Source organism: Mastigoproctus giganteus, chromosome 9, assembly GCF_048544385.1.
Source record: "Mastigoproctus giganteus isolate SK-2022 chromosome 9, ASM4854438v1, whole genome shotgun sequence".
Classification (NCBI taxonomy): domain Eukaryota; kingdom Metazoa; phylum Arthropoda; class Arachnida; order Uropygi; family Thelyphonidae; genus Mastigoproctus; species Mastigoproctus giganteus.
In genome coordinates, this window is record NC_143583.1 from 233,379,787 (window position 1) to 233,668,144 (window position 288,358).

The 288,358-nt window shown below is 39.6% G+C and overlaps 1 protein-coding gene across 1 annotated transcript; it reads left to right on the forward strand.

Moving 5' to 3' along the window:
• The first annotated feature begins 21,962 nt into the window (after nucleotides 1-21,962).
• LOC150081176 (uncharacterized) lies at nucleotides 21,963-162,845 on the forward strand. Its single transcript, XM_090381567.1, has 2 exons — nucleotides 21,963-22,301; nucleotides 162,221-162,845. The coding sequence occupies exons 1-2, from the start codon at nucleotides 22,004-22,006 to the stop codon at nucleotides 162,823-162,825; spliced, it is 903 nt and encodes a 300-aa protein (XP_090237693.1). The 5' UTR covers nucleotides 21,963-22,003; the 3' UTR covers nucleotides 162,826-162,845.
• Nucleotides 162,846-288,358: the final 125,513 nt, after the last annotated feature.

Consider the following 288,358-nt stretch of genomic DNA (forward strand, 5'->3'; position numbering starts at 1 on the left):
ACCTTTGGGTTGCCGGGCAGGTACTTTACCCACTCGGCTAGCCCGGTCGGCCTCTACTTCAGTAACATTATATAAGTTAACGTACAACTCTAACAGCTCTATTGATTAACCCTACCAAAAAGTTTTTATTCTACATTCATTAAAGTTAGGCAGATGAAACGTAACTATGAACTACCCTCTTATTAAACAATCCTTATGACATTTCTGTACTTATCTATAGAATAAGTATTGATTCAACTATATGCATCCCAAAATAATTCCCTTTAACTATTATCTATCTTTAGCTACAGTCTTTTGTACTACCTAATGGTACAAATGACGTTCAGCACTTACTTCTGGTGAGCTGAATTCCTCAGCCAATACTAGGATTGGTCTTTGACTTTCTGCTCTGCATCGGGGTCCACCCTCAGTCTGAGATCGCTTTTCTTCAGCTTCGGAACTGCTAACATCTGCCAGGGATACTATTCGCTTCGCCGATCATTCCTGGTGTCATATCTTTCTTCGCTGTGCCTGATCATTCAGTAGGAGTCGCTTCCCTTTACTTTATTTCTCTCTGTAGGCTGCAGGACGGTACGGTGTTCTTCTGTAAGCATTATCTCGCTGTCCTCCTAAATATATCTCTCAGTGGACGCTTTCGGACTTCTATGTCCCATCTCGAGGAAGTTCCCTTGACTGTAACTTATCTATACTTTACTAAAGCTATCAGAACTTAATCAACTCACCATAACTGGTTCTACTGGTGGATCACTTCCGGGGACTGTTTCCCGAGCCTACCTCTCCGAAAAAAAACTTTCATCCCCCTTTCTAAAATATACCTCTCCGAAAAACTTTCATCATCCTCCGAAAAAACTTTATCACCCTCCGAAAAAACTTTATCGCCCTCCGAAAAAAACTTTATCACCCCCTTTGGCGCGCTCTTCCCCTTTTATTTCCAAAAATTTCGTAACGCAACCTCCTTTCCTCAACCTACACCGGAAGGTCGAGGTCCTTCCGGTGTAGAAAGGAGACTTCCGTTTTCCAGAAATTTCTCGAACTTTCTAGTAAGATGACCGGAAATTCCATCAGCTCAGAATCCTTCTAGAACCATCCAGAAAACGCCTGCGTCCATTTACTTGGTTCGTCTCGCCTTACTATGAAATGACCACGCCTGCTCTGTTAACGGTAAACCAGGCTGCTCCCCGCTGGTATCCCTATTGTAATCTCTGGAGCACTCCGTCCCTTGCCATACTATCAATTGATTCCCCACTCTTCTGTCTCGATATCTTCATTTGCTGCTTCAGGTAGTGGGCGCTGATCGTATATCTCTTTCTAATGTTTATTTTCACAGTATATTTACATTAACTCTAGCTCTTACATTAACTATAGCTTCCACATAATTTAATTCCATTAACGTGAGACCCACTATCTTAAATATTTGTGACTTTAAGTGTTTTCTTGTAAGGTTTTCAATATCACTCTATCTAGCGTTCTTTCTTTAATTATGTTGATATTTAATTTAACTTGTAAGACTTTGTGTCTTACAGTTAATATTATGTCAAAAATAAATGTTTGCCCCTAATTACTGTCTTGTGTCATTTCTGCTTCTTGTTCCTCTGCTACTACTTTCCCGTGACGTTTCCGGTTATGGGTTCCTATGCGATTCACATTCCTTTAGATGTTACCTACCTTCCCTAAACGTTTGTACCAATATTTTTGAGACACCCTGTCTCAAAAATATTGGTACAAATATAAGGTTGTTCCATATATACGAAAAGAGAGAATCGGATCTAACAGGCAGAAAACTGAGTAGGGGTGTGCAAATAAAATAAATTACTTAGGGGTGCCGTTATTAAAAAAAAAAGGTTGAAAACCACTGAGTCCTAGCCAATTGAAACAGGCATGGGCTTAAATGAAGTCTTTCCACACTAAAAGTAATTGAGAGACAATCACTCTCCATATATGGAATGATGAAGTCCCGCTCAACTATTAGTTGTTTTGGCTTGCATTTTGATTATGCGAAATGATATCAGTTAATTACCACCTTCTCAGGTATAGATTTTTTTTTTTTTTTTTTTTTTTTTTTTTTTGTCGTTGTTACACCGCTTTTAATTCTTGTGAAATGAATTCCTTCATTGTCTTCTCCAAATGTTCAGAAATCCGATTCTATTTCTCATTAGTACAGTTGGTGCTACCATCTAGCGGTAAGAACGTTTAACTTCTTTTTAGCAGTTAACATTCTAAACTTCTAGGATATGGGATGTTTAATATGTTTAGCTTCGCTTTTTCTAGATCTAGAATTTATCATTCTGGATTGGAATCGTGCTTAGACGGCTAGCCTGAATCAGAGAGTAAAATGAGAGTAATGAATATGCTTCTTTTTTTTTTTTTTTCAGTGCGTCGAGGTTTTTCTTTTTTTTTTTTTTTAATGGAATGATTGTGATGTTTTTGTTTTACTTGAGCATTAGGCGCCTCTGTAGCCAGGTGGGACGGAGCAGCAGTGCGTAGCACACGCTTCTTGATTAGACCAGGGTTCGAGCCCGTCACCACCAAATATGGAGGATGCGGAAAGGTCAGGGAATGACCACCGCATATCCCGGAGCAACATGGCCTTAGTTGCTAATGCTCCTAAACAACAAACAAACTTGAGCATTACTTTCTCAATTACTGCGTATAAATTCTGTAGATTTTGACAAAGTATTTCCTGCTAAAACAATGTAAGTTCTAAGTACGCGTGGTCTGTTAAAATCATTAGTCCCAACGTTTGCAGGAAACAAGTTTTTCTGTACGAAAACTACAGAATAGTATAATTTGTATTATCAATAGCAGAATAGAATAAAATAGTATTATGAATAGTTAAGGAAGGACGTTACGTGGTTGTTCTCCGTCAAGATTATTACTATATTTAATACCACTCTTATACTACGTGAAATTAATAATACAGTTTAGGCGAATAACTTAATAAACTATTATTAAGTTTTAAATATAAAATAGTATTATAAATATTACGCTATGCTTCTGACTCAATGGAGGAATTTAACTTTCAATGCAAAAAATGAACATAATGATTACTGAAGAGGGCTGAGAGGCAGATGATAGTTCAAGTCCTACCACGTCTCCTCTAGTATACGAAATACCTCGCATACTTAAACCTGCACTGCTTAATGAAATTGCCCTATAAGAGCACATCCTTCGAATCCTTTCCTCCAAAGAAATTCAGTTCATTTAGCCTAATCGGTGCAGACAAGAAATTATTAAATTTCTCTATCAGTTCAGCAATATTTCCATAATAAAATCCTGGACATCGGTAAGAAGCAGCCAAACGTCGCAGGGAGTTCCAAAAGTGGTGATTGTCGAATAATTGAGCATCGAGCGATGCGCCTTGCACTCGTGATGTGAGTTGAGTATCTGGGAGGAAGAAGGGGAGATATTCAAACTATCAGTGAATAAATTTGTTAACATTCCAATCGAATTTGGAAAAAACTTTTAAGAAATCCAATTGGGCGAAGCTAAATTTCTTGTTGTCTAAGGTGCACTATTAGTCGGTTTATCAAAGCACACCCGTAAATAATATTAAAAATATATAAATATATATATATATTATTTGAATAGTGGAGATAATCAATATAAATGTCCCAAATAAATTTTCTACAAATAAAAAACATCCGATTTGGTTCAATCACGAACTAAACGTGCCTACATCAAAACGAAAAAGCACACAATGAGTATTAAAAAAAAAAAAAAGTAAACAGATATTCAATCAAAAATAAATTTGTGACCTTACAATAAATAAGAAAAAGAGCAACTCGGTTTTTTTTTTCTTTTTTTTTGTCGGAAAAAAAAACTATACACCAAACTTTCATTTCACTGCTTAAAAATGCAGTATTTCTGGAATTTAGTTAATTCTAGAAGAAATTTCTTGGGTTAAAAACACTTCATCTAAATTATAAAAATGGCAAAACTTATTCAAAAAATGAAACAGCAAATACATTTGCAAAAAAAATTGAAGAAATAAAAACGTTTAACAATATATCTGCAAACTACAATGTAAAATATGAAAATACGGATCATCCCTCTTTGTTTTACAGTACAAGAATACCAAGGGACAAGGGACAAGGTATTCTTGTATTGATTGCGGCCTCCAGGGTTACCCCTATATACCGCTGTAGCATCTGTAGGTTATTTATAGCCGGCAAGTGTGTGTAAGTGTGTGTGTGTGTAAGTATATATGTGTGTTGTGATGGTTGTTGTTTGCCGGCCCTGGAGTCTTAGCAGCCGGGAGGCAGGGAGCAAGCTACCTGCGTCCCGACTCCCGTCCCTAGCCACGTGGAGGCGCTCCAGGAACTATCTAAATTACACTTAGTGGGATTCCAACAAGTGGAATCCCGGTTATAGTAAATAATGAATAGGGAGGATAAAGTAGGAGAAAAGAAAGTAGAAGAAGAAATGAGAGCAAAACACTCTCTCAGGAAAAAGAAGAAACAGGAAAGAGGAAAACACTAGTTGGAAAATCTAACAAGCGAGAGAGCTTGAAGAGGTAAAATTTTGAAGCCTGAAGGCTTGTACATTTGAAAGAAAGATTCCCCTAGCCGGGAAGGAAGCCCAACTTGCACAGACAAGGGGAAAAAGAAAAGGCTCAAGGAAAGAACATAGGTAATGTACAAGTGGCTATTAGATAGCCACTTAAAAAAAAAGAATAAATTAAGATAAATAATAAATACTTATGTCACCGATATGAAACATAGCAGTAAACATATTAACAAATTACACTGCATAAGCAGAGAGTAAAATATACAATATTTACAAAGTAATTAAAATCTTGGCTGAAAAATTAGTCAACCAAGAAATTAACAGAAATAGTCAACCAGAAGAAATGTAGAAACATATATACAAAACACAAAGAGACAAACAGAACTCACCCAAGGCAAATATATGCCAAAGGCAAAACCAATAAATACTGTACAAATAAATTAGTTAACCGAATCAAAAGCAATTCTAAATTTAAATCTAAGTATAACAGATCAAAATAATAAGTTAAGTATTAAACAATAGTTAATTAATATGCAGAGAAGATGTCTCTGCACAAGTAATCTAATCTATAAACATATGTACATAACCAGCAAGTGCAAAACTGCTACCACAAGCTGCGAAAAACAAAACTTGTTTCAAATAACAAGACACGTAGAATTAACAATAATGCATAGGTAAGCATTAAAAAAAAAAAAAAAAAAATGGATGTCAATTGCCAACAAAGCAATTGGATCTGAGAGGGCGGGGAGAGGTCCATCCCACCCCTCAGAACCAAAACCCATTTACAACTAAAAATGCTAGACTAAGAACTATATGGTACTAGCAAAAACCCAACTGATTGCAGCTGCAATCAGGCAGGAAAGAAAAATACAACAAATAATCAGCCCCGCAGGAAAACAAAATTAAATCAAAACACAAGCAGCAAGAAAAGCAGCCAGCAGTAAGACAGGCTAGAGAGGAAAATCATCTCACTCAACCAGAACAGCCAACTGAAGGTTGGATCTGAGGGAGCAGGGAGAGGTCCATCCCACTCCTCAGAGCCAAACAGACAACGCAAGAAGAGAAAAACTGTCTCTTCAACATAATAATGAGCTAACTACACAAGTAATGTACAATATAAACATTTAAGATTAACTGCTGATTTAAAACACAATAAAATCAGTTACTCTCAATTCTGAGAGCAAACAACAAATCAAACAAAAGCACCATGATATTAACAAGATAATTACAGTATTTACAAAATACATACAATTTAACACAGAAAATCATTTCAGGCAACCCGGACAGAGTTCGAAGTGGGAGAGGGGAGGTCCATCTCTCCCACTCGGCCAGGCAAAAACCTGAAACAAGTCTCCAGAAAAAGACGCAAAAACTCTGCGTCCAAAACACAAGACAATTTAGGCAAGGAAGAAACTCCTCTCGAAAAAAAAAAAAAAAAAAAAAAAATCAATACAGTAATTACAAATAACGAAATCAAGGGTTATTCCTTGATAAAGCCGCTCTTCTCCGGAAGACACTATTAGCAAAAGAAGAGAAGGCAGAAAGAGAGTCCGCCGACCCAACCAGGCGCCAAAAATCATCTAAATTATTTACATTTGTACAGATAGACAATTGTTGTCTTAAATCCACATATAAATTACAATGTAGGACAATATGTTCAACCGTCTCCTCAGAGCCACAAAAGCAGAGAGGAGAGGGGACGAGTCCAAATCTATATAAACGAGAATTAATTCCATGTCCCGTGATTAAGAAAGTGGGAAATAACCCAAGTTGAAGCCAGTTAAAGTTTTTATCTTTAATAAAAACACGAGGAAAGAAAGCGTATGTGATTCTGCCGAGAGAGGAATCATCCCAAGAGTGTTGCCACTCTTCCAAAGCAAGATTGGAAAGTCTGGCCAGATCAACATTTGTAGAGTTCTCATAATTATTAGCAAAATCTCCCACCGAGGCAGGAGAGAGAGATTTCCTATGGTAAGACAAGAAATGCAATATAATTTCCAGGTAGATAGGGAGACGACCATTAATAACAAGCAGGGCATCAGTAGAAACAGTTCTACATGCCCTGCAAGTATAGAGAAGGAAGGACCGCTGCGCCTGCAGAAGGTATTTTTGGACCAGTGAATTAAGAATTCTGAAGCCCCAAGCGCCAGCACCATAGCAGACGATGGGGATGAAGATACACTTGTAGTAAAGACCAAGAGAAGACGACTTAAGATTCCAGAGGGAACGGGCAAGACGCAACAGCCAGCCGGTAAGAGAACGGATTTTCTGCCGAAGGTACTTACAATGGGGAATGAAAGATAAACGATCATCAATCACCACCCCAAGGTATTTATATTCACTTACCAATTTAACAGCCTGGTCAAGAATTTTAACCACAGGGGGACGATTACGATTCAGTAGGCCTTTCAGAAGAACCTGTTTAGTTTTAGGGACTGAAATGGAGAGTTTATGGAGGGAACACCACATGTGAAGATCATCCAAGATGTGGTTTGCTTTAATTTCCAATTCTAGACGAGAATTCCCAGGTACAAGCAAGGCAAGATCGTCGGCGTAGGCAATGTTGACAATATCATCATGAGGGGCATTTAGCCATCCATCAAGGACCACGTTCCAGCAAACAGGGCCAAGAACGGATCCCTGAGGACAACCCCTAGAAACCGGCCTCGTAACCGAGCAAAAACCGGAGGAGACCACAAGGCTTCTATTATCGAAATAACTAGAAATTAGTTTGTAGATAGGACAGGAGACCTCGGCCTCCCGAAACCTCGCCAGGACACTCTGCCACCATGAGGTGTCAAAGGCCCCTTTGAAGTCTACAAAGAGACCGAGAACGTATTTAGAAGGAGATGCTCGAACAGTGCTCAGGAGAAGATTAATTGCATCTGTAGTTGATTTACCTTGCGTGAAACCAAACTGGGAAGAAGAACAAAGATTTTTTGAGTTATAGTAACCCTTGAAACGTGAAACCAGAAGTTTTTCCAACAACTTGCCAAGAAAAAGAAGAAGGGAAATTGGACGATAAGAAGAAGGAGAGGCAACTGGATTGCCAGGACTCTTGGTAAGGATTTTTAAGTTGGCAATTTTCCAGCGATCAAGGAAAACACCAAACCGAAGGCAAGAATTCATTAGGATAGAAATAAGGATAGGTTTGATTTTCCAGATTCTTTTAATCACAGAAACCTCCATGAGGTCCAGACCTGGACTTTTGCCAATAGTAAGGGTATTAATGGCAGAATCAATTTCTATATTAGTGAAGGGATCCTTAGAAGAAGAGCCTTCAAACACAAGATGCTGTAATCTAAAAAGAGTTTGTTCATTGCTCTCAGGAACAGAGATGTCCCTGAGAAGCAATTCATCCAAGATGGCATCAACAGATGCCGACCAAGTTAAAGTTTCAGTGGAATTTGGAACATGGATCGAGGTCTGAGGAATATGTGGGTGGAGTTTAGAGGCAATGACTTTATAGGGTAAACCCCAAGGATCTGATTTAATAGTTCTTTCCACGAGACGAGCCCAAGCCTGGGCCTTCTCCTCTCTAATACTGTTAAAATATCTGTTGCGAGCTGCCTTATACAAGTCAGCAAGCCTATTTACTTCAATTGGTGGCCTGTTATTCCTTCTAGCTCTGTTAAGGTTTCGCCTGGTAGTCCTAAGATCTCTTCTAAGAGAGGAAAGACCATCAGACCACCAGGGAACAGAATTGATTCGACGAGATTTTTTAAGAAAACTAAGGTCAGAGACCTCAGTAATAATTCCAGTTATCTTTTCTTCCAGGGAATTTGGATCCAATTCAGAAAGATTAGAGATGAAATCCTCATTAACCAAACTCAAAAGATTAGAGTCGAAAATGCTCCAGTCAGAACCCTTAGTTTTATAGCGAGGGAAATCATGATTAACTCGAGGGGAAGAAGGCCTAACAGTGGTGACCAGGTCAAAAGTGATAGGGTGATGGTCACTGCTCGACCAAGAAGTACGAACCGACCAATTATTTATACCGAAAGAAAAAGCACGATTTGAAAGTGTGATGTCAATGTAAGATTGACCCTGCGAACTGGAAAAAGTTGGGGGATGACCCTTGACATTATGGACAATTAAGTTTTTTGCAACGATGAAATCCTCAAGGAGATCACCCTTGGGGTTAGAAGTAGGGCTTCCCCAAAGGGGAGAAGAAGCATTAGAATCCGTCATAATGATTAACGGAAGACCAGAAAGTCTGGTTAACAACAGTTCCAGGTAATTTAAGAACGGCTCAATAGGCTGTGCATACTGCGAACATCGCATGTACAAAGAGACGGCATAAATCCTACCGAAGGAACCCTCAAGACAGGCACAAGCAGCAAACTTGGAGCAGAGACTATTGATCTTAGTAACCGTGATCAGAGGGTCCACGATAACCAGAGCAGCCCAAACCCTAGTCACCGCGTTGCCTCCAACCCCAGACGTATCAGGGATAGATTGAACTAACTGAGATTGACAGGGCAAGCCCTTAATCACACTTTTATAGGAGTATGGCTCCTGGAGAGCCAAAACGGAAAATTTATGTAAAGAAATTAAACTAGATACATCATTAATAACAGATAAACTTCGCTGACAATTTAATTGAAGGAATTTTACACTCATATTTACAACTGTAGTATGGGTACTATTCATAAGATGTCCTGAACCTCACCTGGTCTTGGGCCCTGAGATATTCGGGACAGGAAATGTCCTTGTAAGAATGGTCAGCTTTGCGTTTCCTAATTTTACAGTTGGGACAAACTATGGGGGAAGATTTACTGGGGCAATCAGAAATTTGATGGCCCTGACAACCGCAGTGCCCACAGGTGTGTTCAGGTGACCTACAATTTTTAGATGAGTGGCCATAGCCCAGGCATTTGAAACATCTAGAAGATATTATGAAATCCTTAATACCGTGGACTGACCACCCAATATAAATTCTATTATTATTTTGTAACAAAATATGCCTGATAGGGCCAGGGACCTCAATCACCCAGTGCTGGCAGTCCTTTTGCTTGGAATTCATCTTAAATCGAAATTTAACTAATTTCTTAAGATCCTCAAGGGAATAATCAGTGCCAATGAAGTTCTTATCATGAAGATCCTGGATAAAATCATCTTCAGAAGTGTCTTTACCAATGTCGTAGATAACTACCGTAGGATTTAATTTCTTTGGAGTGTCAAGAGAAAATTTTAAGTCTTTGAACTTCTGACACGATTGCAGGGAAACAAGGTCGGCTTTAGAAGCTGTTTCGATCACAATACCACGGTCCCGGACCTTGCGGACCGCCTTAATTTTAATCTTTCTAAATTCGTCCCTGAATTTAGTAGTAATTTCTTTCTTTACTTCCTCACTAGTTTTTAAATCCGAAGATTCAGAAGCTCGAACGATGATTATGTGTTGCGGCTGAATTGGACGCTGAGAAGATTGGGCCGGTGCCGTAGATGCCATGCTGGCATAGGTATTGGAAGGCAATGGAAGAGAAGCCAAAGGTGCACTGACAGAAGGAGCTGACCTTAAGGCACAAACATCCAGGTACTTGTGTTCCAAAACGTTAAAGATCTTAGTAACTTCAATCACAGTGGTTGCAGAAATATTAGGATCTGACTCCAAGACGCGAGTCAGCAGGTCCCGCAAACCAAAAACCGTGTCCACAGAAGCCTTCACAGTAGGGTGAGAGGGAGTAGAAGAAGTAGAACCCCTCTCATTACAAAACATGAATACCATCTAAATTCTGCCATCTATCACTACCAGTAATGACCGCACTAGAAGACCTGACGACATTTCTCTAATATTTCTCTAATAAGTCGCCAGTGCAGATTCTGCAGATGCAGAGAAATTTTGTGATGTGTTGGAAAAAAACGCCTTCTAAATTTCGATTCTGGCAACGATGCTGGAAAGGTAAAACTTGTTGACGTTATGCCTGTCTCCTCTCTCTTTTTGTAATTTTATAATTTTTTTGTAATTTTGTACACTTTTGTAAATTTTTCTTGCGCATGAGATAAAAAAATTGAATAAATAATTCTATTTACATGTTCGTAGAACATTACTTTTTTGCTTGAGTCAAATTCAGCGCGCATAGTTGCGAGTGATGCATAAGCCTTTAGGAAAATTCCGACTTACGTAGATTCCGCGGGGCGCAACCCTTACGTAAGTCAGGGAGTGGATGTATTTGGACAGCCTATGTGATATGTATGAAGAAAATAATAATTTCCTTATTTATACTGATTCGACTTTAATAGAATTTGGAAAGGCTAAACAAATGAGCCACTCAGAAACCAAACTGATCAATTCCATGAAATACAAAGTAAAAAAAAAAAAAAAAAAAAATTGATGAAGTTATAAATACGCTCTTTGAGCGGGCAGGGGGTTTGAGCTGCCGTAACTGCTAAATATGATTAATAATGTTTGTATTGATAATTCATTGTAAACTCCACTGACCTGGTGGTCGTGCCGGAGTATAAACAAGAACATTATTTAAGATCTAGGTTTTATATTACAAGATATAAAAATAAATATATAAAAAAACATTTTGTCATGATTTTACAAGTTTTCTATAAACTTATGGAGTTAATTGATCTGGCAACTGAAAAGATGGAAATTGCGGAAAAAACAAATACGACAAACGTCATTATAACATTATTTATTATGGAACTTTCAACATCAAATCGATGTAGGAACTATTTTATTATTATTGTTGTTGTTTTTGTTATATTATATTATTAGTATCAACGTAAATAATATCTTCAATGCTAGATGCATCCAATGTGTCATCACCTCGAAATTATTGTAATAGTCATGTTTAATGGGAAGAATTAATTTTAATAGGTCCATCATGTCTTTTCTTTTTTTTTTTTTTTTGGTAGAGATCTACAAGAAAGATATAAAAGGTTGGTCTATGTTTTTCATTATTGATAGTCTATTTGCTTGGGATTTAATAATATTTATTGAGTCAAACTCTATATCTTCGTTAAACTTGCATTTGAAATTGCATAATTTGTGTTTCGACCTCTCTAATTTAATCATTTGCGTATTGAGCCAGTTGACTGATAAAACCATAAATGTTTTCTTTTTGTTAGTGATGGATGCTTCTAATGGTTTTGAGGAAAGAAAGTTCTGATGAGTCATTTCAACCACATCAAACTTTTCTTCTTTTTCTTCTTACATGTTCTGATGATTTTGTACCAATCAGCAGGAGAAAAATGTTTTGATTCTTCTAATGTATATATATACAGTATATGCAATTCTATAATGGCGAAATCTGAATCATTAGGCAAATAACTATGTGCACTTAACAAAATTTTCATTTCAATTGATTCGTCTTTTGTTTCTGTACTTTGAACCAGTTTTAATATTTATATTTTGTCCGGTGCACGAATCTGAATTATTATTTAAAAAAATTATTATTATTTTTTATGATTTTTAGCATAAGTTTTTATATACTTAATTAAGCATGATGAAACTTCTTGGGAACCACGCGATCCTTCAGTTCCCTGGCTTCAGATCTTGGCTTCCAGTGTTATCTTTGGAACGATGCCTGTTAATTATTGCTATCCTAATTTAACTTGACTCACCAAGCCATGCCCTAATGGCTTGTTGTCTTTCATCAGAAGTGATATTTTGATTACATTTCCGAACACATTGGCATGGTTTATCTTGAAATTATTTTGCAGGCATTAAACGTACATTCCTATTTTTGTACTGCATACCTTGTAGTCTTTGACGGTTCTGAATATTTCGAGCCCATTTGTCAGGATTCCGGCTCCGTTTCCGTCCGGTATTCGAACGATCCATTGAAAAGGCCTCCGGAGTCAGGAACTCTGTAATACTATAGCTGATGAACCACTAATATAGGAGCTTACGGCACCCGCTGCTGCCGAAAGCTCTTGTATTAGTGGTTCTAGTGATTTTAAACAACTTTTATCGCTTTTAATTTTATATATTTTATTGAATTTTATTCTTGTTATACAACATTTATTTTATTTTGTTTTAATATTTTAACATATAGTTATACAATCAGGTATGCATGTATTTTATTTTATTTTATTTTATCATAATAAAGACGTGATTATTCATGTGTTTAGCGTCGGTGCGGACGCAAACTCTATGTGCTCCGTGTTTCCGTTTAATAGTGAAAGAACAGTTCCATGTGTTCTACATAATAATAATAAGATTCTTTATTAACATAAATTTTATACAATAATGATTCCGTACACAGAAATCCAGAGGAATCTTACAATTCGTTGTTTATACAAGTGATTTTGTTTTATAATAGAAAAAAAATAAATGATAAACAAATAAATAAATAAAATAATAATCTTGGCTTCCAGTGTTATCTTTGGAACGATGTCTGTTAATTATTGCTATCCTAATTTAACTTGACTCACCAAGCCATGCCCTAATGGCTTGTTGTCTTTCATCAGAAGTGATATTTTGATTACATTTCCGAACACATTGGCATGGTTTATCTTGAAATTATTTTGCAGGCATTAAACGTACATTCTTATTTTTGTACTGAACAGTTCTACATGATCCTAAGAATACCAGTTACATAGTGATAATCTTCGTTGACCTGTGCCTTAATCAGGTAATTATTTATTAATATTTTTATATTAATAGTAATTGAACTATGGACGCTGGCCATAAAACCGCCTGACCCTGTTTCAAGATTAGCGTTGATCCTGCATGAATAGAGCTACTTGACTAGTTAGCCTCAGGAGTCGAAAATGGCCGCTACCCTTCCTCAGGGACTAACTCTTTTAATCTTTTAATTCAGCAATAACAGGAAGCTGCTTGCTAACGGCAATAATGAGTAAGAACACAACACTCGCAGTAACTGCTGGGACATGTGACCTCTGTCATACTTCTGCAGACGAAACCTTAATCTGTAGCAAATCAAAGCACAGAATATGCCTGTTATGCTCGGGGTATTCAAGTCTCTCTCGCTTGTCACTAAGCAAAAGGAAAGGGTTTCTGGGAAAATGTTGTGTAAAGGGAAAACAAATAGGAACCACATCAACAGCCAGTAGGAAGGATGATACCCCCCCCTCCGCAAAGAGAAGACATCGGCAGAAATATTTAATACTTTGGAAGAGGGCAATTCCGTAACCCCTCGCCGTTTCACTGATATGCGAAACAATGACTTGCAGAATAAAGAAAGTAATTTGGATCAGGAAGTTAGACTTCATTTGGAATATGAGCGAGACCCGAGAAATGACCCACCCAGCGATGGTAAGGGAAAAGCCACGAGCTCACAAACGCAGCCCGACACCCCTATTATAAGCAAATCGTGTTGTTGTTATATCTGTCCTGACAACTGCCAAAATGCCGGTCGTACCTGCTCCGTACACGCAGATCCCCATGATGCAGAGAGTGAACAGACACACACCTCACATCTCAGTAACCTGAATAGCCTTAGCAGCGTAATAGCGGAAGCATTTACGCAATTTGTTTACCCTGCTGCTATGCAGGGCAAACAAATTTTGCAGGGCAAAGCACACGCACAATTTAGAGGAGAAATTTCCAAAAAATTATGAATGTTTATCCACTCTACTCAGTATAAACCAAGAGCTTCGCGCACAGAACGAGGAAATTAGAAAGAAAATGAGCGTATTGAAAAATGAGATGATAGATCTGAAGAGCAAATTTATGCTTTCTGAGAGATCCTCATTAAGATCATTTCTGCAGGTTCCTCAGACTTAAAAACTAGTTAGCAGAAATGTTGACACTGTATCTCCTCAATTGGTAAAAGATTGTGTTGAACGTGTATCCTTTCCGACGACTAGCTCTGGCGTTGAAGCGGAAAACCGACCAAAAGGCGCAGTCGCTAACACGCCGCCTATTACTGTCTATGAGCGTAATAGAGAAACAAGATACTGCATTGAACACCCCTCTGAGAGAACTAAATCATATATTGAAATATGCCCAAGCTAAACCTGCCCAAGGAAACAAACGGTGTTCATTTGCCACCCGACCAAGTAAGTCCTGATCAGTACAGAAACCAAAATGCCACATCACACGCCCTTGAACTGCACGCAGGAATTCACTCGTCACTTAGTCCTAAACAAACCCGGACCACTACCAAGTCTGCCACCAACTTGGTGTTGGGTGCCAAACCGGAAAATTCCCAGACTACCAATCAAAACAGTTCGAATAAGAAGAAAAACACTTGGATGGGCACTGCACTAGTTTCGAGGTTTCAGCCTTTCAAACCGGTTGGTTCATCACCCCGACTCTCCCCAAGCAGTTTGTTTGTATCGCATTTGGCCCCGAACACGTCAGCAAAACTCGTCACTGATGTACTGTTTGAGGAACTCCAGTTGGATTTAAAGATTCAGAAACTGAACACTCGTAGCACATCTTATGCTTCTTTTCGCATATATTGTGACAGAAGCCAGTTTGAAAGGATTGGAACGTGTACCAAATGGCCCCTCGGCACCATCATCAGGCCATTTTATGAAACACGAAGCAGAAAAGAAGCGATACCCTCAAATACCCCTGAGAGGTGTCCACAACAGTCCAGACTCTGAGTAAACGATGTATTTCCATTCCCAACTAACAACTGAACTTCTCTACATGAGATTGGCCAAAGCAAAAAGGTAATTCCATATTTCGCCCTTAACATACCTATGGAAAAGGGACTCTCAACAGTGATTGAAAACTACTCAAAATCTCCGTCATCTCTATCTCCGAATTTTACGATCCCTGTCATGGTTTCAACATATCGAAAACCAGCAACGCATCACAGACGGACCAGACAGTATACATCCCCCGTCAAGGCCAGGAGATCAGCTTCATTCCAACTCCTATTTCAAAATGTGCGATCCATGAGGAACAAATTGCATGAAGTTGAGGAGCTCTTGCTGTGCAGTTCAATAGACGTGATTTGTTTCGCAGAAACATGGCTTGATCCCAGTGAAGAAACACTTTCTTCTACTTGGCCTGCAAGATATCAGATGGTAGGTACGTCTAGAGAAAACCGCAGGGGAGGAGGAGTAGCAATTTTGTTCAATGAACAGGTATTGTCTATCCTCCACTCAGTATCGAGCCAGTCCGATTCTTTCGAGGCAGTTCTAGCCACACTAAAACCTAAAAACAACAACAGCCAGAACGTTTCTCTCGACATTGTCGCAGTGTATATCCCACCAGTTCCAGACGCACAAGTAGTTGACGAACTTCTCAATTGGCTGATTAACCATCTCCATTCATCACTGAAGCATATCGTTTGTGGGGATTTCAATCTCCCAAATACTCTGGGGAGCCTTAAGAGAAGACTGAGTCAGCATATAGACATATTAGGTCTTAAATTGGTGAGCACACCACCCACGAAGGGTGAAAGCACATTGGACCTCGCGTTTGAGTCAGCAAATTGTGTAGCTAATCAAAACCCGACAAGCAACATACAGTCTGATCATAACCCTATCATTCTCTCTGTGCAAACATCACTTCTGGCAGGAGGAAAGTCACAGCCAAAACAATTACGGCGCCCAAATACCTCGATCCTGAAAGGTGGGATGTCCATCCCATGGATGTCCTTCAGGAATGCGACCCTGAACTCGGAATTGACCTAATGACAAGATGGATAGCCACTATCTCTCTCTATGCTGCAACAAAGAAGCTAACCATTACAGAGCATTCAAGGACCTGATGGAGTCCAAAAGTCTCTGAAAGCTTCCACGTCAAACAGAACAAGCACAAGCGGTGGAAAAACTCCGGGTCACCCTCGGACAGAACTGCATTCTCCCGAGCTAGGGCTCTTTTTATTAGGAACAAGAGGGAGGCAATAAAACTTCACCTAGAGGCTACCATAAATAAAGGGAAGATCTTCCATAGAAGCAAATCAGAGGATGCCATCCACTCACTCAATCTGAGCAGTTGGCTCGACCACATAACTAGGTAGATGAAAAAAACGATGCTCCGTGTATAAAGTCTGTAAATTGTATGTGTTCTGAGGTCGATTTTCTGCTTGCTGGACTCGAACTCAGGTCTCTTTCCACCCGGTGTCGACAGGATGGCTGTCCAACCAGCGGTGATACCCTGATGTACATGAATGACATCAAACTGTATGCCGCAACATAAAATCAACTGTAGCGCTGACATCAGGGTGCAATTTGTCCTAGACAATTGCAAAGCCCGAGAATCAAGGACATCCACTCAGATGAAACTACCGGCTGAAGACCGGACTGAAGCAATGACAGAGAAGAGAGAGAGAGAGAGAGAGAGAGAGAGAGAGAGAGAGAGAGAGAGAGAGAGAGAGAGAGAGAGAGAGAGAGAGAGAGAGATGTAAATATCGTTGGATTATGCATGCCCAGCAGCTAGAGCACGAGGAGATCGAGGCCCGCCTGACTGAGAAATACCAGAGACAGAGAAGCCTGTTAAAAACCAAAGCTGAATGGTGAGAACACGGTCGCAGCCATAAATACTTAAACAGTCCCAGTACTAACGGACTCTTTTGGGATCACAGATTGGACTAATACCGAACTAAAAGAGATTATGAGATAGACCAGGATAATGATGACCAAAGCCGCCAACACCACCCACAATCGGGCATCGAGAGACGCACCATAGCCAATAAAGGAGGGAGGGGATTTACTCACCTCTTTAAACAGAACAAGGGGAGTAAGAACATGCACGATTACTTCCAGGAAAACAGCATCAATCTATCAAGCCCTAAGGAGGACAAACAAACGGCACGCAACACTCAACAAGAGAACCCCACAGACAGAAGAAACAAAGGGAGAAAGATTGGCGAAGGAAACACTCCGTGTTAGACACTACAGTGACTTTCACCAAGACTACATAGATAAGATTCCACCGCTTGGCTCACAAACCGAAGGCTCTTCCTAAAAACGAAGGAGTTACGCTCGCAATCCAAGGTCAGGTACTCAACATAATACAACGCAAAGGACCCCGGATGACATGTGGACCACGTCACCTGGCCCTACAAACAATCGAGTTCATCACCGCAGGTCGCAGGGTGATCACTCAGACAGATAACACTCACAGACACACAATACGTTAAAAGCTGCATTACCTAGCGATCTTGGCAAAAATGCCAGATGATCAAAAAAAGTTTACCGTATTACATGTACGTGCCTGAGGTCCTACTAGAGACTTCTACTCGACCACGGATAGGCTTCGGCCTAGGTAGTGGATTTGGTAAAGTTGCCTTAAATAAAAATAGACCTCTACTCACAGACTATCCTTGTACAGCGAAATAATAATGGACAAGCCGAGCCCGCACAATAGACTATGCATAACCCGCATCAACAAGAAGGAAATAGCTACCTACCTGATCGACATAGCGGTGCTCAACACCAGCAACCCCCAGAAAACATACGAGGAAAAGATCACGAAGTACTAAGACCTAAGACAGAAAGTTAAAGATATGCAACATATGGAATAAGTAACGACCAATGGGACAGTCATTACTTGTTCCATATACCACATGCATGTGCTAACCACCAGCATGGTGCCAAAGAGCCTGCATAAGAACCGAGCAAGAGTAGGCCTCCAGAAAGCCGCAATGCTGAACATCTGTAGGACAATAAGGGAGTTCCTCGACCAGCAGTAACAATAATAGTGACAGGACACAATCAACCACCACATGCATTCGGTACCAGTACTTCTCACGGGGCAGGGAAAAAACCACGCAAAAGAAGTAAACTATATATATATATATATATAGTAATAATAAACTTCTGTTGTGACAGTTAAGATCAGGTTTTAACTTCGGTCCAGTATTAACTGATGGCACCAGCCGTGAACACTGCCTCCTCGTATTCAGAGGCTGCATTGAAAAGTATTTTCATGATTAAAATTTTAGTAGTAAAGTATTTTCATTATGAAGAGGTGTGTGTTTGTGAGTCTTGTATTTTAGGATCTTCAGCAACGTTGCGCCATATACAGGGTGTCTCAAAAATACACGGCATAACTTCAGGAATGAGTTCCTCATATGTAGACAATAAAAATATTTTATATCAACATAGTTCCAGAAATGCTTGGTTTCCGAGTTTTGAAGGTCTGTCTATGACACTTAAATGTTCACATCACCTTATAGTAATTGTTCAAAATGTCCACCTTCTGCCTGAATACAGGCCTCACATCGACGTTGCCAAATTCCTGGCATGTTTCGTATTGTCTCACAACCTGCCACAATTCGATTGCGGAGAGTTTTCACATCAGCTACCGGAGTCGAATACACCAACGACTTTAAATGGCCCCACAAGAAGAAATCTAGTGGCTTTAATCAGGTAAGCGTGGAGGCCAGGCAGTTTGTCCACCTCTACCTATCCATCCAACCTTCGATTCAGGTAATTGCGGGATAGGTGGCTGAAATGTGCGGGAGCGCCATCGTGCATGAAGTGTGCTTGTTGACGAATGATCAGTGGCGTGTCGTCCAAAAAATCAGGCATGTTGTTTTCCAGAAAGTTTCTATACGCCTGCCCTGTGCGTTTGTTTGGAAGTACATGGGGCCCAAATAACTTATCACCAAAAACACCCGCCCAGATGTTGAGGCTTAACCGCTGTTGGTGATGTGATGGAAGAATTGCATGTGGGTTTTCCTCAGCCCATACATGCTGATTGTGAAAGTTTTGGATTTCGTCTTGTGGGAACTGTGCTTCATCTGTGAATATCACTAAGGCAGGAAAGTGAGGAGTTACATCACACTGCTGTAAGAACCACTGGCAGAACATTACTCATGCAAGATAATCTGCTGGTGACAAGGACTGTAACCGTTGCAAATGGTAAGGATACAGTTGGTTCTGGCAACACTCTCCAAATAGTCGAACGTTGAACAGTCAGTTGCATTGCTATTCTGCTTGTGCTGATTCCAGGAGTGGCATGCACAACATCCAAAATGTCCTCCTCTACTTCAAGAGTCGTAGATCTTGGTCGTCCTCTGTCGGCAGCACGAGGTGTAAAGGCCCCATGTTCACAAAGGCGGCAATGGATACCTTCAAACGTTTTCCTGTCTGGACATCTGGCCAGAACGGGAACCTTTCGTGGTACAAACGACGAGCCTCGAGAGCATTGCATAAGCCTCAGGCTTCCTTGCACTATATGGCTAATAATAATAATAAATAAAAATCACTTCCCCATATACCCTAAAGGACATACCCACCGATTTTCACAGCGCTATCTCTAACCGTTATGACACTAGAGTCTCCTGAATATGGAAACTTATTTTATAACCACCCGGCAGGGGCGAATTCAGAGGTGGACAGAGAGGGCATATGCCCCCCCCCCAACCAAAATTTTGAAATTAAAGAAAAAGAATGCAGGAGGCGTTCTAAAAAAAAACAATTCATAAGTCTTGTCGCTATGCTCTCGTACGATGGTACCTGGATACGCCACTGCCACCATTTCATATATATGTATATGAAATGGCTGTAAATTGCATGTGGTCTGTAGTCGATTTTTCTGTTTGTTGGACGAAAACAAGTTTCCTGGAGAAAAATCCATCCTACTGAGACCAAATAGCTCAGCTATTCCCAATATTCACGTTGGGAATATTGTTCATAATAATGAACAATTGGGAATAGTGTTCATAATAATTCCTCACTTCATCGACGGAATTCGAACTTAACTCTTTTTCACACGGCGTGGTATGGACGGCGATTATACCAAAAGCCGAACGAGGACAGGTGGCGTACGCTCAGCAAGCGTACTATTAGTCAGGCTAGTAATTGCCAGACAGGAAGAACTACATTCGATGCCCTAAGATCATAGGCGTATGGTGTTATATCACTCCACCTGTTGGTAACTGGAACGGATAAAGCCGTGAATAACAGAAATGAGAATACCCCTCCTGACAGTTTTATTCTCAGTTTTAATGATCACAGTAAAGTTGGAACCATTAAATTAGTCCTTAATAGCATTATACCGTAGAGCTTGGGTTAAAGCGTGATGGAATTATTTAGAAACGATCATCGATTCCTTTTACAAATGACGATTAAAGCAAAAAAAACGTTAAGTACACGATTGTTATTCTTGTTACTTTTATTCAGGTTTTTCAAAGTGGTTTTTATTGTTTAATAATTTCGCCAATGTTTATTTATTTCTAATAATTTAAGCAGGCACAGATGAATCTTTACTACTCGCTGCAAAAGTTATTTCACTTATTTTCTGCTTTCATTTGGGACAACTTTAATTACACAAAAGGAACACATATTTATATTGAAATTCAGTTATGAATTAATGATGCATTGGCACAAAATGAAATACGTAACACATTTCGTGTTATTTCATTTCATTAAAAAAAAAAATAGTATTATTTCATTTATAAGAGATATCTCTCTTACTGGACAGAGATTTGTGATTTGTGTATCTCAGGCAAATTTGATGAATATTTTCTATCTGAAAATTCTAAGTTGATTTTTTTTTTTTTTTAATTAAGAGGCCATCTATTTAAAAAAATAAAGTAAAATAAATAAAAATCTCGATTTCAAATTCTTTTGAAATTTGTAAAGCATTTAAAACTCAATTAAATAATAAAAGAATTACATATAACAAGCATTTCAGCAAATGGAATGCCAGAACTGCCCTCCATATTTAAATAACCATATATTAACAAAATACCTTATTTTGTTAATATATAGGTAAATTATTTTGTTAATTTAAAATAGGGAAATTAAAATAAAATTATTTTAAGAAGTTTTCTTTTCATATTACGAATATCTTGGTGCTCTTATTAAGGCCGTGAAAAGCCAATGCGATAGCTTCTTCGTTTATGTTTCTGTCTAGTTTATAGAAGCAATCTATGTTTAATTTGAACAAGAAGCAACTCTGAACCTTGCAGAAATGATAACTTTCAGATAAATACAGTCCACGATAAAATCTTCTCAGTTTTTATTGGTCATCCAATACAAACACAGACGTCATGCCGTAGCCACGGGGAAGAAATTACGTCATTTTTCCAGACCTTGACTTACCCTTATCACCAGTTGAAAGGTTCAGTCTCACGTGATGTGCGCAAAAGAAACATGCCATGAGTTTTCTCCAGGTTTTTCCACCAGAGGGTTTAAGCCCTCGTTTTGTTCCACGTGTTACTTATAATGCACGTGTTAGCTGAAATTGAATTCTATTAGTATTTTTATAGAAATAACTAAACTGTGTTTTTTAATTGTGGGGTATTACACTTATTTTTTGTTCCTTCCTTGGCAGTTTATGGCTGCATACGGCTAGGTAATATTTAAAATATTATTTTTTTGTTGTACAAAATTATTTTACTTTTAAATTAGTAAATTTTAACCCTTTTGATTTTCCATACAGGTTGCCATTATGCTTGCGAATAACGTATCCGGACGATCAACTACAACGCCGTTTTCTGTGAAAGACATCCTTTCTCTTCCTTGTGATCCTATGAGTTTCCCGAGCGTCAATTTCGAGAAGTTACTCCTGGATGATGAAGAAAACATGAACGATAATAATATTCCAGAACCAAATGATGACGATAACTGTTCATCGCCATTTATCCTCCCGTGGGACAATGCAATGAATTTTTCTTTGGGTTTACACCAGCACTCAATGTGCAGCCATCCTTCACCTCCATTGCCATTGCTGTCATCATCATCTGTAACACTGCCAGGTCCACCGCATTCTGGTTTGTCTTATGTGGATAATGGAAGTCCAATTCCTCAGACGAGCGGAGAAGACGCTTTCAGTTCTGGGTCATACAGCAACGGTGATAGTGTTAACGGTAGTCCATTCGATCCTGACTTGGACAGAGAACTTAACCAGTGGCATACTCCTGTATCTAATAATTTGTTAGACAACGGCGAGATACAAGAAGGTAAGCGATGAGATTATAATTTTCGATGGGTGTCAATATAGTGGCGTTATATCTCTGTAATGTTGTGGAAACATTATCTTTTATTTATTTTGTTAATTTATTTAAAATTGTTTCTTAAAACGGGTAATGAGTTTTGGTATAATTTCTGGGTGCACTGATAATGCGGTAATCTTGTTTTAGTAACAAAAGTTTTACTTTACGCGGAGCAGTGTTACATCATTGTAAGTAGCGTAAATAAGTATTCATCCGCCAGGGAAAAAATTAAAATTTTGCACTCCCTGGAAATAAATATTATAAATTAACGATAAATAAATTTTCTGTTTATGCTGCAGGACGACCACAGTACTAGAGCACAGTACAAACTGTGCTCTAGTACAATGAATACTCTAGTACAATGAATCACACGGTCAGGAGTTCAGAAGACCAAGTGAATACAAGAAACAGCACCGTATTGAGCAATCACGGCGTGAACCCCGGTCAGTCTAAGCACGTATACTTATGTACCTTCTAATTTGACCACTCTGCTAAGGCAACCGTTAAATAAATAAATAACAAAATACCGCAAAATACGTATCGCGCTCAATTAGTATGGATACTTCAAAATCAAAAAGTTAAAAAGATACACTTAAACTGCGGTTATAACTTTCTTTCTTTTTTTTTTTTTTTGTGCATTGGTCAATCCTTTCATGTGCCTTGCATTTGTTTTAATTAATAACGTCTAGAGCGCTCCCGTTTAAAAAGCTTTCCCGCCTCTTATTTATTATTTATCTTTTTTTTTTTTTTTTTTTAATTCCTAAGAATGTTGTACAACCATTTTCCTCTTGATTTTTGGTTTTAGTAAACACTATGATAGAGATTAAATTTTGCGTATCGTTTACAGCGACTGTTTATGGAGTTTAGTCTCATCACTCGGCTCAATTTAAGGCAAGACAAAGTTTGCACAAGGGCCTACTGCACCACATGTTGTGAATAGCTGAAAACGACTTACCCCACTAAGTTACCCCACCTAAATTTCAGATAAGCAGCATTTCTCCTGTGAGAAGTATATTGTTACTTATTCTGAATGGAATGCTATCATCCCAACGGCACCGTATGTCGGTTGACTCATCAATGGTGCGTGAGTCCACTCTTGATATTTCTCCAAGAGAAGTATTGCTTATTTGAAGTAATACTAAGTATTACTCCCAAATAAGTATTAATTATTTGAAGTTTAGGACAAAGTATTGAGTTTTTAAAAAAATACCTTGAATCTTCGAGTAACACGTTGCGAAGTGATTTCGAATATGAGATGCCCTTGGACAAACTTTGTTTTGTCAAATTTAAATTGTTATAGCTAGGGCTTACAAATACCGGTCAAAATCTTAATACCAGTATTTCGATATTTTTAATTTATGAAACCGGGATACCGGTATTCCAAAGACAAATGTTTTTCTCAATAAATTTTGATAACAGTTAATAAAGTAAGGAAAAAAACAAGTACTGTAATTACTTGAATTCAAGTTTTAAATAAACATTTATTGCAATAATAAATATTCTGAAAAAAAATCATCAAAAATACAGTTAATTTAAAACAAAAAAATACATATTGTTACTGCAAAGTTTAGTTATGTTTAAGCATCGACACTACCTGTCCGAATAAAGTGAGCTCTTAAGAAACATAAGCAATGAATAGTTGATCGTTTAAAATGGATCTAATTTTGGTACATACAGTATTTGATTAGCGGCAGAAAACGCCCTTTCGGATTCTATTCTGGTACTCAGTAGATGATTTCAGTACATATTTTCTAGGATTTGAACCTTTTCAGCAAAATTAGTTAAAAGTATTTCATTAATTTCGGACTCAAGTTCATCTTTCAAAATCTCATTGGAGTAGGGCAATTTCTTATTTTGGAAAAATTTGCGGAACACTGATGTTCTGTTCCATGTTGGTCTTCCATGGTTGAATTATGTTCATCATTTTCTGAAAGAGAAAGACGTTTTATTAAGCGAAGTATAAATTTCACTATAGTATCTTTACTGAGTCTGGGAGACAACAAAGAGTGGGGATAAGGAATAAAGAGAGCAAAGAGTGCAGTTAAGGAATTCTTCACATATATAAATGCAAAGAAGAGAAGGACAAATCATATTGGACCCTTGAGTAATGTACATGTGGCAGTATTAGATACCACAGCTGAACTCAACAGTTACTTTGCATCGATATTTACATAAAAAAAACCTTTGTGTCAATGAGATATTATGAAAGTGAAGTTGAAAAAAATGTAATTAATGATGTTGAAATTTCAAATGATTATTCAATGAGAACTTTCGAGTCTACAGGCGAGTAACGCTCCTGTGGTTCATGGCATATACCCTATAATCTTAAAAGAGGCGGCAAGTGAGTGCATTGAACCATTAAGGCATGGTTCAATGAGAGAATCACTGGACTCAGGAGAGATTCCGTTGGATTGGTGTAAATTGGAACATAAAGGCGGTTCTAGGAGTGTAACGGGAAATTACCGACCGGCCAGTCTAACTTCAGTAGTACGGAAAATCATGGAGGCAATGATGAAGGGTGGAATTTAGTATCATTTAGATGGAAATTGAATTCTGTAGGATGCACAGCATGGTTTTGTAAAGGGAAAATAATGTTTAAAAAATCTGGTTAGCCATTTTGACAGGTCACTCGTGAGCTGGATTTAGAGAATAATTTCGACATTGTTTATTTAGATATCAGCAGAGCATTTGACTCAGTCCCATACGAGCGGTTACTTTATAAGTTGGAGCAGGCTGGAATCATAGGGAAAATCCATAGATGGATAGCACGATAACTTGAGGGCACCAGGCAGGGGGTTGTGATAAATGGTTATTCCTCAGATTGGGTAAGAAGTGGGGTTCACCAAGGATCAGTATTGGGACCACTGTTGTTTTTGATTATCTTAAATGACATCTATAAAGAGATATGGGGTGTGATGTCTAAACTTGCAGATGATGTAAAGATCAGTAAAGTAGTTAATGATCGCCGCCAAGCAGAGCTTCTTCAGAGTGATCTAGATAGACTTCCAGGATGGCCAAAAAAGTGTCAGCTTATATGCTTTAATTCTGCAAAATGCAAGGTCTTTAAAACAGCAACCCCAAAATAATTTATACACTTGGTGGAGTTGAACTAAAGTCAGTAGTGGAGGAACTGTACTTGGTTTATAGACCATTTATCGAACATTTGCTAGTAGAGATAAGGACGTAATAATCACATAAAGGTGATTTTATAACCTTTATGTGATTAAATTATAAACTTTTGTTTTTTAAATTAGAACCGAAAATCGGTATTTTTGTATCAATACCGGTATTTGAATACTGGGAAAAAATGACTGGGATCCCGGTATTCGGGATCTCGGTATTGCTATGTTCAAAATAATGCTCATATTGAGCAAGGCAATCTTCAGCTATATCTTCGCACAGCAGCCCTCCATACTGTGTGCGCAAAAGGTTTAGATTCGAATCAGAGCATGACGCGAAGAATTATTATCCGCTTTTTAAACAACTGGTAGAGTTACTAAGATTAGGCAAGCATTGCAGTAAATAAATCTGAAGAAATATTGATTAATTGATCAAATTCTGACATAACAAAGATATTAGAAACATGGTGTCACGCTATTATTGGAGATGTGAAATTGGAATACTGTGTCTACAATTTGTACAAAACGGTCAGGTATTACTGAAATCAAAAAGGAATTATGTTTTCATTAAGAAGCACAGATTTTCAAAGAGTACAACCAGTAAACAGTGGTTGTCAGTGTAATATTGAGTTCAGTCTGGTGCAACAGAATTGAAGAGAACTCGAGAAATTCTTCCATTCGTAGACGGGCATCGAACCGAGACCTCTCCAAACGAGAGAAAAGTGGCGAACCCGCTATACTGTCAAAAAAACATTCTTGGATTATTCGGGGATCCAAATGGATTCAAGAATGAATCATTCTTGAATTTAGTCCCTCCAGATGATTGTGCAAATGTCTCGCCTATTCACAAGGGTGCTTAAAAGGGTGACAGGTACTTACCCACCTATAAGTTTAAAGTCTGTCAGGAAAAAAATAATGGAGTCAGTCGAAGAAGTATATCGATAGTAATGTAACTATTAGACAATCACAGCATGCATTTGTTAACGGTGATTGGTCATGCCTGATCATTATAATTAGCAACTATGAGATCGTCACAAAGGAACTGGAGTTTGACACCCTACACTTAGATTCCAGTAAAGCTTTTAATACAGCTCCACAGGAACAACTGCTGCATATAGTACAGCAAAATGACATTAGGGAAGGATTGCTACTATTGATTAAAGGATGATTAAATGGCACCATTGGAGAATGTCCTCCCCCCCCCCCCAAGAAGAGCTGAATAAACTGAAACATACTGTGTGATATGATATTAATCCAATTATTGATAATTACATATCATCATTATTATATCACCCTTCCCCGCACCATAGAAAAACAGTCTTGATATGGCCCTGGGTGATAATAGACAGTAGTCATAAATGGCTACTGCTCTTCACGGACTAATAAATTAGGTACCACAAAGTTCGGTGTTGGGCCCTCTACTGTTTTAATATTTATTAAGGATGTTCATATAGATCAAGTTTAATATCTAAGTTGTGATTACAAAGTTGGCAGGTTGGTTAACGACATTAATCACGATATGCTACCTCATTATCTAAATCAGGGGCATCGCTAGAGAATAAAAAAATAAGAAGAAAAAAAGTAAGGCAGGAACAACTTTGAATTTTTAATAATGGTAATAGTGCAAGGAGGCCACAGGGTTTTGCTGCACTGGAGAAAAAAACAAAACAAAAAACAAGTCCATAAGAAAATTCAAATTATACACTTCCCTTGTCACACAGGTAACTACTGGATAGTCTGACAGTCAACTAGACAGTTACACAGGAAACTATAAACAGATAACTTATAAACCTCAATCAGATCACCTCTGAGGTGTCCGGCTGCAAAGCTCTGTGGCCCACATAATCGGCGCCTTTACTCATATGGTTGTTCTTTTGCCGATCTAACCATTCGAGGGGCCCGTTTTTGGAATCTTTAAAGCAGTGGTTTTCAACCGTGATGCCGCGGCACACTAGGCTGCCACAACAACATTCTTGGGGTGCCGTGTAATTGGATTTAAGTTACTTAAAGTTATTATTATTATTATTTTTTTAATTTATACATTTATTTCATTATAAAAAGGTGTACGGTATTTTTTTAATTTTGTGGTGATCTAAAATTGATCTTTATTTAGTACCTCTAAATAAAGAATAAAATTATTTTATAGGTATATATTAAAAGATCGAAAACCACTGTGTTAGGTATTTATTTTGGCTTAGGGGTGCCGTGAAAATATTACTGGGACACTAAGGGCGCCGTGAACCGAGAAAGTTTGGGAACCTCTGCTTTAAAGAAGCTCAATGTCTTTCATCAAATGAAGTCTCCATACATGACCACAGTATTCCAAATGTGGTCTTACAATTTCCTTATACAGTGATCTCCCATCTCTACAGGATTTATTTATTTATTAATATATACAGACGTTTCTCACACACAGGGCACACAGACCCTAAATAAAGGTGAGAATGCTAGGAGTTATAGAAAATACAAAACAATAATAATCAATACGAAATTAGAATTAAAATATATACAAAATTTACATTAAGAAAACACAGTAAGGAGCAAATTCTTATAGATAGGTGGATGAAGATTAAAATCAATACTGTAATTATTCAATATCTGAAGGAAACGAAACAGAGGACAACCAAGTAAGTGATGAGTACGAGGAACAGGGATTGTGAAATTAATTTTATAACGAGAATTCAAACGGGGTACAGCGAAAGGTGTTTGTTCTAGAAGAGATGGAGGATTGATAATTTATGATATTGTAGAAAAAGGTGATCCATGGAGTTGTCGTCTAGAGTGAAGAGGAATGATTCTGAAGCGACCACAAAGAGCTCCATAAATTCGACGGCCAAAGGCAATGTGATTTCGATAGCGTAAGAATTTAATGAATTTAATTTGAATTCTCTCAAGTCTGTGAGAAAGATATTCCTGTTGTGGGGACCGGTTAATATCACAATAATCAAAAATGGGAAGTATAAGATGCTTGTAGTGAAGAATTATAACTTTGTCACTCTTGAAAACAAAAGAAGAACGCTTGATTAATCCAAGAAGTTTAGAAGGGTGAGATATTATGTGATCAAAGTGGGAAGAGGGGTGAAGGTCAGATCGAAATAGCACACCTAAATCCTTGAATGAATCAGTACTTGCAATTAAAAAGAGTTTCCAATATAATAATCAGTAAGGACGGAGGGTCTAACTACACGATTTGAGCGAAAGCGACATAATTTACATTTTAACTGGTTTAGAAACAAGTTATTTTTGTTGAGCCAGAGTGAAAGGGAATCAAGACAGAACTGGAGTTCATCGCTGTCAGTTGAAGAACAAATAACTTTGTAAAGTTTAATATCGTCTGCATAGAGTTGCCACTCAACATTAACGGACTGAAATAAGGTTGACAGATCATTAGTATAAACAATAAAGAAGAGTTTACCCAATGGTGAGCCTTGAGGAACACCTTGCGAAACAGTAAACGGAGTTGATGAAGTACCATGAATTATTACGGATAGTTTACTATCTAAGCAGTGAATCAAGAAAATCTAGTAAAGGGGATCGTAGACCATAAGATGACAGCTTGAACAGCAAAAGATCGATGTGGACAGAGTAAAATTCGTGTGAAACATCAAGGAGAAGTGAATCAATTTGATTTCCTTTGTCCAAATTAGTTTGTAGCAAGTGAGAAAACAAGGTAATATTTGAAACAGTTGATTTCCTCTGAAGAAAAGCATACTGATGATTGTTGATAAAAGGGTGAAGATAGGAACTAAGATATTTATTAAGTAGGAGTTCAAAAATTTTTGCAATTGTATTCAGTATAGCAATAGGTCGGCTTAGCTTTATCACTTGTTTTTTTTTTTTTTTTTTTTTTTTTTATATATATAAATCGGATGATATAGGCCTCTTTGAACGATGAAGGGTAACATGAAGAAGATAGTAATTAAAGAGATTTGCAATAACTAGAGCTAAAGACGAACTACTTTTCTTGAAGAAAAGAGCAGGGAGGGTATCGGGACCAGGAGAAGTGAAATCTTTAAGCCGAGAAATGGCTGACTGGACGTCATCAGTAGTGAGAACTAATCTATTAAAACTGCCATTACTATTATATTCAAACGGATAACAGGGAACAGAACAGGGATAATGTTCGATAAATAACCGATACGACACCATGGCTTTCCTGTCTGCCTATTTACACTGTTGAGAAAACTTCGTGTCTGCCAGTATTGTAACTCCCAAATCCCTTTCCTCCTCCACCGTTTTCAATTCAACCTCACCAAGTGTGTAATTTATTTGCTGGTTGCTGTTCCTAAGTGTAAGACCGCATTTTCATTTAGCAGCATTAAAACATAGCTGCGGCTTTTCTGACCATCTTTGAAGTCTGTTCAAGTCATCCTGAAGGAGCGCTGCTTGGCACTGATCATTAACAACTCTGCCAATCTTTAAATCATCTGAAAAGTTTAACCTCCCCTTCTATCCCTTCGTCAATATCATTTATGAAAATGAGAAACAATAGTGGGTCAAGAACCGACTTGAGGGGTCCACTCCTGACGTTGCACCAGTCAGAAGACTTTAACACTAATTACGAAAATTTCAAAATAGTATATTAATTTTTTTTTTGATAAACCTTTATATTTAGTTTCAATTTTTGCAAGTAATAATGAAATACAAAAGTCTAAAGCGCATTTATTACATGGCACTATTAAGATTCTTTTTACGTGCTTGTAATAATAATGTTACATGCACTTCTCGCTGAAATTAAAAGAACAAATTGTTTTTCATGAATATTTTATTGTGAACAGTGTTGCCGAAGGCCAATATTTGTTGGAATAGGCATCCTGACATGCAAATTCAGAGTATCCAATTGAAATCGATCTACCGCCGTACAGAAACGCACATTATACAAATTAATCAAGACTACAAAAATATGCGTTGGGACCAGTTCATCACTTCATTCCCGTTTTTTTGACTTGCTCAGTGGGATAGCCACATCTCCAGTACTCAGGATGGCAAGTCACGGTCGTTTAGATCAGTGGTCTCAAACTCAAATTGCATCCGGGCCGAATGCACGATCTGAAATCAGCTGACGGACCGTACGTTAGTTTGTCTCCATCTATATAGCAATATGAACTGCGCAGCTGTGCATCCAGCTAACCAACTAGTGACTGACTCAAGGAAAATATATATCAGAAGTACCAACTCAACAGAAAAAATCGGAAAAACCAGAATACCGAAGCGCCACCAACTGTCGGCTGGCGAACTAAATTTACTGATTGTATCGACGTGGGAAGTTCTCCCACCTTACTCCAGTCATGTGGCCTGGCATACAAGCATACAGTGACAAAGACAAAGCCCCAACCTATTCATTCTATCTCTTTTTCCTTCAGTAGCAGTCATGCACATAAGCTCAGTCCGTATCTCTATGTCTCTAAAATTATAAGCACTGTATTTACAACAAATACATAATTGAAATGTAAAATTGCTTCGGGGGCCGCCAGTTTGATACCACTGGTTTAGATGATTCTCTGAGATGGCGGGCCGTTGGACGACTTGAAGCCGGGCAAGCAGCAGGAGGAAGTTATGCAATGTCGTCTCGGCACTTCAGGAGACAGAAAGCTTTACAAAGCTAAGGTTGCCCGAGAGCAACGTCAACCAGAACAGCTCATTATTCGGTTCTAACAGTAAGACGGAATACGATGTCCTGTCAGGTTGCTGCGGCCACAGAGGAAAATATTTCCAACCGGACTGTGTTAAGAAGGCTCAAATTCAAGTGGACTCTAAGCAACAAAGCCGGTAGTTTATATTCCATTTACCCCAAACCACCGTAGAGCTCGTCGAAACTGGTGCCATGAACATGTGACCTGGAGCTTAAAGTGTAAATGAGAGAACACTTCTGTTCTCTCATTACTCTCCTTTTAGCCTACAGATTCTAGACGTTATTTCATCTGTAAAACAACGAAAAATGCGGAAATACCATGTCTTCAAAGTCAGAGACACTTACAGTGGGAGGCGGTGTTCTCGTGTGGGGCAGAATAATAATCAACGGTATTTTGATAGAGTTATGTTAATTGCACAGAGGTATTGAGAACAGATTCTCGAACGCCATACGCGACTTTTTAGTCGCGTATAGGGTTGCGGTTGGCCCACATTATTTTTTCGTGCACACATTGTCACTGCATATAAAGTACAAGTGGTGGAGGAGTATCTTGAAACTGAAGATATCCAAGGACCGCTGTGGCCAGCACGATCAGCAGACTTAAATTCGATCGAACAAATGTGGGACGCCCTTGGCCGTCACATTGTACGCCGACAGCCAACTCCTTTGTCATTTGGTGAGCTAAGGTCTCGCTGGTAGAAGAATGGGATTTGTTGCCACAGAATCATATAGACACCCATATGCGAGCATATTTCACAGCTGTCAGGCCTGTTCAGCCGTTGGAGGGGATCATATGATGTACTGATGTCATGTGACTATATTTTCTAGTGCCTTGAATAATGTGACCTTTTTGATAATTTTTATTCAACCCTCATAAATGTCCTTTATATCTGTCTGAAGTTTCTTATTGTCTCCTCATTTAATTGTTATTCTACGGTATACCACCACACGAAATTTTGTCCTGCTTCATTGCAAGCTGCACCAGGTACACCATGTTTTTTTTTTTTTTTTTTTTTATGTATTCTGTTAATTGGGTCGAACAGCGTAGGGTAAAAAAAAAAAAAAAAAAAAGAAAATACATGAAATATCATAACAACGCAATACCGAAAATTCGAATATTACTATAAACGATTATTTGCAGAAATCAGTTTGAAACTATATTTTGTGACAACACGCTAGTTGTAACACGGCCGGTGTTACAACTAGCGTGTAATAAATAATACGAAGTGGGTTGAACATTCCTGATTTACAGCAGGTAGAAAAATAAAAGGCGCCTCAAAGTAATTCACTCCGCTTCCCACTCAACGCTAACGCTATGGAAGAAAAGTTAATGTTACTAAAGATTGAACCTCTAATTTAAGAAACACACTAGACATTTTCTTACTAAAGATTAAACGGCTATTGTCTCACTAGGCCTTCTCGTACTAAAGATTAAACCGCTTGTTTAATTTTTACATGAACTGGCAACCTCATTTGCCATATTTCAGCCCATCTGCCTAGTTTATATTATTATGCTAAGATAGATAAATTTGATAGATAAATGTAGGACACTGCATTACAAACAGTAATAACGTGTCATTTGGATGGCGCCAAATGAAAAGAGCTAGAGTTTATTGTAGCCTTACATGAGCTTTTCTCACAGCCTGCCCCAGCAGTTCAGACAAGCCTACACGTAGAACAATTCTGTTAGCGATATGCAGGAATTTTTCCACCAGGGAAAAGAGATCATTATCCCACTGTATATACAGTACTTCAAACAGGGTAGCTAAGCCGCGGCATGCGTACTAGGCTGGGGTACACGCAGCTGTTAATAGTGACACGCGTCCCATGTGGAAAAAAAAAAAAAAAAATACCGTTATATAGAGTTCAAAAATGAAGCTAAACACATACAGGTTAAATTTTACTTTTATTGCCAGAAATTATAACTTTGATTTCAAAGTTTTGGGAACCTACTTCATATTTACTGTTCTTTATTTACTGTTGCCATATTTCGTAATTTTAGTGCAGATAATTAGGGGCGCGATTGAAATTGATTAGGACGAATATTTATTCTTTAAACTACATTAAATTTATTATTATTATTTTTTTTTGTCCTCGCCTTTTCCCATTATTATATGAGGTCAGCGTTTTTATTGTTTTGGCATGCAATATTTACGACCGGATGCCCTTCTTGACGCCAACCCTCACCCTTTATCCGGGCTGGGAATATGCGGTGGTCATTCCCTGACCTGCCGCATCCTCCGTATTTGGTGGGTACGGGCTCGAATCCTGGTCTAATCAAGAAGCGTGCGCTATGCACTACTGCTCCTGCCCACCTGACTACGGAGGCGCCAAACTACATTAAATTTATTGATAATCATAAAATGTTTTTTTAACCGCTTAGCATAATAAGTATTCCTTTACTTTAGCAAAACGTTGGTGGCATCAGACACAGATCATTGGGGAGGAGGATTAAACTTTTGAAAGACTAGGCTGACCGCCCTTTGTTGAAAATGTTTTATTTACCCCACACATCATGAATGGTGCGTACAAGTTTGGGAACCTCATTTCAAAAATGATGCAACAATCTGTTGGGAGGGAAAGGAAGAGAAATGAGTTGGTTTGACTATTTAGCTTGCCAAATACTTGGTAGTATTTGGCAAGCTTGTTATTGTTTGTTAAAGCAAATTTATTAAAGAAAAATATAAATTATCACCGAAGAGTGTAGGGGAGCTACTATCATTTTGGAGGAAAGTCATCGCTGTTAAAAAGCTGTTAATCGCTGAAAAGCTCAGCTGTTAAATCAACATAATTGTTTCATTGCTACCTAATATGATAAGACTCAGGCCGCTCTCATACAGACATAAGATCTAACAAACTTAGTTCCAGTGCATCCCAGAAATTGAAAACGTGCATTGTAGACGATGCGTCAATCATGGTTTTGGTTTAAAAACGAATGTAAATCTCACGATCTTTTCCACATTCATCCAACCTTCTTTAACTCCATATTGCCAAATGACCTAATAACCTAGAACTAGCTGAAAATTTCAATAGGAATATTTTTCTTACCATAATAAAAGCTTCATCAATATATCAATGATATCGATGAAGGAACATCAGTCTTAATACACAAATTTGCAGACAATACGAAGATTGGTAGAGTTGCTAATGACGGTAAGCTACTGCAACAGGATCTAGAAAATTTAAGCAGATGGGCTGAGGGTGGCAACTGAAGTTTAACATTGACAACTGCAATGTACTGCATATGGTAGCAGTAACCCCCAGATACCGTGATATACTACACCTAGATACCAACTGTGGTGTACTACACCCAGAGTAGTGGAGAATGAAAAAGACCTGGGGTAATTGTGCAGTCAGATATGAAGTTTTCTGAACAGTCCACACAGGCTGCAAGAGTATCTCATTGGGTCATGTCAATGATATCTAAGAATTTTGCTGACAGGGACAAGGAGGTGATTATCTCCTTTCATAAGGCAATGGTCAGGTCACACCTTGAATACTTCGTACAGGTCCTGAGGCCTCATTTTAGGAAAGATGAGAGCTGCTAGAACGAGTACCGAGAAGGGCAACGAGATTAGTGAGTGGGAAAAACGGGTTACTCTTACCAAGAAAGGCCTAAGTTCTGCAAATTGCAGCGTCTGGAGAATAGGCACCTGCGCGATGATCTGATTGAGGTGTATAAGACCTTGAATGGTTTGAGTAAGTTCAATGTTGATGTGATTCTTCCTCATGTTCAGATTGCCACCTGAAGTGGCATAAATTCGAATTGACGAAATAGTTGTAGAATAGATGTGAGGAAATTTTCTTTTAGCCAGAGGGTGGTTCATTGGTGGAATAAATTTCCATCTGTCGTTGTGGAAGTTGACAGCTTAAATAAATTCAAGGAAGAACTGGAGAAACTTCTGGAGTGAATGGATAGGTACAACGGGATCTTTTTTTTTTTTTTTTTGCTGATGCTATATAAGCTTGCTTTCTTGCATTATATGCCTGTACTAACGCTAATGCTAAAAACTAATCAAAAATGTGCCAGTTTTGATTACAAGCAGCTCTGTTAAAAGTTTATCCGCAATTACTTTTAATGGAACCGTGGAAACAGTACTATACGGTCATTTATACCCAGATGAGCAAATTTTCATGTTGCAAAAAGTTGTTTTCTAATAACAGAGTTTGCTGCTTCATACAAAAAACACCAGAAAAAACATAGGTTATGTTTCGAACAAACATGTACAGGCCTTTGATTCCCTAATCCACTCTAACAGATCTTCTGAGCAGGCCATAAAGAAGCTTTAAATTATTCTCTAAATATAGCATTTCTATGTCCAGAACAATAAACTGATCTTCCGGTACAATCCCCAATTGCTTAACTCTAGGGAAACCTTTAAGGAAGACTTTTGTCTATTCATTTTTGCTCAGTCTGCTGTTCAGTAGACGGCACTGTTTTGGTATTAGAAAGTTCAAGTTTACATAATTTACTCTAACCGATCAGTCTAGTCAGAGCTGAAGATTTCTTGTTTCAATTTCTGATCTGCAATTACCGTATATTAAAATAGCCAATTTTACATCTACTTTGTTTTCAAGTAGATTTTTCTCTCATCTCCAAAAAAATTGAGTATATATTTCTGGAAGAGTCAGCTACTCTTAGAAATGCTTTAGAATACTTTCCCATAAAGAATCGAAAGCACTCTTGAATCCAAGAACATACTAGCGCTGATACTCTTCAGTATATCAACTCTATATATAGCACCCTCTGCTGATCTTCCTTTTGTTGAAACCATGCTATTCTTTCATATAAACAGTTTACTTATTCATAAAACATGCTACTAATAAACAATCATGCATTTAATCTTTCAACCCAAGAATCTGTATTCTGGCTAAGTTACTCCATAGTAACTCAATAGGCCGATATGATCCGTCACCCATGGACTCCTCATTCAAAATTATCTTGAGAAAAGCTATCTTCCATATCTTAGGAACATCCTGACATGTTGAGTATGATACAGATCAAGGTCCATTTCTGGTTTCATCTGAAAATTCATCTTTGCAAACATGAGCCTGATGGAAATCTGGTCTAGGGCTCCAATTTTAAAAAGGTTCATTCTCAGCCAAAGAGAAGGCATAATCATTAGACTGAATCAGAATTTTGATTCGCAGTAATCACGTTTTCTTTCTCCATGTCACTGTCGACACTATGCCCTCGAGAAACAGCTTAGTTAAAATAACTACAACCCAATTGAACCCATTCACAGTCTAATCAGAACTATTGTATTGCATTTTACAAATGATGTTACCAAATTATACTTTTTTGAGATCATTTTAAAAACATAATTTTTTTCTTAAACTGGTTTTTGCTCCAGTAACAGAACCGGAATACAACTAACTTTTTTTATGGATCTATGTTCTATCCTTATTAGAAACAACCAAATCTTTCAACCCAAGTCTCCTGCTACGCTAGTCACTTTTTGCCTTGTGAACAAGTTTTCTTAGACTAGTCAAATCCTCTGTCCGATATCGCTCATATTCATACGTAAAATTCAAATACAACATATTCTCTTCATAAACGTTTAGATGATATTTAGAAAACACTTTGAAAATACTCCAACTATTCCACAAAGTTTCATCAGAAACGTTTTCAATTAAACCGCAGCCGAGTGGTCAGGCAAGATTGCAGTAGTATATGTTCTTTATGATTATTGTAAACTCCACTGATCTGGTGTTCTTGCTGGAGTATAAACGACAACATATATATTTTTTAAAACTTGATCAAACTGGTATCATTCGTCAGAATTCACAAACTCTACTAATTTCAAATGTGATTTGCAACACTCAGCTCTAACACTATCAAAGATGATGCATCCATGATCATTAGTAGTACATACATCCCCATACTAGAATACTTACTGCCAAGGTAACGTTTAACTCTGTCTCCAACCGAAATATGGTTCTAGAATTAGGTCGATATACCTCTCCTCCTTACCTTTCTCAACCGCAGAGCAGCATCCTTTGCACGTTGTACATTCACTTACATCTTAGGGCTGTTGGTCATAACTAAACGTATTCTTATTCAGGGTATTTCTTGGCAATTGTTGGGTGAGAATACTCAATATCTATTTCCGCATTTTATGCCGACAGCGGATTCACCAATTGAAGGAAAACTTAAAGGATGCCCACAATGACCAGAAAAATTTCAAGGGTGGTGTTATCTGTGTTACTTGACCATATACCATACATTTATATCATTGTACCAAAGTATCTCTTCAGACCAACTAAGAACACTTTATCAACTCATTGTACCGTTTCAAAAATTTATAAATAGGTCCGTTCACCACATTTACCCCATGCATAATAGATTTCTCGCTAACCTTATTAATAAAAATTATTTTCAATTATAGTCAGCAACAGTTTCTCCAGAGTTCTAAGGATTCGCTCCCAGAGTTGTTTCAGAAAGTCGTCGCCGTTCATCAACGATATATAACAACGGCGTATAACAAATTTAGAACTATTCTTTTGGAAACAGCAAAGACCATTTCCTGTATCTCAGAACACTCCTTGCTCCTCGTGACTCCTGGTTTTCCGTGGGAGACCGCTCATGTACTATCAGTCTAGTTATTTTCTGCTCCTACATTTCCTTAAAATTCAAGTATAATTAAACAACGAAGTATAAAGTATTTGAGATATCCTGAAAGCTAAAGATGTCATCTATGCAACAGAGACAACTATTAGACCCGAATCTTTGAGGTAAATTTACTTTTGATAACTTTAGATTGACATAATTATATACTTTAGCAGTAGCGATGGGAAGCACTTGGAACATACTACTTAGAGTGAATGCCAACTACAGCAGCTACAGTGGTACTCACAATTAGGTTAATCCCTGCCTCAAACAACAAGGCACTAACCCTCTGCCATTTGTTTCTCCGAAAAGAGCAAATAGTTAATGCCGTTTACTGTATAGTTGTTCGAGTTTCACAAGGACGAGCTATTGGGATTGTCCACGGGATTTTGCTATTGCTATTGGGAAATGGCATTGTCCACGTATACAATAAGGAAATCTATTTACAGCGCGCTTACAAATTCACCCCACCTGATCAGTGTACATATATTTTTTCGAAAACATTTAATTCAGCCTGAAAAGTAAACAAAATCTCCTGCGATTCTCTAAAAGACTATAGTTGTGGAATCCCGAAAATTTGTATTGCTCTTTTCCGAAATTCTGGAATTTTGCGCTGAACTATAACCAAGTCAGATTCCGACGTTAAATATATGAACAGAGACCGTGCGGATTCACTAGAAATACTAATCTCTTTCATGAGAATGATGAAGCTATGAGAGAACCAAAGAGGCAACAAAGCACGCGGAAAGCTAAGAGGACAAGACACAGATCTGGCACATTCCCCCCTATAAGGGATATACCTGGGGAGCCAGCTAGGGATACATCCAGCGGATCGGCTACAGATAACACTGATGACAAGGAAGAACCACTCCAGGGGACCCCAATTGAACAATTCTTAAAACTGCGCGACTTCCTTGAGAAATATATGGCCAAGAAGACAAACTGAATCACTGCTGTCACTCACACAGGCATTATTAGAATATGGTCGAAAATGGAGGACATTGTTTATCATCTGCTTACAGATAACGAGAAAATGTTGGCCAAATTAGACTTATTCACACAAGAACGGGAAAACAAAATGCTACAATGCCCATGTTCTTTTTCCGAGGCGTTGAGGAATGGCATTTCCTCGCCCAACGAAGAGGCCCCAGTGCAAAAAAAAAAAAAAAAAAAAATCCCACTAATAAATCTGACAAAAGAACAGCGGAATCGCACGTTATCCTGGTGATGCCCACAGAGGATGCATAACTAACAACTAGCGACGCAGTTAAGGATATTTTAACCAGTAATCCCAAGGAGCAGATGAAAACCTTAAAGATCAAAAGCATAAGAAAAACTAGGATGCCTGGTGTTATCATTGAAACGGATACTAGGGAGGAGGCACTTACTATACTAAAGAATTCAGAAATCCCCGACTGAAGGCGGAAACGCCAAAACGAAAAGGACCTTCTATTATTTTTTACGGTCTGGACAAGAGAACTACTCCTCAAGAGCTAAAGGAGGAGATATACTATAAAAACCTTAGCGCTCATACAGCAGAGGACGACGCTGATGCTGACATTATACCGAAGCATATCACAAAGTCTAAGTCAGCTGCTACAGTTAACTGGGTGGTCGAACTTTCCCCCAGAGAATGAAAGGTTATTAGCCAACATGAGAGGATCTGCATCGGATGGGGAAGCCACCGATTCAAGGAGTACGTTCCAATTTCCAAATGTTTCAGGTGTCTGCAATTTGGGCACACATCGCACACCTGCAACCAACGGGTCCCAACGTGTGGTCACTGTGCCTGGCACGGACATGAATTTAAAGACAATCCCAAAAGGGAGGAACCAGCAGTTTGTGAAAACTGCAAACGTTCTAAACTATCCCACCTGCACTCCATCAGGAACTGTCCTGTATGTATAAAATTTAAGAGAATATACCAAGCTAAAACCAATTATAGATAGACGGTCCACTCAGCCACCAACACAGAAGAAGCTGTATATTTTACAGATTAATGCACAGCGTGCCAGAGCGGTGGTTGAACAAATTAAATTAAAAACAGAGGAAGAGAATATCGACATAATATGCTCCAGAAGCTTTATGCCTACAAGGGTAAGGTCATAGGTTATCCAGCTTCATACAAAATCATTCAAGGTGATACAGATGCACCACGGGCCGCAATCATAGTCAGTAACACTGAAATCTCCGTAGCTAAATTAGCTCTACTTTGTACATCCCTTAACGCCTCAAGTTCTTACTGTGATGGGATCCTTACATCTGATCTCACTCTATGGCAGACCTGGTGAAGACATCTCAATTGCGATCGCCAAAATACAAAGAGCACTTGACCATCTCCCAGGGGATAATTCGCGTCCATTGCTACTCATAGCCATGGACGCGAATTATCACTCCCTCTTGTGGCATAGTCAAACACCTGATCGCACGGCCACTCGGAACAGGAAGGAACTTGAAAACTTAATCCTTTCCTCCGGACTACAAGTACTCAACCAGCCTGGAAATCTCCCCAAATACAGGAGTGCCCTCTGGGAAAGTAACATCGACGTCACTCTGACCACGCCGACTATTTCTGGGAAGTTCAGCAAGTGGAAGATTAATGAAGCATGGACCAAATCTGGCCACAGAGCGATCACCTTGGCCGCTCTGTGATTCGCGTTCACCACAATAGTGATGTAGTGCGATTCTGCACAAAAAAGCTGACTGGCCACGTTTTCAAGCCGAAGTTGTAAGAAGACTTCACGAAGACTCTTCACAACTGAATCACATCGCCTCTGAGGACTGTGCAGTTTCCTCTCCAAGATCATCAAAGAGGCATGTGCTGTGGCAGTCTCCAAGAGAAGGCCCATCAAAAATGCATTCACTTGGTGGAATTCTGAACTACAAGACATGAGGAAGAGAGTCCACCAACTCGTAAAACTTTTCAGAGAGCCCGTGCGCATCTCCCACCCTTGGAGGTCGAAGCCGCAAGAGACACTTACCGATTATTAAATAACAGTTGCACTACCATGAATAGACGCTGCAAGAAAGCCTCCTGGCAGAGCAGAATTTGGTCTCACTCACAGGAAATGATAACCCCTGGAGAGTTGTCTATCGCATCGTTGTGAACAAACTCCCTAGAGGTGAAGTCCTCAGTACAACTGTAAAGCCTGATGGTTCTTCCACCTTCACTTGGGAGGACTCTATTCACTCATGATAAATTCCCACTTTCCAACAGATGATGCACAGCTAACTGAGGAACAACTACAGATCGTTACTGCTAACGATTTTTACACAACAGAAAATACTGAAGAACCTCTTACAAATGACGATCTAAAAGCTGCACTGGACAAAACTAAAGAAAATAAAACTCCTGGCAATAACTTCCTCGAGGTGGGTGTTATCAAAAAATTTGCAACCTATTTCCCTAACACCATGCTCGCCACTTTCAACAGATGCCTACTGGAAGTCACGTTCCTGCTATCTCGAAGGAGGCGTGCCTCAAACTCATCTTGAAGAACCGAGACCAACACCCTGAAGAGGCAAAATCTTACAGGCCAATTGCTCTCTTGCCGGTCTCGGCAGACTCATGGAAAGGCTTCTACTCAACAGGTTATCAAAATGCTACTCCAAAGAAAACCTCGTTTCTCCACTTCAGTGCGGTTTCAAAGCTGGTTGCAGCACTGAAAATGCTCTTCATAAATTAATATCTACTTCTTCAAGCACTCAAGTCAAGTATGCGCTAGCCATCACCGTTTACTTTTCTGGAGCATTTGATCGGCTGTGGTGGCCAAGTATTCTCAGAAGACTCCGTCAAGCCAAAGCACGACTCAACTTTTATAGCTGTGTCAAGGAGTACCTGAGACACCACACTGTCCATGTTAGGACCAGGTACAAATCTGTCACTAGCCAGGTCTCCCGAGGCTGTCCCCAGGGCTCGGTCCTGGGGCCTTTCGTTTGGTTCATCGTCCTGGACGAGTTCCTTGGGATGGACTTGGGGATGACTCAACCCCTTGCGTTTGCTGATCATTTGGTTTTGAGGTACATGGTGACTCAAGAGCTGATCTAGAGGAGTGTGCAAATTGCACGCTAAGCTCCAGGATTGGGTGGCCATTCACCGACTAAAGATCTTGGGAGAGAAAGAACAAAATCTATATTGGCCAAGGGAACACTTCAACTACGAAGACCACCGGTTATCAAAATTGACAACACCTCCATAAGATTATACTCAGAAATCAAGTATTTAGGAATCGTCTTAGATATGAAGCTAAATTTCTTCCATCCTCACTTGAAATATATGCCAGAGAAAATAAAAAAAAAAATACTCGCCCATGATCATCCGTATAAGCCTTGCAGAATGGGGCCTTAAGCGCCGGGCTCTGGCCCTCATTTATAATGCCATATTTGTCCCAATAGTTTGCTATGGAACCTCAGTATGGTATACTAGGGTCTCCCTCCTCGTTCTCCATCTCCATCATAACTCTCTTATCTATTATGACTTTGACATTCCTCATTCTGACATCTCGACGAACAGGTCATCCCCAATTCAACAATTCAGTCTTGACTTCCTCACTCGTTTTGTAATGCTCATTCACTGTTTCCTAAATACACTTTTTGGAGGTTTGTCTTTTTCTTCCTTATTCACCTTTATCACTCTGCATAAGTTTTACGCTTTGTGTTGTATTGTTCTTAAGCAACAATTCATTTTCAATAAACACATCCAATGCCTTTGTTCCCGATTCCAATAACTGTAATATTTTATTCATAATCGACAATGGCGGCATACTTGAGACATCAAAGAGAATTTCTCATTTTTGATGAAGGTGTTAAAAACTACTTTCAGAATTCTCACTTTCCCGGGCGGCGCTTGATGATACGGCACACGATCGTTTGTTCACTGTACTTTTTCTTTAAACTTATATATTAGAGGGAACACTTTGTTTTAAAGATTTAATTTAAACTTTACAGTTTAAATTAAAACTTTTCTTTTCTCTTTCACAGATGTCTCCTGCAGAGAAGCAGAGAACGTACACAACCTCCACTTGACAGATAATCTACGAATCACACTTCTTTTAAAAATTGCTTCATCATCCATCGTAGGCTTGGGAGAGAATGTTTCCAAACTTCCTCTGTTCATTTTTTAACTTATCAGGAGTACAGTATTATAGACTTGCAAGGCTTCACACTACCATATAAATAAATATTTACAACTCGGTACAATGACTGAACTCAGCTGAAGCATGGAAAACTATTAGATATACACTGAATGGTCACTTCATTAGACAGCGTGGGACCAACCTACTATTTTCATGGAATTCATGAAATCGGGCGCTCCTTCAGTAATATCATCACGTTTTCATACTACACAAGATACGCCAGATCTAAGATATGAAAGGATGCTGTTTGTGTACAATTCGGTGCAAAGATGGGCAAGGATTTAAGTGATCTGAACGTGGCGTGATTGTCGACGCCAGATGTGCCCGTATGATCTCGGACTCTGCACGTCTGCTGGGATTTTCACGTGTGACTGTTTCTCAGATATTCAGAATTGGCCCAATAATCAAATAACATCCAGACAAGGGAAATCCTATGGTTGAAAAAGGCTTGTTGATGCAAGAGGCCAACAAAGACTTGACTTATCAGCCTCTGTTGTCTCATTTCTATACCTGCTTAAAGCAGGTACAATCATAACATTAACATTCCGTGGTGGAATGTTAATACCGCCTATTTCGTATGCATATGTATGCGTAAAATGCGCATGGTTAGTATGATAGGATGTGTTAAACTGTGCACGATTCACCCCAGAAGTTTCTAGGGGGGGGGACTTGCTGTTACTGACGGTTAACCCGGCCTCTTCTCGCTGCCTCCTCATTGTTTTCTCCCTCTTTTGGTAACCCACTTTCTACGCCTCCGGGTGAACTCACGGTGACCTATCCGTATTCTCTGGTAGTAATTGACCTGCCTCCTCGCTTCTAAGGGCAGGAACCAGGAAGTGGTTTTCCTAGTGCTCGCCGCTTCTTGGTTTCTGAGTGGCCAATCAAACAGCAAAAGCACTAGAACTCAGCACGCACTAAATTAATCGAAAACTCGAACTGCAGAGTAGCAGCCTACGAGAGAGAAAAGCAATGAAGAAATGTAGACCGGTTCCGCCGAATATGTCTCAGTTATCTAAGACATTCTTACTAGTAAGGGGCAGAAGAATTACCTCAACGTAAAAATTGTAATAGAACTGAGACAATTTGACATATTCTCTCATACATTTCCTCCTTACCATAAACATTTCAAAGTATTTAGAGATACAACATGATTATTTACGCAACTAAAATAAATATTAACGTACGGCGATGTTAACATCCTACACTTTTAGTTTGATGTAGCCGATTGGTCAACCAAGGGTTTGACAGTCCACGCGTTTGTGGTTCGAACTCCTGTGTCTGCTAGATACAGTTATTGCCCTCTTGCCAAAGCGATTATTTGTAAACTCTTCTGACCTATATGATCGCCAGAAGTGTAAACAGATTTCTTCTTTAATATAAGCGATACGTCTGCACCACAGTATTTAAATTTTAATGACTAATTTCTAATATGTAGTCATAGCCAGAGCTCATATATGAAGGATAATCCAAGAAAAATTGGAATGCTTTTATTCAAAAATACGAGCCCCCCTTGCATTATATCCACAGTTTGTTGTTACGCCTTAAAATCGGAAACCCCGACCAACCAAGCGACCGGGTCGATGCAAGGATATTTCCGTACTCTCGCCGAACCCTCTAAGTTTTGATATTCAAATGCAGGAATTCCATCGGTATACTGGCTTTGTTACTCTCAAGGAACTGTTGATAACATTTATATTTTCGCCTTGACGGTGCATAACTTCGTTCGCGAAAATGACCAATTTCTGATTAAGGTGTGTCCACACGATGCCTCCTTTGGTAAGAGAAGCGCATGCGATGTAGCGTAAAGGCGTATTCAACAAATTTAAAGACGCACGTGTTAAGCTAAAGTTACACAGCGCATGTAACTTTAGTGTCTCAAGGTTTCTTTAATTTGTCAATTTCTTTGGATGTATTGACGGATCTACTTTTTTTTTTTTTTTTTCAATTTTCTTAGTGGTTGAGCTGATAAGTACAAAATGACAAAGGTTAGTATCTTCTCTTGAGGCATTTTTTTTTTTTTTTTCAACCGCTCGGATTTCGAAAATTCATTTTCAGTGACAGTTGTCTCAGGTCTTCGGTACTAAACGTGGAAGTTGTCATCTTTATTGTACAGGTAACGTTATTATAACACGGTAGTTAGGTTCCTATAAAATGTCATGTTGTGCCAAACCGTGTTATACGGGACTAAGAAAAAGTACAAAAAGGGGGGGTTACGTTCCAAAAGCTAACAAAAATACACTATTTCGTTAACAAAACTAACAAAAATACACCATTCTAGATTTCGTGTATCTTCTGCTCTCTTTAAAATATCAGTAATTTGGATTTGTTCGCTTTTGCCTGATAAATCTTTGTGAATTTCATCGTATGGAACTTAGCATTTTTGAAGCTCCCTTTTGAACTTTGGGCTCCTTTCATTCAAGAATCTGGATTCAAAAAAATAAGATTCTAATTTCTCGGCTAAATTTATGCCTTCCTGTATGCTTTTTATGAATAAAAACCATGCTGCCTGAACACGACTAACTCAGCCACGTTGTGAAAAATACATAAAAATTCCTCCAATCATCGACGGGATTCGAACTCTGGTGTTTTTTCCACCCGGTGTGGGGAGGAGGGCGATTCCGTCAACTGTGCTACCCGCGAGGGCTTCAGTAGTCATATCATCAAAACCTCCCCCTCCTACCGGCACAGCAAGTTCCACAATCGCACCGACTCCGTTTTCTGCCGGTTCGGCAGAAAACGGAAGAGCCGGCAGACCATATTTCCTGAATGAACCGACTCTGGCCATATATTGTTCCACACGCATTTAAAATTGACGGTTTTACTTCTTTGAGCTATAAAACAATGGTTCTGATACAGTCCACAATTGAGAAGTATTTCCATGCCTTCATTACTTCAATAAATTCGGAATAATTTTTTTTCCAAAATCCATTGTAACGATTTTCTGATGGGAGGAGTAATAATGCTTTGATCTAATGGCAGAATGGAAGAAATTGTATTAACCTAGTACAACTGTGGTGGTAGAAACGTAACTTCAACGTGTGGATGACTTAATTCTTTTGGATGGCCTGGCGTGCTATCCAATAGTAATAAAACTTTTAAATCTAGATTTTTCCACAAGTTCAATAGCACAGAACATAACAAGGGGATTTCCCAATAAAATAAAATACAAAGATTTCTCAATTTTTTTTTTTTTTTTTTGACTAGCGAGTCAACAGCTGGGGTTCAAATAGAGTGGAAACGTTGAAAAATTACATCCAACATAATAGGAGGGTTTTCCCGCACAAAAGCTCAAAAATCCCTGTTATGCGAGGCTCTAACCGTGTTAGAGCGAAACCGTGTTATTTAAGGACGGGGTTGTGCGAGCATTGCCGAAATTTATCAATCGTGTTAGAAACCGTGTTGTAGAAGTACCGTATTATAGGGGGTTGCCTGTATATACAATACACAAAGTGTTATTACCCATCTTTGCTCCTTTGAGCCCCGGGGAGAGTGATTTCTTTCCCCAGGGGTTTCCTGTTCCCTCACGAGGAAGCAGGAGCAGTGTCGCTACAGCGAGCGACCAAGCGATATAAAAGTTAGTGTGATAGTTTAAAGGAAAAAAAAAAAAGAAAGGTGGTTTTCCTTTCTGAAACTTACAATTTACTATTAATTAATAAGAACGTAAGAAAAACTTTTAAAACTGAACGGGAGCTGCATCTTTGAGAAAATGTTCTATAAATCACTCAGAAAACCGCTTGATCACCATAATGTTAGGCGCCCTGAGCCATTGATCTTTCCGTGCGGGTTTTTGTGAACTCAGTAAATATCGTGCGATGGGGTAAATTACTCTTTGGGTAGAATGGTCATTTCATTTCATGTTCCAATGGAGCATCTCCATGCAACATTGTTTCACTAATTTCTTTGCCCCCTTTATGATACTTTCAGCTCTGTCTTTATCCTTGGTATCTTGTTTCCATCTTTCCAGCGCCGGAATGCTCGACAATATGCAGGGCGCTCTCCTTGGCAGTTAATACAGGTCAGATTTTGAGCTGAAGAGACTGCTTTTTTGGTCCTATGCATGACATCCAACTCAGGTACCTAGCTAACTGAATTTTTAGATGTTGTTGATGGAAAGTATGGATGCACTTTCTAGTGAACCCCCCATACAACGGTTGATAAAAGGTCCAGGTTGAATTCTCTCTAAAGACGCTAGGAATTTATGTTTTTTTTTTTTTTTTCTCCAAGGATACTGGGGCTTTTATTCCAGCAAAAAATTCAAATCGGCTAGAGAACAGACGCAATTTATGGACATGATACACATGGACAGAGAAGTTGGCTCTTGGGTGGTCCTAATACGACTTTTCTTTTCTTCTTCGTTTTTTTTTTTTTTTTTTTTTTTGTACTTTCAGCCACAGAAGCTTTTCATATTGGTACTCCTCTCTGATATTATTATGTCATTTATTTTTCACTGATTCAACTCGACTTCATTATCAAAAGCAAATAATTTTAGCGCCTCTTTGATTGTAGGTAGGAGGACATCATATTCTCTCTTTTCCTTTCTGTAATTCAAGCTCTGGTCTTTTTAAAAGACCACAGCTTGAAAATGACTTTTTTTTATGTAGTTCATAACCTCTACCTCAAACATAAGTGATTCGTGGATTACACCTGAAATATAAAAGTGATCTTCTCATTATGTGTTGCGTGCCCATGATTTTCCTTCTATAAGAGAAATTAAATAGATAAATAACCTTTTATATCACATAACCAGATGCATCGGTTAATACCCATCGCAGCATAAACTAGGGGTTTTCATAAGTTAAAAGAACATCAACAGATAAAAAAAGAAAGAATTTAGTGGGTTGTGATAACAAATATGATAATGGCAGTTAGGTGTAAACTAAAATAGGTTGATGTCTAGAAAAAGGTGAAAGAAAATGACAGGCTAAGTACAAATTATACTTTACTCACATAATGCAGGGAAACTTATCATTTGTTTGTTGCACTAGCTAAAAAATAAGAATAATAAAAAACAGAAAATAAACGACCTTTAATTTCCCTCGTCACGTAGGTTCATTCAGCTGACCTTTTATTTTCGCGATGGTAACTTACTTCAGTAATTGACAACTATCTGCTTTCGACGTTTCAAATACTCATATTCGAGTATTTGTATTCGGGTACGCTTTACAGATCTTACCAAGAGAAGTGAGCTTCTCAAGATCCTCTTGAGAAGCTCACTGTCTCTTTTTTTTTTTCAGTCTCCACACTTTTTAACATTTCCGAAAATCAGATTTTGCGTCCTGGAAAAACAGCAAGCCGACGAAAGAATATACGTTTCAGACACAACGTATAGCACTAAAGCCTTATAACCTAACTTGCTTTGGTGTGAGGCGCACACACACACACCTAGCGCCTCCAGATGCACATTTCATTCGATGCCAAACACACTTCTCACAGTCATTGCCTAATCGTGCTGCTCGACATAGACGCAATAAGGAATGGTGTTACGATGTTGGAAATGGGACCAAGAGAGCTGTTTCCTGTCGCTAGTCGGTGGAACCGTCGATCCTCCGTTTCATACGTTTAGATATGTTTATAAAGTACCTTCGGTTTCCTCCGTCAGGGCGGAAAAAACGTTTTGGGACGTTCTATTGCGCCGAGTAGCTTGACTCATTCATCTTTTACATCCATATACGTCACAGTTATGCAGGCAAAGTTGGTAAATTCATCCATTGTATCTAGGTGGTACAATTTCATTGAGGACCAGTTAAGATATAGAGAGCGCTAATGTAAAAAAAAAAAAAAAAAAAAAACAAGATTTCATTGCAAGTGGAAAAGTAGGAAGAAATAAGCCATACGTATCTTAATCTAAAGTTTTGAATACATATGTTCTATTTAGCACATCTACCCAAAAGAAACGGAAGATAAAGATGGGACAGACGTTGCAAATAATATCTCTGGGAAGGGATAAAAGAACTCGTAACTGCATTTTAGACAGGAGCCAAATCTTCTAGTTTTGAAGCTTTCTATATGAAAACTAAAATTGTCAATAACAATTATAATTTATACATAATTGTTTGCAATTATGCGCATTTTTGTTTTTAAGACATGAGCTTTAGTATAGCAAAAAAAGGAAGCTCAAGATTTTGACGGAAGTATTTTGTGACTGGGAAGCCTTCGGTGGTCAGAAACTGAATATATTAATAATGTTTAATTGCTCCGATCAAATTTCAGAATATTTATATTTTAATAAAAATATATACTGTTAAATGTTTAAAATACACTCAGTTATTAAAAATATAATGAAGTGAAATGATGAAATCTAAAAACATGGGAGCTCTCGTCTCTATATGTTGTATTTATCAACTGTAATATTTGCACAGAGGCCGTGAGTACAGATACATAAAAAAGCGTCACATAGAATGAAAGTTGAATGGAAAGGTAATAATTCTCGACTGTCCAGAGGTAACTTCAAGGCATTCAATTGAAAAATAGTGGCAGGCGGTAGGAAGCAGTGGGGAACAAAATACCCTAAGCGATTATTCAAAGATGAGATGTAATCGAATGCCGTAATTTCTGCTTATAGCGTCTGTCTAGTGCTGCTTATGTGGATGGATCTTGAAATCCCTTGCACTATCAATAATTTTAACATCATTTTGCCGGAAGTCTTGTTCCTCTGACCAAAAGTAAAAGACTATCACTGATTGGTCAAAATCAGCATTTTCAGCGGATGGATGACTTCACCAATATACACTGAGTGATCACTGAATTATGACCACCCCTATGAAAACTTAATGCGATCCTTTGACCATGTGAGGTACGAGAGTGCGGAGTTAGTCGACTACGTGGCATAGATAAGGTGTCAGTGGTTCAGTAGGTAGTAAAATTCCGAGCGTGATGGGTAAAAGGAAGGATTTATCACACTCTGATAAAGGACAGATTGTGAGTGCTCGACGAGCTGGTGCCTCGATTTCCCAAACCGCTGAACTGGTGGGGTGTTCGAGAGCTGCAGTAGTTAAAGTGTACCAGGACTGGCGTCAAAATGGTCAAACAACGACCCGGCGGCAAAACTGCAAAAGTCAGCGAAAAGTTGATATTAGAGGTGAGCGCCGGGTCAGACGATTCGTACAGGCGAAGAACTGTTGACGAGTTGACTACCCAATACAACATAGGCCAACCCGGAACAATATCTGGCAAGACCATGCGTCGCACGTATGGGCTATACCAGCAGACGACCCTTACGGCCTCCTCTCCTAACCAAGGTTCATCGGCGTAAAAGACTCGCCTGGTGCAAAGAGCATGCAAGTTAGACGTTAGAAGAAGACTGGAAGAAGGTGTGCTGGTCGGATGAGTCACGTTATTTACTCCACAGCGTGGATGGTCGTGTACAAATTTGGCGTCAACAACATGAGGCTCTTGATCCATAATGCATGGTATCAAAAGTGCATGCCGGTGGAGGCGGTTGTATGGTGTGCGGCACTGGCAGGAACTTGGACCTCTGGTGCATGTGGAACAACGTATCAGTGGTCTCCGCTATCGTCAATTGCTTGCTGACTGTGTACACCCTGCTATATTACACTTTTTCCTGAATGGCGATGATGTCTTCCAAGATGACAATTCGTCGAGCCATCGGGCACTTGTTGTGCAGGAATGGTTTGAGGAACACAGTTCTGATTTCCAGCATATCGATTGGCTTCCGAACTTCCCCCGATATCAATCCCATAGAGCACCTGTGGAACACTATGGAAAGGCATATCAGGCGTCTGGATACACCAATCACCTCCATACCTGCATTGCTGACCGCATTACACACAGCTTAGTTGGCCATATACCTCCCGAACGCGTCGGACGCGTTCGACGTCTTGTTGAATCAATGCCACGTCGGATAGTTGCTGTACTGAGGCCAAAAGGAGAACCTACGAAGTATTACGTAGGTGGACATAATTCAGTGATCACTCAGTGTAGTTCACAATGAAATCTTTCATGATATACTATAAACTATTCCAGTTTCTTGCATAACCAGTACAGGAATTTTTAAACGGGGTGGGGTATATAAAAAATCCTTCAATACATTAAGTAGAAAAGATGAGTCCTACAAGAAGTTCGACTCTATTCTGTAGATGCTGTGATTTCTGGGTCAAAAACAACTACCAGTAATTTAAATTTTGTTCAGGAAAGTCGCATCTCTGTAGAGCCATTCTGACTCTTTTTATTTCTTCGTGTCTTTCTCTTTCCGATTTACGTGACCATGCCTTCTCCTTGATTATGAGTACAGTACAGTATTGTTGTGATATAAGTCGGTCCAATTACATCGGCTCGATGTTCTGAGCCCACCCTCTTTACCATTATGACAGGGAACGGCATTGCAGGTCATTCTCAATTTCTATTGAAAATATTAGAAAATTGAAACATCCACTGTAATATTAAAAAAAAAAAAAGAAAAAAAAGTTGTTTCCCCCCCCCCCAAGAGAATTGTGAATTGTGTCATCTCTTCCAAAGGGTCTGGAAGGAGATTTCACGGAGAACTTCGACTTCAAAAGTTTCCATAAATAAATGTGGTGAACACAGATCGCCACAGATTTGCTTATAAATGGCAAATAAATGACAAATTTGCTTGTAAATGGATTCTTCAAAAATATTGAATTATTTAAACGGAGAGGTTCACACATATATATATATAGGCTATAAGGATAATTTCCGAATGGGGTTCATATTGTATGATCTATCTGATCATACAATATGAATTCCTCCGCGAATTTGGCAACAAACTCAAACTACCATTACTTAAATCTCACCATTTCATCATAACAAACTACTATAATTTTAGTAGTTTGTTATGATGAAATGGTGCCTACCCCCTTTACAAAAAATTGTTCAAAAAATTATTTCCCACCCCCTTTACAAAAAATTGTAAAGGGGGTGGGAAAATCTTGGAAAATTGCAAGATGTAGCCCTAACACCGGAAATTACTGGAAGTAAGGAAACCTGGGGTTTGGTGTATTTTGAATTGCGCGCGTCATATGAGAAGGCCCTTTCTCCTCTGAAGCGTTCAGTGAGAGAGTTATTATTGTTTTATGTATTGTTATCCCTAACGTGTTCCAAACCTTTTGTTTTGATCTATCCATAACCACTGTAATATGTCCTTTATCTGCCAAGACACCTGCGATATTCGTGCCACTTGTGATACAAATTCGTGATATTTGTACTTATTTTATACAGCTGAGAATGACTTCAGAGGGGAACTCTGCATGAAAGAGGCTCAAATTAGAGGGCAGCTAGCGTCGTCTTTGAATTTCGGAGCGTTATTTGTGTGGGCATAAGACCTGCCAAAAATTAGTTGTGAATGATAAGGGGTAATTCTAATGATAACGGAAGAATCAGGATCGGGCAACTCCAATAGATTGTGGTCAGAAGAACGGGAAACCCTAAACCTATGTGAGCAGCAGGCGAAATGAATACTATGGAAATGAAATAGGACATTTGGAAAACATTTATTTGGAAGTAATATAATACTAGGGAACTGGTTGAAATGGCGACGTGGTCTGTTTGCGGACCAAGGCTGTCTTACGAAAAAATATTTCTAGTTTTTGGAGATAATTTTAGTAACGATCGTACGGGTCTATCGAAATTTTCATTTTGTTTGGAATTTTAACCATACTTTGCATTTATAACTCTGATTGTACAGATCCAAGAATTATGAGATGTTTTGCGTGGGTTTATCTTTTCTTCTTTTAGCATGCCAAGAATAGCCATCCAAAGCGGAATGCTGTAATGGAATCAGCAGTTTTTGTACTGTGCTCCACTTTTGTGTGTGTATTTGCGCGCGAGCATGCAGGCAAGCGTCAATAGAACGCTTTTATCAACAACTAGATGACTTCGGTAAAGAACGTGACCTCACTGGCTACCAGACAGCTGTATTTACATTGGAAGAAAAGCAATTAATGGTTCTTGTTGACAACCGCCTTGGTAACAGTTAGCCGATGATTTATAGATGCGATGCGAACATCTATTTACATTAACTGCACAAATGTAGACAGGGAGGGGCTGTTGTTACACACTGGATGCTCTAAAATCACTTGTCATTGAGTAAGCCTTTCATTATGCAGAACTACTATTATTGGACGGAACGAAAATATTAATCCAGCGGTTTAAATGGAATTTTTTTTGAGCTTCAATGCTCGTTAATGAGGAATATTTTTAATAATTAAAATAAGTAATACTCAAATATTACTGATGCGCGTGACGAACTGGAACAACGCTCCGACCCATTCCGAGCCCTACTAACTGCCACCCGACAGATACGAGAATGCATTCAGAAACGGATTTCTTGTACTGTACCCAATTAAACATCAGATTCCTTTCAAAATCGGCACAGAATTGTAGTGTATTAAGACTTACACTTAGTGTATATATATTATTAGTGTACATAACACACTTAATTAGCGTATATTAAGAGACACTACACTGTACTCAGGGATTCTGTCATCTTTCGAATTCTAACCATAGATCCAATTCTTTATTGTAATACGTATTGTAAAGTACCTCCTGCGATTTGAGGAGTCTCGAAAACTGTTAAAAAATCTTTTCCTTCGAGTAATTACATATTTGGATACAAGAAATTACAGTGAGCAAAGAAGTAACAATGGCCTGGTGAATTAAGGAAAGATTTTATTTAGTCTTGTCCAGAAACTACTAGGGAGACGTGTTTTTTTTTTTTTTTTTAAAGCGCCAATTAAACGCTTGCTGTTGAAAAGGCAACTCTCTAGTGGCTGGTGTGAAACTGTTTAAGCGTTTAAGCATGAAATAGAACTTTGCGTAGACACTGTTTCTCTGAAAATTCCATTTTTTAAAAAAAGAGACAGAACAGGTTGTCTAAACTACATAACTTCACAAACAACAAAGAATGCGTTTGATGGCAATTACAGACAGGGCATACAATTGTCGACAAAACTTCTTTCCAAAATTGTTCTACCGTATATTTGTCACATTTGATTGGTCGTACTACATTTTATTTATTTTATATTTATTTTCTGAAAATTCTCATAAGTAATCATATATACTGCACGATAAATATCAGAAGAGTGCTTTTGTAAATTAACATGAACTAAATTAACTAAATCAGCAAAAAAAAAAAAAAAGTCGCTTAATCACCTACCTACTAAGATTAATTTGATTAATAATAATAATAATAAGAGCAGCACTGTACAGGGCCATCAGCAAGATAGACAAGTGGAATACCCCATAGTGCATAGTCTTAGGGTCAGGCACCACCTGTGGTTTCCCACATCTGCGCCATATATACACTGAAGAAATACAGTACTACTGTAGATGCCAGAAAAGTGTTGTGTGTTGGGTTCTGTTGTGTGTCATGGCATTTGGCCGCAGGGCCCCTGGTGAAATCCTACGTTTCCCACAAACACACCACTAGGAGGTATCCAGGCCGCCCATAATTCTCTGTCAGGGTCGCCTCAGCTTCCTGAGCGGAGACCAAGTTTAAAAAAAAAAAGAAAAAAGGATTAGAGTGAGGTAGTACAGGGTGTACAGAAGAAGAGGGGGAATGAAAGTAAGAGTAAGGGGATATAGGCGAAGGCATCCCCAACCAGTCAATGGACACTTAGTCCATCAGACGAAGGCGAAGGAATGGGGTCGAAAATGACTGTACAAGAGAGCACAGATAGGATCGCCATTTGGCGCCTCCGTCAAGTCCGGATGGTGTCCAATCCAATGGTAGCTTTCAAACTCCAATCGTCGTATATCGTCCGTTTGATGGTGTGACGGTCAAGTTCATGACTGTCTAGTCTGGATGGAAGTCCATCATGGTCTCAAACCGCCTGTTGTCTTCCTTGGGACCGTTGTGGTGCCGGTACAGGAACTGTAGAGATAAGGATTTCCTTCTGCTGAAGAGCTCTTGTGCGAAACTCGTAAAAGCTGATATTCCTTCCTACTGTCAAGTAGGTGTGTTTATTGGTCTTTGGGTATGTAGGTCAGGGAAGTGCAACGGAGATCCTCATACAGAGGGCAGTCGTACATAAGGTGCGACAAACTCTCAGTCCTACCACAGATGCAAGTGGGATCATCGATGATTCCCAGGGCCGCCAGTTTGCCTTTTAACGATCCATGGCCAGTTAACAGGTATGCAGCATAAAGGCCAGGTGAAAACCAGGGGGAAGCCTGGGGAACACCCTGTTAATGTAAGGGAAGAACTTTCTAGTGATTTCACCTTTGTTGGAAGTAGTCTATCTCGCTTGCCACGCCTGCTGCAGATGCGTGAGGAGACGCTTCATTTCTGCTGTTCTGTCGTTTTCAGGGTCTGTTGTGAAGTCGAGGATGGCCTTGGAATTTGCTTTGGAGAGGTGGAAGAGTAATCCACAGTGGACCACCTCCAGGCCCAGTGGCATGGCGCCTGCCAAGATTTGCAGAGCATGGGTACTGACAGTGCAGCAGGCACGGTAGTAGCGAACAGGATGTTCCTTTGCAGAGAGTTGAGGATTCTTCTACCAGTAACAGTGATGGCTTTCGGGTACCAGATGCCTGCTGTGTACGATATAATCGGGGTAAATACTGCTTTATAGAATAAGGACAGAGTGTGCTATTGATTCCCTATTGCCATCTGGAGACCCTGATGACAAGGGCGGTGTAATTGCGTATCTTTCTTTTTAGGTATTTAAGATATGTCTGGAAATTTAGTTTGCTGTCAGGGATAACTCCTAGATACTTAAGTTGAGTGGAGAATTTTATGGTCCTGTTGTCAATTTTTATCTGTGACGGTCTGGCTTCATTGAGACTTCCTTTGAAAAGAATAGAATCTGTTTTGGTGGCAGAGATGGTGAGGTTGTGGTGTTTAGCCCAGTCCTGTAGCTTCTGTAGTGCATTTTTAGCCAAAGTCTCCAGTCGTGCCCTAGAATCGTCGGTAACGGTGATACTAAGATCATCTGCATAGGCCTAAGAGGTGGCCTCTCCCAGGTCCATGCCAAGAAATTCATCGAGGACAAGATTCCACAAGAATGGGCACAGAACCGAGCCCTGTAGGCATCCTCTGTAGACCTGTCTGGTGATTTTCATATATGGAGCATTAACAGCGATTAACCTGTTGGAAAGGTAGCTTTTGATTGAGTTATATAGGTTTTCTGGAAGCTTTGATTGGTGCAGTCTGCCTAGGATGCTCGGCCACCAAAGTGAGTCGAACGCCCCAGCAAAGTCGACAGCGATGACCAAAGTATTTCTTTTGGGTAATTCCTACTGCTTCAAGGAGATTGTCGGGTGCATCCACAGTGGAGTGCCCCGTTTTGAATCAAAATTGTCTGGGAGAAGCCATGTTTGCGTTGTTGTAGTGTTTGAGAAGTCTGTAGTAGCCTTTCATAGAGTTTACTAAGTACCGACAGGAGAGCGATGGGACGGAAGGAGTTCGGGAGTTCAGATGGTTTCGTCGGGTTCTTCAGGATTAATTTTACGTTGGCCGACTTCCAATCTGTTGGGTAGTGACCATCACGTAGACAGGTATTGAATAGATGAAGTGTTAACTCGGAGGCACACTCCACTGTTTTCTTTATAATCTCCTGCTCCAGCAGGTCCGGTCCTAGGCATTTCCTGTCTTTGATTAGGGCCGCAGCAGTTTGTAGTCAAAGACACCACTCAACCCTAAGCGAGGAGTCCCCTTCCGCCCAGACGGAATAAACGAAGTCAGAAAAATGGGCAAAGAAGACACTACAATGACCGCCATCAAGACCACACAGATAAAATAGCTTCCAATGCATGGCTCATGAGTGGAACACCTTTACCCAAGACTGGCGGATTTGTGCTCGCCATCCAAGACACGGAATCACGGGAACTACAGAAAATACACTGCCAAGGAGCCCGGAGTGTCAAATGACACATGTCGACGACGCCACCTGACCTCAGAAACGATCCAACAGAAACGATCAGGAAGTACACGAACCTAAGACATGAGATCAAAGAGATGTGGAATATGCAACAAGTAACGACCATCCTGATTCCTGATCATCGTGTCAACATTTGGATTGTTTTAGGAGGGAATGTAATTATCCCATCTTACAAAGGAATGGAGAGACCGCATCAAGAATACTTCATACTGCTTTGTAAACTTATTTTAGGAAGGATCTGTTAAAGTTGCATAAAAGGCACCAAGATTAATCAAGACTTGAATTCTGCAAATTGCAGCGTCTAGAAACTAGGAATCTCAGAGCAGCAGAACTGTTGAAGTGTCACGGCTTTTAATTGGTTCAATACACTAAATGGTGGTGGTTTTCTAAAAAGACACACACACAAAAGGAGACATAAATTACGATGGCTGTTTCAATGATCAAAATTTTTCAAGAACAGCCGTAATGTTGCTATTTCTAGACCAAACCAACCTGCATCACATACCAACTACGCAGTTGCTATATGGTACTGATTGATATGACCTTGGCGGTCGGTCAAGTTTATTCCTGTTCATTTTCGCCTACGTAACAATGGACGTGACACGCGAGGTATGCTACTCTCAGATTTTGCTTCCTTCTCAAGAAAACATCAGATTATGAAATGTTAAAAGAGGTAATTGCGAATTTGCGATTCCAACATAGCACAGCTCACAGGTGGTTTAGAATGTTTAAAGATACACGCGATTCCAAACCTGGAATTCGGCTGTCCTGAAGCTGCAACCACTGCTTTCACCACAAAAACCATAAACGTTGCTTCTGAGCAACCAGCAGAGATATTGAGAATATCAGTAGGACTGCGCTGCTTGCAGCCAGTGCAATTAATGCCATGAGCCATCAACAAATTTCCTTTCTGCAAATTTTTGGTTTGCAGAAAGGAAATTCTCGGGGGAAAAAGCCAGTTTCAACTAGTTTGAACAAGAAAAACCACGCAATCCATAAGAGTATGTTTGTGCCTAGAGGTTCTGCCATACGTAAAATTCGTGTTCGTATTTTATAAAGGGATAGAAATAAAATTCCAGTAAGCGAAACATCACGAAACGCATATTTTAATCGCAGCATTTCTTGCATTTATTTTTAAACTAAGATTTAACAAACTAAATAATTACACTATCTGAAATCGCTTTGATCCACGAGTCTCTAAGGAAAAACTGAATAGTTTCAGACTTTTCAGAAATAAGTAGCATTTTGAATTTTAATGGATCTATCGGAAACAGTTCAGGTCCATTTAGATCTCATTTTTACAACTGAGATATAACTAAATTTCCCATTACACTCCGAAGATAATGTTAAATGAATTAACATTAATACAAAAGACAAAAGCAACCATCTGTATCAATCAAGGCAATGTTTTGGTTGGTTCTTTCAGCTGCTAAAGCTGAGATAAATGTTAAAATTTTGGGGGGTAATTTGCAAGTGCCTACAGTAAAATTCCGTTACAACGAAAATCGTGAGGCGTACGATCATGTCGATGTATAGAAATTTCGCGAAATTTTAAAAGAACCACTATTTGTTGTTTTACTTCACTAATATATGGAAGTAGTGTATGATACTGAATTCTTTTGCAACACTTTGGTGACTTCCAGAGAATCATCCCATAGCTGTATTTACAATATGGTTCGCAGTTCTATTCATAATCTTCAATTCACATTTTACGCATAGGCGGACTTTGAAAGTAATTCGTTGAACTGAATTTTCCCGCATATTCTTACGAAGCACTAATAAGAAGGAAAATCGTCCACGATCTGGAAATATTTTCCTTATTCTGAAATTTCCATTAAAACGGTGTTCGTTGTAATTGGGTTTCACTGCAGTTATAATGAAAGATTTTCACATGTCGTTAAACGTGGTTCATTTGTAATTTAGAAATTATGGGTTGGTTTTTTGTAGGTATCGCTTTACACACTGTGGAAATCAATGTTTCTTTTTTACACTGTCACTGAGAGAGAGTTCTTTTTTAATGAAAATAAGCGCTACCATGCTTATGCTTGATACGGCAGATGCCAGTGCATCAAATAAAGCCAATTCATTCAATTATTTTGTGCATTCAGTTATTTTGTGGACATGCCGTTTCAAGGTCAAAGTCGGTTGTGAGGGATGGGGACCCATGCTTTTTTTTACCTCCCCTTTTTTAATATAACACACAATTTTTAATACAACAGAGGCAGCTACAGAGTTTAGCCGGAATGCCATTAATGTTGTTAGGACCAGATCACAGTGCAGCGTCTATCTCGTGTAAAAATTGATAACACAAAGATCCCCTTGGTGATTGAGAGTGATTTCAACGACAGAGGATCAATGCAGTAAGTCTGTGGGCAGAAATAAAATGTGTCAGGCTCGTAATCAATTTCTGGGTTGCGATTTCGTAAATTTATGGTAGTGCTGCCCTCTTGTGACATCATTATAAACTATTTTAACCTGCAATAGAATGCTGATTCTCACTCTCGTAACTGGTTCTCACTTCTCGTAAATGCGAGAAGTGAGAACCAGTTTGAAATTGCTAACAACAACAAGCTCACTCAGCAGAAGTGCATAATATTAATTATTCAGTTTGCCGTCTTGGTATTTATTATTATTTTATTTATATAATATCGGTGTAGATACACCATAGTTTACCCATAAATTTGAACTACGTGTGTAGTGTAAAAGGCATCGTTTTAATTGTATCTCATATTATGGCTGCCTTCACAACGAGACAGCTGGTATTGCACTACTTCAGTTAAATAACGCTTCTCTAGTAGAGAAGACTACTGTTATTTATTTTCAGAGGATACCACCACCCAGACGATCGTTTCGAAGTTATTGGGCTTCATCATCAGTGGGCGGGCAGGTACTCTGGTAGTGCAACATGCCATCACAGTTGCAAAGTTATATCCACAATATGAGAGATGCCAGAGAGGGTGTTGGTAATACTACTACTAAGCCTTCTGCACTAGAGAAGCGTTATTTATTTGAAGTAGTGCAATACCAGCTATCTCGTTGTGAAGGCACCCACAATATGAGGTACTATTAAAACGATGCCTTATACACTACATACGTAGTTCAAATTTATGGGTTAACTATGATGTATCTACACCGATATTATATAGTTAATTATAATTTTATAAAAATGTGTACGGTAGTTCACTGCCTCGACAGTGAGTTGGGTGAAAAAAGGAGAGAGAGAGAAAGAGAGAGGTGGTATCATCATCGAGTTAGCGTGATTCCTTTATGAAATGAAGCTGCGCAAAAAGTTGCTAAATAAAAATTTCTGAGAATGAACTGATTGATAGCAATGTACACCAATGTTTCATATATAGGTCAACTGACAAAGGCACAAAATCTTTTATTTCAGGAAATCTCCACCTGAAATCTCTGTAATACTGCAGAGGCTTCCTATAATATTACTTATGACGGCAAGTAGATTATTATTACAGTATTCAATCCAAAATACAAATACACTATGCTGCCAAATAATATTTATAGGAGAGTAGAATTCCACAATGTGCTCAGACAAATAAAATTAAAATAAAGTTTAGAAGTCAATAATGCAATTTCAATTATGTGTATAAGTCTAGTGAGAGGAAAAGTATGAAAATTCTACAATGTGATCCATTTTCTTTAATCTACTATCATGCAAAGTTCTATGAAAACAGTGTCAGAGGGGGAGAGAAAGAGAGAGAAGAGATTGTCACTGAAGAAATCGCATATCTCCGTTTATATTCAATCTACATATCAAGATAACCTGTCCCAAGCAATCTCTGTGAAACCCTTTGCTGACCCAAGCTAAATCCAAGTCTCTACAATTTTCAGTTATTTTGAAGAGCGAATGCTTGGTACCCGGTGTGTGGCAGCGAGGATGTAGCAATTTGGTAGAGAAGGTAATACCAGTATTATTGAGGATACATCAAAAGTTCAGGGGAACTGCTAGTTTGCGGGACCAAGGGTAATATAGTACGTGTTTATCTGATAGTATTGGTAAAATTAACACTTGCACATATCTTGTTTGTTACCGCAACAGAACATATTAGCAAGATGTTTTGAGGGCCAGAAACGTTTCAAATGAGAGAGCAGCTAATACCAGGGGAGCGAGCTTAAATAACTTTAAGGGGAGTCAGGGTAGTTAATATACAAGAACACTGTCTTGATTGTTTATGCACTGATGTCGTCAACAAAATGAGTGAATCCGAACTGCTGATTAGGACAAGTAACGCTGACATAAGGGCGTATGGAAACGTGGTGCTACACGGATATACGGGATGACGGGTTTCAGTACGGTAGGTATAATGTATTTAGAAGGATAGGAAAGACAGAAGGGGTGATGGGGTCATGCTTCTTATCAAAAGCCGCCTGAGCGCGATGAAAGCTTTCCCGGATTCAGACGTTTCTCAAGCTAATATAGAATCTGTATGGTGTAAGATAGTTGGAAGCAAAGGTATAATGAGAGTGGGAGTAATTTACAGGCCAGGTGATTATGAAGATTATGATGAGAGCCTCTACATGCAAATGTAGTGGGAAAGTAAGGTGAATGTCTTATTATAGGTGATTTTAATTTGCCTCTAATTGATTGGAGCAAATGAGAGGGAAACTCCGCATGGAGTTTCCCTCTCATTTGCTCCAATCAATTGAAAAATTTTTAAATCAGCTAGATGATTGCTATTTGTTGTCAGGAAAATTACTAGGGAAAAGAATACTCTAGACCTCATCATCATGACCCAGTTGACATAATAGAGATAACAGTACAGGAACCAGTAGCAGGAAATGATCACGGAGCTCTACGGTGGACGATGAAGAGAGAGAGGTAGAAGTAATTAAAGGCAAAGGAATGGGTTATAACTTCAGGAAAGGAAATTACGAGGGCTGAAGGTTCTACATGGCCTATAGAACTGGGTAGATATCTCACAGACAGCGAATACAATTGAATTATGGTATGTCTTTAAAACATTAATTGAATGCATGCGCAAATACCATTAAAAAAAATACTCCACGAGGAGGATTCCAATTTGGATGAATAATGAAGTTGCCAGATTACTTAAGCAGAAAAATATGGCATGGAAAAGTTACAGAGCAATAAAAAGTAATGAAGCCTATAACAGCTACAAGATGATCTGTACTAATGCCACTGAAAATATTAGGCTGGCAAAGGCAGATTATGAAAAATCGCTGGCAAAGGGAGAAAAGGGGGGGGGGGAATAAGGAATTCTTCACATATATAAATGCAAAGAAGAGAAGAACAAACCAGATTGGACCCTTATGTAATGGACGTGGGATAGTATTAGATACCCCATCTGAAGTTGCAGATGAATTCAGTTACTTTGCATCGATATTTACAGAAGAAAATCCCTTCAAGTCAATGAGAAATTCTGGGAGTGAAGTTGAAAAAAATGTAATTAATGATGGTAAAATTTCACAGGTATATTTAATAAAAAAAAACTTTCGAGCCTATAGGCCAGTAAGGCTCCTGGGGTTGATGGAATGATACCCTATAATCTTAAGGGAGGAGGAAAGTGGGTGGTTCTAAGAGTGAAGTGGGAATTTACCGGCTGGTTAGTCTAAATTCAATAGTAGAGAAAATCATGGAGACCATGATCAAATTTGGAATTCAGGATCATTTAGATAGACATGGAATTCTGAAGGATACTTCAAGCATAGTTTTGTAAAGGCAAAGTCATGTTTAACTAATCTGGTTAGCTATTTTGACAGGGTCACTCAAGAGCTGGACTTTGGGAATAATTTCGACATTGTTTATTTGGATTTCAGCAAAGCATTTAACTCAATCCCACATGAGCGGTTACTTTATAAGCTGGAACAGGTTGGAATCACAGGGAAAATCCTTAGATGGATAGCTGGATGGCTTCAGGGCATTCATTCATTTAAATTACACACACAATTTTATGTACATTTTCAAGATTTATACATTAATTTATAACAAGATTTATGTACAATTTAAAATATACATTCTCATGTGGGAACATCTGTATATGTGTGTGTGTATATTTGCGTTTCCGGGTGGCTCCTAGGCTAAAAGCCCATCTCCAACTTGTCCTTTGTTTTGGTACAGGAACTCTGTATAGCGGGCCTGGAAAAGTGTAAATGTTTGGGTGTGAGATGTGTTTTGTTTTGTGTCAGGCCACTTTTCCACCAGGGAGCAGCCAACAGCTGGGCAACTGCTTTCTGGTGTCCAACCCTGGCACTAGAATCCAGGCTTGCGTCTATTATCACCTGTGATGTGCGAAAAGCACTAAATCCTTGTTCCGTGTTCCCTATTTCTTATAACTAAGTTTTGCCAACAACTGCTCTTGGAATTGGCAATCTCCCTATGGTATATTTTCCTGAAACTGCCATAAATTTCCTGGTAAGTCTGCACATCCACAGTTGACAGATGTCTGTTTCTCTGAAGGTTACCTCCCGCTTGTGTTCGTAAATGTGACAGTTCAGGCGTCCACCATGGGACAAAAGGTTTCTTGGACTGTTTTCTTTTGCTGGCGTATCGCATAGCAAGGAAAAGATGAGTCTGGATAAAGTTGACATATTCCAGTGCTGTCATTGAGTTTAAAGCGTTTTGAATATCCCGTGTTAAGGATAGCGTTTAGGTACTCCTTAAATTTGTTCCATTTTGTCGACTTCACTGAAAATCGTCGAAGATCTTTAGGTTGTTCATCAATGCAAGTGTGTCTAGATGAGACCCCGAATATAATAGCCTGGTAGTCACTATTAATAAGTCCTGGAATTACATCCCAGATCACAATTAAACCATCCATTTTAGCAGATGTTAAGGTTACGTCGATATTAGATTCTCCGTTGGATGTGGAGAAGGTGCGAGGTTTGTGGATTAGTTTTGGACATAAAGATTAAAAGATAGGATAAAGTCCTCTAAGGCCAAACTTCTAGGGTCAATAATTCTGCTATGCCAAAAATTGGATTTTGCATTCATATCAGCCGCTATAATTAAGATTTTAGATGAAAATTTGGAACATATACTGTCAAGGCGATGAAGTCACAGTTGGAATTCCTCAGAAGGTGGACAATACACCGATGCTACATAGAAGGAAGTTGATGTTGTAGAAGTAATCACACAAATTATAGTGTCAGAACAATCTCCTGAAATCGTAGTTACAACTAAATCATTATTCAAGATAATAATAGTTGCCCTAAGAGGAGAATCCAATGAGTGTATTAATCTGATTGACAAAGGAAAACCCATGACCTTATTAACTGCTCCGCCAACCTGCCTAGAATAAAATGGTTCTTGCAAGCAGATGATATAAATTTTATGCTCTATTGCTGAAGCTCTAATCTCGTCCATCACAGCTCTAGACCTCTGTCCATTGATTTGCAGGATTTTGATTCCTTCAAAATTAATATTATCTAGCATAGGATTTGAGTAGATCGTATTACTCATATTGGGTTACCTTGTTGACCATTTCAACAGCCTTTATATATTCCGGATATTGGTTGGCTCGGATTGAAGGATGGAAATCTTTATTTCTCCTTTTACAATTGACGCATTTTGGATCATCATCTTTGTGTGGGCAGTCTGCATAGATATGCCCGCCATTGGCACAATGGCTACAAGAAACTGTTTTATGGGTACAATTTTGGGCCCAAAGGCCAAACAACGAAAACACTTTGTGACCACCGTGAAACGGCGGAACCTGTGGGAAGTGAAGCTCAAATTTTAGATGCGGTCATTTTTCTGAAGGTAATTCATCAATTTCGGGACAAAGCCAATAACCCAGTTTACGGTATTGATACCAGAGCCAGAACTGAAACTTAAAGTAGTGCCCTGAGTCACTTCATCCCGGACAAAACCCTGATCTTGAAAATTCTTTATATATAGATCCTCTCAGATGTCTTCCTTAGAGTAATCCTTTGGTATCAGAACCGTGGGGTTTTGTAATCTCAGTTTGTCCATTGATAAACCAGCCTCGGTCAGAGTAGCCGAATTTCGAATCATATTGGCATCAGTGGGATTGGTGGTTTCTACCAATAAACCCTTATTCCTAAGCAATCTGATGTTTTTAATCTTAATATTACGGTGTTCTTTCCTAATGTTTTCAGTAACTGTATTGCGAATATCTTGGCTGAAAGCGATATTGCTTTCAGGCAATGGCCTCAATATGATTATATTGTTGGGGTCGCTTACCATTGCATTGTCCAATCTTGTGTTATCAGATACAGGGATTTGCTCAGAAGGCTGGTTTTTATAATCTTGAGGAGAAGCCTGAACCCTGGAAGTTTGTGGAAATTGATGCCCACGATCAGCACCAACAGTCTTATAATATCTGCGAATGTGCCTCGTTTAGGCTGGTCTCGAAAAAGATTGTCAAAATGGTTGGCTTTTATTTGGAGTTCTGCAGTCTTGACTTTCAACGGTTCATTTTCAACAAACAGAGCAGTCGTGACCGCCTCAAGATCCAACCACAAACCCTGAATGTAGTTCAAAGCCGTTTTGGTAACTTTGCTACTCTCCGTGGCCAAATATTCCCCAAGGGCTTTCTTTATTTTCAACAGTGTTGAACACAGCTGTAGCATCAAGAGATACTGAAAGATCAAGTCCCTGTATAAACGAGGTATTTTGTTCAGCAGAGGCTGGTAACTGAGTAGCATCTGTGTTTTTATTCATTCCTTTTTTGTAAGCCTGAACTATCCAAGGTAGTTGGTGGTCTTCTCTTGAGTGACAACTTGTTCACAGCAACTTAAAACCATTTTAGGAGCTTCCTTGCTAGTGGATTTGCTTGTTGTTTCTAAGGTTGTACTTTCGTGAGATTCAAAAGTACTGTTTGAGGAAATCTTGAGGTCTTTTGTACCAATGTTTACTGTCCTGAAAGTTTGTTCTGGTGCCAAATTGCTAAATTCCTTTTGGCTGTTTTTATTAACTTGTTTTCTTGGATTTTCTTCCAGCTTGACAACAGCTGAAGCCGAATCACAGTTTCTTTTGACTCTTTTTGCTATTTTGTTTTTCTCGATTTTCATTCATCTTCATAGGGGGTAGGGGTTCGAATCAGAAAGAACTTTGCGGCGTGTCTCCTGGATAGACTTTAGCGGGACATCTGCGACCCGTCTGGAATTATGATCAGATGAGGAGTCCGAGGGCTTTCTCTCAGCACCAAGAGAAGAAGATTATTCATTCATATTGTGCTTGCGGTAGGATACTTCTAACACAGGGAATAGAGTAGACAAACAGTACAATTCTTGTTGAGAAGGAAAATGGACAAGGTTTTGGTGATTCTTGATTGAAGAATTAAGCCAAGGGACAGTTAAACTCAAAAATTCACTCACCAGATCCCAACAGCTGTTTTTTTTTTTTTTTTTTTTTTTTTTTTTTACACCCAGAAATATAAACAAATGCACTTATTGCACTAAAAAAACCAATTTGGTTATAGTAGAAAACATGAAAAAGTGGTTAAATGTTGAAATTCTGTAAACTTGGTAGTTATCACCAGGGAGCTCTGATAGAATTCCGAAAATTGAGTAATTTACTAAAATTCCTTTCCTCCAAATTTGTCACCAGCAAGGAACAGCCAATTGTAGCGATCCTACGTTATCATGTGACTTGTTGTTGGGAGCAAGACCTTTGTTCTTCTACTTCTGGAAAGAAGCAATGGCCGTCTGAATGGAATGTTATTTTCCGTAGACTAACTACTGTATCCCAACAACTGCACTTAGAAGCTGTTGGGATTTGCCGTCCTTTTTTAGGAACTCACTATATATGAAAATTTTCTAAACAGAAGGAAAAACACCTCTGGAATAATAAAGTAAAAAATAAAAGGCAACACAGAACAGGAGTAAATTCAGGAGCACAGCTTTTGAGAACAAGTGGAGGAATTCCATCAGGACCTGGAGCTTTCTTAGCATCAAGATTCGTCAAAATGCTTCTGACATCTTTTTGACGGTAGACCACAGAAGGCATTGAGTGTAGCGTAATGGGAATCGTTGAAGGTGAGTTGCCAAAATCGTTAATACTAGAGTTAGAAGAAAAATAGGATACCAGCAGATCAGCTTTATCCTTGGCTGAAGTGCAATAGAACCATCTGGTTTTGACGAACGTGGGAACAGATGAGAAAAAGTTGTGGCCAATAGCTTTGGCAAGAGATCAGAATGCTCGGCTACCGTCTGGACAAGAAGCAAGTTTTCTACTCTTAGCCTTCTATCCTTCGAATGATATAATAGAATGATGAACTCATCAGAATAACTCATTCTAATTATTGAAATCTCTCTATTATTAATCATTCGATAATGCCCAGTTACTGTAACCTTTTAAATTCGGTGTGTAGGAGAAAGAGGAGAATGACGATTACATCATCCATTAGGGATGCACTTGAAAAATATTGTGATAGGTCGATATAAAGACCTCGTTTATTTTGAAAATAGATGATGTGATATAAAAGGCTTCCGGCCAATAGTACATGCAGCCAGCAGTTGCACAAATTGAAAAGCCACCAATACGACATCCCACAATAACATTTTTTTTTTTTTTTTTAAATCACTGAGTTCTGTTCTCTGTATACGATAACGACGAACTCGGCTCATACCTGAAATACCAGTCTGAGCCATTGAATATCTGGAAAGATTTAATGGACTATGAAAACAAGCGTTCGAATACTTTTTTGAAGGATGTATTTTATATTACTTCATAGCAGTCTTCTGTATATTTGTTTATACTTGTTATATTTAATATTTTACATATGTTAACCTGTCGTCCACCGGAATGATAATGCCACTGTCTGGATATGGGTCTCTGCCGTGTAGATTATGATTTATGCCATGTTAATTGCCATAAATTGAAAATTATACATATACGCAGTCTATTCTGTTGTTTTTGCTACAATAAGCTTCAATTCAAAAACGTTTAATATCTACATTTTTTTTTTTATAATTTTGTCCCAGGTTTTTCATTCGTTATTTGATAAAAATTGAAAGCACAATATTATTGCAATTATTCAATATTACATACACAGAACCATTTATGTAACATCACATAGATTAGACACCAGAATGGCAATAATGACCTTCAACTTACTAAGTACAGGTCATAGATAATTATGGGATCTCCATATCATATCTTTTTCTCGCACCACCATTTCCCCCCCCCCCACCAATTCACTCTTCTACGGAGAGTGAATTGTTGCCAAGGGTGGGCATCCATTGCCATTATAAAATGTAACTGTTAAAGCATTAATTGGAAAGCATGGAATAATCTACAATTTGTGATTGTCGACACACATCCAATAGCGTGTGTGTATGTTAGAATTGATAACGCAAAGAGTGCTAAGAGGGATGCGTAAATTACACAAAATGCCGTAACTATTAGAAAGATAGGAGCAAAGAGCACATTCCCCCTGGGCACGGGCAGTACGTGTTTGATAGAATAGCGCTCCGCACCACCAAGAATTTAAAACAGAAGACTGCGTGTCGCTGCACAGGATATTACAGTCGAGAGGAACAATGTGAATATCCTGTGTGATATGAATTAAACAAAATTATAGCTGAATTGCAAAGCAAATTAGATAGAAGGGAATTGAAAAGCAAAAATGATTAAATTAATATAAGGAAGAGGCTGATATAAGCCAGCAGATATGGGTGGGTAATTTTGGTTATAGGTCCAAAAAAGGGGTAGAGAAATTAAAATCTGATGTTAGCGAAAAGTCAATATTGATACATAATCAGGTATTTCATCAGGGAACTACACCTGGTCATGTATCAAAGACTGCGTTTCTATACTTGTCCATACACGTGGAAGAAAAGCAAATTTAAGAATAAAACTAAGTGAGATGAAATAGGGAGTAAAGCGGTATACCTTTCACAAAAATATGGACAGGATAGTCCCAACGCAGTGTATGCTTTATCACAAAATGAATTAAGGTGAATTAAGGAGTAAAGTGGTAATAAAATAAAAATAAGTGTTTATAGTGCTACCAAGGTGCAATAATAAGTGGTAATAAGCGAATGACGCTATTTAGAATAAATTTAGAACAAATTTAAGGATATGTATAAAGTAAATGGTATTAGGGAAGGAAGTGAATTGAGGACATGGAAGGGATAAAAGTGTAGATAAAAAAGGCGAAGATAGCGAGAGATTAAGGACAGTATGAACGTTCTCATCACGCTCGTATTGCACTAACAGTTTTACAAATGAGAAAAAAGGAGAAGTAGAAAGTTTAAAGCTAAGAAAAAGATATAAAGCCCATACTTTTAGTAAAAGCCCTGACTGTCAGAGAGTTAGTAGAAAAAAGAGACTAATACCAAATGCCCGCTTTGTAAGAAGCCGAAATAAAAACCGAAAGAATTACAAATAAATCGGTCAACTACTGAATGCCGGGCACTCAGGATGAAGGATCCGTAGTCACGAATGGTCTTTAGTGTAGTATCTCAAATAGAGCTTTATGGTAACTGAAAAAAAGTTTTCTAGTACCCCGGCTTGGCCTAAAACTGAGGAACTAACGAAAACGTTAGTCTATTTGAATATTTTAAGTTGTTGTGAATAAAAAGGGTAGGAGAAGAGACTCCGACTTCTTCCTGGAGAAGCGATTAAACTCTTGGGGGAGAAGCAACTGGCAGGTGAGGGCTGTGCAGTGCAAGACTCCGCGCAGACGCCTCCCACCACCGCCGCCTCAACAATGGCGCTCTGAGTACCTCCTTGCCGGGACAACTCCAGCTTTGAAAATTGTTAAAAAATACTTTTCAACGCAAAATTTGTAAATTGCCTTTATAGAATTATCAAATAACTATTTAGCAACCTTTTTGTCATCGAAAGGACAGTTACTTAGTACAAAGAAGCGCGCTATCAAAGTGAAATAAAAGATTGTTTCTTTATCATTTAACACAAAAATTAAATGATAGATTTCAATCGGAATAGCATCGAATAACGCATAGCTAATTAGGTATTAGGTATGTTGAGGATCTGACGGCACCTGGGATTTCTCCCATCTCTGCATATGTTCTATGTATCGGACAAGCCAGAGATTTAAAAGTGTGTGGGATATGTACTAGTAGTTTGTTGTGCCCATTGTTCGTCCGGCCTGTTAGCCGCCGGGCCCCTAGTGATACCCGACGTTACCAATACCCGCCAAGGGGAGGCCGGCCGGGTGTTACCAATATTTGTACTCTGGCGGGTCCTGCCACTTACTTTCCTGGGATTTCAGTGGCTAGGACCGGGGGGAAAAAATCGCTGTTGAAATTAGTGATACTTAAGTTAGTATGCGACGTGGGACTGTGCGGTAAAAGTGAGTGCATAGTGTGTGCATAGTATTAGGATCAGGCGCCCCCTGAAAAATGTTCTGTGTTGAATACTACGTATTCAACACAGAACACTTTTCTGGCATTTATATCTGGCATCCCCCAGGTACAATGGAATACATCCAACAGATTGTGTTGGGTTCTGTTGGGTGTCCTGGCATTTCGCCGCAGGGTGGAACCCCACGTTGCCCGCACACACCGCTAGGACGTAGCTAGGTTGCCTATTATTCTCTGGCTAGTCTCTGCAGGGTCGCCTAACCTACCTGACAGAGACCAATGTAAAAAAAAAAAAAAAGAGAGAGTTAGAGCGGGTGGGCTTTAGAGTCAAGAAAAAGGGGGCAGGTAGAAATATGGGGGATGAAGAAGAAGGCATCACCCAGGTACAATGGAATATACATCCATCAGGCGATGGGATGGAAGTGGGACAAAAGTTGCCGTGCAAGAGAACACAAGCGTGATCGCCATTTGGCACAATCTTCTTGCTCTTTCAGGTCCGGTCGTGATGTGATGTCATCCGGTGATCTGTGTCTAAGTCAGTAGGGATATAAATAGCAATGCAGCTGTGGTTGTCCTATATTGGATCTTATCAGATTTGGTGGTGGTGGTGTAGTCTCATTTGCTGGTAGGCCTCTGCATTGATTCCCAAAATATAGGTGGTTGTCTTCTCTTGGTTTTGATGATGATCCGCATAGTGACTGTATCCATGGTAGGGTCTTCCGTCGTGCGAATAAGTCTTGTGCGTAGCGCGTAAAGGCGACATAGTCTTATTCCCTTTCGAGCGTGTGCTGTTTTTGGTTTTTAGGAAGGTAACGTATCCTAGTCAGGAGGAGGCATCTCAAATCTTCATATATTTCACACTCGTACATCAGGTGGTCCCAACTTTCGAGGGAACCACAGAGGCATTGTGGGTTTTCGGTGATCCCGAGTGCAGTGAACTTTCCTCTGATAGATCCATGGTCAGTTAACAAAAAAAGTGATAGGCCAGGGGAGAACCATATGGGAGATTTTGGGTATACTGTTGCTATTGTAGGAATGAATTTTCTGGTGACTTCTCCTTTTGTAGACTGTGTCCACCTAGACTGCCAGACTTGCTGTAAGTATGCGAGAAGAAGCAGTGAGGCGCTTCTTCTCGGCCTTGAGGGTTCGGTGGTAAAATCCAGACAGGAGATGGCTTTACCTTTGGAAAGCATATAAAGCAAACCACATTTGATTATTTCCAGATCTAGAAGTAGCATGCCAGCCAACACTTGCAAGGCATGTGTACTGACCGTGCAGCAGGCCCAGGTAATGCTGACGCACTGAATCGAGTAAAGCTTCCTCTTGTTAACTGCTGTGATGGCCTTTGAATACCAGATACCAGATGCAACATGCGATTCTTGCCACTAGCGCACTATATTTTCAAATCTTGGTATGTAGGTATTTCAGGTGTGGTGTGAAAGATAGGTTCCTATCCAAGAGCACTCCAAGATATCTCATCTCAGTTGTTAACCGGATAGTTTCGCCTTGGATTTTGATTTGCGGTGGCCTCGCTACGTTCAGAGAGCCTTTAAGCAGGATGGAGTTTGTCTTTACTAGTGAGATTTCCAGGTTGTTGTTCCAGGCCCAGTCCTGTAAAGTTCCGAGTGCTCTATTTGCTGCGGCTTCCAGTTGGGATCTAGTATCAGCGGAAAGGGTAAGGACTAAGTCGTCTGAATATGCTTGAGACTGGACATTCTGCAGGTCTATGTTCAGGAACTCATCAAGTACGATGTTCTATAGTAGGGGACCCGGATAGTTCCCTACTATGGAACATCTCCGGACTCCAAATCTACAGAGGATGCCCTGGAGACATCCTCTGTAGATTTGGAGCGTAACTTTGCTATACGGTGTCCTGACGGTTATGCTCCGCTGTGATAGATAATTTTTATGCATTGGTGCAGGTTGCTAGGGAGATTTGCTGTACGGTGTCTGCCGATGACGCTTGGCCACCAGAATGCGTCAACCTCCCCGGCAAAGTCCACTGAGATGGCTAAGAAATATTTTCTCTCCGTGCTCTTTGCACCTTCAATCATGTTCTCCAGGGCTTGAACAATGGAACGACCCTTTCTGAATCCATATTGATTTGGGGATAGTAAGTTGGCATTGTTGTAATATGTTTCTATTTTTTGTCTTAGAAGATGCTCAAACAACTTGCTTATTACTGACAGGAGAGCAATGGGTCTATAGGAATCTGGTGGGTCATGGGTTTGCTGGAATTTTTCAAAATTAGCCTGATGTTTGCCATTTTCCAGTCTGTTGGGAACCATACACGCTGGAGATAATGGTTAAATAGATTAAGGAGAAGCTCTGGATTGTACTCCGCCACCTTTTTCACAACTTCCGGCTCTAGCAAGTCTAGTCCCGGTGATTTTCTGTCTCTCAGTTTTGATGCTCCGATACTGAGTTCTTCGGCTGTAATTATGGAGGCTCCTGCTGTTGCGTGGTGTAACTTTTGTTGTCTTCACACAGTTGTATTTGCTGCTGAGTGGGTGGAGCAGCTGGCTGTTTGAATATTACATCAAGTATGCTATTTATCGATGCGTGCCAACTCGTGGTTATAGTTCCAAGAGGGGTCTTTGTGGATGGAATCACTTCACCTCTGGGGAGCTTGTTGGTAGTTACCTTGAAGACTAACTCCGAGGGATCCGAGTTGCCAAAAGTAAAAACAAGGTCTTCCCACGATTTTCGTTTGCGCTTCCTAATTAATGCGGTGTAGCTATTCCGGACTTTTCTGTACTGCTGCTTGAGGGCTTCTACCTCAGCCTCTGGCCATGATCTGCGAGCGCGGTGGAAAGTTTTTCGTATGTGATTTACTTCGCGTCTTAGGGCTTCTTAGCTCAGGACCCCACCAAGGGACTGCATCCGGTTTGGGGTTCTTCCTTTTGATGGAGATGTTGCAGGCCAATGTGATCATGTCTGTGACAGCACGTTGGTGTTGGTCTGGATTTAGTGCTTGGAAATCACTTACTTGAAGTCTGTGAGAGGAGGTCGGCCAACACCTGTTTGAAGAGGTTCCAGTCTGCCTTGGCGAGGGCATATCTATGCTTTATCTCTCTGATTATTGGTGAGCAAGCAATGGACTGTTTCAGCTGGAACGTAATAGCCCGATGGTCGGATGTTGTCCATGAGTCATGTACCGTCCAGTTCGAGAGATATCGTGCCAGTGATCTAGTTGCAAGGGTCGCTTTGATTGTGGCCTCCCAAAGAGTACTGGAAAAGGTTGCTGGGTTGTTTGGTTAATTTATTACGGTGAGAGTGGAATTTGCAAGGAATTCCTCCAGTCGCTGGCCATTCCCACGTCGGTCTTCAGTCTCACTGTGACACAGCTGGGAGCGGCAATTAGCATCAGCGCCGATGACGATATCTGCGTTGGGGGGGAAGTTCTGCAAGTACTGTCTGCATATATCTGATTGCAGGTAGGATGTCTTCTCATTGCCTACAATACAGCGAGACGATGTATAATTCTTCTATAGGGGTAATAAGGTGCACACATGCAGCCCAGGCCGAGAAAAGGTGTACGATTTTCGTGACCGTAATACAGTATTAGGATTACGGACCGCTACAGCGGCCCATGGGGTATCTCCATCCACTTGGGCGATCTTGTAAGTTAGGGGGTACCCCCTGACTTCCTTATTATGCGTGTAGGGATCTTGTATTAGGATAACGTCTATGTTCTCTTCGTCAGATTTTTTTTCCTTATTGGTCTACTACCGCTCGAGTACGCTGCGCGTTAATTTGTAAAAAATTAATCTCCTTGGTGTTATAGCATTTACGCGGCGTACCCATAATCGGTTCGGGCCTGATGTATGCTCTTGTATTTTAGGTAGACAGGGCATTTATTATCTATGATTGAGTGGTCATGTTGCATTTTCTGTGCCCTGCAGTTCTCTTAGACGGGCTCGGCGGATTTATTAGGGCATGTGTTTTATTTGTGCCCTTTTTCGGCACAGTGTCCTCAGGTTGGCTCAGTCTGGGTGTATATATGTGTGGTGTGGCTGAAGCGGCAGCAATTAAAACACTTGGGGAAAGCCACATGCTCCTTAAAACTTACTTACTTACTATCAGTTTATTAACACAAGGTTCACCCCCTGTACAGCAAGTGGGCTAGGAGGGTGGCTTCCCCATTGAATGTAAACTCTGTTTTGGTTACTGATTTTTTGGCCTACTGATGTGGCAAGCTCGACCACCCAGTTGGTGGCATTTCCATTCCTAGATCTTTTATATTTCGGGGTTATTAGTTGATCCATTTCCGCGACCGGAAAGTCCTCCTGTAGGTTTCTATAATATAACTCCTCTTTAAGTTCATCTGGGGTCAGGTCTTTGTTGACATCAAAAATTATTATTGCCGGGCTTCTTTTTCTTGGAGTTTCAGCCACTAGTTCCAGCGACTGAATTTTTTGGTTTCTGAGGATTTTGGCTACCCCTTCCTTGTCTACGTTTCTATAACTACTCCGGTATTTCTAGTCTTGCGGATTGATTTAATCTTTGTGGTTTTCAGATCATCGTTAACTTGGTGATTACAGTTGTTTTAATTCCCTCACTTGTCTTGGGGGCGTCATCTGTAGTATGACAAGATTTGGTTGCTGGAGTAAAACGGTTTCTTTCCTCGTTGTCATTTGTTTACTGGTGGTTGCCAATTTATCGGCAGGTTTCCCCAGCGTGTCTGCGTAGGTTGGGACACGGTATCGCATTTGGTTTGCCCTGTCCACGAAAAAAGCTTCCAGTTCAGCGTTGTCATTTTCTTGTTCAACGTGGGTGTTCATTAATATAGTCTCCATCTTTGTACATATATTGACAACCTCACCACGGAGGCCTGTTTTGATCCACGGAGGCTTGTTATTTGATTTGGCCATCAGGCTCTCCAGCTGCATACGCAATGTACGAATCTGTTCTAGGATGTTTCCTTCAGGAAGAGCGGGATTTAGATTGGGGTTATTGTTTCCGTCTTCTGTGTTATCAGTTAGTGTGCCCGTTGCCGCCTGCATGTCGTCAGCATGGCTTTCTTTACCAAGCTGGCTGAAATATACCTGTTCATCAAACTGGATGGAATACACCTGGCTGTCACTGACGTGTCGCCTTCTATTCCGCTGTAGTAAAGTGTAAAGTGTGTTTAGGGTCGAACGGCACCAGTGGTTCCCCCATCTCCGCTTAGTTTACATTGTGGTGTGATACAGTTCATTGTAAAGGCCAGAGATTTAAAAGTATATGGATCTTGAGGTATGTGATGTCGTGTACCGTTGTTCTTCTGGCCATTTAGATGCCAGACCCCTGCTGAGGCCTGTAGTGGACAAGGTGGCGTTAAGTGGGAGTCGAGCAGCACTTCAGGGGAAGAGCCCAAGGCCAAGTGGGAAGAGCTCCCTTGACCATTCGACGGCTTTTTCAGGCAGCAGTGTGGGACAAATTTCGCGTGGGCTGCGCTTGATAGCTTTTTCAGGCTTAATTGGGAAAAGTCTGAGCAGCTCTGGCAGATTCGGAATTTGCATTTCGAACATTTAATGTATGCACCTTTGTTTAATTTATTGATTTCCTTCCTTTTTGCATAATTTGCAGATATCTGAATTTTTAGTACGAGGCTCTCCTTCCATAATTAAGTAAATAAATGAAAACTACGTATTCGGCGCTCGCACACAATTTAACCCCGTTAGTCACTGCTGCAAACAAAGCTTTCTCCAAATGCTTACGGGACCTCCTGCTGTAGAGAGATTGAGGTGACACGAAACTGAGCAAGAGGGAGGGAAACGTTACTGGTCAGCGAAGCACTTAGCTAGTGTCCACTAACTGCCATTATGCTGTATAAGAAATAACTACTGTACAATATAGCGTCCGTCTTGGAGAAGTGCATTGTCGCAAAGCCAAAACGAGAAATTAGTGAAATACTTATCTTTTGCTGGAACAACGCTGCTGAAACTTCATGGACAAAGTGACCGGCATTTACTGATTGTTACTTGAAAGTTCGGGCAATGAATATAATTCATCTAATTACTTAAGATTAGGAGCACAAGATACACGGTAAAAGTGAGTGTGATTTTAAAATTTTTAGCTCCATTAGCGACGGAAATAGAGGGAGATCACGAAAATTACTCACATTTACCTGTCTGGCACCGCCATTTTTAATTTTAATTAAAAATATTTTAAACTTACTCGTTGAGCTCTTTCCAACGGTGTATAATAAGCTATAGGTTGTGGACAACATATTTGTCCCCCCCACATTTTACCCCTCCCTCATTTCTCAGACAAATTTTTGTCAACAACGATCAATATGGCGTTATGTTTGCCCACATGATGTACAAACCCTAAAAAAATTAGTTCCAGAGATACAATGCTGTGAGAGACAGACAACCGAGTGACATTATAAGGGTTCTTCGTTAGACTACGGACACTAAAAAAGCAGCTAGTTGAAAAAATATAGTAATGTATATAATCGATACCTGGAGTTTAAGTAATGCGTAATAAAAAGTTGAGGCGGGAAATAATTTATAGTGAAAAACCGGACTTAAAAGAAAGCTGTTAAAAAGGGATAGAATTATTGTCCAGTATGCTCGCTTTCGAAAAAATGTGTGTGCAGAGATACACGAAGTGAAACGTAGGCAAGGAGAAAGTAATAAACAGCGGAAATAATACACTGCAAATATATATCTGGAAGATATATTTGGAATAACTAAATTCTGAAGACAGAAAGGTTGAAGATATTTAGTGAATAAGAACAGAACATTCCAAAAAGGAAATGAAAATACATATTTCGTATAAGTAATTTCGTCGAGCCGACCGGGTTAGCCGAGTGGGTAAAGTACCTGCCCGGCAACCCAAAGGTCGCGGGTTCGATTCCCGCCTCGAGCTTGGATCAAAGTACTGCAAAAACCTTGGGAGGTGCAATATGGCCACAGAAGCCGATGCGCCAACAACTTCCAAATCAAAAAAAAAAAAAAAAAAAAAAAAAAGTAATTTCGTACGCGCATTGATATATTAAGTCAAAGTTCCGATTGCTTTTTGTTTTGCGAGTGGTAGTGAAAATGTTTATTATTTTGGGCAGGAGGCATTACCGGTAATGCCTCCCGTCCAAAAAAAAAAAAAGAAAAAAAAAAAGGCCTAACTGGACAGCCATCGTTGTTCAAGCAGTTCTATTAATTTTAATTTAACTTTTTTGTGCATGGTTATTAGTTCTTTTGTAATAGTACTATGGGTAGAGTTGGTGATTTTATACGTTACCCTGTTGTTCAAGTCCTTTTTGAGAATCTAGTGGAACAAATAGAAATCTAGCGTTATCAATTAAAAATTGATAGCACTAGATTTCCATTTGTTTATTGGATTCCAAAGTTCCGTAAAGACCCGGTAGGCTGCAGATTCATTACCACATGCAGGAATAGCTACATTAAAAATTGGAGGCCAAACTAAACACAATATCTACCAATCTCACCAATGCCAAGTTCGTTTCAGACAATAGAAAATACATGGAATACGCCAAAAATAACAATATCATAAAATAATAATATCACTTACGATTTCAAAAATTTATTTACCAGCATTTCACACGATAATTTAAAAAAAAAGTGCTAATAGACTACTACGAAGAAAATCAGAAAATTCTAGGCTGTAATAAACAGTACTGGCTAAACCTAATAAATTTATGCGTAATCAATAACTACATACTTATGGGAGACATCCTCTATGTGCAAAGTAGGGGGATGGCAATGGGAGCAAGCAGCTCGAGTTCCATTGCCAACCTTTACTTGCACTACTACGAAAACAAAATTAAAGACGACATAATTTTCTTCAGATACTTTGACGATGTCTTATTTGTCAATTGTGACAAAGTCGACATATTTCCAGTTAGCACTAGAAATATATCTCACAGACCTGACCATCGAACGCAGCAACCCTAAAATCCACCTACCCGCCACATACCTCGACAGCGAAATAACAATTAAACAAAATAAAGTCTACACACGACACCTTGACAAAAGAGATCATTACAACTTCCAAGCGATTACAAACTTTGAGAGAGACCAATTTAACAAAACAAATACATGGTGACGTAATCAGAAATCAAACTAACAGAATAATACACACCTGCAGTAACCAAGTTAACCTGCTGGACGCACTACAAAAACTAAAAGCTAATTTAATCCAGAACAAAATGCCTGTTAAGTTCACCAGATACCATATTAAAGCAGCCATTCAAGCCAATTTAACCCAACATCACCCCAACATTAACCGTAATAGGGTCACAGAGCAACTGCGCCCCTAATAGACTCCCCCCCCCACGGGTTCATTGCGCTCAGACAAGGCTCATTGTTTGACCGCACTGCGACCCGGACCTCCAAATTCCACCCCTAATAATACAACAATAACTATGATAGGAGTTCCATGCTGACCCCTGGCTACATTAAACACCATATCAATCCCAACGCTTTACAGCACTAACTTCACTGAATATTAAAAATTTGACAGCTAAGTGATATAAAAGGTAAAAAAAAAAAGCAAATACACCTCGCCTTCTGCTTATAATAAAGTCCAAGGCACCACAAGGTTAAAATCACCGATGCAGAGGGGGTTGTTGTTATTTGGTTTTTAGGAGCATTAGCAACCAAGGCCATATTGCTCCGGGATATGCGGTGGTCATTCCCTGACCTTTCCGCATCCTCCGTATTTGGTGGTGATGGGCTCGAACCCCGGTCTAATCAAGAAGCGTGTGCTACGCACTACTGCTCCTTCCCACCTGGCTATGGAGGCGCCTTGGGGAGGGGTATGTAAATATGTATATAGTTATCCCACTGGGCATACACGGGCTGTCATTCAGTAGAAAGGTTATACCAGTCCTTGTCCAGTGGATAAAGTTACCATTTTGATTTATCAATAAAAAAAAAAAAAAAAAAATTAAAAAAAGTGTAATCCTAAAATGTTTTGGCCTAAACATCCATGTAAGTATTCAGCGTAATTCCCAACCATCGATTACAAATTTAATACAGGTCGCATAATCACAAACAACCCAATTAACCCCTTAAGCATATAACTAACCAACAAATCATGCCAGATGGCCTCCTATAAAGCGGCTCCCGGGCAGATTGCACGTGCTTTCTCGTACCAACCAGCAGCTATAGTGTCCGCAGGTAAATGCACTTTTTATATTTGCTCTGATGGGTCCCAATTCCAGTTTGCAGCTAATTAAAATAGAAAAATTTTAAAATAAATTAACAATTGATTTTTATTTACATTAGGACATCCATAACTAAACATAAGTACTTAGTAAGCAAAACTGTTATTGAGACTACAGAAACGGGTATGCACGAGACATTTTTTTTTAGTATGTCTATCTGTCTGCTCAAAGCCACTGAGGAAGTAGCAGAGAGACGTCCATGTGAAGGAATATTACCTTTGTAATTCTTCCTAGCTATTTTCCTAACTTTCCTTGACTTAATCTTTAATAATTCCCTTTATTTCCTTTCTCCTCTAACATTTTCAAACTTATATATAGATTAAACACACACATTTAATCTATTATGAAATATCGGAATAGATGTAAAAGGTATGTCAGATCAGATTAATGCCATCAATTGTAGATTGAACATTACAGACTGATGTAATCTAATTACTATAGTAAGAGTATAATTGGTTCTATATAGGTATTCAAAGTGTATTAAAACATTGGCATAAAAGTACTCAGCGGGCCATAAGGCCAAAATAACCTATAAAGACTAAGACAGCCTGTGTTGGTTAACACTGCTATACCCTAGAAATAAACATATAATTAGCAAAATATGAACATAAATATAGAATAATGATTATGTAGCTAATTATTGATATTCTGATACATTGAATGGCACTTTTTCGAGGGCCAACCCCATTCAATATACAGTATTCCACAAATACTTAGCAAGGTATCTGTTTCTGATTGTTATCTTCCTGTTGAACTACGTCCAAATAATAATAATAAATAAAATAATAAATAAAGGCGATTTATGCTAAACTTTATAAATTTAACATCAAACAGGCAAGATAGCTTTGAGAGGAATATACAAAATATAATACCGAAAAAAAGAGTGCCAACCATGATTTTCATTTCCGTTGTGGTGATTTTTTATTTATTTTATACATGTGCAAAAGAAAACATATGCCGACATAAGGAGAAAGGAAGTAAGAATAAGTATAGTAACAGAACCTCAATTTCCCTCGCATTGCTTTAATAGGTCTTGAGGTACAAAATTAAGGTTTAGAAAGTAAAAAGTGAAAAGCTTTTTATAATGGTACTTGGGATATACCGGGAGCGTAACTGCCAAGTACACTTTTTACTTTCTAACCCTAAATTTTATACCTCAAGATCTATTAGAGCAATTCGAGGGAAATTGAGGTACTATTACTATACTTATTCATGCCTCCTTTCTCCTTATGTTGGCATATGCTTTCTTTTGCACTTGTATAAAATAAATAAAAATCACCACAATGGAAATGAAAATTATGGTTGGCATTCTTTTTTCTATATTATCAACAAGGGCAGCGGTCCACCTACCGGGGATGTCCCCAAGGTTCCGTCCTGGGGCCCCTGATATGGAATATGGTCTTACGAAACTGGCTACATAATACCTTTGATAACACAAAAATCATAGCCTTTGCTGACGATTTAACAAGCATAGTCGCAGGAAGGTCTCAATCCGCAATAGAAACGAATGCCCAACGGGTAATTAATCATCTCATGACCTGGGCTAGAACAAACAAACTACAAATCAACCCTGCCAAATCAAACGTGATCATATTCAAAACTAAACTAGATATCAGGTGGCCTCCTCAGGTCAAGATCAACGGCGTCCAACTTCCCCTAGTACTGCAAAATAAAGTCTTAGGAGTGGTAATAGACCACAAGCTGTCTTTTCTGCAGCAAATGGCCACTAACGTTAAGTGGTTCACCGCAGCCATTGTTAGAGTATCCAGAAGTGACTGGGGCCTCTATAAAAGAAAACTCCTGATAAAACGGTTTTTCTACTTATTGTATCATACGCTGCAGGAGCATGTTTTCACCGAGCGGTCTTGGTAAGAATGCGAAATAAACTCCATACCATCCAGAGAAACATGATTCTTACCACACACAGGATCTGTCGCACTGTATCCACGGCTGTCATTCAGGTAATTGCAGGGACATTTCCCCTAGATCTTTTCATTATCCACCGAGGACTCTGTTTTAGACTGAAGAAAAGAATCCCCATTTCCATTCTGGATATGCAGATCTCCCTTGAGGAATATATAACTAAAGAAGAAACTTAATGTTTCAACGAGCTCGTCAAGTGGGGCAGACCAAATGGGACACCTCGAACCTCGGGACTGTGACTAAAAGATTCCTCCCAGACGTAACATTTACAATGAATAAAGTAGTGGGAAGGTGGTTCTCACTGAGCCTTGAAACGTCTCTCCTGGTAAAGGGGCACGGCTCCCTTAATGAGAAGCTATTTCAGCTGGTACTCTCAAACAAGGATCAATGCAGGCGTGGTTAAAAGAGAACTGGTTCCATTCAGTCTTCGATTGCACTCAATATGAAGAGCAGCGAGCATAACTGAAAACTATTGTTTCAAACCTTGACCCTAGCCATATTGACCAACTTGACAACCTGAGGGCCTTCCAAACATTTGCTAAGGAAGTTTTCTCCAGACACAGACACCTAAACCTGACTAAAGCTAATGACCACCAACCTAGGACATCAGCTGACTGCAAAACGATAAATGTCCTATCATAACATTTTTATTTTTCTATCTCTCTTTCTCTCTTCGCGTTCTACTTTGGGTCTGGGACTAGTCCTGGATCCGGAATAGCAATAGCACTTTCCTGCACCTCTTACCCTCTTTGTCCCTCACGGGATGAAAAACTTTTTTTCCCCTCCCTCTCTCAGCTCCCTTTTCTCCCATTCCAGTTCAACTGGCACAGAACCCCACATCCTGTGCGGGACGAGAATTTTTTTTTAAATTTATTTTATTATTATTTTTTTATTACACGACACACACTGGCCTTACCTTGACAGAGTCTGTAAAAACTGAATAGAGCAACGAGGCGAAGATGAATTTCTGTTCTAGAAGCCACCCATACAAAAATACAAATACAATACAATTATATTCTGTAAAATCGTTTCAAAGCAATCTGTCGGCCTAGCTGTTATCTTGCCGGTTTGCTGTTAAATTTATAAAGTTTAGCATAAATCACCTTTATGTTTATTATTTGGACGTAGTTAAACAGGCAGATAACAATCAGAAACAGATAGCCTTGCTAATTATTGGTGGGATTTATTGAATGGGGTTAGCCCTCGAAAACGTTCCATTCAATGTATCCGAATATCAATAATTAGCTACATTTTATTTTACATGTTTATATTTTATTGCTAATAATGTTTATTTCTGGGGTATAGCAATGTAAACCAACACAGGCTATCTTATCTTAGTCTTTATAGGTTCTTTTGGCCTATGGCCCACATATATATTACAGTAGATGAAAGAGGTTTTAGTTGATGAAAAAGTTTCGGTTGATAAAAGATTAATAAGTCAGGTATAACAGATGCACTTAAAAGCGCAAAGCAGCATTAAATGATGCAAAAGTACAAAGTTTGTATTAATATATTGAATAAAGTATGCATAGAGGAATGTGAAAATTGCACAAAGTGCCAGTAACTAGAAGGGTGAGGATAGTAGAAAAGGAAGTATAGTAGACATGTAAAAGGTGAAAGGTGAAAGAATGTTAATATCCTAAAAGTTATGATGAATTAAGAAAATTATGGGCTGAATTACAAAGCCAATAGAAGGGAGTGAACTGTAAAGTAAAATTAGTACAGTAAAATACAAATAAAACAAAAATAAAATAAAGTGGTACAGCTGTCATCAGATATGGGGGGGAAACATATTTAAATAAAGGTCGAATACATGTAAGGCAAATGTGCAGAATGTGATGTCAGAAAATATTGGTAGATGGTCAGGTATAATATTAATACATGGTCAGGCACTTTTTATTTTATTTTACTGTATGATTAATTTTACTTTACAGTTCACCCACCTTCTATTGGCTTTGTTGTTATTTGATTTTTAGGAGCATTAGCAACCAAGGCCATATTGCTCCGGGGATATGCGATGATCATTCCCTGACCTTTCGGCATCCTCCGTATTTGGTGGTGACGGGCTCGAACCCCGGTCTAATCAAGAAGCGTGTGCTACACACTGCTGCTCCTGCCCACCTGGATAGGGAGGCGCCTCATTTGCTTTGTAATTCAGCCCATAATTTTCTTAATTCATCATAACTTTTAGGATATTAACATTCTTTCATCTTTTGCATATCTACTATATATTTACTTTCTTTTCCCTTTCTTTTACTATCCTTACCCTTTCTAGTTAGTGGCACTTTGTGTAATTTTCTCATCCATCTATGCATACTTTATTCAATGTACTAAGACAAATATTTTTACAAAATTAATACAAACATTTTAGACAAAATTAATACAGACTTATATATATATATATAAAAGTTTGTATTAATTTTCTGAATTGAATTATAAATATTATAAATAAATAAATCCTTATTGTTGCTAACCACCAATATTGCAAATTCCTACTTAGAAGGCAAGAAACTCCTCAGGGGATGGTGATTTAGTAAAACTTGCTATACAATAGTCACCGCGACATTGCCAGGGGTATTACTTACAAGTATTCAAGGCCACCTTATTACAATTTATTACAGTATTACAATTTTTAAGACAAATCCGTCAAATCAATTTCTAGTGGAAGGGTGCTGTACTCTTTGTGCGGGCAAGAAAGGATCACGCTATTTCAGACGGTTTTGTGCTTCAAAATAAATGCACACTTTAACCTCAAGGACGACGAACAGTTGTGGGACTGACATATCCCAGTTGTTATTGACGTATATCTGTGAACATTTTTGCAGTGGTAATTTTGCGTCTGATATCGATTGACTTTGGGAACCTGGATACATTTAACTGTTCAGCCACATCAGTGGTTCAGCCCCGAAGACGTTGGCGTATAAGGGGCCAATTTGAGAGCCAGTATTCGCATGCATATACTGGTTTCTGCAATGAAGTAGAGGCTCAGAGTTCAGTGGCATACAAAATTAGGATAAACTGTGGTTAACAGATATCGGTTAGTGGTTGCAGCTTCGTTGATATGGAGAAAGTCGCTTTTCAGTTTAAGGAGTTTGTCCACCTATGGAGGTATTCCGTGTAAACATCAATTTCAGCTTCAAATAAAAATGGACGTCGAGGATGATGACAACTGGAATGGGAGTGTCGCAAATTGTTGGTTAAATCACACTGATAGCTGCTTGAGTGAGTATATCATTTTTTGCAGATTTAACTGGGTTAAGGTTTAACATAAAGTCTGTAGTTGGCAAGTGGGGTCAAGGTGTCGCTAAGTTAATCTATGGCGTTGGATTTGCTGCATGTGGGGGATTAAGGTTAGTAATACATCGTCAGCATTCTTCAATAATGAAGTGAGGAAAGCGTGAAGATCACAATATTTTCTGAATGATTGCAGTGAGTAGAAAAAGGTATGTAGTGTTCAAGCTGTCGATCGCAGCGTCAATATTACCGCACACAATAGTTAATTTATATTTAGCTACAATGGCTTGAAGGATGTTTTTTTTTTTTTTTTTTTTTTTATGAAAACCCCAAACACGAAAGGTATTAGAACCTATAGTACTTAGTACCGTGCTTGGGATGGAGGTTGAGAAAATGAAAGAAGATATTTGTTCACATTAGACTTGAAGTTCTGCAGACTGTAATTTTCAGGAAGTACGTGTGAAGGAAGGTTGTTCCAGAAAACCGAAGTTGAATGAATAAATGAGGAAGATGAAAAGTTGGTTCTGTGAGTCTGAATTGGACAGTAAATGGATGTTGGCTGGTGGTTTCAAAACAGGCACGTGTTCGGACTGTTTTGGAAGAGAGAGCGAGAATTATAGAAGACAATTCAGAAGAACAGTGCCCATGGAAGTATCTGTAGAAGAGGCATGCAGCAGAAACAGTACGTCTATGAGACAGCGAGTGGAGAGACTCTGTTAGGGAGGAGTCATTAATTAACCTACCTGCCCTCTTCTGAATGGAATCCAGAAGCCTGAGAGAAGTTTTGGGGGCACCACCCCAGATGTGGGAACAATATTCCATGGTAGGGCGGGTTTGCGATTTCTACAGAGTGAACAGCTGTTTTGAAGAAAAGTAACGCCGAGAGCGAAAGAGAAAACCAACTTTTTTAGATGCAGAGGAAGCAATATTTCTAATGTGCTTGTGCCAAGAGAGATTAGAAATCAGGGTAAACCCCAAAAGAGATATATCATTTTGCCTAGAAATCGGAGTGTCACCAAAGATAAGCATAGGAGCAGAAGATTCCTTTTTGCGAGATATAAGACAAGACTGAGTTTTACAAGGATTGAAATCAATTGAGTTTCTTTGCCTCACCGGAGAATTACCCGGAGATCGGCATTTAAGGAATTGGTAGTGGATATTCGAGAATTTTAAGCTGGTTGAGCAGGGCAAGTTTTCTCAAAATGGAAAGTAGAATGCAATGTGCTATCATCGGCAAAACTATGGATAGGATTTCTAGTTAATGGAAGAAGGTCATTAATATACAAGAGGTAAAGAGTGGGGGAAAAGAACTGAACCTTGAGGACACCAGCATTAGTGGAGAGGTTAGAAGACAGAGAACCATCTACCAACACCCTCAGTGAGCGATCAGAGAGCAAACTGGATAACCAATTACTAAAAACAGTTGGCAAACCATAAGATGGAAGCTTGTTTAGAAGCCCTTTATGCCAACACGATCGAAAGCCTTTGAGATGTCAAGAGCAACTATTTGTGTTTCACCGAACCTTTCCATTGAATTAGTCCAAAAATGGGTAACATAAGCCAGAATATCACCAGTGGATCGACACTGACGGAATTCATACTGGCGATCGTTGATCAGACGGAAGGTTTCTAGGTAGTTTAAGAGTTGGCGGTTAATTGATTTCTCCATTACTTTAGAAAGAGTAGAAGTAATTGTAATAGGACGATAATTGGATGGAAGGGATTTGTCACACTTTTTAGGAACTGGCTGGATATGAGCAAATTTCCAAGCAGAAGCAAAAACACCTTTGGAATAAGAAAGTGAAAAAGGCGGCACAGAACAGGAGTAAGTTCAAGAGCACAGGTTTTTAGAACAAGTGGAGAAATACTATTGGGATCTGGATCCTTTTGACGAAAGACCACATGAGGCATTGAATTAAGCAAACTTCTTCATGTGCCATGAAGAAGTTTATTAAAATTGCCGTATTTATCACTACCAAGTGCAACAGTTTCGGTTTCTGAGGCATGCGTTTTTGACTAAATGATGGAAGGTGTTACTTTTCTGTGTTGGGGAAGGTGAAAGCAGTTGAAATGAGGCTGAAATCTTTGAGATATGTTGGTTTTTTTTTCAGTGGGATCACTGAGTATTCGTTCTACTGAACAGGAAATACTGTCGTGCATGAAGTGAAAGCAATGTATCTAGGGTGTAGAAGCTAAGGCTAAATAATAAAATGAGGCAGAAGGGGTTTATAGCATTTAGGCGTTTCATCCTGGAGAAACTTTCAAACAGGGAAGTTATTCGCAGGAGCAGACTCAGTTTTAAGACGCAGTTTCGTCGATCCACAGTTAGTGGGATCAAGATTTGAAGAAAATGTACTGTTCCTGGTAAAGTACGCCTCTAGATAAAGTAGCATCTATGAATCTTTCTATGCGTGATGCCTTGTTTGGCTGAAGATAGCTGTTTCTCTGGAATATAGGATGCTGTCATTGTGCCAGAGATTTTTCCAGTGGCTGCGAGGGACTACTTACTTTATTGAGCCACCTTTTACCGGTGGCCATTGCCAGAAAAATTAGAGTGACGTTTAGATATGTTAGTGTTGATTAAGTTATTACCAGTATTCTAGTTAGAAGGCATGAAACTCTTCAGGGGACGATGATTTAGTATTTACAAAACTTTCTATATTTTCGTGTTGTAAAACGCATGGTGAAAACGCAGAAAATCAAGTAGTAATTTTTTTTTTTTTTTCCGTTTGGAAGATAAACTTTCACTGAAATCATTTAAATGTAGTATAACGGTTACTACAGCTGTGGCTTTGATATAAATTGCGGAAGTAAACTGCATACTTTCACACATTATTGTTGTTGTTGTAGGGTTCTTGCAGTATCAGCGACTAAGGCCAATTGCTCCATAAGTATTGTCTGGAAATTGAGTGCCTCTCACACATACCGCGGAGGATTCATCAAGTGATTCTTAGGAGCTCAGCGGGGTGTTCCATCGTACATGTAGACTGTGGGTAAACCTACGCAAAGTATACGTAAACCTACGCAGATCCAAGGAGCAGCAATATTTTTCAGTTGTTTGTTTGTTTATTTGGTTTTTAGGAGCATTAGCAACTAAGGCCATACTGCTCCGGGGATATGCGGTGGTCATTCCCTGACCTTTCCACATCCTCCTTATTTGGTGGTCACAGGCTCGAACCCCGGTCTAATCAAGAAGCGTGTGCTACGCACCGTTGCTCCTACCCACCTGGCTACGGAGGCGGCCGTATTTTTCAGTAATAGGAAAGTCTGCATCATAACCTGTATTATTTGGTGCTCCTTCCGTACCTGCTTTGTTAGTTGCTCTTGAATTTAGAGTTCAATATACAGTATATTAATGGTCTAATAAAGTTTCCGCGGCATTAGCACTTCGTGTATAAATTTTCGTTTACGATCTGTTTAAAATGTTGATTGCTACGGGAAAATTATGCCCTCCATTCTCATTAAGCATCCCCACCCTGCTAATAGCAGAGAAAAATGTTTCTCATAAAAAATGTTAATTTCTTTCTCATTCATCGACAGTTTTCTAATTATACATATGGATTTGTCGATGAAAAAACCTTCTCATGGAGAAATTTCGATATTCTGGTAGCTTTGGCTGTAAATTTTTGCTTTGAATCTATTTTTCCCTTCCGTGAATACGATAAGTAAATTTAGACAGATTCAAACTAATTATTTCACACTGTGATATGTACAGTATTTCAACATAAGATGTAATCTTACGCTGGCACTCAGGTCCAACCCTTATTGAGAGTTGGACCTGGGTGCCAACAACCATTTCATTTTGTTGTTTTGAAGAGGTTGAACTCCTCGTCCAGCTCTTAAACAATCTAAGCATCAATCCCAATGAACGGTTACTATACTAAGCAAGAACCAGCAATCACTGAAGAGAGAGAAAACGCAGACGGGGTACAAATCCAGAAAGGAGTAAGGCATGGATGTGTTTTGTCTCCTATGCTGTACAATCTCTATGATGAAACCATTATAGATCTAATACAAGATTCTAAATAAGGAATTATCGTTAATGGTTCAGTTATCAGTAATGTGCGATACGCAGATGATATTGCCCTCATTGCAACATCAGAGGAAAAGCTACAAACACTCCTCAACATAGAGGTAACAGCCAAGAACAGATAGGCTTAACAATTAATACAAAAAAAAAAAAAAAAACTATGGTCATAAGCAAAAACACTTTGCCTGGAATCAAAATACGCTGTGGCAACTCCCCCATCGAACATGTGGAGTTGGTATGGCCAAATAGGTAATTAAGAATATTAAGAACTTCCTCTGTGACACGAAACTCGATTTCCAGAAAAGATATCGAATGGCCAAATGCTACACATATAGCACACTACTATATGGATGTCAGATCTGGGTAATGCGGAAGGCAGAAATCAGGAAACTGGAAACCTTCGAGATGTGAATGCTCAAAATTCCGTGGACAGATTGGGTTACCAATGAACAAGTCCTTAAGAGGGCAAGGACACTACTAACTACAATCGAAAAGATAAAAACTGCCTCCCTCGCGCCTTTTATAAGAGGTCCACCTGCAGAGATTAATCCTGCAAGGGAAGTCTTTCCTTTAAGGCAAAAAAAGACAGACAGATAAATGTGGTTTGATAACATCAATTTTTACGGACACGGGGTCTTACGACACAAAAACTCTTTTACAAAGAAAGAGACAGAGTTGGCTGGATATGCTGGTCTCCAACATTGAAATTGAGTATGGAACCTGAAGAAGAAAGAGAGAGAGAGAGTGTTTTGCAAGGAGACGTAATCAGTTTTAACCTGGCGATTGTACAAATCGCTGATTTTTCAGTATTTTTGACCAATTTGATTTAGGATACATTAAAAAATTTATGTTTTGCATAAACTAGGAATATACATTATTTAAATCAGTGTACTGTTTGACATACAGATATGCTAGATACCTAGGTCAAATGTTGATTATTACACGAATATGGTGTGAATTATTTCTAATACCTAACCGCTCAACAGCAAAAACGTTTTTATGTGGAAAAACTCAAATTTCATTTGCCATATGACAATTTATTTGGATATACAGTAGAACGTCGGTTATCCGGAATAATTTGAAATTCTGATCTTTCTTTTTTTTTTTTTTCTTCTTCTTTTTTTTTATTAAAACGGTAATACAGTAAGCTCCGGTTATAGTGATCACGTTTACAAATTGAATTTTTGATTATAATAAGCGAAAGCTCGAGTTTACTACCCGTTTATAACAGATTGTCCAAACAAAAAGCACAATAAACAGAAAACTGCAAATTCTTTTTATTGCTTTATGATTGTGACCTCTAGAATTCTATGGGACCTTCAGAAATGTACTTCAGAAAAATATCACAGAGACTTCTGGGTTTTCTCAGAAACCATGAGTGAATTTCAGATTACAGTAGTTTCGGCAACAATAATAGTGGCCCGAAACTGTGCGATATATTATTTTTCTCAATTTCTTACGGTAAAATGTGAACTAAAAGAAAACTTGTATGTAGTTTTAACATTGCAACAAATAACGGAAATTATTAAGAGAATTAGAAAAAGTGAAAATTTAGGAACAATCTCCAAAGAGTGACTTCAGAAATTTACATCAAGAAAAATTCCAATGCTATAATAGAATTCGTGTTGATTATGAATAGTGAAGGAGGATCTAGCAGGAAAAAGACGATGTCAAACCTGAAAATGCCGCTTTAGAGAGCGCACTCACTTTGTTATTATTATTTTTTTTTCTTTAGAGCGAAGTTTAGGTGAACTAGTGTCTGGCACAATGTTGTGTGGTAAAGCATTGGATTTTAATCGAAAATTAAGAGGTAATGAAGATTTTAAGGCAAGCACAGGTTGGCTGAAAAACTTGAAACTGAGACACGGTATACGTGTACTAGATATTCAAGGCGAGAAACTTTCTGCAGACGAATCGGCAGTGGTGTCCTAAGTAAGTTTGCTTCAGTTATAGTAAATTATGAGAAAGAATGCGTTTATAATGTTGATGAGACGGGCTTATTATGGAAAATATTCCCAAGCCACTAAAAGAGAATTGCCTGCACCAAGTTTTAAGATGAGAAAAGAGCGAGTTACATTGTTATGTGTGCAAATGCCATTGGGACTAACAGGCTGACCGTGCTCGTTATCGGTAAGTAGAAAAAAACCCAGAGCATTTAAAAATCTTTCAAATTTTCCTGTTTTGTATAAAAATCATAAAAATGCCTGGATGGATGTCTCTGTTTTCCGAGATTGGTTTATATATTTTTTAATTTAACTAATCTTATTTAATGTAATCAAAAGGTAAGATTAAATTTATTTAATCTTACCTAACGATTAAATTAAATTTAATCTTACCGTATCCGGAAAATTTTCCGATTCGATTATCTGGAAAATTTGGCTATGCGGAAGAGATCTGGCATCAATTATTCTGGATAACTGACGCTGTACTGTACTTGATTTCAGGAAAGCTTTTGATACAGTTCCACGTAAAAGGCTGCTGTACAAATTGGAGCAGTGCGGCATTAAGGGAAAGTTACCGATATGGATAAAGGGATGGTTAGACGAGAAAAGAGAGAGTGATAATCAATACACACTGCTCTTCGTGGACTAATGTTATTAGTGGAGTCCTCTTGTTTTATGTATTTATCAATGGACATTAAATTTGGACATTAAATACTTTCCCAATATGGGAAAGTATTTAATGTCCAAATTTGCAGACGGTACGAAAGTGGGCAGAGTTGGTAAAGACAGTATGATATTGCAACAGGATCTAGAAAAGTTGGCCAGATATGTTGAGAAGTGGCAACTTTAACTTTAACAAGTGGAAACTACTGCAGCTGTAACCCCAGAGTAACATACCAACTGTGTACAAATACACAGTTGGTAGTGGAAATCAAAAACGTCCTGGGCGCAATTGTGCAGTCAAATAACTTCTCGGAGCCAAGGCATGGGATTTTGGAAGCAGGGATAGGGAGCGATTATCCCATTGAATAAGGCAATGGTCAGGCCATATCTTGAGTACTGCATACAGATCTGGAAATCTCATTTTAGGAAGGGTGTAGAGCTGTTAGAACGAGTACAGAGAAGGGCAATGCGATTGGTGAGGGTTTCTCTTACCAAGAGAGGCTTCAGTTCTGCAAATTGTAGCGTCTAGTGACTAGGTACCTTTGAGGTGATCTGCTTAAGGTGTTCAAGATTACTGCTTCCCATAAACAGTACCTTGCATTTCTCAACGTTAAATTTCACTGTCAGCCCATCTGGCTAACTTTGTAGGTCTTGTTGCCGTAGCATACCCTGATTTGTCATTAAACACCTTGCCAATCTTCGTATCATTTGTAAACTTTGACTATTAAAAACTTAATTTCGCAAATTTTGCTTCACTTTCAATTTTACAAACTTATTTGTCCTTGAAACACTATTGTTTATGCTGAATATTTTTAATAAGTCAGTAAGTAGGTCTAAATCGGCCTATATGATCCAAAAGTATATATCGCTTTCCACTTCAGTGAAAGTAATTTCTAACGAATTTCATCTAAGTAAGTTCAACACCGAGCGAACCTGTTTTTAACATATGTTTATTAAATGGAGGATCCTAACTCTTTATATATAAGTAAACAATCTACAAAACACAGTGCTAATACCACCTTTGCATCATTTTATCCAAGATATCTGAAAACAACCTCCCCTCCTAAGTAAGATCATGACGCTAAAAATGAGACATGGTGCTACTCAAGAGAAACAAGGTGAGAAATCTCATTCTGGAGAATACAGTATTGAATGTTTATAAGAGATAGGGAGTTAAATTTAAACAGTTTAAACTTACTTTTTTATATTCCGGGACGAGAGAGAGAAAAATATATATGAACATCACCGTATTAAGTAGCAACGCGGCATGAACAACGGTTACTCAATCACATGCTTGTCTCCCCTCTCGTTGGAGCACTCGACTAATTGCGTAATACAAAATAGGAAATGTTAAAGTCGGAGTGGCTCTGAGGAATACAACAAAATTATCTTTAGGCTGGCTGAATGGATTCTAATTCATTCAGCTATCACTATAGACAGCGGTTTTTTTTTTGAACAAACCGGTTAATTTTTATAGATGTGATTCTTATTAATTAAGGAACCTAAACAAATCAGAAACTTTGAGAGACAATAGCAGGCACTGACCACAATACCATAAAATGGGCTTTATCTTCTACAGATACTTATGTGGTCAAAGGTTAAGGCTGGCTTCAGCTTCAAGAGAGGAGACTACGATAGAATGAGATGATTCTTGAGCTTGAATAACTGGGAGAGTCCGCAGTATGACGTCGGATATTAACATATTATGGGAAATATTCAAGAGATTTATCATCGAAGCCAAAAGTTTAATCGTAGCCAAGGTAAGTTCTCTAAGCAGTGCAGACAGACTGCCAGGACAGCTCATGGAATTTTGTCCATGATATACAGAAATTTTGGAAGCAGGGATAAGGAGGCGATTATCCCACTGTATAAGGCAATGGTCAGGCCACATCTTGAGTACTGCATACGGATCTGGAGATCTGAGCAATTGGAAAAGTATGATGCCAAAATGATTTACAGGTGAGGTTAAGAGTTTGAGCCAGGCAACAATCACGGGAGAGTTGCAGGCAATCACGAAAATTGTATGAGCAAAGAGCATATGTAACACATACTGACGGTAAGATGGGAGAAAGCTGATTGCGAATAAGCAACAACAAAGAGTGATCTGATAGTGGTGAGATGGAATTCTTTTCTTATGTGAATACCATTATGTCTCTTAATTGGTTTCAGTGGTCCTTAATGACTTTCGCTGCCGGCTTTTTCGACCCGGTTTCGACCAAGAATTGAAAACCACTGGATTGAGTCAATCTGGACTGTAAAGGGCAGAAACATTTTTGGGCTTTCTTAACACTACGTCTGAATTAATCAGCCCCCCAGTGAAAATGCTTGACAAAAAAAATCCGTTTTTACTTCTGTGAAATTGGAATAAAAAGTTTTAAAAGTTGGGTGGTTCCCCCTCCTGGATTAAAATACGAAGCCGAAAATTGCGTTCAAGAAGCAATGAACATGTTAATTATTTAATTGGTCCAAAGAAAGCTCAGAAGAAATAGTAGACGAGTTGAACAGTTAATTCTCAATCTTATTTACAGTCTAAAGCAAGCTTGAATTTCTGGGGAATATTAAGGATCCAGATTGCTGTAAAATACTGTATATGATATTTGTATAATGACTCTCCTTTAACTTCAATACCTTTTCTAACCAACGCATCTCTAAGATGCGTTCGTTAGAAAAGGTATTGAAGTTAAAGGAGAGCAAGGCTGCAGGGTAATGGCATATATTGAGTTATACTTAAAAGGGCTGCATCCGAGAGTATCAAATTTGAGAATGTTAATAACAGCGTCATTAGAAAGATACCCTTCGACTAGAGAAATGTTAATATCTCCCCAGTCCACAACGGCTGTGCTAAAGAGGACTTTGGTAACCATAGACAGGCGAGTTTGACTTCTGTGATAAAATAGATCACGGAATCTGCGGTTAAGTATGCCATTCAGGACCATTTTGACAAGGATGGTATCTTGAATAGATCCCAATATGTGTTCATTAAAGGGAGGTCATGCCTGACCAATCTGGTTAATTACTATGATGTAGTCATTAAATAGTTGGATGTTATCAATTTTAACATTCTATACGTAGATCCCAAGCCACGGAGCTTCAGGAGGAGTTGAATCAGTTGCATATATGTTCCAAAAATTGGCAACTATAAGGTTTAATGCGTCTAAATACAAGGTTATACATTTGGAAAAAAAAAAGCTCTAGTCAGGTATAAGGTAGGGGGAAAGGAACTGAAACGATTATTCAATCTGAAATGAAATTTTCCACGTAAACAAGTGGCTAATATGGTGCAGGGTGTAGTGCCCATGATTTTCCCGGTCTTTGCTAGTAGGGAAAAAGAAGTCATTATCCCTATATACAAGAAATGATTAGAGCGCATTTGGAATATTGTATCCAAGTCTAGAGACAGCACCGAAAAAAAAAAAAAAAAAAAAAAACTTTCGTAGAGGGTTCCAAGAATGGCAACCAGATTAGTGATGAAGGCAAATCGATACACATAAAGAATGGCTTGTGGTCTACAAATTTTTTACAACTAAACACAGATACCTAGTTATCAAATTTTGTAGTTTAAGGAAAGATCTGATGTGTGTGTGTGTGTGTGTGTGTGTGTGTGTGTGTAGAGAGAGAGAGAGATAAAAACTAGTGGACACAAAATCCCAGGAAATAACAGAAGATTGGATGTCTTGAAGTGGGGAACGAGTTGTCGACAGAAGTTAACTCTCAGTGTGGGAAGGGCACGGAGCCTGGTTTAATTCAGAGGAGAATTGGATAGTTCCTTTAGCAGTGGGAATAGCATAAACATTTTGTTTCATGTTGGAATGACAACATTTAATTTTAACATTAATTTTTATTATACTAAATTGAAATGCATGATAACATAACTGTCATATCTTAACCTTTAACTTTACATATTAATAAAAAGCCTCAATTATTTTCACTTCTATTATTGTCAAGTTCGCATTTCATTTCGTTAATAAACATTAATGGCTGAAGTTCAAAATAATTAAAATTGAAAAATAGTACTTCTGATTAAAGAGGGCAGTTTACTATTTAAAGACGCGAATTTTAAGTATTCATTCTTTTATCGCTGTGAATTGCTGTAGTTAGGATTGGAATAAATCAGGTAATTGTTTAATTTGATATGCATATACAGAGGACTTTGTTTACTGTAGAATGGAAAAAAAGTGAGAACTATTTAAGATAGTTTGGCTTATTAGTATTTTCAATCATACGAAAAAAAGTTAATGGTACCTGAGTTGTATTTAATCGTAATTGAATAATGCTGGATATTAGCAGAAACATATGTGCATAAAATTATTTTTTCATTGCATTTGAATATTAATCCATTGAAAGCCCCTGGTGAGTAGAAGCGCATCTTATATTGGTAAATTCGAAACTGAATAGTCAGTTCCCAATTTACCAATATAAGATGCGCTTGATCCCTAAGAACTATCTAACTGAATAGTTAGATTATATAGTTCTGGGGGACCAAAACAGCGTCTAATGCGGCCGCGATCTATCGCGGGGATTATTTTTTACATCGTGTGGGCCCTGATAAATAAGCAGGAATCAAAAACTTTGACCTTATGAAAATAAAAACTAAATATTAGAATGGTATGTAAAATATTAGAAATAAAAAAATTATATTTAAAAATCAATTACGTTAAAAATGAAAGAAAAATTGATATTGAAAAGCTTTGATAATAAAATAAAATATTTTATTTTATTTTATTTATTCATTTTATTATTATTATTTTTTTTTTTTTTTTGTGATGCAGAAAAGTCCTCTTTCTTGAATCATTTAGTGATACTAATCAGATACTAATCAGATACTAATCAGCCTTAGTGATACTAATCAGAAATAGAGGTTTCAGAAAAAAACTCGTTGAATGTTCTTGAGTTTCGAATGTGCACAAAATACGTACTGATATCCATTCAGGTTGAGTTTCCCAAAATAGTCACTAAAATCAGCACTCTGATAAAAGTCATTGAGTGTTGTTGTGATTGTGGAATTTCGTCATTCTGCTTCTCGAAGTTGTAAAAGTTTCACGTTTTGAATCACATTTTTTTGCTTAGTGTTAGATTGTATGGGCTGCTTCAAAGTATAGTTAAGCGAAATTTATCAAGGTTTCAATTGCTCACATAAGTTTTTTCAGAAGATATAATCTGACTATAAATTTATAACTCTGTGTCAAGTTGCACATTTTTAGTGTACACACAGTCGGTATGTATTCTGCAGCATTTCGAAATTTACCATCCTAGGCTCTTATAGCGTACAAAAAAATGCAGAATCATTGAATGAAATTACAATTTCGCGTTTCGTGTCGATTATTTGGAAGTGTTCGATTTTTCATGTTTAGTGTGAAAATGGCTAAGCAAAATTAAATAAAACTATAAAACTTGCAATAAGTCAAAATTAAGAGTGAAAGGCAGCATGCAAAACATTATACCACTGGGTTTCGACCTTTTTTTAATAACGGCACCCCTAAGTAATTTATTTTATTTTGCGGCACCCCCTACTCAATTTTCTGCCTGTTAGATCAGATTCTGTGTGTGTGTGTGTGTGTGTGTGTGTGTGTGTGTGTGTATATATATATATATATATATATATATATATATATATATATATATATATATATATATATATATATATATATATATATATATATACACCCAAGCCCATCCGGTAGATTGTCTCAGCCATATAATGGGTAGTATAGTATAATGCAGTGATTTTCAACCGGGGTGCCGCAACAACATTTCAGGGGTGCCACGTAATTTGGGTTTAAATTACTTAAACTTATTATTATTTTTTTAATTTATATGTTTATTTCATTATAAAAAGGTGTACGGTATCTTTTTAATTTTGTTGTGATCTATAATTGATGTTTATTTAGTACCTCTGTGTACCTCTGTAGTACCTCTGTATAATATATATATATATATTATATGACATTTATTACAATAATATAATTATAAAAATTACATTTCCTAATACAAATTATATATATACAGTATATAATTTTATTCTTTACACAGAGGTACTAAATAAACATCAATTATAGATCACAACAAAATTAAAAAGATACCGTACACCTTTTTATAATGAAATAAACATATAAATTAAAAAAATAATAATAAGTTTAAGTAATTTAAACCCAAATTACGTGGCACCCCTGAAATGTTGTTGCGGCACCCCGGTTGAAAATCACTGCATTATACTATACTACTCATTATATGGCTGAGACAATCTACCGGATGGGCTTGGGGGTTAGAGTCTCTTCATTTTAGGGAAGAGTAACTTAAGACGACGAAACGCATGCCCTCGTGGGTAGCATAGTGGAAGAATCGCTATCCTCTCCACACCGGGTGCTGGAAAAGACCTGAGTTCGAGTCCCGTCGATGACGTGAGGAATTTTTACGGGCCTTTTTCACAACATGGCCGAGTTAATCGGTCTCAGATGAGAGTAGCATGTTTTTTTCCTCCCAGAAACTCGGATTTTTTTTTCAGCAATCGGAAAATCGGCCACAGACAGAGCACACGCAATTTACAGACAACATACACAGAGTAATATGTATGGCTTTAGTCGCTAATGCTCCCCAACAACAACGAAACACAATCCAATTATTGAGTGGTTAGCCACTTGTTGGCTAAACAAACAACGGTTAAAGTTATTTCCACAGATATCGAATATTTTTAATCCAAATACTGAAATTAATGTGATGCTTCTGCAAAACGTGTATGCTATGTGTATGTGTCTCATCCAAAAGTTTTAATGTCCTCATTTGTTTTTGTCTTTTTTTCTGTGTTTGCTTCAAATTTTCCTTTTTTCCAAGTAAACTGAATCAACAAATGGTGAACCAAGTTAAAATCTCTGCATCGGTTGATACAGCAAAAAAGAATTTGATTCTAATATCGATAAGTATTACTGGAGATGTCACTACTACTACCCCACAGTTGTTGTTGTTTGGTTTTTAGGAGCATTAGCAACTAAGGCCATATTGCTCCGGGGATATGCGGTGGTCATTCCCTTACCTTTCCGCGTCCTCCGTATTTGGTGGTCACTGGCTCGAACCCCGGTCTAATCAAGAAGCGTGTGCTACGCACTATCTTATAAGATAGGGCTAAAACCAACGAAGAAAAAGATTTCGAATGCACATTGAGCCAATTTGGTTAACAATCAAAGGCACGCGAGGTAAGCATTTGTCAAAGCCTTCTGTGCAGATTCTTTCAGTTTTTATATTTTTAGGCAGGTTAAACATAATCTGCATTTTTTAAAGTCAGGAATATCCAAGAGCTAGTCATCATTTTCTATAAAATGAAATCGGTATTCAGAGTGGTCGAAAAGAGGAAAATTGATCGGCCTGAATATTTGCTTACGAAATGGCACACGCACTGAATTATTTACAGTTTTTTCATAACCATATTTGTTTTGTGGAAAGCAATGGGTGGAACCTCGCATAGCAACGCTGTGTTAAAATACTCTCGAGCAATCTATACAGTAGCCTACCTATATAGATTTCAGATATAACAGACAACTTGGGTAGGCCAATACAACAAAATTCAATAATTTGATAATGAAGTACACTACCTGCGTTATGCGAACCTAATTTAGACACTAATTATTTAATAACTTTCCATTACAATAATCCAAGCGTCCCTCGTTCTGTGGATAACTAATTTTTTTAAAAAAATTAAATAAATTAAACAAAATTAAATTAAATTAATTTAAAAAATTAAAAATATATATCATATTACTTTTCCATCGTGGAATAGGAGAGTAAACTGGCAAAATTAAAATAATGAACACGTTCGATTTAATGGAAGTAAATACTTCACTCCTCTTTCCCTCGCACGTCTTGCCCCTATTCAACATTCTGCCCTCAGAATTGCTGTAGGCGCTTATAGAACATCGCCAGTGCAAAGTCTTTATATCGAAGCCCATGAACCTCCGCTCAGCCTCAGGAGAAAGATGTTACTTCTGAACTATGCAGCCAAAATTCAAAGTCTGCCTTCTCACCCCAATTGGCCAATACTTAACAATCCACAGTTCCCAATGTACTATAGAAATAAACCTAGAGCAGTTCGACCTGATGGCATCAGATTACAGGAATTATCACAAACTTGGAATATACATCTGGACAAAATCCTCCATGATCTGAACAGTTCAGATCCTCCATGGTCTTTTATTAAAGCATCCTGTGACAGCTATTTCTTAAACTGGGGAAAACATTCGCTTGCAAATACCAATATGCAGCAACTGCATGCTGATCACACACAAAATTACCCAAATTTTACGCGCGTATACACTGATGGATCAAAGTCTGGTAGTAAAGTCTCGGTGCTGCAGCTGTCTTTCCCTTTAACACTATCTCTGTTTCACTTCCCACCGAATGCGGCAGTTATACAGCTGAATTATGTGCTATCAAGCATGCCTTAGAAAACATTCTCCAACTGTCCATCCAAAAAAGTGTAATATATAGTGACTCACAGAGTTCAATCTTAGCCTTGCAAAATTCCTCCTCAACAACGCATCCCTTAATAAAATCTATAAAATCCCAACTGATGCATATCCATGATCACCAACAAGTTGTCATCTTTTGCTGGATCCCAGGTCACACTGGGATATCAGGGAATGAAAAAGCAGACTATGCAGCCAAACATTCATCCAACATAGCATCGCCAGATTACTATGTTCCATATATGGACTATAGATCCCATATAAGAAATACATGTAAGGAACAATGGACACTTCTATGGCAATCTCAACTGAATAACAAGCTCCGTGAAATAAAACCTGAACCACAGTTATGGGTTTCCAGTTTTTGTGTAAACAGAAAGGAAGAAGTGATCCTCGCTAGAGCCCAGATCGGGCACAGTCAGCTCACCCATATTTTTCTTCTTACAGGAAACGATCCTCCGCAGTGTATGCACCGCAACTCACAATAAAGCACATACTCATTGAATGTACCTTATACACTGATGCCCGAAAAGCTTCATTCAGTAATCTTCAACAGCCTTTGACACTCCAACAGCTCATAGGTAATGATGCAAATCTCCCGGAATTTTTCCGCTTCTTAAAACGAATAAATCTATATAATTGTTTCTAACTGTTTTTACAGACACCGTGAAATCCTCATCTCGTTTATAGGCGCAATATGGCCTAAGTAGCCCTTGCGCCAGAAATAACCATACCAATACCTCTTTCCCTCCCCACTCATCTACATATCAGATATGGGTGTAATTGCAGAAAAGATTTACATAGCATAAATGCTTCGGATGCCCCAAAATTGTATCAATGAGCACAATCAGTTCACAAAACGTGGTAATATCGTCCGAAGTGATGTTGCATATCATACTATTTCAGAGGACCACCCTTTCTTTATCTCTCTGATCCCAAGTTGCTGAATGCTGCACGCTATTTCTTTAGGTATTCATATCCAAAAGAATTATAGAAAAACAGTAAATTGAAACATCAGCAGGGTTATCATCGCTCCTTCCTGGATAACGTCTCCAGTAGTGACCACGATAGATGCTGCAATGGACACCTAGCTATCTGATATCGTAGTATTGAATAAAATGATTAATCTTCTAAGCCGGAAAATGAAACGATATCATGTGATGGCCAGAGAGAAACAAGTCAACAACTATAACATCACAATTAGGAAGAAGAGTCACGTGGCCCAATCTCTCCGCCCTCTTCGGCGTGGCTCGCAGAAAAGCTTGATTCCTAGGGACTTCTCACAGCATCCAATCAAGAACACGGCCTCTGATATCTTGAACTCTTTGCGTCGGGGCACCTTCTTCCTTGTGCAATCTTTCTCTTCAGCCTATTTGTACCCAGCAAGTTGCACCAGGAGGATTTTGTATTATGTTTCTAAATACTTATTTTTTTTTAAGTTATTTATCCACAGATGAGCATTACTAAAAGCGTTAGCGTTTACTGTAAAGTTATAAATTAATTAAATTGTCTAAATTATGTTCTTACAATGCAGTGTAGCGTGTAACATCCTTCATTATGAAATATTTGGTGTTTTAGATTACCGCGTCCTTCAGCACTCTCACTTTGAAAACACCGATAATATACTTTGAAACAATCAAGAGATTAGGAGAAATCAAATTAAGAATTCGGTTTCCCCATTAAGAATATTACACAAAAAATACGTGCCTGATAATAATTTAGAATATATTAAATAAACTGCCAATATGTGAAGTTAAATTTAATCCAATTATAAATAAATTTAGACAGTATCGCTTGAGTAACGCCAGAGACGAATGTCGCGAAATATCGCATTGACCATACTAAAAACCAGTCACAACAACTTGAGCAATATAAAAAAACAAAATATAAATGAAAACAGAGCGTCCATTGTGTGTCGAACGCCAATGGTCGCAGAATCAGTGCACTTCAAACGTTAAGCAAATCACTGCATCTGACGGATAAAATATTCAGCACGCTGTTGCCATAGGCAGGAATAACAGTGGCCGTTATGCAGGAAGAACTGAAAACACAGCAGATAAGAGCACTCACGGTGCAAAGCCGAACTGCTAAAGAAAAACAGTTATATAATAAAGGAAAAGAGAAGAAAATACTGTACTACAAAAACTGATATGGATGGCAGTATGAGCGACGAATTTGCAGTAAATATGTTCCTGATTATTAGCAGGTACACATTTATATATTCCTTCTGAGACTCCCTTAATCCTTAACCCCACCTCTCAGTTGTTTCTATACATATATTGTATAGAAACAATGCTAGGGCCATATTGCGTCTTTCTAATGGTGAATATGAAATATTAGCTTCATTGTGATAACTATATTTTATTATATATATTCCTATACTATTTAGGAAAGTAAATAGTTCTTTTTCATTAGAATCCCCAGAATCTGTAATAAATTTATTGATGACTGCGTATTAGCTATTAATTTAAAGGTGCTTAAGCGGATATTTTGAAAGTGGGGACAGTCCACTAACAAATGGCGAATGATCAGTTGTACTTGACATGATGTACATTTGGGGAGCGCTGTCATTAGTTAATAGATACAGGTGAGTATGCCCAATTCTTAGCCTTCCTAAAATTATTTCATCTCGCCTGTTTTTTCGGAGGCTGGAGGGCCACAGCTTTGGTTCCGGTTTTATTTGGTAGAGTTTATTTCCTGGATAACCTTTCCAAATTAATGACCAGCTTTACGGATAATGTGTTTGTAATCTGTATATGGAACTTGAAAAGTCTGCGAAATAGTGGTTTCTGGTTGAATGGCTGCATGATCTGCTCTTTCATTGCCAGCTATTCCAGGATGTCCTGGGATCCAGCAGAATGTCACAGTTTGGTTCAATTCCTTACAGGCAAGTAACTTAGAATGAATCTGTTTTATTACAGGGTGAGAGGAGTTGGTATTAGTATTTGTGGCAGAGACAGCACTGAATGAGTCAGTGTATATTAAAGCGGACGGAATTAGATGTTCAATAATGTGATCCAGAGCTAAGTTTATAGAATAGAGCTCAGCAGTGAAGATACTGCATTCTATTGGCAATGAAACAGAAGTGCTAAATGACGGGAAGATTGCAGCAGCACCTACTTGGGTCTCGGTTTTTGATCCATCTGTATAGATTTCACATTCGTTTGAATTAGAAAAAGTGAAAGTTGCATGTAACTGTGCGATATTGGAAGGAGGCAGCGTGTTCTTTCCCTACAGTTCAAAGTAGTCATCATATATTGCACAGATATTTTTCCAGAATGGATCTGGTGGTGTTTTGTCCTGAAATATATTGCTGATTTCTATATTCCATGATTGAGACAGTTCTTTAAATCTAAGTGGAGAAGGTCGGTTTTCATTAGGTTTACTGATGTAAAATGACTCACATTCAGTATTGTAGAGACATCTCCAACAAGGATGAGAGGGCAGACTACGGATTTTTGCAGCATACATCAGAAGTAATGTTTTTCTGCGAAGGTGTAAGGGAGGTCCATGAGCTTCGATGTAAAGGATCTGAACCGGGGAGGTTCTGAATTCGCCTAGAGCGACTCTCAAAGCACAGTGCTGGATGGTGTTTAGTCGTTCTAAAGTACTTTTCCTCGCTGAATCCTATACTGGAGAGCACAGTCCAAGCGAGAACTGATGAGAGCTCTATAAAGATAGATGAGGGTATGACGATCAGCGCCCCATGACATGGATGACACACACCGTAGGATGTTTAATTTCTTCAAGCAGATGGTTCGAAGATAGGCCACATGTGCTTGAAAGTTCATTTGCCTGTCTTGTATCAGGCCAAGGAAACGGACAGTGTGACCAAGAGGAACTGGCACGTTATTTATCTTTAGCTCTGTATCAGGATAAAGTGACCAAAGTTTGCAGAAATGAGTGGTAGTGGTTTTGTGTTCAGCCAGATGATATCCTCGTTATCATCTGAATCCTCGAATGAATTCTCGTTAAAGCAATTTGTAGCTGTCTTTCGATAGTATTCATGCTTTGCGATTGACAGGATATGGTGAGATCGTCATCATACATGAATACTTCAATCGTTTTTGGAAGTTCTTCCAAAATATTGTTGATCCTAATTGCAAATAGGGTTGGGCTCAATATGGAACCCTGTGGGAAACCCTCTTCTTGAATGTGAGATATTGACAGCCTGCTTTTATATCGGATCTGAAATGTACGCAATTTTAAAAAGTTCTGAATTATTAATGGGAGATGTCCTCTCAGCCCCAACTGATGCATGTCTTTAATAATACCATGACGCCATGTGGTGTCAAATGCTTTATGAATATCCAGGTTGACTATCACTAGATGTTGCATTCTGACGAAGGCATTACGAATGTTGTATTCAAATTTTTACAAGTACATCTTAGGTGGACCTGTTTTTACGGAAGCCATATTAGTGATCAGAAAGGAGATTTTCCGAGTCTAGAATCCAAGTGAGCCTCTTATGTACCATTCTTTCAAAGATTTTGCCCAAACAGTTTGTCAGTGATATTGGTCTGTAATTCTCAACTAGAGAAGGATCTTTGCTTGGTTTTGGAATAGCACAAATATAGGAATGACACCATGACAGAGGATACGTATTTTCTGAGAAGATCCGGTTATAAAAAAGTAATAGTATGCCGAGATCGGCTTCACACAGATGCTTCAGCATACTGTAGTGAATGCTGTCTGGTCCTGCTGCGCCGTTCGGAGATTTGCTCAAAGATTCTCTCAGTTCAGATAGAGTAAACAGCTGGTTATACGGAAGTGAAAGTCTCGTTGCGAAATTAAACTTATGACGTTCTGAATCAGTTTTACTGCGTTGAAAGGAGATCACATAAGAGGAACAGGCAGAAATGTTATAAAAAGATTCGGCTAAAGCATTCGCAATGTCAGTAGGAGAGGATAAGTCCTGCCCATTGCATTGTATTATCGGGGATTGCAGCGGTAGAAATTTCCCATTGAGAGCTTGAATTGTTTTCCAAATGATTCGAGGGTCAGTATTTTTGTTAATAGCTGAGGCGAATTTAATCCAGGAGTCACGTTTTGCTGTCTTCCTAATTTGTCTTGCTTTGGCTCTGAGTTTTTTGTACATAATTAGGTTGGCGGTAGTTGGAAATTTGCGAAACTGTTTCAGGAACTGTTTTTTTCTCGTTTCGCTTTGGAGCATTCTTCATTCCACCACTCATTTTGGTGTACATGCTTAAGCTGATCAGATTTTGGTGTACATGCTTAAGCTGATCAGATTTTGGTGTACATGCTTAAGCTGATCAGATTTTGGTGTACATGCTTAAGCTGATCAGATTTTGGTGTACATGCTTAAGCTGATCAGATTTTGGTGTACATGCTTAAGCTGATCAGATTTTGGGATGGAAATTTCTGCTGCAGATAATATATGGCTTGTAATGTGATCATTTACGTCATCAATATGTTTGGCAAGTAGGACACAAGTTGAATAATTTTTCCAGTCTGCTTTATGAAATTTCCAAGAAGTACGGCCTTTACACAGACAGTGTACGGCCAACACAGACAGTGTCATGTCCTAAAGGACATGACACTGTCTGTGTTGGAATTGAACTGATGATAGGAAAATGGTCACTGTGGAATGGATCATTTAGCACTAACAATTCCATGCTTGGAAAAAGAGATGCTGAACATACGGATAAGTCTATGGCTGATGTAGTACCTGTAGGTAGTTGGATATGAGTTGGAGAGCCAGAATTTAACAGAGTCCGGTTATGGTTATCCAGGAATATTTCTATTAATTGGCCTCTCCTATCCATGGTGGAAGATCCCCACAACGGATGGTGACCGTTGAAATCGCCGAGTAAACAGACTGGAGGTGGCAGTTTGTGATAAGATTGTCAAGTTCAGTCTGGGAGCAAGGATAATTCAATGGGATATAAATGGATGCAAGTGTTAACGATATTCCCATTGCTATCCGAACCGCTACAACTTCTAAAGAGGTTTGTAGTTGGAGATGTCTTGACGGTATGTTAGTTTTGATAAAAATAGCCACCCCCATCACGAGCAGGAGTGTCAGAATCCCTGTCTCGCCTGAACATAGTATAATTTTTAATTTTCAGAGAAATTTGTGGTGATAAAAAGGTTTCCTGTAAACATACACCTATTGCTTTAGTTTGTATGAGTAAATCATTCAAGTCATCTATATTACTGCGTAATCCTTTACAGTTCCATTGAAAGAATTTATTAATTTGTTGGATTTATTTGAGGAAGATTGATCTGACTGTTTTTTTTCATAGAAGGTTTCTGTCTGCTTAGTTTTGATTTTTCATTTCTTTGAAAGTTTGGGCGTCCTGTATCCATGGGGGTCATTAGCATGTAACTCTAATACTGTGTCTTCGTCCTCTGACTGAACCTCCATTTCCATATTGCTAATGCGTGGTTTCACTTTCTTCTGGTTTTCAATAGTAGCTTATTTTGTTGTTTCAGGCAAGGTTGAGATGATCAGTTGGGATGCTGATTGGGGTGGTGCTGGTCTCATTGACTGTAGTTTTCTTATTGTAAGTTAGCACAGTTTTGACACAGGTGACAAAGGAAATATTCGGTTCGATGGAGATATTTGTTTGGGTTGCAGCTGAGCGGCTATTTTTGGTGACCGATGCATATGGTCGGCTAGGCATGGTTAGCATTATTTGCTTTCTTGCTTCGGGGTATGTGACTTTACGCTTCACTTTATACTTCTGGATTTTTTTTCCCTGTTTTCCAAAGGTCACACGTTTCAGAAATAGGGAACACAGCCCTCTGAGAATGGTCGTACTTCTGGCACTTAAAGCAGCGAATGGGATTCGGGATGTAAGGTCGAATCTTGCAGTATAAGTAACCTGCTTTTACAGAAGATGGGAGATTCGGAGTACTGAATGTCAAAATAATGGACCTAGTTGGTAATTCTCCGTGCATGAGTCACTTTTTGTTCACTAAGCTCTTGAATGATCTCTTCCTCAGACACATTTAGTAAGTCCCATTCGTTGATAACTCCTTTAGAGGTGTTCAGGGTGTTATGGGCTGTTACTGACACAGGAATATTGTTAAAAGTTGTTAATTTTAACAATTTTTCTGAGCGACTTGGCTTAGAAGCTTCAATTAGAAGGTCTCCAGATTGGAGTCGTTTAACCATTTTGGGAGATCCAACGACCGATACTAAACATTTCTGTATTAGAAAAGGCGATAGCTTGCCAACAGGTTGTGTGGATAGGGAATGCATTATGAGAAATGCTGGCATGTCTGTTGTTTGTTTTTCTGTCCGTAGTCTCTTCGGACGATTCAAGTCATGATCTGAATCAGAGTAGACAGGTCTGGAGCCCGTGGACTCTAGCAATGTATATGCATCGCAATCAATCGCTGCTCCTTTTAGCCCTGGAAGAAGGAATTCCTTCTCCTAGGTTACCGACCCCGCCACGTGGAGGAAGGAGCGGTGCCAACCAGTGACCAAGCGATCAGCAGAAGAGGAGAGCAGTACGTTGCTAGCGATAGCAGTAACGTTGCCAGCGGTGAAGCAGTGAAGTTGCTCAGCGAGGGAAGCAGTAACGTTGCGAGCGGTGGAGGGATTATTAAAGCACTAGTACTCGCCCTAGGAAAATCGCACTAGAAAGATCGCTTGGCACTCGGGGCCTCTATACATATATTACTGCTTTTAGTTCTATTAGCATCTTATTTGGCTTGCCCTTCTGCTAAACTTCTCTTATTTCAGTGTGTGTGTGTGTGTGTGTGTGTGTGTGTGTGTGTGTGTGCGCGCGCGCGCGCCCGCGTTAAGAGTTATTTTAAGTTTATTAGGCACACTACGAATACCTTTTTAAGAAATAGAGCTTTCCTTAAGTAACAGCTTCACGTGTTCGTGCCATGTGACATCAATCAGTGTCTCACAAGTTCTCTATGTGATTGATATCAGGAGTTCGGAGGCCAATCGATATGTTGGAAGTCAGAACTGTGTTCCATAAACCATTCCTGCACAACAAGTGCCCGATGGCTCGGCTCATTGTCATCTTGGAAGACACCATCGCCATTCCGAAAAAAGTGTAACATGGCGGGGTGTACACAGTCAGCAAGCAGTTGATGATAGCGGAGACCACTGGTACGTTGTTCCACGTGCACCAGGAGTCCAAGTTCCTGCCAGTAAAACATGCCTTATACCATACAACCGCCTCCACCGGCCTGCAGTATTGATACCATGCATGATGGTATCAATGGTATCATGAAGGGCCTCACGTTGTTGACGCCAAATCCCTACACGCCCATCCACGGTGTGGAGTAAATAACGTGACTCATCCGACCAGCACACTTTCCAGTCTTCTAGCGTCCAACTTTAATTTTCTTTGCACCAGGCGTGTCTTTCACGCCGATGAACCTTGGTTAGGAGAGAATGCCGTAGGGGTCGTCTGTTGGTATAGCCCATACGTGGGAGCGTGCGACGCATGGTCATGCCAGATATTGTTCTGGGTTGGCCCATGTTGTATTGGGTAGTCAACTCTTCAAAAGTGCTGCGCCTGTACGAGTCGTCGGATCCGGCCCTCACCTCTAACATCAACCTTTCGCTGACATTTGCAGATTTGCCGTCGGGTCGTTATTTGACCATTTTGACGATAGTCCTGGTACACTTTAACTACGGCGGCTCTCGAAGACCCCACCAGTTCAGCCGTTTGGGAAATCGAGGCACCAACTCGTTGAGCTCCCACAATATGTGCTTTATCAAAGTCCGATAAATCCTTCCTTTTACCCATCATGCTCGGAATTTTACTACCTACTGAACCACTGACACCTTATCTATGCTACGTAGGTCGACTAACTGCGCACTCTTGTACCTCACGTGGTCAACGGGTCGCATTCAGTTTTCATAGGGGTGGTCATAATTCAGTGATCACTTAGTGTATATATCGACCGGTATGTATATGTCGATTTAGTGACTTAGTTTTTCTATTTTCTGACTATTGCAGAATCATCCACGCCAGTTGACCTCTTGAGCTTGGCGATTTAAATTCAGGTCTCAATTCAGGTCTCAATTTAGAGTGGGTTGAAACACTCCAAAAAATACAATATGAATACTATAACTATGAGTGGAGTTAATACTGCTCTCTAATTCTACTTTTCGTTACTTAAATTATATGACTATTATTTACTTTTAATTGCCGTCTTTAGAGCAGTAGGAAATACATTATTAAAACGAGACTTTTTTTCCAACGGAATAATTTTTTTTTTTAAACCAACCTTTCTTTCGGAAATCTTTCGTAAAAATGAAAAATTATTTTAATTTAAAACGATCTACATCAAGATATTCAATTAGGAATATGTAATATCTCCATTAATCTCTGGCCCAAATAAGACAAGAGGTGAACGCCGCAACTCCTGCCACCACCCTCTGCGGTTTACACTTACAAACACTGAAATTAAATGAACTCATGAAAAGCAAATGGTGGCCAAGAAAGAAAGAAAAATTTTACGTTCAGCTTTTTGGAATTACACAACAAATATGTTTGTGTAATTGGAACAAGAACTAACAGGACTGAGATAATTTATTCGCAATATGCTCTCCGGATTTATTATTTGGAATAATTCTGGGGGCATTATTATTGTTTATAAAAAGAAGTTTCAAATTAAACTTTTTTTTTTCTTTTAATTTCCAGGAACATCGTTAATCCCTCGATTTGCACAATGCTATTACGTTAGGGCAAATGTTTAACTCAGATCAAAGTTTGGCTGGTAATGCTGAAAGAACCGAAGCTGTTTGTTCCACACGTGCTCTAAAAATATTTTGGGACTTTGTACAAGGTCTCTGGGGAGCGGGTCATCCTAACTGCACTATCAGGGGATGTTGCATGATTGCTAGGATGAATTGGTATTTCATCTGAAATAATCAATGTTATTTTTATGATTTTTATTCGATAATGGCTATACAGAAAGTTTTACTTCGTTTCATTAATTCAGTGAACATCTTATGGAAGTTTTATTTCCATGCAATTGATATGTTCGCAAAAACCAAGACGGGCGACATGCCGGAGGAAAACACACACAAGCGAGAGGACAGTGGCACCGGATACAAGGATATACACGGTTATGGGAGTATTTAGATATAAATATATGTGAAAATTATATAAGGCGTTGGAAAAGAAAATAGGGGTATTAATTCTGAGGTAGGAGGTTTCAGTGCAACGCTACCCTTTATTCAAGTCTCATCATCAGTGCAAATGGCACACTGTGCTGTCTGTTTTCGTCAAAAGTTCTATACAACAAAATTCGTGGAACCAGTCCTTACACCATACGTCCAGTTTTATCGTCAAGAAACTGATCCTTGGCGTTGCTAAAACTGTGGTACTGAAATTCCGTTTCACACGATAATTTTCGAATAATACGACAGCCAACTCCTTCCTACAATCATCATTTCTTTAAACAAGACGTGGCTCTTGCTCTTCACTGCGAATTCTGTTTCGTCCTAGTTTTTAGAAGTAAGTTCTAGCTGCATGCAGGGTTCGTCTCCTGCTGAAACAGCAAGAGAAGGTTCATAAACTGACTCGATGGCTTACCTTACCTTCTGGTTACCTCTGATCCTACAGTTTGTATCAACTCATGAGCATTTGATAAAAAAAAAAAATTATAAAAATTTATCTGTTATCTGGTTTTCGGTAAGATTGGTTTGTAAATACTATGAATATTAAATTTGTGAATCTGAATTTTTTCCAAATTTCAGATTCATATATTAAGATTCACATTTAAGTTTCAAAAAGTTTCAAAATATCTTAAAGAAATGTGGATGGCGTTTTTCTATCCATCGAATGTGGCGTTACTGAATCCAACTTTATCATCACGCAATACGTCACATATTATCGAAAAAATGTGCAGTTCAACAGTTTCATTGCCTGTTGTCTGTTCTACCATTTTCTGCATTTTATTTTATTCTATTAGTTTCACTGGGGATGCGTTTTCCAACTTTCCACCTAACTTGCCTCTCTTTTCAACCTTTCTATTTTACCTACCCTTCACCTGAAATCTTTTCCCTTCCTAATAACTATGCTCCATAAATCACTTACACTACACATCACACGAAACAATAAATACTAACATAACATCGGCGGCTATTTTACAATCAGGACCTTCGCTTCAATTTTGCAACAACAAAATTGCTTTTTTTTTGCATAACAGTAAACATATCTCACTGCTCCCAACACCGAAAATCTTAATTATCGAATTGCCTTGGCAATTCGATAATTAAGGATAATTAGATAATAATAATTCCTTGGCACTAACATCAGTTATAACAACAGTCAGGCCCACTGACGAGATAAGCAATGATTTATAACAGATTTGATCAGCAATGTTTTATATACATTACTTAATTTTTGTTATATTATTATTATTATTTTTATGATGGCATGATCATTATTTGTTCCGCATTATGTTTCTGAAATAGTTGCTAAGAAAATTAAATAGAACTGCCAATATATTTCGTGCATTTAATATACACTTTTCTCTTTGCCATTGCTACTTCGTGCATATCGGTGACAGTAACTACCTAAATTATAGTGTAAATTATAAATTCTTGGTATGATGATCAACAGTAAGCAAATATGTCCTTGTTTAAAATCAGAAAGGCGAATGAACCAGGAAATTATCATTGCTTCCTTTCTCGCACCGTCAACAAAAATGTTTCGGAATAGGAATTATATATTCCCTATGCCCTCTTTCAAAATCAGAAAAGTGAATCTCGAACTGTGCGAAGAGGCAAGCAATGATAATTACCTCCTTCATTAACTTTTTTTCGATCTTTAAACAAGTACATATAGGAGAAAGTTCATGATATCGATAGGTTATTTCATAAACTAGCATAAATATGACAGATAGATTACTGTATAGATGGATACATATTAAGTGAATGTAGGATACGACCAAGACCTGTGCTGCTAACGAAGAGTGTTGGTTTAACTATAATAATTAGTTCTAGAGTGGAAGAAAAGTGTGTAAAGCAGGATTCCAACCTAGGAAGACAGAGAAAGAATATGAAAAATACTAATAATATACATCAATGCTTATTACCAGCACTGGTGTTTAAACATCTAAGTTGTACATTTTGTGTAAATATTTTTGTCACATAATGAGCAATTCTTCTTATGTAATGGCTGGGATAAACGTTAATGAATTCAAAATATCAATGAAGTGGAAAGAAAGTAAAATGCAATGGAACATCACAACAAACTTCGTCAAGGAGACACAATGTGATGATCCACTGGGGCCATAACTTTTCGAACTTCTCTGTCAATACAAGCAGATCAAAATCTGAAAGTAGAATTGCGAAACTTATGAATTTAGAGTATGCATGGACAAAAATGGCCCTTCCGACGCTCATGGACCGCGTGTTAATGCATTAATAGTATAATAATACAATGTAGGTTATAAACTAATTTATTTATTGTAAATTGAGTTTTATGTGGTGAACTGCATGGCCAAAATAATTCCTTGATGAAATTTAATTTTTTAAGAATTTTGATTTTTTCTAAAATTTAAAAAAAAAAAAAAAAAAAATTGCATCTCTCCGAACCGTGCTTTGACCGAAAGTGGGAATTAACCTTAAAGTTCGATTCTCACTTTCGATCAAAGCAAGGTCCGGTCAGGGTCAGATCATGATCCAGTCAAATATCGTAGCGGAGATTTTCCAGAAATCAAATAAAACTAAGTTGACATTCACACTGCATATCACAGACACATGACCGCTATCTTACTTTGAAAGAATGCTTGAGCGGGACAGGACCTGCACGTTTTGCCGAAACCGATCATTGTGAATGTTGTTCGGTCTCTCATAATTTCCGTGTCCTTTGTACGACCATGATGAAGTGACAATTTTATTTTCGTTCAAAATAAATGAAAAATTGATAGAACTAGTGCGTACAATTGAACAGTTGTTTTTTTCAGCTGGTTAAATACCTTCTCGGAAAGTTGCATTTTCCTTCTCTATATCGTCTTCAATTTTCCGAAGTATTGAAATTCATTACTGGACATCGGAAGTAACGAAAAAATTTGGTTTCGTCATCTGTTAGATGTCGATATAATCGAAAGAACTGTTCCCCCCCCCCCAACATCTCTTTTCCTTTTGCTTTTCCGACGTTTGATCAATCAGAATCATCTCTTAATTTTGGATTTTTCTATCTCTTTGTCTTCCTCGTACAAGAAAATGGCAATTTTAATCAAAGTGGAAGTCGGAAACATTTTTCTTCGTCACTTGTGCAATGTTCGTGGTAAACCTCTACAAACAAGGCACCCTTTTATTCCCGTCACCAGTGTCGCTACCATTCTCTGTACTCGTTCCAGGAGCTCAACATCCTTTCTAAAATGAGGACTCAGACTTTTAAGCAGAACTCAAGATGTGTCCGAACCATTGCTTTTAACAATGGGATAATCATCTCCCTTTATCACTGCAACCAAAATGCCTGTAAATCATTGACAAAACCCAATGAGCTGGTCTGGCACCTGTCTGCATTATCTTAGACAACTTCATATCTGACTGCATAGTTACCCCCAGATCTTTATTTGCTAATTAGTTTAATACACTACCCTGAGTGTATTAAACCACACAGTTGGTACATTACTCGACAGTTACTGCTATGCTCATATGCAGTACTTTGTATTTGCCAATACTAAACCTCAATTGTCATTTCTCATCCCATCTACCTAACTTTTCTAGATCCTGTTCAATAGTATACCGTTATTTCCTGTCATTAACTGCCCTTCCAACCATCATCTGCAAACCTGGATATTAAGCTCGATATTCCTTCCTCATATTATCAATAAATATAGAAAACAACAAAACAACACCAAAGCCTGGGGGGGGGAACTCCAATAATAACATTAGTTCACGAAGAGTAGTGTCCTCCCGTTCAACCATTCCTTTATCCTTAGCAGTAACTTTTCCTTAATGCCACACTGCTCCAATTTGTACAGTAGTTTTTTTGTTTTTTTTTTTTAATGTGCAACAGTGCCAAAAGCTCTCCTGAAATCCAAATACATGACATCAATTTTTTTTTTGTATCCAATAACCATATCGTAGTATCCAATCAATTGGGTAAGCAAGATTTGCCCATAATAACAACCCCACGCAGTCTTGGAAGTATGTCTTTTCTAGATCAGTGTTACTCAAAGCGTGGTCCGTGGACCGGTGTCCGACCGCAGATTATGTATGTATATATTGTCTTTGGTGGCCCCTAGACTCGTCCAACTCTACCTAGTATCATTGTTCTTAATAGTACGTACTGCATGAAATAAGCCAAAAAAAAAAAATGTTCACGTGGAGGGGTCTATTAATTTGACTGTGCCATTGGGCACTAAATCCTGCACCCTCTGGTGCTAGACCAGAGGGGACAGGATTTATCCTGGATTTTATCCAGGCCTAGAAGCCAGCAAAAAAAAAAAAAAAAATAATAATAATAATAAAAATAAAAACACAACACATATACACAAAAAATATGATATATGCACTGGCGTTCAAAAAAAATGTGCATCACCTAAGAATTTCACATTTTAACCCTTTTTCGCGATGGTACGTTACATTACTTTGTGTGTACCTATGAACCTTACAATAAAGATCATATTTATTAATGACTAGCATCACAGATAGAAATATAAACAAAAGATAGTTAAGGCAAAGCTAAGTAATATTTGACAGGTGCTCTCAAAATATTCCAAAATAAGCATTTGCAACCTTTATACAACAGTTTTGGTAAACACGACAATTATGGATGTGGATGAAATGTTATCAGAATTTGCTTCAGTTTATCATTTTAAACGGAAAACAAAATGAAAAGTTCACCAGGTGCAAACTGATATTCAGTTGAACCGCCCACCACTGGCCCTGATGACAGCAGCACACCGTCAAGGCATTGACAAAATCAATTTCTGATGATAATCAACTGATAGTTCGGTTCCAAGCACGCCTGACGTAGCCCAGTAGTCAGGACCGAGAGTGCACAGCAGTCGTTTCTTGAGTGGACTGGGGTTCAAGCCCGTGACTAATAAATACGATAAATATTTGTATTTATTGTAAACTCTATTGACTTGGTTATCGTGCCGAGTATAAACAGTTTTTTTTGAATGGCTTCCACGAAGGGTCTTTGGTTTCTTTCTGGCAACTGCAGATACACGATCCCAACAGTTCTCTATAGAATTCAGGTCCGGGCTGTTTTCTGGCCAAGAGTTGTAATGGACCGTTCTTCCAACCATTTTTTTCACCTGTAACAAATGTAAACACGTTACTGTCGAACCTCTAATGCAGAAATTAAACTAAAGTAACTATGGAAGTGCCTACTTACACTTTTCGCTCGGTGACAAGGAGCAGAGTCGTCTTGAAAGATGCAGATACTTGGCAGGTTGAAATAATTTCTTAATGGTTGGCAGCAATTTGCCTTCCAATATAGCCAGGTATCCATTGGCATTTACGGAACCTTTTATAAACTGCAGGTGACACGAAATGCACACGCATATCATTTGGCTGGTAGGGAATTTCACTGTAGACACCATACAGTCTGGATGGTATTCTTCACCACGTCTATGGCGAACCGTTTGTCTCCCATCAGAGCTGTGCAAATTGAATTTCTTGTCATCCGAGAAAATAACTGACTTCCCGCTAGGGGGTCCATTTGACATGCTCCTTACACCAAATTAAACGGGCCTTTTTTTACATTTTGTGCGAGGAAGGGCTTCTTCTTAGGACGACGGGCTACAATTCCATTTTTGAAAAGGCGTCTTCTGATTGTTACTGCACTTACTACCACTCCTATATGTATTTTCCATTCTCTTTTCAGCTCAGACAAAGAAGCTTTACGGTTTTTAAGGTATAATCGCTTCAAAACGCTGTCCTGTTTTGACGTAGAGACTTATTTGCATCCGGTTCCTTTTTTCCTAACGGCAGAACCAGTATTCTTGAGTTTGGAAAGAAATCTACTCACTGTCGCTGATTACAAGACACTCTATAAGCAATATGATGGGAAGAACATTCTTACCGTCATATTGTTGCTTTAGAAATTTCATTTGTAAAGCAACAATCGGACTCTTTCTTCGTGGCGTCAACTGCACATAACTCGCCATCCTGACACAAGCAAGGAATGACTGCAACTCTTGCAGAGCGTGCTTATATAGCTGATGCAATATTACGCCATCACCTACGCATGTTAAAGTTATCTGATGCAATCTGTAAGAAATATTGCCATATCGTTATTCGGACGACAATTAAAATTTTAGCATTAGCATTAATTAGCATTAGTAGACGCATACGATGCAAGAAAACAAGCTTATGCAGCAAAATTGGGTCCTTGAGGATGTCACAGACATTCTCTCAGATATGCCAGACAAGCTATACTTGCTATCTGGGAGTCTAAAACGCTGATGAAACTGATATTCGGGTGACACTCAAGTCAAGTGGACCCAATTTCGGCGAAGTCCGGACGGTCTGTGACAGCCAAATCCTCTGCTTGCACCTTCACGATGGTGGGACTGTTAGTAATCCTGGGTATAACCTCCATGCACAAGTACATGGTGGGTGACCACCCAGGTGTGAACCAACGTAAGCAGGGGTCGAGTTGTGGCGCCCACACCACATGGAGGAACGCCGCCCCTCTATGTTACCAGGCAGTACTAGGTGGTAGATGACTCTCATCAACCGGTGAAATACCACCACTTTGCTTATTGGAGGCTTGAAATGGTGGAACCCATGTTTAGTCTCTAGAGCTAAGTTCCGGTCAACCTTTCCCTATCTCTTCCATCATGCAGTATGATTGATGACCTTTGAGGTTATGATGAACGTCATGGCGAGATCCAATATTCCTTACATTTCGATGGTACAGCTCTAAAACGGTGTTCGCAGGCCGGCCGCTAGTTAGTACACCGGACTGAACCTATTGGTAACTATCTAGGAAGCTTCCGGATCAGCTAGTGTATAATCTTGCTGCCTCTACTCTGCCAGATAGTGACTGGAGGGAGTCCGAGTAGTGTGTATGCGGGGAGCATTGTCGAGGCCACGTTATGTCAAGGATCTGGGTATATTCTTACCACATGTACGCCATATCCAAAAATTTCATTACTTCATACAGCATGTCCCACCTACTTTTCCTTACTATTGAATACACCATGAATTGTCAAACTAATAGAGCAAGCTTATCTGCGAAAAGATCTAAACCTCCCAAGGACTTCCTAATTCATTTCACAAATATACGTGGTCTCAATTCTAATCTCAATGATGTCCATTTCCACTTGCAGTCTGCCAAACCCCATGTACTTTTTCTGACAGAATCTCAGTTATCGGTTGATTCATCTACTGCTCATCCCAGATGCCCAAATTATTCGCTGTATGATTCCTTTCGCCTCAAAGGAGGTACTTGTGCATATGTCCGTTCTGATATTCCCTGTCAGAGACTTGGCAATTTAGAATCTCCTCTCTTTGATCTTCTCTGGCTTAAAATCTCTCTACCTCATTGTGTCAAATTAATCTGTTGTCTCTACCGTTCTCCCAACTCCACTAATCACTTGGAGCTCTTTGACTTCCTCTCTTTGCAACTTGAGTTTCTCCAGTCCAACTTTCCTAACAGTGAAGTAATTTTCCTTGGTGATTTTAACGTTCACAACTCCAGCTGGCTTCCGTTTTCTAGTCACACCGACCCAGCAGGTCGAGATGCTGAGGCTTTTGCAATTACTAATGACCTAGCACAGATTGTTCATTTACCTACAAGAATACCGGACAATCCTCATCATACAGCCAATACGCTTGATCTTTTTCTCACAAACAACCCTTCTAAGTATACGGTCGAAGTGAGAGGTCCTTTAGGCACTTCAGATCACAACTTGGTGATTGTCTCTTCTCCAATGGAACCTTTATCTCATGGCTATTCCCAACCACGTGTTGTTTGGCATTACAAGAATGCAAAATGGGATGACCTGCGAGACTTCTTTTCTTCTTTTCCTTGGTCGGATTACTGTTTCAAAACTTCTGATGTCAACGTTTGCTCAGATCATGTCAGTGAAATTATTCTTGCAGGAATGGAATCCTTTATCCCACACTCCACTTTAAAATCTCGTCCTTTATCTAAACCTTGGTTTTCCAATAAATGTGCTAAGGCTGTCCAAGAGAAGAATGTTGCATATCGTAATTGGCTTGTTTCTAATTCTTCAGTTTCATTTTCTGCCTACACCAAAGCTCGCAACAGTTGTAAAGCAGTTATTAACCAGTCCAAACTAGAGTTTGAACAGGCTAAGAGTAGAAAACTTGCTTCTTGCCGTAAGCAGGGGTCGAGTTGTGGCGCCCACACCACATGGAGGAACGCCGCCCCTCTATGTTACCAGGCAGTACTAGGTGGTAGCCGAGCATTCTGGTCTCTTGCCAAAGCCATTGGCCGCAACTTTTTCCCATCTTTACTCCCACCTCTGTCCAAACCAGATGGTTCTGTTGCCACTTCAGCCAAGGATAAAGCTGACCTTCTAGCATCCCATTTTTCTTCCAGCTCATGTATTAATGATCTTGGTAAAACACCTCCCACCATTCCCAACACGCTCCATTCAATGCCTCCTGTGGTCTTCCGTCAAAAGGATATCAGAAGGATTTTGATGAATCTTGATGCTAAGAAAGCTCCAGGTCCTGATGGTATTTCTCCACTTGTTCTCAAAACCTGTGCTCCTGAACTTACTCCTATTCTTTGCCGCCTTTTTTCACTTTCTTATTCCAAAGGTGTTTTTCCTTCTGCTTGGAAATTTGCTCATATCCAGCCAGTTCCTAAAAAGGGTGACAAATCCCTCCCATCCAATTATCGTCCCATTGCAATTACTTCTACTCTTTCTAAAGTAATGGAGAAATCAATTAACCGCCAACTCTTAAACTACCTAGAAACCTTCCGTCTGATCAACGATCACCAGTATGGATTCCGTCAGTGTCGATCCACTGGAGATATTCTGGCTTATGTTACCCATTTATGGACTAATTCAATGGAAAGGTTCTGTGAAACACAAGTAGTTGCTCTTGACATCTCAAAGGCTTTTGATCGTGTTTGGCATAAAGGTCTTCTAAACAAGCTTCCATCTTACGGTTTGCCAACTGTTTTTAGTAATTGGTTATCCAATTTTCTCTCTGATCGCTCACTGAGGGTGATGGTAGATGGCTCTCTGTCTTCTAACTTCTCCACTAATGCCGGTGTCCCCCCAAGGATCAGTTCTTTCCCCCACTCTTTTCCTCTTGTATATCAATGACCTTCTTCCATTGACTGGAAATCCTATCCATAGTTTTGCCGATGATAGCACATTGCATTCAACTTTCCATTTTGAGAAACCTTGTCCTGCTCGATCAGTTTCAACTTCTCGAAAATCTGCTACCAATTCCTTAAATGCCGATCTTCAGGTAATTCTCCAGTGGGGCAAAGACAACTTAGTTGATTTCAACCCTTCTAAAACTCAGTCTTGTCTTATATCTCGCAAAAAGGATTCTTCTACTCCTATGCTTATCTTTAGTGACACTCCGATTTCTAGGCAAAATGATATATCTCTTTTGGGGATTACCCTGACTTTTTGTTACGGATAACACATTTTGTCAAAATATACCAATGCATCTGTAATTAATTTAGAAAAAAATGGTTGTCCACTCAGTTTGAAACGGTCCCTTATTTATACGATCACAATATTTATTATTGCACTCATATAAACGTGCAATTATTTTTTATTGGCTACAAAACAAATTAAAATAAAGTAAAAAATAAACTATTTAATTAGGAATTGTGTTGTCCCCCAAAGGACTATGACGTCATAAGACTGGTAATACACTGTATGGGGAAGAAAACCTTTCTCTTTGAATTCCAAGAATTACCCCAAAGGCTTATGACGTCAATAAGGCTTGTTACGCCGTGTTTGGGGAACAGGTTAAAATATTGGTCATGAATACTTTATGTTCAAATAATACCATTGATTTGTTCATGAATACTTTAATTTATTGCCTAAAAATAACATGTTTAAAATATTGGTCATGAATAATACTTTATGTTCATATAATACCTTTGATTGTTCATGAATAGTTTAAAATAAAAACAACAATTTAAAATTAACATGTTGTTTAAAATAGTCTTCATATTTAAAATATACATCTGTTGCCATCCAGTAGCAAAATTTAAAAAATCACCTTCAAATGCATGGGGGAACAAAATCCTCTCTTGGGATTACACCAAAGGATTATGACGTTTTAAGACTTGTTACACCGTGTTTGGGGAACAGGTTAAAAATATTGTTCATATTGATTTGTTTATGAATACTTTAAAAAATACAATTGGTTACTAATATTGGTTATGAGTACTTAAAAATACCATTGGTTAAAAATATTGTTCATGAATACTTTAATTATATTCAAATAATACCATTGATTTGCTTATGAATACTTTAAAAAATACCATTGGTTAAAAATATCGGTCATGAATACTTTAAAAAATACCATTGATTTGTTCATGAATACTTTAAAGTAAAAACAATTCAAAATAGCACTAATTAATTTATCATGGGAAGGATTCACGTGATTGGTGATGTCATCACAATCAAAGATTCAACATCTGTGTGCGGGGGGTGGAGAGGGTGGAATACTGCCCTTGGTCTATGCCACCTAGCGGCGACCGTCGCAACCAAAATCGGTTCAAAGTGTTTCGGGGGTGGGTCGAAAGACCACACGCTTTGAAATTCTGTTCAAAGTGTTTCGATGACAGTGCCACCTAGTGGCGGGGTTGGGTCGACGGACCACCCGCTGACAAATTCTGTTCAAAGTGTTTTGGGGTGGGGGAGGGAGGGGGAAGTCGCCAGACCACCCGCTGTGCAATTCTGTTCAAAGTGTTTTGGGGTGGGGGAGGGAGGGGGAAGTCGCCAGACCACCCGCTGTACAATTCTGTTCAAAGTGCCTCCCCTCCTAGTAGGTAATCAAGAGAGATTACCTAATCTCTCTTGGCACAAGCACATTACAAATATTGCTTCCTCTGCATCTAAAAAACTTGGTTTTCTCTTTCGCTCTCGGCGTTACTTTTCTTCCAAACAGCTGCTCACTCTGTATAAATCGCAAATTCGCCCTGCCATGGAATATTGTTCCCATATCTGGGGTGGTGCCCCCAAAACCTCTCTCCGGCTTCTTGATTCCATCCAGAAGAGGGCAGTTAGGTTAATTAATGATTCATCTCTAACAATCTCTCTCCACTCGCTTTCTCATAGACGCACTGTTTCTGCTGTATGTCTCTTCTACAGATACTTCCATGGGCACTGTTCTTCTGAATTGGCTTCTATAATTCCTGCTCTCTCTTTCAAAACAGTCCGAACACGTGCCGCCACCAGCCAACATCCATTTACTGTCCAACTTCAAACCCACAGAACCAACTTTTCATCTTCCTGATTTATTCATTCAACTACTGTTTTCTGGAACAACCTTCCTTCATACGTATTTCCCGAAAATTACAATCTACAGAAGTTCAAGTCCAATGTCAACAAATATCTTCTTTCGTCTTCTTAACCTCAAACCCAAGCTCGGTACTAAGTACTATAGGTTCTAATACCTCTCGTGTTTGGGGTTCACATAAAAAAAAAAAAAAAAAAAAAAAAACAAAAAAACCCTCCCATTTCACCCCTCCATTCGTTACAAATGCCTGTCCATCTCAGCCTTAAATTTATTTAGGCTATCAACTTCCTCGACAAAAGATGGAAGTCTGTTCAACCAATCAACTACCCGCTGGCTAAAGGCAAATTTCCGCACATCTATTCTACAACTGTCTTTCCTCAATTCGAATCTGTGCCCCCTCAGGTTCTTAGTCTGAGCAAGAGGAAGAATCCTATCAGCATTCAGCTTGCCCAACCCATTCAAGGCCTTATACACCTCAATCAGATCACCTCGCAGGTGCCTACTCTCCAGGCTCTGCAATTTGCAGAACTTAAGCCTTTCTTGGTAAGAGCACCCCTTTCTTCGCTTCACCAATCTTGCTGCCCTTCTTTGTATTCCTTCTAGCAACTCTACATTTTCTTCCTAAAATGAGGCCACAGTACCTAGAGTACTGTGTGGCCTGACCATTGCCTTGTATAATGGAATAATCACCTCCCTGTCCCTCTTAGCAAAATTTCTATATATCTTATTAACAACACTCCATGACCTGCCCTGGCAGCCCGTCTGCACTGTTCAGCGAACTTTATATTCGACTGCACAATTACCCCCAGGCCTTTTTCACTTTCCACTTCCCTGTGTGTAGTACTACACAGTTGGTACATTTATCTTCGGTTGTCAGAGAACATACGCGGAGATGGGAGAAATTCCAGGAACCGTTAGACCCTCAACATACCTAATACCTAATACATAATACCTCTTCGGTTATTGCTACCCATATGCAGTAGCTTGCATTTGTCAATGCTAAACTTCAGTTGCCACTTCTCAGCTCATTTGTCCGACTTATCTAGATCCAGTTGGAGTAGCATACTGTCGTTAACAACCCTGCTAGGCTTTGCATCAACTACAAACTTTTTCAGCTCCGATGAAGAAGTTTTACAGTTTATAAGGCATAAGCGCTTCAAGGGGTTATGCACTTTCTTTGAACACCAATGCATATAATAATAATAATAATAACCGATAAAGACAGCTCCCAGAGGAAAATAAACAACCTAATCTTCGATGCGGACATAGAGGCTTCTAGAGGATTCTCGGAGAAAACGGGAAAGAAGGCAACGGACCACTCGAGCAGAAGGAACCGCCAGCTTGGGAAAGAAGACTTCAGCAGAAGATAGAAGAATTAAGAATCAAGATAGGCCAACTGGCCCATTATCAACCGGGCGATAGGAGTAAGAAATTAATTGGAAAAGTGAAGAGCATCCCCAAGACAGACAGCGTCCACAAAAAAAAAAAAAAAAAAAACTATTATATTTAGGCCACCCGAATAATTAAATTCATCTGCCGTGCTGTGTCTTATGTCTGTTAATTGTGTGTGTTTTCTGGTCGATTTGTCTGTTTGTTGGAAGAAATTCCCAGTTTCTGGGGGGGGGGAACCTTGCTATCTACGCCTGAGACTGACTAACTCAGCCACGGAGTGAAAAAAACCAATTGAAGTTCCTCGCCTCATCGACGGGATTCGAAACCGGGCCTTTTCCATCTGGTGTGGGGGAGGACGGTAACGATACCTCTCTGCTACCCGCGCAAACTGACAGCATCCACAAATTACTATTAATTACTATATTAGGGTTACCCGTAAATGATTACATTAACCCGTATTCGTGTCTGTAAATTGCGTGTGTGTTCTCTGGTCTATTTGCCTGTTTTGCTAGACGAAAAAACCTCAGTTTCTGAGGGAAAAAAACCTTGCTATCTACGCCTGAGACCGAATTAACTCAGCCACGGAGTGAAACAAGCCAACTAAAGATCCTCGCGTCATCGACGGGATTCGAACCCCGTCGTCAGCATCCACAGGAAACATGAGACAAAAAATCAGAGAATAGGAGAGTACTTGGACACATTGAAGCAGAACCTCCTTGCACTCAGCAAGAGACAACGCCTAAACAAAGAGAGCTCCTAGAGAAAAGTAAACAACCGAATCTTCGATGAGGACCAAAGACGCTTCTACAGGAGTCTCGGAGAAGACGAGAAAGAAGGAAACGGACCACCCGAGCAGAATACGATTAAGGAGTTAGACATAACAGCCGATCCCCCTGGATAGAACTAGAACGAAAGAAAACCAAGGACGTACAAGAAATGAGAGGATTGGAGATTCGGGAAGAAGAAGTAAAACAGGCGATCAAGAACTCTCGCAACTGGCGAAATCCAGGAATAGATAACCTCCACAACTACTGGTGCAAGAAGCTCACTCGCACACACAATCAACTGGCAAAGCAGTTCACCCGAATGATAACGCACCCAGAGACAATCCCGAAGTTTCTCACTCAAGGAATCACATATCTGAAGCCTAAAGACGAAAATACAAGAAACCCAGCGAAATATAGGCAAATGACCTGCCTCCCAACAATGTAAAAGATCCTGATCAGTTACATAACCAGGAAGATATCAGACCACTTGGAGAGCCAGAACATAATGGCCGAACAGCAGAAAGGATGCAAGCGGCTGAGCAAAGGATGCAAGCGGCTGAGCAAAGGATGCAAGAAGCAACTAACCATAGATTCTGCGGTTATGGAGCAACTAACCATAGATTCTGCGGTTATGGAGCAAGATGCACCGCAACATGTACACAGCCTACCTCGATTATCGCAAGGCCATCAACTCCGTGCCTCATAGCTGGCTAATATAGGCGCTGAACATCTACAAAGTCAATCCGATAGTGACAAACTTCCTAGGTGACACGATAGCGAAATGGAGTACCACCGTTAAGGTTGAAAACATCACAACCAGGCCAATCCCCATCGGGAGACGATTCTTTCAGCGAGATGTCCCGAGCACATTGTGGTTCTGTGTAGCACTTAACTCGCTATCCACCATGCCCAACAGTATCAAGTACGGAGAGAACCTGTACACCCTCACCCATCTAATGTACATGGATGACATCAAGCCCTACGCGGGAACCGAGAAGCACCTCCAGCAACTACTCCAGATCACCGAAGAATTCAGCAATGATATTAGGATGGAATTTGGTCTAGACAAATGCCAGACCCACGGATTGCCTGCATAATCCTTGGGGATGATGCAGGCTCAGCAGTTACAGCACAAGGAAATTAAGACCGAAAAATACCATCAAGAGACTCAGAAGCCTGCTGAAAGCAAAGCTGAACGGATGGAACACAGTTAAAGCTATAAACACCTATGCAGTCCCAGTGCTAACATACTCCTTCGGAGTCATGGAATGGACGAACACCGAGCTGGTGGATATTGAGAAAGACAAGGACAATGATGACCAAGAGTCGCCAACACCACCCGAAATCTGCTGTGGAGAAACTGACAATTGCCCGGAAAGAAGGAGGAAGGGTCTGATAGACCTGATTGAGCAACAGAAGACAGGTCATAAGGAAGATAAACAAGTGGCATACCTCATTCAACCTAAGCTAGGAGTCCCCCCCCCAACCAGGAGGCACTAACGAAGCTAGAAAGATGGGCAGGAAAGACACTCCATGGCAGACACTACAATGATCTCCATCATGATTACATAGATAAAATTGCTTCCAATGCATGGCTCTCGAGCGGGACGCTCTTCCCCGAGACTGAAGGATTCATGCTCGCCATCCAAGACCAGATAATCAACACCAGGAACTATAGGAAAGACATCAGCAAGGTGCCCGGAGTGTTCAATGACACATGTTGACGATGCCACCTGGCCTCAGAAACGATCAAACACATCACCGCGGGATGCAAGGTGATCACCCAGACCGAGTACGCTCATAGACACGACCAGGTAGCCAGGATAATACATCAGAAGCTAGAAAGGAAATACCAGTTGATCGAAGAAAGTACCTTACTACAAGTACTAACCACAGGTTCGTACTTCTAGTACGAATCTGTACTAGAGACCCCAAACCACAAGCTGTAATGCGACCGCACCATAATAACGGATAGGACAATCCTGCACAACAGACCGGACATAACACTTGTGGACAAGAAGGAAAACGCTACTTATCTGATTGACATAGCGGTACCCAACACTGGCAACCTGCAGAAAACCCATGGGGAAAAATCAGGACGTACACGAACGTAAGACAGGAGATAAAAGAGATGTGGCATATGCGACAACTAACAACCATCCCGATCATCGTGTCAACCACAGGTATGGTGCCAAAGACCCCACATAACAGCCTAGCAGCAATAGGTCTCCCAGCGAACACCTACAAGGAACTCCAGAAAGTCGCAATCCTGAACACCTGTAGGACAGTCAGAGTGTTCCTCGAACAATAGTAAAACCAGACATAACAACAACCACCCTGTGTACTTGGTGGCAATACCCGTCACGAGGTGGAACCCGAATCAGGGAGAAATAATATAAGAGCAATAATAATAAATAAAACAATTTAAAAAAAAAAATCATAATAATAATAAAAAAAAAAAAAAACACGTCGAACTCAAAGGAGTGGTAAAAGCCCACACCATCAACCTGCTGATGCGAACAAAACAAAAAAAAAAAAAAAAAAAAACTCCTGTAAGTTAAAGGAGGGGAAAAAATATATAGATTCGTCACCAATCCAAATTTAAACAATTTGTCGCTCAAAAAGAACCATGACTGTTAGTATATAAGACAACACGTTATTTGCATAAAACCAACTACACCTTTTGTTGTTAAACATAAATTGAACGTTAGGGATAAATAACCTCGTCACATTACCAGTTTTGGTGGTATTCCAACGATCTTGCCATAAGGATACTAGTTTTTTCATAACATCTTTTTTTAGTAACAACACCTTGATCTGCAAAATCACTTAATAAATTTAAATAAGTGAGTGGGATTCCCTTCTTAAGATGGTAGCAACATTTTCTGTAGATAATATAATAATCCAAAGGTGGATGCCCAGCATCTTGTAGGGTATACTACAATTACTTGTAGTGGATACTGTTCTACAGGCTCTACAAATATCTAACAACGTTAATCGCTGTGTAGACAAAAGTTTATTTCTGAATTTAACATTGTCCAATCTTTTATATCAAATAACCGAACCATATTAAACAATAGGCAGAAAAGTTGCCTTATAATATAATGTTAAAACATACTTTTTTAAACTCCAGTCTGAGCGAGTAATTCTTACAACAACAGAGATAAAATTCTTAATTTTTCCCTCAGATATAATCAGTGGGGCATAAACAGAAATTTACTGTCTAAGGTGATCCCTAAATATTTGGCCTGTGTCACCACTGAAATTTGCTTTCCCTGTAAGAAAAAAAAAAAAAAAAAACCTTAATTTTTTCTTAGGTGGTTTATTTAAATCTAATTTTCCCTTAAATAACATCATAGTTGTCTTTGATTGGGATACCCTCAGCTTATGCTGTCGAGCCCACTTGACTAAACAATACAGACCAAATTCAGCTCTATTTTCCAATATTCTCCTAGATTTACCAGATATACACACTGCGAGGTCATCCGCATAGCAACCTAGGGTATACTACAATTATTATTATTATTATTATTATTATTATTATCAGTTTATTCAACAAACACCCCTGTTTGTTGAATAACAGGGGTGTTTGTTGAATAAACAAACACCCCTGTTATTCAACAGAAATTTTCTAGGAGGGTGGCGCATACATACATCCAAATACACTTATTAGAGTGTAACATAGGATTAAATATCAGCAAATACATAAGATATATAAACATAGAGGAAGAATTACTTACATACAGAAATCATGCATTCACAGAAAAATTGCAAAACAATATATGTAAATAGAAAAATTACAAAATTACAAAACAATGTACATACATAGAAAAATGACATCGTCATTTACACTATGAATTGGTCCTCATTTTTATTCTCTGAACAAAAGGAACAAAAGGATTCTTATAGGACCCTCAGTCCTATAAGAATCTTTTGGAATATAATATATCGTTCATTTAAGATTTTTATGAGTTCGAGGGCACTTGAAGTCTTTCTTCAATTACGTTCTTTATCATATCTGTAGTTTCGTACACAGATCCGCTGCAATGAGCTTCCTGTAAGTTTTCTCGTGGCAGTACCTGTCCGGGTCTATTTTAAGGTCTCTAAACAGCTACAGAGTATTGGCAGGAAACATCCGCTTTAATCCGTCCGTGTGGTGGAGAGCGCTTCGGAGACTATGAGGGTTGTGGAGGCGGGCTCCAAGGCGGGCCTAACTACAAGATTTGAGGGGCATCTAAACTCCCAGTGAGAAGTTGTGCTAGAGTGCAGATGTTACGTATTGTGATCATCTGAATCCACGGAGCTATGTTCAAGTTTACGTACAGTATGGATTTCGAAATTGTGAAGGGCTTCTCGGCGATCCTATTTAACCACCGGAGCAACCAGTATTCCAGGCTGAGAAATTCCCTGATATAAGTATTTGGAGCAGAGGACCAAATTGTCAAAGCATATAAGGATGCAGGAACGATACATCTTTGGATATATTGGGTCAGTAGCTGCTGGTTTCGAATCCCAGTTATTTCCTGTCTTACAGCCCATATGGCAACGAGAGTTTTTGTTCTCGTGTTCTGAAAGTGCCTTTGGAAGGTAAGGTCCTCGTCCCACATCACTCCTAGGTCGGTGTATGAGTTGACTTTCTTAATCTGTGCTCCATTAATAGATAATTTGATTTCATTTTTTATCTTCTTATTAGTTATTGTTAGTTGTGCTGACTTGTCTGAGTTTAGCCACAAACCGATTTTGCGTAGGTATGTCTCCAGTTCATACAGCTTAGCGTCGGCATGGAAATTGACGTCGGACACCTGAGATCCTTCGTTAGAAACAACAAAATACTTAATATCATCGGCGTAGGAAATAAAATTCTGATTTCGCGCCAGAAAAGGCTCTAGGGCGGCAGCAAACAGCAAAGCTGATAAAACTCCTCCCTGAGGGATGCCCCAAGCGAGGGTGTATTCTGACGGAATTCTTGGTGTTGTACAATGAGGTGCCTTGGCTTCAAAATGGTCTTGATGATCTGCAATAGTTTTCCCTCAATGCGGAAATAAACTTTCAATATGTTTTCAAGTGCAGGTAGCGACACATTATCGAAAGCTGTCTTTATGTCAAGGAATATGATGTCAGTTTGGGCTTTTTCATTTAATGCGTGCTGCATTCTGAAGAGAGTCTCCAACAGATTAGTAGTAGTGGATCGTCTCGGCACTACGGTATGGAGGTGAGGTGGCCTGTGCGCGAAACACTGTTGGGTTAAAGCAGGAAGGATGGCTTTCTCAAAAAGCTTTAAAAGAGAACAACTGATGGATATAGGCCGAAAGTCTGAAGAAGCCTTAGGATTCTTCTTTTTTGGCACCGATCGCACAAAGTAGTGATTCCATCTCTCGGGGAGGATTCCATCTCTTAAGATGTTTTGGAAAATGTGCAACAGCACATCAACAATATAGGCACTGCATATTTTTAAAATAAAAATTACTTGTAGTGGATACTGTTCTACAGGCTCTACAAATCTCTAACAACGTTAATCGCTGTGTAGACAAAAGTTTATTTCTGAATAACTATTATCACTATTATTACAGCTCTGTGATCACTATTAGTACAAGCATCATCCACATACCAATTTATACAACGAACTCGTGCATTGTAAAGATCTTAATGCATACAAAATACTTGGAAATCAGACACTGTCAAAGACACCCCTTCAAAGTCAATAAATATGACTGTCATATTCATGTGAAAAACTGTTCAATATGCGTTATCAAATCTCTAGTTACTACTTGAATTTTATGATTTCTGTTGATTTTTTTTTTTTTTTTTTTTTTAAATTTGGAATCTTAGGTGAATCCGCTTCCCGGTAAATCGAGAGTCTGCTGTACTTTATTATTACCGTATTTAATGTTGGTAATATCTTACTGTGTGTTTAATTTATCAATTAAACTTTATTATACGTATGTACAAGAAAATTACGTTATATATGGGGTCAGCAGGTGTTCGCTTATATCCGCGGTTTCAGCCATCCACGGTAGGTCTTGGAACGTATCCCCCGCGGATACGGAGTCTTACTGTACTTCATTGAAATGAAAGGCCTCATGTATCCCCCACCTCTTTTATACCTCTGGTAAGTTTTCCTAATTCCAAATACTTCCCTTCTTAATACTGATAATTCAGCAGTCCACCATGGGATTTCCTTATTAACTACCCTTTTTTTCAGCCTAACATAGTGCTCTAAATAAAACAAAATTGTACATACATTGAATATTCCACTGCATCTAACAAATTTAATGTTTGTATTTTATCACTACTAAAGTTATTATGTAAAGACTTAACTTTAACCCAATTTATCTTCTTATATTCAATTTATCTATATAACCATTCGAAATGCCAATATTATCCTGTAAATTAATATGAAAAGAAAGAGCTCTGTGATCACTATTAGTACAAGCATCATCCACATACCAATTTAAAATTCTCTTAACCGTGGCAATTGTAGCATCAATGTTTGAGGTTATCAAAAGTGGTAGGTTGGCCACCCCTATTAACAACAAAGAAATCATTGGCTATAATAAAATCTTCTACAAAACTACCTCTAGTACAGTGGCATAGCTGAGTTTTTTGGGCCCTTAGGCAAGAAATCATTTTGGGCCCCTTATTTTTATTAAAATTAATTTTAATTAGGTATAATATAAAAAAGTTGAATCATTTTAATAACGTAAATATGTATTTTATTTATGATTTCTTTATAATTTTGCAAACATCAAAATTAATATTACAATATACTACTTATTAAATACAATTTGACAAACATAAAAAATTATATGTTATGTTATGTTATAACAACTAATAAATTTACGAAAAAAATTAATGTTACTTTTAGCGCTTTTACATTTGCGAAATCATTAATAAAATCCATTTTACTGGCATATTTATGCTTAGTAGCCAATATTGCAAGATTGCACAGTCTACTTTGACCAATAGCATTTCTTTTATAATCTTTTATTATTCCTAATTTACTAAATGATCTTCTGTCGGCAGAGGCAGCTGGCAGGGTAAAAAATAACATAAATAACATAACGTAAAATTTTCTAAAAAGTCAAATAAAAAAAAAATTGTCTGACTGACATGTCTGCTGATAAATCTTGTTTAATAAGCGTGATAAAATTACAATATTGAATCGGCAGTTGGAGAGAGAGAATACAGATGAATAGTTTTTTTATGAGATTTTCACACTCGCTTAATATATCAGCATTTGACATTTTATTTTTTTCGGTTCTAGTATTGCAAAATAATTTTTTACTAACTTCATACTTTTGAAAGGTTTTTAATAATTTGTAATTTGTATTATAATTTGTCAAAAACAATAAAAAACACTATTTAAAAAAAAACTAATCTCTATTATCAAACAAAAAATCTGAAGCTAAATTCATCGTACTGTCTTTTAGTTCTACGTTGTCGTAGAACAGTACGATGTTTGTCTTCAAATTTGGGATCTACCCCGAACTCCTTGGCAATTTGCTCAGATTCGTTGTTATTTGGTGTTTAGGAGCATTAGCAACTAAGGCCATATTGCTCAGGGGATATGTGGTGGTCATTCGCTGAGACCTTTCCGCATCCTCCGTATTGGGTGGTCACGGGCTCGAACCCCGGTTTAATCAAGAAGCGTGTGCTACGCACGGCCGCTCCTGCCCACGGAGGCGCCTACTCAGATTCGTATTTAATTTGTTCGTATGAATTTCGAATGTTTTTTATTTTTATTTTTACTGCTCGGTCCAATACAGAAATACATTAATAGAGGTCTATATCATGGTTTTGTAGAGTTTTTGAAGCATAATTAATTTAGCACATCACGTTATTTAAAAATATACAAATGAAAATAAAATCAAATGTTATCATTTGCTTCATTCTTCTACTCGCTTCATCTCGGTCTGCTTTTTTAGTTGATTTAAGACTAATTTCTGTCAAAGCTTTTATAATATCCACAGATATTATAAAAGTCTTTTATAATAATCTACCAGACCAGCGAGTAGGGTTGAGTTTTTTTTTTAATGTAACTTCAGATTCCCCTGTAAATTTACAAAGACGATCCCATCTTTTTGTACTATTTCCAAAAAAAATTATACTAAATTTGAAGAATGTCGAAAAACATTATTACAACAATTTACGCTATCATTAATAACTAAATTTAAATTGTGACTTGCACAATGAATATACTCTGCATTTGACTGGATCCTTTTAATGCGTGACTGCACATAAACCCACTCATGGCATTAGCCCATCATATCCCTGACCATAAAATTTTTCAATGGGAATGTTTAGTTTGGGTAATATTTTCATTATATTATCCGTCATCATTTCTGTCGAATGATCATTCATGTCATAGAATCCTAAAAACGTTTCACAAATTTGAAAATCTTTGGATTTTTCATTTTCGTCGCGAATTATGTGAACATGTCGTACAACAACACTTAATTGATCTTTTTTTGTGAGATCTTGAACAGCATCCAAAATTAGTGAATAGAATGGTGCTGAATTAATTTTGAGTGTAACACTTTTCTTTTGTCAATTATTATTATTTTTTTTTTTATTTGGTACCTAAATATTCTATTAACTCATTTTGGATAGTGGGGATTAAATAAATTACGGAACCAGATGGCTTATTAATAATTTGTTTCATTATGTCATCATAGTAGGAAAGTAAACGGACTTGGGATAAAAAAAAATTCTTCCGAAAATCCTTCCCGATGACTGCAAAATGCTAAACATAAGTGTTATCCGAAATAACTGTTCTAGTACGATTTTCCAAAATGAGGATCTGTATCTTACTTGTTCCTCAAGATCTTTATCAATCGTTGCATTCTTTGCCATTTCATGTATAGTACATGCCTCGATATTATGTTGAGAAACAGTGAGTTTTTATCTGAAAAGATAGATTTTTCCAATCTTGTAGTCCGGAGTAGCACAGCCACAAACGAGAAATGGACCATACGTTGAAGTAGAATAGTAGTACGTGTCACTGAAACCTCAATTTTTTTTTTTTTTTTTTTTGTGTCTAGCTATCCTCTTCGAGCTATGCATGCTGCATTTAAAAGGTTTTTGATGTTAGAACTATTACAACTCCTATGCATATCTTCGATGACACTGTGGTTTCTAGACAAGATCATAGGGTGCCCACTGGTGAGGAAATAAAAGATGTTAATAATAATAAATCTCTATTGGGGATTACCCTGACTTCTAATCCTCTTGGTATAAGCACATTACAAATATTGCTTCATCTACATCCAAAAAAAATCTGGAATTTTTCTTTCGCTTTTCTTTCAAACAGCTGTTCGCTTTGAGAATTCGCAAATTCAGCATACCACGGAATATCGTTACCACATCTGGGGCGACGCCCCCAAAACCTCTGTCAGGCTTCTAGATTCCATTGAAAAGAGGGCAGTTTGGTCAATTTACAACCCCAACTCTTACAAAATTTCTGAACTCTGTGTCTCATGCGCTTTGTTTCTGCTGCATCCCTTTTCTATAGATACTGCCATGGGCACTGCTCTTCCGGACTGGTTTCTGTAATCCCCCCCTTCCTCTCTCTCTCTCTCTCTCTCTCTCTCTCTCTCTCTCTCTCTCTCTCTCTCTCTCTCTCTCTCTCTCCTAAATCTGGCCGGAAACGTGCTGCAACCAGTCAGCATCGATTTACTATTCAACTCACAAAACCGAATTTTCTTCTTTTTCATTTATCCCTTCAGTTTATTGTCTAAAACAACCTTCCTTAACATGTATATCCTGAAAATTGCGGTCTGCGTAAATTCAATTCTAATATCACAAGTATCTTCAGTCATCCCAAATTTCAACCCCTGCAGTACTAAGTACTGCAGATTCTAATACCTTTCGGGTTTGGGAGTTTCAAAAAATAAATAATAATAATAATAAATAAAAAAAAAAAAGAAAAAATAGCACTATTGCATAACGTGATTTTCAGATTAAAACCAGTTTTCTGATTTTGTATTCTATTTGATCGTCTGTGTCGGTGAGGTTGAAAGCAAAGATCTAATCTACAGAATACTAGTCTTGAGATGGATAAACCTGATTTGTGATTTTCCGCCAACCCAAAATGTACGCTTCTTGGAAATTTGGATCTATTATCCTGAAATCATACAGTAACAATAATAAAATAATAATAAAAAATTAAAAAAAAAAATTGGAGGGATGTATTCTCCTCTCCCAAAGATGGAAATCATCAAGTTGCCAAAAAAACCAGCGGAAATTCCATTAACTGCTAGTTACCACTCAGTGTCATCCCTTCAAACCTCTTTACCATCAGAGGAATCTTCCAGTAAACACAGCGTCAATAGTGCAGTGAAAATAGACCTACACATCCATTAAAACGGCAGGAAATACAGAAGAGAAGTCCAACTAAGTTTGCGAATACGTTATGGAGAAAAAAAAACTCAAGAAAACCGAGAAATAGTTAGGAAGAATACCAAAGGGTACATAGTATAACTCAGTGGCTCACAAATATGAAAATATTGTTGCATTCTGTTTATCTATATCAATCACTAAACTTATGGGAAATTCTTGCAATTTGCTTTTATTATGTTTGCGACTTGAGGTATTTTGACTTTCTAAACACCAAAATTTAATTGTTATAGTATATTGTTGAATCTTTAATTGATATTATCTATTGTTCACATACTGACTTGTATGAATTGTACATGAATTTATAATGGATGAATCTATCTCTTTGTATGTATAACGCATATCCCATTGCCCTGTTAGTTTACTGCTGTTCAAGTGCATGTGCCAGCTATTAAACTGAATAAATAAATAAAAAGCAGATCAAACATGAATTTATTCCCGTCGATAGCTCATGTCATTTTCCTTGTGCACTGTGCGTTTTGGATGTCTCCGTTATGTTTCTGCAAAATAAAACCATGACATCGGTTTGCTAATGTTTTGATATTTGTTAATTTTTGATAATATATGAGTATATGTTAATCTTTTCCAAACAATCATAAAGCTGCAATCATAAGGTTTTCTCTCATCATAATTTTCTACACTTATGGTTGCTTGACTGCTCAGTAGATGGCTCTACGTTCATCGGTTGAGTATCAACACGCGTGCTATTTTCGTGAATGCATAGGTCGGTGTTTTTTGAACCATTATGGTCTCGCGACACACTTTTGAATGAATAAAAATTTGGTACTACGTTACAGATCCATTATAGTTACACCTTTATTAAAATCTAAAGCAGGGATAAGTGGGGAGGGGGAAGTGAAAGAAATCATGAAAAATGTTTCACATGAAATAATTTTTTAGATAACTTTCTAAACAAATAAAAAGAGCTTTTTTTTTCTGCTTTTTTTTTTTTTTTTTAATTACGGTAATTATTTTTGTCTGGGTTGAATGTGATTTCCTTAGATTCAGTAATTTTTCAAAACGTTTTAGACCCATTCAAATATCAAACTGCATTATGTAAAACTATGTATAGTAATCATTGATAGCTAAAAAAAGAACTCCTTATTGTATACACAAGACACATCGTGATAGACAGTTGTTTTGGACAATACTTAGAAACAGAAATAAAAAAAATCACATGAAAGCTTTAAGAATTCTCCTTAGCATTCTCTTATCTTCTGCTATCAACAGATTCTGCTGATATAGGCATATTATTTGCAATAGAAACATTTTCTGATTGCAATATTCGCAAATAGAGTACCATTGTTTAATATCAGATGGAATGAGCTTACTATGGTGCTGTGAGAAAAAGCAATTTTTAAAAACTTTTCTTTTTTTGGACTCTTCGTTCCCCAGTACGGTTTTTACTACAGTATTTAGTTCTTAATAGTAAAGTTCCACACAGCCCTCGCGGAATACTGATATTGGTGATCATTAGGGGTGGGATGTTTACTTTTGTCACTGCAAATGTTACAAAAAAATTAACGTGCTAATATTTTCTTCTTCTTCTCAGAAGAAAAGCCTTAACGTGTTATGGGTTTTCTTCTGAGAATACTTATCGTAGTTACTTCAATATTGCCTTCCGTTTAAGAAAAAAGCGGACAGCTAAGAAATAAAATTTTTTATTAGTGAATTAATTAGTTCTGGGTCAACATGTATTTTCAATTTATCAGGTAATACTAGTTCTAAATGAGGATGCCGATTAGTTTTATTTGCATTCTCTCTCTCTCTCCCCAAATAGCTTCGACATAAAGAATATAAAAATAATCATAAAACATTTTGAAAGTCAGGGGCCAGAATTAATTATAGTAATTAGCGATAACTAGCTATAGCAAGAATTAATTACCTTACTTTATTTCCACATCAGTGGGTACCCCTGGAACAGCCTGGTTCCGCTAGAAGGGTGTACATTATGCAAATTCCATTTGAATGCATTCATTGGAATTGCAAGATATCAAAACAGATTGCAAATACATAACAAGGTAAAAATCAATACATAAAATAATAAACAATAAAATAAATAAATAACAAACAATAAAATAAAATAAATAACAAACGATAAAAAACAGTGGTGAATCCAGGAAAGCCTTTGCAGGGAGTTCTTTTCACAAAGCGCTTATTGTTCGTCTTTATAGAGTTCTTTCACTATATCCTGTCTAAAGCACTTCGAGCTGCAGAAAGATGAGGCATCAATTCCCAGGGAGTTATACATTCCAAACGTATTTGCCGGGAACACTGACCTAAGGTATTGCACATTTTGCAGTCAAGATTGTAGACAAAGTGTTGAACTGCACCGGGTTCATTGTGAGGTCCGAGGGTTTGCAGAAACATTCAAGATATCAGGCGAATCCATTTAGCCGCATAGAAGTTGTGCCAAGGTGTGTAGATTCCTCTCTTTGACTATGGTTTCCCAGGGTTTCATGCCTAGGTTTGTATAGAGCACACTCCTAGAGATGGTGAAAGGGTAACCCATCTCCCTGTTTAGCCCTCTCAGGAGCCAATATTCAACCCCCAGGAATCTCTTCAGTTGAGTAGAGGAAGCTGCTGACCAGAGTACCGAAGCCTAGAGCGGTGCGGGTGTTAAATTTCTTCGGACGTATTCCAAGAGGAACTCCCGAGGCCTAAGACCGACCAACTCCTGCTGGATTGCCCAGTACGCCGCAAGCGTTTTTAACCTGGCCATCGTGAGGTGGTTTTTGAAATTACTTTTAAAATTCCACTTCAACCCCAAGTCCATGTGAGAGTGAACTTTTTAAAGGTGGTCCCATTTATTGGGAGCGTAATTTCATTAATAGTCCTCCTTTTTTGTGAAAGTCATCTGAGCTGCTTTTTGAGGATTCAGTTTAAGTCCCAGACGTCCTAAATAACCCTGGAGCTTGAACAGTACTATCTGATTTTCATAGGCAACTGCCTATGAAAATCAGATAGTACTGTTAGTCCTTTGCTAGATCATCGGATGTGACCAGCATCTTAAGATCATCAGCGTATGAAATGAAGTTTGGGTGCTTCGCATGGAAGGGCTCTAGTGCCGTGGCAAAAAAACCATGATGAGAGAACTCCCCCTTGTGGGATGCCGATAGAAGTCGTGGTGGTCATCTCCAATCTGTGATCATATTTGATAAATATTTGCCTGTTGATGAGGAGTTAGACAACAGCAAGAAGATTACCTTCGATTCTGAAATAATGCTTCAGAATTTTAACTAGCTCTGTTGTGCTGAGTGTGTCGAAAGCTGCTTGTATGTCTAGGAATAAGATTAAGTTGTTTCTTTGAGTTAAGGGCTTTTCGGACTGCCCAACTGGTCATTAATAGATTTGATAGAGTAGACCTCCTAGGAATAACAGTATGAACATGCTGTGGACTCCCATTGAAGCTGTGATCGACTAAGGTGGACTGTATCGTTTTTACAAACACTTTTAGCAGTCCACAGGAAATAGAGATTGCTCTGTAGTTTCTGGGATCTTTTGTTTATTAGTTTTTGGAACTTGTAAAGCATGGTAGACATTCTATATTGTCGGTGTGATACCAGTCTCGAGGATGCGGTTGAAGAGGTGATGTAACAGGTCAATCACATAGAAACTGCATATTTTTAGAATAAAGAGTAGGAATCTGTCGGACCAGCTGTAGATTTATTGGAAAGGCTGTTTATTGCTCTCATAATCATTTCCCTTGATACCTTAACATGCGCAAGCTTGGTCCTGGCGTAATCTGCAATGGCCGCTACAGGGAGGGGCGGATGTTTTCCTGGTCAGAGCGAAAGGTTGACTGTGTCCACAGTTTTATCGTTTCTTCATCCATTTCCACCTGACGGCCACGTGTGGAAACGATACGCTTGGAATGCTTAAGTCTTCTCTGGATATATATGTGCCTTTTTCCGAACACGCAGGAAATTCGCTCTTTGTTTGTTGTAAGCGATGTGATCTAGCATGGAGCTATATGTTATGTTTGTTATTAGGAGCATTAGCAACTAAGGCCATATTGCTCCGGGATATGCGATGGTCATTCCCCGACCTTTCCGCATCTTCCGTATTTGGTGGTGACGGGCTCGAACCTCGGTCTAATCAAGAAGTGTGTGCTACGCACTGCTGCTCCTTCCCACCTGGCTAGGAGGCGCCTCTAGCATGGAGCCAGACTTTTTCCAGGTTCTGTAGGCTTTTTGCTTTAGATTAAAAGCCTCTTTCGTTTCGGAGTTGAACCATCACTTAGTGTTTGAGGGGATTTTGATTGTCTTAGACGCACCAATGAGAGAAATGTTTCTCAATTCTTTAGAAATGGCATTAATTGCCTCTTCCACTGGTCTGAAGTAGAGATTATTCCAATTAAATTCTTTGAGTTCATTGAGGATAACATTTGGCCTGGCTAGGTTGGTTGAAAACGTAGTTACTGTTTGTACCGGGCCGGCTGGTTTGGTCGGAGGGACTGATGTTGCAAGTGCCTGTGCAATTTCAAACACTATTGGTAGGTGGTCCGACACGAATTTGGAGTTATAGCGTATGATTTGTATTTGTTCAAAATTGTGGTAGACGCTGTCCAGGACTTGATTTCCTCTGGTCGGTGGTGTATTCAGTGGGATGAGCCCCCAGGTTCTCATGGTATCTTCCATTTCTTGCCTTGCATCCTTGTACCTTAGCAGAGGCAGGTTGAAATCTCCTAATGTGGATGTTTTGATATTGGGGCATAGATGAGCAGACATCCAGAGATAAGATCCTATCTGATTGATGAGGTGTGTCCTGGTGGGAGATACGCAAGGCAGATTTGGGTCCTTTTTTCATTTTTGTTGAAAATTGCAGTGATTGATGCTTCATAGTTTGATGCTTTACATATATCTGCCTGAAAGAGGTCTTGTAGAATACGGCAACACCACCTCTTCTCTTATCCTTTCTGGAGTTTGCTATGTATTGATAATGAGTGGACGAGAGGAGCAATCCAAATTGTTTTCCCTCGTCAACCCATGTTTCTGAGATGCATATGAAATCAATGTCTTCCTGGAGGAGCAGGGTTTGCAAGGTATGTAGCTTGTTAGTAAGGCTCGTAACATTTTGTAGAAAAAAATGTTACTGTCGTTTGGGTTACATCCATTTGCATATTGTCAATTGATTGCTATTGCTGTACACTAAGGGACTTGTGGTTGGTATCTTTTTTTGTTTCGATGAATGGCTTAATTAAGGCCCCTGTCGGCCATACTGTTGGGTTAAGCACCTTATGCAGATGTACCCGAGGGCAAGACAGAATAAACTAGAAATATGATGTGTATTTTGTTTTAATGGTTCTAGCATCTACCTTTACGCCAAGCTCTATGTCCAGGAAGCTTTTTATAGCAGTGGCCTGGGTAGTAGGCGCTAGCCTAGTGATGAACAGCTTGGCCCGCGAAGTCACTGCTGTGATGTAAGTTACGCAAACTTGCCTGAGCCAGAGAGTTTCCATGGACGTTTCAATCCGTTGAGTACGCTTAATGGCTGAATTAAAGGCGTCCGTTCCATCAGGTTCTGGCATGGTGCATCTGGTAGACCTGTCCACATTTGTGCTATCAACTGCTGTCTGAACGACTTGTGCATAAGATGTGGTAGGTCCCTTGGCGTCAATCCGTGGTTTATGTACTGCTCGCTTGGCATGGGAACAGAGGGCTGAGTTAGGGTCTCCACAGTGACAGCCGAAGGCTCGTCCAAGTTCTGTCGAAGGGGTAGTTGTTAAAGGGGAGCTGGGTAGTTGGTCTCCCTGTGAATGCGTGTTGCGGGAGGTGGGGGCGAGGTGCCTGTTTGGGTGGCATCTGGTCACTGTGATTTTGCTGGTTCTCTATAGTTTGGTTGGTGGGGTACGTTGGACCTGCTCTATTGTCAAGTTGTCTGGAATGAGGCTCTATCTGTGCGCTTCTCTCCGCATCAGCCTTGCATTAGTGGTGGAGTAAAAGTTCTCCTTGCCTGGGTGCATCGTATCCCCTTAAAAACCAAACAATTTTGCATGTAGAAATTAAAATAGCCGTATACTGATACAAATTTGATATTTGTAATAGCAAGGTGAAAAGTGCTCAGAAACCGAATTTTCCCATCCATAATATACAATTTCAGCTTTTCACCCACATTTAAGCTGGCTTTGCATAATTGGCTTATTTGCAATTAAAATCACTAATCATTAGAAGTCCTAGTTCGATTCGATGCATTTCTTTTCACGTATTTGAAGTCAACTTTAAAGTAATTGCTTATCCAATGCTTGCAAGGTTTTACTAAAACATGCTTGCAAGGTTTTACTAGGCGGTTGGGTCGACATTGGATCTACAGATTTTAATATATACGAATATATTAAAAATTTAGAATTTTGTTGCATTTTACAATGGAATAATTATTTAATCATTTTAATAATTATTATTTAATAAAAAAAAACGGAAGCAAGCAACTATTTATTTCTTATAATTATGGCTTAGTTTTGAATACATACTATCAAAAAAAAAAAAAAAAAGAAAGAAAAGACTATCATGAAACGAAAGTGAACATTTTAGAATGTCATGTAAAATTTAAGCCTTAATTAGTGAGAAAAGGATCTGCTTCTGCGAAAGAAAAGAATGTAAAGCTATATTTTGAAATACGAATTCAGGAATAGGAAGATTTGGGGAGAAAACTTTCGGGCAGAAAATTTAATGCTATGAATTCAATAAAAGAATAATTGAAACAGTTTCCGATTTTAGTTAATAATTTTGGAACATACAGACGAACAGAAGATATCAAATAATACGAGAGGCATTTGAAAAGTTCGTGGCCTGAGCATGAAGGAAGTCAATACACACCCATTGAAGTCAATACACTTTTGCCGCAGAAGCTGCAATGCATTGATTCCAGCTGCGAAAAAAAGTTTTCTTTTTGAGCCTCCAGGAATGCACCCACTGCAGCAATGACGTCACTGCCGATGGGAAAATGGATGCCAGCCAGGTATTTTTTTCAAAATAAGAAACAGGTGAAAGCCCGACAATGCTAGAGCTAGTGAACACAAAGAAGAGTCCAAGACTTCAAGGCAGCACTCATGCAGTGGTAATGACAGACTTGTGATCACGCGCGTTGTTCTGGTCGAATAAGACTGTTGAATTTTCATAAAAAAAGATTGGAAAAGCACAGCTTCTATTTCCGTAAATACCGTAGATAAAAAATGAAAAATGGCCGTCCTGAGACGGCCATTTTTCGGAATTGAATCATTTGAATTGAATGTAAAAAGTGCAGTTCAGCGACTGCACTTTTTGAACACAAAACTAATGAAACACGGACACCTCATGGAAGCAAAACTTTCGTTTAGAAAGGAAAGAAAAAACTTAACATCTCTTCAAGCCAACGTCAGATAGTTTGTCAGTTACAAACCTTAATGGAAATGAAAAACAAGGGCAGGTATACAAAAAATTAATCTGCTGCGGAAATCTAGAAAACTTTTCTGTTTGTATTAAGCCACATGGGACTTTTGAGAATTCAATGAATCTTTATTTTGTATAATGGACTCATTCAAACAGAAACTGCTTATTTGTTAATATACAAAGATTACACTAGTGCAAAAATGTAATCATAAAATCCATGAACTACAATATGGCAGAGAACAAGCAGAATTTCTTTGGCTGATAGTTCGAAGTGCATGGACCAAAATGACAAGTCAAGACTGGTTCAGATACATAAAGATAAAAATACGATTCTGTGAAAGAAAAAAAAAAGAAGTTTTTATAACATTGCCCCAGATGAACAGCAAATATGTCCTACATCTGTTTCAGAGATTGTGTTTGCAACGTACAACCCAGAACAGAGATGGACAGGAGATGAGTTAAGGTGTTGAACGGACTGCTTTTGCACATCATCAATAAGGCAGAAGCCACATAAGGCTTAGAAAAGATATTATCCCAAAAATTTCTATAAGGCAGTTTCTCTAAGAGAAGAAAGAGAAAAGAAAGAAAAAGAAGGAAACTAAGAATGGCTTTTCTCTTACTATTAAAAAGCCAATAAGTTTTGAAATATGGGGTGATTTATACTCGATTGTAGTAGGGTTTTTTTTTTATTTTTTTTTTATTTCAGAAAAAGAGGGGAATTTCTTTTTATGAGTATCCGGTTATTTAAACGTAAGGTTTTGCGCCTAAACAGTCTGAACTCTGCGAGATTCAGCCATGAATTAAGATCGTGATAATATTTACGCTTATCTACAGATGACGAGTTTAAATATATTCAGGTCAAAACGCACATATTTATTTACGGTTAAATGTCTGAAATGCCCATGGATCATTTGTGACAGCAAATGCTGGCCAGATCTAGCCATACCCGCTGCTTCGCGCTGATTGGCTGCTAATCACCAGTTTTTCTTCCTGCAAATGAGTAGAGTCGGCAAAAATACGACAGACAGGCCGTAACAGACTTGCTCTCATGCGTCTAATATGCTGTAATGGGTAGTTAAAAAGGTTTAATTTATGCCCCAAATTCGGGCTGGATTTAACTGAAAAACAACGTTCAGTGCGTTGTATTGAAAAATACAGTGTTACTGAAAAAGGTTAGGTTAGTTTTCGCCACCAAATTCGGGAGGATACTGTTTTTCGCTTAACATACTGGACATAGTCCAAAATTGAGTGGCGTAATATAACCTGACCTTTTTTCAGCGGTGGAAATGAAAGTCAGTTTAGAAAACTCCTACCACAAACGAAGGTCAGGTTTACCGGCCTATCTATCGTATTCCTGCCGGTTCTACTCCTTGCAAGGACGGCATTCACTTTAACGCAAAATCGTGGTAATTAGTCAGCCAAATCGGCGCGAACCAGTGACCAGCCCCTCATTTGCTGTCGCAAAGATCCATGGGTAAGTCTTTTTCTGAAGTTTAACCTTATTTATAGATTAATTTGTATTTATGACTATCACCGGTGTGCAACTTGTACATTCACGAATTCAGGTTACGATTACAAAATTACGTACAGGATTGCAAATATCTGTAAAGCAATATTCTCTGAGAAGAGCAAAGCTTAGAGAATATTGACAAAAAATTAATGACAAAGGATATTACTGACAAACACTGAAGTTTGTCAGTAATATCCTTTGTCATTAAAACTCAGCATAGCCTTTACATTTTGTCTCCACTTAAACACGTTTATGCAAGATTGTAATTAAGGCTGAACAGGATCTTTAGTTGGATTTACCGACTAGCCTGTTTCAATACTTTCATCGTATTTGCCACGTGATCGAGAAGCTACCTCCCCCATTCCGTAATTCTGCACTTTCACTTCGGTAAGTAGCAGAGCTACAGTTTCCCCCAATGGAACTTTATCTTCACCTCCCTCTCAAACAGCATGAGGTTCAAAATATGAGGCTTGTATGGATACTTGCGCCGTAAAACTCACAAACAAGCTCGTATGGAACTATAAACAATCCGTACTCCAGAAAATCAACAATGTTTAATTCAACGTAGCCTGAGTTTCATAGGCTTCACTGCTGCAATCCACACTTAATTTTCAGATAGACAGAAACCATACACAGATTTAATGTTACCCAGCTGACAGAATTAATGTGTATTGCTTAATTACAGAATTAAATGTACAACAAAAGCTATAGTGATATTCTTGCCTGTTTAAATTGTAGATTGAAAAAAAGATATTTAAATAGAAGTAAGGGAGAATTCAGAATGCATGCTTAATATTTCTAAATACCTGCTAGTTTTCTGTGATTCTTAAATAGCTAGATGCGAATTGTTCTGTGTTTTGCAGTTAAGTCTTTCTTGCCGGTGTAATTTTTTTTACTCTTCTTAAGTTGAATTCTTCTCACTTAAGTAAGTTGAATTCTTCTCACTTAAGTAAGTTGAATTCAACACTCTTATATTAAAAAAAAAAAAAGACACATGATTCAAAACTTTAATTTCTCACAAAATTTTCCCATCAAACAACCGACTTTCAGTAACAGTTTTCTAAATGATCGGTCCAATGGCGTAGTTTGATCGTTACGGTGCCTGGTAGTTGTTTTATGAACATTTAAAAAATGATAATATTTACAATGGTTAACGGCAAATGAGGGCTCATTTAATTAATGACTACTAATGGTAAAATCTTCATCCACTAATGGTAAAATCTACTAATGGTAAAATCTTCATCTTCCCCCGGGAGAAGATGAAGTTACTGTAGAATTGTTAAAATTGGGAGGAAGAGACATAACACAAAAACTGGCAAGGCTCTTCACAAAGTGCATTAGAAAAGGTGTGATGCCTAAGCAGTGGAATAATGCAATCATAGTTTTGCTGCATAAGAAAGGAGATAAATCAGAAATTGGAAATTATAGACCCATCAGCTTGTTATCCCATATCTACAAGTTGTTCACAAGGGTCATTGCTAACAGATTAGAAAGAATCCTTGATGAGAATCAACCGAAAGAGCAAGCTGGCTTTAGGACAGGATTCTCAACTATGGATCACCTTCACGTAATATCACAGCTAATGGAGAAAGCAAATGAATATAAAACACCATTATGCCTGGCATTTGTGGATTATGAAAAGGCATTTGACTCCATACAGCATAAGGCAATGTTTCGGGCACTGGAAAGACAAGGCATAGATACTCCATATATTATGATTTTGAAGAAAATATATGAGAGTGCTACATCCTTTATTAGACTAGACAAAGACAGTAGCAAATTTAAAATCGAGAAAGGAGTTCGACAAGGAGACACAATATCTCCGAAGCTGTTTACTGCTGCCCTTGAGGAAGCTTTCAGAAGATTAGACTGGTCGCAGAAAGGAGTCAATGTGAATGGAGAGAACCTAAACCATTTACGATTTGCAGATGACATTGTGGTCATAAGCCACGATCCCAAAGAATTAGAGGAAAATCTTAATCAGTTATGCACAGTTAGTAAGGATTTTGGACTAAAGATGAATATGGCTAAAACAAAAGTAATGATGAACAAGTATGCCACAGAAAGGGAAATAATGATTGAAGGAGCAGTAATTGAAAAAGTGGAGTCATATACTTATCTGGGATAAGTTATTAGCTGTAATAATGATAAATGGCTGGAAGTCAAGAGAAGAATAAATTTTGGATGGATAGCATTCAGGAAATATAGTCACATACTGAAGAGCAATATCCCAGTTTGTCTGAAACGTAAAATAATGAATCAATGTATACTCCCCACCATGACTTATGGAAGTGAAACTTGGGCACTCACCAAAAGAATGGAAGAGAAGCTAAGAACTACACAGCGAAGAATGAAACGAATTATATTGGGAATCAGACTGTTAGATAAGAAGAGAAACACATGGATTAGGCAACAAACTCAAGTATTAGTATTAGTATTAGTATTAGTATTAGTATTAGTAACGGCCGTATGGTGCAAGAAAGCCTATGGCTTATGCTGCACCAGCCAAAAAAAAAAAAAAAAAAAAAAATCCGAACAAAACAATGATAAAAACAAAAATTAAATAAATAAATAATAATAATTAATAAATAAATAAAAATAATAAAATGAAATTAAAAATTAAATAAAAAGGAAATTAATCCTATCATCCTATGCGCTTCCCTTACCCGAAAGTACTATCCAGATGACCTTTGAATTTCCCCAAACTGTCGGCCTCTACCACCCATGAAGGCAACTTATTCCAGTAATTTATAACTCGCTGGCTAAAATAAAACTTCCTGCAGTCCAATCTAAACATTTCCCCACGTAACTTGAATTTATGTCCCCTAGTTCTAGCATCATTTATAATCTTGAAAATTTTGTCCTCATTCATTTTACTGATGCCTCTCAGAGCCTTAAACACCTCAATCAAATCTCCTCTAAGGTGTCTAGTTTCCAAACTCTGCAACCCACATATTCGAAGTCTTTCTTCATAAGGACGCCCTTTTGCCGATCTCACCAGGCGAGTTACCCTTCTTTGCACCCTTTCAAGAAGCTCGATGTCTTTCTTTAGGTGCGGTCTCCATACTTGAACACAGTATTCCAAGTGTGGTCTAACATAGGCCTTATATAATGGGATTATCACGTCCCTATCTCTACTTGCAAAAGTTCGATAGATCATCGATAGGACACCATGGGCCTTCCTTGCAACCTGTTTACAATGCTCAGAGAATTTCATGTCTGACCGTATCGTAACACCCAAGTCCCTTTCCTCCAGTACTGGGTTTAGTTGAACTCCACCAAGTGAATAAGTTATTTTGGGATTACTGTTTCCCAGGTGTAATACCTTACACTTTGTTGGATTAAAGCACAGCTGCCATTTTTCTGACCATTCTTGAAGTCTATCTAGGTCTCTCTGAAGAAGCTCAGCTTGACAGTGATCATTAACTACTCTACCAATTTTAACATCATCTGCAAATTTAGACATCACGCCCTCTATCCCTTCATCAATGTCGTTTATGAAAATTAAAAACAACAGTGGTCCTAATACTGATCCTTGGGGAACCCCACTTCTTACATCAACCCAATCTGAGGAATAGCCATTTATCACAACCCTCTGCCTCCTGCCCTGAAGCCATCCTTCTATCCATCTAAGGATGTTCCCAGTGATTCCAACCTGTTCCAGCTTATAAAGCAACCGCTCATGTGGGACTGAGTCAAAAGCTTTGCTGAAATCTAAATAAACAATGTCGAAATTATTCCCTAAATCCAGCTCGTGAGTGACCCTTTCGAAATAGCGAACCAGATTTGTTAAACATGATTTTCCCTTTACAAAACCATGCTGAGTATCCTTGAGAATTTCAATTCTATCCAAATGATCCTGAATTCCACCCTTGATCAATGCCTCCATGATTTTCCCTACTACTGAAGTCAGACTGACAGGTCGATAATTTCCCACTTCACTTTTAGAGCCACCCTTATGTATGGGAGATACATTTGCACTTTTCCAATCCAAGGGAATCTCCCCAGAGTCTAGTGATGCTCGCATAACCAGCCTCAGTGGTTCAATGCACTCGCTTGCCGCCTCTCTCAAGATTATAGGGTATATTCCATCAGAATATACCCTATAATCTTGTAAAGGACATTCTTATCAAAACTAAAGAACTAAAATGGTCTTGGGCAGGACACATAGCTCGAAGACATGATGACAGGTGGACTAAGAAAATAACAGAATGGTACCCCAGAGGAGCTAGAAGAAAACCTGGAAGACAAAGGCGGAGATGGATAGATGAAATTCATGAGTTTTTGAGTAGTAAATGGATGGCCAGTGCTGAAAACAGAAGGAACTGGAAAGTTGCTGGAGAGGCCTTCATCCTGCAGTGGATTGAAAATGGCTGATGATGATGATGATGAATGGTAAAATGTCAATGAATGTGTCGTCCTCCACAAACAATGGAGGACGACACAGTAGTCGTGGATGTGAATTGCTGGTCAATGGAAAACAGGATGGAAAATATTATTCCTTCTTGATTGCAGTGCACAACTCACGCAAATCCTCCGCGACAATACACTGGTTTCATCACTTGTCACTGGTTTGGAGAGGCTTTTATTTGGTCCTCTCTATAGCTCGACGAATTTTTGGATTTCGAATCAATCTGTAGTAAACTTATCTGGGACGGAAGAAAGGAGTAGAGTTTTCCCATGAGTTATTACCGGTTTTTGATCACACAAAATTTTCTCACGAATACCCACTTCTGTTCACGGACCAATTGTTACCTGTACGGACATAAAAAATTGCAAATTGCACAAAATGGTGCAATATCGCTGATGTGCAACGGGATAGTTCAGGCTATCAGAAAGATCAGATAGTAGTGATACCCACTGTTCCAAGAAAGCACTTTTTAAGTGCTCGCTTAGAACCTGCTAGCAGAATGCCAGCAATACGTCTCCCAAAAGTATTCCAATCCTGCCTTGTAAGGCTGAAGTCGGCAGATCGAGCTAACACCATGCAGTGTTCACCTCCAAAGCAATCTCGAGCGATGTGGATATGCATCACGTCCTAAGGAGAAATTGTCTCTTATTTCACTTACACAAGTTATCATAAGGTTAAAAATTCATTTCCTGTACCTCTATAATTATTACTCTTATATTATTTCTCCCTGAGTGGGGATTCCACCTCGTTACGGGTATTGCTACCAAGTAAGCAGGGTGGTGGTTGTTGTCTGGTGTTACTGTTGGTCGAGAAACTCTCTTACTGTCCTACAGGTGTTCAGGATTGTGACTTTCTGGAGTTCCTTGTAGGTGTTCGCTGGGAGACCATTGCTGGTGTGCTGTAATGTAGGGTCTTACCTGTGGTTGATACGATGATCGCGATGGTCATTACTTGTTGCATACGCCACTCTTTGATCTCCTGTCTTAAGTTTGTGCACTTCCTGATTTTTTTCCACATGGCTTTTCTGCAGGTTGCCAGTGTTGGGTACCGCTATGTCAATCAGATAGGTAGCCTTTTCCTTCTTGTCCACAAGCGTTATGTCCGGTCTGTTGCGCGGGATTGTCCTATCCGATATTATGGTGCTGTCCCAGTACAGCTTGTGAGTTGGGGGTCTCTAGTACAGATTCGTACTTGTAATACGGTACTTTCTTCGATCAACTGGTATTTCCTTTCTAGCTTCTGATGTATTATCCTGGCTACCTGGTCGTGTCTATGAGAGTACTCAGTCTGGGTGATCACCTTGCATCCCGCGGTGATGTGTTGGATCGTTTCTGAGGCCAGGTGGCATCGTCGACATCTGTCATCAGACACTCCGCGCTCCTTGGTGATGTATTGTCTACAGTTCCTGGTGTTGAATACCTGATCTTGGATGGCGAGCACGAATCCTTCAGTCTCGGGGAAGAGCGTCCCGCTCGTGAGCCATGTATTGGAAGCAATTTTATCTATGTGATCGTGTGTAGATCATTGTAGTGCCTGCCGTGGAGTGTCTTCTCTGCCCAATTTTCTATGTTCATTTGTGCCTATTGGTTGGGGGAAGGACTCATCGCTTTGGTTGAGTGGGTTATACCGCTTGTCTATCTTCCGTATGACCTGCTGGAGTGCTGCTGTGTGTTTCTGGAAGTAATCCTTCAAGTAAACTATCCCTGTCTTCTGTTGCTCACTGAGGTCTATCAGGCCCTTTCCTCCTTCTGTCCGGGCAATTGTCAGTTTCTCCACGGCATATTTCGGGTGGTGTTGGCGACTCTTGGTCATCATTTTCCTTGTCTTTCTCAATATCCTCCAGCTCGGTGTTTGTCCAATCTATGACTCCGAAGGAGTATGTTAGCACTGGGACTGCATAGGTGTTTATGGCTTTAACTGTGTTCCCTCCGTTCCGCTTTGATTTCAGCAGGCTTCTGAGTCTCTGATGGTATTTTTCGATCAGGCAGGCCAAAATTTACTTGTGCGGTAACTGCTGAGCCTGCATCGTCCCTAAGTATTTGTAGGCCTCTCTCCCTGCCATGGCTTCGATCTGTTTACCAGTCTGCAGCTGGTAGTTTCGGTTGACTAATTTCCCCTTAGTGCAATCTGTGGGTCTTGCATTTGTCTTGACCAAATTTCGTCCTAATATTATTGCTGAATTCTTTGGTGATTTGGAGTAGTTGCTGGAGGTGCTTCTCAGTTCCCGCGTAGCGCTTGATGTCATCCATGTACTTCAGGTGGGTGAGGGTGTACAGGTTCTTCGTTTCTTCTCTGAGGTTATATCCGTACTTGCTACTGTTGAGCATGGTGGATAGCGAGTGAAGTGCTAAACAGAACCACAATGGGCTCAGGAATCATCTCCCTGAAAGATTCCTCTGCTGATGGGGATTGGCCTGGTTGTGATGTTTTTGACATTAATAGTGGTACTCCAATTCGCCATCTTTTCTCATAGGAAGTTTGTCACTATCGGATTGATTTTGTAGATGTTCAGTGCCTATATTAGCCAGCTATGAGGCATGGAGTTGAAGGCCTTGCGCTAATCGGTGTAGGCTGTGTACATGTTATGGAGCAAGTCTTATAGACTTGCTCCATAACATAACTTGCTCCATAATCGCGGTATCTATGGTTAATTGCTCCTTTCATCCTTTGTGCTGTTCGCCCATTATGTTCTGGCTCTCCAAGTGGTCTGATATCTTCCTGGTTATGCAGCTGATCAGGATCTTTTACATTGTTTGGAGGCAGGTGATTGGGTGATTGGTCCATATTTCGCCTGGTTTCTTGTATCTTCGTCTTTAGGCTTCAGATATGTGATTCCTTGAGTGAGAAACTTCGGGATTGTCCTGGGTGCCTTATCATTTTGGTGAACTGCTCTGCCAGGTGTGTGTGTGTGTGTGCGCGCGCGCGCAAGTGAGCTTCTTGTGCCAGTAGTTGTGGACGTTATCTATTATCTATTCCTGGAGTTCGCCAGTTGCGAGAGTTGCGTATGTTTTACTTCTTCTTCCCGAATCTCCCATCCTCTTATTTCTTGTACGTCCTTGGTTTTCTTGCGTTCTAGTTCTATCCAGGGAGCTCGGTTGTTATGTCTTACTTCCCTACTTCATATGTTTCCCCAGAACTCCTCAATCGTGTTCTGCTCGGATGGTCCGTTCCCTTCTTTCTTGTCTTCTCCGAGACGCCTGTAGAAGCCTCTTTGGTCCTCATCGAAGATTCAGTTGTTTATTTTCCTCTGGGAGCTCTCTTTGTATCGGCGTAGTCTCTTGCTGAGTGCAAGAGACTACTCTCGTTTCTCTTCCATTAATCCTCGTGCCTGCTACCGCAGCTCCTTACATGGCTGTGTGGATGGCCTCCAGTGTTGCACCAGGGCTGTCGAAGTAATGGGGTATTATGTGCCGATTGAGGTGGTGTGTGACTCTCCACAATTCTGTTAGGGCCTTCTTCCACTCGTCCTCTATTCTGAATATCACGACCTGGTCTCTTTCCACTTCAGCTGCTGTTGGTTGTATTTCTCCTTGCTCTTCCTTCTCTGGTTCCCGTATTCTTTATCTTTTGTAGTTGATCGCTCACGTCCTGCTTGATTTTTTTCAAGATTGCAGGAGCTATCAGGTTCTTAATGGATTATTATCATTATTATTAACCACAAGAAACTGTGGGTCACCCCGGAACGACAATGTGCCAGGAGGGTGTGAAATTTACGTACTGAGATGCGATGAACCTCAGTATGTAAATTTATATAACACATGGTTATATAAATCGGGTCGAACACACGCATATATCTCATGTCGAAAACATACGTGTTCGACCTTAGATTTTCACAGAATTCAACTTACACCAGTTCGAAATAAAACATTTTGTAATAATAACCAGAAAGGCAGATGTAAAAGAAATTAAATGTAGCAGTCAAAAAAAAAAAAAAGGTCCAGGTGCAGGTGATCGTCATAGATTCAATAGCTGGTAACAGTTCTTGAGGCATTCCTTTCTGTACACCTTGTCCCCTCACAGAACTTATCAGGGTGGATGCCTAATTTATTTTAGATCTGGAGGCAATTGGCCGTAAACATGTCCCTAAGGGAATCAATGTTTGTAAGCGTAAGCCGCAGAGGGAGGCAGGAATTGGGGTGTCTTCCTCTTGTCTTTTTTTAGCCAGAAATGAATGGAAATATATATGGACCTGCATTTGTCATTCTTTTCTTACTGCTAACGGATTAAGCATGTTCTGCCTGTTTCTGATTGTTCCCCTTGAAACAACGTACAGGTAAATCCATCCAAAGACTAGTAAAACTATTAAAGAGATTATGTTGTTATCTAGAACTGCACAGTCGCATGGACCTAACTCTTAGGTCCATACAACATGCTGTCTATAACAATTCAGATGATCTCTATTATAATGTGTGGGTAAGGAGGAACGCGAACAGTTTAAATCGAATTTACTTGTTCGACTTCCTTTGTAAAGAAAAAGACATTCCTGTTGTGTAAATGAGGTCCGAATTAGTAAAGACGGTATTATCAATCTATGACACACCACGACCATACCAAAAATTTGGTATGGTCGTGGTGTACCATAGAATAACGATAAAATGAGAAGACAGCGAGAAACGTCGGATAGGTATAAAGGACATTAATGGGTGTTGTATAAAAATTATCAAAAAGGTCACATTACAGTGTGATTGCAAGATGCTCGAAAATTTGGTCACATGATATCAGTACGACATATGATACCCTCCGGCGGCTAAACAAGCCTCACAGCGGCGAACCATGCTCGATAAAAGGGCGTCTATAATGTTTTGTGGCAACAAATCGCATTGTTCCACCAGCGCAGCCCTCAGCTCATCAGGTGACCGAACAGTTGGCTGTCCGAGTGCAATGCAATGCAATGCCCAAGGGCGTCCCACGCATGTTCAATCAGATTTAAGTCTGGTGATCGCGATTGCATGACAGTCGTTGGATATTTTCGTTTTCAAGATATTCCTCCACCAGTTGGGCTCTGGCGTTGTCGTGCATGAAAAGAAACCTGAACCAACCGCACCTCTAAAAAGTCGCATATAGGGGATCTGTTGTTCTCGGTACCTCTGTACATTGCCTATCAATAACACGAAGAGAGGAGCAGCGGTTGATCATTATTCCGCCCCGCTCGAGAACTCCGCCTCCACCGTAAGTGGAAGCGGTGTTCTCGTGTCCCTTTCTCTGACCTTGTGAGGGATGGTACGTACCGCATTATTAGCTGCCTCCAGAAGAAATAACGTCTAGAATCTGTTTGCAGGCTAAAGCGGGACTTAGAGCAGAACTGTACCCCATTTTTCAGGGCTCCAAGTCACATGTTCATGGCACCAGTTTCGACAAGCTCTGAGGTCGTTTGGGGTTAATGGGATATAAACCACTGGATTCCTTGCATAGAGTCCACTTGAATTGAGCCTTCTTAACACGGTCCGGTTGGAAATGATTTCGCCTGTGACCTTGGCAACCTCAACAGACAGTTGATGACAGGACATCGTCTTGCTGTTAGAGCCAGATAGCCGCGTGTTCTGGTTGAAGTAACCCTCGGACGATCTTAGCCAGCTCTTCTTATAAAGGCTCAGGCCTCCGAAACTGCTTCCATAGTGCCGAGATGACAGCGTGTGACACATTAAGCCAATGCAAGTTTAACTTTAAGTCGTCCAATGACCTGCTATCTCAAAGAATCATCTAAACGACGATGACTTCCCATCGTGAATAACTAGAGATGTTGCTGTCCCTCTGAGTAAGCCAAAAGACGAGAAAGAAGTGATGTGGTCGCAACCCGTATTTTTACAGGCATGAATAACTTACATAATGTGCGGCTCTGTAAAGTGGTGCATCGATTTTTGTTGCGTGCTCGGAATTTTTATGCCAAGATGCTTATTTTTTTATTATTATTATTTTTTTTTATGTGAACCCCATACAGGAGAGGATTAGAACATATAGTACTTAGTACCGTGCTTGGGTTAGAGGTTGAGAAGACGAAAGACGATATTTGTTGACATTGGACTTGAACTTCTGTAAATTGTAATTTTCAGGAAATACGTATGAAGGAAGGTTGCTCCAGAAAACGGCAGTTGAATGAATAAACGAGGAAGATGAGAAGTTGGTTCTGTGGGTTTGAAGTTGGACAGTAAATGGATGTTGGCTGGTGGCGGCACGTGTTCGGACTGTTTTGAAAGAGAGAGGGGAATTATAGAAGCCAACTCAGAAGAACAGTGCCCACGGAAGTATCTGTAGAAGAGGCATGCAGCAGAAACAGTACGTCTATGAGAAAGAGAGTGGAGAGACTCTATTAGAGATGAATCATTAATTAACCTAACTGCCCTCTTCTGAATGGGATCAAGAAGCCTGAGAGAGGTTTTGGGGGCACCACCCCAGATGTGGGAATAATATGGTCACAGTTCAGCTTACAGCAGGCAGATTTTCCTGACTCTGATTCCTTTCTCTCGCACGACTGGTTACCTAGGGCACACTTGTCTGAAATAGAAATAACTAGAGAGACCCTAATAGATGTCATCAATAAACTACCCAACAAAGCCACTGTAGGTCCGGATGGTTTCCCACTCTTTATTATCAAAATTTGCAGCCCATATATAGTCGACCTTCTCCTTCACCTTTTCAGACAAATCCTGCAATCTGGAATGGTTCCTTCAATTTGGAAAACTTACCATGTTAAGCCCATTCCAAAGATCAAGAAACCCAAATCTCCTAAAGACCTAAGACCAATATCCATCAGTTGTTCTTTACTCAAAATTTTCGAAAAAGTAATTCAGCCAACAATTGCCCAGCATTGCTTTGCACACAGGCCCGAGTACCTCCATACCGTTCTACAAAGGAGATCGACAACTACCAATCTTCTTGATACCCTCTTCAGAATTCAGCACACCCTTAACAACAAATCACAGATTGATATCATTTTCCTCGACATAAAATCGGCTTATGACAGAATACACCTCCCAGCTCTTTTTACCATTCTGAAACATTACTTCGGCCTGGCGGATACCTTACTTCAAATTTTGAAGTCTATTTTATTCCCTAGACATCTGTCTGTGACCCATAATGACTTTCAAGTAACTATTGACGTCTCAAGAGGCATCCCACAAGGAAGCGTACTGTCAGCTATCCTGTTTGCAGCAGTTTTGGAGCCTTTCCTTGCTCAGAATCCGAACTTTGTTTCTTATGCCGACGATCTGAAGTTCTACGTGAGCTCAGATCATAATCATCAGATTCATGATATCAACCAACAAGCTTCTAGGCAGATATTGAGCTTGGAAAGTTATCTTGCCACAATAGGGCTGCATCTGAGCCCTTCTAAATCAGCACAACTGACGATAACCAAGAAGAAAGCCAAAAATGATATCCAAATCTTTGTGAGTGGGGAACCGGTGCAAAAGGTGACCTCTCATACTGATCTTGGCCTCACTTGGGACGTTGGACTCACATTTCAGCCTCACTTTGCCAGGATGAGGCAGAAGACGTACGCTGCTCTTTGGGCAGTGCGTCAAGAGCTCGTTGGTGTGCATCAGCCAGCGCTGCTTGTTCGGCACATCCTGAGGTGTATTACGCCGATTGCTCTCTATGCTTCAGAAATTTGGTCATCTGCCCCTGCCTCATACCTTCAGAAGTATCTTAGTTTAGAGTACTGGTTGCTTAGATGGATGAACAGGGTGGTAGGCCACCCCCTAACTATCTCCAGATCTATCCTACAAGCAAATCTAGGCACCACTCCCTGGAGACATATCATCATGACAAAAAATGTTCTCACGCTTGCACGGCTTATAACGAGGCGAATTGATGCTCCATCAGTGTCCACATTAATCTCTGGCCCGAGGAGGGCAAGAGGGAAGCACCCCGACTCCTGTCTCCCTCTACGTCTTTCGCTGTCAAGCATTGATTCCCTGAGGAACATGTTTCCAGCCAATTGTCTTCGGATCTTCAATAAATTTAGGATCCACCCTGATAGGTTCTGTGAAGACAAGCCCTACAGGAAGGAAATCCTCAAGAACTGTTACCAGATTATGAACTTATAATACTCACCTGCTCCTGGACAGACCTTTTTTTAACTTGCCTATTTGTATGCAATCATATATTTTGTATATTACTGTATATTTTGTTCATTATTGTATATTTAATCCTGTAAAAGTCTCGGGTCGAGCACGCATGTACTCTTGTTTATTGTACATTGTGTTCCTCGCACCTTAGTCTGTATTCACACCCTTCTGGCACAGAGCCGTCCCGGGGTGACCCAAGGTTTCTTGGGAAATAAACTGATTTAATAATAATAAAAAAATATTCCATGGCATGGCGGATTTGCGATTTATACAGAATGAGCAGCTGTTTGGAAGAAAAGTAACGCCGAGAGCGAAAGAGAAAACCAAGTTTTTTAGATGCAGAGGAAGCAATATTTGTAATGTGCTTGTGCCAAGAGAGATTAGAAGTCAGGGTAATCCCCAAAAGAGATATATCATATTTCCTAGAAATCGGAGTGTCACTAAAGATAAGCATAGGAGCAGAAGAATCCTTTTTGCGAGATATAAGACAAGACTGAGTTTTAGAAGGGTTGAAATCAACTAAGTTGTCTTTGCCCCACTGGAGAATTACCTGAAGATCGGCATTTAAGGAATTGGTAGCAGATTTTCGAGAAGTTGAAGCTGATTGAGCAAGACAAGGTTTCTCAAAATGGAAAGTGGAATGCAATGTGCTATCATCGGCAAAACTATGGATAGGATTTCCAGTCAATGGAAGAAGGTCATTAATATACAAGTGGAAAAGAGTGGGGGAAAGAACTGAACCTTGGGGGACACCGGCATTAGTGGAGAAGTTAGAAGACAGAGAGCCATCTACCATCACTCTCAGTGAGCGATCATCTAAAGAGAGAAAACTGGATAACCAATTACTAAAAACAGTTGGCAAACCATAAGATGGAAGCTTGTTTAGAAGACCTTTATGCGAAACACAATCAAAAGCCTTTGAGATGTCAAGAGCAACTACTTGTGTTTCACCGAACCTTTCCATTGAATTAGTCCATGAATGGGTAACATAAGCCAGAATATCACCAATGGATCGACACTGACGGAATTCATACTGGCGATCGTTGATCAGACGGAAGGTTTCTAGATAGTTTAAGAGTTGGCAGTTAATTGATTTCTCCTTTACTTTAGAAAGAGTAGAAGTAATTGTAATGGGACGATAATTGGATGGGAGGGATTTGTCGCCCTTTTTATAGGAACTGGCTGAATATGAGAAAATTTCCAAGCAGAAGGAAAAACACCTTTGGAATAAGAAAGTGAAAAAAGGCGGCAAAGAATAGGTGTAAGGTCAGGAGCACAGGTTTTGAGAACAAGTAGAGAAATACCATCAGGACCTGGAGCTTTCTTAACATCAAGTTCATCAAAATCCTTCTGATATCCTTGTGACGGAAGACAACAGGAGGCATTGAATGGAGCGTGTTGGAGCGTACCAAGATCATTAATACATGAGCTGGAAGAAAAATGGGATGCTAGCAGGTCAGCTTCATCCTTGGCTGAAGTGACAACAGAACCATCTGGTTTGGACAGGGGTGAGAGCAGAGATGGGCAAAAGTTGCGGCGAATAGCTTTGGCAAGAGAACAGAATGCTCGGCTACCATTAGGGCAAGAAGCAAGTTTTCTACTCTTAGCCTGTTCAAACTCTAGTTTGGACTGATTAATAACTACTTTACAATTGTTGCGAGCTTTGGTGTAAGCAAAAAATGAAACTGAAGAATTAGAAACAAGCCAATTACGATATGCAACATTCTTCTCTTGAACAGCCTTAGCACATTTATTGGAAAACCAAGGTTTAGGTAAAGGACGAGATTTTAAAGTGGAGTGTGGGATAAAGGATTCCATTCCTGCAAGAATAATTTAACTGACACGATGTGAGCAAACGTTGACATCAGAACTTTTGAAACAGTAATCCGACCAAGGAAAAGAAGAAAAGAAGTCTCGCAGGTCATCCCATTTTGTATTCTCGTAATGCCAAACAACACGAGGTTGGGAACAGCCATGAGATAAAGGTTCCATTGGAGAAGAGACAATCACCAAGTTTTGATCTGAAGTGCCTAAAGGACCTCTCACTTCGACCGTGTACTTAGAAGGGTTGTTTGTGAGAAAAGGATCAAGCGTATTGGCTCTATAATTAGGATTGTCCGGTGTTCTTGTAGGTAAATGAACAATCTGTGCTAGGTCATTAGTAATTGCAAAAGCATCAGCATCTCGACCTGCTGGGTCAGTGTGACTAGAAAAGGGAAGCCAGCTGGAGTTGTGAACATTAAAATCACCAAGGAAAATTACCTCACTGTTAGGAAAGTTGGACTGGAGAAAGTCAAGTTGCAAAGAGAGGAGTCTTTGCTTGGGGTCAAAGAGCTCCAAGTGATTAGTGGAGTTGGGAGAACGGTAGAGACAGCAGATGAATTTGACACAATGAGGAAGAGAGATTTTAAGCCAGAGAAGATCAAAGAGAGGAGATTCCAAATTGCCAAGTCTCTGACAGGGAATATCAGAACGGACATATGCACACGTACCACCTTTGAGGCGAAAGGAATCATACAGCGAATAATTTGGGCATCTGAGATGAGCAGTAGTTGACTCAACCGATAACTGAGATTCTGTCAGAAAAAGTAATTATTACATCAAATACTTGCCTGCGGCGACACTGTAGACAATAATTTTTTTATGAAAACCATTTTGTTCTGTTACTTTTGTGGAGCAGTGCAGAGCAAACTTATTTGAGAAAAGCTCTAAATCCCAAAATTTCCTTATTCAGTTCTCAAATATATGTAATTTCAGTTTCAATGTCAATAATGACAGTTTCCTCCTACGGTCTGTCAAGCCGACCACGTACTTTTTCTGAGAGAGTCCGCTACCACCACTCATCTAAATTACTCTAATTGTTCGCTCTGATTCCTTGACTTCATAATTTCATGAATCCCCAAAACAATTTTTTTTATCTTAATATCTGTTTGCTCCACTCTGTCGAATTCATCTCTTGTCTCTATCGTTCTCCTAATTACTCGTTCCACCAAGAACTCGTTCTTTGAAACTAGACATTCTTCATATTTTCTAAGATTTGAGATAATTTTTTTGGTGGTTTTATTGGTCACTACTCCAGTATACGTCATTTCTCTAGCAGTACGGTCTGTCTGACAACTTTTAAATTTACCTACCGGAAAGCAATCCACATAACCAATACTCTTCATCTCTACTTTACCAACAGTCGTTAAATACACATGCTCTTCTAGTACCAGAGATCATAACTTGGTGATGGTCTCTCTCTCTCTCTCTCTCTCTCTCTCTCTGATGGCCATTCTGAGTCTCGCTTTACTTGGAATTTAAAGAATTTAAAAAAAAAAAAAAAATATATATATATATATATATATATATATATATATATATATATATATATATATATATATATATATATATATATATATATATATATATTTAACAGTTTTTTTTTTTTTTTTAGCGTTTTAAGCGCAGCAGCAACTCAGACCATCTTGCACTGTATGTAACATATCTGTAAATGTAGTCGGTTTGCTGGACGAAAAAACCATGGTATTCTTGCTTGAGACCGATTAACTCAAGTCATTGAAAGAGATAGTCTTTTCCACCCGGAGTGAGGAGGAGGGCGATTGCACTCACAGTTAGGGCCCTAAGGAGCCTCATCCGGTATGCAATGTATACTGGATGGGGCTCCTTAGACGGTTCACGAAATTCAACTTCAGCCATTTTTATTCTCTAATGTATCATCGAGGGCTGTCTCCCTCTTAATATCTGCTGTATACGCAACGGATTTCGTACACGACATGATGCTCTGACACAAAAAATGCAAGAGCGAGGAGAATCCTTGGCTGTGACAATGGCTCTGACATCACAAAAAGTACTACCACTGACATCAAATGCCGCAATTAATTTTCCTTAAAACAAACTTCATTAGCCTTCTTGTAAAGAACGTGAACCCAAGTGATAAGAACCTGTGCTGAAGACTCAATAAAATGAAATTTAATTCCATAAATAAATGAAGAAAATATATTCGAGAATGTGCAGCACACTATCCTCTCTAAGTAAGAAAGAAAGAAAAAAAAAATATCTTCCCATCCAGCCAAAACGAACACCTGTTCCTATACACTTTTAACACTTGCCAAAAAGATTCATGGATCTATTTTTCATCTTTTATTACTTATTCAGCCAACTCTAAAACATTCTGGGACAAAATTCAGAAATGAAGGGCAAAAATTTGGAGGGTAACTCCATTTTTTGTTTCTTAATCAATTGCAGAACTAACTTCAATGCCCTTTGGAACTATTTTCTAATATCTCAGCAACAACATTGCACTCCTCTGTGTTTGTGCTACTGAAAGAGACAAAAGCATGACGTCCGAACGTTTTTGGTTGACACCAGAACACCTGAAATTATGAAGATAGAGGACCACCGAACAAAAAACCTTTCTTCATACTAATTTATGCATTCGAAAGAAGGTATTTTTAGTAGTAATTTATATTTATGGTTTAAACTTTTTATATTTATTCAAATTCAGACATCAAATTCCAAAATTGTTCAGTCATTATACGACAGTAATACTATTGTTAAGTATTTTTCATTAAAACGGCAGCCCAACAACATTGGAGCCTGTGCTCAATTGCTCCTCAGTTCCAAGTGTTCAAACACACAAAGATCTGGGGGTCATTTTCGAATCCAAGTTATCCTTCAACGATCAAAAACCTCATACAGTCGAGGCTGACTTCACTACGCTGGGTCGCCAAACAACAACTGCTGCACACCACCGACCCAAATCTGGTAAAAAGATACATCGTATCAAACCTATACCCGACAATACTGTATGCTTCAGAGATATGGGCCTGGGCTGCCGAATCCAACATTAAAAGAATATTCTCTGCTGAATTCTGGCTTTAAATTGGGCTAACACCAAACTTCACCTTCAGATGAACGCAGTTAGCAGATACCCTTCAACTGCGCAGGCTCCGATCCTACAATCGGAGAAAGAAGGCTGCTGTTCACCATCGGTAAAATTACAGAGCCGAACTTCTGGGATCACTGCTCTTCGCGTATTTCTCCTTATCTCCGGTCTTCAGCACAGCTGCTAGTAAACCATAACCGGCAAGTACTAACAGGCAGATTCCTGCCAAAGCAAATGCGGCCCTCATTGCAAGCGATCGACGGGGACCTCCAAGAAGTGGTCAACAATAAAAAATACAGGAAGGGAATCCTCGTCGAACTGGAAATGTAGAACTGTGCTTTGTTGCCTTCAATAATCTGGATTTATGTAACATATATGTTTTTCTCATGTGTAGCTCTTTTGTAAATATGTATTTTAAACCCCTGGCACCACCATGCCGTGACGAAACTAATTGTTTGTATATCATGCTGCAATTAAATATTCTATTCTATTCAAGTAGATACATCCAAGCAAAGCAATACGTAAATTGGGATATCAAAACGTGATAATTTCAAAAGTCAATGGAAACTTGGCATTGCTTTTCACATAGATAGTCTATATCTAAGGTAACAGAAGATAGAGAAACAAGGAGTGAACTCCTTAGATGGCCGCCACTGACAGGATCATACTACATTTTTCGTCTTTCATCCTGGAAAACACCTGCTCGGAGATATATGTACTGCTGGAGGTTGTGCTTATAAGAAAATGCATGATTTCGAAAGAAAGTTACAGGGATATCTTTTTTTTTACGTATGCGTTACATAAACGTCTTGAAACTAATTTGAAACTTTTCTTTCAATCTGAAACCACATTAAATGTCAACACATTTCATTTGAAAATTCTCAGATACCTCATCAACCTGTAACATGCAATGATACAGATAGGAGAGTGAAGAGTGAGCAAACTTTGAATTGAATTGTTCCTTTAAGAAGTCATGTTGACATATTCAGCAGTCAACAATTACAGTTTTCCAGTGTACAATTACAGTTTACGGGCCTTTAACTGTGAATCGCATAAAAGAAGTTTAATTTCAAAACCCACGACGCCAAATATAAAGAAAGCTGGTCTTTCGCTTGGAGACATGTAATCAAATCAAGATGTCAAGTTATATCAACTAAGAAGGCAAACCGATATACCCGTTCGTCATCTTCAAGGTGAACATGAAGTGAAGATGAACTGGGTTTCTTCTCAGTATTACAAGAGTCTGAATATCAGCTTTGAAGTTAAACACCTGCTTCAACATTTTTACACAACGTAACCATCGACTTTCAGAACAGTAAAAAAATAAGCATTTCTTGAAACTTTCTGTGGTAGAGGCCGTTAAACTGATTGAAGTTTACTACTTTTATTACAGTAGATATGATAACACATAGATAACAATAAATAACACATAGGTTCTCCTTGGGGATGACCGCAGTGATCTCAATAGCAGGTTATTTCCAACTCATGCAGCATCATCTTCAATTAACCTAAACCTTTGTGTCCCCACTATAACAGGAGATCTATCAGTAATCACACCTGATATGTTGTTGAGATTCAGACCTAATCGAGTTAATGTATCTTTCGCACCTGCATAAACACAACACTGCTTTGTTTGCGTCCTTCAGTAGAACAAGAGCAGCCATATCATCTGTTATCTTCAAATCTTCATCGACGAAATGTCGAAAAAAAATACAAAAAAAAAAAACAGTACCACAAACGAAGTGAGCTGTACCAGTGGATCCAAACTTTCGTCAAGTTGCAATGAATAAAACTGGAATTTATAGGCTTTTAATTATAGCGTGTGCTCAACATTCATTAATAACTCATCAAGACATCTAGCCATGTTTGCCGATATAAACTGATTTTGACATTTTTTTTTTTTTTTTTTTTTCTGGGTACATAATATCAGCAACACGATCAAAACACTAATAAATTCGCTATCATGAATGGTTTTCAATTTTTTTATCCATGATTTCTGCCACTGTATAGTTGGTTTTGACAACAGTTTTTGCTTAAGTCACAATTTTCAAGAATGACTACTGATCCAAAAGCTAACTTTTCAAGGCAGTCAATTTATATTTGCTAAATATTAGTAGACTATTCTCAAATGTAGATTATTCAAGAAAGTTGAGAGCAAAGAAAGATAGAAATATGCCCAATGCGGGTACAGCTGAAAGAATACTGTATATTACATCTGGTCAAGTGTCCTAGGATTCCATGGAATTCCTGACGTTGCTGGACTGTCGCTCTTCAATTTCTCGATAACTTTACCGAAAGTCACTTTTGGATCAAGACTTTGGATTCAAAGGTAACAATCTAAATTTTACTTTACCAGCCTGTAGGCTGGTAATAGTAAATTGAACAAACAATTGAGCAATGTGAATCTGACACTAATACCTTCTCCCTCTTGAAATCATTCAGCTAGAATTTAAGTGCGAAGACGAGAACAACTAACTTTTATGGTCCTTCCTCATAATACAGTCCAAGTCACTTAATTATCCGGAAAGTTCCAATGGACAATGAAAACAGTACATTTTTTTTTGTCAGTTAGTTTATATTTTTACCATTATAACTTATTTATTTATGATTTACTGTTTTTCTTAAAATATATGTGCTTTTATTTTCTTCTAAAGATTCGTCAAGCTACTCTACTACACCTAGTCTCCTACCAAACACAGAAGAAGAAGCCGACAACAGTTCTAGTCCTGTTGACCAGCCCAGGACAAACTCGGATTCTTGCCTGGTTAGACAGCGTACTCGACGGAAGCCTCGAGTTCTTTTCTCTCAAGCGCAAGTGTACCAGTTAGAAAGACGATTTCACCAACAGCGATATCTCACAGCTCCTGAAAGAGATCAGTTGGCACGAGATTTAAAGTTGACATCTACTCAGGTAAAAATATGGTTTCAAAACCGAAGGTACAAGTTCAAGAGGCAAAATCAAGAAAAGGAACCTTTCATGACTCCTTCCACTCCCACGAGAGAGTCTTCTTTGTCTGTCATGCAAGACAGAAAACCATATCCTACTGTTGAACACTTGATATCTTCCTTGCATTCCTATCTACCCCCTCCACCTTATCCCATGCTCTCTGAAAAGGACGCACACCGAGAAAGGGACAGTTTGTTTCCCCGTTCTCCAGCAACAGAGTGTGGCGACTCTTACCGAAACACCGTAAAATTAGACAAACCAGCAGCGTTCATTCATCCTGTCAACATCAAGGCAGAAGTGCAGTGGTTATAGCAATGAGGACCGAAATTATAGCTAGCATTTATTATTGCACAAACCAAGCTCTACAGTTTTGTTGTGGTCGCTCGATAATTTTCTTTCCTTGATACACAATGGAGCAATTCGTACATCAGTATTTTTTTTTCATATTTTCAGATGCATGCAACCGCTAGCCAGTAAGGCTCTTTTAGCAACATCATCAAGTAGGGGACAGTATCTAGGTGTAAATGAAGGTAAAATGGAATTTTTTTTTCAATGTATTTCTTGTACTGTGCCCTCACTTACACTGAACACTAAGGTATTAGTGCACAGACTGGTCATTTAATTAGCTGAATGCCCGCATCACAGTACAGCCATTCAAATTTCGGCAAGCTACCAGTAGATGGCAGAATAGTGTATATCTAAGAAATGGTAGGTATCTATATGCTTGCGAAAGACTGCTCTCAAACACTTATCAAGATGGCTTCCGGGAGTGCTTCCATGAGGTCTATCTCGAAAAGAAGGAAGCACAGAAAACATCAACGACGAAGGTTGAAAGAGTCCACCATTCCGCGAATTAAATGATCAACTTGTGTATATTTGATCTCGATGTCCGAAATGTAAAGGAGTTTAGTTTTTACATCCCATTTAAATTTTATTATCTAAGAGAGTCAGTAAGCGAATCACATAGAAAAGGGGAAAAAAAAAACAGGCAAGCTGGAAAATGAGCATAGCATTTATTTTTTCGAAACAATAACGAAAAACATTTATATGCTTGTTCCATCACTTTATTAAACTGTCGCGTGCAATGACGTGTTGCTACTGTCGTATCCTATGACGTATCGCTCTTAGCTCCGTCACAAGTGCGGTTGATGGAAACTGTAGGAAGAATTATCAAAAAGTTCCCATCCCATATTATTAATGGTATCTTTGGTTGCACGCGTTATATGCAGCTTTGCATTGTTATGAAGTAGAAAGTATTCCCATCTTTAACAATAATTCTCTAACATCACAAGCTGATTGCTGAGACGGGTTTTTTCAGAAGTGTGCAATACGACGCAGCATTCACAATATGCCTGTCGTGGGAGAAGGAGAAGAACTAGGATGCTGACGACAATGTAAGAAAAAAAAAAAAAAATCAGTACTTATATCACTGTGGAATGTTAAAACTTAGAATCATTCGTTGAGTAATTGTAAAGCTGTCTTTCTTTGCCACTTACTGACTCCCACTCGTACAACAAGGGAAATGTTTTATTTGTTGTAGAATTCTCTACAAAACTTCTCTGTATTGCTAATTAATGTGTGGCCATAATAAAAACTTCAACAGTTTGTGTGACCTAAATTATTTCTTCTCCTAACATAAGTATAAATTGTTTCCTTTGCACTCAAATAAGGAACTGAAGCTAAATGGATCCTGCGTGGATCTATTGTGTTAGACCCGCACCCACAGTAACAAGAACTGACCTGAACCAAACCCGACCCGTAATGTTGAACCTCGAAATAAAAAAATAAAAAAAAAGAAAGAAAATAAAATAAAAAAGTCATATTAAGAAAACTTGTCAATCTCTTAATATATCAATATTAATGCAATAAATCACTAGATCCACAATATTGATTTTTTATTTTTTATAGCTTAACCAAAAATAAAATAAAATAATAATAAATAGAAAAAATGTACCTAAATTATATTCAAAGTATATGGTTATTACATTAATTTTTTAAAATTATTGTGATAAATTACTTACATTCAAAAACTCAAACCGCAAGCGGAAACCGTAAAATTACTTGAAAGCCTAACCTGACCCGATACAGCACTCTAACTGAAGAATTGGTTTCCAGTTTAAGCCATCATGCTGCTTTCATCAACGCACCTGCTTTTTTTAAGAAAAAATCCAATTTCCAAGCTAACTGCACATATTTTAATGAAAACACTGTATCAGGTCATCCCATTAGTAATGTAGTCTCCGTGACAGCAGTGCTTTTGCCACTAGTTCCTCATTTGGCAAGATTTGGGTTCAAACCCTGCCAAAGGAATTCTTAAAGACCTATTCAATCGTGGTTACTCAGGCGGAGGGTTTCTTGTCATTTAACCTTGATTTTTTCGTCTGGACAACATGCAAAAATGAAATATGTAATAATTTCTGCATCTTTTGAATTGTGCATATTTGATTCTAAATGGCAGATTTGATTAGCTAGTTTTTTATACCACGTTTCGTTCTGAGAGAGAGAGAGAAGAGTGTGTTTTGTGTCAAATGGCACCAGGGGTTCCCCCCCCCTCTCCGCGTACTATACATTGTGAGTGTGAAACAGAACACTATCAATACCAGAGGTTTTAGAGAGAGAGAGAGAGAGAGACAGCAAAAATTAGTATATCTTCATAGTCTCAGAGAGTGAATTAACTTTTTTTACCGCGACCCACAATAATGTATATACACTGGTGTTCAAAGAAAGTGCATCACCCCTTATAATTGTAATTGTCGTCCAAATAGCGTAAGTATATGGCAATATTTCTTACAGATTGCATCAGATAACATTGACACGCGTAAGGTGATGACGTAATATTGCATCAGCTGTTACTTTCAGCTACATAAGCATGCTCTGCAAGAGTTGCAGTCATTCATTGCTTGTGTCAGGATGGCGAGTTACGTGCAGTTGACGCCACGATGAAAGAGTGCTACTGTTGCTTTACGTGAGGAAGGATCTTCTTCCAGTCATATTGCTTAGATTAGAGTGTCTTGTAATCAGTCGACAGTGAGTAGATTTCTTTCCAAACTCAAGAACACTGGTTCTGCTGATAGGAAAAAAGAAACCGGACGCTGTAAACGAGTCTCTACGCCAAAAAAAGTACCGCGTTTTGAAGCGCTTATGCCTTAAAAATCGTAAAGCTTCTTCGTCAGAGCTGATAAGAGAATGGGAAGAACATACAGGAGTGGTAGCAAGCGAAGAGTCAGAAGACGCCTCTTCAAAAATGGAATTGTCGTCCTAAGAAGAAGCTCCTCCTCACACAAAAAAATGAAAAAGGCCCAATTAATTTGGTGTAAGGAGCATGTCAATATAGTGTGCATAGTGTAAGGGTCGGGTGCCACCTGTGGTTTCCCACATCTGCGCCATATGTACACTGTGAAGAAATACAGAACACTGTAAATGCCAGAAAAGTGTTGTGTGTTGAATGAGTAGTTTTGTGTTGGGTTCTGTTGTGTGTCCTGGCATTTGGCCGCAGGGCCCCTGGTGGAACCCCACGTTGCCCGCACACACCACTAGGAGGTAGCCAGGCTGCCCATAGTTCTCTGGCTAGTCTCCGTCAGGGTCGCTTCAGCTTCCTGACGGAAACAAAGTTAAAAAAAAAATATATAAATAAAATAAAAAAAAAATAATAATAATAAATAAATAAATAATAAAATAAATAGTAATAAAAAATAAATAATAATAATTAAATTAATTAATTTAAAAAAAAAAGCAGCGATTATATAGAGTGAGGTAGTACAGGGTGTACAGAAGAAGTGGGGGAATGAAAGTAAGAGTAAGGGGATATAGGCGAAGGTATCCCCAACCAGTCAATGTACACTCAGTCAATCAGGTGAAGGCGAAGAAAGGGGAAGGAATGGGATCGAAAGTGACTGTACAATTGAGCACAGATAGGATCGCCATTTGGCGCCTCTGTCATCGACATCGGCTGGTGTCCAATCCAGGGGTTTAATTCAATCCAATGGTACCTTTCAAACTCCAATCATCAGATAGTTGTCCGTTTGATGGTGTGGCAGTCAAGTTCATGACTGTCTAGTCTGGATGAAAGTCCATCATGGTCTCAGACCGTCTGTTGTCTTCCTTGGGACCGTTGTGGCGCAGGTACAGGAACTGTAGATAATTATTTCCTTCGGCTGAAGAGCTCTTGTGCGAAACGCGTGAAAGCTGTATATTCCTCCCTACTATCAAGCAGGTGTGTTTCTTGGTCTTTGGGTATGTACGTCAAGGAAGCGATAAAGGTGCAGCGAAGATCCAGCGAAGAAGCGATAAAGGTGCAGCGAAGGGGGCAGTCATACATAAGGTGCGACCAACTCTCAGTCCCACCACAGGTGCAAGTGGGATCATCGATGATTCCCAGGGCCGTCAGTTTGCCTTTTAATGATCCATGGCCAGTTAACAGGTATGTAGCGTAAAGACCAGGTGAAAACCAGGGGGGAAGCCTGGGGAACACCCTGTTAATGTAAGGAAAGAACTTTCTAGTGATTTCGCCTTTGTTGGAAGTAGTCCATCTCGCTTGCCACGCCTGCTGCAGATGCGTGAGGAGACGCTTCTTTTCTGCTGTTCTGTCGTTTGCGGGGTCTGTTGTGAATTCGAGGATGGTCTTGGAATTTGCTTTGGAGAAGTGGAAGAGTAGTCCACAACGGACCACCTCCAGGTCCAGTGGCATGGCGCCTGCCAGAATTTGCAGAGCATGGGTACTGACAGTGCAGCAGGCACGGGTACTAGCGAGCAGGATGTTTATTTGCAGAGAGTCTAGGATTCTTCTACCACTAACAGTGATTGCTTTCGGGTACCAGATGCTTGCTGAGTACGTTATAATCGGGACCGTTCCCGATTATAACAGGTATGTTATAATCGGGAACGGTTGGATTCATAGAGTGTGCCTATTGAGTCCCCAGTCCCTCCTGGAGACCCTGGTGACAAGGGCGGTGTAATTACGTATCTTTCTTCTTAGATATTTAAGATGTGGCTGGAAATTCAGTTTGTTGTCAAGTATAACTCCTAGATACTTGAGAAGCCTATAACAGCTACAAGGTGATGTGTAATAGAGCCACAGAAAAGGTTCGACAGGCAAAGGCAGTTTATGAGAAATCACTAGCAAACAGAGCAAAGAGGGGGGATAAAGAATTCTTCACATATATAAATGCCAAGAAGAGCATAACAAACCAGATCGGACCTTTACGTAAGGGAAAGGGGATAGTAATAAATACACCAGCTGCCGTTGCAGATGAACTCAACAGTTATTTTGCATCGATATTTACAAATGAAAAGCCTTTTGTGGCAAAGGGAAATTGTGGGAGCGAAGTTAAAAAATATGTAATTAATGATATTGAAATTTCGCAAGATTATTTAATGAAAAAACTTTCGAGCCTACAGACCAGTAAAGCTCCTGGAGTTGATGGAATATACCCTATAATCTTAAGAGAGGCTGCAAGCGAGTGCATTGAACCATTGAGGCTAATTATGCGAGCATCATTAGACTCTGGGGAGATTCCCTTGGATTGGAAAAGTGCAAATGTATCTCCCATACATAAGGGTGGCTCTAAAAGTGAAGTTGGAAATTATCGACCTGTCAGTCTGACTTCAGTAGTAGGGAAAATCATGGAGGCAATGATCAAGGGTGGAATTCAGGATCATTTGGATCGAATTGAAATTCTCAATGATACTCAGCATGGTTTCGTAAAGGGAAAATCATGTTTAACAAATCTGGTTCGCTATTTCGAAAGGGTCACTCACGAGCTGGATTTAGGGAATAATTTCGACATTGTTTATTTAGATTTCAGCAAAGCTTTTGACTCAGTCCCACATGAGCGGTTGCTTTATAAGCTGGAACAGGTTGGAATCACTGGGAAAATCCTTAGATGGATAGAAGGATGGCTTCAGGGCAGGAGGCAGAGGGTTGTGATAAATGGCTATTCCTCAGATTGGGTTGAGGTAAGAAGTGGGGTTCCCCAAGGATCAGTATTAGGACCACTGTTGTTTTTAATTTTCATAAACGACATTGATGAAGGGATAGAGGGCGTGATGTCTAAATTTGCAGATGATGTTAAAATTGGAAGAGTAGTTAATGATCACTGTCAAGCTGAGCTTCTTCAGAGAGACCTAGATAGACTTCAGGAATGGTCAGAAAAATGGCAGCTGTGCTTTAATCCAACAAAGTGTAAGGTATTACACCTGGGAAACAGTAATCCCAAAAAAACTTATTCACTTGGTGGAGTTCAACTAAACCCAGTACTGGAGGAAAGGGACTTGGGTGTTACGATACGGTCAGACATGAAATTCTCTGAGCATTGTAAACAGGTTGCAAGGAAGGCCCATGGTGTCCTTTCGATGATCTATCGAACTTTTGCAAGTAGAGATAGGGACGTGATAATCCCATTATATAAGGCTTATGTTAGACCACACTTGGAATACTGTGTTCAAGTATGGAGACCGCACCTGAAGAAAGATATCGAGCTTCTTGAAAGGGTGCAAAGAAGGGTAACTCGCCTGGTGAGATCGGCAAAAGGGCGTCCTTATGAAGAAAGACTTCGAATATGTGGGTTGCAGAGTTTGGAAACTAGACACCTTAGAGGAGATTTGATTGAGGTGTTTAAGGCTCTGAGAGGCATCAGTAAAATGAATGAGGACGAAATGTTCAAGATTATAAATGATGCTAGAACTAGGGGACATAAATTCAAGTTACGGGGGGAAATGTTTAGATTGGACTGCAGGAAGTTCTATTTTAGCCAGCGAGTTATAAATTACTGGAATAAGTTGCCTACATGGGTGGTAGAGGCCGACAGTTTGGGGAAATTCAAAGGTCATGTGGATAGTACTTTCGGGTAAGTGAAGCGCATAGGATGATAGGTTTAATTTCCTTTTTATTTATTTTTTATTTTATTATTATTTTTTTATTTATTAATTATTATTATTTAGTTATTTATTTTTTGTTTTTATCATTGTTTTGTTCGGATTTTTTTTTTTTTTTTTTTTTTGGCTGGTGCAGCATAAGCCATAGGCTTTCTTGCACCATGCGGCCGTTACTAATACTAATACTAATACTAATACTACTACTAATACTAATACTAATAACTAATCTTGGAGGCTACCAGGCTTTACATACCAACTAAGAAATATTGTTCAAGGTTTAGGCCTAAATGGTTGTCAGATGAATTAATGAGACATGTGGCAGAGAAGAAAAATGCATGGGATACATACAAATTAATGGGTGACATGGAAGCCTATGATAGATATAAGTTGGTCTGTAACCAAGTCACAAAGGAGATTAGGCAGGCAAATGCAGACTACGAAAAATCCTTGGCAAAGGATACAAAGAAAAACAGAAAAGAGTTCTTTACATATTTGAACTCGAGAAGGAAAGGGATGAATCAGATTGGTCCACTGGATATTGATGGTTCAACAGTTGAGGATCCTGCTCAGGTGGCTAACAATCTAAACGAGTATTTTGCATCTACATTCACGCATGAGGAGTTATTCAGGAAGGAGAATGATGTAGGTAAAGTAAACGTTGGCAGTGAGCTGGATGATTTTGTAATAACTGAGAGGAAAGTGGAGGAGAGATTGTTGAGGATAAACATAAAAAAGGCACCTAGGGTGGTTGGGATCTATCCAGTTATATTAAAGGAGGCAGCAAAGGAAGTATGCAAACCCCTAGCCATAATTATGAGAGCTTCTTTGGACTCAGGGGAGGTACCCATAGACTGGAGAAGTGCAAATGTAACCCCAATTCACAAAGGAGGATCAAAGGCTGACACAAGTAATTATAGACCTGTTAGTTTAACTTCTGTTCCAGGTAAATTAATGGAGGCACTGGTTAAAGAAGCACTGCAGGATCATCTAGACAAGAATTCAGTTATAGCTCAGACGCAGCATGGTTTTGTTAAGGGCAGGTCTTGCCTCACCAATTTGATTGGATACTATGATGTAGTCACAAAAGAACTGGATGCAGGGAATAACTTTGATATTATATATTTGGATCTTAGAAAGGCTTTTGATACTGTTGCACATGGAAGACTGCTGCACAAATTGGAGCAGTGTGGCATTGGAGGCAAATTGCTGCTATGGATAAGGGGTTGGTTGAGTGGCAGAAGACAGAGAGTGGTAATCAATGGACACTGCTCAACGTGGACTAATGTTATTAGTGGAGTTCCTCAAGGTTCAGTATTGGGTCCGTTGTTGTTTTCGGTGTTTATGAATGATATTGATGATGGGATATCAAGTTTAATGTCCAAGTTTTGCAGATGATACAAAGGTTGGCAGGGTCGTTAAGGACACTACTGACGCTATGCTGCTGCAACAGGATCTGGAAAGGTTGAACAGATGGGCTGAGAGGTGGCAAATGAAGTTTAACATTGACAAATGTAAAGTACTACATATGGGAAACAGTAACCCCAGAGCAACGTATCAACTCTGCGGTACTACACTGACAGTGGTGGAGAATGAAAAGGACCTGGGGGTAATTGTGCAGGCAGATATGAAGTTCTCTGAGCAGTGCAGACGAGCTGCAAGAGTAGCTCATGGTGTCTTGTCAATGATATACAGGAATTTTTCTAGCAGGGATAAGGAGGTGATTATTCCCTTGTATAAGGCAATGGTTAGGCCACATCTTGAGTACTGTATACAGGTCTGGAGGCCTCATTTCAAGAAGGATGTAGAACTGCTGGAACGGGTACAGAGAAGGGCAACAAGATTAGTGAATGGAACAAAGGGTTGCCTTACGAAGAAAGGCTTAAGTTTTGCAAATTACAGAGTCTGGAGACCAGGCACCGGCGAGGTGATCTTATAGAGGTGTATAAGGCTTTGAATGGTTTGAGCATGCGCAATGCCAGTGGGATTCTTCATCTTGCTCAGAATAATCACCTGAGAGGGCATAAATTCAAATTGAGGAAGGACGGATGTCGGATAGATGTGCGGAAATTTGCCTTTGGCCAGCGGGTGGTTGGTTGGTGGAACCGACTTCCATCACTTGTTGTAGAAGTTGATAGCCTAAACAAATTTAAAGCTCAACTGGACAGGTATTTCGAACGAACAGATGGGTGAAATGGGAGTGGGGTTTTTTTTTTTTTTTTTTTGGCTGATGCTGAATAAGCTTGCTTTCTTGCATCATATGCCTCTACTAATGCTAATGCTAATGCTAATGCTATATAGGTTTACTGGAAGCTTTGATTGGCGCAGTCTGCTTAGGACGCTCTGCCACCAAAGTGAGTCGAACGCCCCAGCAAAGTCGACAGCGATGACCAGAAAGTATTTCTTTTGGGTAATTCCTACTGCTTCAAGGGGATTGTGGAGTGCATCTACAGTGGAGGGCCCCGTTTTGAATCCAAATTGTCTGTGAGAAGCCATGTTTGCATTATTGTAGTATTTGAGAAGTCTGTAGTAGAGTAGCCTTTCATAGAGTTTACTAAGTACCGACAGGAGAGCGATGGGACGGTAGGCGTTTGGGAGTTCAGGTGTTTTCGTCGGGTTCTTTAGGATTAGTTTTACGTTGGCCGACTTCCAATCTATTGGGTAGTGACCATCACGTAGACAGGTATTGAATAGATGAAGTATTAATTCGGGGACACACTCCACTGTTTTCTTTATAATCTCAGGCTCCAGCAGGTCCGATCCTGGACATTTCCTATCTTTGATCAGGGCCGCCGCAGTTTGTAGTTCTCCTAAGTCAAAGGGAGATTCCTGCTCTTCAGTGTGATAAGTCTCATTCTCTGCACAGAGGGATTTTTGTTCCTGAGTGATTGGGTATGTTGCTGGTAGTAGGATGGCGTCCAAAATGTTCGTTATGGATTGCTGCCAGGTGGTTGCTTCCGTACCTTGTAATGACTTGGTTGAAGTGGTGACCTCTCCCCTGGGTACTTTGTTTGTGGTGATCTTGTACACCACTCCCCAGGGGTCGGTATTGCCAGTGGTGGTGACCAGGTGTTGCCAGAATTCTTGTTTTCGTTTGCGGATCAGGGCCGTGTACTGGTTTCGCACTTCCCTGTAGTTCTGTCTGAGCGCCTCCACTTCACGTGCCGGCCAGGTCCTCCGGGCACGCTGGAAAGTCTTTCTTCTTATAATGACTTTTCGGCGCAACCTATGCAGCTCTGGGCTCCACCAGGGCTTTGCACCTGGGGCAGGGTTTTTCCTTTTGATTGCAAAGTTGCAGGCGGTTGTGATCAGATCAGTGACTTGTCTTTGGAGGGCATCTGCGTTGTCGGGAAGTAGGTAGGATTGGGTCTCATTAGTTAGGGTTGTCCTGAAGACGTCCCAGTTCGCCTTTTCAATTGCATATCTATTTAACATGACTCGTATGGCTGGGGATCTAGCTAGAGATCGATTTAGCAGGAAGGAAATAACCCTGTGATCCGATGTAGTCCATGCCTCGTTGACCTTCCAGTTGGAAATGTTGCCGACAATGTTCCTTGAGGCCATAGTGATATCAATAGTGGCCTCCCATAGGGTGTTTGAGAAGGTGGTAGGATTGTTTGGTTGGTTAATGACTGTCATGGTCGAGTTTGCCAGGAAGTCTTTCAGGCGCTGACCATTTGCAGTGCTCCGCCTGTCTGGTGTCAAACTATGCCAGACCGGCGATCGGCAATTGACATCGGCTCCGATGATGATTTTTGCGTTTGGCAGAGTTCTCAGGACATCTTCCAGGTATCTGATAGCATAGGTAATCTCTTCGCCTGGTCTACAGTATAGGGAGATCACGTAAAAGGATCCCATGGAGCTGATCAGGTGGGCACGGGCAGCCCAGGCTGTACTGAGCTGAGATTTTATTTGCTGTGATTTCTGGATTTCGAATAACTATTGCAGCCCAGGGGATATCCTGATCTGTTTGAATCATTTTGTAGGTCGGGGGTAACCTCTCACCTGCCTCGTGTGAGTGTACGGTTCCTGTATAATGAGAATATCTGCATTTTCTTCGTCTGCCTTGATTCTTATCTGATCGGCCACCGCCCTGGCCCGCTGTGCGTTGATTTGAAAAAAATTATTAACTCCGTAGTTATATCTTTTAGGCTGTGAGCCCATAATCGGTTTTCATCTGGTATAAACTCTTGGCGCTTATATAGGACGGACACGTATTATCCCGAATAGAGTGGTGGTGGTCTAGTTTATTACTTTTACAATTTGCACAGACAGGCTCAGATTCTTTGTTAGGGCATGTGTTGTATTTATGTCCTTTCTCAGGGCAGTGGCCACAGGTCCTGACAGCCTGGGCACAGGTGTGTGAAGTGTGCCCGAACTTGCAGCATTTATAGCATCTTGGTACAGCCACGTGCTCCCTGAAGCGGTGACTGCCCCAATTGATATAGATTCTCGTTTGATCTTTTAAGATAGGCCAGACAATCGGCGCTGGTTCCACTATCCAGTTTACTAAATTTCCGACTCTTGGCTTGGTTGAGTATCTGGGCATAATAAGGTCACTCTTGTCCAGGTCCGAGAGATGTCCATGTACATTACGTCGGTATATTTCATCGGTGATCTCGGAGGGGGTGATGTCTTTATCTACGTCGAAGATGACAATTGACGGCCCTTTTCTTTTGGGGGCCGCAGCAGTGAGGCCTAGAGTTTGGATCTTTGGGTATTCCATAATTTCTTGGGCTTCCTCCCTGGTTTCAGTCTCTATGACCACTCCCACGTTTCTGGTTTTCCTTATACTTTTGATTTTAGTATTTTTCAGTTCTTCATTTAGATTTTTCATGACGTGGTTTTTGATTTGTTTGCGCAGTATCCTGCGTTGTTGGTCTTAAAACGACCAGGTTTGGCTGTTTGATCAGTGTCTTCTTCCCCAAGGGGGGTCCACTTGCTTTTGGTAGTTGTGTCCCATTGGGTGCAGTCCTCAGCGCGTCTGCATACGATTGGGCGCGCTGTGGCATTTGGCCTCCAATTTGGCCTTAGCCCTTTCCTGTTCTACGTGCTGGTTTACTATTATAGTCTCCAGTTTTGTCCAAATTGTCATGATTTCAAAACGGAGACCGGTGGTGATTCTACTGTTTGATTTGGACATTAAATTCTCTAGTTGAGTGCGCAGGGCAAACATCTGTTCGAGAGCTGTTCCTTTCGGTAGTGAAGTGCCCAGGGGTGGGATAGAGTTTTGCTTTGTCCCCTTCTCAGCGTTTTCCGTTTGTGAGCACTGGTTGTCTTGTACTTCTCTTAACCCACAAGCACTCCTACTCTCGGTCAGTCTTAGAGACAGGGCCTGTCTTTGCATCTTCATTATTATCTGGATCATCGTCGAGGGTTATATTTACCTGAACTGAGTACTCTTCTTGCTTAGTGCCAGCTTCAGCTTGGCTTTGTTTACCAAGTTGGCTGATACATAAGTGACTGTCACTGACGTGTCGCCTTCTAATCCCGTTATTTAAAACTTGCTGTCTTGAAGCAACTAAATTAATGGACGCTACTTCGTAGTTGTCATTAATTTCGGCAATGTCTTTTGCAGGCGATTTTACCTGCGTGATATAATTGTTATCCTGAATTGGTTTGGAGGAGAAAGGTGTTTTATGCTCGCTGGCTATTTTTACGATCTCGTGATCGCTCCGTGATTTTTCTGCCGTCTGGTCCTTTAGTGTAATTCTGTCCGCAATATTGTTGTTGTTGTGGTCGTTTGGCACCCCACACAGTATTTCATTGCCATTACTTTCCCCTAAGTTCCCTTGGGGCAGATTTTTGGTTCGGAGTGTCATGGACTTAGAGGCCTGGCAGGTGTTAGTTTCTGGCAATTCAAGATATGATACCGAATTTTTCGGGGGTTTGCAGCATTCCCCTAAAAAGTAACTCCGGGATTTTGCTGGCAGTTTATTTATGTGCGCGATGTTGCTGCAGGAACGGCAAATAAGGTTATTGCACCCTGTGCATTTGATATGTGAGTTTGAATCTGCGTTTCTTTCCGTTCTGCATAGGTGACAGATATATCAGTCTTGTTATTGCCACGTATACGTTTGTTTACACTTGACATTGTTCAGCTATATATTTGAGCGCGGCTAAAGGCAGGGACAATGAGTCAAACAAGAGAGGGGCTGCAGAAGTTCCCTAGGGACGTGGGTTACTTCCGAAGGACAATGCTAACAGGTGTATTGCTGGAGGCGCTTGGTCGCGACTAAACGGTGCATGTTGGCAGGTAAGCAACAGCTAAGAGAAAGGCAAAATACACGTGAAGTACAGCTAGCCTAGTTCTGAATAAGAATACAATGGAGTCCACCATTATGTACTACAGTACAAATTGATATCCAGAAAGTAAATTAAAAATTACTTAACTGCATCTTCGGAACCAACGTTGAAAATGTTCTCAGCTAGTAAAGGTGAACTTGAGTAATCACTCAGAGCTATAGCATATCAATAAACAGCATTGGAACTGATTAAGTTTAGTTAAATTTAAGAGCGAAAATTAACACGCAGCTACGTATCTCGCCACCCGGAGCATGTCAAATGGACTCACCCCCGAGCAGTGGAAGGATATACTCGGATGAGAAGATTTCAACCTGCATGGCTCTGATGGGAGCCAAACGATTCGCCGTAGAGGTGGTGAAGAATACCATCCAGACTGTATGGTGTCTACAGTGAAATTCCCTACCAGCCAAATGATGTGGTGGTGCATTTCGTATCGCGGAGTAGGTCACCTGCAGTTTATAAAAGGTTCCGTCTGGCTGCCGATGGATACCTGGCTATATTGGAAGGCAAATTGCTGTCAACCATTAGAGACCATTTCAACCTGCCAAGAATCTTTCAGAACGACTCTGCTCCTTGTCATCGGGTTAAATGTGTAAGTAGGCACTTCTGTAGTTACTTTAGCTTCATTTCTGCATTACAGGTTCGACAGTAATGTGTTTACATTTGTTACTTGGGTTTGCTTGGGTCGGAGGTTGAGAAGACGAAAGAAGATATTTGTTGACATTGGACTTGAACTTCTGTCGACTGCAATTTTCAGAAAATACGTATGAAGGAAGGTTGTTTCAGAAAACGGCAGTTGAATGAATGAACGAGGAAGATGAGAAGTTGGTTCTGTGGGTTTGAAGTTGGACAGTAAATGGATGTTGGCTGGTGGCGGCACGTGTTCGGACAGTTTTGAAAGAGAGAGTGGGAATTATAGAAGCCAATTCAGAAGAACAGTGCCCATGGAAGTATCTGTAGAAGAGGCATGCAGCAGAAACAGTACGTGTATGAGACAGCGAGTGGAGAGACTCTGTTAGAGATGAATCATTAATTAACCTAACTGCCCTCTTCTGAATGGAATCAAGAAGCCTGAGAGAGGTTTTGGGGGCACCGCCCCAGATGTGGGAACACATCTGGGGCGGTGCCCCCAAATGGCAGGGCGGATTTGCGATTTATACAGAATGAGCAGCTGTTTGGAAGAAAAGTAACGCCGAGAGCGAAAGAGAAAAACCAAGTTTTTTAGATGCAGAGGAAGCAATATTTGTAATGTGCTTGTGCCAAGAGAGATTAGAAGTCAGGGTAATCCCCAAAAGAGATATATCATTTTGCCTAGAAATCGGAGTGTCACTAAAGATAAGCATAGGAGCAGAAGAATCCTTTTTGCGAGATATAAGACAAGACTGAGTTTTAGAAGGGTTGAAATCAACAAAGTTGTCTTTGCCGCACTGGAGAATTACCTGAAGATCGGCATTTAAGGAATTGGTAGCAGATTTTCTAGAAATTGAAGCTAATTGAGCAGGGCAAGGTTTCTCAAAATGGATAGGATTTCCAGTCAATGGAAGAAGGTCATTAATATACAAGAGGAAAAGAGTGGGGGAAAGAAAGAAATACGTAGGGTTTTGAGGCCGAAGTTCCGACAGGCACGTCTCATGCGCTCATTAGAAAACGGTTGTTTGTAGCGAAACCCTTTCGGTATAATCTCGTTAGCTTTGCACCTATGCGCAAACCTCAGGTGTTGTCTACTACGGGCTATAAAGATAAAATCTTTCTGTAGTCTCACGACCATGTCGTATGCTGGTTGGCCAAGAATAGTACGAACATAACGAAAACCCTACGTATATGGATCGGCTGCCTCCATCATGACATACAACGTGCTTCAGCGAGCAAGGCAACCCTACTAGCCGACCTTAAGACTCTGATTCCCGATCCCGTTTACACCGATGTGGTCAACACTTTATGTCACCAGGCCGTCAGAGAATCAGATCTTTATTGTGCCCGACAGAAACGTAAGTTTTGTAATTTGATTAATGAATCCCGTCAATTTCGCAGCCAACGTAATACCCCTCTCACTAATTCCACGGACTTCGTATTGAACCTAAGCAGCAAACAGTTATCTGCGGACCAAATAAACTTATTGACTCTTGGCATGACATTTGCCGTTCTTCCTAAGCACCCGCCGATCACCGACATCGCCTTAGGTGTGGAAGCCAGCTTATCACGCCTCCCAGAAGATGTAGCCAACACAATCCGCTTGAAGACTGCAGCAGTTCTACACCGTGCTCGCCCCGTCTCTTCTAACCTCAACCGTACACAGTTTTCTGCCCTCAAGGCATTGAAACAGGATTCGTCCATCGTCATTCTACCGGCAGACAAAGGCCGCCGTACGGTTGTAATGGATCACACTGATTACATGGCGAAAGCGCTACTACTTTTACGAGATACTACCGTATACAAACCCCTGACCATCAACCCCAACAGAGTTTTAGAACGATGGGAATCAGAGGTGAATATCCTCATCAACAGTTGGCTGAAACAAGGGAAGATCACACAGTCAACCCGTAATCACCTCCGTGCTTCCGGATGTCAGATCCCACGGTTTTACGGCCTACCGAAAGTGCACAAAGAAGACACACCACTGAGACCAATTGTATCCTGCTGTGGATCACCGACTTACGAGCTGTCTAAATTTGTCTCGAGACTTCTTTCTCCTCTAGTTGGCAAGACCACCCACACCGTCTCCAACAGTGTTGAATTCATAAAGAGGATTCGCACTGTATCCATCTCGCAGGATCAAGTTATGGCATCGTTCGACGTCATATCGCTCTTTACCTCCATCCCTGTGGAACTTGCCATTTCTTGTGCAAAACAACTCTTGGACAATGATAGAACCCTCAACGAAAGAACTGGTCTCACACCCGATGACATTTCCGCCGCCCTCAGACTGTGCTTAACAGGGGGTGCGATCATATTTAATGACTCAGTCTACCAGCAGATACATGGCACGGCCATGGGTTCCCCTGTCAGCTCAGTCACAGCAAACATCGTGATGGAGGAGTTAGAGGGACGTGCGTTTGCACACGCACCAGATCACATCGCCTTTTGGTGTCGCTATGTTGACGATGTGTTCGTGGTCATCCCTAGAGACTCAGGTCAGCGACTTCTATCATACCTCAACTCACTATCGCCCTTCATAAAATTCACGATTGAGCTGGAGTCGAACAACTCTTTACCATACCTAGATACACTTGTCTGACGTGAAGGCACATACCTGAGGACTACAGTTTATCGTAAGCCCATGTGTGCTGGCCAGTTTACCAACTTCCGGTCAGCACACGCGCGAGGCCACCTCCTCTCCACTGCCCGAACCTTGCTTACTCGCGCCTGGACACACTCCAGCTCCGCTGATGAAAGACGCAAAGAGGTCACTAGGGTCAAAGTAGACCTTACGAGGTGTGGCTACCCCATTGACGTCCTCGACAGGTGTGATCTACAGACACGTGACATCGTGACGACCAGCTACAACACCAACAGTGACGAGCCATCCACGAGGGCATTCATCCCATACTACCCCAACCTGTCACAACAGATCGGTAGAATCCTGAGAACGCACGGAATAAAGTGCATCCAACTCCCAGGCAAGAAACTGCGTTCTTTCATTTCCAACGTGAAAACACCTGTCCCCACCCTTCTGCAGAGCGGTTTGGTCTACCGCATCTCTTGCCGTGACTGCACTAGCTGCTACTTTGGAGAGACTGGACGTCGACTCGAGAAACGTCTCTCGGAGCACAAAAGAGCGATCCGTTTAGCGGATATAGAACACTCAGCTATCGCCGAACATGTCTGGACAACCCACCACGACATCGACCCACACCGCGATGTCGTGGTGGTAGACAGATCCCACCATTACCTAAAGCGTACCTGGTTGGAATCGTTAAATATAAAATCTTCGGATAAATCCTTGAACAGGAACAGTGGTTGCCAAGTCAACCCGATCACAGAGTCAGTAGTTCTATCATTGGACAAACGCTGGCCACGTCATCATGCGTCACAGCCACAGACGTCAACAAACAATTAAACCTCGCGTCTCACGCACCTGGCAGTGCACATCTTCATTCCAACTGCCATTCATGTATTTTTAATTCTGATGAAGGCTACCATATAGCCGAAAGCTCATATATTTCTTCTTTATTTGTACGCTCTGTGTGTAACTATAATAAATTCCTCAGAATAGGAGTAAGTTCAGGAGCACAGGTTTTGAGAACAAGTGGAGAAATACCATCAGGACCTGTAGCTTTCTTAGCATCAAGATTCTTCAAAATCCTTCTGACATTCTTTTGACGGAAGACCACACGGGACATTGAATGGAGAGTGTTGGGAATGGTGGAAGGTGTTTTACCAAGATCATTAATACATGAGTTGGAAGAAAAATGGGATGCTAGCAGGTCAGCTTTATCCTTGGCTGAAGTGACCACAGAACCATCTGGTTTGGACAAGGGTGGGAGCAGAGATGAGCAAAAGTTGCGGCCAATAACTTTGGCAAGAGACCGGAATGCTCGGCTACCATAGAGAAAGAAGCAAGTTTTCTACTCTTAGCCTGTTCAAACTCTAGTTTGGACTGATTAATAACTGCTTTACAATTGTTGCTAGCTTTGGTGTATGCAGTAAATGAAACTGAAGAATTAGAAACGAGCCAATAATGATATGCAACATTCTTCTCTTGAACAGCCTTAGCACATTTATTGGAAAACCAAGGTTTAAATAGAGGACGAGATTTTAAAGTGGAGTGTGGTATAAAGGATTCCATTCCTGCAAGAATAATTTCACTGACACGATCTGAGCAAACGTTGACATCAGAACTTTTGAAACAGTAATCCGACGAGGGAAAATAAGAAAAGAAGTCTCGCAGGTCATCCCATTTTGCATTTTGTAATGCCAAACAGCACGAGGTTGGGAATAGCCATGAGATAAAGGTTCTATTGGAGAAGAGACAATCACCAAGTTGTGATCTGAAGTGCCTAAAGGACCTCTCACTTCGACTGTGTACTTAGAACGGTTGTTTGTGAGAAAACGATTAAGCGTATTGGCTGTATGATTAGGATTATCCGGTAGTCTTGTAGGTAAATGAACAATCTGTGCAAGGACATTAGTAATTGCAAAAGCATCAGCATCTCGACCAGCTGGGTCGGTGTGACTAGAAAATGGAAGCCAGCTGGAGTTGTGAACATTAGAATTACCAAGGAAAATTACCTCACTGTTAGAGATTTTAAGCCAGAGAAGATCAAAGAGAGGAGATTCCAAATTGTCAAGTCTCTGACAGGGAATATCAGAACGGACATATGCACAAGTACCACCTTTGAGGCGAAAGGAATCATACGGCGAATAATTTGTGCATCTGAGATGAGCAGTAGTTGAATCAACCGATAACTGAGATTTTGTCAGAAAAAGTACATGGGTTTGGCAGACTGCAAGTGGAAATGGACATCTTTGAGATTAGAACTGAGACTACGTATATTTGTGAAATGAATTAGGAAATACGTAACATAAGTTTGTTTTACTGTGGCAAAACAAGCTTCTGTTTAAGCGTTGTCACGCGCTATGTTATCTAATATGATTATGAGGTACCATTGTTGATTTCCATATGTAACGTATTTATGCATTCATAGCAAAAGAAAATGACACACACAGTGTCGAAAGATTCTGTAAGTGTTTTATTTTATCAAATGAAGCGAGCGCAGTCTCCTAGTAATATATTATTTTTTCGTTCTTTTTTAGACGTTCCTTTTTATCACTACAACCTTTTATTATTATTATTAAAATAATGTATATACGTATGCGCTGCTGGTTGAGATCCACTAAATTTATTTCACGGCCAACTTATGGGTCGCGACCCGTAGCTTGATACACTGGTCTAAGGTACAGTATTCGCATTTTAAGATAACACAATAACCTTGATCACTGATCCGGTTATGGTTCAGTGATCAAGGTTATTTCCCGTTTGCCGGTTTCAGTGGTAAACCTCATATCCCTCTCTTATTATTATTATTTTTTATTATACATCCCTACCTTATGCTGTCGAGTGGTAGTTTGGCTCATACTATGAAGTGAAGCTGAGAACTAAACAGCGAAGAATGAAACGAATTATATTGTAAATCAAACTGTTGGATAAGAGAAACACGTGGATTAGGCAGCAAACTCAATTAAAGGACATTCTTGTCAAAACTAAAGAACTAGAATGGTCTTGGGCAGGACACATAGCTCGAAGACATGATGACAGATGGACTAAGAGAATAACAGAATGGTACCCAAGAGGAGCTAGAAGAAACGACCGAGATGGACAGATGAAATTCCTGAATTTGTCGGTAGTAAATGGATGGCCATTGCACAAAACAGAAGGAACTGGAAAGTTGCTGGACAGGCCTTCATCCTGCAGTGGATTGAAAATGGATGATGATGATGATGACCTACACGGCACTCACTGAAGGGTTTGAAAGCAGGGACCACACACACACACACACACACACACACATGAAAGATTACTATTTATAATTTAGCTTTTATTTTAAAAAATTTATTTAACAACTGCAAATTGCATACTTTCCTACGAGTATATTGCCTTTGCGCAACAACAACTACAGAGTACAATTTTATTTAAAAAGAGATCAACATAATGTTCGAAAGAAATGCATTTTCATTGAAAATGCATTAGGCTGACCTGCAGCAGGTCCTCTTTAACTTCAGGACTTTAAGGCTAGTTCCAAAAATGTATAATTTAAACTCCGTATGAGAGGAGGTTAGACTAACTTAATTTTAATGAAACCAACCTATATTACAAGCTTGCGAAGAAAAAAATATTTGTTATGGATGCAAAAATCAAACTTGTCGACATAAAAAAAAGACAGTATTCTGAAAGTGATTAAATCGAACGTTGGATCAATGAGTTCACCAAACCTGGAATTTCTTATCAATGTGGGGAGGAGCGGTCGCGGGATACTCTGTTGTTGTTGGGTTTTAAGCAGATCAGCAACTTAGGCGATATTGCGCCTGAGCCCAACTAACTCGGCCACATTGTGAAAATAGATCGATAAAAATTCTTCGCGACATTGAAGGGATTCGAACTTAAGAATTTCCCACATAGTATGGGAGTGGACAATAATTATACAAGCGGTGAAGAGAAGAGCTAAGAGAACACATGATTTTCTAACTTAAATTTCTAACTAACCTATACCTGGGAAGGACCGTCTCTGTCAATTGATCAGCCAAATCTCCTCGAACCCCCTGCAGCTGAGTTCTGGAATGGACCAGTATATATCGAGGGTGTCCTCAATTTTCTGCAAACTTCTTTAAACTCATACATAAAAATTAACATTACTCAAGTATCTCCAGTAATAAGTGAATTAGCGATTGCTTTTACAGTTTGATTAGATTTATCTCATTGAATCACACGGTTTGAGGCATTTGAAAATCTTAAAAGAAAAATTCACTTTTTCAAATGCTTAAAGATTTGTCTGATGAGATTCGTTAAATTATATAAAAGAAATTGCTCATTCATCTACTAGATAACGTCTTTGCAGATTTTAGCTTCAGAAATTAGCATACATTATTACAGAAATATTACTGTGTACAGATGCGCATTAATATTCCAGTTATTATTGGAGCATTTCATATATATATTAGAAGTATTTTAATTTATTACTATAGTTTTTAATGTAAAAAAAAAAAAGTTTGTTACACTTTCTCAGTATCTCATTCATTTTCTCAGGGATTTTCTTTCCAATTACATGCAATCTTATGTATAGTTGTATAACTGTCATATTGCAAAATCCTGCTGTGCTAAAATGGAAGCCTAACATACTCGTTGTGGTATCCAAAAATTCCTGATTTTCACCAGAGTATTTATTTTCCAGTACGCTCCCATTTGCACTGCCCTGAACCCAACCCATATAACATAGCATAATCGCTGGTCAAGTTGTGGTACTTAAAAAGTTTGTATGTAAATGCCTTAGAATAAAAACGATCCCCAAGGGTGGGGCACCATGCTTATGGTAAAATGCTGCAAGATGCTACGAGGATGCGTCCCTGGGAAGCTTAGGGTGTGCGTTCCCAAATTCCCTAAGGATGAACACCGGACATATATCGCTCTGAAAAACGAAACTTTTTTTATCAAATTTCTCGAAACTATTGGATTGGTTCTAAACCAGGAAAAGGTAATGAAAATCACCCTCTCTGTCTTCCTCGCTGTTCGAACCTACGGTTGGGTCAGGTGAATCAAAGCCTTCAATCTTTTTCTATGTTCCCAAATCTTATCTTCTATCATTGTCTCCCACTCATTTCCCTTCGTTTCCAGATTCTCCCTAATCTGATCTCTCCATATTTTCCGGGGTCTTCCTCTCGGCGTCTTCTTGTCCATTTTCATCTCAGAAAATATTTGTGACATTCTTCTTGGTATTCTGTTCGAGTTCATTCTCTTCATGCGTCCAAACCACCTCAAACGTGATGCAGTCATCTTCTCCCTCAAACTTTATTTTCCCAAGTTCATTATAATGTCAATATTTCTAATTTTGCCTTAACACCTTAATTTCCATTGCTGGTATCTTTTTTTATTTATCCTCCATATCTCAGCAGCATAGGTCAAAATATGCCCTATTTATCAGCTTTTTACACTTACTTGGAACTTCCCTAGCCCATAATTCAGCTGTTAACATTACAGAAGAAACTCTGAGTACCTGCTATTTTCCTTGTTATTTCCATATTTCCATAGGCTGCCAACCTTTGTTAATACACTCCCTATGTACCGACGTGTAAGTTAGTGCAAGTGCATCATTTTTATACTCTCTAGGTACTTAAAATTGTTCACCACTTCCAAAATTTCATTCCCCAATTTCCTTTGATCTTTAGGATCTTATGACTTATCTTGAGACCATACTCACTGACTACACTTTCCCAATATGTTAAGTTCTCTTGAAATTCGTCCTCCTTGTTTGCCCAGAGGACAACGTCATCTGCAAACAGAGCTGATCCACCGCAAGGATATTGTCCATGACAATAACAATGCAAATCACCATTGCAAAGAAATTTGAAGGTCAACAACCCTAGAAAATAACTTCTGAGACACAGACTAACAGCAGGTCGACTTAGGGATAGTTTGGTATTACCCACCGACCTTTGTATTGCATCTTGTTTTTGCAATGAGGAACGCTCGCTTTAGGGAGAGCCAAGAGAAACATGTGAGAATCTTCCATCCTTCTGTATGATTCCCATATATAAGCCATGTGATTACCCAATAGCCATAAGATTCTGTGATATGGGATTCCCCCCCCCCTCCACAACTTAAATACCTCCTAGAGGTAAAATATCGGACCCTCCCTTACCTAAACCACTGCCAAGGCAGGCCGTTTACCATTCCATAAAAATATTCCTATACTTCCATATCATGTATCATCCCCCCCCCCCATTGGTAAATTCTACTCACAAAGACCAACATCTTCACTCTAGCGAAGCTTGTCACATAGGATGGAGGTTCCGTCCACTGTGGAAATACTCACTGATCATTCACTACACATAGATCTTTCCTAGCTATAATGTCTCTGAAGACCCTTCCAGAAACTATTCCCACACAATTTGCTCGATTCTTTTAACCGGCTCCACGTCGATTGTGAACGGATGTGTATACAAACCTATCGGATAATTCTCTATCATGATAATTCTCTATCATAAAGGCATGATAATTCTCTATCACGCCTTTTATCAATAATCATCAATATGCTTTTCTTCCCAGGAAATTAACTGTTTCAAATCTTGCCTTGTTTTCTCATTTCCTACAAACTAAATTGAACAAAGGAAATCAAATTGATTCGCATTTCCTTGATATTTCACATGGATTTGACTCTGCCCACATCGATCTTTTGCTGTTCAAGCTGTCATCTTATGGTCTACGTCCTCTTTACTAGATTTTCTTGATTCATTGCTTAGAAATCGTAAACTATCTATAATATTTGATGGTACTTCAACTCCGTTTACTCTTTTGCTCACCATTGGGTCCGCTCTTCTTTATTGTTTATACTAATGATCTGTCAACCTTATTTCAGTCAGTTAATGTTGAGTGGAAATTCTATGCATATGATATTAAACTTTACAAAATTATTTGTTCTTCAACTGACAGCGATGAACTCCAGTTCTGTCTTGATTCCCGCTCACTCTGACTCAATAAAAATAACTTGTTTCTAAACTCATTAAAATGTAAATTATGTCGCTTTCGCTCGAATCGTGTAGTTAGACCCTCCATCCTTACTGATTATTTTATTGGAAACTCTAACTGCATGTACTGATTCGTTCAAGGGTTTAGGTGTCCTATTTCGATCTGACGTTCATTCCTCTTCCCACGTTGATCACGTGATATCTCACCCTTCTAAACTTCTTGGATTAATCAAGCGTTCTTTTTCTGTTTTCAAGAGTGACAAAGTTATAATTCTTCTATACAAGCAGCTTATACTTCCCATTTTTGATTATTGTGATGTTATCTGGTCCCACAACAGGAATCACAGACTTGAGAGAATTGAAATTAAATTCATTAAATTCTTACGCTATCGAAATCCCATTGCCTTTCACCTTCGAAATCATGGAGCTCTTTGTGGTCGCTTCAGAATCATTACTCTTCACTCTAAGCGAAAACTGCATGGATCACTTTGTCTACAATATCGCAAACTCTGTTATCCATTCTCCATCTCTTCTAGAACAAGTACCTTTCGCTATACCCCGTTTGAATTCTCGTTATAAAATTAATTTCTCACTCCCTGTTCCTCGTACTCATCACTTACTTAACAGTCCTCTGTTTCGTTTCCTTCAGGAAATGAATAACTACAATATTGATTTTACTCTTAATCCATCTATCTATAAGAATTTGCTCCTTAATCTGTTTTCTTAATATACATATTGTATATATATTAATTCTAGTTTTGTATTGATTATTACTGTTTTATTAGTAAAATAATAAGAGGATTTTACCTCAATATAGTACGTAGAACACTTCCGTATGATACCCTCCTGCCTATATTGAGGTAAACTCTCTTATTATTATACTAATATTATTATCAACGTAGAACATTTTGAGTATTACAGCTCTAATTCATACTATCTAATTATTACTGTTTTGTATTTTCTGTAACTCATAGCGTTCTCACCTTTATTTAGGGTCTGTGTGTGAGAAATGTGGATATAAATAAATAAATGTCCATAGTCTATCTTTATCATTGGCCAGAATGATGAAGATAGGATATGGACATGATAGATCGTCGTTAGTCTAGGATGGCTCAACTTAGACTAACTACACGTACTTCAACTCTGTTCTTTATGCTTCAACCTCTACACAAGTGATGTTTAAAGAACTGCCACTATCCGGCATTGCTGAAGATACTATGCACTCATGTTATGTTTTTAACCAACCTTTCTATTTTTCATTCTATTCATTAATTTATTATTTTTAAAAACTACTGCACAACATTACTGCCATTACTAAATATCATTATCGCTATCGTAAATGTATTTCATACATTTACGATAGCGATAAATGTATTTCATTTCGTAAATGTATTTCATAAATATTATCGTAAATGTATTTCATTCCCTAATTATAGAGAGGGCTCGCCCCTCTCAAGTTACTTGTGTTCTGACATGCTCCTACCCTGACATATCCTGCCGTTTCCGGTAAGGAGCGTACGCTACTTCTATTTGATGTAAATAAATAAATAAAAAACATCACGAGTTGCGTATATCATATTTACACAAGCGTTGTTTGTACATACAGCGATTCCCTAATAATTTTGACCACTGTATTCCAGCCTTTCTGTTTCTGACGCTACAAATTGGACATCGAACCTTATTCATTGCAATGCAACTAGAACTGCTGTTGGTGATTTTAACATCCCACACCAACTATTCGAAATAGTGCCTTGTGCAATCAACAGTGATTAGCACCCATCGGATTCAGCGGTTTTAGTCACCAGCTGACTAAAATGTAATCGCTTAAAATAAATCTTTATTGTTCTAAATACGTATTACAACGCTTCACAACGAGACGCTAGGGGCTTAACGTTATAGGATACATACATACATATTAAAATACTCCTGCATAAACGGATTACAAATAAGCAAGAAAGGATGGTGTGGTTACAACGGTAAAATAATGAAATTAATCTGTCAAAGGAGTTTACTCCCCCTGATTAAGGCATCCACTTATCCAGGAGGTGACATAGAAGCTGTTCTTGGAATCTACCAAATTGCTGGTTCGTCGATCTCTGTGTGTGCCGTTTATTTCCCTCCACCGGTTTCTGAGGATTTTGTCCTTAATCTGACAGCATGGCTGTCATCCACAATCAATCATCGAAAAAAGCTCATCATCCTCGGAGACTTTAACCTTCCACTGCCAGTCACAAAGCAGCTCCTAGATACACTGCCATTGAACATGTCGGAAATGGGCATTGGTCTTATTCATGTTCCTCCCTTACAATGGCGATGCCAACCTGCAGCGCATCTTCTTAAACTGTTTAGTAAAGGAAACCCCGACCATAACTGAGAACTTCCTCCCGTCCAATCATGTTCCGATTGCTGCGATGATATCTCTGCAGGCACCTAAGGATGAACGTGCACAAGTATAAACTACAAACACTGTCAGGAGAGTATACAATCCAAAATAAATCAACATCGGAAAAGTTACTACCCTTTTCCAACTTTACCCATGGAACATACTGGCTGAACTTAACATAAATGAGGCTGTCTACTGGCTTTCGAGATGGATGGAATTCATTGCAAGGTCTGAAATGTCCAAAACTTACATCCTTAGTCCCCACCTCAAAGCCATGGTGGAATGACCTCCTGACTAAGGCCTTTATGAAAAAACAGGAAGCCCATGCCTCTTACAAGAAGTCGCCTTCACGAGAGTCATACGCCAAATTTTCCAAAGCAAGGATGGATTTCCAGAAGAGTAAACAATTTGCTATTGACAATTTCATGAACGGTCGGCTATCCAGGGGAAAACGTGTGTGGTCCACAAGTCATACGTGCACCCCTCTATCTTTAGATGTCCAGGAATGGTGTGAGCATGTGCTGCGTTTTAAGCGAGATCACCGTGTGTCCGAAGCATATCCTTGGAACAAAGCGTTTAACGTTTCTTCACCTTCTAGTAATACAGAAATTTCCGAAGAACAGCTAATAAAAATAATAAATTCACTACCTGACAAGTCCACCATAGGAATTGACGCAACACCTCTTTTTAGTCTAAAAATCGCTTCTAATTTCATCAGCAAAGAGCTCACTCAACTCTACAACAAAGTACTCAAATTTGCACAGGTGCCTTCAAGCTGGTTGTCGTAGTGGCAGTTACGAAGAAGCCCCATGAGAAAACACCGGCTGACTTCAGGCCAATATCAATTGCCTCTCCCTTCATGAAATGCTTCGAGAAGTGCATCTATAATGATGTAGCACTCGCAATCTTTGCGCATAAGCCAGAACATACCCATTATGCCATGCCTAATAGATCTACTGTTACCTGCCTACAGTCATTATCACAGAAAATACTTCACGCCTGGAATGACACAATTTTTCTGGACATGAAATCTGTTTTCGACTCGGTCCAAATAACACCCCTTCTTGCCTTACTTGAGAGATTCTACGGGATATCCGGAAATATGCTCGAGATCCTAAATAATTTGTTGTCTAAGAGAATGCTTCACTTCAAAGGCTATGGCATTACAGTCACTAAAAGCGTCGAAGTAGGGATCCCACAAGATGGTTCTCTCTCAGCCTTGCTATTTGCAGCAATATTCGTTCCCCTAATGGATCAAATTCCAGCTTGCCTATCGTATGCTGATGATATTGTATGCTACTTGCCATGCAAACGCCATGTTGGTGATTCACAAGAAAGACAAACCTCCTCTGAATCTGTAAGCAGCTGCCTAAATACATTCTGTAAGTATGCTAATTTTTTTGGCCTGTCAGTCAATCCAGAGAAGTCAAACTATCCCATCTTTACGCCAAGTCGGATGACTTCTACTGATACTGCATCTTCTCTACTTCCGGTATTGGCAGGAAATGTTCTGACTCTCCCATAGACAGTGTCAAATTCCTACGAGTAATCCTTGATGCCAACCTCACCTATAAAAAACAAATCCAAGCTCAGTATTCCAAAGCCCCTGAGAGCGTTCTGGGGAATGAAAAGTGATCTGTGTAAAACGCACAATAAGAAAATAACCAAGAAATACCTTGCAACTTACTTCTGCAGTGTACCGTGGAAGTTTGGTCGGCGGCACCACCCACTAGCCTCAGGAAACTATGGGGCCTCGAATTTTGGGTGCTGAAGTGGGCCAACTTGTGGTCGCACCAGATCTACACAACATCTAAATCTACTCTCTGATGCAACCTGCAATATACGCCCATAGTCCACAGAGCCCATGTGCTAAAAATAAAGTCATTCCTTCATCTGTGCTCAGCTAAGCAGGATCACATCAACATCTGGAACACGGTTGGTTGGCGTTTGCCAGGCAGACATCTCCGTAGTACCCCCTCCTTGTGCTCAAGGCTCCAGCGGTTACAGAATTTCAAGAGACACTTCCCAAATGTGACTCTGGACACTTTCAACTCGTTCAACATCGACTAGCCTCAGGAAACCTGTGGACTATATACAAGGCATATCGCGATGGCATCTTGTCCTATCTTGCTGTTTGTAAAGGACATTTATGTAAGTGCCGATCTTAGTTAGCCGGTGTCATTTCATGTTCTGCTCAACTTGTAGTCCTTTTTCGCTGTAATTACTACAGTACTTCATTTTTACATTTTGATTATCGTCCTTGCTTTTATCTATTAATTATTGTTTAGTTATTATTATTATTATTTTATTTTATTTTTTTTTTCTTTTATAAAACAAAATCACTTGTATAAACAACGAATTGTAAGATTTCTCCGGCTTTTTGTGTAAGGAATCACTACTGTATAAAATTTATTTTAACAAAGAGTCTTATTATTATTATTATATGCAGGAGAAGGTTACCGCATTTCAAACGCGGGTAACCTCCTCTTGCACCACATTACCCGCAGTGTGGTTTCCTCGTCTCTTACCATTTATACGTGCACTCTCATCCTTTTTCTGACAATCTTTAAAGACACGACCGTCTTCCTCACTGTGATCACGTGGTCACCGTGGCCACCCTTTGCAATAATAAGCTGTATGCCCATAAGCTTATAGCACTATTGTATAGCATTAGCACGTATAGCATTTCTGAACAAGGATAATGTCCTTCATCCTGAACGATGACCAATGTACGTAGTCTCCCCCTTTATTTACAAGTATTTACCCCTTATAATTTTAGGAACCTTTAAAATTCAGATATTATCTTCTTTAGTTAATACGGTAGACATTAAAAGGACGGTACTACTATGCTAGTTTTCATGTCATCAAAACTCAATCCCTTTTCTTGCAAATTCCTTTCCCATATATGGTGAATCAGTTTTTCTTTATAAATTTCTTGTAGATTCGAAACTTCCACTTTCAAACATATATTTCATCCCTTCTCTTATCTCCTTTTTCAACGTTCTTGTACTTCGCACTAGTTTTAATGTCGTCTTGATTAGTTTTAAATAACACAGTAAAGGTTTTCCTGTGTCTCGCTGGCTCTTTAACTTTTCCCTTTTCTAGGATAGAGGCATATAAAGCAAGCAAACTGATGTTCCTCTTTGTTTGCTAAATTCTGACAATAATATGCAGGAGACAGATACAATAATTGAGGAAGAAAGTAAGTTTCGTTTGAAAAACAGAGAATAAAGTTGTACAAGGTGCGATGTAAAAGGACTTGGAGAGAAAAGATATGGTGAAAGGAGGCTCTGGGCTCCGCTTAAACAATAAAAAAAAAAAAAAAAAAAAAAAAACTAATAATGAACAAAACTTATTCTTATATGTCCAATCTTCACGTAAGAAAATTCACAGGTCAGCTGATCTCAGGTGACCTTTGAATTTTTCCACACTATCAACTGACGACCCCTGGAAGCAACTTGCCCAGTGATTTACACTTGTTGGCCGACCCAAAACTTTCTGACAATCTGCAACTCTTCCACTGTCATTAGAAATTATGTCTCTAGTTCCAGTATTATTTACAAATGTGGCTCCAGTAACCGAAATGAAATTTTTCCTATCGTGCGTTGCAGATATTTTCAAGAAGAGCGTTCTTATTTATATACGCACATGCGCCTATTGCATTCTTTGGTCTGTATGTCTGTCAGTCCGTTCGCATGTAACAGAGGTTTTCCAGTTTACGGATTCGTGAAATTTTATATATTCGGGCTTTTTAAAAATATTTGTCGAGTCATTCCAAATTTCATTAAAATTAGCTGAATCTAGCAATTTTTTTCTGTATAATTTGTATGCAATAAATAAATTTGATTATTTGATTATTAGTATTGTTAGCTTCAGACAGTCCGTGCACACTTCGCGTCTATTTTTAGGAAACACTCGTGAACGTGGTGTCGATTGTGAAGAGTGAAAAAAAAACGAATTGTTTTTTTCTGTAAAAAACGAATTGATACAAGAGTAAAAAAAAAAAAAAAAACGAATTGGTTTTATTAGGTGTTCTATAAAATAATCGTAGTAATTAATAAAGGAGATAACTACATCTACTTTTCACTTCTGTTAATCGCAGAAAAGGGATAAAAATAATAAATAAAAAATCGAACGCGCCTGAAATGTTACATGCGCAGTACGTTACATTTCATGCTGGTATTGTGTGTACAATCAAGAATAAACAAAATACTTAGCCGATTTTATTCGCCCAAGAATATTGTTTTTTAGTCATCTCCCATGATACAGAGGAACTAATTTTGAATTCCTTTTTCGAGGTAGTTGTCGTGAATCATATCTCAAGTTGCTCATGAAATTTAAGTGCCTTTGCCTTCAAATTTACCCCTTTTATCGGTACTCCTTCACTACGCTTCTGTTGAAATCACTTGTATAAGCATTGGTCCATATCACTGTTTGAACAAAATCTGGGTTTTCTTTCTTCCGGGGCCTACTCCATCTTCTTCGGATTCTACGAATATTATTTCACCAGTCTTAACTCTTTAGATAATCTTTAGCTTTTCTTCCACTGCATAATTTTTTTTTTTTATTTTGGTAGCCATTAATTTAGTCCTACTTATTTACTCATTTTGCCATATTTTTATTTCTGATGCCCTACATTTACTGTATTTTGAGAAAACTAAATGAAATCGAAACTGTTCGGAAACTGATGGTGCCGAAGGGGAGTCACATGATTTCTTCACAAATTTTAAGTGTTTTACAGTGAATGTAGACACGGGAGTTTATTCTGTTCCTACTGAACTCAGTTCTTATTTCGGGGGCAGTAACTCGTCGATTGCGTTTAGAAATCAGGTTGTGTCTTATGCTTCTGTTGTTATGAGCAGTCGTTTGACAACCTTTAAACTGTCAGTCTCCTTTGAGTTGTCGAATGGTAGTTGTACTTCTTTAAGCGAAACACTTAGTTTTTTGCCAATACTTCTCACGGAATAACTTTCTTTATTATACGGCATTATAATAGCACTTCTATTTTCTTTGAACACTCAGTTTCTCATTTCTTGCCATGTTTATCACGAAACACACAAAACTTACAAACACTGAATGACGGTCAGTTTTGAATCCAGGGGGAGGGTGATCGGGGTTGAGTTTTACCTCCGGCTAAACGAGGTCTAGGCAGAGAGGAGTCTACTGCAGCCACTTTTCAATCGTCGGCAACTTCGCTTTATGGTCTCCAGATTCCCTTTATTTATTATTTTTAACAGGAAGAGTGTATTTATGGCTAATTCTTCCTTTGTATACCGCAAACAAGGTGGTTGATGAGTCCATGTGACTCTCATCAACCGGTGCAATACCACCACTTTACTTATTGGAGGCTTGAAGTGGTGGAACCCATGTTTAGTCTCTAGAGCTAAGTTCCGGTCAACTCTTCCCTATTTCTTCCATCATTTTTTTTTTATGAGAACCCCAAACACGAGAGGTATTATAACCTATAGTACTTAGTACCGTGCTTGGGTTAATGCAGTATGATTGATGACTTTTGAAGTTATGATGAACGTCGTGGCGAGATCCAATATTCCTTACATTTCGAGGGTACAGCTCTAAAACGGTGTTCGCAGGCCGGCCGCTAGTTAGTACACCGGACCAAAACTATTGGTCCGGTGTACTAACTAACTCTCTAGGAGGCTTCTGGATCTTGCTGCCTATACTCTACCAGATACTGGAGGGAGCCCGAGCAGTGTATATGCTGGGAGCATTGTCGAGGCCACGTTATGTCAAGGAGCTGGGTATATTCTTACCATGTATATGCCATATCCAAAAATTTCATTACTTCATACAGCATGCCCCACCCACTTTTTCTTACCATTGAATACACCATAAATTGTAAAACAGGTGGAGCAAACTCATCTGAGAAAAGATCTAAACCTCTCAAACACTTCCAAGTTCATTTCACAATATATGGAACTTGTGGATTGGTCACTCGCACACTAATAAGACTTTTGTGGATTTACTGGATGATTGTTTTCTGCAACAGTGTATTCGAAAGGCAACCAGAGACGGTAATACTCTTGAACCACTACGTGGCAGTAATCACAGTGTACTGATGTGGGATTTATTTAAAGATATAATTACCATTAGGGAGAAAGGAAAGAGTTTTTGCTTCCGTAAAGATGAGTACAGTGGTCTAAAACAGTTTTTAAATTCTGTACAGTGGGATCAACTGATGATGTTACCAACAGCAAATTCTTCTAAGTGGGAAGCATTCAAGGAATTAATCGTGGAAGCTACAAAAAGTTTCGTACCTATTAAGAAATATTGTTCAAGGTTTAGGCCTAAACGGTTGTCAAATGAACTAATGAGACTCGTGGCAGAGAAGAAAATGCATGTGATGCATATAAATAATAAGGCGACACAGGAGCCTATGGCAGATATAAGCTGTAATCAAGACTGTAATCAAATCACAAAGGAGGTTAGGCAGGCGAAGGCAGATTACGAGAAATCTTTGGCAAAGGCTGGTAAGAAAAACAGCAAGGATTTATTTACTTATATAAACTCTAAACGGAAGGGGATGAATCTGATTGGTTCACTTGATATCGATGGTTCGACTGTTGATGATCCTTCTCTGATAGCAAACAATCTAAATGAGTATTTTGCATCTACATTCACACATGAGTTATTAAGGATTGAAAATGCCAGATGTTTATCAAATTGTAGCAGGGTGCTTAATGATTTTGTAATAACTGATGGCAAAGTGGAGGAGAAATTGTTGAAGTTAAACTTAAGAAAGGCACCTGGGATGGATGGGATCTATCCAGTTATATTAAAGGAGGCGGCAAAGGAAGTAAGCTAACCCTTAGCCATAATTATGATAGCATCCTTGAACTCAGGGGAAGTCCCCACGGACTGGAGATATACAAATGTATCCCCAATTCGCAAAGGGGGATCGAAGGGTGACACGAGTAATTACAGACCAGTTAGTTTAACTTCTGTTCCGGGTAAATTAATGGAGGCACTGGCTAAAGATGCATTTCAGGATCATCTAGAGAAAACTGCAGCAATAATTCAGACACAGCATGGGTTTGTTAAGGGAAAGTCTTGTCTGACAAATTTGATAGGATATTATGATGTGGTTACAAAGGAACTGGATGCAAAAAGTAATTTTGATACCATATATTTGGATTTCAGGAAAGCTTTTTACACTGTTGAGCACGGAAGACTACTGTACAAATTGGAGCAGAATGGTATTAAGGCTAAGCTGGTAGAATGGATAAAAGGATGGTTGCGTGGGAGAAGACCGAGGGTGGTAACCAATGGGCGCTGCTCTTCGTGGACTAATGTTATTAGTGGAGTCCCACAGGGTTCGGTGATGGGTCCACTGTTGTTTAGTATATTTATCAATGATATTAATGAAGGTATATCAGGCTTAGTGTCGAAGTTTGCAGATGATACAAAGGTTGGCAGGGTTGTTAATGACAGTAATGGCAGTGTGCTACTACAACAGGATCTAGAAAATTTGGGAAGATGGGCTGAGAAGTGGCAACTGAAGTTTAACATTGACAAATGCAAAGTATTGCATATGGGTAGAAGTAACCCCAGAGGAACGTACCAACTGTGTGGTACTACACTTAAGGTGGTAGAAAATGAAAAAAACCTGGGAGTAACAAGTCAGATATGAAGTTTTCTGAGCAATGCAGACAGACTGCCAGGGCAGGTCATGGGGTTTTGTCAATGATATACAGAAATTTTGGTAGCAGGGAAAAGGAGGTGATTGTCCCTCTGTATAAGGCAATGGTTAGGCCACGCCTTGAGTGCTGCGTACAGGTCTGGAGGTCTCATTTTAGGAAGGGTGTAGATTTGCTTGAGCGTGTACAGAGAAGGGCAACAAGATTGGTGAGGGGAATGAATGGATCCTCTTACCAACAGAGGCTTAAGTTCTGCAAATTGCAGCGACTGGAGACTAGGCACCTGGGAGGTGATCTGATTGAGGCGTACAAGGCCTTGAATGTGTCGAGCACGCTGAATTCGGATGGGATTTTTTCGCTTGTTCAGATTTCGAACCTAGGGGGCATAAATTCAAATTGAGGAAAGGCAGATGTACAATAGATGTGCGGAAATTTGTCTTTAGCCAGCGGGTGGCTAATTGCTGGAACAAACTTCCATCTGTCGTTGTGAAAGTTGATAGGTTAAATAAATTTAAGGAGGAACTGGACAAACATTTAGACGGGAATTGTTGTGTAATTTTTTTTTTTTTTTGGCTGATGCTGCATGAGCTCATATGTTTGCTTTCTTTCTTTTTTTTATGTAAACCCCAAACACGAGAGGTATTAGAATCTATAGTACTGTGTGTGTGTGGGGGAGGGGGGGGGCAAATGATAATGTAATTAGCTTTATATAAAAATAACAAACTGGCTCGCCAATTGTGGGAACGTCAGTTTTATTTCAAGCTCTAGGATTTATTTTCTTTACAAATCTCTATCCCTCCTTGGAACCCTCATTAGGCCGATGCTTAAGAAATTTATTTTTCTAACTTTTCTTGTAGCAAAGGGGGGTTTCCTCTCCTCCCTTCCAAGACCCACAAGCTATCCACTGCGCAGTTAATCAGCGCCCCTTCTTACTCACTCCTTTGTCATCAAGTTGTATCAAAAGATTCAAGTTGGAGGAAATGCTAATTTTCTCTTATTGTTGTTATCTCCCCGTCTCTGAATAGTTCCCGTGACTTATAGTTAATGTTTTGTGTCAATATCACACATAAAGCTCATGATAAAACAAACTAGATTTATTTACTTATCTATACAAGATATTTACACACATTATATAATTCATAATATCGAATTTCCTACAATCAACTAATTATTATACATGTTATGATGTCTACACCCATCTTTGTTCTTCTAACAATAATTTGTAACTTCCACATCTGCTATATAGAATGCTAATAGCCTAACCAATACAATTATTTGAGGTTATGCATATGCACATAATATATAAGGGGTAATTCCATTAAGTTTCACCTTCATCCTATATACTCTAGAGAGGAATGTCCTACTGAATTTTTACAGAATAAATATTATTACTAGTTATACATTCCATAAACTTGACCCTTTTCAGGTTCAACTTTCCTTATTTTTCAGATACTTCTAATCACAGATGAGTAACACTCACACACTTTCTTTCTCTCTTTCTCCCTAGTTATTGACTCTACTTTCTATCACTTACGATATAGTGTTCATCTGGTTTCAGTTCTTTACTGACTGTCCTGTCCATTACTTTTTCTTTCGTTTATTTCATTATAACACCGTTTCTGTTAATAAATATTCTATATAAACTTACTTGCTTTCCTTTTCTACCACCTCGATGAGTTTTTTTTTCCTTTGTTTCTTCCGCTATTTCCTCTCTGGGATTGGCCACCGCAGACTCGCTAAGTGTGCTCCCGGCTCGATCTCAGACGTTCCTACCGCGCACAGGATCTTTCTCCAGGACTGTTGCTTCCAGCCCTCCGTGGATAACTCGAACGACCTTCCTTACTCTAACCATTTCGCCTTTTGCTATTATTTTTCACACTATACTATCATTTTACGGAACTTTCTATATGCGTTTCCCGCACTCCCAAAAATATCTTTCTGCCACTCTCACGCCTCACCCCGGAATTTTCCTCCGGATCCTTTCCTTTCAGATTTCGGGACTCTGACTTTCGGGCTCTAGCTCTTGGGACTCGCGTCCGCTTCCTGCACCACCTTTTTGTTTCCATCCACTCCCTTATTTTTCCTCCAATCATTCGTTATGTCTCCTTCTTCATCTTTAATTTCATTCGCTCATTTTTTCCACGTCGTCCCGACCGGCGTCTGGTAGGTCGAGCTCCCTTTGTGTCGAGAACATCCGGGCGCTAAGCAATCTCCAGAACAATCCTTGGGATGACCATTTCTATTTACCTCTTCCATCACGCTTCCTTTCGAGACACCATCCGTGAAATTATTGAGTGCTTCCCGTGTCGGCCTGTTTCTACTTTGTTTACCACTCGAACACAGTGTGCTCTCTGATCTGGAGTCTTCCTTTTCTGATGGAGTCCGAAACCGTTCTAGGGTGCGGGCGTTCTTTTGTCCCCTGCTCCCGTACGTTGGCCACAGCCCTTTTTCTGTACACACGAACTGCGTCAAACTGGCCTACCCATTGTATCACAGTCCGGTCAGCGTCCCTCCTGCTGCTAAGCTAATCTCTCCCTTTTGAAAAGTACACAGTGCAAGCAAATCGGCTGAGTGATTGTCTGTTAAAAACATTAGATGTTTTTCAAAATGTGGTAAATTATAAATTTGTTATATATATATATATATATATATATGTAAGAATAGTTCTTATAGTACTTAGTACCGTGCTTGGGTTTTAGACTGAGAAGACGAAAGAAGATATTTGTTGACATTGGACTTGAACTTCAGTAGACTGTCATTTTCAGGAAATACGTATGAAGGAAGGTTGTTCCAGAAAACGGCAGTTCAATGAATAAACGAGGAAGATAAAAAGTTGGTTCTGTGAGTTTCAAGTTGGACAGTAAATGGATGTTAGCTGGTGGCGGCACGTGTTTGGACCGTTTTGAAAGAGAGGGCGGTAATTATAGAAGCCAATTCAGAAGAACAGCGCCCATGTAAGTATCTGTAAAAGAGGCATGCAGCAGAAACAGTACGTCTATGAGACAGCGAGTGGAGACTCTGTTAGAGATGAATCATTACTTAACCTAACTGCTGTCTTCTGAATGGAATCAAGAAGCCTGAGAAAGGTTTTGGGGGTACAACCCCAGATGTGGGAACAATATTCCATGGCAGGGCGGATTTGCGATTTATACAGAGTGAGCAGCTGTTTGGAAGAAAAGTAACGCCGAGAGCGAAAGAGAAAACCAAGTTTTTTAGATGCAGAGGAAGCAATATTTGTAATGTGCTTGTGCCAAGAGAGATTAGAAGTCAGGGTAATCCCCAAAAGAGATATATCATTTTGCCTAGAAATCGGAGTGTCACTAAAGATAAGCATAGGAGCAGAAGAATCATTTTTGTGAGATATAAGACAAGACTGATTTTTAGAAGGGTTGAAATCAACTAAGTTATCTTTGCCCCACTGGAGAATTACCTATAGATCGGCATTTGCAGAATTGGTAGCAGATTTTCGAGAAGTTGAAGCTGATTGAGCAGGACACGTTTTCTCAAAATAGAAAGTGGAATGCAATGTGCTATCATCAGCAAAACTATGGATAGGATTTCCAGTCAATGGAAGAAAGTCATTAATATACAAGAGGAAAGAGTGGGAGAAAGAACTGAACCTTGGGGGGGACACCGGCATTAGTGGAGAAGTTAGAAGACAGAGAGCCATCTACCATCACCCTCAGTGAGCGATCAGAGAGAAAACTGGATAACCAGTTACCAAAAACAGTTGGCAAACCATAAGATGGAAGCTTGTTTATAAGACCTTTATGCCAAACACGATCGAAAGCCTTTGAGATGTCAAGAGGAACTTGTGTTTCACTGAACCTTTCCATTGAATTAGTCCATAAATGGGTAACATAAGGCAGAATATCACCAGTGGATCGACCCTAACGGAATCCATAGTGGCGATCGTTGATCAGACGGAAGGGTTCTAGGAAGTTTAAGAGTTGGCGGTTAATTGATTTCTCCATTACTTTAGAAAGAGTAGAAGTAATTGCAATGGGACGATAATTGGATGGGAGGGATTTGTCGCCTTTTTAGGAACTGACTGGATATGAGCAAATTTCCAAGCAGAAGGAAAAACACCTTTGCAATAAGAAAGAGAAAAAAGGCGGCAAAGAATAGGAGTAAGTTCAGGACCACAGGTTTTGAGAACCAGTGGAGAAATACCATCGGGACCTGGAGCTTTCTTAGCATCAAGATTCGTCAAAATCCTTCTGACATCCTTTTGACGGAAGACCACAGGAGGCATTGAATGGACCGTGTTGGAAATGGTGAGAGGTGTTTTACCAAGATCATTAATACATCAGTTGGAAGAAAAATGGGATGCTAGCAGGTCAGTTTTATCCTTGGATGAAGTGACAACAGAACCATCTGGTTTGGACAGAGGTGGGAGCAGAGATGGGGAAAAGTTGCGGCCAATAGCTTTGGCAAGAGAACAGAATGCTCGGCTACCATTAGGGCAAGAAGCAAGTTTTCTACTCTTAGCCTGTTCAAACTCTAGTTTGGACTGATTAATAACTGCTTTACAATTGTTGTGAGCTTTGGTGTAGGCAGAAATGAAACTGGAGAAATAGAAACAAGCCAATTACGATATGCAACATTTTTCTCTTGAACAGCCTTAGCACATTTATTGGAAAACCAAGGTTTATTTAAAGGGCGAGATTTTAAAGTGGAGCTTGGGATAAAGAATTCCATTCCTGCAAGAATAATGTCGCTGACACGATCTGAGCAAACGTTAACGTCAGAAGTTTTGAAACAGTAATCAGACCAGGGAAAAGAAGAAAAGAAGTCTCGCAAGTCATCCCAATTTGCCTTCTTCTAATTCCAAACAGCACGAGGTTGGGAATAGCCATGAGATAAAGGTTCGATTGGAGAAGAGACAATCACCAAGTTGTGAAGTGAAGTGTCTTGTCGGGTGGGAAATAAGAGGTCTTTAATTCTTATTTTGTTGATTATTATTAATAATAATGTTATTAAATATTCTTTATTTAATATTATTTGTTTTGTTCCCTTTTATCCTTGGAATTTTTTTCTTATACCCCCACTTACACACCTGACCTTGCTTCACAGGAGAGTTCCAGATTCAAGGGAACTTCTCAATTACGTATAATTCCCTTCGGAAAGGCTGAATGTTCAAGAATGACAAAAGCACACGTTAATTTATAACATAACATAGTTTATTTACATATATATATAAAACATGAAAAAAATTATCAAACTCAAGCACATACTAATATTATTCAAATTTGCCTATGTAGCATCAGATATATATTGGATTAAATACAATAGTTTTACAATAGAAGGGTTATTTCTTTATACACAACATAATCAATATCCTTACACAAAAAACTGCTAAAGTTTCTTCTTTCTTCACACACGAACAATAATTGCTTAAGAGGTTTAGTTAACACTCTTTCTCCTTTGCAAATCAAATTCTTACCTTATAAATTGCTTCAAGAATTTCACTCTTAATTTCCGATTTAATTAGTGCCTCATTTTGTCTTGGGGAATATAATTTCGCATCTTTCTCTAATTAAGATAAATCGTACAATTAACATCAATTTCTGGACTAATGCTTGTCCTAAGGGTTAGCTACATTCATAAGACTATTTCTTTCTCTGTATTTCTCTACCCTTCCCTTCCAAAATATATTCCACATATATGTTAGACAATAACTAATAACAAATATCCAATTTCTCTCTTTTGTCTTTCAACATATGTCTAATTATACATTACTCAAAACCCAAAACTATCATCTGACTTATCTCTATATTTATGTATATTTATTTATACCTTTGTACAACCTTTCCTTAACATCTTTCTAATTTTCTACTAATCTGGAGTTCCTATAGTCCTTTATAGGTAAGTGAGAATACCTTATAACTAGTCACTTACTTAATTTTACGAATCGGATTTCTCCGTTTTGGGGCCTTCAGCTCCTTGTCTGAGAATGGCGTCATCGTTTGCCAAGGGCATTCATCTCAGGACTTCTAGTTTCTCAATGCGCTGTAGTCTACGTCTGGATAGAGCATCACTGTGTCTCTTAGGAATTTATGAGCACGTCTTCGATACTGCTACTTAACCTTCGGTTCAGCTATTCTGGCGGACTAGAGATTACAAGTTTACCTTCTCGGCTAACTTATCTGCGGCTTGCCTTTATTACTGTCTTCAGATGGTGGACTACGGTTATTTCTTTCCTTGGCCTTTATCACTGCCTTCAGATGATGGACTAGGGTTATTTCTTTCCTTGGCCTTTATCACTGCCTTCAGATGATGGACTAGGGTTATTTCTTTCCTTGGCCTTTATCACTGCCTTCAGATGATGGACTAGGGTTATTTCTTTCCTTGGCCTTTATCACTGCCTTCAGATGATGGACTAGGGTTATTTTTCTCCTTACACTACTTATTTTCACGCTGGCCACTTTCTCTATTCCTTCCTATTACGGACTAGGTTTATTTCTCCATACACTTCATTCATCTGCAAACGGGCCACTACCCTTGCCTTCCAATTACGGACTACTTTTATTTGCATACGGGCCACTACCCTTGCCATCCAATTACGGACTACTCTTATTTGCATACGGGCCACTACCCTTGCCTTCCGATGACGGACTACTCGACTGTTCTCTTCTATTATGAAACTCCACTAACTTTTCTTAACTTACTGACTGCACTTAAACATAACCCTTCACTACTCCATCTTAACTTTGTCAGATCTTTCCCAACTGGCTGACAGGACAGAACTTATCTAACCCTACACAACTTATTATTCATTTTCCCACTAACACTGTCAAAAACTCAACTCTGTCTTTCCTAACTCATCTTCACAAAACACCAACAAAAGATCAACTCAGTGTTTATAACTCATCTCCATAAACACCCACATAAACTCAACTTTGTGTTCTTTTTAACCCATTTTCACAAAACACTAACAAAAACTCAACTCAGTGACTTTTAACTCATTTTTTCCCTAACGTCGTCAAAAGCTCAACTCTATGTTTTTACTGACCCATTTCCACAAACACCGACAAAATCTCAACTGTGTGACTATTTTAACCCATTTCCACAAACACCGACAAAACCTCAACTGTCATCCTTTTTGGCTGCTTGAGCTCTCTTTTTGTTTTCTGAATTTGTGTACCGCCCTTTTGTGTTGGCCCACCTTCGCTCAGAAATTTAACCACTCGTACTTCAAAATTTAAATTTACATCCCGACTATTCGCTAGTGTGGGTTTCCCATGCTATGTCCATCTCCGCTAGATTCAACCTCCCATTTTAATATCACTATTCCTTTCCCAGGCCGTCTGTTGCTTTGAAGTTCTCCGCCATCTTTCTGTTTCACTTAACACCTTTACTTCCTAGGATGCCAAAACTTGCTATCACCGACAGCCAGATGCCAGTCTTAAATCTCATTGGAGCATTTGTCAAGTCTTTACAACCCGTCTCGTCTCCAGGTGTTACCGATCAAAGGAATGTCCCAACAAACTCAGTCCTTTGCTGTATTGTTCTTTCAGAGCCATAATTATTCACACGTACTCGCCAATAGCCGCTGCTACCTGTTTCCATTGTTTTGGTTTTATTTCCCGTGTGCTGGGAGCTGAAGCGCAACCCCTTCTGCTACTAGTCTCGAATGCTTACCCGACCTTGTCTAATTAAATCCCTAGCGAGTGACCCGTTATCTAAATAATATTCGTGACTAGTAATGATTTGCTGTCCCATATTGCTATATCAGAAGCTTTACTTTAAATTAATCTCACTTTTGTATAAAATATTTTACTTGTAAGATTTTACATCTTACAAGTAAAATATTGGGCTGTAAGATTTTACATCTTACAGCCTAAAGGACATCTCACATCGACCGTGTACTTAAATGGGTTGTTTGTGAGAAAAAGATCAAGCGTATTGGCTGTATGATTACGATTGTCCGGAATTCTTGTAGGTAAATGAACAATCTGTGCAAGGTCAGTAGTAATTGCAAAAGCCTCAGCATCTCGACCAGCAACTGGTTCGGTGTGACCAGAAAACGGAAGCCAGCTGGAGTTGTGAACATTAAAATCACTAAGGAAAATGACCTCACTGTTAGGAAAGTTGGACTGGAGAAAGTCAAGTTGCAAAAAGAGAAAGTCAAAGAGCTCAAGGTGATTAGTGGAGTTGGGAGAACGGTAGAGACAACAGATGAATTTGAGACAATGAGGTAGAGAGATTTTAAGCCAGAGAAGATCAAAGAGAGGACATTCCAAATTACCAAGTCTCTTACAGGGAATATCAAAACGGACATCTGCACAAGTACCACCTTTGAGGCGAAAGGAATCATACAGCGAATAATTTGGACATCTAAGATGAGCAGAGTTGAATCAACCGATAACTGAGATTCTGTCAGAAAAAGTACATGGGGTTTGGCAGACTGCAAGTGGAAATGGACATCGTTGAGATTATAATTGAGACCACGTATATTTGTGAAATGAATTAGGAATTGATTGTATCATATGCCACTATTAGGAAGTACTTGCATCACATGCCACTATTAGGAAGTACTTGCATCACATGCCACTATTACTACTACTACTACTATTACTACTACTACGCGGTCTCAGTTCTAATCTCAATGATGTCCATTTCCATTTACAGTCTGCCAAACCCCTTCGATCTTCTCTGGCTTAAAATCTCTCTAACTCATTCTGTCAAATTCATTTGTTGTCTCTACCGTTCTCCCAATTCCACTAATCACTTGGAACTCTTTGACTTTCTCTCTTTGCAACTTGACTTTCTCCAGTCCGACTTTCCTAACAGGGAAGTTATTTTCCTTGGTGATTTTAATGTTCACAACTCCTTCTGGCTTCCGTTTTCTACTCACACCGACCCAGCTGGCCGAGATGCTGAGGCTTTTGCAATTACTAATGACCTCGCACAGATTGTTCATTTACATACAGCCAACACCCTTGACCTTTTTCTCATAAACAACCCTTCTAAGTACAAAGTCGAAGTGAATGGTCCTTTAAGCACCTCAGGTCACAACTTGGTGATGGTCTCTTCTCCAATGGAGCCTTTATCTCATGGCGGTTCCCAACCTCGTATTGTTTGGCATTACAAGAAGGCAAAATTGGATGACCTGCGAGATTTATTTTCTTCTTTTCCTTGGTCGGATCACTGTCCCAAAACTTCTGATGTCAATGTTTGTTCAGATTGTGTCAATGAAATTATTCTTGCAGGAATGGAATCCTTTATTCCACATTAATATCTCGTCCTTTACCTAATTCTTGGTTTTCCAATAAATGTGCTAAGGCTGTTCAAGTGAAGAATGTTGCATATCGTAATTGGCTTGTTTCCAACTCTTTGGTTTCATTTTCTGCCGACAGCTGAGCCTGCAACAATTGTAAAACAGTTATTAATCAGTACAAACTAGATTTTGAACAGGCTAAGAGTAGAAACCTTGGTTCTTACTCTAATGGTGGCCGAGTATTCTGGTCTTTTGCCAAAGCTATGGACCGGAACTTTGCCCATCTCTGCTCCCATCTCTGTCAAAAGCAAATGGTTCTGTTGTCACTTCAGCCAAGGATAATGCTCACTTGCTAGCATCCCATTTTTCTTCCAACTCGTGTATTTATGATCTTGGGAAAACACGTCCCACCATTCCCAGCACGCTTCATTCAATGCCTTCTGTGCTCATCAAAAGGATGTCAGAAGGATTTCGACGAATCTTGATGCTAAGAAAACTCCAGGTTCTGGTGGTATTTCTCCACTTGTTCTCAAAACTTGCGCTCTTGAACTTACCATATCATATCCAGCCAGTTCCTAAAACGGTCCCTTCCATCCAATTATTGTCCCATTGCCATTACTTCTACTCTTTCTAATGTAATGAAGAAATCAATTAACTGCCATCTCTTAAACTGATCAACGATCGCCAGTGGATTCCGTCAGTGTAGATCCACTGGTGATCTTCTGTCTTATGCTACCCATTTACGGACAAATTCAATGGAAAAGTTTGATGAAACACAAGCAGTTAATCTTGACATCTCAAAGGCTTTCGATTGTGTTTGGCATAAAGGTCTTCTAAACAAGATTCCATCATATGGTTTGCCAACTGTTTTTTTTTTTTTTTTTTGTAATTGGCTATAAGGTTTTCTCTTTGACCGCTCACTGAGGGTGACGGTAGATGGCTCTCTATCTTCTCCATTAATGCCGGTGTCCCCCTAGGTTCAGTTCTTTCCCCCACTCCCTTCTTCTTGTATATTAAAATGACCTTCTTCCATTGACCGGAAATCCTATCCATAGTTTTGCTGATGACAGCACACTGCATTTTGCTTTCCAGTTTGAGAAATCGGCCCTGCTTCAACTTCTCGAATATTCGCTACCAATTCCGATCTCCAGGTAATTATCCAGTGGTGCAAAGACATGATTTCAATCCTTCTAAAACTCAGTCCTGTCTTATATCTCTCAAAAAGGATTCTTCTGCTCCTATGCTTATCTGAGTACTATAAGTTCTAATACCTCTCGTGTGTTTGTTTCATAAAAAAAAAAGACAGTTTGGTCGCAGCCTATAAATAATAAAATTTATAATCTTTTTATTTTTTACGCATCTGTACTGTAATATTGAAAGAAGATAAGCTTAGAAGGTCCGAATGAGTGATCGGAAAGATTAATAAATGAAGTAATTGATACATATGCAAAGAAAAAGCAAAGAATAAGATTATTATAATACTTGCATGATTGATTATAATTTATATGATTTTTTTTGCAAATTATAATCAAACATGCAAGTATTGTAATAACCTTATTCTTCTTTGTAAAATTGGACATTGTTGGTCCTATTTCAATAAAAATTTAGAAAATTAAGAAAATCAAACGTAATTTTGAAATTTTAGGCCAAACAGTCGTTGCAGCAGATCAGATAAAATATGAAAATTGTCTCGTGCAGACCATTAAACATGTGATCGAAACATCATTTCTCGTGCATTTTTTTTTTTTTTTTTTTTTTTTGAATTTTAATCTCACGCCCAACCCAAACATTTCAGTGACACACTACATGGATTGCTACTCTGCGAAGTGCTGCCATCTACTAGCGAACAATAGTTTCATTCGATTTGTTTTCGTGGGGATTCGAGTAAAGTACTGTAATTTGTTTACTGCATAATTAATTATAATTTTTTTTAATAAAATACAGAATCAACAAATAAAGCACATTTCTGCTGTTTGATCTGTTGGTTTTCTTATTTGCATATTATGACTAATGAGTATAACTGAAATTCAGATGAATATTCAAAGACAAGGGTGCATGTCCTTTAGAAATTCTGTTTCATTTTATTCATTTCTCAGTTTAAAGGGAAGTGGATTTTTTCTTTTGATAAAACCTTTATCATCATATAACGATGATGATATATGTAAAGGAAAATTAAGTTCGAATTTCATTTGCATTTACCTCATATTCTTAAATATTAAGAATCGTAATATACCGTACATAAAACTTTACAGTTGTCACACATCAATTTAATATCGAAAAACATACAGCATTTGTTCCAATTTGTTAGAATCACCTCGGTTGTTCCTCCCCAGAAATTTCAGAATTCAGAGTTGTGGTTATATCTGCTATTATGACCGAATTGTCGACAATGTTGCCATAGATCCAGAAGTCTCAAGTGAGCGCTACATGGGGTTTGCTCCCGGAAACTCCAGCTTTCGTGAGGCAACGTTAGCTTCTATGGGGGAGGTGAAGTTCGGTTGAGTCACTAAAGCAAGACAATATGCAGTAGTTAGAAGAGCTTTCGTATCCGTTGAGGCGAATTGGAATAAACAATACTGCATTCGTAAATATTTGATCAGGTAAAACCTTATCTATACCAAATCATACGAAAAGTTTCGCATACAAGTGATAAATTCTCAAATTATCAACAACGTTTATTTAAAACGTAGTGTCGATAATTCATGTGGAAAGCAAGGGGAAACTACAACATTAATCATCCTAAGAATACAACATACAACAGCCAAACAACAAAAATGGCCCTCAGTCCCGGGGAGGCCATAAATGGCCAGAGGGTGCGAAGAATCCCCCCCCCCCCCCCCGATTTATTTCCTCAAGCGATAAGCCAGATAATAATAATAAGATTCTTTATTAATGCTTACAGAACTAAATTAATTCAAAAACAAAGATCAACCACTTAAAAATTGCGACGTGGAAAGCCAGAAGTTTGTATCAAGCAGGGAAATTAGAAAGTGTTGTAAAAGAACTTGATGACATGAATACCGACATCTTGGGTTTAGTGGGAGGTGCGATGGCCAGGACAGGGCGAAACGAGTACGGTCAAACGCCACAAACTGTACTCCGGCGGAAATGAACACCACAGAAGAGTGGGAATTCTTATCAGGAATGAAAAGATCAAATTGCTAAATGGATTCCTAAATTCCTCTTTCAAACAGGAAAAAGCCCAATTAAAGTATTAAATTAGCCAATTTAATACTCTTACAATACCGCTTAACATTATACAGATTTATGCACCAACGTCATCATACACTGATGAAGAATATCAAGATTTCCTAGAATACCTCAAGTACATCCCAGACTGGTCCAATAGAAAAGGAATCAATGTAGCTATGCGAGATGTCAACGCCAAAGTGGGAACAGGCAGGGTTGGCAACACTGCTGTCCTTTTCGAACTGGGAACAAAAAATGAAAGGGAAGATTCTCTGGTTGACTTCTGTCAAGAGCGTGAATTGCCATCACGAACACCACGAAGATTATACACATGGAAGGCCCCCAATGATGCCCAATCAAAGATTAATCGAAATCAGATAGACAAACAAAGATTGAGAAACATAATTAAAAGTGTCAAAACCTATCCTGGAGCCGATATCAGCTCGGACCACTGCCACTAATAGGGAAGCTGGTTTTATAACCAGCTTCCCTATTAAAGAAAATCAAAAGTAAGGAACTAAAGAAAGGCTAGAAAGAAAAAAATTAGCCAGCCTGTATATGGGACATATTTCACAAGTCAATATCACTGCCTGTCAATATTTTACAATATCATAAACTCTGTTATCGATTCTACATCTCTTCTTAAACAAAGGGGTTTCCTTTGTTCACCAGGGGTTTCCTCCATCTCTGCATCGCTTTCATTGTAGGTGTACCACTGGGAAGGCCAGAGATTTAAAAGTGTGTGGATTTTGTATATGTGAAGTGTTGCGTATCGTTGTTCATCTGGCCGTTTAGCCCCTGGACCCCCTACTGAAGCCCAACGTTGCCCACACTTGGCCTGGTGGAGGCAGACCAGGAGGCAGACCTTTCGCTATACCCCGTTTGAATTCTCGTTATAAAATTAATTTCTCACTTCCTGTATCTCGTACTCATCACTTACTTGGTAGTCCTCTGTTTTTTTTTCCTTCAGGTAATGAATTATTACAATAGTGATTTTATTCTTAATCCATCTATCTATAAGAATCTCCTTACTCTGTTTTCTTAATGTAAATTTTGTATATATTTTAATTCTAGTTTTGTATTGATTACTACTGTTTTGTATTTTATGTAATTCCTAGCCTTCTCATCTTTATTTAGGGTGTCTGTGTGCCCTGTGTGTGAGAAACGTGTATAAAAATAAATAAATAAATTACAACCGTTGAAATGCTAACTATACAGATTGATAATTTAATTCACTTAATGACAGCGCCGGAGTCCAAACAGTCCAGTTTAAATGGATTGCCGGTAGATGACAGGAGAATTACCTTCAAGAATACATTAACACAGTTGAAGTTCTGAGATGTTGTCTGGTAGTGCAATGACTTAAAGGACAACTGCATAAAGGAAGATTTGAAAACTGAACAATACTTTGTTATACATTATTTGTTCGACTCTGCAGAGACTGTGAGACAAATGTCAGGGGTTTTTAAAGTATAAAGTGTGTTGATGTCTAACGACACCAGGAGTTTCCTCCATCTCCGCATTGCTTTCATTGTAGATGTACCAGTTCACTGGGAAAGCCAGAGATTTAAAAGTGTGTGGATTTTGTATATGTGAAGTGTTGTGTATCGTTGTTCATCTGGCCGTTTAGCCGCTGGACCCCTACTGAAGCCCAACGTTGCCCACACTTGGCCTGGTGGAGGCAGACCAGGTACATAGAATGAAATTTCACTCTGGCAGGCCCTGCCACCTAGTTTCCTGAGTTTCAGTGACTAGGGCCTAAAAAAAAAAAAAAATAAATAAATAAAAAAAAACAAAAAAAAAACACCTCGGTAGGGGTGAGCGCTGGAATTAGAAAAGCCAATTAAGGTTTATGCGGTTTAATTTGGACGAAGTCAAGTTTTTGCAGTTTGTGTGGGGTTATACGCTGGCGTATTAGGCAGAGTAGGTGTTGTTGTTTTGGTTTTTAGGAGCATTAGCAACTAAGGCCATATTGCTCCGGGATATGCGGTGGTCATTCCCTGACCTTTCCACATCCTCCGTATTTGGTGGTGATGGGCTCGAACCTCGATCGAATCAAGAAGCGTGTGCTACGCACTGCTGCTCCTTCCCACCTGGCTACGGAGGCGCCCGGCAGAGTAGGGGGGGGGGAGACTGAAGGCTGGGGGAAAGACAGAAGTATGGGGACGATAGAGAAGGCGTCCCCAGGATTTTTGGTGAGGCAGGCCCGTGCCCCACTAGGAGAAGAATAAGGGTTGGCAGGGGAGGAGAGGAGACAAGACTGTCTTCTCCTCCCCGCCAAGGGAAAGGGAGTAAAGGTACCAGGCAAGGGAGCCCGGTACAAATCGCCATCAGGCATTGACAGTTAAGAGCACATGAGAGTCCAAGCGATCTGAACCGGATCTTCTTGGTGATCTTTTTCAATTTAGGAGTCAAATCCCAGTCGCAAGGTCATGCATGAGGCAGTCTCGTCCTATGGTTGGTCATGTAACCTGTTTAAGGTCGCCTAGTGTGGCGCCTCCGTAGCCAGGTGGGAAGGAGCAGCAGTGCGTAGCACACGCTTCTTGATTAGACCGGGATTCGAGCCCGTCACCACCAAATACGGATGATGCGGAAAGGTCAGGAAATGGCCACCGCATATCCCGGAGCAATATGGCCTAAGCTGCTAATGCTCCTAAAAACCAAAACAACAACAACAACAACATCACCTAGTGTGCATGTTATGAGGATGCTGCCTTGGGTCCTGGTGATATCATTTTCTTAGTTCGTGTGTTGGTCATTTAGTTTAGTCATCCAGCTAGTGGTCCAGTGCGAATAATTTGTATACAGTTCATGTAAAGTCCTGTGTCAGTTTGTCTCTGGTTCAGACGTAGGTCTTCCTGGTTGTTAGTTTCCTCGTGAACAAGGCTAAATGATGGTCACGTTCGTGGTTGTAGGTTATTTGGTACAGTTTTCTTGTGTATTCCAGTTTTCTCCAGTCTTTGGTTTGAGATTCATCATCAGCTTCCGGGTGCTGTGCATGGTGGGTTGCTACAAGTGCTCGCCTTCTAGCAAAGAGTTTCTGTGCAAAGATGGTAAGGGCTTTGTATTCGTGTTCCAAGTCGAGAAGATGCTGTTCCATGTTCTGTGGGAAGTAGGTGATAGCAGTGGTGAGCATGCATCGCAGGTCCTCATAGTGGTCACAGTCATACATGAGATGTTGCCATGTCTCTTCGCGGCCACAGAGGCAACGGGGATCCCCAGTCATTCGGAAGCTAGATAGTTTTGCGTTAAATGGCCCGTACCCTGTGAACAGAAAGGTGGAGCCCCGGTTGGAACCAACTCGGGGGTTTTTGGAAAGATTCTGTTTACGCTCGGGAGGAACTTCTTGGTGATTTCCCCTTTAGTGGATTCTGTCCACCGATCCTGCCATTCCTGTCGGAGGTGGTCGAGCAGTCTGGTTTTTTCAAGCTTCCTGTTGTTGACGAGATCCAACGTGTAGTTTAGGATAGTACACGGTATTTCTTTTGCCATATTATATGTCAGGGAGCATCTAATGATTTCCAAGTCCAGCGGGGGGGCTCCGGCCAGAACCTGGAGTGCGTGCGTGCTGACTGTGGAGACAGCCCGTGTGATTGTAAGAATTATTGACCGCTGGACACTGTCCAAGGTTCTTCTATTTACCACTGTGGTTATCTTTTTGTACCAAACTGGTGAAGCATATGTGATGATCGGGGTGAAGGCAGATGTCAGGGGTTTATGAAAACAGCTGTTTGAAGAAAACTGCAAGTTTCAGGCGACACAAGCTCCTTAAAGAAGGTACAGAATCTGTGGCTGACGACTCGCGGCCTAGAAACACCACCACCACCCAAGAGCAAATTGCAATGGCCCAGGAGGTTCTGGATGAAGACAGAGGAATCACACTCCGTTAGCTAAGCAGCAGAATGTCAATCTCATACGGCAAATGCAATCGTTAGCGAGTGCCTTAAAATGTTGCGAGCGTATGCTTGTTGAATTTCACACCATTTAGAAATTGATCAGAAAAAAACCCTAAGAAAGTGTGTAGAGAAATCCTAATATGGTTTGAGACGTTGAAAAATTTCTTAGTCGCAAATGATTGGTGATGAGACACGTCAGTCATTGTGATCCAGACAGCCCTCATAAGACAGTCCTTACTTAAAGCACGTAACTTAAGGCCACTTTCCAAGTACCAGACCGTGAACTTGAAACTATCTCAGAGAATCTATGGACATACATTTCCTGCTATCTGTTGGTAGTTAGTCAAAAGGTCAGTGGTTGCACGGCAGCGCTGCAATTTTGCCAGTTAAATTATTACCTGTGTAGCATGATGATATTATCTGATAGTTAAGTACATATAGCCTCTGCCGAATGAGGAGCCTATTGAAATCTGTAGGCGGAGGTGGAAATTCCATAAATAGATGGGAGAGAGAGAGAGAGAGAGAGAGAGAGGGAGTTGGAAATCGGGTAAGGAGTCATTTAATGGCAAGCCGGTAGCGATTTTTTTTTTTTTTTTGAATGGCGTGGAAAAGTATCAAAGTCGCTGTTAGTATTTAGTGACCTGATGGTTTAGTGGAATATTGTCATAAGCAAAGATCACGCAAATGTTGTTAAATAAAGTTGGTTCCCTGGATCTGGATTAAATAACGAATAATTGGATATATTTTCTCTCAAATGTCTGATCAATATTTGAGTCTCTATAAAAATCCTTTTTCATTAAAAGATCTGAAATTAATGCCTGTCACATCTTTTCTTCTCTTCTCTCTTGTGCTTTAATGCTTTCAGAGACAATTAACAGCAATGACTGCAAACTAAAAAAATGTTACTGTAGAAAGAAACATTAATACAGAAAGAAACATTAATAACATTAATTTATCATAAGGGGATAGCTTATCTCTCAGGCTTTACAACTAACTGAACGTTGGCTTACTTTTCACGATGGCAAAACCACCACACGCCCACCACGACATGGGGGACGCCAGAAGTCATTTTGGAGTCGAATTCCTTCCCCCCTGAACTTTATAGGATGTTCGGATGTCTCGCGGGGTGATGCAGAATTTATAGTTTCACACTGTAACTTTTCATTTTGCTGTTTGGACTTACAACTTTCATTCCAAGCAATAAATTACAAAAAAAAAAATTAAAAATAACATATATAAACAAAAGCCTTTGGTTTTGACGGCTGAAGCTTGAAGAAGACGGATTTACAGCATCAAGTACTTCTTTTAACGTATTTTTATTTTTCAGGTACCTACGTATTTTTCCATAGTTCCTTACCATGTATATATATATATATATATATATATAGCTAAATTAAAATAGGGTACTTGCCAGTAGCATGGCAAACCAGTAGAGTGAAAAAAGAACTTAGTCAAATAAAATAACATAACAATAACAGAAAAATATATAGGGGGGGGATAAAGAAAAAAAGCGTAGTGCTGAAGCAACGTTCCTAAAATAATTTAGAAAATTAAGCCAATTAAAAGAAATTTAGTGGCGCCCCATTGATGGCACCTGTTTCGGAATTATGTGAAATCTCACTAAGGTGGAAACGTAGACTAATAACATTACATGACCAAATAAATTGAAAATAATAATTAATAAAATGAAATAAAATAGACTGCCCATTATGCCCCATCTCAACAGAGGACCACGAGGCCAATAATAGTCAGGGAATCACTGCATTTCGAACGCTAAACAAATCCATGCAACGACGGAATGATACTAAGATCAAACCGCCGATGCAATAGAATTACACAGCGGTGGTCCTTATGCAGCGGAAAATAATCAAACAGCAAGCCTAGTACTCGAATGGCCAAACTACACCACTGACAAACAATAGTTGAACTGAAAATATAGAAACAAATTAGGCTATAGACACGGTACGAACGCAGCATTAGCACATCGTCACGCTACCCGATGTAAATATAATCCAATTAATCCAAAAATTAAATAGAGAGATAGAAATTAATAAATATATATATTAAAAATAAATAAGAAAAAATAGTAGGAAAACTAACATCAGTGGCAGCAGAAAAGCACTACATTTTATTTATTTTGAAACATGTAGAATGAACATGGAATTCTGAACTATAGTATATAAAATGAACGTGGAATGCTGACCATGTAGTTCATTTTATTTATTCCACTACATTTTATTTATTTATTTATATTTATTATTTATTTTTAATATACAATTTTTATTAATTTCTATCTCTCTATTTAATTTTTGGATTACTTGGATTATACAGGGCGATTCACTACCAGCACAAACTTGCAGGAGGTGTAGGGGCACAAAGACGAATCGGAATCACATAACATTGCAGGGTCCGAAATGCCTTCGTCATGCGGTAGAGGACGTTGAACGGGAGGTCGCGTGAACAGCGATCCCGCTGGAAGTCAGCATTTGCGAACCGGTTCCCGAAGCAGTAGGATGGACGAGTATTCAAACGTTGAACTCGTCGACATGCCCCTCGCTTATGGATGGCTGTGTGACTTCAATGGGTTTTGGAGCTCCAGCCTTGTTTTTTTTTTTTTTTTTTTTTTGCGGGCTCTCAGGCCTGGGCAGCCTGGAAGCGGGATAGCTGGCACCCACTGGTATTGCACTATCTCCAGTGGGTGCGGGATTTCGTGCACTTTGGCATGTAAGAGGATAAAAAAACCCAGGCCTGGCTACTCGTGCCTGGGGATAGGCAGCAGCTAGCTGCCCAGGTGTTGGCTGCTCCTCTGCAGAGGTCCTACATTCAATACAGATCCACTAGGTGGAGATGGGTTATACCTAGGGGTGGCCCTAGGCATAGCCCCTACCAGGACACACACACACACACACACACACACACACACACACACACACACACACACACACACACACACACACACACCTCGCGTATGGAGCTGCGGACTGTAACGGGCGCGCCGCTCTGCGCTTGTACCAGGAACGTTTCCCGCACAGGCGTGCTCCTCATCATACGATTTTCGCACGTGTGCACAGAAGGTTACGTGAGGCTGGTTGTTTCACGAGAGGTACCATGAATCGAGAGCGAACGACGAGGACGCCAGACAATGAGGAGAATGTCCTACGTCTTGCAAAAGGCAATCCGAGTACTCGAGCGATAGGCCAACGATTGGGTATTTCCCAATCCACTGTATGGAGGATACTGTCAACAAACCAAATGAGTTCATACCATCTGCAACTCGTCCAATCATTGGAGCCTGCGGATTATCCACTCCGGGGGACTTTTGCTACTTGGTTTCTTCAACAGAGTGCAGCAGACAGCGCATTTGCTGCGTCCGTATTGTTCACGGATGAGGAAAGTTTCACAAGAGAGGGAACCTTCAATCAACATAACGCCGATTTGTGGGCTTTGGAGAACCCCCATAGTACACGAACACGTGCAACTCAACGCTGTTTCTCTGTCAATGTTTGGGCCGGCATTGTTGGAGACCACCCCATTGGACCGTACCTTCTGCCCCCTCTCCTGGACGGTAGGGCATACTTGATCTTTCTACTGCAAGCCCTGCCCGAACTTATTGAAGAAGCACATGTTCCTCAGTCGTTGCGCGCTCAATGTGGTTCCAGCATGATGGGGCTCCCCCACATTACACCAATGACGTCCGCCAACACCTAAACGTTACATTTGGACAGCATTAGATAGGTCGTGGTGGTCCGGTTCATTGGCCTGCTAGATCGCCGGACCTATCATGCCTGGACTTCTTCTGCTGGGGTCAAATGAAGACATTGGTGTACGAGACCCCCGTTGATTCAGTTGAAGACCTCGTCGCTCGCATCTCTGTAGCTGCCGGGGAGATTCGAGACACGCCAGAAATCTTCCAGAACGTTAGGGATTCATGCGGCGGAGCTGTGAAGCCTGTGTGACTGCTTCTGGTAGAACTTTCGAACACCTTCTGTAGCATGGCTTTTTGCCAATGTAAAACTTGTCATTAAAATGATTTCTGTTACACTAACGAGTTGCTGTTTCTGTTCTTTTTCTTTTCTTCTTTGTTCACGCGACCTCCCGCATGACGAAGGCATTTCGGATCCTGCAATGCTATGATTCCGATTCGTCTTTGTACCCAATACACCTCCTGCAAGTTTGTCGCACTGGTAGTGAATCACCCTGTATATATATATAATTATAAATAATTAAATAATATATTATAAATAATAGATTATATCAGAACCGATTAATGCCATCTGTATGAGATTAAACATTAAATCTGTCTGTAAATATATAATAACCATATAAATTAGAATAAGGATTAAAATAAAAATAAAAATAAAATAAAGCAAATAAAGCAGGCAAGACAAGAGCGAAAAGGCGAAATTAAAACTAAATTCAAATCAAGCAGGGAGGGAAGAGACGGGTAACAAGAGTAAAAATATTGCAGCAGAAACTCTAATGTATGCCTCTGATGTATGCTGTACCCTCCTTTTTATTTTTTATTATGAAATATTTAGTTTTCCAACTATTTCAACATTATTTAAATATATGTATAATTAAATATATAATAATATATATGGTATATTTTTATATGTTGCATGTGTATATATTATTTTTCCCAGTTTCCGTTGGCGCGTGCATAGGTCTTCATGTTTAGATGGGTTACGGCGTATCACAGGATACAATGGGTCTACACTATACCGAACTGATCACTGCAATACACTACCTCCCTAAGAACTTGGAATCACATCTATTGGACTCACTAGAGGAATACAGGGAGCTAAAGGAATATGCCCAAAAACTATTTGGTAGGCGTAAAACACTGATAGCCATCTACAGAAGAAGAAGATAAAAAATAATAAAATAAAATAAATAAATAAATAAAAAGAGACACAGAACGCGCGTGGAGAGGACTCAAGGAGAACCTCCCTCAGGAACCTGCTCACTACTAATCATCTAAAACCAGCGATCGCAAGAATAACCCCATGGAGATGTGGATCTTCCCATGACGAAGAGAACCACAGCCATTGATAACAGACTAACAACGGACCTCACCAGTGTTCATAGCTGAGGACAAATCTGGATACCAAACGCTACCGATGACAGAGAAGACCGACGAAGATAGAGAAACTCCAAGTTGCTGCCTTGACGGAGCCATATTGGCTCAAGGCTCTGCACTCTCTTGTGCAGTGCAATCCTTTTACTCCCACAACCGGCAGGGGAGGGAGGTGACGGCTTGCTGTCTCCTCTCTTCCCTGCCACACCATTCCTTCCCTCTGGTGGCGCATGGGCATGCCTCACTGAGTAATTGGGGGTCACCTACCCTATCGACCCTCTTCTTCCTATTTCACCCCTCCCAGCCTTCACTCTCCCCTCCCAGCACTTTTTCTTGCACAGTGTGTAGCCCTACACGTCCAAATTTAAAATACACCAAAAAAATTTCGCCCAACCATTTAGGCACTTCAGAAACAGGCCTTCAGCGTCAAACCCCATATTAGTGCTTTAATATAAGTGAACTAAAATCAAGCACGGTCGTTCCAATTTTATTTTAGGTCCTAGCCACTAAAATCCCAGGAAAGTAAGTGGCAGGACCTGCCAGAGTACAATTGACTCTGGCGCCTCCGTAGCCAGGTGGGAAGGAGCAGCAGTGCGTAGCACACGCTTCTTGAATAGACTGGGGTTCGAGCCCGTCACCACCAAATACTGAGGATGCGGAAAGGTTAGGGAATGACCACCGCATATCCCGGAGCAATATGGCCTTAGTTGCTAATGCTCCTAAAAACCAAATAACAAACAACAACAATTGACTCAATGGTAACACCCGGCTAGCCTCCACGTGGCGAGGTATGGGCAACGTCCGGTCCCATTAGGGGCCTGGCGGCCAATAAGCCGGATAAACAATGAGCACAACATATAACACTACTCATGACCCACACACTTCTAAATCTCTGGTTTTGACAGAGTACTGTCACCGATACATAGAACATTCGCGGAGATGGGAGAAATCCCAGGAGCCGCTAGACCCTCAATATACCTCATACCTAATACCTTCGAGGTGTGGGTCAAAGGGACACTGCCCCAAGACCTTGCAGCATAGACCCACTACATAATGACAAGAAGTCAGCGCGTGCGCGTGTAGTGTGTTGACAAGTGATTTGTATGCTCTTCAACTTTTTAAAAAATTTAAATAGTTTCTTCCCGTTTATGAACTCTAAACTTATACTAATAGATGCTTTATTGGATGTTCTTCTCGTCCTTCAACTTATATTATGCAGATTGTCATCAGGTAACCTTTTATTTTGAAATTTTCCTATATGATATGTATATGTGTTAAGACACTCTGTCCGCTGCAGTGTGACACAAGGTCAAAGTTCTCAGCTACAAAAGCTTTACAGTCAACGACGGGAAAACACAAGGTCAAACATTCCTATTTTTGCAGGCGTTAAGAGTGCCATCGTACCTCCCTGCTAATAGCCTTACTTGGGACTGTGGTGACCTTCCGATCTGAAGGCGATTAATTAACGGAACACAACAGTTTATTCTGTCAAACGCAGCGGCCTTGTTTCCAATGCATTTTTCGGGAACAATTTCTTATACTCTAGCAGTGATTAACATTTATTAATTTGATTGCTTGCTGAACTATTTACATAGTGAACTAGCTGTGCTGTGTGTTAAATTATGCAAATCTAGATTAGTTATGGTCCTGAACATTAATTTGAATATGCATAGCTACTACGCCCCCTGGCGGATTCAATAGGACTTATTGGAAAATTGGTAGATTATGGTATAACAGCCCAAATATACCATTGATTGCTAATCTTTTGGCTATATGCCACGGACTTGTGGTGGGCATCATTTGCCATCATTTTCAGTGGCCTATCTTACTATCCTACCATACACTTGATAATCCGAACTGTACCGGTTATCCGAATTTCGTGAAATGGAAGGAAGAACAGGAAAACACAATAAATCCCCGGGCCAGAGTGACGACCCTGTTATTGTGGAACCCCAGGACGAAGAGGAGGACTCCCGTTCTGGATCGCAACTAACCAAGCGGAAAAATCGAAATCAAGTGATCCCTAGATTGGGGCGGGAAACACGTCCCCATACAGAAACTAAAGAACAGCCAGAAATAGCCACATCACAAAAAGACCAAAAAGAAGACATACAGCAGGACTCACCCCTTGACCCTGCCATACCGGAGGGTACCATATACGAAAAGACGCTCTTTCTGAAAACCGCACTTGAGAACATTTTCAAGGAAAACTCAAATAGAGTGTCAGCAGCACTCAGATCTGAGATTGTCACAATCTTCCACAAGATGGAGACAATCTTACATGATGAACACCTTGACAGAGAGAGAGCTACTACACGGCTACAGGCCTATATGGAATGCGGGGCAAGTCAAATGCCACAGCGCGCCCCGACATATTCTGATGCGCTGAGGAATCAAACTGCGACAACAATGGCTCTCACAAACACCACCAACACCAAGTCTGCACCCAGGAAGACGCTGCTCCCTACACCACATCTTGTGGTTCTTAAACCAACCACTACTGATACTCTTAAAACTAGCGAAGAGGTCAGGAAGAAAGTCATTGACTCTCTGACCCAAGAATTCAAAACAGCCAAGATTAGAACCATCAGGAAAACGCGTAACACTGGGGTAATAATCGAGACAGAAACAAAAGACGATGCCAACTTGATTATAAATAACGCCAAGATACCGACGCTCGGACTCTCTGCTGAGCTGCCTAGAGAAAAAGGCCCCTCAATTGTTATATTCGGCACAGACCCGGATCTGACCCCCACTTCCATCTGCGAGGAGATATACACACGAAACCTCCAACAACATCTACCAGACAGAGACCACGCAAGTCTACTGGTACCAAAACACCAAACCAAGAGCGGGAATGGTAGCTCAATAAACTGGGTGGTCGGACTGGCCCCTGAGGCATGGAGGGTGATAACAAAACAAGAGAGGATATATATAAACTGGAGCTCCCACCGCTTCAGGGAACACATCGCAGTCCCAAAGTGCTTCCGGTGTTGCCGATTCGGCCACACCACCCACACGTGTGTCCAGCAGGAGCCAACTTGTGGACACTGTGCTGAGAAGGGGCACAATTATGCAAACTGTCCAAATAAACAAAGCGACCCAGCCTGCGCAAACTGCAAGTGGCAAAAACTCCCCCACACACATTCAGTCAGAGATAACAAATGCCCGGTATATATTAAAGCAAGAAGCGCCCAACAATCAAGAATATATTATGGGGACTCTTCCTAAAAGTTACAACAACAGCTGCATTAAATTCCTCCAACTTAATGCACAACGAGCCATCGCTGTAGCGGGACAGATAAGGAAAAGGGCCGAAGAAGAAAATCTAGACATTCTCCTGCTGCAAGAACCTTATACCTGTGCAGGTGCTGTCCGAGGATACCCACCCAGCTATAAAACTGTCCAAATGGATGGAGCAACCCCATGGGCTGCAGTTGTTGTACGAAACCCCAACATAACTGTCACCAAGATCTCACACCTGTGTCACGAGTGGGCATCCTGTGCACACATCATAACTTCTCTAGGGGAACTCTACATCATTTCCCTGTACTGTCGTCCAGAAGCAGATATCCTCCCGTACATTCAATATCTGCATAAAGTGCAAACCGAACTAGCAGGAGCCAAGATCCTTGTATCCGCCGACTTAAACTGCCGCTCACCTTTGTGGCACAGTGAGACCCCAGAGCGTAGAGGCTCCAGAAATGGGCAACACATGGAGGAGTTCCTGGCCAATAGCAGCTTTGTTGTCATAAATCGCTCTAATAATCTACCAACATTCAGTTCAACTCTCTGGGAGGCCACACTGGATGCCACCATGGCAACTAGATCCCTAGCCGGTCACCTCAATGACTGGAAAGTGCAGGAGGATTGGACCTCCTCCGACCACAGGGCTATCACCTTTACTATGCATAGGTCACTCCACCATACTCAGACAAACTGTTACAAACAGAATAGATATGCTGACAACAAAGCAGACTGGGGAAAATTCAAAGAAGCCATCACTAGAAATGCACAAAACTTGCCATCCAACCAGCTCCACAAACAAACTCCGGACCAACACCAACACGCTGTCACCAATGCCATTGTAAATGCGGCTAATCAAGCAATCAGGAAAAGGACCCCTCGGCCAGGAGCCGTTCCGTGGTGGTCGCAAGAACTTGATATTTTAAGAAGAGAAATGAACCAGAAGAGACGCGCCTTCCAAAGAGCCAGACGGACCTGGCCGGCCCCTGAGGTGGAACCACTCAGGCAACAATACAGGGAGGCCAGGAACACCTATACTGCGATGATCAGGCAGCGGAAAAAGCTGTCCTGGGAGCATCTGGTCTCTACTGTCGGCAACTCTGACCCCTGGAGTATCATCTATCGGACAGTCACAAATAAGCTGCCAAGGGGGGAGGTAACCCCTTCCACCATCACTCCCCAGGGTGATATGACCAACAACTGGCACGATACTGTAAACAATATACTAGACGCCACTTTTAAATCCATTGAAGGAGACAACACTCCTGAACAGCAACTGCTATGCCAAGCCAACAATGCATACAAATCCCCCAGGACGGAGGAGCCCTTCACCCAAGCAGAACTCCAAATTGCTATTAACAAGATAAGAAACAGGAAAACCCCAGGATTAGATATGCTCGAGCCGGAAATAGTAAGGAAAGTGGCTGAGTACACCCCGAATCTGCTCCTGGACCTTTACAACCACTGTCTCCACTCAGGCTGGTTCCCTACGGACTGGAAGGTGGCAAACATTAAATTGATCCTTAAAAACCCTTCAAAACCACAGCACAATCCGGACTCCTATCGGCCAATAGCACTCCTGACTGTGCTCAGCAAAGTGTTGGAGCAGCTGCTCAGACATAGGATTGAATCACACTACCTCACAGCTAGCTTAACAGCAAACAAACAGTTTGGCTTTAAACCTGGAAACTCAACCCTCGACGCACTGGAATGTATCCTTAACATGGCGGAGAGCTGCCGACAAAAATACTTTCTCCTCATCTCTATTGACTTTGCAGGGGCGTTCGACGCCCTCTGGTGGCCGAGCGTCCTCGCAAGACTCAGGGCAGCCCAACTGCCATCAAATCTATTCAGCTGCATAAGAAGCTACCTAACAAACAGACGGATCCTGGTACAGGCCCCTTACTGCAAGGTAGATCGACAGATACACCGAGGATGCCCCCAGGGCTCAGTATTAGGCCCCCTCCTGTGGAACTATGTACTGGACGAGTTCCTCTCCCTCGACTTAGGGGGTGTACAAGCATTGGCCTATGCAGACGACCTATCCCTAGCCCTTACTGCAGATTCAAGAGCCCAACTAGAAACTCTCGCGAATGCAGCAGTAACCACACTGCAAGAATGGACGGAAAGGCATCGGCTCACCATTTCGGCCACCAAGACTAAATCCATCTTACTTAAGGGCTACCTAACCCCAACTAGACCACCGCAAATAAGAATCAACAATAGGACAATTAAGCTAGTCACAGAACTAAAGTACCTGGGAGTTATCCTGGACCGTAATCGGTCTTTCACCCCACACCTAAAATATATACAGGCTAAGATGAAAAAATACGCTGGCATGCTTGCCAGAGTCACACGTTGCGAATGGGGCCTGAAAAGGCGCACACTTGCGATCCTTTATAAAGCAGCCATTATCCCGGCAATCGCATACGCCTCCGGTGTCTGGTTCCACAAAGCCTCAACAGCGGTAAACCGCAGACGACTGGATATCATACATAGACCCATCCTATTGACCCTCACCCGAGCATGCAAGACAGTCTCTACTCATGCACTACAAGTGATCACGGGCGCTCTCCCTCTTGATCTTGAGGTGATTCGCAATGGCATGCTTCAGCAACTCAGACGTGGCAAAGTCACACCCTTCCAGGACCACACTACGGACCCGGCTAATAACTGTAAAGTTGAGAAATACAGGCTGCAAACGTACTTGACATCGATATGGCAACAACGCTGGACGATTTCTGACAAAGAAGACATCACGCGAAGGTTCTTTCCGAACTTGCAAAAGGTGTACCCAAAATATCCGACATGGCTCTGCCCTGGTCTCCACGTCACCTACCTTCTCACAGGACATGGAGCTATCCGCCACAAGCTAAACCTCTTTGGACTGACAGATAGCCCAGCCTGCGCATGTGGTTCCCTCGAGACCTGGGACCACCTGCTACACGAGTGTGAACTGTACGAAGATCTGCGTGGACACCTCATCACACGAGTCCGGTTCAACCCCAAAAATCAGGAGCACTACCTACTGGAGGACGAGGGAACCTACAATGCCCTAACCAACTTTGCTCAGCGCCTCTTTGTAAGACGCCAGACTCTTCCTCTGCCGGAAAATCTAGGACAACTAGGATAAATACAACAACAATCACAACAAATGATGAACCAAGATAAAACTGGACTGTGCCTGAACTGCACTCTCCCAAATACTGACCGATGGAGGACACCGATTCCATTTAAGAACTGTTAACCAAACGCATTGACTACAATCGGACCTTCGGGAGTCCACCCTGACTGTGACTGAAGCCTATCCTACTGAATATCCACCAGTGGATGGACCTGGATCCCACGAGTAACTACTTAATAAAAGACCAAGCATGATCTGCACAAATGTCATACAGACCTGGACTGAAAACCTGGACAGAGATATCTTCACTCCACTCCTGGGAATACCAAATGAGGCAGCCCTGATGCCTTGGCGCCCGACTGAAGCCACCCCATATGTATGCCCTGTTGGCGAATAGGCCAGCTCCCTTGCCTGGCCTACTTTCTACCCTTCCCTGCCGGGGGATGAGGGGACAGCCCTGCTGTCACCTCCCCTTCTCGCCACCCCTTCTTTTCCTTCTGGTGGGGCATGGGCATGCCCCACTGTAAACTGGAGTTGTCTTCCCTATTGGCTCCATACTTCTATCTATCTCCCCCAGTCTTCAGTCTCCCTCCCACTCTACCTGCACGCTAGTGAACGCCCCACACAATCTAAATTCCACAAGTGAAAATCAATTTCGCCCACCATTTCTTTTGACCTCCTAGCACTTCCTCCTCAACGTGATCACATTTTTATTTATTTATTTTATTTTATTTTATTTTATTTTTTTATTATTTTTTTTATTATTTTTATTTTTATTTTTTTTTATTTTATTTTTTTTTTTTTTAGGTCCTAGCCACTGAAATCTCAGGAAATTAGGTGGCAGGACCTGCCAGAGTGAACTATATTCAAGTGGATACCTGGTCTGCCTCCACGGGGCGAAAGTGGGGCAACGTCGGGCCTCAGTAGAGGTCTGGCGGCTAAATGACCAGATGAACAACGGTACAAGGCATCACACATATACAAAGTCCATACACTTTTAAATCTCTGGCTTTTCCAGTAAACTGGTTCACCTACAATGTAACCTACGCGGAGATGGGGGAAACCCCTGGTGCCGCTTGACCCTAAACACACTTTACACTTTACATAATGACAAAAGGTAGTGTGAGGACTAGCAAACATCACGGAAGGGATAAAACCCCTTAATGACAGCCAGTAGACTTGATTATGACCCCCAAGATAATGACCAGAAAATAGGACCCAGACCACATGCAGTGTGGAAGGATGACATCCCAGATTTAACCCCACTCGCCAATAGGCTGTTCCGGAGGGCACTCTCCCGTCGGAACAGCCTATTGGCGACCCAAATCCGCACTCTCTTGAGCGGATCTTTCTTTCAAAACTCCTAGGGAGGAGAGGCTTGCCTCTCCTTGCCTCCCCAATTTTCTCACTCTGGTGGGGCACGGGCATGCCTCACTACCTGCAGGGCCCATCTACTCTGTCAGCCCCTTATTTCCAATTTCTTCCCCCAGTCTTCATCCTCCCCCCAAACTTTTGTCTTGCACAGCGTTTAGCCCTACATTTCAAAATTAAAAGAGAACATCAAAATTCTCGCCCGAACCTATTTGGTTTTTAAAACTCACTTTCACCTCACAGCCCCACGTCGTATACTATTAATACTAACTTGTTAAGTATCACTAATATCAACCTCGATTTTTTTTTTTTTTTTTTTTGGTCCTAGCCACTGAAATCCCAGAAAAGTAAGTGGCAAGACAAGCCAGAGTACAAATATTGGTAACACCCGGCCGGCCTCCCTGTGGCGGGTATTGGTAACGTCGGGTCTCACTAGGGGACCGGCGGCTAACAATGGGCACAACAAACTACATAGTACATATCCCACACACTTTTAAATCTCTGGCTTGTCCGATACAGAGAACATACGCGGAGATGGGAAAAATCCCAGGTGCCGCCAGACCCCGAACATAACTAATACCTAATACCTTCGAGGTACATTCAACTACTACCATATATATATATATATAATTACTACTATAAGAGTGTAATTTGTACCATATAGCTGATCAAAGTAAGTCTATACCAAAAGAGCAAATTTGTGATTAGCAATAAAATAATAATGTAATAAAATATAAGAGAATAAAATAAAATAATGATTATGAGACTATATTTTATTGCTAATTATATGTTTAATTAGCAATAAAATATAGTTTAATTCGTAATTCTAGGGTATAACGAAGTAAACCAGTACAGGCATCAGGTCTGTAATCTAATTACTACTGTAATTAGATTACAGACAGTCTGTAGTCTAATTACAGTAGTAATTAGATTACAGACTGATGCCATAAGAAAAGAAGGATAGCAGAAATTGGAGATATTGTAAGCGTGAGAAAGAATGCGAATATCCTATGATATAATGAATTAAATAAAATTATAGGCTGAATTGCAAAGCCTATTAGAGAGAAAGGAACTGAAACGCAAAAATTATTTAAATAAAAATGATTAAATTAATCAGATATGGTAGGGTAATTTTGATTATAGATTCAAAAAAGGCAGAGAAATTATGAAATTAAAATCTGATATTAGCTAAAAGTAAATATTGATACATAATCAGGTATTTCATCACGGGTCTACACCTCATCATGTATCAAAGATTGCGTTTCTATACTTATCCATACCTGTGGAAGAAATGCAAATTTAAGAATAAAACTGAGTGAGATCAAATAGGGGGTAAAGCTGTATATCTTTCACAAAAATATGGACAAGGTAAGGAGAAGATATGTAAATATGAACAAGATGTTTTTTACATAATTATGGACAAGGTAAGGAGAAGATATCTAAATACGAACAAGATGTTTTTTTACATAATTATGGACAAGGTAAGGACAAGATATCTTTCACAAAAATATGGACAACAAGGTCATATTTTTGTGAGATATGCCGTTTTACCTCAATTTGATCTCATTCAGTTTTATTTTTAAAGTTGCTTTTCTTCCACAGGTATAAAAAAAATAAAATAAAATAAAATCTTTGATACATGATCAGGTGTAGTCATCTGACGAAATACCTGATTATGTATCAATATGAGCTAACGTCAGATTTTAATTTCATCATTTCTCTACCCCTTTTTTGGACCTATAACAAAAATTATCCATCCACATCTGATGAAACTGCTCCTTATATTAATTTAACATTTTTGCTTTACAGTTCCCTTCTCTGTAATTGGCTTTGCAATTCAGCCTATAATTTTGTTTAATTCATTATATCATATAGGATATTTACATTCTTTCTCTCTTTCTCACGCCTACAATTTCTCCAATTTCTGCTATCCTTCTCCTTTTAGTTAAGACATTTTGTGTAATTGACGCAACCATCTTATTACAACTTATTACAACGCGCACACATATTACAACTATTGGAGAAAATTATCTACAGTATTTTCTTTTTGATTTAAAGATTTATTGAAATAAAATAAAAAAAAAAAACTCTAAAACCTCCTTCAGACAGTTTTCTTTACAGCAAATAGTCATCATATTGCTTACAGCGTCCCAGAAAGTTCTAATTCATGAACTACATGGTCAGCATTCCACGTTCATTTTATATACCTTAGTTCAGAATTCCATGTTCATTCCACATGGTTCAAAATTCCATCCATAGATGGCACGATTGGCTCTTTCAACAACATATTCTGCTGTAGGCGTTTAAATGGTCTAACTTGTTTGACAGATACTTACTTTCAGAGTGCACTGCACTGGGTAGCTGTAAAGATGTCCCAGTGCACTGTGACAAGTAAAAATCAATTACAGCATATATGAACATCCAAAATCACAAGATTTCAGCGTTTCTTTCGCGTACTGTCACCCATTTAATAAGTTAAACTTAAAAACACCACTCTAAGGGATTCCACGCAATGCACAGAACGTGGAGTTTATGCGCAATGCACAGAAAGTGGAGTTCAATGCGCAATGCATTAATTGCTGCCCTCGCGGTAGCACAGTGGTTATAATAACCGCATTTAGCAGTCGTACAAAAATATTGCTATTATTATTAATGCGTTTCTAAATATTAATATATTATTGTTTTAATTACAGAATCAAAATTTATTAAGCTACAACACTACTTTCAAAGATATAAGATGCGTACACTACACATTAACTGTTAAATTTGGATCTCAGCTTATATAGATTCTGAAATCCATGAGTGGTCCAATTAAAATAGTTTCCGTAGAACGAATAAAATCTCACCTCTGCACATTAGGCAATAGAGCTGCTGCTGAAGAAAGCACGGATTAAAACTAAAGGGATTAACATTCCACAATTTACAATTAATAAAATACTGTACCACATACTGTACCGAGAAGTCGCGTTCATTAACTCCTTTGTTCACAGCCAGTGGAAAAGATTAAGGCATATTCCCGAAGCGAAGAATACGCCGTGGTCAACCTGTGTAACTACCCTACTAGAGAATTAGGAGAGAGTCAGTTTCCTTTAAATAACAGCATTTTGGAATTCAAAAGTACATCACCAAGGATATCAAGAATAATACTCAAGATTTCTAAGAGGTACAAGATAAAGGTTATAATGATTTATGCACCAACATCAAGCCATGATGATGAAGAGGTTGAAGAATTGTACACCGAAATTAAGTCTTCTAGATGAGCAGAAAACCCACTAAACTATTATTATGGGGTTCTTCAATGCTAAGGTTGAAAAAAGACAAAACAGCGCAGAAGGGGAAACTATAGGAAATTTGGAATTGGTGAAAGAGGTGAAAGACTTGTAGAATTTGCAGAATCTCAAGGATTGTTAGTAATGAACACTTTTTTCAAGAAAAGTGTGAACAGAAAGTGGACATGGAAGAGTCCAAATGGATTAACAACTAATGAAATGGACTTCATCCTCATTAACAAAAGATATATCGTGAATGATGTTACCGTCCTGAATAAGGTAAATGTTGGAAGTGATCACAGAATGGTAAGATATACACTTGATATAGATGTAGGAAAGGAAAAAACTGATTCGAGTAAATAATACAAAGGTCTCTCAGAAATCAGAAGAGGGGAAAAAGCAGTATGTACTGGAACTTAAGAACAAGTTTGAGCTTCTGCAGACTGCTCAGGACCAAGATTTCGACGAGGAATATTACAACTTTCTGAAAGTGACAAAGCCCAAGAAATCTAGAGGGAAAAAGAAATCCAAAGAAGAAAAAATTAGTCAAGAAACGCTTGCTATGATGAACCGAACGCGACAAATGAAGAGCAAGATAAACACTGACAAGGAGAAAATTGACTATGCTGAGTTATGAAAAGCCATTAGAAAGAGACTAAAAGAGGACATAAGAAAAGTAGAACAAGCATTAAGGGAAAATAAAGGACTTAAATCAGGAGCCATGAGCAGCAATACAGAAACTGAAGAATAGCGATGGTGTACTTATAAATAGCAGAGAAGGCATAATTCAAATAGGAGAACTACTATACAGAATTATAAATAATACAAGGAGCGAGGGAATGATGCCAGCAGTGGGGAAGATGGATCGCAAATTAACAACACATACGACATACCCGATATTCTTCCTGATGAGGTAGAACAAGCATTTAAGAAAACGAAGATTCAGAAAGCCCCGGTGGAAGATGAAGTTACTGTAGAGTTGTTAAAATTGGGAAGAAGAGACATAACACAAAAACTGGCAACTCTCTTCACAAAGTGCATTACAAAAGGTGTGATGCCTAGCCAATGGAATAATGCAATCATAGGTTTGCTGCATAAGAAAGGAGATAAATCAGAAATCGGAAATGATAGACCAATCAGCTTGTTATCCCACATCTACAAGTTATTCACAAGGGTCATTACTAACAGATTAGAAAGAATACTTGATGAGAAACAACCGAAAGAGCAAGCTGGCTTTAGGACAGGATTCTCAACTATGGATCACCTTCACGTAATATCACAGATAATGGAGAAAACAAATGAATACAACACACCATTATGCCTGGCATTTGTGGATTATGAAAAGGCATTTGACTCCATACAGCATAAGGCAATGTTTCGGGCACTGGAAAGACAAGGCATAGATACCCCATATATTATGATTTTGAAGAAAATATATGAGAACACTATCTCCTTTATTAGACTAGACAAAGACAGTAGGAAATTTAAAATCGTGAAAGGAGTTCGACAAGGAGACACAATATCTCCGAAGCTGTTTACTGCTGCCCTTGGAAGCTTTCAGAAGATTGGACTGGTCGCAGAAAGGAGCCAATGTGAATGAGTACCTGTGAATTTGTACCAAAGCCAATGAGTACCTAAACCATTTAAGATTTGCAGATGACATTGTGGTCATAAGCCACGATCCCAAACAATTAGAGGAAAATTTTAATCAGTTATGCGCAGTTAGTAAGGAATTTGGACTAAAGGCGAATATGGCTAAAACAAAAGTAATGATGAACAAGTATGTCACAGACAGGGATACAATGATTTAAGGAGTAGTAATTGAAAAGGTGGAGTCATATACTTATCTGGGACAAGTTATTAGCTGTAATAATGATAAATGGCTGGAAGTCAAGAGAAGAATAAATTTTGGATGGACAGCATTCAGGAAATATAGTCATATACTGAAGAGCAATATCCCAGTTTGTCTGAAACGTAAAATAATGAACCAATGCATACTCACCACCAGGACTTGTGGAAGTGAAACGTGGGCACTCACCAAGAGAAGCTGAGAACTACACAGCGAAGAATGGAACGAATTATATTGGGAATCAGACTGTTAGAAAGATAAACACATGGATTAGGCAGCAAACTCAAGTAAAGGACATCCTTATCAAAACTAAGGAACTAAAATGGTCTTGGGCAGAACACGTAGCTCGAAGACATGATGATAGATGGAGTAAGAAAATAACAGAATGGTACCCAAGAGGAGTTAGAAGAAAACGACGGAGATGGATAGATGAAATTCATGGGTTTGTGGGTAGTAAATGGATGGCCATTGCACAAAACAGAAGGAACTGGAAAGTTGCTGGAGAGGCCTTCATCTTGCAGTGGATTGAAAATGGTTGATGATGATGATGATGAGTTTCCTTTACCCTGAAAATTAATCTGTTCTTTCGCAGAAATGAATCAACCAGAGTTTCGGTAAATTTCACCTGGCTCTGTTTACACGGCAGGTACAAGTGGGTCCTAGTTTGGATCAGGGCATTAACAAAAAGAAATTGCTTTAAAATTTTGAGAAAATTTTGCCCTGTGATGCCCCTTCCCCTATGGTGAGGGCCGAGGCTAGCTCTTCATGTGCCTATCCATCAGTACGGCCCTGCTCCCACTTCACTTTGGTGGAGGAGACTTCAGTTTCTCTTGACAGAGTTCGGCATTTAAACAGCATTACGAATGTCTTTGTACATTCAAATGAAACAGAAAAGGGGTACAAGAATGGTTCGTGTCTGAACTAATTAAACTCTCGTGAATAAAAGTAACTCTTTTATACAGTATATAAATAAATGTCATTATGTCTGTCTGACACCTGTGAACTCTTTCAAAAGGTGAACGCCAACGAAGTGTGGGTAATACCGCTACTTGGATCACATTAAACTGACAAATAGGCTAACCCAAGTGTGATCTAAGGGTGCCTAATCAGATGAACTCCGACACTTCACTAGCGAGGCAGATGGAAAGCAAAGTGCGCCCGACGTATATGTGGGAAAGGTTTAGTATGGGAAAGGGTCAAAGAGGCTGCGGCATAAGACAAACATTTGGGGACCTTTGTCTGAGGTCGGTAGTCTGATGACATACGTTAACATTAAAATGTAAGATGGTAGGTCAACAGAGCAGAGGTCATTTATATGAAACAAAACTTGAAGAAAAAAAGGAAAATAATGATTTAGAAGCGTAACGGAAATTATCTTTTAATTTCTTTGCGTTAACAATTGCAATAATAATATCATTTTCTGGAGTTCCACGTGTTCTTACAATAAATTATATTTAACTTTACAACTAAAATATACATATAAAATATACATTAAAATATACTGGGTTAAGAACAATAAAATACATTAAAATATACTAAATTAAAAGCGATAAAACCATAGCTTTCGAAGGCTCCTTCCTTCTTCTTCAGCTGAAGTAGAGTGCAGGAGCCTTCGAAGGCTATGGTTTTATCGTTTTTAATTTAGTATATTTTAATGTATTTTATTGTTCTTAACCCAGTATATTTTAATGTATTTTATTGTTCTTAACCCAGTATATTTTAATGTATATTTTATATGTATATTTCATATATTTTAGTTGTAAAGTTAAATATAATTTATTATAAATACATAGTTATCAGGATTCCAGTTTTCGTTGTGTTTTATTTCTACATAAGGTTGGTGAAAAACATTTAAAACTACAATATGAATATACCCAACCTCAGAGGCCTGTTTGAAGAAAAATAAGTAAATAAATACAAATAAAAAGTGAAAAAAAAATAATAAAAAAAAAATAATAAAAAATAATAATAATAAAAAAAAATAATAATTATTATTACTTAATATAACAAGAGCTTGCAATACTGTAAGCATGCACGCTCTCCAGGCCCTGACAGGGACTCTTCCCCTAGACCTTGAAATAGTCTTCCGCAGCCTAACATATCAACTCTCAAGGGACGGGAGGCTAACCACTTGAGCTTCACTGTGGACCCTGAAACTGACCACAAAGTGGAACGCAAGCGTCTCCTCGCATATCTCAACCAGAGCTGGCAAAACCGCTGGCAGACATCAACCAAAGGTGAAATCACCCACCAAAAAATTTATTCCTGATATCCAACTGGTGTACCCAAACTATCCAACTTGGCTTTCTCCTGGACTTCTCGCCACCTGTCTGTTGACCGGCCATGGCGCCATAAGAGAAAAACTCCATGGATTCGGATTGAGTGACACCCCCCTATACCACTGCGGTCTACGCAAGACATGGGGGCATTTCATGTACGACTGCCCACTGTACGAGGATCTCCACTGCCGATTTATAACCACCACCCAAATAATGCTATGAGACCAGGAACATCTGATACTAACTGAAAAATATACTTATAGTGCCTTCACTCAATATGCGCAAGACCTCTTGCGCATATTGAGTGAAGTGCACACCCGATATGTGGACCTCCCCCGAACGGGACACAGCCTCATGAGTGACTTTCTACTCAGCTGAATTCCAACCAGCCCATAATGGCAATCTGTGCCGGCGCTCTTGCTGGACCTATCTTTCTTTCCCCCTCCCTCGGCGTTAGGAGAGGAGGCAGGAGGCTGTCCCTCCTCCCTCCTCCCCTACTCGCCAACCCAGATTTCCTCCTGATGGGTTATGGGCATGCCCCAATGACTTATAATGGGGTCGTCTCCTCTATTGATCCCATTTCTTCAGTCTTTCTCCCCCCAGTCTTCAGTCTCCTTTCCCTCTCTATCTGATCGTCAGCGTGTACCCCACAGGTCAAAATTTAATAGTTCCAAATTAAGTTCGCCCACATTTCGGTCTTTCAATCTAGCGATCAACCCACGCAAACCTAATTTTTTTTTAGGTCCTAGCCACTGAAATCTCAGGAAACTAGGTGGCAGGACCTGCCAGAGTAAACTGCAACTACTGGGTACCTGGTCTGCCTCCACGGGGCGAAGTGTGAGCAACGTCGGGCCTCAACAGGGGTCTGGCGGCTAAATGGCCAGAAGAACAACGGTACACGACATCACACACCTCAAGATCCATATACTTTTAAATCTCTGGCCTTTACAGTGTAAAGGCCAGAGATTTAAAAAAACACTTACAGTTCTGGCCTTTACAGTGTCAAGGCCAGAACTGTAAGTGTTTGCCTTTTTATTTACATAATTGTTATTTTATATTGTACTTAATACGTAGTCTTATAGTTATAGTTATGCTGGTTATTTTTATTTTAATTTAGATAAACAGTTTTTGTAGATATACGTAATACTTAATAACCGTTATTTCGTTCGAATCTTGCAGCCATTGTTTTTGTATATAGTGGTAGGGAATTCAAATTTTTAATTGAGGTAGTTAGGTAGCTCTAACGTATAATTTATAGAGTATTACGCTTCACTGTTTCTATTAGATAGCGTAGTATTGACATTTAATTAATTTAATTTATTGATTTTATTAATTTAAAGTATCATGCCCCAAACTAGAGCAGCAAAGCAACGGGCTCAAAGCGGCAGGAGTGCTGTGACTCGGGGGAGAACTGAGGGGGGCGATTCTCCAACGCATCACAGTCTAAAAAAATGTGCAACTTGTGAAATGTTTGCCGAACTCTCTGGAACGGAACATGACATTGCCATGGGGGATGTCTTTGTGTGTGCGCGATGTAAGGAGTGTAAGGAAATCAGGCGACAACTCAGCGTTGTTATGGGCCTACATGAGAGTTTGAAGGACAGGGTGGATGCCCTCGAAAGATCTGAATTGAGGGGACCATCAGGCTCTCAGCTGCCCACATCAACGCCAGAGCTTGCACTTGGTCATCACGCAACACAGCGGCAACCCCCAAGGCAGAATCCGCTGGTCCCTCAGGAACTAGTAGTTGTTGGAGACTATTGTCAGGTAAACGGGAAACATGCTTTGTAAAAAGGATAGGTGGAATAGGACCAGGGTATGTCTGCCAGGGGCAAAGGTTAATGACGTTGTAGAGCGGATATCATCTTTTAAGGGCACAAAAGGTGATATAGTTGTACACGTTGGCACTAATGATATTAGGAGTAGGAGACCAGCAGAATTACTTAACAAGTACAGGTCACTGTTGAACAAAAGACGAGAATTAGGGTTGAATTTGAAAGTGTCTGAAATTCTGCCCAGACACGATAGAAGGGAGTACAGATGAGAGCCTTGTCGATCAATTCGGCCCTGGAAAGAATGTGCAAGGCTCAAGGGGTAGAATTTTTTTCAGCCTGGGCTGTACTTGTTAACAGGAGAGACTGCTTCTATAGGGATGGGATACACTTAAATAGAAAGGGTGCAAGAATATTTGCTGATGCTATCGAAGCAGTGTTAGGTGGGTCGAAAAACTGCTAGCTTGGGGAGATACAAGGACTAATAGTTTAACAGTAGCCATAGGCAGAGGTGAAGGTGATTCTTGCACAACTTCTATTAGAATAAGTAGCGACTTGGAGCGTGGGGTGTTGGGGGTTTCAGGGACGGATGGCAGTCATCATGAAATAGGTGGAAAACAGCAAGAAAAACAGCAAGGATTTCTTTTCTTATATAAACTCTAAAACGAAGGGGATGAATCTGATTGGTCCACTTGACATCGATGGTTCGACTGTTGATGATCCTGCTCACATAGCAAACAAACTGAATGAGTATTTTGCATCTACATTCACACATGAGGAATTATTAAGGTTTGAAAATGGCAGAAGGTTATCAAATTGTAGCAGGATACTTAATGATTTTGTAATAACTGAAAGCAAAGTGGAGGAGAAATTGTTGAAGTTAAATATAAGAAAAGCACCTGGGGTGGATGGGATCTATCCAGTTATATTAAAGGAGGCGGCAAAGCAACTAAGCAAACCCTTAGCCATAATTATGATAGCATCCTTGAACTCAGGGGAAGTCCCCACGGACTGGAGATATACAAATGTATCCCCAATTCGCAAAGGGGGATCGAAGGGTGACACGAGTAATTACAGACCAGTTAGTTTAACTTCTGTTCCGGGTAAAATAATGGAGTCACTGGTTAAAGATGCATTGCAGGATCGTCTAGACAAGACTGCAGCAATAATTCAGACACAGCATGGGTTTGTTAAGGGAAAGTCTTGTCTGACAAATTTGATAGGATATTATGATGTGGTTACAAAGGAACTGGATGCAAAAAATAATTTTGATATCATATATTTGGATTTCAGGAAAGCTTTTGACACTGTTGCACATGGAAGACTATTGTACAAATTGGAGCAGAATGGTATTAAGGGTAAGTTGCTACAATGGATAAAAGGATAAAAGTGGGAGAAGACAGAGGGTGGTAATCAATGGGTGCTGCTCTTCTTGGACTAATGTTATTAGTGGAGTTCCACAGGGTTCGGTGATAGGTCCACTGTTGTTTTGTATATTTATCAATGATATTGATGAAGGTATATCAGGCTTAATATCGAAGTTTGCAGATGATACAAAAGTTGGCAGGGTTGTGAATGACAGTAATGGCAGTGTGCTACTGCAACAGGATCTAGATAATTTGGGCAGATGGGCTAAGAAGTGGCAACTGAAGTTTAACCTTAGCAAATGCAAAGTACTGCATATGGGTAGAAGTAACCCCAGAGAAACGTACCAACTGTGTGGTACTACACTTAAGGTGGTAAAAAATGAAAAAGACCTGGGAGTAATTGTGCAGTCAGATATGAAGTTTTCTGAGCAATGCAGACAGGCTGCCAGGGCTGGTCATGGGGTTTTGTCAATGATATATAGGAATTTTGCTAGTAGGGAAAAGGAGGTGATTATCCCTCTGTATAAGGCAATGGCCTTGAGTACTGCGTACAGGTCTGGAGGCCTCATTTTAGGAAGGATGTAGATTTGCTTGAGCGTGTACAGAGAAGGGCAACAAGATTTTTGAGGGGAATGAAGGGATCCTCTTACCAAGAGAGGCTTAAGTTCTGCAAATTGCAGTGGCTGGAGATTAGGCACCTGCGCGGTGATCTGATTGAGGTATATAAGGCCTTGAATGGGTTGAGCACGCTGAATTCAGATGGGATCCTTCCACTTGTTCAGATTACGAACCTAAGGGGACATAAATTCAAATTAAGAAAAGACAGATGTAGATTAGATGTGCGGAAATTTGCCTTTAGCCAGCGGGTGGTTAATTGCTAGAACAAACTTCCATCTGTCGTTGTGGAAGTTGATAGGTTGAATAAATTTAAGGAGGAACTAGACAGGCATTTGGAGGGAATGGTGTGATTTTTTTTTTTTTTTTTTTTTTTTGGCTGATGCTGCATAAGCTCATACACTTGCTTTCAGGCATCAAATGCCACTGCTGCTACTACTACTACTTTCTAAGCGACAATTAATATTGATTTATTGTTTCCTCATGAAAGTTGTTTATTTTTGATCCATAGTGCTTTTGTGAGTGACATGGTGTGTGGGCTATGAGAGTTAAATAAAAATTGTTTATATTTTATTATTTAATTCTTTGTAGTTATTCAACCCATCATCAATCCTGTCAAGTGCTGAAAATAAAGTGTCGACAGTATCTCGATACTGTTGACACTTTTCTATCTTATTGAGTTTATTGAAAGCCCATTCGTCTCAAGACAGCCCATATGTCTGATGTGTAATATTTCTTTTTAAAATGAGGCTATGAAATCGTCAAGAATTTCAGATCACTTAAAAAGGAAACATCCTGATAAAGTTTGTAAACATTAAATGCCTAATATTTTTAAATGTCGAACATTTTAAAAATTTAAAACAGAATTTTGAGCAACGTAACACTATTACTTCCTTATTTAAGAAGAACACACAAAGAAATGACGATGGAATGCAGAAATCATTGCAAAAACTGGTAGTGATCATTCAATTGTTGAGACTGTTATATAATGAAATTTCAGTCCTAATACTGGTGTATTAGGACTGAAATTTCAACGGTGATGCAGCAAAATCCTTCCAAAATTTTAAAAGCATTGCCATTGAGCAACAATTCAATCCGAAGACGAATCAATGAGAAGTCAGTTAACATTGAAGAGCAGCTAATTGGATTGCAAGCCGTAGCGTGGGTTGACATGAATGGTCAGTCTTCAGGGTGGACAAGCGTACCAGGTGAGGTCTCTCAGGGATCGGTGTTAGGTCCACAACTATCTATAATTTTCATAAATTATATTGGCGAGGTATCCAAGGTAAGTTGTGAAAGTATGCTGATGACTCGAAACTAGAAGAAGCAAAGTGATGGTCGCTTCGTCAATTGAGGTGGTTTATCATTATAATAAATAAACTATAATAAGTTGAAACTTCAGTCACGTTAATCGCCGTGATTCGTAGTCAGTGTTAAAATAGAAAACTTTTACCCCCTCTTTTAACACATTTCGGAATAAAAGTGCCTAGGGTCTACGAACACCAAAATCCAGCCCTGCCCGGGTCACGTGTTCCATTCTATAAGAGATGAGTTCAAGTCACCCATAATGAGACTCGTACTTGTTGACAAATTCAAATTATCTAAAAAGAAAAACATTTTTCTTGCGACACAGGAAAAATGACTCTGGTCATATGACCTATCTTTCCTTCACTGCAAGTCATTGTACTTCACACTGACATCCGCTTTATTTTGATCTGATTTAGAGAAAATCCTTGTTACCTTCAGGCAGTTTTTGATCCGATTCTTCAGTTTCCGCCCCAATCCTTCCCTATCTCTCCTTATCACATGAATAATTTCATCTACTGTCTCTGAGTGGTACCATGTTTCTGTAAACCCTACCACATCAGCATTATTTTAGTTGATTTATCAAAATTTCAAATTCGTTTAATTTATTTACAATAAGTCCCATGCCACTGATCTTATGTCGATTTCAGTAAACGCCTCCCCCTCCCCGAATTAGCAGTTTCGCTGAACCTGCTCAGGGTTAACCATCCTCAATGGTTAACCTCTATTAGGGTTAACCATCCTCAATGGTTAACCTCAACAAAAAATAACAATCCTCTATTTAAGCGAACGCCATCTTTACAAAATAAATTCCGTCTACTAACTTAGGTAGACCATAGGGAAAAATTCATCCCCCCAGAGCCCTGCAGAGTCTCTTAGACTCCTCCGTAGCCAGGTGGGAAGAAGCAGCAGTGCGTAGCACACGCTTCTTGATTAGACCGGGGTTCGATCCCGTGACCACCAAATACGGAGGATCTGGAAAGGTTAGGAATGACCACCGCATATTCACGGAGCAATATGGCCTTAGCTGCTAATGCTCCTAAAAACCAAATAACAAACAAACATAACAGCAGAGTCTCTTATGCCTAGAGTAATCCACAAGGTTTCACCATAAAATGTCATCTCTGGCAGAACTGCAGATACAAGAAGTGTTAAGAAGGTCATGTTGGAAAAGTGTTGCGAGATAGGATATTTCGTTTTGTAAGCAGTTCATCACTTATTTTAAGTTTTAAATCATACATCTGTATTACCATGCACCCACTAGGCCCATGATAAATTGTTCGTTACGTTTTCAACTTTTGCTCCCGGTAGACATATTTTGGTTCTGTGCCATCTGCCTTTCCTACTGGATGTGTTATCTGTCTCGCTAATAATTTAGACTAACAATCTCGCTAACAATTAAGACTGCCTCCTGTGGAATTTTTCTTAAAGTCTTTCTGTTTCAATTAATTTTTTTTCTGTTTTAATACTGAGATTAATTTAGGCTGTACTTTATTTTTTATCCTAAATGTAAAAACCTGGAGATTGTTCACCTTATGCCTTATGAAATCGTGAAAAATCGGTCCAGATAATAACATGTATAAGGTTTCTGTTTTTTTTTTTTTTTTGCAACATTCCTTAAACGATAAGACACTTGGAGAACGTTTACCATTTTCTTGACGTTCGAATCCTTTTTATCAATCGTTCTGAAAATCCTGTTGCTGCACTAGCATGCTTTTTTTGCCACGATGTGACTCCTACTACAAAAATGAATATTATTGCTACTTTGTTAGCGAGGAGACTAACAAAGGTGGGTGATCTGCACAGCCTCGAATAAAAAAAGGACGTCAAAAATTCCTGCAGTCGTAGACGGAAATCAAACCGAAATCCCTCTAAAGAAGTGGCAGAGGGCGATGTTATCATTCCGACTAGGTTGCCCATGGAGGAAATGAGGTGAAGCCCTTCTGAAATTAGTGACAAAGGTGTTTGTTTCTAATAAGGAGCTTACAAATGGCACTGGTTTTATCCTATTATGGCCGTCGCTTGATTCAAAATCTCATTTAGGCAAATTGCCCTAAATAAAATAATAATGATACTAAGATGGCTGACAACTTCTTTCTTTCTGGGTCCAAGTCCCAATCCCAACTAATTTGCCCTCTTCCTCATTATTTCTGTTACTTCTGTCATTTAGAACAACCTTCCTTCATATGTATTTCCTGTAATCTGTGGTCTCAACCAATATGCAGTGTTAAGAGTTCTGTAGGTTGCAATAGTTTTCGTGATTGGGATTAAAAAAAAAAATGAATTTCGAGATATTGCTATATTCCCACACTTAAATTACTGAAAGCGATTTGAATTACTGTAAAGATGCGATACTTTACTAGTATTTGATAAAAGAAATAGCGCCAATTTTGCATTTATATTTGAAGAAAATAAATGCAAAATTGGTGCTATTTCTTTTTTTGCGGTTTTTATATTTGCTTTTCTAGCGAAACTGAAGCTTTTCTAGCGAAACTGAATAGGGCAATGCCAGATTTGCTTCAGAACACCAAGGTCGCAGGAATCCCGACAGCGCAATTACTCTTCGTCCACTCTCCCCCCCCATACTGAACTTTAAGCACTCTAAAAATATGTCACCAGACCCCAATACCAAATCAGCACTCAAAAATGGGGGGGGGGAGTCAATAAGAAGCTCTTCCACTAGAGCACCTTTTCAAGTAACCTTTACCACATGCTGAAAGTTATATACGTGGGAGAACATGCACATGCACAGAGATCAGAGACGAGAGATCGAAATATGCTTTAAGTATCCATCATTGCCCTTGAGAAATGTTTATTTTTCATGCCCGGTGCGATATGGATGCTTCAATTAGTCAGCAAGTGTCCGTTGAAAGATTTGTGGGGAAAGCTACCATTTGGGAGTGTGAATGAAGGAGACATCCCGTTGTGCATAGCCTAGAAAATACAAATGACTTAATTTTGGGTTAAATGATAAGCTCCTTGTTATGTGACCTATGTCCCTCGTGTGATGATAACACGCTGCTCTTGAGTAGAAACATGACTCGAAGGCGATTCCGTTAGAAAGAACAGTAAAATTCTTTTATTTTCAAACACGCTGTTAAAAGAGGTATAGAACGTCCAAAGTACACCGCACTGATATGAAAGCTTGATTAAACTGTTGAGGAACAAGCCATTGCCTACGTCCTAGGTGCTTATCTTTACATTGCACTTATAAGAAGAGGTTTATAAAGCATGGGTTTCCAATTAGGCTATAAGATTAACTCATCTAATATTTCATGATAGTCTTTCACTATCTGCTTGTTTCTCTCAACCTGAAAATGTATCAAATGCTAGTGCTGATAAATATAACACAAACATGTTCCATTTAGATTTAGAAGCTTGAAAAGACCTTCAGCTAGGTTTTTTTTTTTTTTTTTTTTTAACATTAAATACCATTTTTACAATAATTACATACATTTTGTTTCAGGGCAAGTTTACAGATAGCAATTCTACAAGTGCTTGACGGATTAAATGTAAACAGTGTGAAGATGCTCTTTCGCATTTTTGGTGAATTTTGAGAACAGAAAACATGCACATGGATAGCTTTACGAGATTATCTCACTTTGTGTGTATCCCCTTCCCTCTCTCATAAGCTCTTCGTGAATTAATTGTGTTCCAAACCAAGATAACTTATCATAGTGTTCACAATGTTAGGGTATACCTCCTCTCTTAAAACATCTTCATTATTTCTGTAATTTTGAAGGCAAACTCAAGCTCATAACGCTGATGTCGCGAATAGATTTATCGGAGAAACGTCGATGCAGGTGGTAGTGCCAGCAAGAGCTTTATTATTATTATCTGCTTTTATTACCTTATTGGTTCTCTCCATGAACAGCATGCAGGCTAGAGGAGTATACACTATTAACAGATCAAATAACAGACGTCACACATTACATAAAGTGAGCCCAAACACAAATTTCAAAATTACAAACAGATCAAATTACAAAATAATAAATAGAACATCAATTATATAAAATTGAACACTGCTCATGGCACTATGCCATGAGCAATGTTGATACTATTACCTAGTGTATTTTATAATAAAATAATCTATATACATCTATATACGATTTTTCAACGTTCATGGAGGAGAGTCTCATTTTGGACTGTGGAAGCAGCAGAGCAGAAGACGGAGATCATCAGGCCTTATATGGTAGCTTAACGGCAGTTCTCTTCGAGCATCCGGCTTCTGTAAGATCTATCATCGACAAAGCTATCAGAGATTATTTCAAGGATGTTGAAGAACTGTAGGGTATTGCCTGGGGACATATTCTTTAGACTTAGGAAGTTTGTGAGCGTCATCCTGAGTGAGAGGTGCCATTTTGATTGCTCAGCCGCTCTGGTTCGTGTTCCCGAAATAATCTCGTCAATAGAGGGGGAATCAGTTCGTCCAGACAGCAGTTTCGCTAGCTAGGGTGCACATATTCTTGGTAAGAACAATGTACTTCCAAGATATCATATTTGAGTTTGTTTGTAAGATGGATCGAGAAATGGTTGTGGATTTCCCGCCCTGAGGTTCATCCATCGTAGGATCCAATATTCCATGGCTAGGAATTTGTTCTGATAGCAAAATCGGTGTTGACCAAATCTCGGAAGCATATAGTGGTACAGGTGCAAGGTACCCATCATTCCTTGTTCGCCGCTTTGAGAATGATATGTTGGGCGGATTTGGAGCGATTAAGTTCTAATTCTATTATCCCTAGGTGCTTGATCTGTGTTGCTCCTTGTTGATTTATTGCCGCTGTGCGTTGAGGTCCTTCGAAGTTAAAGAGCTTCAAATCATCAGCATATGAGCTAAAATTATAATAGGATGCCAGGAAGGGTTCCAGCATCGCAGCAAAGAGGGCAAAAAATAAGTTTCACTCTCATGAAGTGTACAACACTGTAGTGAACAACGATACAGAAACCAGTTAACTGGAATGACTCAGTTAATACCATCCTGGATCACTTGCTTCCCCTATACGATCCCACCACAGAAACTCCAGAACAAATACTTATTAGAAATAGCAACTCAACCTACCACTCCTCATATGAAACGGACCTCTTCACTCATTCCGAGCTAAAGCTGTCCCTAAGCAAAATAAATATCCATAAATTTCCAGGTTTAGATCTCGTGGAACATGCTGTAATTCTCAAATTTGCTGAAATCTTTCCAGAAATACTTCTATGTACAACAAATCTTACTGAGTCGATTTTTCTTAATCTCTGGAAGGTATCTTTGATCAAAATTATTCAGAAACCTGAAAAAATAAATCTGATCCCAAAGCATACAGACCCATCTCTCTTTTGTCAAACCTTGGGAAACTATTTGAAAGTTTGTTAGCACACAAAGATTTAACTGAAGGTCAAAACTTAATGTCTCCATTCCAATTTGGCATCAAGAAGGGAAAATCCTGTGAAAACGCCTTGGTCTCTTCAGTTAACCACATAACAGCTTCCAGGGCTAAATATGAGCTGGCCATATTTATTGACTTCGAGGGAGCTTTCGATTCCCTCTGGTGGGAAAGCACTCTCAATTGTCTTACCAAAGCCAAGTGCTCTCTGAAACTGTTCCAAGTTATTATGAACTGAATAAAAAATTTTTCATTATTATGAACTGCTTCCAAAATGAACTCATTCAAGTAATCTCGAAACAGCAGTCTCTCTCTCTCTCTCTCAAGGACCGTCTCAAGAGGATGCTCCCAGGGTTCAGTTCTGGGACCCTATTTTGGAACATAGTTTTGGACAGCTGGCTCATGCAAAAACCCAACAATATCTCTGCCTTCGCTCACGCTGATGATTTGGTTCTTCTAATTCCAGGTCGATCGCGTCTTCACCTAGAACAATCAATCAATATAACTCTTTCTGAGCTAATCAAGTGGTCTAGTATAAATAAATTACGAATAGCTTCCATAAAAACAAAACTGGTGGTTTTTAAAGACAAGTTAGATTACAGAAAACCTCCTAATATAGAGTTAGACGGTAAGCAAATCCCTTTTGTACCTGAATTAAAACTATATCAAAATCTATAGTATCTTATGTAAGGCGTCTCCCAAACGCTAGTTCAACTCCGCCGTGTTACACTGTGATGTTACAAAAACTCTGCAGAAAGGCCAGAAATGTGTGCAATGCTATGTTTGTGCCGTGTATGTATTTGTTACGTTGTTTAGTTGTTTCTGACAGCTTTGCTATCAGGAAGCAACAAGCACCAGGGTGGTGCGTCCTGATACCCGTCTACGCCGCGAGGAGGTGGGCCACTACTGAGCGCGAACTGCAGCAAACCTCGAATGTTACGTACTGAATGTCGAAATCATTCAAAATATGAGCAAATAAAATTAAATTTAACAATAAATTAATAAGATTCAGCAAAATTAAAGATAAAAATAAGTAAATAAAATAAAATAAAAATAAAATTCAGTAAAAATCAAGATCAATAAATTTCAGTAAAAATAAAGATAAAAATAAGTTAATAAAATGGAAAAAAAAATAATAATAAAATAAAAAAATTTTAAAAATCATCCCGCACCAGTGTAAGGTGGTGCCACCAGATGACCCCGCCTGAGGACCAGCCTGAGGTTAGCAGGAAATAGAAGTCAAGAAGACACAGTGATGTCACTCGGCATCATACAAGTTTGTTACTCAACTGTCCAAGTCGAAGGTGGTGGTGAAGATGGTACTTGAGCTACAAAATGGTGATAGTGACGATGGTATCACGAGATGGCGACGATAGAGATTCTGGTCTGGACTGGAGGTAGAGCTGGAATAAGAGTAGTTCCTGAAATTGGGGCACTACTGATGATTTGTCCACGTTTGACAAAGGCTTTATGTGCAAAATCTTGCAGAGGATGAAATGTTTCTTTGGAGTCCAAGAGAGAAGACTCATTGCCTGAGGAAAATGGTTGACATAGAGCAGACAGAGGCTGACGAAGATCCAAGTAATATGGACAGGTGAAAAGAACATGCTGCCAGTCTTCTGGGCACAGTTACATAGGGGAGTATCAGACGGGTTAAACATAGCAAGTTTAGCACGAAGGGAACCCTGACCAGTTAGAAGAAAAAGAGTGTGGAGACTCGGACTGAACCATTTTAGAATAGACTTTTGTAAGGCAAAGTACACAGATGGAATAAACTTTCTTGTGACCATACCTTTGGAAGAAGACCACCGATCTTGCTAGAGTTGAACCAGGTGGTTCCAGCAACGAGATTTTTCGATTTTGGGATCGCAGTGGATATTAACAGTGAAGTCTAAAAAGTCAACTGGAATGGAATGTCTAAGGTAATAGCAAAAACCTCGATAAGCGATTTGGAGATCCAGAAGTAGGCAACCGTTTAAAACCTGGAGACCAGCTCTCGAGACAGTGCGACTGGTACGATTCATCATTAAGGGCATACATCTTTGAATAGAGGAGAGTTTCTCTTGGATGGCAATCTTCTTAGTATACCAAAACCAAGCGCCAGCGCCATAGGTACAAATCGGAACAAACACCACTTTGTACAAAGGACGAAGGGTATGATGGTTAATACCCGAAGATTGATGCAAAAGATGGACAAGCATAGATGTATAGTTGGCTAATTTTTCATGAAGGTGCAAGATATGTTTCTGGAAGTGTAACTTACGATCTACAATAATACCCACAAATTTATGTGATTCAACCATGGAGAGAGAACGACCAAAAAGTTTAACAGCCGGAGGCCTGAAAATGTTAAGGTTGCCCTTAAGATAAACAAGCTTAGCCTTGTTAGGAGAAATGGTAAGTTTATTAATAGGGGACCAAGGGCACAGATCATTCATAATGCTACTGGCAGTACTTTCCAAAGAAGCACGAGAACTACCAAGGACAAGAAGGGTTAGATCATCGGCATACACTATTTTAGAAGTATTGGGAGTTGAACGGAGAAGCCACTAATTTAAAACCAAGCCCCAGACGAGTGGACCAAGCTTCGAACCTTCCGGATATCCTCGAGAGACAGAACGACTAAGTTGCTGCGTTCCAGAAATGACTTGTACAGAAAGGTGGAAAAAGTAGTTGCAGGTTAAGTTGTAAAGAGCAACGAGCAGCCCTGAGGCGAGCAAAGAAGCTGCCCCACGAAAGGTAGTCAAAGGCTCCAGATAATCTACGAAAATATCCATAGCATATTTAAAAGTACAGTTGTTTACTCTGGAGAGAAGTTCAACCAAGGCCCCCTCAGTTCCACGGCCTGAACGAAAGCCAAACTGGTCAGAGGACTTTAATGAGCGTTCAGTAAATAGACAATCTAGACGGGCAGCAATAAGTCGCTCAAGAGTTTTATCCAAGTTGGATTATAACGCAATAAGACGACAGGCCTTAGCAGAAATAGGAGTACCAAGTTTGGGAATTAATTTTAACAATCATCATCATCAATCATTTTCAATCCATTGCAGGATGAACGCCTCTCTAGCAACTTTCCAGTTCCTACTCTTTTGGGCAATGGCCACCCATTTACTACCCACAAACTCATGAATTTCATCTATCCATCTCCGCCGTTATCTTCCAGGATTTCTTCTAGCTCCTCTTGGGTACTATTCTGTTATTTTCTTTGTCCATCTGTCATCATGTCTTCAAGCTATGTGTCCTGCCCAAGACCATTTTAGTTCTTTAGTTTTGATAAGAATATCCTTTATTCGAGTTTGCTGCCTAATCCACGTGTTTCTCTCTTATCCAACAGTCTGATTCCCAATATATTTCATTCCATTCTTCGCTGTGTAGTTCTCAGCTTCTCTTCCATTCTTTTGGTGAGTGCCCAAGTTTCACTTCCATTTGTCATGATGTTGAGTATACATTGGTTCATCATTTTACGTTTCAGACAAACTGGGATATTGCTCTTCAGTAAGTGACTATATTTCCTGAATGCTATCCATCCAAAATTTATTCCTCTCTTTACTTCCAGCCATTTATCATTATTACAGCTAATAACTTGCCTAAGATAAGTATATGACTCCACCTTTTCAATTACTGCTCCTTCAATTATTATTTCCCTTTCTGTGGCATACTTGTTCATCATTACTTTTGTTTTAGCCATATTCACCTTTAGTCCAAAATCCTTACTAACTGTGCATAACTGATAAAGATTTTCCTCTAATTCTTTGGGATCGTGGCTTATGACCACAATGTCATCTGCAAATCGTAAATGGTTTAGGTTCTCTCCATTCACATTGACTCCTTTCTGCGACCAGTCCAATCTTTTGAAAGCTTCCTCAAGGGCAGCAGTAAAGAACTTCGGATATATTGTGTCTATTTTTCTACTTTCTCAATTTTAAATTTGCTACTGTCTTTGTCTAGTCTAATACAGGAGGTAGCACTCTCATATATTTTCTTCAAAATCATAATATATGGGGTATCTATGCCTTGTCTTTCCAGTGCCCGAAACATTGCCTTATGCTGTATGTAGTCAAATGTCTTTTCATAATCCACAAATGCCCGGCATAATGGCGTTTTATATTCATTTCCTTTCTCCATTAGCTGTGATATTACGTGAAGGTGATCCAGAGCTGAGAATCCTGTCCTAAAGCCAGCTTGCTCTTTCGGTTGATTCTCATCAAGTATTGTTTCTAGTCTGTTAGTAATAACCCTTGTGAACAACTTGTAAATGTGGGATAACAAATTAACAAGCTAATTGGTCTATAATTTTCAATTCATCTCCTTTCTTATGGAGCAAAACTGCGATTTTAACGATGCCGTCTTCCAAAGGACAGGAAAAGTTGCCTCGTTTAAGTATTTATTGTACATTGTGACAAAGACAGATGAATAGAGTTTGTGTAGTCTCTTAATAAAAATGCCCCCGAGGTTATCAATTCCAGGACAGCTATTATTATTGATTTTGGAGATTGCCAAATCAACCTCTGCCTGGCTGAAACAGGAAGTGGATTCAGAAGTAAGGTAGGCACAGTTGAGAGATCTAATTTCTTTTTTTGGTGAATAGGAAGATCACAGCAGGGGTCATCTGAGGTAAGAAGTGCATCATGTATGACATTGACAGTGCTAATCCAAGTCAGAGTTTCAGCATTCTGATAATCAACAGACTGGTAAATTTCTGGAGGGTGAACCTTGTTTCTAGAGAGACGATGAACCAGTCCCCAAGGGTCAGAGTTACCTGAAGTTAAAAGAAATGTTCTCCAAGTGGATCTTTTACTGTCCTTTATGGCCTTGGCAATATGCCAAGGCCATAAAGCCTCAAAAGGCTCAATTGCCTTTTGAGGTTACGAGATTCATTTTTTTTAGCTGCTCAACGTCTGCGGTTGGCCAGCTGGTACGGTGTAGTTCGAAGGACTGGCGAGCACGAAACACACGACGGCGTAGGATGGACAAGTCGTTACTCCACCACGATGTTGGATGTTTAGGCAGCACTTTCCTCTTAGCAGCACGAGAGCATGCCTTAAACAAAGCATCCTGGACATACTTTGCATAGTCAGATGCCGAGTAATTAGCAATGGTATTCATCCTAGATGGCGCCTCCGTAGCCAGGTGGGCAGGAGCAGCAGTGCGTAGCACACGCTTCTTGATTAGACCGGGGTTCAAGCCCGTTACCACCAAATACGGAGGATGCGGAAAGGTCGGGGAATGACCATCGCATATCCCCGGAGCAACATGGCCTTAGTTGCTAATGCTCCTAAAAAAAAAATAAATAATATAAATAAATAATTCATCAGAGTCATTGAACGAGAACTGAAGAGCATCATCAAAACGAGGCCATAATATACGTTTATGGGAGAAGCGGCGAAGGTTCTGCAAAGGAAAAGAAGTGTCTGGAGAGGAAGACTTAATCACAAAGGTAATAGCTCTGTGATCACTAGACCAAATGCCACAGTAAACATGTGGACATGTGTTTTGTAAATTGCGGCTCCTAGAACATCTGTTCAACTCCGCCTCGTATCTCTGTGAAGAGCAGTGTCACTACAAATGGGCCAGAATGTGAATGACGTAGGTTTGTGTGTATTATGTGTGTGTTCTGTTGTTCTGTTCTGGCCTCTTGGCTACCCAGAAGCATCAGTCACCTGGACAGATGATTCTGGGTACTCGTCCACACCACGGGAAGGTGGGCCAGGCCCAATAAAACACGTACCGTCTCAAAAGAAACTCTGACCCACTTGATGTTGTCAAAAGGTGCACCAGGTTCCTCTGGGGGCACATTCCAGAGGAAGTGAAAAAAATATAAATAAAAAAAAAAAAATAATAATAATAATAAAAAAAATAATAATAAAAAAAAAATCCCGTGGTGTAATTAAAAAAAAAAAAGAGAGCGAGAGAGAGAGAAGCTACACTAGTGGGGAGAAGAATGAAGGGGAAAAAAAAAGTAAGTTATCACGAAGAAAAATAAAATTTTTAAGCTGCTGTCTGGGGATCCCCATTAGTAGCCTGCGTTATTCTGTAGGAGGCTTTCCTGCGCGTGAATACTTGTGTCGAGAAGTTCTGGAAGGCAGCAAGGTTCTGTGGTGTCTGTAACAGAATGTCCAGTTGGTTTTCAGTGAGAGGGATGGTATTTGCCAGGTCTTGCCTCAGGTCCTCATAGAGAGTGCACTCGAAGAGAAGGTGGAACCAATTCTCCTTGGCCACGCAGTAACAAACTACTATGGGTATTAAGCCTAGTTGGAAGAGCTTCTCGTTCAATGAGCCATGCCCAGTGACTAGGAACGATGTCTCAAGAGTTAGAGAGAGCCACTTCTGTGCCGACTTAGAGGAGGGGAAAGTCAGCAGGAATCTCCTTGTAACTGCTCCCTTGGTGGAAGTGTCCCATCTTGTCTGCCAGATATTTATCATCTCATTGTAACAGCGTGTTTTCTCTGCCTTAGGGTCAGTGTTCAGGTTTAGCTCAATGTCTAAGATCTTGGTTGGAATTTTCTTGTTGATTCAAAAGGTCAGGCCACGGAAGGTTACATACAAGTCCAGTGGAAGGGTCCCAGCTAAGACCTGGATAGCAGCAGTGGGTACTGTCCTGCATACCCTATGGGTAACCAGAAGCATTGTCTTTTGTATAGAGCCTAATTTGCCTATCATATTAACCAATCTAGCTCGGTGGAACCAAGCACCTGCAGCATACGTCACGATTGGAAGGAAGACGGCTTTATAGTACAGCTGAAGCGACCGCTTGGACTGGCCCCATTCATTCCTGGTGATTCTGATGATTGAGCCTGAAAATTTTTTCACCTTGGAGCTGAGATGGATGAGGTGGGGGTGAAAGCTTAATTTGTGATCCAGAACCATCCCTAGAACAGTGGTCTGTGTGACAATGGGAAGTTTTATCCCAGAGACTTTAACTTGCGGAGGCCGCCTGAGGTCCAGCTTATTTTTAAACAGCATCATTTTAGTCTTGCTTGGATTTATCCGTAGTTTATTTAGTGCAGCTCAGGAAGAGAGGTCGTCAAGGACCCGATTAGCATTGTCTTCTATGGCTTTTCGAGAGCGGCCGGACACCACTATCGTGAGATCGTCCGCAAAAGCAACAATCTTGGTATTAGCAAAGGAGCGGGAAAGCCAGTCTTGTAGGATCATATTCCACACGAGGGGTCCCAGGACTGAGCCCTGAGGGCACCCCCGGGTGATTGGCCTGGAGACATGATGGTATTTTGACTTTAGAATTACTGTTCTATCTGAAAAGTAGCTTTGAAAAAGTCTATAGAGATGGCTGGAACAGGAGGCTGTCTGGAGGCGTGCCAGAGCATTGTCCCACCAGACAGTGTCAAACGCGCCCTCGAAGTCAATGAAGATGGCAAGTTCAAATTTTGCTTCAGAGTTTTCTATGTGCAGAACTAGATCAAAGAGAGCCTCCTCACAGGATAGTCCTGGAGTGAAACCATACTGGCAGGGGGAGAGGAGATTCTGTGCTTGAAAGAGAGCTGTGGTCCTGAGTGCCATAAGCCGCTCCAGTATTTTTCCAAAGGTTGCAAGTAGCGCAATTGGACGGTGAGAGCGCGGGTCAGTAGGGTTTTTGTGATGCTTCTTAATTTGTCTCAGTAGCGAGATCTTCCAGTCCACAGGAAAACATCCCTCCTGAAGACATTTGTTGTACAGTAAGAGTATATACTCTGGCCGAAGCTTGTGAAGACGGAGGATGAAACTGTATTCAATGGGATCTAATCCTGGACATTTTTGGATGTTAATATTTTGGAGAACTGCTGATAAATCTTCCAAGGTGAAAGGTTCTGTGGTTTCATCTGATTCATAACTGTTGTTTGCAGTACGAATGGCAGTATGCTCAGACAAGTCCTCAGCAGTGTCGTCAGGTGGAAATAGCTTATCCAGGATGTGATTGGCTGAGTCCTGCCAGTTGGAAGTCTCCCGGGAGTCTGCAATCACTGTGCTGAAGATGTCCGGATTGTAGATTTTGCCCCGCATGATCTTGTAGACCAGGCCCCACGGATTTGTCGTGCCAGATTCTCTGACAAAGTCAGACCATGTTGCCTTCTTCCTAGTTGCAATAGCCTTTGTGTATTCATTTTTCTTAGCGATGTAGTCGCTGTATAGTCGTGCTACTTCTGGGGCTGGCCAGTCACGGTGTCGCTGTTAAAATCGGCGAGATCGGTGGACGGATCGTCTAAGCAAGGTGAGTTCCTGAGTCCACCAAGGGCATACTGTGGGACGGAAGATTTTCTTCTTGGCAGATTTATAATAGGCCTTCAGGACAGCTTGCTGCAAGGTGGTAACTAATTCGTCAGCAGTGCGGACACTGTATTGGGTTGGATCCGTGAGAGGGAAATCTGAGACAATAGATCTTTCGAAAGCTTCCCAGTCAACATTTCTGATGGAAAATCTAACAAAGTCCGGAATCCTAGTTTCATTGGTGTTTATGGTTGTAGTTAATGTTATGAAGAACAGGATAACTCTGTGATCGCTAATTTTCCAGTTGGGAATAACTTCCCAATTTGGGATTAGAGGGCTAAGTTTCCTTGTGGAAATGGTGAGATCAATGTTTGACTCTCCAATGCAGCTGCTGTAAGTTGATTACTGACTAGGCTGATTGTGGATCGTTAGATTCCTGCTGATGATGAAGTCCTCAACCAGCATTCCCAGGGTGTCGGTAGTAGAACTAAACCAGAATGGTGATTTTGCATTAGCATCTGTGGCTATGAGGAGTGATTCGGGGCCGATGAAGTCCAGGGAGTACTCCAAGAAGTTAAGGGAGTCATTGATATCTGCTGATGGGGGGCAGTAGAGTGACATCAGGTAGAAGGACTGTTCAGAGTATGTGACTTAGATGGACGTTGCAAACTGGTTGCAGAGTCCTTGAACGACCAAGACATCCAGATCTCTGTTAAGCACCACAATGCATGTTTTGGGATCTGCCTGGGCAGGTTGAATAATGCGGGTGTGAATGGAATACCCGATGATTTTTGCAGAGAGAAGAGAATGGGTCCTAGTGACATACGGCTCCTGAATCAAGATGATGTCAACAGAGTGGCCCTCTGCAGCAAGGCGGATTTCGTCTGCCACAGTATGTGACCTGTGCCCATTGATTTGCATAATCTTTAGACTCTGGGGTCCAGGTATGGAAGGGGAATTTTCAGTATAGTGGAGGGGGCTAGCGATGGAACCATCTCGAAGAGTAGAGCTGGTTGGACTAAACATTAGCAGTCCTTTGCCGTACTAGTTCTAATGCTCTTTGGTATTCTGGGCAGGAGATGTGCCGGACAGAATGGTTATGTTCCCGTCTTCGCCTTTTGCAACTTATGCAGCTAGGCTCTTCATCTCGGTGGGGACACTCAGCATTAACGTGTCCACTGCGAGCACAGTGTCCGCAAGAGGGGGAGCTGTGGGAACAATTATGGGACGTGTGCCCATAACCCAGGCAGAGGAAACATTTTGTTACCACTGTGAATGGGCGGAATCTGTGTGCATTGCAGCCAAGGAAGATTCTATCAGTTGATAATATGCACTTGTAGAGGCGTGGAGAGAGACTATCTGTCAAACTGGATTTGGCCTTAATGGCAAATCTTACTGTGGTTTCAACTTTTACTTCCTCCCAAGAGAACCCAGAGTCAGCCAGGTTCTTGTAAGAAAGGTCTTCAATGAGGGCCTCATTGGATAAGTCTTTAGAAGTATCATAAATCAGTAGCGAGGGATTTGATTTCCTGGGTGGGGTAATGACAATACCTGCAGTGGCCAAGGAGTTGGAGGTGGAGATACTAGACAAATCCTCTTGTGTAGTTGTTTCCAGAAGGACACCCCGGTTTCTGATAGATCTTAGTGATCTTACTTTGATACTTCTGTAATCAGTCTTGAGTGTTTTGGTGACCAATTCTTTTATATCATTGCTCGTTTTCAGCTCCGAAGTCTCGTTGGCCCTCAAGAGCAGCAAGTGCTGTTTGCTTATGGCAACTGGGGTCCACAGTATTTTGCTTTCTTGAGTAGCGGTCAGGGTTTGTCCTTTGCGAACGACGCTTACGTAGGAGGTGGCCTCAGTCGAAGGACAGGAGAATCTGTGGTTCTCAGAAGAACAGGTTTCAGAACCAACAGCAACGGAAAACGTGTCTACTACCCTCTCCAGCACAGCGGTCCTCGATCGCAGCTCTTCATCCACTGCTTTCAGCTTTTCGTTGTCAATTAACAACTGAGTAGTAATGATCTCCAAACTTGACCATAGCTCCTGGACATAATTACCTGCTGTCTTAGTGAAACGGTTGGTGTCATTATTCAGGAATGAGACTAGAATCCGTTGAAGTTTGGATATGTCCTGGTGCAAAGTAGTTGAACCAGAAGTGGCTCTTGGAACGGCAGCACTAGGTGTGTGGTGGAGTTTGGATATGCCACAGTAAATGTGGACATGTGTGGACATGTGTATATGTAAAGGGCGGCTCCTAGAACGTTTGTTCAACTCCGCCTCGTATCTCTGTGAAGAACAGTAGCACTACAAATGGGCCAGATATGTGTGTGACGTCGGTTTGTGTGTATTATGTGTGTGTTTTGTTGTTCTGTTCTGGCCGCTTGGCTACCCAGAAGCATCAGTCACCGGGACAGATGATTCTGGGTACTCGTCCACACCACGGGAAGGTGGGCCGGTCCATGTAAAGCACGTACTGTCTCAAGAGAGACTCTGACCCACCTAATGTTGTCAGAAGGTAGGCCAGGATCCTCTGGGGGCCCATTCCAGAGGTAAAAAAAAAAAAATGATCACTCGTGGTGCTGTATTTGGAACCAAAATTATTAAAATAAAACATTTATATAAATAAATAATAAAAAAAATAATAAAATAAAATAAAATAAATAAATAAATAAATGAAATTAAAAAAATAATAATAAAATAAATAAATAAATAAATGAAATTAAAAAAAAAATAAATAAATAAAATAAAAATAAGTAAAATGGAAGAAGGTAGTGGTGCTGCTTAAAAAAAAAAAATATATTATTATATATAAATGCATAAATAAAGCAAGTGATGCTACTAAAAAAAAAAAAAAAAAAAAAAAAAAAAGGAAGAAAGCACTTAATTTTGTCTGCAGGCCGAGGAAAATTTCATTTCTTGAGAATTTGAGTTTATGTATTATTAAAGGAGATCTAACCAGCTATGCATCAGCAGGACCGATGTGCTGCATCCTGTTGAGATCTGTCGACACTGAACGCCTTCGAAGAAATACGCCTTGAGCGAAAGCCTGAAGAATCTGAAATGACTCCGAGCTTTGAAGCAGAGACGACTCCTGTCTGACTGAAAATTAATAAGTGCTTGAAGAGGAAGTCTGAGATCGTCATACAAGGAGCAATGAAACAAGATGTGATCCCAACTCTCTGGTGATCCACACGAACAGAGGTCTGTTTGTGATAAATTGAACCTAAGAAGACTCTGGTTCATCGATCCATGTCCTGTCAACAGGTACGACGTGAATATGTCCATGCAGAACCACAATCGAACACGATTATCAAGGAGAAATGAAACTTGTGGTATAAATTTTCTCGTTGTTGCAACAACGGGAGCTGTATCCCATCGAGACTGCCAAATGTTTACTAACTCGTTCCACAGTCTCCTTCTTTCTCTTTTAGCATCATCTTGAAGGGTGATGGTTATTCCAAGAAATTCGGTCTCAATCTGCCTTTTCAGTCTGTATAAAAAGCCTCTATAAGTAACTTGCAAGTCTAAAGGTAATGTTCCGGCTAGTACTTGCAGAGCTTGCGTCGAGACTGTCCTGCATGCCTTAACTAAACACCGCAAAATGGTTCTCTGCAATGAGAGGAGTTTTGTAATGAAGTGTTTGAGCCGTGCCCTGTGAAACCATGCACCGGCAGCATACGTGATTAGAGGGAGGAAAACTGCATTGTAATAAATCCTTAAAGTTTTTCTGGAGAGCCCCCATTCAACACGGGACACCCTAACAATTGCACCAGTAAATCTACGTATTTTAGATGATAAGTTTGTCAAATGAGGAATAAAATTGAGACTGGAATCAATTACCACTCCTAGAACCTTGTACTCTTTAACTATGGGGAGACGAATGTTGTTGATCTTGACCAACGGAGGACGAGTGATATCCAACTTTGATCCAAGAATCATCATCTTTGTTTTTGACAAGCTGATTTTAAGCTTATTGGCCACAGTCCAATCGTAGAGATCCCGGAGAACAAAATTTGCGGTGTTTTCAAGATCGGCCCTAGAGTTACCATTTACCAAGATGGTGAGATCGTCTGCATACGCTATTATTTTGAAGTTACCGAAAGATCGGGAGAGCCACTGCTGCAGCACCATGTTCCATGTAAAAGGACCCAATATAGAGCCTTGTGGGCACCCTCTAGATACTGATCTTGATACTTGGCTATGTTTAGCCTTGACTATTATGGTTCTATTGGCAAAGTAATTGCGGATTAAAAGGTAAAGGTGGTTGGAGCACCTAGCCGATCGCAGACGCTCCAGGACGCTCTCCCACCAAAGGGAGTCGAAGGCACCCTCGAAGTCGATGAAAACGGCCAGGGTATATTTATGTACCGAGTTTTGAACTGAAGAGACAAAGTCCACAAGAGCATCCTCGCAGGAACGTCCGGGACAGAACCCATACTGACTTCTTGAAAGCAGATCATGTTCTACCAGTAGGGTATTCAGTCTAATGGCCATTAGTCGCTCTAGCAATTTACCCAAGTTAGCCAGCAGAGCGATCGGCCTGTACGATCTAGCCGCTCCAGGAGGCTTATCCGGCTTTCTGATCAACTTAACTAGAGCGACCTTCCAAATTTCCGGAAAAGTTTCTTCCTGAAGGCATCTGTTGAATAAGTTTAGAAGAACGTAAGGTTTTAATTTCAAGACTCTGATGATAAAAATGTTTTCTATAAGATCTAGTCCTGGGCACTTCTGAACATTAACTTTATGGGAGACAGACTGCAGTTCATCCAACGTAAAAGGTTCGGTGGTTGTTGAGGACACATAAAATTCATTGTCTGATCGAATTTTAGAATGAATAGGTAAGTCTGAGGTAGGATCATCCAACGGAAAAAGAGCATCTAAGATTGCATTTGTAGAATCATGACAGTTCAGTGTTTCCACGGAGTCTGCCACAATTGAGCCAAATATGTTAGAACTAGAGGTTTTTCCTCTTACAATCTTGTATAGAAGACCCCAAGGGTTAGCATTTCCAGAGGTGTGAACGAAATTCATCCACGTTTCACGCTTTCGAGAGGTAATGGCCTTCACGTAGCTTTTCCTCAATGAAGAATACTGCTGGTAAAAACGATTAACGTCGGCTTGGGGCCAGTATCTATACCTTTGGTAGTACCTACGGGCTCGATGAACTTCCCTTCTTAACTGCGATAACTCCTGCGTCCACCATGAGCACGTCTTCTGGTTAACACTCTTTTTCCTAGAAGACTTATATGACGCTTTTATTATAGCATTTTGAATATAGTTCACTTGATGAGAAATAGGTGAGGTTTCAAAAGAAGCAAGTTTCTGTTCGTCAAGGTCCAGATGAATGGAAGCGTCAAAAGCATTCCAGTCAATGTTTCTGATGGAAAATCTTATTAATTCTGGCTGTGAGAAAGTGTGTGAAGATGGAACGGTAGAATCAGGGGAAAGCATATAATAGATGACTCTATGGTCACTGGTGCACCAGTCCCTATACACGGTCCAGTCAGTAAGCCGCAAATCAAAGTGAGAGTTTGTCATCGTTATATCTATATTAGATTCTCCTGCATAACTTGAGAAAGTATGAGGGTGATTAGGCTTGTTGTGAATTGAAACACAATGATTAATTATGAACTCCTCCAAGAGAAGGCCACGTGCATCTGTAGAAGAGCTGTGCCAAAAGTTTGATTTTGCGTTGACGTCCGATGAGATCAATATATTGCTGTTCGGTCCCAAAGTATTTATGACAGTCTCTAGGTAAGCAAGAGAGTGATTAAAGTCCTCCGATGGAGGGCAGTAGAGAGAAATTAAGTAAAAATTCATTACGGAGTGTGTGACAAGAACGCAGGTAGAGAACTGAGTGCAAAATCCATGAAACACCGTGATGTCTAAAGAGAATTAATATACAAGATTTGGGATTCTATGTCAACGGGTTGTATTATTCTCAATTTTAACGAGTAACCCAGGATTTTAGACTGTGGTCCAGACTGGACGCGTGCAAAATAAGGCTCTTGTATAGCGACAATGTCAATACAATTTGTCTCGGCAGAAAGCCTAATCTCGTCAGCTACTGCCCGAGATCGCTGCCCGTTTATCTGCATAATCCTCAGACGGTCTTTCTCCCTCACAGACGAAACTGGCGTAGAACCGTTTAGAGAGGTAGTGTTGTTTACATTATGTACAGAGTAATGAGTCAAATTACTCATAAGCGGTCCTTATTCTTGCGGTTTCCAATGCTCTTTTATATTCAGGACATTCACTGTCCTTTACAGAATGGCTGTACTCCCGTTTTCGTCGCTTGCAGTTTACGCAGCAAGCCGCCTCTTCCTTATGAGGGCACTCAGAGAAAACATGACCACTGTGGGCACAGTGACCGCACGAAGGGGATTCGTGGGAACAAAACTGTGTAGTGTGCCCATATCCTAAGCAGAGGTAACACTTGGTTACAATTGTAAACCGACGGAATTTGTGAGAACTTCAAGATAAGAAAATCCTTTCTTGGGACAGAAGGCGTTTGTACATTCTTGGCGGGAAGCTTATTACCCAATTCACAAGTGACGACGATCTTGCACGTGTAGTAAATCAAAGTGGTGTCTGCATTCACCAAGTATGGAGAACAAAATCTGATTTAATAAATTGTCGCAGAAAATCGAAGCTGATTGAAAGAAACCGCCGGACACTGAAAAGGACTGAAGCCTGGAAACAAAACTACTGCCTCAATAATAATTACAGAACTTTATTTGAGTCTCAGCAATCAAGTTTCCAGCAAAAGTTTCAGCGAGAATTTCATAAAACAGAAATTTATGGCAGAGTTGCTATTACCAAGCCACTCGTTACTGGCGGTAATGTTAGAAAGAGGAAATACAGTAATGGTGTAAGGAGCACAAAAACATTCACACTTATTCCAATATCAGGATGAGTTTACGTTTGGCGAATGCTAAAGGAAGCAAAACAACCTGACTGCGTCTTGTGCCAACATGAGGTACGACGATAATTTGGGCAGTAAAATCTTGGTATTCTTTAGGTCCTATCATTGCCCTGAAGGGGCGAATTACTGCCACTAATTATCTTGATATTCTGAATGATCAGATTCATCCCATGGTGAAAACATTGTTTCCCACAAACGATGCCATGTTTCAAAATGATAATGATCCAGTACTATGATAATGGTCTCCTGTTGGTTTGAGGAGCATGAAACTGAAGCTAAGCATATCCCATGACCTGCTCAATCACCAAACCTAAACGTTATTGAGCCACAATGAGCATTTGGAGAGGAAAGTGAGAAGCAGATTTCCTTAACCTTCATCACTTGAAGCGTCCCTACATGAAGAATTGTTTTATACATGTATTCAACAATTCCTCTTAAGGCAAGATTTATTGAATCTGTTCCGTGTAGAATACAAGTGTTTTAAAATAAAAGGGTGGCCAAACATTATATTATCAGAGGTGTTTCCATTATTTTATCCACCTCTTGTAAGTGCGAAACCACAATTTGAAAAGTAAATAGTAGAACAAATTCACAAGCGAACACATGGGTTATGATAAGTGTTAAAAAAAAAATTGCATGAACAAAAAGCAAAGCGCGCTCTCTCTCTCTCTCTAGCTTTAGTGAGCACAGTGTTCTGCTTTAAAGAGTCTGCTTGCATAAGTGTCTTTTAATTTTAAAAATAACAGGTGTACTGTCAATAAAAAAAAAGATGAAAATAGTTTGTGTGCCGCTATAATTCTAAGTATTCAAGTTCATGGGAATCGCCCATTTGCTCCTTTTCCTAAAGATTTGACGTTAATCTGCATTATAAGCAGCTTAAAAGAAATAAGAATAGCTTTGCTTTTGAATCATGTTGGTAAACTCCTAGTTAAAGTGCATTTTTAGATGTTCCTTTATGATGTCCCAATCACCTGAGGTGTTTCAAGCTGTCACGCTTTAAACGAGCTTCATTGGCCACTGCAAATGAAGGTAGACAGTTCCTTAAAGATCTTGTCGGCAGACCGATCGCTGATTAGGTGTGTAGTTGTAGACTTTTGTGGAGAGCTTGGCGATAAGACCCATTAATTAGATCCAGGACCAAATAAATAGCGTTTCGCACTGGCGACTGTGACGTAAGACATGTGACAGCCTGTCGAAAATAAATCAGAGCTTACGCCTGTGTTTCTTTTTTTTTTTTTTCGTTTTTTTTTCCGCCGACCGTAGGCAGGTGTGGAAGCTGGTATGCCGTATATAACCTAAAACATGTCGCTATTTAAGCTTGCTAATTTGGTATGATTGTTTGCCCCGAAGATCATGATATACGCAGGGAATGGGGGGGGGGGATAAGTGGACGTCTAAAATCCAAATCGATCTATAACGAAGTCAGTTCAGTGACATTTTGTAATTAGAAATCCGGATCATGTGTCAAGTAAGATGTAATAAATCGTTAAAAGAATTAAGCCTTGAACCACTGAAGTGTGCATGTGCTAAACATTCCGAAGCTGTGAACATACACCCCCTCCCCCCCAGAAAAGTAAATTCGAACCAGTAATAACATTCGGACCCGTGAAAAGCAATCAACAAATCACATTTATAGAAATCAAAATCCATAAATGAAATTAGAAAAAAAGATACTCCAATTCGCGAGCACGAGCATGTGTGTGTGTGTGTGTGTGTGTGTGTGTGTGTGTGTGTGCGCACGCGAACTGGGCCACTAGCATATCGGGACATTTTCCGGTGGAACCCCTGCGTGTGTGCCCTATGCAGCAGAACCAAATGAATGCAGAACTTCATATCTTAGATTATTCCCACATTTAAAAAAATATATATATTAGTGTTTTTCTTGTGCTGGGGTTTTTGATACATCAACTGATTTGATAATAGTACGCTGGTTCCAAAGGTTTACAAGTTGTGAGTTCGCAGGCCGATTTGCAAAATGTGGGTGCTAAAAATCAAGAATCTGCTCTATTACTTTATAAAGAAATTGAAAACAAAGGTAAGCGGCTTTCAGCGAGAAATCTTGAAACCGATTTCTACTAACACTGCGTAGGGCCCCACTGCTTCCGTTTCTTCTACATCTAGCTCTTCCATCAGTAAACAACTTCCTCTCCTTTTCCAGCTTATGAAGCCTCGTATATGATCTTTTTGGATTATTTATTTAATCGATTATTGTTTCATCTGATTGCTATTATGGTAAACACTTAATCATTTACATTAATATTTTTCTTCTTTCTTTTGTTTAACAATTGCATTTTGGTACTTTTCCAACTCGCCTAGAATATTTTCCATTATTTCATGTATTTGCCAGTCCAGTGTAAAATTTGACTTGTTTTATTCATATTTTAACTGATATAACTGATTAAATGTAATAAAATCAAAGTTTCAGTTGATGGATAAAAATAAATAAGCAAGGTATGACAGATGCACCAAAACGCGCAAAGCAGCAGTAAAGGATTCAAAAGTATATATGTGTGCAAACTTTATCAGACATCTATTCTTAAACGATATATGTATATAGACTTTTAAAATGTTTGAATGGAATTGCAGGAAAAGTGTGAAAAGAGTCCCAGATCGGATTAATGCCATCAAAGTACTGATTAAACATTACATCAGTATACAAAATAATTACAAACAATAGTATGTAAGATACGGAAAAAGGATTTGAACAGTGTTTAAATTACATGTACAATAAAAGCTACTACATAGAGCCCTAAGATCAATTAATAGAACAAGGGTGTATTAAGCATACGGAGTTAGCCTTTAGGACAATAAGGGAGATAAGAATCTGTTAGACTAAATGTATTCAGTATAAAAGTATACCAAGTGAGCCATCAGGCCAAACGACTTAGATAGCCTGAACTATTATAGTGTATATACATACACTATAAGAATATCAGCGGTATATCACCATATTTTTCCGTAGTAGTAAAAAACTACAGAAGTAGTGTAAATGGCATCAATTTGATTGTATCTCGTAGTGTGACTACTTTCAAAACGAATTATCCCATATTGCACTACCTGGAATAAGTAAACGCTTCACAATGGATAAAACTGTTGTTACTTATTCTCGGGAGATACTACAACCCAGAAGGCACCGTTTCAAAGCCCAACAAGTCTTGATGCTGTTGCTGTTATTTGGTTTTTAGGAGCATTAGCAATTAAGGCCATATTGCTCCAGGGATATGCGGTGGTCATTCCCTGACCTTTCGGCATCCTCCTTATTTGGTGGTCACGGGCTCGAACCCCGGTCTAATCAAGAAGCGTTTGTTACGCACTGCTGCTCCTGCCCACCTAGCTAAGGAGGCACCAACAAACAAGTCTTCAAAGGTGTCGTCTGGCATTAAGCTTTGTATAACAAATATTGAAAACAAGAAGAGCCAAAGCATCGAATCTTGAGGGATTGCATTAATCATGTTAATCCAAGAATAGCAGCACAAATTTTAATACTCTGTCTTCTACGACTCAACAATCCACAGCAGGAACGTATCCCTAATGCCACACGGCTACAATCTCTACTCTGCCAGATAGTGACTGGAGGGAGTCCGAGTAGTGTGTATGCGGGGAGCATTGTCGAGGCCACGCTATGTCAAGGATCTGGGTATATTCTTATCATGTGTACGCCATATCCAAAATTTTCATTACTTCATAGAGCATGTGCCACCAACTTTTTCTTACTATTGAATACACCATGAATTGTCAAACTAATAGAGCAAGCTTATCTGCGAAAAGATCTAAACCCAAGCACTTCCTAATTCATTTCGCAAATATACGTGGTCTCAATTCTAATCGCAACGATGTCCATTTCCACTTGCAGTCTGCCAAACCCCATGTGCTTTTTCTGACAGAATCTCAATAATCTCAGTTATTGATTCAATTACTGCTTATCTCAGTCGCCCAAATTATTCGCTGTATGATTCCTTTCGCCTCAAAGGTGGTACTTGTGCATATGTCCATTCTGATATTCCCTGTCAGAGACTTGGCAATTTGGAATCACCTCTCATTGATCTTCTCTGGCTTAAAATCTCTCTACCTCATTGTGTCAAATTAATCTGTTGTCTCTACCGTTCTCCCAACTCCACTAATCACTTGGAGCTCTTTGACTTCCTTTCTTTGCAATTTGACTTTGTCCAGTCCAACTTTCCTAACAGTGAGGTTATTTTCCTTGGCGATTTTAATGTTCACAACTCAAGCTGGCTTCCTTTTTTTAGCTAAGGCTTTTGCAATTACTATGCTAAGGCTTTTGCAATTACTATGCTAAGGCTTTTGCAATTACTATGCTAAGGCTTCTGCAATTACTAATGACCACAGATTGTTGATTTACCTACAAGAATACCGGCCGATCCTAATCATACAGCCAACACGCTTTATCTTTTTCTCACAAACAACCCTTCTAAGTACATGGTCGAAGTGAGAAGTCCTTTAGGCACTTCACATCACAACTTGGTGGTTGTCTCTTCTCCAGTGGAACCTTTATCTCATGGCTATTCCCAACTTCGTGTTGTTTGGCATTACAAGAATGCAAATTGGGATGACCTGCGAGATTGCTTTTCTTCTTTTCCTTGGTCGGATTACTGTTTCAAAACTTCTGATGTCAACGTTTGCTCAGATCGTGTCAGTGAAATCATCCTTGCAGGAATGGAATCCTTTATCCCACACTCAACTTTAAAATCTCGTCCTTTATCTAAACATTGGTTTTCCAATAAATGTGCTAAGGCTGTTCAAGAGAAGAATGTTGCATATTGTAATTGGCTTGTTTCTAATTCTTCAGTTTCATTTTCTGCCTACACCAAAGCTCGCAACAATTGTAAAGCAATTATTAATCAGTCCAAACTAGAGTTTGAACAGGCTAAGAGTAGAAAACTTGCTTCTTGCCCTGATGGTAGCTGAGCATTCTGGTCTCTTGCCAAAGCTATTGGCCGCAACTTTTGCCCATCTCTGCTCTCACATTTGTCCAAACCAGATGGTTCTGTTGTCACTTCAGCCAAGGATAAAGCTGACCTGCTAGCATCCCATTTTTCTTCCAACTCATGTATTAATGATCTTGGTAAAACACCTCCCCACCATTTCCAACACGCTCCATTCAATGCCTCCTGTGGGCTTCCGTGAAAAGGATGTCAAAAGGATTTTGACGAATCTTGATGCTAGGAAAGCTCCAGGTCCCGATGGTATTTCTCCTTGTTCTCAAAACCTGTGCTCCTGAACTTACTCCTATTCTTTGCCCCCTTTTTTCACTTTCTTATTGCAAAGGTGGTTTTCCTTCTGCTAGGAAAGTTGCTCATATCCAGTCAGTTCCTAAAAAGGCGACAAATCCCTCCCATCCAATTATCGTCCCATTGCAATTACTTCTACTCTTTCTAAAGTAATGGAGAAATCAATTAACCGCCAACTCTTAAACTACCTTGAACCCTTCCGTCTGATCAACGATCGCCACTATGGATTCCGTTTGGGTCGATCCACTGGTGATATTCTGCCTTATGTTAACCATTTATGGACTAATTCAATGGAAAGGTTCGGTGAAACACAAGTAGTTCCTCTTGACATCTCAAAGGCATTCGATCGTGTTTGGCATAAAGGTTTTATAAAGAAGCTTCCATCTTATGGTTTGCCAACTGTTTTTAGTAATTGGTTATCCAGTTTTCTCTCTGATTGCTCACTGAGGGTGACGGTAGATGGTTCTCTGTCTTCTAACTTCTCCATTAATGCCGGTGTCCCCCAAGGTTCGGTTCTTTTCCCCACTCTTTTCCTCTTGTATATTAATGACCTTCTTCCATTGACTGGAAATCCTATCCATAGTTTTGCTGATGATAGCACATTGATTCCACTTTCCATTTTGAGAAACCTTGCCCTGCTCAATTAGTTTCAACTTCTCGAAAATCTGCTACCAATTCCTTAAATGCCGATCTTCAGGTAATTCTCCAGTGAGGAAAAGACAACTTAGTTGATTTCAACCCTTCTAAAACTCAGTCTTGTCTTATATCTCGCAAAAAGGATTCTTCTGCTCCTATGCTTATCAGGGATTACCCTGATTCTAATCTCTCTTGGCACAAGCACATTACAAATATTGCTTCCTCTGCATCTAAAAAACTTGGTTTTCTCTTTCACTATCTGCGTTACGTTTCTTCCAAACAGTTGCACAGTCTTTATAAATCGCAAATCCGCCCTGCCATGGAAGATTGTTTCCACAACTGGGGTGGGACTCCCAAAACCTCCCTCAGGCTTCTTGATTCCATTCAGAAGGGGCAGTTAGGTTAATTAATGATTCATCTCTAACAGTCTCTCCACTCGCTGTCTCATAGACGTACTGTTTCTGCCTAATGCCTCTTCTACAGATACTTCCACGGGCACTGTTCTTCTGAATTGGCTCCTATAATTCCAGCCGTCTCTTTCAAAACAGTCCGAACACGTGCCGCCACCAGCCATTTACTGTCTAACTTCAAACTCACAGAACCAACTTTTCATCTTCCTCGTTTATTCATTCAGCTGCCGTTTTCTGGAACAACCTTCCTTCATACGTATTTCCTGAAAATTGCAGTCTACAGAAGTTCAAGTCCAATGTCAACAAATATCTTCTTTCGTCTTCTGAACCTCCAACCCAAGCACGGTACTAAGTACTATAGGTTCTAATACCTCTCGTGTTTGTGGTTTACATAAAAAAAAAAAAAAAAAAAAAAAAATCTGCAAAGCAACAGTATCAAACGTTCTTTTAAAACAGTATCAAACGTTCTTTTAAAATAGTATCAAACGTTCTTTTAAAATAGTATCAAACGCTTTTCTGAAATTTTAGTACTGTATATGATATCTGAACTGTTTTGCATTTAGTTTCTTTCTTACCGTGTCGGAGTGTCCAATCAAATTGGTCAGACAAGATCGCCCCTTAAGAAATACATGATGTGACTTCCGTGTGGACTGCATTCCTGTCTAGATAGTCCTCCATCTTTAACTACTGAATCCATTATTTTTCCTGTAACAGAAGTCAAGGTAAAAGGTCTGCAATTACTCATGTCTCCCTTTGATCCCACTTTGTGAATTGGGATACATTTACACATCTATGGTTCATAGGGGCATCCCCTCAGTCCCCGGTAACCGTTGTTTAGCCCTAGCCAAAATTTTATTACATTTTCAGTCTTGAACAGAGTTTGTACAATTTAGTGTTCAATATTTGTAGAATTTAGATTACGAATTCAGTTTTGACTTTCGGAAATTAGCGCAAAATACTCCCTGAGTTCATAAATTCATATCATTTCCTGTTCAAGTAATTATTTAAAATGCTAACACACCCAGCCACGCTATTCAAGACCAAAATTTTAATTTCTTTTTAATACTTTCCACTCAGTCTTGAACGCTTAAAACAAGTCGGATTGATTTAATCCTTGCAGTGATAAACTATGTTCATTTATCTTCGAAAAGATAACTGCCAGAGATATGCTACTCTTTGTAGCCATATTGGGTCTTCCGTACATCCACCAAGATGAGAAGAATGATCTATGAGGAAAATTTGTAATTCATATCTAAATGTATCAGTAAAAATTCTATAGCGGGAAGATCAATCGTCGAGATACTGTGTTATTGGAAAAGAATATCATATCAGGTTTCTTCGCTGAAGTGTAGAACTGCACTTGACAATAGTTCTTACAAAGGAAAATCAAATTTTCTGCAACAGTATGGGTTTCCCTCAACTTTTGCGCCTTTTGCTAAGTACGATGTTTCAAGTGTTCTTAAACTGATGACTAACTTATAAATAGGAATTCATATTACATGATTTTAATTCCTGTGACTTTCGCTGAATAAAAAAAAAAAAAAAAAAAGCAGCTGGTTTACTTTTGTAATTTTCGTGTTTTGGTTCTAAATGACCAGACAACTTCAATAAATGAATGGCGAAAATGAAATAATAGTCCCTATATATATATATATATTTTTTTTTTTTTTTTTAATTTATTTATTTATTATTATTTTTTTGTGTGTGTGTTTTTAACCCTGGGTTTTGAAGAACTCTAATCTTGTTCATGCAAATTTTCATGAGATGAATGCAACTAATTCTCTGGAAGATTATGTTGAAACGAATTTAGAGAATTATTGCTATTTCTGTTGCGTCTATTAACTTGTATTGCAACAACAGTGTCCCTTATGCTTCCTGTCCCTCTTTGTTTCCTGTCCTTCGAACGATCCATTACGAGTACAGAAATAAACAATATGTAACTAAGACTGAAAATAATATAATGGAGTACAACGGTCAAAACCACCACGGCGGCAAGCGGTGTTTAGCTGAGTAATAAATGACTGAGCGACTGACCTGAACTTAAAGGTGCGGTGGGCACTTCTACATCGGCACGCGCATTTCTCCCTCCACTAACCGCCGCGCATGCTCACTGTATATGGGCACTCGGAGGCTCTCAAACTATTCCGCTTTAAAGCAAAAACAAGAGACTTAAATAATTACTCTACTTCTTGATTAAAATATAGAAATTTAAGCGCCAACGCGAACACCCTGAGGTTTCGCGAACCACCGGTTATGAATCATTGCAGTATGGTTACCATTTTTTTTTTCTTTTCAAATCTGTGGCCCTTGTTTCAATATAACGATTATGGATAATTAACATACTATTCTGTATTATGCAGTTTATTTAATTAATAATTAAACAAATGACATTAGCTATAATATCACTAAACAATTTTGATATTATAAATACGAGATTAGGTATATAATATATATTTAATATTAGATTATAAAAATAATTAAATAAATTTTAAAAAATATTATTAAATTACTCTAGGCAGGAGAATTATATTGTCGTTCCTTTCTTTCTTCTTTTTTTTTTTTTTTTTTGTAGCCAACAGGATTTAATATGTCTTGATTTTAAGGCTTAGCTAAACAAACTTTGTCTTCGCAACGAGGTTCAATGGCATTGCACTACTTTCAGCAAATAACATGCTTTGTGATGTCATTTATTTAGCCATTTATTTTAAAGATATGACAATGGCTAAATAGCAGATTTTCTATTTACGTTCATATTAGTGTGAACGTAAGTGGAGACCTTTCCGAGGATAAATTCTTAAAACCCAGGAGATTCCAATTGCAGCTAACCAATTGTGGAGATTTCCCCAGACATTTTGCCCTTGTAACCCTAGTGTAAAAGCATGTCATCTGTGCTTCTGCAGATCTAGGCTGTATGGCATTCTTCTACGCAGGCATTCTTCTAACATGTTCGGCATCGAGAATGCAAGATACTACAATTTCATTGGTGGATCCAGAAGGAGGCGAGGCGAACTGAACGATTGTTCTCTCCCAGGCGCGAATAGAATAATCATTTATGATATTAAATTATTCTTTGATAATTGTTTATATTTTGTGCGTATATTGTATAAAATACGCTTAAAAATCCGATAGTCAAAATTCGAGCTTAATTTCCATTTATTGTATCATCACCGTCAGTGGAACCATCCCTGCGCAAGTTTAGTTTCTGGCATACCTTGGAAGTTCCCCTTACTATACAATCCAAGCCAAATTTTTGAAATAGGACATAATTTTGCCCTTATTTACCTCCTCCCCCACAAAATCATTATTCCATGTTTACTTCAAAACTTTGCTTATACAGTTACAGTTAGCGTAGGCAACATACAGCATAGGCATATGATGCAAGAAAGCAAGTGCATCACCCAGGAATTTCACATTTCTAACCCTTTTTCGCGATGGTACGTTACATTAATGACTAGCATCACAAATAGAAATAAGATATTTATTTCTAGAAAAAAGATATTTATTAATAGTTAAGGCAAAGATAAGTAATATTTGACAGGTGCTCTCAAAATATTCCAAATTGAGCATTTGCAACCTTTACAACAGTTTTGCAAGCTTATACAACAATTTTGGTAAACACGACAATTTCGCCGCAGACGTGGTGAAGAATACAGTACTATCCAAACTGTATGGTGTCTTCAGTGAAATTCCCTACCAGCCGAATTATATTGGGCTAGTAGATTTATTGGGCTAGTAGATTTCCGGTCCGGCCGGGCTGTCTCCTGGCACGCTAACAGTTGTAATGGACCGTACTTCCAACCATTTTTTCACCTGTAACAAATGTAAACACATTACTGTTGAACCTCTAATGCATAAATGAAGCTAAAGTAACTACAGAAATACCTACTTACAGTTTTCGCCCGATGACAAAGAGCAGAGTCGTCCTGAAAGATACAGTTACTTGGCAGGTTGAAATGATCTCTAATGGTTGACAGCAATTTGCCTTCCAATATAGCCAGGTATCCATTGGTTTTACGAAACCTTTTATAAACTGCAGGTGACCTACTCCGCGATAAGAAATACACCCCAATATCATTTGGCTGGTAAGGAATTTCACTGTACACACCATACAGTTTGAATGGTATTCTTCACCACGTCTACCGCGAATCGTTTGTTTCCCATCAGAGCCATTCAGGTTGAATTACTTCTCAGAAAATAACTGACTTTCACTGTTCGGGGATCCATTTGACATGCTCCTTACACCAAATTAATCATGCATTTTTAATTTTTTGTATGAGGAGGAGCTTCTGCAGAGGACGACGGGCTACAAGTCCATTTTTGAAGAGGCGTCTTCTCACTGTTGCTGCACTTTCTACCACTCCTGTATGTTCTTCCCATTCTCTTTTCAGCTCAGATGAAGAAGCTTTACGGTTTTTAAGACATAAGCGCTTCAAAACGCGGTCCTGTTTTAGCGTAGAGACTCGTTTGCGTTCGGTTCCTTTTTTTTCCTATCAGCACAACCAGTATTCTTGAGATTGGAAAGAAATCTACTCACTGTCGACCGATTAGAAGACACTCTATAAGCAATATGACGGTTAGAACATCCTTCTTCACGTAAAGCAACAATAGCACTCTTTCTTCGTAGCGTCAACTGCACGTAACTCGCCATCTTGACACAAGCAAGTAATGACTGCAACTCTTGCAGAGCATGCTTATGTAGCTGAAAGTAACAGCTGATACAATATAACGTCATCACCTACGCGTGTCAAACTTATCTGATACAATCTGTAAGAAATATTGCCACATACTTACGTTATTTGGAAGACAATTACAATTTTAAGGGTGATGCACTTTCTTTGAACACCAGTGAATAGCATCAGCCAAAAGAAAAAGAGCAAAACAAAACTTCTCATTTCACCCATCCACTCGCTCCAAATGTTTGTCTAGTTCTGCCTTGAATCTATTTAAACTATTAACTTCTGCACCGAGATGAAGTTTGTTCCAGCAAAATCAACCACCCGCTGGCTGAAGGCAAACATCTATCACATCTATCCTATAGCCGTCTTTCCTCAGTTTTAATTTATGCCCTCTCAGGCTATTATTCTGAGCAAGAGAGAGAATCCCATCAGCATTGAGCATGCTCAAACAATTTATACACCTCAATCAGATCACCTGGCAGGTGTCTAGTCTCCAGACATTGTAATTTGCAAAACTTAAGCCTTTCTTCGTGAGAGCAACCCTTTGTTCCATTCTGGTTCCATCTTGTTGCCCTTCTCTGTACTCGTTCCAGCAGCCCTACATCCGTTTTAAAATGAGGCCTCCAGACCTGTATACAGTACTCAAGGTGTGGCCTGACCATTGCCTTATTCAAGGGGATAATCACCTTATTCCTGCTTGAAAAATTTCTCTATATCATGGACAAGACACCATTAGCTACTCTTGCAGACCCTCTGCACTGCTCAGAAAACTTCATATCTGCCTGCACAGGTCCTTTTCATTCTCTAACACTGAGAATAGTACCACACAGTTGATACGTTAATCTGAGGTTATTGTTTCCAATATGCAGTACTTTACATTCATCAATGTTAAACTTCAGTTGCCACCTCTCAGCCCATCTGCTCAACTTTCTAGATCCTGTTGCAGCAGCGAACTGTCACTAGTGTCATTAACAACACTGCCGACCTTCGTATCGTCTGCAAACTTGAACATTAAGCCTGATATACCTTCATCAATATCATTAATAAATACAGAAAACAACAATGGCCCAAACACTGAACCCTGGGGGACTCTACTAGTAACATTACTCCACGAAGAGCAGTGTCCATTGATTACCACTCTGTCTTCTTTCACTCAACCATCCCTTTATCCGTAGCAGCAATTTGCTTCCAATGGCACACTGTTCCAATTTGTGCAGCAGTCTTCCAAGTGTATCAAAAGTTTCTAAGATCCAAATATACGATATCAAAATTATTCCCTGCATCCAGTTTCTTTGTGACCACATCATAGTATCCAATCAAATTGGTCAGACAAGACTTCCCCTTAAGAAACCTATGCTGTGTCTGAGATATAACTGAAGTCTTGTCTAGATGATTGTGCAGTGCTTCTTTAACCAATTAATCGAGGCCACTAATTTCGCTGGAACAGAAGTTAAACTAACAGGTCTGTAATTACTTGTGTCGCCCTTTGATCCTCCTTGGTGAATTGGAGATACATTTGCACATCTCTAGTCCACGGGTACCTCCCCGGAGTCCAAGGAAGCTCTCATAATTATGGCTACGGGTTTGCTTACTTCCTTTGCTGCCTCCTGAACTATAACTAGATAGTTCTTACCATCTCAGCAGTAGAATCTCGTCAGTTCAACACCCTGCCCGACTACATTCTGGTATTAATTGCACCCCACCTCTGTCCCGTTCTTTTACAATCCTACTTGTGCTCTCACTCTTCCCGTAGTATTTATAAAAACCTGCGTATATGGCTTCCTTCTTCTTACTTGGAACTAAAGGCCTTTAAAATAATAAATAAGTTTTCTGTTTATACTCCGCGACGACCAAACGGTCAGAGGAGTTCACAGGATAGACAGAATACAAGAAATAGCACGGTATTCAGCAGTCACGGGCTTGAACCCCGGTCACTCAAGGCACGTTTACTTATGCACCCGCGCGCCTGACCACTAGGCTACGGCGGCTTTTTTTACGTCATTTAGTAAGCTTCAACCCATTTAGTTCGCAGACCAAAACTGAAACCACACACACACACACACACACACACACACACACACACACACACACAGTTTCTTCAAAATTTATTTATTGTAACTTTCGCTGTTGCAAATAAAACCGCTGAAAACAGTACCATATGGAGCCATACGGTAATGTTTTGAACGGCGTTAAATTATTTGCAACAACGGATTGGGAGCATAGAACTGACTGGAAAAATATCCCATTAAGTTACGTACGAATGAAATTTTATATACAATCTGTCCTCTAGGACAGGGGTGGCCACCGAGTCGATCCCGGATTTAATTTCGGTCGATCACGACGAATTTTAAATATACAGTCATCTCTCGATTTATGCATCTTGTGCAATGGAATTTTTGAGATGGTAGATCGCGGCGCATTTTGAAGGAAAAAAGTAGATCGCATCACATATTAAGTTGGCCACTCCTGCTCTAGGACATCGGCGCACCAAGATTTTGCCCGGTGTCCCAGTAGTCCAATCCATCCCTGGGCAATCCAATGCAACCTCTGCATAGACGGTTTACCAGAGTGATGGCAACGCTTTTTTAAAAAGGGATCTGCGTTTTGATTTTAACTGTAGATGTAAGTATATGAACTACATATAAAATATTTGCTGGTCTGTCTATCTCTTCCCGACGCGTCCACTAATACGCGAAAGAGGGAGAATGGGAAAGCTCAGCTAGTCATGACATGGATCAGCGGTGAACTGTGCCGATTTAATTATTTGACATCCTGCTTCTCCTCTAGTAGAGTGGTAAACAGCGCCGATAGTGGAAGAAGCATTCATGGTTTTAGAGCATTTAATGACTTCTTTGAACAAGTCTTTAAATGCTCTAAAGAGGTCCCAAACACGAAACGCATTGGAGCCTATAGAACAGCGTTTCCCAAACTTGGGTCAGTATGCCGTTGCAGTGTACATGATCCATGCAGTTGGAGGAATTTGTTGATGGCCGCAACAGCTCCTCAAATATATATATAAATATTTTTTTTTTTTTTTTTTTTTTAACAAGAAAGAACGGTTTATGGATCTGGGACACTGCTATATGCAGAAAGTACCCAACGACCATAATGGCTACATAAGTTTGCAGTAGAGAAAGGCAACGGGCTAACGTTACAGTACTCGTCATTATGGAGAACAAAGGGCTAACGGAACAGAAATCGCCATCACAGTGAGCAGAGAAGGGAGCTAAGGTAAAAAGAAGTAATAAGAATTGCTTAATTCTGTTCATCCTGCGACCTCAGCGCCTTCATCCGGGGTCAGCCGCCGAAATCAAAGGAGGAAACGGAAATAAGTAGGTAAAGCCTCCGTTTCTGACATGAAATGTACGCAGCACGTGAAAAGTAGGTAAAGTAAGTTAGGGTTAACATTTAAATTTAAATCATAAGGCGTGCGTATATTTCATGGCTAACCCGACAGAGGCTGGAAGTAACGATTAAAAATCATAAAAAGAAAGAAATAGGATAACTTACTGGGGTCGTGGCGATCTGTACTACAGTGGAGTAATAAAAAGTTTCAATTGAATGTGAGCTAAAGTATATGGTTTAAGCTGGCGACCCCTAGTGTAAGAAATCTGAAGAATTAAAATTAAATAAATTAAATTAAGCTAACTACCCCACGCGTCGAAAGTTGAGTTGGAGAGGTAATAAAATAAATTAAATTAGTAAATTAAATTAAATTAAATTAAATCAATTACGTTACGAATGTAAAATGGGGGATGGGTTAAACACGTGAAGGAATGCATCCTAATTTTTTGCTATTGCATATAGTGGCTTATTCTGATGATTTCAGATATAATGATGTCAGCATGTACTTTTTCGGAAATATTGGAATGCTAATGAGTGAAACTAAATACATTAAAGTTAAAGGCGTTGCGCTTATTATATATGTTGACCGTGGTCTGGGAGTTGTTAAGGTCTATATCTAAATCTAAGTAGTTGGCAGCCTTGTTATTATCATTGTTTTTTTCTAGGGTGATCTCATTGGCAAGATTTTGAATGAAGTTCGGGCAGTTTGCTACCAATAAATCATCAATATATCTGAATACGCAGATTTCTGGAGGCAGTGAGGTTTCATACCAGTATAGTTATACATTAGCAGTGATACAGCTCGCTGGGCTACCCATGGGGATACCTGTGGTTTGTTGGTAAACAAACTACAGGTATACCGTGGTTTTACCGTCGAAAATGTAGTTGTTGGAAATGCACAAATTCAGCAGATTGTTCCAATATGTAGGTTTGCAGTATATCATATGTTTGTATTTATTATACAGATTATTTAGGACAAGCTTCAAATTAGCTTGTGAATAGGCTATTGAAATCAATGTTTGTATATGGAAAATATTGCTATTATTTCCCATATACAAACGCTATAAATAATAAATGGTATTATTTCCTATAAAGTCATTAAAATAGGGATATTGTTGTTGATAATCCTGCTGTCAGGTAGGATGGGTTTCAATAAGTGTTCTAAGGTTTTGCCGGGTTTGTATGCATAACTGCACTTTCATAAAGTAATAAATCTGAAGCCTATAGGGTTTTTATGGAACTTTGGTATGCAGTATATATATATATATATATATGGAAAACCATAATTATTAATATTAAGTTTTGTTCATAGCTGTTAACTTGTTTGTGATGATATTGCTATTGTTTGTAACTGGCTTGTATGTACCACTAGAATTGAGTTCAACATTTAATGTATGAAAACAAAAAGGTTTACATATAAAACATATAGTTACTGGCAGCTTTGTCAACGGGCGGCGCCTCCGTAGCCCGGAGCAACAGTACATAGCATACGCTTCTTGATCAGACCGGGGTTCGAGCCCATGACCACCAAATACTGAGGCTGCGGAAAGGTCACGAACTGACCACCGCATATCCCCGGAGCAATATGGCCTTAGTGCTTATGCTCCTAAAAAAAACAAAAAAAAAAAAACAAAAACAAATAACAAATAAATTGTCAACGGGAGTAATAATAAATTCGTCATGTAGCTCTGATAATTGTTTTTTAATTATGGATATATTGCAGTTGATAGTGGTTAGTGGAGATCCGTGAGGTATTAAGGCTTTATAATTATTTATGGCTTTAGGACAGGATTCTCAACTATGGATCACCTTCAAGTAATATCACAGCTAATGGAGAAAGCAAATGAATATAAAACACCATTATGCCTGGCATTTGTGGATTATGAAAAGGAATTTGACTCCATACAGCATAAGGCAATGTTTCGGGCACTGGAAAGACAAGGCATTGATACCCCATATATTTATGATTTTGAATAAAATATATGAGAACGCTACCTCCTTTATTAGACTAGACAAAGACAGTAGCAAATTTAAAATCGAGAAAGGCGTTCGACAAGGAGACACAATATCTCCGAAGCTGTTTATTTGTGCCCTTGAGCAAGCTTTCGAGAAAGATTAGACTGGTCACAGAAAGGAGTCAATGTGAACGGGGAGTACCGAAACCATTTACGATTTGCAGATGACATTGTGGTCATAAGCCACGATCCCAAACAATTAGAGGAAAATCTTAATCAGTTATGCAGAGTTAGTAAGGATTTTGAACTAAAGATGAATATGGCTAAAACAAAAGTAATGATGAACAAGTATGCCACAGGAAGGTACATAATGATTGAAAAGAGCAGTAATTGAACAGGTGGAGTCATATACTTATCTTAGGCAAGTTATTAGCTGTAATAATGATAAATGGCTGGAAGTAAAGAGAAAAATAAATTTTGGATGGATAGCATTCAGAAAATATAGTCACATACTGAAGAGCAATATCCCAATTTGTCTGAAACGTAAAATAATGTATACTTCCCACTTCCCACCATGACTTATGGAAGTGAAACTTGGGCACTCACCAAAAGAATGGAAAAGAAACTGAGAACTACACAGCGAAGAATGGAACGAATTATATTGGGAATCAGACTGTTAGATAAGAAGAGAAACGCATGGATTAGGCAGCAAACTCAAGTAAAGGACATTCTTATCAAAACTAAAGAACTAAAATGGACTTAGGCAGGACACATAGCTCGAAGACATGATGACAGATGGACTAAGAAAATAACAGAATGGTACCCAAATGAGGAGCTAGAAGAAAATCAGGAAGATAACGGCGGAGATGGATAGATGAAATTCACGAGTTTATGGGTAGTAAATGGATGACCTTTCACAAAAAAGAAGAAACTGGAAAGTTGCTGGAGAGGCCTTCATTCTGCAGTGGATTGAAAATGGCTGATGATGATGATGAATTATTTATTCATCAGAGAAACTGGGATATTGCTCTTCAGACATTGTATTTCAGACAAACTGGGATATTGCTCTTCAGTATGTGACTATATTTCCTGAATGCTATCCATCCAAATATACAGGGTGTTTCAGTTAAACGTTTCAGAACTTCTAAGAGGGTTAGGGTACATCCTGACAACTCGAAATCATATAGCAATGTGGGGTCGGAAATGCTTTCCTGAAGCGGTGTTGTACACAGAAGCACCATAAAGAAAAGAGACCGTAAGTGAGAAATCGTTTTAATAATACATGAAAAGAAGCAAAAGGATTAAAGTAAGTGTTTGAAGTTTCTTCCACGGGCTACAATGCACGCCTCACATCTCCGACGCATGGACATCCGAACATTCTGGAATACTCCAGGCGAATTTCGAATTTCTTCGGCAGCTACTGCGATTCTTGCAACCAGCTCCTCAGCATTGTCAACAGGGTGTCATAAACTAGCGATTTCATATGACCCCAGAAATAAAAATCAAGACATGATAGGTCGGGTGACCGAGCAGGCCAACGCACGGGACCACCACGTCCGATCCACTGTTGACCAAATGTGACATCCAGGTAGTTACGAACATCTCCGCTATAATGGGCAGGGGCTCCATCGTGTTGGAACCACATTGTCTGTTGCGTCGATGCAGAAATCTGTTCATCTCTCAAAAGTTGTGGCAATACTTGCTGCAGAAAGATCAAGTAGATAGGTCCGGTTAGACGACACGGTAACAGTCTGATGAGGTGATCTCCCATAATACCGGCCCATTCATTGACCGAAAATCGAGTCTGTGCTGCACGACGTCGCACGACGACTTCTGTGTACAATACCGCTTCAGGAAAGCATTTCCGACCCCACATTGCTATATGATTTCGAGTTGTCAGGATGTACCCTACCCCTCTTAGAAGTTCTGAAACGTTTAACTGAAACACCCTGTATATATATATATATATATATATACACTGATATAATCACGAATTTCGTTAGAGAACATTACTTATTTTCGATACAATTAGTATATATAATTGTATACGTATTTCAAATTATTCGTTCTATGTATAGCAAATCGATTATGTGTGTCGGGGGGGGTGTTCGCAAACATATTTTTATTTTTGAAGGGGTCCGCAAACTTGTTTTGATTTTTGAAGGGGTCCGTAAATCTAAGTAGATTGAGAACCGCTGCTATAGAAATATACCTTACAGCACAGGACACAATCAGCGTTAAAGATGTGTATGGAGGGTAGAGAACACAGATACGTGTTGACAGATATAGTTATAGTTCACCCCTATGATCAAAATAATGCGAATTATTTCACTGTTACATGACGATTAAGGTTCAACTACTCCTCAGAACTTTAGCCCGTTCCTGTAACATTTAAATTTCTGAAAATTGTATATTCAGGAAATACTCGATGGAAGGTTGCTTCTAAGAACAGAAGTAGAACGGATAAACGATTTTGGAAGTTGGAGAGTTGAGTTTGATTAATCGAAGCGCGCACTGGTTTGGAGGAAAGTAATGGTATTACAGATTATAATTACGAAGAAAAGCGCCCACGAAATTATTTCTAGAAAAGTCATGCTGTGGAAACAGAACATCTGTGTTCTTCCTTCGCCTTAAGAACTTAAAAAAAAAATTAAAGAAATATAAGCAACTTTGAATCGCATTATTCTTGAAGCTGATTTCGCTCCATCAAGCTGTATTGGTTTAATTCAGGCTGCACCTAACTCTTTGATTAAGCAATAAAGCTTGTCATCTCCCAGCATGTCAGACCTTTTAAATGGCTTGTTAGCAATTTAGCATTTGTATATTGAAATTACTTTTACATATATTAATATGTATTAGACGTTTAACACCTATTTTACTTGTATATTTTACGTTACTAATTTTTTTCTGGTTCTCTTTGTTAAAAACTGCAATTCTGCATTTTCCGACTCGCATGGATTAACCTCTCTCTCTTTGTTCTTCATTACTTGAAGTATTGTAGAACAAAAGGAAGCAGGAGACTGATAAAATTGATTTACAAAACCGAAACCAAAAACAGAAAAGAAAGGTAGGAAATCCTAGGAAATGAAGGCAAAGAGGAAGACCGGCAAATCCACGCGATCGCATTTTTTAAATATTCGTCCATTCAAATCAACTAGAGAACACACGCAATTTACATACACAATATACAATTTTTAGAGATCTTGTTACTATTTTAACTCAGTCAACACTTACCTCCCCCCCCCCTTTTAATATATATATTTTTTTAATTTAACAATTCAACCTAAATATTAACCACGCTGCCTAAGTAAGCCATCGCAGATTAATTCAAGGTGAGTACCGCTTTTTAAGCTTTCGCTATCCTTCACATACACAATATACATGGGCATATCATATATTTAATAACTTACCGGGCGACCCTAATATAATAGATTAAGTATGTGCGCTTATTAATGCACTTAGAATAAGTTGATTTTAAAACTGGTGTATCATCTTCAAATTATCAAAGTTTTTTTAAACTTGTTGAAGTCCTATATACGCCCAGAGTAGGGTCTTCGAAAACTTGTTTAAAACATTTTAATGAAGTCAATAGCGAAGAATAATTTTAAGGTCGCCAATTGCCGAAAGATGACTGTCTGGACACTCACGATGAAATTAGTTCGTTTCGTGTGATCCCTGTGGATTCCGCGCATATTCTATTCAGTTGCGCATAATAACCCCGGGCTTCCTTCTGGCGTGATGGGTTCGTACAACAATATTCCTCGTTGTAGAACAAAGCGCGTTTTTATACGAGTGGGAGCTTCTCTCAACACTGGCCAGACAAGACGCACCAACGAAGAAAAGAAAAGAAAGTAATAATAACAAAGTAATAAGGCAGAACTGTAACTGTTATCTTTATAACCTGCTTGCCTTCAGCCTACATAAATAGACTTCTGCTTTTTCGGTTATTGCGCCTTTATTAATACGGAAGCCACAATTAGTTGGCGTTGCGTGCTTTGTGAGTGGCCGTAATGGCAGCTTGGTTTAAACCGCGGAGTTAGAGCATCTCAGACTATACGGCTTGTCTTCGTTACATGAATCAAAGACTTCGCCCTATCACCCACTGTCATGACACCATTAAACGGTGGCCCCGAACGTGACGAGCTTCCCGAACAACGCCTTCTTTTCTCACCGACAAGGTCGGAGGGGGAGGGTGAGAGCGAGTGAACGAAATAGAGCCGACAAAGGCGTGCAATCAGCATTCCGGTGAGGTTTGGGGTTTTTGCGGTCGTTTGTTCAGGCTCGCGTGTGGTCTTCGAGCACCAAATGATATCCACACGCGAAGAGAAATGAACGCTGGCCAAATTCCAATCGTATTATGCCGCTGTCAGTTGAGTCTGCAACAGGTATGACAGCATGTTGCTACAGGGGTGATTAGAAGTGGGAACCGAATGCTATCTATCGCTGTTATATTCCATTTGAGGATCGTAACTGTTACATCAAAGGTAGCCATTGAAGTCTTAGTGTGCGTATAATGAGATTGTTATATTTTTTCTTTGCTTTGAAGGGTGCTGTCGTGACTTAGCGGCTCTTGTAAATTTCGCCGTAAGCTGAACTGAAGTTTGGCGGTGAACTCTGTAAAATTCCGGGGTGGTTGGTCGGCCGACACGGTATATACATATTTTTCTAATAGTGTAGCAATCTTCTTAGGGGCCATTCACACATTACAAAACGCGATTGTTTTTTTAAACTTGTTGAACATCCCTCTCATGCCGGTTTAAGAAACTTGCTCGTGGTTAAACAAGTTCATGCAGGTTTGTCACACTTTATGTGCGTTTATGGCCCTCTTAAAGAACAATCTGATCCGTTCTCCCCTTATTACAAAGAAATATTCGATGTCAAAGTAAAATTATTATTGTTGTTATTATTTAGAAGTGTCCCGCAGGGCATTCATATCCTTTTTAATAGTATTTTTGACAGCAGTTCTTACACTACCATGAAAATACTTTTTGATACCTTTCGTGTTTGGAATTTTCATAAAAAAATTTTAAAAAATACATAATCCTACATGTGACTGGCAAATACATACCACAAAGGACACGAATTGTAGTCTGAAGGAGCAATAATGTCCCATTGATCAAAATAAGACGAATTTTTTTACTGATTCATCATGATTAAAGCTTAATTCCCCCAGAACACTGCTTAATTCCCCCAGAACACTGTTTTACCCCCTCCCCTTTAACTGCTTTAGTTTCCCCAGAACTCTGCTTTGCCCCTTCTCGTTTAACTGCTTTAGTTATCCCCTTAGCAAATCCTGGGACCGCCTCTGATGACATGTAGACATGTACAGTATAGTATCTTATGTAAGGCGGCTCCCAAACGCTAGTTCAACTCCGCCGTGGTGCACTGTGATGTTACAAAAACTCTGCAGAAAGGCCAGAAATGTGTGTAATGCTATGTTTGTGCCGTGTATGTGTTTGTTATGTTGTTTAGTTGTTTCTGGCCGCTTTGTGATCAGGAAGCAACAAGCACCAGGGTGGTGCGTCCTGATACCCTTCTACGCCGCGAGGCGGCGGGCCACAACTCTGATGATAACAGTCTCGCCATAAAAAAAAAGTTATTCTCTTCGGGCCACTACCTCAGATAGCAGAATGTCTGACAGTGGTAAAACTGCACAGCCAAGTACTTCATTATCAGCCATTTTCAATCCACTGTAATATGAAGGCCTCTCCAACAACTTTCCAGCTCCTTCTCTATTGTGCAATGGCCATCCATTTACTACTTACGAACTTCTGAATTTCATCTGTCCATCTCCGTCGTTGCCTTCCAGGCTTTCTTCTAGCTCCTCTCGGGTTCTGTTATTTTCTTAGTTTCTGTTATTTTCATAGTCCATCTGTCATCATTTCTCAGTCCATCTGTCACCATTCTGTTATTTTCAACAAGACCATTTTAGCAAACTGAAATAAAGGATAAGAATATCCTTTATTTCAGTTTGCTGCTTAATCCACGTGTTTCTTATCTTACAGGCTGATTCCTAATATAATTCGTTCAGCAGTGCAGTTGTCAGCTTCTCTTCCATTCTTTTGGTGAATGCCCAATTTCACTTCCATAAGTCATGTTGGGCAGTATACATTGGTTCATTATTTTACGTTTCAGACAAATTGGGGTATATATCCTGAATTCTGCCCATCCAAAATTTATTCTTCTTTTGACTTCCAGCCATTTATCATTATTACAGCTAATGACTTGTCCCATATAAGTACGTGTATCCACCTGTGCCAAGTACTTGCACAACGCTAATGTTAACACTTGTATCCAAGAATACTGTTGGGTTATTTTCTCAGTTGGTCAAGACATAGATTACTTGATTGACTCTTGATTTTTTAAGGAGTTTGATTTTTTAAGCTAAGCTGTACATACGATCTAGTAATTACTTGATTGAATATTTATGTTATTCTTCCAAAAGATGAAGCATAACACAGTCATGAATGATGTTGATATCATTAATAGTTGGACTAAACCATAGAAGGAAACTCCGTACTGTTTCCGAACCTATATTTTCCGTTCTTGAGCACCAAATCTGAACAAGTATGGCTAAAGAGCCATATGGACAAATATGGTGGGCCAAATATAGCTCATCTTATATGATTAACAGTATGCTTACTAACCGGGAAAAACTGCAGCTATTATAAATCCACTGTAGGATGGATTTATAATAGCTGCAGTTTTACCCTGTTAGTAAGCACACTGTTAATTAATAATATAAAGTAAGCCTCTTCAGCCATATTTGTTCAGATTTGGGTGCTCAAACTCAACAATTCATGTTGCGGGGGAAATGGACCATAAACTGTCACTCTAGTCCAGTGCGAGTAGGCAGATCGACCCTATTTAGCAGTCAGGGGCTTGAACCCAGGTCTATTCAAAGCGCGTGCACTCCCGTTCCTGACCACTCCGCTACGGAGGAAGATGTCATTAACTCAATAATTTCAACCCTGTTTTATGTACAAAATGAGAATTGTTGACTACCAGTTTATCTGCTCAACAAGTTCTATAATTCTGATTTTTACTGGAAATGAAGATTGTAAATGAAGATTTATATTGTGAATTATTATTATTCCCTTTTGTGATTTTTTTCGCCTCGTGAGGAGTACTGGTGCATAGGTTACTATTATTATGTTGTTATTACTGTTGGTCGAGAAATTCTCTCACTATCTTACAGCTGTTCAGAATCGCGGCTTTCTAGAATTCCATATACTGTAATTGTCTCTGAGAGGCTTATTGCTGTTAGGTGCTTATGGCGGCTCACACAGTGTACCGGTGGTTGACACAGTGATCGGGATGATCATTACTTGTTCCACACGGCACATTTCTTTGACCTTCTGTGTTTGGACTGTGCTAGTCTGCACAGTGATATCCCCACCGCCAACTCCACACCGGGTGGAAAAGGTCCAGGTTCAAATCCGTCGATGACGCGAGGAACTTTAATTGGCTGTTTTTTCACTCCGTGGCTGAGTTAGTCGGTCTCAGGCGTAGATAGCAAGGTTTTTCGTACAGAAAAACAGGCGAATCGACAACACGAGCAACTCCAATGTTCTTGGAGTTGCTGGTGTTGGGTACCGCTATGACGATCAGGTAGATAGGTATTTCCTTCTAGTCCATTAGGGTTATGTCTGGTCTGTTGTGCGAGATCGTCTTGTCTGTATTTTGGTACGGTCCCAGTATAGTTTTTGAGTAGGATTCTCTAGCACGGCCTATGGTTCATACTTCTGAGATTATTACGCCACACTTTCTTTGATCGACTGGTATTTTTGCACAAGTTTCTGATCCTGCCGACCTGGTCGTATCTGTGAGTACACTCCGTCTGAGTGATCCCGCGGTGATGCGCTGCATTGTTTCTGATTGCAGGTTGCATCGTCGACATGTGTCATCTGTCTCTCCGGGATCATTGGCAATGCATTTCCTGTAGTTCCTGGTTGTCTGCACGGGCAGCTCAGTGGTATTGTCACTATCCTCCCCACACACGGTGGAAGAGGCCGGGGTTCGATGACGCGAGGAACTTTTATGGGGATTTTTCACACCATGGCTGAGTTAGTCGGTCTCAGGCGTAGTTAGCAAGGTTTTTCTTCCAGCAAAACAGACAACTCGACCACATGCAGTTTACAAACACAATGCACGTGGGTATATGAATTAACTTTCCGGGTAACTCTAATGTAGTATTTTATTTATTTATTATTTTTTTTTTATTTATTTATTATTATTTTTTTTATTTATTTATTATTATTTTTTTTATTTATTTATTTATTTTTTTTTTTTTGTAGTTCCTGGTGATTATTACCTGGTCTTGTCTGTTGGAAGCCATATTAACCTTGAAGGAGGAGTGCCTTCTTTGCTCATCTTTCTATTTTTGTTTCTTCAGTCAGGCGGGCCTTGATCTCGTTCTGTTCTAACTGGTAAACCTGCATCATTCCCAGATATTCATAGGTCTGTCCCTCAGTCATAGCTTCAATCTCTTCACTGGTCTTCTGCTTCTTTCGGCTGAATGTACGTCCTTGATACAATTCATGAGTCTTTCATTTGTCTATCCCAAATTGCATACTGATGTCAAAGCTCAACTCTTTGGTGATCTGGAGTAGTTGTAAGGAGGTGATTCTCGGTTGCACCATAGAGTTAATGTCATCCATATACATCAGGTGAGAGAGAGTGTGAGGTTCTTTCTCACTTCTTTTAGGGTATATTCGTACTTTCTGTAATTTAGCATGGTAGACAGTGTGTTGATTGCTAGACAGAACTTCTAGGATGTGTGTCAGTGTCGGGTTGGCTTTGCAGCTCTTCAGTTTCACAGAACGTCTAGAGGTTTTGTCAGTGTTGGAGTGATTTTGTTGATTTTCGGTGTCTCTATCAGCTAGCTATGCTGCATGGAGCCCAATGTCCTGCAGTAGTCGTGTACAGGTTACGGTGCTTCTTGTAGGCTTGCGGCCATTATGGCCAAGTTTGCTGTTGCTCAGGTTACCTCAGAACTCTTCGAATGCCTTCTGGTATGGAATTCGTTCCCTCCCTTCTCCTGTCTAATGTTCCTGTAGAAAGCTCTCTGGTTTTCATTAAATATCCCGTTGTCTGTTTTTCTCTGGTACTCTTCCTATATCGGCGAATTTTCTTACTGAATGCAAGGAAGTACTGCTTGAGAGTGTCCAGGTATTCTTCGGTTCTCTGATTATAGATCTCGTGTATGTTATTACTTTACTTATTATTTTTTTTTAATCAAGCAGGTCGCCAGTATCGAAGTTTGTTGTAGTTAAGGTTAGAGTTAGATATACAACAAAACTATAATTGCTTTAATGATAGATTAAATACGAGGTGTTCCGCGAAATATTTAACCCAAAGTTTAATTATATATATCTGCACGTTAAAATTCAAATATATACATACACTGGTGTTCAAAGAAAGTGCATCACCCCTTAAAATTGTAATTGACGTCCGAATAACGTAAGTATTTTGGCAATATTTCTTACACATGGCATCAGATAAGATTGACACGCGTAGGTGATGGCGTAATATTGCATCAACTGTTACTTTCAGCTATATAAGCACGCTCTGCAAGAGTTACAGTCATTCCTTGCTTGTGTCAAGATGGCGAGTTAGTGCAGTTGACCCCACGAAGAAAGAGCTGCTTTACGTGAGGAAGGCTGTTCTTCCCGTCATATGCTAAAAACCATTGCATCTGATGAGTACTGGCTTCTTCGGTGGGTCCTCTTCAACATAAACTGCCACCACTCATACATACTTCAGATATTACCCAACTTCTAAATTACAAAAAAGTCTCCAAACGATTTGCCCTCCGCTTGCTTGTGTCAATTAAAATGATAGCGGGTGAAATCAATACGCCAAATTTCTGGCAGATGTGCAATTGGAGGATCCCCCCGAAACCCTTAAGAGCCCCCCCCCTCTCTGCAGTCTGTGGCGTGGAGGATCAGGATAGGGGATAGATTCCTGCCCATGGAGATGCTCCACAACGTCCAGGAGATAAATGTGGACTACAAAAAGTTCATAGAGAACAAATCGTACAGAAGACACATCATGAGGGAACAGCTTTCGTCTTCAACCGAGTGACTGCCATCGTCTTTTCATGTATCTTCATTTCACATGTTAATATTAATTTTTTATATGTAAAATATGTAATTATACGTTTTATTCCTAATATATACATCTACATTCTGGAAAAGTACTTTGGCATTACTGGAAGCCTGCTAAAAACCATCAACCGCATCCTTACACCAAGACAACTCATCATCAGCTATAAATCCTTCCAACAGGAGTGCATTATAACGAGAGGCGTACCACAGGGAGGTGTCCTATCCTGTGTACTGTTCGCCGCTGCCCTTGAACCCTTCCTCGCAAGGTATACTGATTTCTCATCGTATGCAGACGACCTCAAATTATACATAACGTCTAAAAAGCTGAACAAACTCGCCTGACTAATCAGCGAGTCTCCGTCCTGATCGACAGCCTTGTAGCATATCTACTGGAAATAGGTCTGGAAATAAATGCATCAAAATCAGCTCAACTTACCTTTACAAAAAAGAGAATAAAAAATGACATCACAGCCTATCACAACGGAGTGCAGATAAGGAAAGTGAAGTCTCACACCGACTTCGGCTTGACTTGGGACGAGGGCCTCACTTTTCAAAACCATTTCTCGACCATGAAAACTAAGACTTTTTCGGCGATGTGGGTAATTCGACAAGAGTTGACGGGGTTACTCCACGTCGATGTAGTCGGTGGATACGTCCAGCGGTGCCTACAACCTATCGCACTGTATGCATCACCAATCTGGTCTTCTGCCCCGACGTCGTATATAAATAGATTCTTCGCAGTCGAGTACTGGGTAATGCGATGGATGAACAGGGTCACGGGCAATGCTTTCACCATCTCCAGCGCTGTTTTATATACCAACTTAAATATCACTCCCTGGAGAGTTCACATTGCATCCAGGAATATTCTTCTTCTTTCTCAGATGCTTACCGGCGTGATTGACGCCCCCAGTCTTCGAGGACTTATCTCTACTCCACGTGCTGGACGCAGTAATGACAGTCCCTACCTACCGTTGCATTCTATACAGTGCAACCTGTGCTGTCTGAAGAATTTCTTCCAAATAACACAGTGAACCTTTTCAATTCATTGACAATAAACCCTGTGAAATACTTCGAAAGCAAGCAGTACAGAGTGAAGAGCATCTCAGAAGCGCACAGTATACTTCAACCATAATCTTGACAATGAGCGAATTTGTAAACAATATTGTAAATATAAGCACTTGTGTAAATATTGTAAATAATTGTATTCGTGCATTTTTGTACACTCTTCTTATATTGTAAATAATTGTAATATTTGCTTTTGTACACCCTTCATATTGTATATAATTGCAATTCTTGCATTTTGTACACCCTTCTAGCCGGTCGGTTGTGTACCAGGGGTGAAACCAAACACTTGCTATTTTTAATAAACGGATTTAATAATAATATGAGGCGCCTCCGTAGCCAGGTGGGAAGGAGCAGCAGTGCGTAGCACACGTTTCTTGATTAGACCGGGGTTAGAGCCCGTCACCACCAAATACGGAGGATGCAGAAATGTCAGGGAATGACCACCGCATATCCCGGAGCAATATGGCCTTAGTTGCTAATGCTCCTTATTTAATATTATTTAATATTAAACCCCTAGCATTGTCGCTGTTGTGGGTATTATTGCATCAGGCAATCATGTAACCAATCACTGCCTGCAATAAAGATATTGCTTATGGAGTGTCTTGTAATCAGTCGACAGTGAGCAGGTTTCTTTCCAAACTCAAGAATGCTGGTTCTGCTGATAGGAAAAAAGGAACCGGACGCAAACGAGTCTCTACGCCAAAACAGGACCACGTTTTGAAGCGCTTATGCCATAAAAACCGTAAAGCTTCTTCGTCTGAGCTGAAAAGAGCATGGGAAGAACGTACCGGTGTGGTAGCAAATGCAGTAACAGTCAAAATACGCCTCTTCAAAATTGGACTTGTAGCCCGTCGTTCTAAGAAGAAGCCCCTCCTCACACAAAAAATGAAAAAGGGTCTAAGGGCTCCCGGGGTTTCCCCCATCCTCGCGTATTTTCTGTTTCGAGCAAGCGTGAGATTTTTTTTTTTTTAAATGTATGGTTCATGTGCTATGTGGTGTGTTCATCCCTTTGTTCATCGGGCCTATTAGCAGCCAGGCCCCTAGTGGGACCTGATGTTTCTACACCCTGCCACGGGAAGGCTGGCCGGGTGTACTCAGTGAGGCTATTTTACTCTGGCAAGTCCTGCCACTTACTTTTCCTGAGATTTTAGTGGCTAGGACCTAAAAAAAAAAAAAAAAAAAAAAAAAACATATATATATATATATATATAAAATAAAATAAATTGGAGAAGTCGCGAGCGTAGTTTAGTTAGTTAAGGTTCTTTTAAATATCGTTTGGGGTTTACACTGAAAGTCTGTAAGGCCTAAAAGGTTGGGCATAAATTTTGGTGTGTCTTAAATTTTAATGTTGGGCTGATCGCTATGTAAGATGACAGTTTTGGGTGGGGAGGCAGAAGACTGGGGGGAAGTAGGAAGCAAAGGGTTCGATAGAGAAGATGATTCCCCGTTTTTCAGTGGAGCATGCCTCACCAGAGGAGAAAATAGGTGGCAAGGGGAGAAGAGGTTTCCCCCCCTTCGAGAAAATTGGGTTTAAAGAGGCTCCTGCAGGTGCAGGATCTGAGAGCCAGATGGCGCTCTACTCTAGCTCTGGGACGCTTCAGTGTTGGTTTCTTTCTGGAATTTCGTCAGTGTGACGAGACTTTGTCTTGTGTTGTCTGGGGTAGTTTTCCTCAAGATAGTTGTTTTCTCCTTTTCCTGTGAGCAACTTTGATTAGTCTTTTAGGCAATAATGGTGCATTTTTCTGTATTGTTGAATTTTCTTCTTTGATTTTGGTTTGTTTGAGTTTCTCCCTTGTTCATTCATTCGTTCTAAGTTCAGGCTTTTCTATTGAGTGTTGTTGTCTTCCTGCTGGACAGGTTGTAGTGCAACAATTGTTTTCCTTCTGGTAAACAGTTGAGTTGCAAAGTTGGTAAACGCTACAAACTCTTCTTATGAATTCAGGAGTCGGGATTCTTGGTGAATTAGATTGTACTGGATGTTTGTAATGAGGCTCGCTCTTATGTCATAATTTTTACATTCATGCATGACATGAATCCATGATTCGGGTTCTCCGCAAGTATAATTTCTATCTTCTGTTATGCCTAGCATGTTTAGTTCTTCCTTAAACGGGCCATGGCCCGTTAGTAGATACGTAGTGTTATAAGGCCCGGGAAGAACCACAGTGGGCTTTCGGGTGCATTTTTATCACTAGTGGAAGAAATTTATGGGTTATTGCTCCTTTGGTGGTTTCATTCCATTTTCTTTGCCAGGTTTCTGTTAGGAATTCATCTATACTTTTTTGTTCCCTCTTCCAGCCACTTGTCACGTCAAGGGTTATAATTGGAATCACTTTTTTTTTTTTTTTTTCTGATAGTACACCAGTCCTGCGCGAGCAACTTGCAGGTCAAGGGGTAGTGCACCTGCAATGACCTGGAGCGCCGCTGTACTAATTGTGCTACACGCTCTAGTGATTGTAAGTAATATGTTCCTCTGAATTGTTTCAAGAATTTTCCTGTTTGTTATTGTGCTGGTTTTCGTCATCCATACTAGCAATCCGTACATAATTACCGGGATGAAGAGGGTTTTGTAATATAGTCCTTACGAGTGATTGTTGCTATAAGTGCTGTGTATATGCGTATCTTCTTCCTGAGGTAGTTTAAGTGCGGTTTAAATGAGAGATTGTTGTCAATGATAATTCCTAAGTATTTTTTATCTCGTTTGATAATTTTACTGTTATTCCTTCTACTGTGATTTGTGGTTTTGTTAAGTTTAGTTTCCCTTTCAAGGGAATCGAGTCGGTCTTTTCCGGTGCTAGTTTTAGGTTATTTAGTTTAACCCAATCCTGTAGGAGTTGCAGCGCTCCATTTGCTTGTTTTTCAAGGTTGGCTCTTGAATCAGCTGCTGTGATTAAAAGTAAATCATAGGCAAAGGCCTGGGCCCCAACCTCC

Excerpts from the sequence above, each read along its gene's own strand:
- LOC150081176 (XM_090381567.1), top strand. The coding sequence starts at position 22,004 with ATGAATTTTTCTTTGGGTTTACACCAGCACTCAATGTGCAGCCATCCT. Across the intron at positions 22,302-162,220 it reads CAACGGCGAGATACAAGAAG|ATTCGTCAAGCTACTCTACT; the intron begins GTAAGCGATGAG and ends TTTCTTCTAAAG.